The 288,358-nt window shown below is 35.5% G+C and overlaps 10 protein-coding genes, 2 long non-coding RNA genes and 1 other non-coding gene across 19 annotated transcripts; 4 read left to right on the top strand and 9 right to left on the bottom strand.

The window, feature by feature from the left end:
- Nucleotides 1–11,286: 11,286 nt before the first annotated feature.
- On the bottom strand, nt 11,287–11,727 carry LOC149084975 (uncharacterized). Its single transcript, XM_089233832.1, has one exon. The coding sequence runs from the start codon at nt 11,725–11,727 to the stop codon at nt 11,287–11,289; it is 441 nt and encodes a 146-aa protein (XP_089089958.1).
- A 755-nt stretch (nt 11,728–12,482) lies between these two features.
- LOC149084974 (uncharacterized) lies at nt 12,483–13,298 on the bottom strand. Its single transcript, XM_089233830.1, has one exon. It carries the CDS (start codon nt 13,296–13,298, stop codon nt 12,483–12,485), a length of 816 nt encoding a protein of 271 aa, XP_089089956.1.
- A 105-nt stretch (nt 13,299–13,403) lies between these two features.
- LOC149084973 (uncharacterized) lies at nt 13,404–14,672 on the bottom strand. The gene has a single exon (XM_089233829.1). The coding sequence runs from the start codon at nt 14,670–14,672 to the stop codon at nt 13,404–13,406; it is 1,269 nt and encodes a 422-aa protein (XP_089089955.1).
- An 8,679-nt stretch (nt 14,673–23,351) lies between these two features.
- LOC149084972 (uncharacterized) lies at nt 23,352–37,222 on the bottom strand. The gene is made up of 2 exons (XR_016192879.1): nt 36,788–37,222; nt 23,352–23,807 (listed from the first exon to the last, which is right to left on the bottom strand). It is a non-coding gene; the product is annotated as an uncharacterized LOC149084972 (long non-coding RNA).
- Nucleotides 37,223–102,883: 65,661 nt separating this feature from the next.
- On the bottom strand, nt 102,884–103,381 carry LOC149084971 (uncharacterized). The gene has a single exon (XM_089233828.1). The coding sequence runs from the start codon at nt 103,379–103,381 to the stop codon at nt 102,884–102,886; it is 498 nt and encodes a 165-aa protein (XP_089089954.1).
- Nucleotides 103,382–113,823: 10,442 nt separating this feature from the next.
- Nucleotides 113,824–114,618, top strand: LOC149084970 (uncharacterized). Its single transcript, XM_089233827.1, has one exon. It carries the CDS (start codon nt 113,824–113,826, stop codon nt 114,616–114,618), a length of 795 nt encoding a protein of 264 aa, XP_089089953.1.
- Nucleotides 114,619–117,412: 2,794 nt separating this feature from the next.
- LOC149084968 (coiled-coil domain-containing protein 134-like) lies at nt 117,413–142,526 on the bottom strand. Of its 6 annotated transcripts, none has more exons than XM_089232715.1 (7): nt 142,222–142,526; nt 137,070–137,292; nt 135,360–135,478; nt 133,084–133,168; nt 130,324–130,502; nt 120,006–120,080; nt 117,413–117,590 (listed from the first exon to the last, which is right to left on the bottom strand). In XM_089232715.1, exons 2-7 carry the CDS (start codon nt 137,191–137,193, stop codon nt 117,501–117,503), a joined length of 672 nt encoding a protein of 223 aa, XP_089088841.1. In that variant the 5' UTR covers nt 137,194–137,292; nt 142,222–142,526; the 3' UTR covers nt 117,413–117,500. The 6 variants fall into 6 exon arrangements, with proteins under 6 accessions (XP_089088841.1, XP_089088840.1, XP_089088838.1 ...); XM_089232714.1 differs by having other exon boundaries at nt 142,326–142,521; XM_089232712.1 differs by having other exon boundaries at nt 142,127–142,228.
- On the top strand, nt 117,585–134,595 carry LOC149084969 (uncharacterized). Its single transcript, XR_016192773.1, has 3 exons — nt 117,585–119,350; nt 120,491–120,545; nt 133,922–134,595. It is a non-coding gene; the product is annotated as an uncharacterized LOC149084969 (long non-coding RNA).
- Nucleotides 142,527–148,530: 6,004 nt separating the features above from the next.
- LOC149084966 (lipid droplet-regulating VLDL assembly factor AUP1-like) lies at nt 148,531–196,293 on the bottom strand. Its single transcript, XM_089232711.1, has 11 exons — nt 196,055–196,293; nt 185,828–185,965; nt 175,877–176,024; nt 174,783–174,900; nt 169,243–169,352; nt 162,411–162,455; nt 159,753–159,826; nt 156,009–156,181; nt 152,086–152,193; nt 151,525–151,679; nt 148,531–148,900 (listed from the first exon to the last, which is right to left on the bottom strand). Exons 1-11 carry the CDS (start codon nt 196,093–196,095, stop codon nt 148,763–148,765), a joined length of 1,248 nt encoding a protein of 415 aa, XP_089088837.1. The 5' UTR covers nt 196,096–196,293; the 3' UTR covers nt 148,531–148,762.
- On the top strand, nt 176,459–176,532 carry TRNAS-GGA (transfer RNA serine (anticodon GGA)). Its single transcript has one exon. It is a non-coding gene; the product is annotated as a tRNA-Ser (tRNA).
- A 6,171-nt stretch (nt 196,294–202,464) lies between the features above and the next one.
- On the top strand, nt 202,465–220,990 carry LOC149084965 (glutathione S-transferase Mu 1-like). The gene is made up of 7 exons (XM_089232709.1): nt 202,465–202,676; nt 209,628–209,768; nt 210,503–210,584; nt 210,712–210,812; nt 214,909–215,004; nt 219,687–219,797; nt 220,512–220,990. The coding sequence occupies exons 1-7, from the start codon at nt 202,641–202,643 to the stop codon at nt 220,611–220,613; spliced, it is 669 nt and encodes a 222-aa protein (XP_089088835.1). The 5' UTR covers nt 202,465–202,640; the 3' UTR covers nt 220,614–220,990.
- Nucleotides 220,991–223,282: 2,292 nt separating this feature from the next.
- On the bottom strand, nt 223,283–251,324 carry LOC149084964 (periostin-like). Its single transcript, XM_089232708.1, has 11 exons — nt 250,555–251,324; nt 243,970–244,059; nt 243,808–243,872; nt 243,392–243,711; nt 239,909–240,200; nt 230,017–230,226; nt 228,949–229,086; nt 228,566–228,738; nt 228,139–228,272; nt 225,629–225,791; nt 223,283–224,263 (listed from the first exon to the last, which is right to left on the bottom strand). The coding sequence occupies exons 1-11, from the start codon at nt 250,668–250,670 to the stop codon at nt 224,048–224,050; spliced, it is 1,917 nt and encodes a 638-aa protein (XP_089088834.1). The 5' UTR covers nt 250,671–251,324; the 3' UTR covers nt 223,283–224,047.
- Nucleotides 251,325–258,089: 6,765 nt separating this feature from the next.
- Nucleotides 258,090–265,824, bottom strand: LOC149084963 (uncharacterized). Of its 2 annotated transcripts, none has more exons than XM_089232706.1 (6): nt 265,718–265,824; nt 264,166–264,304; nt 263,881–264,033; nt 263,344–263,561; nt 261,773–262,114; nt 258,090–258,347 (listed from the first exon to the last, which is right to left on the bottom strand). In XM_089232706.1, the coding sequence occupies exons 2-6, from the start codon at nt 264,290–264,292 to the stop codon at nt 258,345–258,347; spliced, it is 843 nt and encodes a 280-aa protein (XP_089088832.1). In that variant the 5' UTR covers nt 264,293–264,304; nt 265,718–265,824; the 3' UTR covers nt 258,090–258,344. The 2 variants fall into 2 exon arrangements, with proteins under 2 accessions (XP_089088832.1, XP_089088833.1); XM_089232707.1 differs by lacking the exon at nt 265,718–265,824 and adding an exon at nt 265,112–265,186 and having other exon boundaries at nt 258,218–258,347.
- Between the last annotated feature and the right edge of the window lie 22,534 nt (nt 265,825–288,358).

Here is a 288,358-nt window from a genome sequence, read left to right as displayed (position 1 = left end):
AAATATTTTAGTCGCGAACAAACAGAAAGTGTCTTTATCGTACAATGTTCAACATGCTTTACTCGGCGTTAGTATCAAGAAACATCAATTACCACTCTCAGTTAGACGCTAACTATTTGAGTACTTAATGTCGAGTTGTTTTAGAGAAGGCCCCCCTACTAACGCCAGTAATGGAAAATGCTGCGTTTAATGGATTTACATGTGTACGGGAATTTTTTTTTTTTTTTTTTTGCTCAACTTGTAGATTACATGGAAAAAACAAAAAAAACCTGCTACATTTCAAATAAAGAAAGAAATGGGATATTCTTCTCGCATAACGCGTATTTATTTTTATCTAAGATTAAAAGAATTGACGTATTGAAAAGTTGTAAATTAAATTATTATCCAGATAGTCATCAACTTTTATTTCTCTTTATTAGATTCAAGTTCCAAAACGTTCCACCATGTTATTGAACAGGTTGATGAAAGCTTTCAACAAAGCGTTCCATCGCGAAGGCAACTTGAGTCCACAAATGGAATTACAAAGGAGAGGTGAAGGCAAAATATATTGGAAATGCTATTTCAATGCGGTTTCATGTTTTCGAAAAAAGTAACGTGATATATGGTGAGCAATTTTTTTACTTTAAATATTCAATCTGTTCTCTTTTATCTAACAAAGATGGTCCTATGATACATGAGACGAGTTCGAAGTATAATATTCAAAAAAATTGGAAGTAAAAGAAACCATTTACATACGTATAAGACCCGCAACTTATCTCACGTTTTTTTTTCTATCCGTACTGTGTATTCGTACAAATTCCGACACAACCTACAAAAAATTCGTCTTACCTACAAAAATTATTTCCAAAAAATTCAATTATTATAGATTATTCTTCAGTCATCAAACTTTTGTTCCGTTTATAATCATGAAATAGATAGATATAAAAAAAATAATTTTATCTACTTTATTTACTTGGTATATATATTTTTTAATATTAGGAAAGATGCACGAGAGAGACCATAAGGTTCAATGAAAAAAACATCTTTACAAGAAAGAAAGCAATGAACGAGAATGGAGAAATAATTTCCTGTCATTCAACCAGATAAATCAATCATAAAAATTTCAATCTCAATTCAACTCTGCGTGACTGATTCTAATGCAAAAATTGATTAAAAGTTTGAAGTATTCATGTACAGTATCATATAAATCAAAATAAGTTTTTCATTTGGAAAAGTTTTTTTTTCCCCCACGAAAATTCTTTTGTTATGTTTGGACTTAGTTTTAGTCTGAACAAAAAATGAAAGTTTTTAAAGATTTGACTATAAAAATATTGGCAAATAATGTTTTTTTTCATATTTATTTTAGGAATTTGGAAAATGTCAGAAAGGAAAGAATACACCAGGAATGTAACTATGCGAGAAAATCATAGACTGATCATCACCACCAAAAATTTTTTTTTTTTTTGTTGGGAAGTTGGAATTGAAGAGAATTAATATAAAATTGATTAGATTGTGTTTTTAACTTCAATGATTTTAACATATCTTTGTGAATTCCTTGATATTTCTTTTTGTATCATTTTCATAATGTTTAGATCATAGACATTTGTATAGAACATAAAAAAAATTATTGTAATTTTGAAATTAAGATTTTTCAAGATATGATCCACTATGCTGCTGCTTACATAAAATGAATGTATGTTCTACTGGATATATGCCGGATGGATTTCTCTTTCATCTTTAACGTGTTTATTGATGTATATCTTTCTCATATTAAAAATTGATTTTTGTGTTTTACCATTCCTAAAATATAGTTTTTTATTTCATAGTTACGTCACTTGCATAGTGAGAATATGGAGGCATTCCGTGCAACACAAAAAATCAACTTCATATAATTTATTACTAATGTATTGACCTCTCGCATTTCCGAGATAGGGTCACTTTGACCACAATAGATTTCTATAATTTGTATGCTAAAAAGTACTAATAATGAAATAAAATAATATCATAACATAATCTACATTTATAAAATATAAAAATTAAATTTATCGAATATTTATGGTTAGTTAAAATTGCAATTAAACGTTTATCAAATTTTACTAGAAACACAAAAAAGCATGAAAACGGAAGTATGTGCTCGTGTTTCAAAGATTTTAAACCATTATCTTCTCTTATATTCATTATAAACTGATGAATCCATTATAAGCCACTACATCTACCAAAATATTTCAGATAAAAGATGAAAATGTCATAACAATAATGTAACAATAATACAGTCAGATCTCGGCATAACGCCACCCATTGGAACAAAATAAAAATGACTTCAATGAGCAGGGTGACTTATTAACGAATAAGTCTAATTCGCTAATTATACTAACAGAAATCTTTTGAAAACTGACGTTATAGGCGAGATGACATTGAAGTTATCGACGTTGTATCGAGGTCTTACTGTACTATAATAATGGCCTTCACATGGATACCTGATGCGCCATTTTTGGAAGTTGAAAGAAAACAACTAAAATGAAATTTTCAAAATTATGAAAAAAAGAGAGCTAAAACCTCGCTGCGAGATTAAATTGACCCTATGTTGGGAATGAGGGTTAACTGATTTCTTATTTGCTCCAGATGCGATTCTAGCGCATCTTGCGTGCTGTCTTAGGCAATCAAAGAAAACAAATGCACATATTACAGCTGTTATTCATTTCAGACGTGGGCATCCATTTATATGGAATTTTAAAGATGTTTTTGCTTAATTGATATTCAAAAAATCAAATAAAATCGTTAATTTGATCAAATTTTTTTTTTCAAATTTTATAGAAAATACAGGATCCACACAAATATGTAGTCTGGGTTTCAGCTTGTGTGAAATACACATGATAATACAGAGGTACACTGTCACATGGTGTGATATTGATAAAAGCAATTTGATTCTTTGCACAGACATAAATATATGTCGCCTTTTCGACATCTCGTCCTCGCCCTTCTCTTACAGCCTCTCTGTCTGTCTACTACACCTAGCAAATTTGTAATCACCTACAATAGGCCGATAGCCAAAATTGACCCTTTTCTGCCAGTCCATTTTTAATCTGGGATATCACATACCGTCCAATACTGTATGGATTCCAAACAGATTTTTTTTTAATTCTATCTCTATTGCATCAAGTGTTTGTTGTTCAAGCACACGTTTTTCGAATCAAATTGTATCCATCTCTAAACCCCAAGGAATGTAAACCATTCTCAATTTCAAGATACAAAAAAAAAATTTCATCAATTAAAAAAATATCTGTGGTGTTTGGTCAGAACATGGTAACTCTCCAAAATCACAGTTTTGAGATATAAGCATTTTCATTGTCATTTAAAAATCAAAAATAAAGCATATACACAAATACAAATGAAAATATCATACATCAACATGATGTTTAGCCGTACGCACGTATTTGTGTATTTACCTCACTTCTAATTAGTAAGACTTCTTAGCAAGACGTATTTTTAGATCAAAAGTCATTGTTTGGAGATATCATGTTCTGACCAAACACCACAAGGAATGTAAATCATTCTCAATTTCAAGATATAAAAAAAATGTTCATCAATTGAAAAAAAATATATCAGCATCATCAGAACCTGCTTTGAAATGATCAGGAAGCTAAAAAATAAAGTGTTGAGCTTCATAAATAAAAAAATAATTCATCTCGTTCAAATTTCTGCAGCTAATACGACGCAGTGTATATTTTCATTCATATACAATCTTTTTTCAGAATTTCATTGTTACATTTTGTGTAATACATCACATTTTTCCCGGAGGCACCTTTCAGGGCCGCAATTAGATGCTTGGTGCGCAGGGGCAAGCACGCATTTTGGCATCCCCCCTGAAAATATGGAATTTGCGCCTCTTCTGGTTTGGTGCCCGGGGATCTAGAACTGAGTGCTCTCCCCCCCCCTCCCCAGTTGCAGCCCTAGCACTCTTGGAAGCCATCTTGAACACACAGCAAGTTCGACTTCAAGTACTCTGATGGATTCTCCCTAAGTTCATATACACCTGTTTCCAACTGCAAACACCCACAATCCTTTAAGTTAGGGCTTAACTCCCTGAGGTTAAAAAAAATATCTGATCCTCTCCCCAGTTTGTGCATACAGGGTTTAAAAATATTATACGCTACAACTTGGTTAAATTGAATTTTTCATAATTTTGAACTTGTTCGAACTCCCCCTTGAGTTTTCTATCTAATTTAATTTTAAAATTTCTTGTTCAATTCGAATTTTTTTCAAATGTTTTGGATAATTCGAAATTGGAGGAAAAAAAATCATGATTTTTGCATGTGAGCAAATTTATTTTCGAAAAATCCGACAAGAAGCCATGCTTTGATTTTCTTGACCAAGTTTTTAAAAACAAATGTTTAAAGACAAATAAAAATTTGAAAATTCTGTTTTTCCCTACGTTATCTTTGATAATTTAATAAACTTTATTCAGCTGGAATGCATCGAGACTGTGTACTACTTAATATCGATTGTTGTTCAACCTATGGACCATGCATGGTGTACCATTCAAAATCTGAATCTTTTTACTTTCATTAAGAGTATGGATGTATCGGAAAATAAAACTTGTGTAATACGTTAATGAATAAATATATATCCTAGATAGCATTAGAATGATAAGCAAAAATTGGAAGACAGTTTCGAACGGATGATCATGAATCGCTTCCATAATAAGTCATGCTTTGAGCATGATCTAGAAATTCTGCAATGATGCTGATTTTAGAACAGTGGAATGATGCGGCAGCTAACAAGGAAAGGGTGCAAAGGTGTCATCCTCATAAAGTTTGGAAAAAAATTACCACTAATTATACTCATTAAAACATGCACAAAAATATATAAATTTTCGTCGGAATCGTCACTCAAAAAAGTTGCAAATATTAATATTTTGAACACACCATTAGAAACGAAGAATGAATTTTAAAATACCGCAACCCTACAGTCTGAGTGACGTCATTCAAACAACACATGATTAGGTATAGCACAGGCAGTGAAAGAAAGAAAAGAAAAAGAGAAATAACTAGAGAGGAGTGTGTGTGTGTGTGTTTCTAAAAAAAAAAGATGGAGGAACAGGTGTCAAGAGAATAGTCTAGCTCAGTGTTTCCCAAAGTGAGCAATATCACCCCCCTGGTGGGCGATGGAATGGTCCAGGGAGACGATAGAAGCTACGGACTTGAAATAGGATCCTATGGGTTAACTTGAGTTTGGGGGCGATAAGAGGAAAGAAATTGCTGATAAAGGGGGCGATGGAACAAAATGTTTGGGAAACTATGGTCTAGTTCAGGCATCTTTAACCTGTTGCTCGCGAGCACCCATAGTGCTCTATGCCCGTGTCTAATTTCGTGCTCGCGAGCACTTAATCAACCTCTCGATTAAACACCTTTTACGAATTATATTCAAGGATTAAAATTATCCCGATTTCATGCATCTGTACGTCAAACTTGTTGTAAGGGTGCTCTTCGTTTGATGATGGGTATAGGCAGTGCTCGCGACTAGAAAAAGGTTGAAGACCTCTGGTCTAGCTAGCTAGTATAGCTACTTTTTTTAAAGTTTGTCGCACGCGCGCACTACATGGATTATTACGACGTAAATTATACAGACCTGTATCGGAGGGTTTTCCGATATGATGCTATTTCGCTTTTATTTTGTCATTTATCACTATTGTCCTATCCGGTAGGGGTCGTGACGATGCGATAATCATTTTTTTTCAAAAATTAAGAGAGAAAAATTATATATATAGTTTTTCTCTGCGGTTTTTGAAAAAAAACAACAACAACAACATTTCTCGCCATATAGTGATCGCGATATGATTTTTGTTTCCTCCATAGACATAAGATTACAGTTAAGATTAAGTATAGTGTATCTATGATTTAGATAATCACTATAGAGTAAGAACTGTCACGTGCTACGGGGGCTTGGCCCCCGTTTCACCACATTCGTGATTGGGGGGGGGGGTGTGACCTGATTACTGGGTAATAGCTAAGAAAAATAATTCGGATTGCCACTCAGATGCTCTACTGACTGAACCAGAAGCGGTTGGCAGCTGCGTTCTTATTAGATATATCGATAGCGCGAATGGCTAATGTGTAGGGAAATTTGTAGTGCGCATGCGCAACAAACTACAAAAAAGTACCTTATTAAAGGCTATCCGCTTCTCTGAGGAAAGAAAGAAAAAGAAGTTTTTCATGGATATCGCTAAAAAGCGCGAGAAGTGATGAGTAGCCAACTGTTGTCGTTTTGCATAATTTTTTGTGGCTTTAATACTTTAATTGCATTCCGCCTGTAATTTTTTGTTTTTATGTGTTTCTGGGTGAGATGAAATGTGCTTCAATTTTTTTTATAATCTTGTGAGGATTACACCTTTGGACTCATTCCTTGTAAGATCACTTATTATAATTTAAAATTATTAAAATTTGGGGAACAGTTTCACGTAACTACTTCCTACGTCTTCCTAATGATTAATTCATCAATGAGCAATCGTGATCATCATGGCTCTCACAATCTGCAGCTGGGACATCCGGAGCCCCCGCTCTCAATGGTGAATTTTTAGAGTGAGAAAACTTAGAATGATGATATAAAATTTTAATAATTTATTATTATTATCCTATATGAATGGTGATAATTAATCCTTTAGGACCTCAGCTTTCTGTGCAAATGAACAAAATAGGTCACCAGTAAGGCAAATTTAGCATTTGGAATATTTTTTCGGGACATGTATATCCCGTTAGAAGTCGAAGGGTTAAGTTGCAATTTGTAGTTATTTTGCAGATCCACGATAGATTAATTGGATAGTTCGCACTTTTTCCATTGACTTTGTACTTCGAATTGATCTAGTTCAACTGTACTTGTAACAAAAAAAAGCAAAATGTCACTATAAACTGCCTCATGGCTCATAATTAAATGGTAAAAAAAATTAGCAGCATTGATTGCGTTACCTACAGGAATAAACGTTTTTCGAATTCTTTTCAATCACAAAATATCGGAATTTTACCCTCAACTGGCGTGGTGGGGTCATTTTGACCCCACGCATTGCTCAACATGCCACTCCCTTGAGAAAGAAATGCATCCGGTGCGTCCTGTTATCTCAGTACCTTTCAAGCTAGTTGTTCACACGTGTTTGATAAATTTATGTGAGGTTGTTCTATTTTTTCTTTCCGTTATTTCATTCTTCAAAGTTTCCGTGGGGGCCATAATGACCTCACCTCACCATTCGCGTAAGGGCCCTAAGACATTCTTTGTCTAACGGCCGTAGTGTTGAGATAGAAATCGCGTTTCGGAAGAGAGAGCGCTAGTTTTCTCGATAATGGATTCAAATTAATGGGGAAACATCGCATATTCGAGGTGAGCATGAGGATAGTGTTATTAGTTAATTGTACGTAAGTTCTATCTGATCATTATTTCATGGTGTTTTTTACAAGTATTGTGTTTCCGACTTGGAATAAGACCAATTTTTGGTGCTTGTGAAAATATAGTAAATATTATTTAAATTTGTAAATTTTATTTTATGAGTATATTTTAATCATATCTCTTCAGTTTTTAATCATGAAAATTGCGTTCAGAACTTTAATATGTAATTTTAAAAAAACTAAAAAGTCACGTATCCCTCCATTTTTTTTCGAAGGTGTGTCCTAAAATTTTTGGGAAAATAATTAAAGAAATTTGAAAAATTATTTAGTGAACTAATTGACGGATGAATGAAGACATGAAAAAAACCATTGCTTTTATAAGGACTCTTTTTGTTGATTTTTAAAATGCATTAATATTTGCTGGGGTCAAAAAATGACCCCGCGACGCCATTGAATTTTGACAACACCAGTTAAGGGTTAAAACGATTTATTCGCAGTTTTTGTAAAAATTGATAGGAAATTCAACGAGTAATTAATAGAGTTTAACTGCAATATGCTACGAGATCGGATATTCTCATTTCCAAGATTACCACGAATGTAAAAAAAAATGGAAATCTCTGATTTTATTTTTCCGACTTTTTTCAAATATGTTTGGTAATTTTGAATTTTTCTGCAAGTCGATTTATTGCTGCCTTGACTGCATCTGCTAAAAATACTTTGACAGTAACCTTATAAACCAGAAGTCTTCACCGCATTGCCCGCTGGCCACATTTGCTCCTCGGAGATTTTTGTCGTGGCCCGCCGACCATTTTTAGAAAATGGTTGAAAACATTGCAAGACGATTAATTCTAGAATTAATGAAAAAAATAATTTCGAAACTGATGAAAGAAATAATTTCGAAATTTATGAAAGAAATAACTTCGAAATTTATGAAAGAAATAACTTCGAAATTTATGAAAGAAATAATTTGGGAACTGATGAAAGAAAAAAATTTGAAATTGATGAAAGAAACTATTTTGAAATTGATGAAAGAAACTATTTTGGAATTGAAGGGGGGGGGGGTTGCATGTGTGGTGTAGCAGTAGTAGGTAGGGCCTCCAGAAAATGGCTCGGGGATCCATGATGTTCTTAAGTCAGCCACCTCGTTGGGCAATTTGCCTGTTGTGGCGTTGTATTTGTATTGTATTGTATAACTAGAGCCCGGATTATATGCACTTAAAATGCAAATAGTGCACTTAAAATACCAAAATGTGCACGTAAGCACTAAAATGTGCTTAATATGCATTAAAAATCTTGAAAAGTAAAAAATTCCGAAATATGTACAAAAAATGAAAAATATGCATAAAAAAAATTACCATGCAAAAAAGAGATGTGTTTTCAAAATGCATCTTTCTTATTTCTTCGTGCATATGCATTTCATTTACAAAAAACATATTCCTTCTTATATGTGTGCATATATATAGGGGAAAGTGACCTACAATGAGATACTTTTTGTAAAATAGCTTTGCTGATTCCCTGATGAACAATATATACCTGATTCGAAATATTGATTGAATTTTCAGAAAAAAATATTGCAAGCACACATACTCAAAAAATGATTTTATTAAAATGTTCGAAAATCAGGTGTTTTTTTGGAACAAGTTGCCCAATATGAGACACCAAGGGTTCCTTATATGAGACACTATCCCATATTGTGTAGTCACACTGTGAGAGAAACATTTGCATGAAAAAGTTATTTATTTTTTGAATTTATCTAATCGTAAAAATTGAAAATATAGTGTATAACAAATTGAATTTTTTTACGAATAACAAACATTTCACAAAAATACTATCTCCTTAATTTCTTCACAATCCTCGTGAGACCATCGAGAGCATAGCATACATCTAGCTCACTTCTCTCCATGGTTGTCCTCTGAAAATCTGGTTGAACAGAACATGCATTCTGGATTTAGCCAACTCTTTCTTGGCTTTCTTTTGCTTTTTTTCCTCTTGTCAGCCCCAATTTTTTTTGTATATTTCTTTTGGTCAATATGAATATATATTTTTATGAACAATATTTATTTGAAAAATTATAAAAGAAATCGGGTGAGATTAAATAAGCCTTCGAAAATATGCACTTATACTGAAAATTCTTTGATTTTATGCATTTATATGCATTAATGCCAAAAAATGCCAATATAATCCAGGCTCTAGTCATAACAGTGTATCATAAAATAAAAATAAAATCTAAATTTTTATACCGTTCTCCTGTCTTCGAACTTTCAATTGGAAAGTTGTTGCCCTGTTTATCTTGAGCCCAACAAAAGAAAATTCCATGTTTTCAACTGTAATTCGCTGAAATATTCGAATTCAAAAATTGGAGAAAAGTTGGAAAAGAGAGAACAGCACATAAATGAGGGAAAGGAGCATTGTCCGTTAGTATATGGTGTTCTTTCACAAATTTTCTCTGCTTTTCAATTTAAATATCTCAGTGAATGTTGCACTTGAAAACAGAATTTTTTGTTGGCCTCAGGAGAGACAGGACAACAGGTTTTTTTAATTTGAAGTTACCAGACAGGGAGAGGGCCGTTTAAAATTTAGTTTTTTTATTTTATGGCACAGTATTTTCAATCTCGAAAGTGGTACAGAGTGATTTATTAATCCCATTTTGAGCATTTATAAACTAGAACTATACCTCTACAACGATCGGTTGACGAGATAAAGGCCGGATTAGGACTTATAGAACACTCTGTATGGTCTCTTGGTGGTCCTATATGGTCCCTATGTGGTCTCTTGGTGGTCCTATATGGTCCCTATGTGGTCTCTTGGTGGTCCTATATAGTCCCTATGTGGTCTCTTGGCTTAAATTACTGGAACACCGATGATCCTAGAAGCGTGCTGCCAATTAGAAAAAATATTCAAATAGCCTCTAAACTTCAGATGTATATATGTACGTCATTCATATTGTAAGCGGTGGTTAAACCCCTTACAATATGAATTAAAGTAAAAAAATTAACTTTTTATACGCACACTGGTCAATACCATGAACTCAAACACACACCTGTGCTTTTAAACTCAACAAATTTTAGTTCTTTAAGAAGGGTGATTCAATAATGCGCGCAATAACACGCAGGGGACGAACATCAGACAACCTGCGACTGGAGAGTTGTGACATACACTTTTACACATTTTTCTCCTTAGAGAGGGAGAGAGACATAATAATAATAAGAAATACACAAGAAAAGAAAAGCGAATGCTGACATCAACTCCATCTTGTGTTGGGAGCAAAAGATAAAAAGTTAGGCGTTTCCATCCCGCCCGGCGTTGTAATGCTAATTACAACCAATATATGTTTAACACAGTACAAAAGAAATTAAAAAATGCTTGAAATCAAAACTTGTACACAATACATATTGAAAAAGTAATTATAAAGAATCATGAGCATAATGGTAATAATACATTTGCAAGATAAATGCATCTTACTTGTGTAGGCATATCCTATCTTAGGCATCAAAATGAACTGAAACAAATCTAAACACATAACTGCTGTAATCAAACACGCGTTGCAATTGATTCAAAATGCAACAAATATACGTACAGTCAATTCAAATTAATATCCATTCTGAAAAGCTTATAAAAAAACATCATTTTCATATACAATGAAATTATGCAGCTAAAATGCACAAATGAAAATACTAAAATATATCCGATTAAATATGATAAACACAAACACTAGATGATAAATTACATGAAGACCAAGTCACTTCATTTCTCTTGAAGCGGGAGCAAACAAATTTTTGCTATGGATCGTTTGATTAGTCCATTTTTAGTTCGTAAAGTCACAACGCGAACCTTGTGATCTGGACCTGGAATGATTTCTTCGATTCTTCCAAGTAACCAGTTACACGGCGGCACGTTATCCTCCTTGACAATCATCATGGCACCTGGTTGCACATTAGATTTTAAAGAAGTGCCACTTATTTCGATGCTGGAGCGAACTTAGGTAGTCCATCTGCCAGCGCTTCCAGATGGCCTGAACAAATCGTGTTGTAAGCTGCCATCGAGATAGTCGGTTATCACCAAGGTGGCACAGGTCAGGCTCAACAACGGTGTTAAGCGATCGTCCAATCAAAAAGTGAGCTGGTGTTAGGACCTCAAAGTCATTGATGTCTGGCGATAGAGGTGTAAGTGGTCTGGAGTTCAAAATTCCTTCAATTTGGGTCATAACAGTCTGGAACTCTTCCAACGTGAGTTTGGAAGACCCAACAGTTCTTTTGAAATGGTGCTTGAAGGACTTGACACCAGTTTCCCACAAGCCTCCAAAATTTGGAGCTCTTGGAGGTAGGAAATTCCATGTGATTTCCTCGAAGGCAAAAAAAATTAGCCACAGATTCATCAGGTTTCACAATCATCTGATGAAGACGTTTCAACTCTGTGTTAGCACCGACGAAATTAGTGCCATTGTCACTGAATATTGATGAGCATTTCCCACGTCTAGCGAAAAACCTCTTTAGACATGCAATAAATGCGTCTGCTGTCAAATCTGATACGAATTCTAGGTAGATTGCTTTAGTCACAAAACACACGAATAAAGCAACATAGATTTTATGCAATTGACCCCTTCTCTGACCCTTGAATTTTACGTAGAATGGGAAACAAAAATCTACTCCACAAACGTTGAATGGAAAGGTTCTGTTTACTCTTTCCTTAGGCAAGTTGCCCATTATTTGCTCAAGAGTGGTCGGTTGTGCACGGAAGCATGTTACACACTCACGAACTATTTTTCTTGCAAGGTTTCTTGCACCAACAACCCAAAAAGTTTGGCGAACGAGATGCAGTAAGGTTTGAGAACCTACATGCAGGTGTTTACGGTGATAGTATTCGAAAATCAGTCTCGTTAGTCGGTGTTTGGCTGGTAGAATTATCTGGTGTTTTTGATTGTACGAAATGTCTGCTTCATTTATGCGACCACCAACGTGAAGCAATCCTTTCTGATCGATGAAGGGATTGAGATTTTTCAATTTGCTTTTAGTGGAGACTTGAGCCCCTTGCTTCAAGTTCCTCAATTCCTCACTGAATTCCCTTTGAACTATCGGGACTATTTTTATTCTTGCCACGTCAAGTTTTTGGGCAGTGAGTGGACCTGATTTTTTATGTCTTAGATCTGGCATTAGAACAAAATCTAAGAACGTAAGCAACTATTTTAATGATGGTTGTGTATCTGCTGGCTTTCGTTATTATGGGTGTTATAACATCATCAACACTTGCTACCAATGAATGTTCAACGGATTTCTTGAATTCACTAGCAAATGTCTCATCCTCTGCTGCCAACGTAGGCGGATCCAAATCAAAACAAAGTTCTGATCTCAAATAATCAGGACCGCTCCACCACAATTCGTTGTGAATTAGTTTGTCAGGAGGCAAGCCACGTGACACCAGATCTGCTGGATTGTCTTCGGATCTAACGTGGTACCACTTATACCCACTAGTTATTTCCTGAATAACTGCCACTCTATTGGCTACAAACGTTTTCAACAAATGAGGTGAGGTGTTGATCCATGCCAGAACAATTTTTGAATCTGACCACAAAATAATTTTCTTAAGGTCTAATCTTAGAGATTCTACGACTTTACTGATCAACTTGGACAGCAGCAGTGCTGCACACAATTCCAAACGAGGTATAATAGTCACCTTGAGTGGAGCCACTCTTGACTTACTACACAAAAGCTTAACATTGTACACATTTTCAGAAAGACACCGCACGTAAACTGCTGCGCCATAAGCCTCAGAAGAAGCATCGGCGAATCCATGTATTTCAATTGATCGACCTTCACCAGATAAGCAATAACGATCAATGCATACATCATTAACAACATGCAGGGCAGTAATAAACTTGCACCATTCGGTTGCTTCCTTTTTTGGAAGCGTATTATTCCAGTCCAATTTCAACAGCCACAAACGCTGCATGAATATTTTTGCCTTAACTATGATAGGCCCTAGCAATCCCAATGGGTCAAACAGTCTCGCTATATCCGAGAGAACGGTGCGTTTGGTGTAATCGGAAGATAGGTTTCAGCTTACCTTGAACGTGAAATAGTCCTTTTGGGGATTCGAAGCCAAGCCCAACGTTTTCACAGTGACATTGTCCTTGGCATCAAAACTATATCCATTCTTGCCACGGTTGACTGCGTTTAGCAGTGTCGAATTGGAATACCACTTGTGAAGTGTCATTCCACAAGTTTGGAGCATCTGTATCAATTGACGCTGAAGCTCTAGAGCGTCATGTAGCTCATGTGCACCAGACAAGATGCCATCCACATAAAAGTCCGAGAGTGCAATCTTGGACGCATAAGGAAATCGAGATTGTTCGTCTAGCGCAAGTTGTTTCAGCACACGTGTAGCTAAATACGGAGCACAAGCTGTACCGTAGGTGACAGTCAATAATCTAAACACCTTAACAGGATCGTTCAGATTTTCTTTCCACACGATTCTCTGCAAATCGCAATGGCCGGATTCAACCAGAATTTGCCGATACATTTTTACAATGTCGGCGGTGAAAGCATATCTATGTTGACGAAATCTCATCATAATTGAGAATAAATCCTGTTGAATAGTTCCACCATTCATGAGCAAATGGTTAAGAGACACCCCTGAAGAAGAGACGGCGGATGCATCAAAGACAACGCGAAGTTTTGTACTCGCACTATCAGGTCGGTGAACGCCATGATGTGGCATATAGTAGGTGTTGTGATGAACTGCAACAGAGGTGAGTTCTTCCATGTGTCCCAAATCCTCATACTCCTTCATGAAGGACACGTAAAGCTTTTTCATATCTTCATCCTTGTCTAATCGTTTGCACGTTGCGTTCAATCTTCTACTAGCCATGGCCAAAGAATCTCCCAATTGTGTTTGATCTGATTTAAGAGGTAGTTGCACTACATATTTACCTGCCTCATTTCTGGAATGAGTCTCACAAAAATGCTTTTCACAAAGAAATGCCTCAGTACTTTCAATAAGCTTGTTTTCGTTTACGGATTCTAAGTCCCAGAATCTTTTCAAGGTGTTATCTAAATGTTCTAATTCATTCGATAAGTGACAATATCGCACATTACTTTCGGTTTGGTTTTGCACCGCACCGCAAACTATCCAACCAAAAACAGTTTCTTGCAACGATATTTTAGATGTGGTAATCCGATGTTCGCATAAAATCTCAAAGAATATTTCGGCACCCAATAAAATGTCGATTCTATTCGGAACATTAAAGTCGGGATCTGCTAGCCGTATATTCTCTGGAGGGGAAACTTCAGATTTGTTGATATATCTGGAAGGACTGAAACCCATCACTTTCGGAACTATTAGCAACTCCAATGAGAGCCTAAACTTGTCATCTGAAGATGAAATTACCACATACAGTTTCTGGTTTATGTTCACTGGTAAGCCGCTCAACCCAGACACAGTGACGAAAGTTTTATTTCTTTTCAGCCCAAGTCTCTTTGCGCGCATTCGGTAGTGACAAAGCTTGACTGCGATGCACTATCCAACAGCGCTCTACATGGCTGTAAACAACCTCGTGAATCCCTCACGTATACCACTGCAGTAGCCAGAAGAACGTAGTTATTTGTTACTTGTCGAGGAGTGCTGTTTATGAGGGTCGATGTGTGACCGACTTCCTCCATCTCATCGGATTGTTTATCAGCAAGCGGGAGTACGTTTGATGCTTGCGGAGGCGACTTTCCTTCTTTTTTTGTTTTGTCTTCTAACGAGTCATTTCTTTTAACTCTGTGAAGGAGGGTGTGATGTTTGTAACCACATATGTTACAGCCCTTGGACATACATTCATTTACTGTATGGGAGTCATTTAAACAATTGAAACACAGGTGTTTCTTTTTCACTATATTTTGCCTCTCATTTATGCTTAGCTTATGAAATTCCAAACAATTATAGATGGAGTGTTCTATTTTGCATACAGGACATGATTTCCCGAAGTTAGAGGATTTTACAGCAAAGGTCCTCGATTTATTTATAGGTGAATTGCGAGGCTCACGGACGGGAATAGTTCGCGTGACACCTTCCAAAAACTGACATCTGCTTTCCAAAAATGAAATCAAACTGTCCCAACTAGGAATTTCTGTAGATTCTAGGGTCATTTCAAATTGTTTTCTTGTTTCTCTGTCCAATTTTCTGAGAATTAAATTGGATAATATTACTTCACTCAGGGCATCTGCCTTAAGATTTGCAATGTTTAATGCTCTCAGTTGCTTTAGAACGTTGTCTAGCAAGGCTCTCAAATCTTTAGCCGACTCTTGGGTGATTTTAGGGATTGAAATTAATGCATTGATATGCGTATCAACAATCAAACGTTTGTTTTCAAACCGTTTCTCTAGTGCAGAGAATAACGAATCGAAGGTGTCTTCAATGCTTTGGACTTGTCTAGCTTCACCTTTTAAGGCAGCTTGTAAATAATACAGTTTTTGCACATCGGAAAGGCTATTATTTTCGGTTATCAGAGAATTAAACTGATTTTTGAACAGAGTCCACTCTTCATATTTACCACTAAATTGTGGCAGGGGAATTTCTGGCAGTTTTACGTTTTGCTTAGAGGCATTAGTTTCGATTTTACTGGGAACGAAACTCAACAAATTCAAACGGATTTCAATGTCCTCTAATTTTTCTTCAATTTCACAGAGCTTTACATTTAGAACTCGAACTCATCATCTTTTAACACTTCATAATATTTCAATTTCAACTCTTCAAAATTGTTTTTTGTCGTGTTTAATGTTTCTTTTCTGCATTTAATTACTGCCTCACTAGCACTTTCATTATCTGACAAGAATTTATCAAGTCTGGTGATTTGGGCCTTGACGTTGCCCTTACGTCGACTCAACACAGTTAAATTCGCCATCGTGCGAATCGAAATATGAATTTGGTGAAATTCTACTTACAGTTTCTTGTGTAGAAAAGTTGAGTATCCAAAGTTGAGCTGATTCACTAATCAACTATCAATCTATAGGTTCACTGATGCTCGATTCACTAATCAAATATCAATCTATAGGTTCACTGGTGCTCCTGCGATGACGGACCAAAACCCATGGTCAATACCATGAACTCAAACACACACCTGTGTTTTTAAACTCAACAAATTTTAATTCTTTAAGAAGGGTGATTCAATAATGCGCGCAATAACACGCAGGGGACTAACATCAGACAACCTGCCACTGGAGAGTTGTGACATACACTCTTACACATTTCTCCCCTTAGAGAGGGAGAGAGACGTAATAATAATAAGAAATACACAAGAAAAGAAAAGCGGAAGTTGACATCAACTCCATCTTGTGTTGGGAGCAAAAGAAAAAAAGTTAGGCGTTTTCACACACACTGCCCTAAAAACCGAATTCGAAAGTTGTTGCCCTGTCTCTCTTGAGGCCAACAAAAACATTTCATGTTTCTAAGTGCAATATTCGCTAAGGTATTTTTTTTTTAATTCAAAAATCGGTGAAAAGTTGGTAAAAAATGATAATGAGCTTGTCCTTTAGTTCATGCTGTTGTTTCACATCTTTTTTATGTGATTTTGGAATTAAAAATTATCGCGGTGAATATTGCACTTAGAAACATGGAATTTTTTTTGTGTCCGTATAAAAAGTTATATATATTTTTAATTTTATTAACTGTACAACCCCCTTTCAATATGAATGACGTATATGCAGTCTAAACGTTATTTGGACACTTTTTCTAATTGGAAGTATGTATTTAAGAATCAACGCTTCGCCAGTAATTTGCGATCAAGGGACTTGATCCGGTCACCCTGTAGTTTCCTTAAAGTAATTAATATTGCAGCTTCTCTAAAAATGCATTTCCTCCAATGATACAAATTGACATGACATATAAAAAATTATTTGACATGACATACATAAATCACTGATCATTATCTATCTCATTATAGTTTTATTATAAATTTTTCAAGTAAGGATTTGAATGTTATAATGGTGAATGGCATTAATGTTATAATGGTGAATGGCATTAATGTTATAATGGTGAATGGCATTAATGTTATAATGGTGAATGGCATTAATGTTATAATGGTGAATGGCATTAATGTTATAATGGTGAATGGCATTAATGTTATAATGGTGAATGGCATTAATGTTATAATGGTGAATGGCATTAATGTTATAATGGTGAATGGCATTAATGTTATAATGGTGAATGGCATTAATGTTATAATGGTGAATGGCATTAATGTTATAATGGTGAATGGCATTAATGTTATTAATGTCTTACCAATGGGGTTTATTACCGTATTTGCAACCTACCTCTCATATTCGACCACATATTCCATGACGAAAAATCATAGGTGGAGTAGACTTGGAAGTCTAGGGTGGCCACGATCATTATTGCTGGGGGCACGATGATGATGATACCAATTCATATATACATATATACATTAGATCAGTCGACTCCACCTTTGACTATGGGGGGGGGGTGGTATCTCTCCCCCATGTGAAAAATGTTTTTGCATAGATCGAATTTTCCATCTCCCCGAATTGGAATGGTACCAAGATAAAAATTTATCGGCTTCGCATGTGGAACTGTACCCAACAAAATATATTTATTGCATCATCAGTTAGGATACAACACATTTGGTTTAACAACAAAGTTTAGTCACAGTAAGCAAAACACCAACTATCCATTCAGCTACAAATACAGAGGCCGCAACAGCCAACGTGTCCAAAAAGGTGGTGGAAAAAAATGCCCATAGTAAACTTCATAAATGTACATCGCGCGATAAGGTAGTATGGTGAAAGCATTGTTAAATTATTTTTGTCACTAAGAAATAATGAATGTAAGTATAGTTTGTTAAAGAAAACCTGCTGTTGGAACCAATAGCTCAAATAATGATCAGAAATTTAATTAAAATACGAAGTATTTTTATTTTGTCAGAAACCGCACAAAACCACCTCAAATGCGGCCACCCCTGTTCTATCTCATGACACTTTTACTTTCTTTAAAATGTGATATACGCGAATGTGTCGCCCTCTGTGAGACAACAATTCATTCATTTTTATTAGCTAATCTATGTCTTATCCGGGATAAAAAAAGTGCATAAAAAATTATCTATAGATAAAAGAATGATTCATGTTTAACTAATAATTCAATAATTTGATTTGCTTCAAATCTACGATGGAGTATATTCCAATTAGGAAGAACGATACGTATAAATGACATCTTCAGTCGGGATTAACTTCACTGCAGAATAAGACTTACTGCAGTGAAACCAACTTATGAAACAATCGTGTTAAAAAATATTCGAAAAATAAAATTGTCAAATAATTCAAATTTCTAATTAAAATGAAAATATTTTCTATAAACAAACACGCTCCTACTTTTAAAGATAATTAAGAACTCGAATAGAAAACATTTTCAATTTTAAATCCCACGTAAATACCGAAATGCGTTATTCAAATTTGGTTATTTGTTGTATTCGCTTATTCTGAATTCATTAAAAACCGAAATGAAAAGAAATTTGAGGGAAAAAATTAATTTAAAAATTTACTATACGCATCTGAAATTATACAATTGAACATGGAATTCGTATAAAAGAAAGAGTATTTTATAAAAAAAAAATACAATAAGTGAATGAAATTGATTGAAATTTCTAAAAAACAAGGTTTTACGTCATAAACGTCGTCTCATTCTATCAAATCAGTTTTACTTCCGGTCTCTACTATTATTTTTCCAAGAAATTTCAAAAATGAAATCAAAGATCAATGCACCGTGAATGGGATAGAAATTTAATTTCTCTTAGTTATATATATATATTTGCATAGAGAAAAAGAGATAAAATCTCATATATATGTATTTATTATCTATTAATCTTAACTCCATCATTATGTATCATCACTTTTTCCGGAAAATTCAGCTCCCAATTAAATCCAAACTCCTTTCAATTCAATTTCCGCAAAAGGTATTCAGAATATTACTTTTGAAATTTTTTCTTTCATCTTTTTAATTATATCAAACTGCATTTTCACCGGTGATTTCGTGTTTTGAGGCTCTTTCATCGATGCTCTATTGAATTCAGATCTCAAAAACGTAAATTTCAAACATGCTGAGTTTTGAATAGCGATTAATAATAATACTTTTTTCATACATAAACATCTTTTTGCTTGATCTTTTCAAGCATAATGTCGTGAAATGTTTTTCGTAAAGCTGAAATGAGAAATCTTACAAAATCCAAAGCTTTTTCAGTTATTTTAAATAAAAGTGAACTTCTAACATTTGTTTGAGAATTTACAAGTCCTTTGAAAAAATATTTAATAATAATTTATTGATTAATCGTTAATTCCATTTGATTCGAATCATTTGCTGGTTCATAATCAACGCTTCTTTTAACGATTTTGATTTCCCCGGTAGATTACTAAATACTATTTTCCAGGAGTTTTATGTACTGAAATTAATGTTGTAAATTTAACAACAGTACTTCATAAGAGGTGAAATTCTCTTTGGCATTTAGTAATGGAAGTCAGTGAAGAAATGATTTGAATGAAAATTGATTCTTCTTAGGTAGTAATTTTCTTATAATTACTAGAATTTAAGAATAATATAAATACTAATTTCCTGTTTAAACTTTCTAATGCAGTATTTGAGCAGTTATGTTATACTATGGCATACTGTTTTTATACCATAGTTACTGTGTCTTTCATTTTTTACTTTACGTAAACTCCGGCCGTATTCAGGATGAATTTAGTATAGAGTAACTGAATATTTGGAAGCATGGCAGCTGAGTGGTTCGCAAAGATACAGAAATTGTCACCCGGTATATTCTACTTATACAAGGTTTGAAGTCTTTTCCTTATGCAGCCTATATTTTTTGAACCGTTGCAACGGTTTTATTTTCGTTATTTGAACCTATGCAGCGGTTCTATTTTCAAATGGTTCAAAACGGTCCGTACAAACGCATTGGTATGAAACATACTTTCAATTAGAATAAATATTCAAATAACGTTCCCATTTTATATATCTTATTCGTTTTAGTAAGGTAGTATATGTGCCGCGATACGAAATTATATTTTTTATACATTCCTTCTGTTCTCTAATTGTCACTCACTAAAGTTATAGCCGTCTTTTCTGAGCCGAACGAGTTCCATAATGTTAAGTGTACATCAGGTATATCTGAATTCACTCAGATATACCTGATTGAAAAATAAGAGGGCATCTTAGAATTTAAAAAAGTTTGAATAAACTAAAACTGAAAAAAAAAAAGAGTTATTGGAATTTTTTTCTCAGTTTGTCCCTTAATATATGCTATACTTTCTCTCATTTTCAGTTATTTTTGAACTCAAATATCTTGGGTAATATTGCACTTAGAATTGTGGAATTGTTTTTTGTTAAGCTCAGAAAAGACGGGCTTTTTTATTAGAAGTTGAAGAGCAGGGAAGCCATATAAAAAATTAAATTTGTGTTTCAGTACATATACCTGGTATATGTACTGATAATTATATTATTGGATAATTTTCAAAATTAAAAGTATGTTTCTAATATACCAATGGTTCAGATGATAAAGGGTGTTCCCTATATATGCCGGATGCCGGTTTTCGTAAAAAATGTCTGTTGCTTTTGTTACCGTTTGTCTGGTTCAGGGAGTGCACAACCTCCGATCTGCCAAGGGGTTACATCCGACCCGCGAGAGGTTTTCCGGAAGAAAATGATCAGCGGTAAAAAGCCTACTATATTTCTTTCATAAAAATACGGGGATACAAACGGGACATCGCCAATTATCACCAAAAATCCGCTATTTCTATTTTTTTAAATCAATACTTATATGTCGCGGTAAATCGAGAAGCTATCCATACTTAGAATACGATAACCATAAATATTTTTATGGGCATTGTATAATGTTTTATCATGTATACACACAGGGTGAATCCGACCGAAAAAAATAAAATTTATGTTTTCGGCACATGCATACTTAAAACTGATTTTCTCAAAATTCTCAATTCTCGTCGAATATTGAACTGTTTTGTTTTTAATTTCATTACAATATGCCCCCACGGTGCCAAATTTTCTGTAAGTTTCGTAAAATTTGGTTGAAAACCCTGCATGTTACAAACAAAAAACATGCCACAAAATTGGAATTTTTAGAAGAAACATCTATATCTTTATGAATATAAAGTGCTATTTCCACAAAAATGCATACGAGTGTTGCACAAAGGAAGTAAAATATTTTGTGAAAGTTAAAAATCATTTGAAGCTTTTTGTGATATTTTTGTTGATGAAAAACGTATTGTTCTTATTTCCTTTTTTGTTGGTCCTCTAAAATAATTCGAATAATTCGATAACTGAAACTTCACTGGAAAGTGTGGTTTGAAGTTTTATGTTTACCTGTCAGAAATTGCAGAACGATTCGTCCAGTATTTTTTAGAGATTCAAAAAAAAGTCTCAAGTCCAAAGTGAACACTGAATTATGGCTATACAGGGTGTTTCAGAAAAACATTGCCAGACAATTCACAGGTGTACGATAATACGATAACAATTCAAAATCACATGCACAGCGTCCCACAATCGACTGACGGTTTTCAAAATGGGATAGCAAGAAAACGGTGACATATTAAAGTCATTCTTGCGAAACATAAATGTGCGAAGAGAGGAGAGTCATTCATATTGCAAGAGGTTATATAGTTATTAAAATAAGGAAAATAACTTTTTATATATATATGGACACCCTGTGCACAAAGACTGTCTCTCTTGATGCCAACAAAAACATTCCATGTCTTCAAGTGCAATATTCGCAGAGATATCTGAACTCAAAAATCGAAACAAAGTTGGGAAAGAAGCATTTTCCGTTGGTTTTTGTTGTTCTTGCATTGTATAGTGTATTTCCTCCAAAATCACTTTATGAAACACTAACATAAAAGTCACAAAAATAAGAATGTTAATCGTTATCTTGACGAATATCTATTCGTACGGCAAGTTTTCTGTTTTCTTTTGTTTTTTGTAATATAAAAGAGGCACAAATTTTACTAATTGACAATTTGTGATTAGAGGCTCTTCGCAGACACCTTATTTGCACAAGACACGAAGTGTACAAGTGACCAGCCCACAGTTCACAAATCTTTGCACAGTCAATGAAGATGCCATTTAGTAGCTTAGTATATTGAAGCCAGAGCAACATGAAGCAAGCTCGTGGAGTCTGGTTTCATCATAGTATTAAAATAGACCAGTGATTCTGAAACTTTTGCCACCCGCGGCTGCCTTGCCCAGTTATGGTCCATCTGCTGCACCCCAGAATAGTTTTGTACATATTTTCCAATATAAAATAACCACTTCAAAGCATAAATAAGCACACAAATCAATATCTACCGCTCGCCGCGACGCCCTTGACAAAGGTTGGCGACGCACACTTTTTGAGAAACACTAAAATAGGAATTTGATTCAAGTGTTTTCTAGAGTTTTCAGTCGACAAAGTTTTACTTTGGAACTAGTAATGAAGTAACTTTTTTTTAACAGACGATATCTAAAAAAATTATATTTTGAAGTGAAATCTGATTAAACTAATGCTCCCGTCGTAAGATACTTAAAGATTTTAAAAGAATCAAACAATATAAAATGAAATAAAAATTGTATTTCCTGATGTTATTTTCTCGAGGATTCAATAAAAAAAACCAAATAAATAAAGCTGATCTTTCTTAGAAGAATTAAACTATTTTTTCTTCATTTTTCTCGAGAATTTTTACCGAAATATATATTTTTTTCAAGTTTAATTCCATGAATTCCCGTAACCCGAGAAATGATACTCGATGCTATCTGATAAGATAAATAACAAAATGGATTTTGTATTTATACGAAATGCGATACTTTTATTCCTCCTTTCAATATTTTTCTATCAAATTTGCCCGATGTATCCTGAGGACATAAAAAGAAAAGTCAATTTCGTACTTAAATACCTTTCATATAAAGTATTTTATAAATTTAATTCAATCAATTCATAAGATTTAAAAATAACAACAAATTCGTAAAAACAAAGACGATTTAAACTGTTACATTTATTAGGCATTAAACATAAGGTTACATCAAATTTACAACATTTTTGATAGGTACACAAAATTACACATTTTGAGGAGTGTCTGTTGAATCCAAGAATTTTGGGGAATGAATAAAAATTCAATTTTAATTTACTACAAAAAAAGTTGAATAAAAAAACTGTTACAATAATCAGTGAAATTTTCCACAAGAAACACAGACAGACATACTATAATGATAATAATAAGAAGAAGATGAATTTAAAGTTTAAAAACTTCATTTTTTTCTAAAACATGATACAGGATTGAAGTAGCAAGGATGGTATCTGATTTGGCGTTTGCGTAGAGCTTCTAGCAAATCAGCGTCGGTGTTGCCCCAACGTGAAAACATGCCGCGGTTCCTTCCAGAGTTAAGAGATGGCGCCACGTACTGCAAATATCGTCTATTCTCTGATTCATCCTATATAAATAATAAATCAAAATCAACGATTGCTTAAAAATACGATATTTTAAGAATCCGTTGTGTTCAGTGGTAATTGCATTGTAGTTTGCATTGTACAATAACTACTCTGCCATTTTTTAAAGATTACAATTTACTAGCTGTTACCTGCGGCTTCGCTCGCGTTGAATTGGTAATTTAAAAATTATTCGACGATAATTTCCCCATATACAATAGCATATGAGGAAATCAATCCCTCATGACCCTTTGGGGGATGAATTTTTAGAAATCCCGTTTTAGTGGGTATCTACATTATAAAATTTAATACTGACTAAATTTCGTATTTATTGCCTTTGCGATTTCGGCTCAGTGATGATTGCCTCCGTGTAAACTTTGAACCCGCCCCCTCCCCCGGGAGGTTGAATTTTTAAAAATCCCTTCTCAGTGAGTTTCTACATTAGAATACAAAAATATTGACCAAATTTCATATTTATAGCTTCAGCGGTTACGGCTCGGCGTGATTTCTCTATATGATCCCCCCATGCAACCCCCTTATGACTCCCTTAGGGATCGAATTTCGAATAAACCTTCCTTAGCGGGGCTTTACGTCATGAACTAAAACATCTGACCGAATTTTATGAATGCGGTTTCGGCTCGGCGTGATCTCTCTATTTTATCTTTGGAACCCCCCTCCCCTTATGATCCCCTTAGGCGTCGAGAATTTCGAAAAACCCTTCTTACTTACGTCATAAAGCAAAAATTCTGACCAAATTTCTTCAGCGATTTCTCAGGTCGGCGTGATTTCTCTATGTAACCTTTGTTCCTCAGGGGTCGAATTTCTAAAAACGCCTTCTTAAGGAAACACATATTTTCTGGATATTATGATGAGGTGTACTCGGAAAGAAAAGTCATATTCTCTCCGCCGGGACTCGAACCCAGTCCCCCTTGCATACCGGGCAAGCGTACTACCACCTACACTAGAGACACGACCCTGCCTTCCTTATTTTAAGCACTGTGGCATGAGGCACTGAAGTAGAGGCATCAGTCGCCTCTCTTAATTTCAGGAAATGACCCCCAGGGTGGACAGTAGAAAGAGATAGACGGCTATTCCTCAGTCCAAGATATCAAGGAAACAGATGTTTTTGGATATTATGCTGACGTTAACTCGGAAAGAAAAATCATCTCGTCTCTGCCGGGAGCCGAACCTAGGCCCTCTTGCATACCGGACAAGTATTCTACTATCTACAACACCGGAGAGACGACCTTGCCTTCCTTATTCCCCTTCTTAGTTTTGTCTTTACGATAGAATGAAATTTTAGCATAAGGTATTTTGAGGTATGCGCTCAAGAATGATATGGAAAACAACAGTGTCGCTCTAACAGTTACGGTTAGAGTGAGAAAATTTCGAAAATATCAAATGGCAACACCAAGTTTTTTGTATTGGAATGCGATTTTCATACTGAAAAACACTAAATAGCATTGGAATGACACCTGTAGCACGAAAATCCCCGGAGCTAGGCAAGGATTTACCGTGCACCATAGCATTAATGTTCGTTTCATTCGTCACACCGTTTCTTCGGCTGAGATCCCAGCCTGATTAGTCCTCCACAAGGTCATGTGTGAAACACAATAAAATGCTTTATTTTATGCTGCTTCTCTGTCCTTATTGGTTGTCCTCACTGTTAGCCTATCTACCGCCGGTGATTTTCATGCTACAGTTGCCGTTCGAACGCTATTTAGGGTTTTTCACAATGGAGATCACATTCCAATACAAAAAACTTGGGTGTTGCCATTTGATATTTTCGAAATTTTCTCACTGTAACCGTAACTGTTAGAGTGACACTGTTGTTTTCCATATCATTCTTGAGCGCATACCTCAAAATACCTTATGCCAAAATTTCATTCAGTTTCTGTGAATGGTATGATAGTTAGGGGCCCATATGTCGGGATAGTTTTTTAATAATCACCCTGTATATAGATTGTCACTACGTACAAAACTAGAAAATTAATTTTAAAAACTATTGTAATTAATACTTTCAACACATGAACAAATCGAAGTTTGTTTATAAAAAAATTACACTTTTTTTTGCCAAAATGCGGTGAATTTAAAGAGAGTACAGGCAGGGCCGTCTTAAGAGCATCGTGGGCCCCCGGGCCAACTGATTTCTTCCGAGGCCCTTCCTCTCTCTCTCGCTGATTCTCAAAAAATTCAACTACTTCTCATTTTTCTGAGGCCCCTTCTCTTGGGGCCCCCGGGCCGTGCCTGGGTAGGCCCATGCGTTAAGATGGCACTGGGTACAGGGTTATTTAAAATGAATGGTATAAAAAGAAACACGCCTCTACTGCTGTAATTAATTTATTTCACACATATCTAAATAATGTGAAAGTTTAGTTTTCCAATTTTTATTTGGCATGACTAAAAAGCTGCTATCTATCTAAATGCTACAAGCTCTGTTATTCATAATAAAAGCATAAGTGACATAAAAAGCTTGAGTGTGCTAGAATATACGTGACCTTAAACGCATACCTTGTAACATTTTCACTTATTTGGGAGTATGTGAAAGAGGTCACTCTGACATGATTAATATCCTCGCTAATCAAGTAAAGAAATCATAAAGGGGTTGCAGTTTTTGCATATTCCAGCACTCCGTAAGCTTTTTATTGCAATTATGCTTTTTATCGATGATGGACATTTTTAGAGGAACAGCGTTCATGTGTTCACAGTCTCAACAACAGTGAACATCTCACTGTTGCCAAAGGAAACTTGGAGAGTTATAATTTCATATTATGTTGATATGTGTAACATTAATTACATCAGTCACAGACAGGTTTTGTTTTTGTACCATTCATTTTGAATTACCCTGTATAAGAAAAGTAAGGGGAAAAAGCTTTTAAAATTTAAGTTTCAAACAGATTTTTGTTAATACCATCTTTTCGTAAGTACAGAAGTTTTATGAGCATGACATTAAAGTTTTTTATTTTTTTTTCTTGTATTCTATAAAAAATATTTATTATAAAATGCTTATGTGTCAAATATTCAGAATTAATTCTGAATAGTTGGCAGGCAATTTAATTAGTTGATTTTCAAATGCCGTAAAATAATGTTAATGGTTAATTTGAACATAAATAAACGTAATCGCCTTATCAGCGTGAGTGCCACAAGCCTCCATAAGTATATTAATAATATTAATTAAATACGTGCCTCGACAGAGCGGAGAAGAAATAAAGTAATAAATGTCTTTTAATATATATTTTTTAATTACTATTTATTTTATTTAATTTCTCAGTTATATTAGCATTTATAATCAGTCAATAAGGTTCAAATTATTAGCTAAAATGAAAGAAGGCTTAAAATTCAAATAGTATATGATCACGTTTATTAAGAAAAATTGCTGAGTTGTTCATTCATTATTAGAGAGAAGTTCATAGGAAACTTTAATGAGAACCAGCTGTATTTTCAACACTGAATTAGTTAATATTTCTCTTGACTAGTAGTATATTATATAAGTAAGATAAAGTACGTAAAAAAGTGGAAAACTAATCTCGAATATTTCGAAACACACTGTCAGACATAATATCGTGTCAGAATGATTATTAACCAGAAATTCAGAAGAAAGTGAACTATATGTACTAATATAATTAGTCTACACAAAATTAGGATTAATACCCAAGTATCGATGAATACAAATACAAATACAACGCCACAACATGCAGAATGCCCAACGAGGTGGCTGAGAAAAAGATGCCCATAAAAATATGGATGTCATATATTTCAAAAATACAGCAACCCGCAATGAATAATGCAATTAATAAAAATTATAAAACACAAGTGTGTATGTTACTGTTCACGAGAGATTAAGTTAACAATAATCAACTCAATTACACATTAAATTACTAAGACAACCATAAATACGTTTTATGGGCATTGTATAATATTTTATCATGTATATATATTGTTTATAGTTTTGTAATTGTATTTTTATTTGGGTGCTGTATGTTAGAAATATATGACATCCATACTTGTTATGAGCACCTTTTTCTCAGCCACCTCGTTGGGCATTTTGCCTGTTGTGGCCTTGTATTTGTATGAAATGTACTTCTCACCGATAATGGGGAAGAATATGACAGCTGCCTAGGGAGAATACCGTGTTTCCTCGAACAGTCTTTTATCGAAATTATACCTTTTTCGAACGGAATTTAGATGTGTTGAATAATTTGAAATATGGCGTGTTTCATTCATATTTGATAGAAATTGTGGAAAATAAATGCACTAATTAGATTTTATTATTTTAGTGCGTTCAATATTATTAACATCTTACTATTTCAAAATAAATTCAATTTATCTACCGCAGTACTTAATTACCAATAGGGATATATCAATGTTAACATATTGTTGACTGATCATGAATTAATTTGTTTTTTATGCACTGAGAGGAAATGCAATGAAAGGAAAAAAGTCGAAAGGAAAAAAACGCTCAGCCGTACATCTGTCACGCGTGATTTATAAAATTTATTAATTTATTTATGTTGAAAACGAGTAAAAATAAACTAATGAAATAATAAAATATTCAATTAATTTTTCATTCTCACATATAAACTGCTCATTCATACTAAAAACAGTAATTTTTAACATTAAATATGGTTTCACGCTCTTATTGAAAGTATTAAGAAGTTTAGGCTTCTCCTCGCATATTATATAATGACAGTGAAGACTGTTTTACATGCGAATTCCTTTTTTGGGTATTTTTTATGTATTCAAATTTATTATTTCATTGAAAGCAGAGGACGATCATCTTATAATAACAAAAAAACTAATGACAAAACAATAAAGTAAATTAAAAAACAATAAAGTAAATTAAAAAACAATAAAGTAAATTAAAAAACAATACGTCATTTTCTTTCACCCATTCAGCATAGCAAATTTTACCTCAGTTTCTTTTTTTCTCAACTTTGTTACGTGATTAATACCATATCTCTTGGAATTACGCCACATCAGCCATTTCTCGTAATAAAACTCAAGATATTAAAATATAACATTATATATTAAACAAACAATCTTTGCAAGATAGTCGGTTGTCTTATTGACTTGTCATTCATTCATGTCTTATTGACTTCTAGGAACACGGTGCCTTTCCGGTGATTTCAAATACTTGCTGAACTAGTTCTTCTTATATTCGAATATATTTGCTGAAATAATACTATAGAAAGCATATTTTGTGTATTGAGGATCTTTCTATCAGCTAAACAAAAAAATTATACAGGAAGATATCATATTTCCACTTTCCGCATTTTATTGGCGAACCGTTGATCCTACAGGCATACTTCCAATTAGAAAAGTATTCAAATAACGTGTAAAACATATATTTTATCACGTATATATAGTTTCTAGTTTTCATAATTGCATTTTTAATGGAGTTGCTGTATTTAGAAATATATGACATCCATGTATGCTATGGGCGTCTTTTTCTCAGCTGCCTCGTTGGGCATTCTGCCTGTTGTGGCCTTGTATTTGTATAAAATTCGTATACGTCATTCACAGTGCAAAGGGTTGTATTAAAATAAAAAAAAATGAACTTTTTATATGAACACCCTGTACCCAAAAATCCAATCAGAAAGTTGTTGCCCTGTCTTTCCTGATACCAAGAAAAAAAATTTTCACGTTTATAAGTGCAATATGGGTTGAGATATTTCAATTCGAAAACTGAGAAAAAACAGAAACTAACGAATGCCGCTTCTTTTCTTTTTTATGTGTTGTTCTTTCCCAGATTTTTCCCAATTTTTAACTTCAAATATCTCAATCGATATTGAACTGAGAAAATGTGGAATTTTTTTTGTTCGCTTCAGAAGAGTCAGGGCAATAACTTTCTAATTTAGTTTTTGATAACAGGGTGTCCGTATAAAAAGGTTAATTTTTTTTTATTTTAATAACTTCATAACCCTTTACAACATGAATGATGTATGTGACTTCCACATGTTATTTGGATACTTTTTGTAATTGGAAATATTAATCTGAGATCAACGGTTCACCAATAAAATGCTGCAAAGGCAATTATGGAATCAGCCTGGGTAATTGTTTCCTTGATGAGGAAATCTACCTTTTTCATAATTTTTGTCCAGCCACCTTGTTACGCAGGCTGACCTCTCATTTTGTATTAGTATCTGTCTGTCACGAGCAACTGTGAATATACGGAATGGCGCTGTTAGTTCAAGTCACACCATTCCAAACCAATTCGTATTTATGATACTCTGAGTGAGCAGAATGTTTGAATTTTTTTAAGAAAAAAAAATTAACGTACATGTCTCCAACACTAAAAATACATTTCTGTGAATACATTCTGTGTGCCGTTGCGAATATTCTATGAAATACACACTTTAGATTATTTGAATAATATTTCTCAAGTCGATAGTCAAGGACTTTTGCTTAAAGGACACTTTGTTTAAAGAAATGAAAGTGCCTGGTTAGAAACTGTTTGTCGTCATACAAAAAATCCAAAATTTACCTTTATATGGGTCTAAATTTTAAAAAGAAAATTAATTATATCAATGAATAAAGAACTTCACACAACCACAATGTTCTCGAGTTGTTATTTCGTCAACTAACATAAGTGTTTTATATGATATAATGTGTTGTGCTTTTTGTAAATTATTTATAAAAAAAACGTGTTTTGTGTGTGTGTGTGTGTGTGTGTTGTTACTTTTTGAGCAATGATTAATTGGATGTTTGAATTTTTGTGTAACTGCAAAATTTTTTTCACTTTCGATTTACTTAAGTAATTGGCATTTCCTTGATAAGGCAGTCACGATCAAATTTCGATAATTAATGACTACTCTAGCGTTAAAACCGTTTGAAAAAAATGTTTAGAACAGTAATTCTTTCATGCAAGTTTTTTCACTGTACTTTTTTCCCACAAAAATCAAATTAGTATCAAAAATATATCTTATTATTTCACGAACTAATTACATAATGGTCTAATGCCATTGCTGTTATACCATACAGAAAGCATCAGAATATTGGATTAAAAAAAAATTCGATATAAAAAGTTAAGTTGATTGCAGCCGTTTTCAAAGAAATGGTTAAGTAAGTTAACAGATCAAACACAATCAACTAATGGCTATTGATTGATTAAAAAGTGGATAATCCAATGACGTACGTCCTTTCTTAGCACTGACTTTAAAATAAGACATTTAAACTATCATTATGAATTCACAGATAGAAAAAACTACAAATTTTCTCATAAAAGTAACGAGCGTGAACTAATTACGATTTTCGTGTTATTGTGCCTTTAAAATTTAACAGACACAGAAATTTGTTTTTCTTTTGTTATGCATTAATATACAATAAACCCTCACATTTTCAGATTTCAACTCGATATCTTGAGGTGATTTTTCGAAGATATTAAAATTTTTATACACGGGAATCTCTCTAGCACGAAATAAATTTTGAATTCACAGATTTGGTTTTTTGTCGCTGAAATCATGTCATGCAGTGGCGTCGGAGCCGGAGGGAGCTGTGCGTGCTCGAGCGTCCACAGAATTTTGTAGAACAGCTTGAGTACCCACAGAATAAAATCACAAATGACAATTTCCTGCTTAAAGCTCACTCTGAGCACTCATGGGTCTGAAAAACTTCCAACGCCAATGATATCATGAACTCGTTAAGGTGGTGGAAAAACGTGTAAGGAAACTCTGAAAACTGCCATACCTTGAACAATTGTTTTTGTATATGTGTGAAAATTTTAGAACGATAAAGATATCCTAGATCTAAAACTAGGAACTAAACTTTCTCTGGTATAAATAATTTAGATGGGTACTGCACTGCTTCAGAAAAAAGTTTTAAAACTATAGTAAAGGTCAAAATCTGGAAAAAAGTATAAGAACAGTTAAAAATTATGCGCAAAAATTTTATTTTAATCAAAAGCGACACTTTTTTCTTTATAATCTTTGTTTCGGGATGTCATTAATGGACATAAGACATTAATAACTAATTGTATAATCGTCTTCCAAGCTTGTTTGATCACTGCAATAATACAAATAAAAATACAACGCCACAACAGTCAAATGCCCAACGGTGTGGCTGAGAAAAAGATGCCCATAATAAATATGGATGTCATATATTTCAAAAATACAGCAACCCAATTAAAAATGCAATTACAAACAATATATAATTTTCGTGCTGTTTACTACATGTTTGTTTCGTACTGTTTACTGTTTATTATAGGCTTTGTGAGTTAAAATGCCCCACACAAGTGCTATACAGGATTGAGAAAAGAACTTTTCCATGACCATTCAAGTGGTTTCACTGATTTGGCTTCAAATCAACATCTTTGAGACTTTGAAACATGTACAGGTGAATCCTGTGGAAATAAAAACTGTCGAAAAGTAATGAAAGGTGCCTCAGAAAATAGAAATTCTGTCGAAATGGTTTTAATATGCTTATATTTCCAAAATGTGGCTCTGTCACTGCATAGGTCAGTAATATTTAATACTTTCGAGTCAATCGAAAATATTCTCATTACACACACACACACACTTAGCATCTAAAGATACATGCTTTTTGCCAATTCACGTTGCTTTTGTCTGTGCTGTTTTATAAGAGGGATTTTTTTTATAAGATTTGTATTTTGGTTTTGCATACTACACATTTGGATTTTTCATCACATTAGGCACAGTTCGACGTGTGCAACGCAAGTTTTACTTCTTCTGAATTACATCAGAGAGATTTTTTGTCACGTGAAGTCTGTGAGTAATCGTTTTTTCTTGACGAATGGTAAGAGAAAGAATACTGCTTGTCCATAATTCCCGGGCCCATTTATGAAACTGCAACCAACAGTCTTCAATCTTTTTTAATTCTTCTCGCCTTTTCATGGCCAGGCATAGCGTTTTTTCTGAGAGCAAGCTTTTCACTTCTTCTGCGCTCAATAAATATGTTATCTTTAGCATCTTCAACACTTTCAGAAAAAAATTTAATTTCACAGCGTATGACCGATCAAAACAGTCTCGACTGTTACGCCAACGTGAGAAAAATGGAAATTTCTTTGTTTGATTTCAGAAAACACAGGCGTGTTTTATACTTTTTTTCCGGGTTTTGACTTTCACTATAATTTAAAAAACAAATTTCTGAAAAAATTTAGCACTCATCAAAATTATTTTCAGTGGGAAATGTTTAATTCTACTTGTATTTATCATTCTAAAATTTCTGTACGTCTACAAGTACAAGTTATAACGATATAGTGGTTTTCGGTTGTCTTTAAACTATTTTCCACTTACATTAGAAAGAAAAAAATATATGAAATTTTACCGTCCCTTTCCCCCCCCCCCAATAAGAAATTCAATATTTCATGATTTATAACTAAAGTTTGCTAAAAAAATGTTTAGATTTTATTGCATTATATCTGATTATAAATTTATAAAAAATATTTTATCTGTGTTTAGAAAAATTTCACTATTATAGTATATTTTTTTAAAAGATACAAATACACACTTGTCTTTAGTTTTAATGTCATTATTATCTCTCTTCCTTTCTAAGTTTTCTTCAAAGCTTGGCTCTGTAAAAGAATAAAAACTCACATTTTGAGAAAATTTTAGAAATCTTGTGAAATGCATTTTTCAAAAAGAATGCGGAATTCTTGTTTCTTTGGCTTCTCTAGATAGGCAGACATCACAAAATATTTTTTACATTTATTTCTTACGTCATTAACATCCTCGGGTGTGATTTATGACTGTGCACGATTGACGTAATGCTAATTTTTAATTCATCACTTCTGCTGAAAAACTTCAAATGTTTTAAATATTTAAGAGGACGTATTTTAGATTAATTAAGAGAAGTTAAAATAACGAAATTGTCACTATCGTTCACAGGAAGACTGGTATGTAGGTATAGTAAAAACAAAGAAGCAGTAAATCCCAGATTCAATGTCCATTCATTCAAATAAGAATTAGCATAATTTCACATTAGCATAATTTCAAAAATTCATGACTTTCAAAAAAACAAAAATTTAGCACTGAAAAATAAATATTTCGGGAGAATAGATCTTTCTTCCGACAATCAAAATGATTATAATATATTTTGTATATACACCAAATGTATATAATATCCTTGTAACTGGGATAACTTTAAGACAGGGGAAGGGGTAATTTACATTAGGGGTACAGGTATTATTTTCATATTTCAAATTGCATGGTGGGCTGAGTTTTCGTGCTATCGTCACGTTTCTGATCTAGAATTGTTCACAACAATTAGTAGAATGAGCTGAAGTGTTTAAATATATTTTGAGTTATGCTTCTAATTGTTAATGCCTTGTTTCTTCTATTTAGATTATCTTAACTTGTGAAACTTATTAAAACTTTGAATAGTCAAAATCGTACATCAAGTAAAAACAAACAAGTAATTATTCGATTCATAATTTTATAATTATCAGTTTACTGTTTGAATTATTTCTGTTTGTTAATTAGGTAGTTTTTTATGTGATAAAATGTAAACATAACGCATTTGACGGAGTAACATAGGATAAATGTTGACGTGGCTGCCCAAACTTTGGTAAGTTTAGAAATGTAAAATACGGCGGAAGATTCTACCCTGGCAAAATAAATAAAATTTCTGACTTGAAATTCGAAGTTAATTGCATGCAGAAAGTAGGAAAATATTGAAGTAACCAAACGAAGAGAACAAATTTTGGTCCCGGGGGGGGGGGGGTGATAGGCATTTGATTAAAAAAAACCTCCTGTACCAAAGAATTAAAGGCGATTTGTTTCTAGCCGATATGAAGAAATAGGTTTAATTCAATCTTAATTGATTATTATTTGTACAATTTTCACCTATTTTCGTATTTCAATAAAAACGTTATGAATTAAATGAAGAATTTTCAATCTTTTACAGCTTCCCATCACCCGTTTTTCAAGAACAAGTAGCTTAATATTGACTTGTTATTATTATTTACTTTTTTATTTCAGGTTCATTTCATTTTTTTACTTAATTTTTGGAAGCTGTATAAAAATAAAATTTCTAGTTCTCTTCTTAAACTTTAAAAGATCAAAAAGAACTTTACAGGGAGAAAATATAAAAAAAATGTTTTTACGAAACAAACTAAAGAAATGATCATTTTTTTTATTGTAAAACTCCTCCTGTAGAATTTCTATAGGCTAGTATTGGAGTAACAATCAGACAAGAGTACTAATATGGCTTTAATAATAGAAAAAAAGGCTTGTCTTGAAGTTAACCCACAGTACGGGGTAATTTTAAGGCAACAGAATCATGTCTCTCCCTATTTGTTTTATAAAAAATAATTTTAACTAATCGGGCAAGCTGAGGGTTATATATTTTCCCAGAAATAATGTTGACAATTACAATACGGATATCATATTCAAAATGAAACACGTCAATTCAAGTGTGAAACACTTGTCCTGAAGTTACTCCAGTTTACGGTACCAAAGCTATGCGGAAGCTATTCTTGGTGCAACTAAATCCTCGTGTCCGAAAAGTAAGGAAACGACGAACAAGTCTTTTAAACGAGAGATATATATATATATATTACATAAGATTAAACTCTTATCATATTCTGAACGATAAAACATGGAACGACTATCGGTAAAACACCAAATTCACCTTCTTCCAAAGAATATAGATAAGATTATGGTTCTTTGAAACGCATCTGTGCGCTCGAAAATGGCGCTGACACAAGGCAAACAATTCCGCACGTCTTGTTATATTCACGTATATGATATTGATAAATGTAATCCAGTGAATAAAACAAAAAAGAAACTATATACCTAAAAAGAAAACGTTTACTAGTGTGCATGGTATACAGAAAAAACACGTTATACATAAGAAAAGCTGTTTTCGTAATTGAATGGATAATGCCCTAATCTCTAGGAGTAAAATCCAATTACACGAAGCTCTTGTACATTTTTTTTTCTGTAGAAATCCACAGAAATATTTTTTCTTAACTCTGTTTGGGTGGTTTAAACGGCCAGAAAAGGATTTGTCCTTGATGTCGATATTCATTCACAGCCGTATCTTATAACTTCGTTATTTTATGGAAAAAAATGGAGAAAATCCTGTTATATAAGCAAATCCTATCGTAACAAATAATTAACTAGTTCCCTTTCCATGAATATCTATAACAAATACGTTTCCCATTTGATTCATTTTCAAGTGTCATATCCTCGTGGGGGGGTCATCAATTTTTCATTTATTGTACCATTCCATAAAACTAATTTTTTTCTAATTTCCTGAATTCCAAGTATTTCATGAACATGACACTGCTATTTTTCAAAATTTTTTAGACATCAAATGTTTCAGCTAAGTATAAATAAATACATAAAAATTTCTTAAAATCTAAATACATTTTCTGCATACTATAGGTATGTGCGTATTCTGATTTGTTGATCACTTTCAAGGAATTTTAAAATCTCGTCAACACAGTATTTTAAAGAAACATTTTTTTTTTTTAAGTTTCCATTTAAAATTTATTTAAATTTTTTATCTGTTATATTTCAATGAAAATACTTACATCTCATAAAACCCAGTTTTTATAAGTAATAAAAAAATAAATATATTATGATAAATATAAGAACCGTAGTCTATATATATGCAGCGTTGATAATTGATCAATACAAAATCCATATTTCATAATAATATCAAAGCTATTCTGCCTCCGTTTTGAAAATTGTTGGAGAAATTTCATAAGATTAAATGTGTAAAAATATTAATTTCTGGGAAATTTGCTTTTCCCTAATTACATAATATTTTACAAAACGTTAATTAAAGAAATAAGTAACATAAGTATATAAAATTAAAGAAAATTAAAGACGTTCATAAATTAACAAAAATATCTAAATTTTCACATTGAGTCCAAGTAATAATTTTAAAATAGACAAAAACTTACATTTATAAACTAATTAATTTTTTTTATAACTCAATTATAAAATATTTCGGAATAATATAATTTTAGTTTAACGTAATTAATCTTTTTTTATTTAAAATTCAAATAATTTCAACTCACCGGAACACTCAATGGACGTCGACTCGACTGTCTGGTGGTACCTTCAGCGGCAATACTGCTGACGAAGGACACAGCAAAAAAACACGCAACAATCAGGAGACAACCGGGTAGATTCCTCATTGCTGCACAGCAGAACATCAAAGTTGTATACAATTACTATTAAATTTTTTTTCTCAAATAAAAATTTTTTTTTGACAAAAAATTTGGATACGCCTTCTTTATTTTATATTTCTTTATTCCTAATTAAACACTACTTTTTTTTAAAACTTAGTTTTATGATCGATATGTGTTTCTTTGAAGGGATATTTTCACCTTTTGGAGAGAAGAGGCCGCGTCGAGGGTGGCTCTTGTGAATTTCAAACAATACAGATAACGTAGCTGTTGTTGAATATGTGGAGGTTTTTTGCAGAAAAGCGAGCCAGAGAGAAGAAATAAATGCCGAGTTTGTACCGGGCTTTATACTCCCGCCAATGGCCAGTGCGCAATCAGGAGAGACAACGTCACTAAAAGAGGGCGTCAAAGAAATGTCTGTCGTCATGTTGGGAACCAACCCTCCTACCTTTTATATTTGTTATTATTTTATTTATTTTTTACTGATGATACAACGCATACAAATTATAAGACGGACGTCAAATTAAAGTCAGAACACATTCGCTTCCGGCTGTTGAGATCTTATTTCTGTTTTCGTAATTAGTTGTAAGAATCTCAGAAAAGGAGTATTTTATAGAAATTTGTTGTTTATTCTTTTTAATCGTCTTTAATCCGACTTCATTAACATCCCGAATTTCCTACTTATTTCACAAATGAACTTATTTTCCTCCATTTCTTTCCAACCTTGATAATTATGCCTAAATCCTCGATTCGGAGTTTCCTAATCACTGAAAAATATATATTATCTTTGTCGAAAGAAAAAATATATTGTGTTTTCTCTACCTTTTTATTAAGGCAACTACTGACTACGTCCAAATAACGATATTGTCGAAAATTATTTCATAACTTCATTTCGAAGAATGCTTTACACAAAATCCAAAACTATTTTATTCTTGTACATGCAGTGAGTAACAACAAAGTTATGACTGATTTAAATCATCTGCAACAATGGTTTCGAAAGCAACAAGCAATTTTCAAACGCGTGTTTTTTGAATATTCATTTTTTCTTTACTTTATTTCACGCGAAACCAAATTTTTCAAAAACCATGAAAGATATTCTCATGAAATTTTGTGACAGCGTTTCAGATAACATTGCCTGTGCAATGAACTAGGATCTTGGCTATATATGTTCAGAATTTAATATTTTCTGAACATATAGCGTTACATTTAGCGAACATTTGAATTAAAAAAATTGAATTTTTTGTGAAAATTCACGTATTGTTTCACGAAAACTGTCATATCTCAGAGAATATTTCATGTATCTTGAAACTTTTAGTTCATTGCACAGATAAGTCATAGAAACATACAGTATGAAAAATATTCAAATAAATGCGACTGCCGCCTGGCAGTCGAGTGGTTAGGGAACTAGCTTCTCACTGTGCAGGTCTGGGTTCGAATCCCGGTTCGGGCATGGATGTTTACTAACACTAACAAATTCCCTGGACGGATCATGCTGATCCCTTGGGAATACGTGAGGATCACGTTATTAAATTGTGCGGTTTTCAGTGTATAATGTCTGGCGTAAGTACTGTAAATGAGCCAATATTGAGGAAATAATATACAATATCTCAGAACGTTTTAGAGATATTTCAGAAATTTCAAGTATTTTGTATACTATTCAATGGTATTTTGATACCTATTTCATACAGTATTTTGATTCAAACCCCACTTGTTTTGTGAAAATCAGTGTTTTAAAAAAAAGTGCCCGTACGTAGTCAGTTGCCTTAAGGGAAAATATTTCTTTCTAAAGTGTGTTTTTAGACAATGGCTTTTTCTCAGTTCAATTTTCTCAATCTTAATTGTGCTTAATCTTGTGTTAAAAATTAATAAATTATTAATAAATATGAAATAAAATTTTATAAGTTTGAAAAATGTTTTAAAAATTTTAGCAAGTGAAAATAATTAGTAAAACATATCGTTTCCTTACTATTAAAAATGTAAAAAAATTACTTTTATCGTAATTTATCATACCAATGAATGAATGAACGCCAGGGTCTCTGCCACCGGACTTATCCCGTTGCCGAGATCTCTTCCAGCAAAGCTTCGTGGCAGAGTCTGGAACAAAGTGAGTGTGCACACCTAACAGTCTGAGTGTGTAGCTAGTGTTGTGTATGATATTTCATTGCTGCCATCTATACTTCAAATTGTGAGTGAAGTGTAATGATTGAATATTGATAACGTTGTAGGCCTGTTGCTCTTTGTGGCGAGACTTTTTAACGGGGAGATCGGCTCGCATTCGCGCCTTGAAGTTGGGAACCACAGAAAACCAACTTCAGCCGACCACAATTTATCATACCAGGAATTCATCAAGTTCTATCGAATAAATTCGGTATCGAGTTTTAATTTAATACAATAAATTTCGATATTTTCTATTGATCATAAGTAAAGCCCGGATTATATGCAAATGCATATGTGCATATGCATTTGCATATTTCGGCTTTTTCCAGCATTAATGCATATAAATGCATAAAATCAAAGAATTTTCAAAATAAGTGCATATTTTTGTGAAGGTTTATTGAAGCTCACTTTTTCGTAATTTTCCAAATGAATATTGCTCATATTATTTTCATAACATCGGGTTTTTTCCCGCAGGTAAGATTTTTTCTTTTTTTCCAATATCAACTGTTTCAGCGTTAGCGTCAAAAATGTTCAATTCTTTTAGAAATAGTCTCGAAATTATTTTTTACCGTTAATTTCGTTACTAATTGAAAATGCTTGAATAAAAAATATTTAGAAGTTGGCAGAAAAAAGATACCCATAAAAGATATGGATGTGTGTAAAGATAGTAGTATATATTTTGGCATTTTTAAATGCATATTTTAGCCTTTTTAAGTGTATATTTGCATATTTTGCCACTTTTTAAGTACATATAATCCGGGCTCTAATCATAAGTTATTTGATGTTAATCAAATGAGTTTGAGACAAGAATAATTCTTATTGGTTTTCATAATAATAATACATACAAATGTTTTTGCTTTTACATTGGTTTGTGAAAGTTTAGATCATTTTAACATTTTATATCGAGAGAAAATCCTCTCTGCTTTTAGTAGTATTTTTCTGGTAAGATGAGTATTCTGATAAAACAATTCACTATCCAAAAGTTAAATATTGATATGAATTCGAAAATCAATTTTTACAAGGTGAGAAAATACAGAAATTTATATTTTATATACAAATTACGTATAAGAAATAGTTTATATAAATCATTCAATTACAGAATAGGTAACTAAAAATTGTTAAATTTTAAAATTTTTTAAATTAATTTTATATCTGATTCTAATTAATTTTAACTTGTGTATTTAATTTTAATTTGTCTTATATTTAATTTTAATTTGTCTTATATTTAATTTTAATTTGTCTTATATTTAATTTTAAATTGTTTTATAATTAATTTTAAAACTTTTCAAGATTTCAGTGATTTTTAGGTTTGCATTGGCTTTACGGCAATGTGAGTTATCTTGCAAGAAAACCAACAGTTAATTTCGGTGGGATTCAAACTCATATATGACCTAACAATACCCATGAATGCTGATGCATTAATATACCTATGAGAAAAAATAAATTCTATTTTATCAGTATTTTTTTTGCTTCAATTCATCATAATCTGTCAATTTATTTACACGAATTAACTTTTATACATATTCATCAAATTTAATAACTCTTAATAAGCTTCACTTTTTTTAGTTCTTTTTTTTTTTGGAAAGAACTAAACCCACACATACATCAATTTTTTTATAATAATTTTGAGGAAGTTTTCACGTAATTGGGAAGAAACTTTGAAGAATCTAAGACTGGAAAATTATCCGAATACTGAACCAAGTATCTGAAAAATAGCGTTGACTGCTTAGACGTGGCTTCTAATTAGGAATAATTACTTATTTACGTAATTGTTTCTCCTGAATCCTAATAGAGAGGGGTATCCAGTCAAGCAGACCTTCGAGAGCAATTTTTCTTTTCTCTAAGGAGGGCTAATAAGTACCAAGTCGAAAGAAAATGCCGTCTAGCAACACAGTACGAGGAGAAAGGTACAGACAATTACGAACAGAAAAACAAAGTTATTCATCGCTTGCTGTCACCAGAGATACGATTAGGAGTCAGGCCGGGATCACACGTATTATTCAATGAACAAAATAAACCTTAACATGTGTCGAAAGTTCCTACTTTCAGGAAATGTTACAAAAACAAAACAATAGAGGCCGTTAATAAGTGATTGTGTTAAAATGGTGAGTGATGTTTTATTCGGTTTGAGTGTTGAAGTGTGAATGGCATTCAACACTGTCATTAGTGAAAAGAAAGGAAAATTAACTTTCAACACGAGGTCTTAAAGTCAGCATCATTACAAAACTAGTAAAACAGGAAGAAATTATCGGTTATATGTGCGGATAATTCTCTCATTAAATCACTTGAATCAACGTAATTAAAAAAAAAAGCAGTACATTTTCTGCTTGTGAATAACTCTTAAATGCTTATTTTTTTCTTCGAGCTTAGTTAATGACAAGTATTGAAAGCCGAAAAAATCATTTACGCAAATCCATTTTGAATTGTACTGCTTATACAGGGCCTTGTCGAAGGCGTGCAAATGTATTGAAGTAATATTACCTTTATACAAAGTGATTCCACAAATCTCCATGCCACATTTTACTGGCGAATAGTTGATCCTAGAAGCATACTTCCACCTTCCAACTACAAAAGTATTCAAATAACGTGTAGTACTCAAATATTTCATCTATGCTGTAAGGTTTTTTTATATAGTCATTAAAATAAAAATGTTAACTTTTCATACGGACACCCAGTGCTCAAGAACCCAATTACAAAGTTGTTGCCCTGGCTTTCGTGATCACAACAAAAAAAATTTCATGTTTCTGAATGCAATATTTGCTGAGACATTCGAATTCAAAAAACAGAGGAAAGTCGGGAGAAAACAACGTTAAATACGGGAGTCCACAGGCGGCCACCTCTATTAATCAGCCAATTTCTCTTCTCGGCCAGTTTTTCTCGGAACGGATAATATTCTTCATAGACATAATACAAAAATCACCCCTATTCTGCGGCCACCTCTGTATGTGCTCAGCGGCCAACCTGTCCACAGCCATTTCCTTACAGATAAGAGTTTAAAAAAAACAAGTTTTTGTGCGTTTTTCTCTTCCCAATGCATCCAGAGCTGGTAATTCTTTTTGTAACCTTATAATCTTTATACATCCGCATAAATACCTTTTCGGATCAATGGGATTTTCTGTTCATATGTGACACAGGTTGGAAACATTTGTAAATAGGATGACAAAGAGACTAATGCTATATAATTTCTGCTAGCTGATAAGACAATTTAAAAATTTGCTCCCGGGGTGACAGAGTAAACTAGACAAATAATTTATAACTTTTACTGAATAGGTCAAGGATGTGGAAATTCTGTTCTTGTGGATACTTTCTTCACTTTTTAGCACGCAGAAATTCAGTAGAACGACAATGAGGGAGTAAAAGAAATGTGAGAAAAGAACATGTCCAGGTACTTTCTATACGGAAAAAATAGATAAATCCATGATAATACAGATTAAGGAATTGATCGGATGATTTGATGTTTCAAGTGTTGCATAAAGTACAGTGAAACCTCAATATACATAATGATACCAGACCAAGAACAAATATTGTTGTGGAGGGACTGTCGTTACATCGAGAGGCTACATTATCAACACGTGCCATCAAATTTATGCTGCTGTTGGCAACTTTTCTAAATCGACGTTCTTAGTGTCACTAAAAAATGTGCTTTTAAGTATTTATTCGCTGCAAAATATTTTAATTGATCAGCTGATGAAAGAAATTCAGTAAGACTTATTACCCCCTGTAAAGGGGTTTATCACAATATACTCTAGTATATCACACAAAAAGGAGCGATACCAAACACTTTCGATGATTAGGTGATGTTCAGTACCGATATTATTAGACGTCCTCAGAAGAACTGAAACATGTGAGATGAGCTTAAAAATATACCGAAGGATATTTCGAGCGAAAAATAAATAAAAACAATAAACGTTGTAGCGGCTTCAAAATCCTCCTAAACTCTATGTTATAGAGGGATTTATCATAGTAAAATATATCGTAGTATCGAAAGAAGTTTAACATTACAGACTATAGGTTTCACTGTATTGTGTATCTGTTTTTTAGGCATTGTAAATAAATTGAGCATAGGATTTTTTGGTGACATCGAGAAGCGTTATTTGGCACGCGCCCAGAAATGTGTTTCTCCCTGTCATACAACCTCTATTAGGCGTGTTACCTCGGCAGACGGCCATTTCTTCGTAGAAAGCCGAGTGGCCGTGTTAGAGGAGTTGCACTGTATTTACCTTATTTTTATGAGGGTACCTTATTTCATTGGGTTGCATTAAAAACTCTAATTTATAAATTTCCCTCCAGTTATCTTTTTATGGAAGAGAAACGAATCACAGCTGAATTTCCTCTTTTTGTTCATATTTTTTATATTTCCTTTAATTTTAGAATCGATCATAGAATTTTTATTCCTTTCAGACATTCTTCGTGAAATATCCCGTTATGTTATTATTTATGTTATTCACCAAAAATGACCTAAGTCCGGTAAATTCTCGTACAGTTCCACGTGATCTCTTGATGAATTTTTTCTTCTCATTATTATGTAGCATTTTATCATGACACTTATTCCAAAAAAATGAGAAAAAATGTTTCAAATGATGTCGCCCGTCATCTTAAATACCATTCAAAAAAAAAATTAATTATAAAAAAGTTACAAATTTTAAATTTTTATACGGTGACCCTGTCCTCTAACTTTCAACCAAAAAGTTGTTGCACTGTCTCTCCTGAGGACATCAAAAAAGTTCCACGTTTCTAAGGGCAATATTCGCTGAGATATTTTTGAATTAAAAAATTGGAGAAAAAGACGAAACAGCATAAACTAACGGACAACGCTCCTTTAACTCATTTATGTTGACCTTTCCCCTTTTTTGCTCTGTTTTTGAATATCTCAGCTTAGAAACATGGAAAATGTTTCTTGGACTCAGGAGAGATAGGGCAAGAACTTTCTAATTGGAAATTAGAGAACGGAGAGCCGTATAAAAATTTGAATTTTGTAATTTTTTTACTAATATTGTTTTTTATTTGAACGGCATTCAAGATGATGGGCGACATCATTTGAAAAATTTTTTCTAATTGAAAGTTGTCGGTGAAACCAACAGGTCAGGAAACAGCCATTGGACAACGATAAGAGTAGACACCCTGTATATCTTTCACCCAGCAGCAGAAGGAAGTCGTTCTTCCGCATTTCCGAGGCTTAGTTCGTCCTGGACTGGAGTATGCTGTGAGGTTTACGAGACCATACCTACAGAGGGACATAGACACGGTTGAAGGGGTGCAGAAAAGAGCTACGCGTGTCCTTGTTGCCACACGGGTCTTGAGTTATGCAGAGAGACTTCATTTTTTCAATATGTTTACATTGGAAGATAACGCACGTGTCGGAGGGATATGATTAAAGTGTTCAACATTTTCAACGGAATGGATAGGATGGACGGACCATGAATTATTAATACGCCGTCAATCGACTGCTTTGACAAGGGGATACCAGTATCAATTGGTAGTGCCCGAGTGGCATGGTGGTAAGACGCTCGTCTATCATCGTGAAGGTTGCTGTCAGGGTCCTGGGTTCGAACCCAAGGGAGGATATCGATAAGATATTTTCCCTTACGAACTCGAGGCGACCAGCGATAGACAGCGCCTTCGCTTCCATCTCACTAATGGCAGTAAATTGCAATATAGCGATATGGCCAGAGTTGGTGTTTGGTGAAGTAGTATCAATTGGTATGGGACAATTCTAGGTGGTGGTGTCGCAGGTAATTTTTCCTTCATAGGGTTGTTAATAAATGTAATTGCTTACCCCGGAGATAGTAAATTCTAACACACACAATTGACACGTTTAAAAAGAAATACAATAAACATGTTGGGGTAAATCGAGAAGCTATCCATCCTTAGAATAAGACAACCATAATATTCTTTATGGGCATTGTATAATATTTTATCATGTGTATATAGTTTTTAGTTGCATTTTTAATTGGGGTGCTGTAATTTAGAAACATATGGCATTCATATTTGTTATGGGAATCTTTTTCTCAGCCACCTCGTTGGGAATTTTCCCTGTTGTGGCCTTGTATTTTTGTATTGTTATACATAACTGACATTGTGTCTCGAACATTACATTTCAAGAACACAGACATCTCAGGTAAAGTATAAACAAATACGTCATGCATACTTCCTATATTTTCGATGATACTGCTATTTCATACACGTGCTCTTATTTCAGCTATAACTCTTCGACAAAGACGAGTACATTTAGGAACAGCATTTTATAGGTTGTGCAATTTTTGACATCATTTAAATGTAGCTATTAAAATTCGTCGTTTTACAACCATTAACCATGATACTTTTATCCACCCACACGAGGTTTGAAAGGATATTACGGAACCATATCATGGAAATATCTCACAAACAAGCGAGCACACGAATGAACGAAATTTTTCAAAACAAATCAGTGCTCTTTTTCTCTAATTTTTATTATTTGTAATTATTTTTTTCATTAAAATTCAGAGAAGTTTGAGTCTCCCGATCAGAAAGGTTTTTTAAAGCGTGTTGCTAAGAATATTGTTAATAAAATGAAAGAAATGAATTAAAAAAAAAGAGGGTAGGTACAGAAAGGGATTTCCTATAAAGTTGGCATTGACTAAGCTGTAACAGTCATTAGTCACATAAGTATCTGAATATGTTCTTCTCAATAGCCGTTGCTAACGACCGGATTTTTACATTTATTTTCCCGTTCGATTCTTTTTCTGTTTGTACCGATTTACCGTCAGTTCAACAATTAATTGAAAAGAGAGGAGCGAAAAGGGTCTTCTCTTTCAGTTCATGTAATTGATTGCCAGCATTTTTCTTTGAAACTCACAAAGAACAGTCTGGTGAAAGGAATAGTTTCTAATTTGTATTTTATCGTGGTCGTAAAAAACACTTGCTTCACTCAAAGAAAGAGCAAACAAACAAATGTGCAATTTTACTTAGTTAACTGTTTAATTGGCAAGCATTGAAATATCCAGAGGAGAAAATTTTTGGGGGGTTATAATAAGCAAATGAAGAGTACCCTGAACGCTATTACATGACAAAAAATATTTATTCTCAATATTTAAAATATATGGGATGCTGCAGTTGAGGGAAACACACTGCATTTATATGATTTACATAAATTTGAATAGTACAAAAGTGTCATTTATTGTTTGCCAACTTTTCTGTCATTGTTGAAGAATGCACAGCAATATGTCTCCTCCACACATGGTATTTCCCTTCAAAATCCAAGGGTCAAAAATTGTTTTTGCTTATCTTAACAAGAAATGGGAGACGTGTGCCTTTGAACCCTTCTACTGGTAATTAAAGAAACTTCATGAACCTCACAAGTGAAAATCGAATGTTTAGGAGTTGCTTAAAAGCATTAATGCCGAAACTATTTCAAACTATACAATGCCGTTATTTGGAAAATATAAGAAACTCATGTGTTGTTTGAGAGCAACATGGCCAAATAAAGGGTTAAAGGATATCTCGTATCTTCTAACATGATCAAGAAGCCTCAAAAACTATACTCTAGTAGAAATATAATTAAAAATACTATTTAATCATTGATTTATGTCAAATTTGATACACGGGGGAAATTGGAGGCTAACGGGACAAATTTTTTATTTTTTTTCAAAGTGAAATAAGCAATTTTTTTTTCATCTTATTGACGAACATACACATATATAGTGCACAATTATAATATTCAAAATAAATAAATTTAGTTGCTTTTTCAAAAAGTGGTGATCAATTTTATACATCAACTCATTTGTCTCATTATACGCTCGAGGTTGGAGTGTAATGAGACAAGAAAAATAAACCTTCAAAAAACTGAATTTGAAATATTGTTGTCTTTTAATGTAAATTTTTGATTGAAAACAAAATTTCTTTCGAGTAGGTTTACAATTGTGCTTATCCGGGCAGTATTTCAAATTTCGATCTGATTTTTCACATCTACATTATTTTCTATGTAATCATTATTTCAATTAGGTATACAATTAAACACATCCCGGTAGTGGGCATACTTTTTTCCATTTTGAAAACCTGAAAAATTATACATGTGTGTGTGTGAAAAATAAACCAGAAAATCTCTCTTAAAATTCTCTTAATCACTACTATATGTCTCATTAGTCCCCAAAAGCTGAAATTTTTGAAATCTAGGGAGCATATGTTTATCACAAGAAAATTTAACTGAGATTTTTACAGAAGTGCAATGTTAAAAGTATACAAATTAACAGCATTTTCACCAATGTAAAGAAATTTTTAATAATTCAAAATCATTCAAACAAAAAAAACATGAAACTTACTTTACAGGGTGGAAAACTGATCGTTGTTCTTTTTTCTCTAATAATCATTAATGGTTCACTTTTTGCTATTAATCACAGCAGCTTGATTGTTGCCATTCTAATGTGAAAGAAACACTTAAAAGAATACAAAATGAAAAACTAAAATTTGTCCTTGTTCGATATTAGACCCTCGTCATATAAGCCCCCCTTTTCTTATACAAATACAAATACAACGCCACAACAGACAAAATGCCCAACGAGGTAAGATATTTTCGATTGTTATACGCTATACTAGCTCTTTCCTGCGGCTTCGCTCACAAGGATTTGGAGATCTGAAAATTTCCCCTTAAGGGGTTGAATTTTGAAAAATCCCTTCTCTCTTATACAGTGAGTCTCTACCAGTGTTATACAAAAAATATATTTTTGAACAGTAATTTCATTCCTCTCCAAAACTTTAAGGGGTATTTTAGTAAAAAGAAGGTTTTTTTTTTTATCAGTGAGAAATATATCTCCATTTCAGAAAAATTATCTAAAATTTGTATGAGTATTTTCACACCTTAACGAAATTGGGAGGAGTAAAATTGAATTTTGATGCGTGAATCAAGCATTTAGATGTGTATTGGCTAACACTAGTTATCTACATTATAAAATAAAACTGCTGGCTGCCAAATTAGTGTAGGTGATAGTGTATCGGACTGTGAATCTGAAGACGAAGGTTCGAATCCAGCTCGCGAAAGTTATCCATTTTTCCGTAATTAAAGACCTTGGTGTTTTCTTTGACTCCAAGCTTGCATTTACCGATCATATATATGATCTTGCCAATAAATGCTTAAAACTGCTAGGGCTTTTTGTGAGAAGCAGCAATAATTTCAAATCAATCGCGACACTTTTTTCAGGACTCCCGAAACTAGAATACTGCACTATTATATGGAGTCCTCACAACAATCTAGACTCACTGATTCTAGAAAGAGTCCAGAACAGATTTCTACGTTACATGTTTTACAGGCAATTTCACGTCTACATCAATGACGTAAGTACAACTGAACTGCGACGTTTTTCCCATTTCCAATCATTGGAATGCCGAAGAAGAAGAAGTTACCTTCGCTTTTTGTATAAAATTGTCAATAATACAGTTGATGACTGCTACCTTCTTCAACTTGTTGATTTTTCTGTGCCAATTGGAAATAGGCCTGTTCGGCGAACTATTCGCCTCCCTAAACCCCGAACAAATATTTTACGACGGTCCCCTATTTTTGAGATGTGCAATATCAATCATTGCGATCAGTGCTATGTGAAACCCGATATGTTCAATTCAACTATAAGAGAATTTCTTAAAAGTTATATGTGAGTATTGAATATTCATGTTATTATGCTTTTCCGTATGTATTTCTATATTGTTCCACTTTTTTTTTTTTTTTAGTTTGTTGTATTTGTGTTTTTGCATTTCTCTTCTCTTGTCCATCTCTGTAATTGGGCAATCCTTGCCTGTTGAGACGTGAATAAATAAATAAATAAATTTCATATTTATAGCTTCAGAGTTCCTCTGTATAAACTTTGGAACCCCCCCCCCCAATTTATAACCCCTTTAGGGGTTGAATTTCTAAAAATCCTTCTTAGTGAGTTCTCCACATCATAAAATAAAACTACTGAACAAATTTTAATATTTATAGCGTCAGCGATTTTGGTTCAGTGATGACGATTCAGTCAGTCAGGACATGTTATTTTATACGTATAGATTATGCTATTATTATTTTTTTTTGAAAATTTTTAAACATCAAGAGAGAAACTTTTTTTCACATCTTGCTCTCATAATAAAATTGCATGGCTATAATTTTCAATTCAATATAATTTAATAAAAATCAATTCAAAATAAAGAAAACAGTGTTATTTAACAAATGAAGCAGAAGATTGAAATTTTATTGAAATTAGTCTTACTTAAATTTAAAAATTTTAAAGCATATATGCAGGGTGTATACGCAATAGAGGGCATGCCATTTTACTGACGAAACGTAGATCCCAGAGGCATAATTCCAGTTAGAAAAAGTATCCAAATAATGTGTAGAACTCAGATGTATCATTCCTATATTTCAAGGGATTTCGTATAGTTATTGAAAGAAAAATGTTACTTTTTATACGGACACACTGTGCTATTCTTAATAAATGCGGGTAAATCGTTTAAACCATTTTACCCGCATTTAATGCTGTTTCCCCCTTTTTCCTTCCGTTTTTGAATTCAAATATCTCAGCGAATATTGCACTTGGAATCGTGGAATTTTTTTTATATTGGCATCAGGAGAGACAGGGCAACAACTTTCCAATTCAGTTCTTAAACACAGGGTGTCCGTATAAGAAGTTAAAAAAATTTGTCAATCAATACAACTCCTTACAACATGAATAACATATCTGAGTACTACCAAAGCTTCCTAGATACTACAAGCCTAAAGCATATCTTAGTGAAGTCACAGCCCGGGTCCTACCACCTACACTCTTCGCTTTACTCAAGCAGTTAAAACTCGTATATAACCACTATGTATTCTTTTTTTTCTACAATTAGAAGGAAAAATTCAAAATTATTTAGATTATTTATTTTTTTAGAATTTTGCTACTTTTTTTTTCTATCACAATTGTATGATGATAATTTTAAGTTATGCGAAAACCAAATATTAAATTAATGAAATAAATATGAAAAAGTTATAACCCCTATTAACTATACAACCCCTTGTAACATGGATGCCATATATGAGTACTACACGTTATTTGGATGCTTTTTCTAATTGGAAGTATGCCTCTAACATCAACGGCTCGGCAGTGAAATGCCAAACGCCTTGTTACCTATACACCCTGTATGTATATATATATATATATATATATATATATATATATTTTGATAAATCAAATATTTATGAATGGATCTGAAACATTTTGCCTCATTTGAGATGAACCAACTTCTTTATTTTGAATCAAATTTTGTTCAATTACGTTGATGTCATTCTATTTTATCACACGCGCAAAGTGTTTCTAATGCATTTTTTCCCCTTATTGTTTGAAAATTTACAAAACAATAAGTATTAAAGATATGGGGAAAATTTCACTGACAGAGTTTAGCACATACAGTCGAAAATTTGTGTATCAAATTTTAAATAAATCAATGGTTAAATAATATATTTTTAATATTATATTTCTACTAAGACATAGTTTTTTTATGCTTTTTAGACATGTTAAAAGGATGAGATCCTTCAAAAAAAACAACGAAACCAGCAATCCAAAAAAATTATGGTATAAATATATAATTTTTATATTTATTTAGCTTTTATTAGTTTTTGTTAATATTATTAATAACTGAATTTGATTATTCAAAATGTTTATTATCCAAGTATGGCAGTGGTGCGTTACAGCTAAACTCATTTCCGAACTAACTTCATTTCAGAAAAATTCTAAATATTCCAACTTCTTTAAATAGTTGAGAAAAATATTAAATTGGATAGTACATTAAACAGAGCATGTAAAGTGTGTGTGTGTGTGTGTGTGTGTATATTGTGCGTATGTGTGTTCCTATATCGGATAACATTTTTGAAGGCAAGTAAAATATCCGGAGTAATTCTCGTGGGATTTTTGTATCTATTACCGTTAAATCTCGAGCTGGACTTGCGTCATTTACTTTTGATATGTAATTACCTTTGGAATGTGTGCGGAAAAGCATTTTTTTTTACGCGTGAAGGGTTTTCCTTTTAAAGATGGGCTAATGGCCCGATAAATGAGTTGCTTTACTTAAGCAAAATGATCACTATGCACTGAATGTTTCCCGATTGCCAAATGAAAACTTGAATTGGATTTCTTTTTAGTTTAATGGTGCAAAGATGTGTAAAAGTTGCTACACCAACGTAGATTTTAGTTGGCTTATCATTAAAAGCAATTGATTGAAGTCAGCATGCTCATCTGCGGATCTGTTTCAGAGTATAATTTTGGAACAGAAATTTCGAAAACCCTTTTCCAATTCTTTGGGTAACTTCAAACACATTATAATTGCAAGCTCTGAAAAAAATACATATTTGGTATCCTCTCCCAAAAAAACGACACTATGTAGAAGTGAGAAATTCGCAACATATGATTTCGAACCCATGCAGCAGTCGAAAAACCGTCTTGTAATTCTCAATAGATTTAAATTTTTCAATCAATTTCACTAGATTTAAATCAGAAAAAATTTCAATCATGTTTTGTTTTAGTTCGTGGAAACTAATGGTACATTTTAAATAAAAAACATGGAAGAAAAATATGGTAAATTACTATGAGATGAAAATACGGTAAATATTGTCACGATAAAAATACGGTGAATTGCCATGATGAAAACATTGTTAAACATTTGAAATTCATAAAATTAAAATGCACATTTTTTGAAAAGTTAAATGGTCCCAATGTTGACGTTACATGTTCAGACTTGAAAATATCAGATCCTTAGTTTATTGGTTTTCCCTCACAATATAATTTCTCGCATTGAAAAACGTTTTACAGGTTAAATGCTTTGTTCTCATTTTTTTTTTTTTTTACTGTTATAAAAATGAATATATCAATTTAACCCTTTGTCTATTGACTGTACGTCAAAGTACAAGAATAGATAATTTGTTATGTAACAAACTAATGGTTTGAAAACAATTTTTTTTCATTTTTTGTCTTTAATCAAAACTAAAATAACCTAACAAATAATTTACATAATTGTTATATATATATAATATATTGTTGTATATATGTTATTATCATTATATTTCTATTTATTATTATTTTCTTCATATCTTATTTTTCATAATAGTATAGATAAAATTTTAACCATAAATAAGAACCGTAAATTATATCAGACTTTTCGTTTCAACCATCGAATGCAGTGTACTCTCATTTATTTTTTTCTTGGAAGAAATTATTCGAAGTAACCTAAAGTAATTCGGTAGCATTTGTTGGTTTTCGCATAAAATTGCCGGTAGTTGAAGAGTTGATTAGTATAATGAAACGAATTGAATACCGGCATAAAATTGATCGTTGACAGAGAAGTAAAACAATCGAAAATTGTAAAAAAGTTTCAAAAAACGTAAAATTCTTTTTTTTTTTGTTGACGGTACATAAAATGAGCCTATTATTGAAAAGTAATAAAAGCAAAAAATAATCCTGAATTATGACTGGAATATTTATTTTAATATTTTAACAATGTATGAATCATTCAATAATCCCATAAAACTGTGTGTGTGGCGTATATTATAAAACTTCATTTCACGCATATATAAGAAAGTTCAAGAAATTTATGCACATATTTTATAATATTCCAAAAAATTTCACGATATTCTTTATTCTTTCGTCGTTTACCAAATTTTAATGCATAATAATTCTATGTATGTAGTTTTTTATTTCTTTAAGAAAATTGCATATTCATGCAAATTTAAACGTTCCACTTTATTGTATTATCTGCTTAAAATGGTAGAAATGTGATGATATTAAGCTTTCAACTTGATTGGTTTTTATCGAACTGATATTTCAAGAATTCTTCCGCATTGATTCAAGTCTAACCTTTTGCGGTCCTATGTCGAAGTGAACTCGACATGAGACCGCATCAGGAAACCACGGTACGTCATTGTTACTACGGCCCCTTACAATAATAGGAATTCCCTATCCCCCCCCCCCATGAATTCGGCTTTTTAGTAGAACAAATAAGCTATACATAAACTGAAAAGGAACAAACATTCAGGGGCGTTCTTCATTTCAGGGGAGTCGCTATAAAGTACGAACTGTACCAACGAAGTGCCGAAAACCTCTGGACCGCTAAGGATTAACATACGAAATTTCATTTGCATCCGGTCAACTGAAAAATTTTCATCATTAAATTTTTTCCGAATATCCAACCGTTTTCAACGGTTTTTTTACCATTTTTTAAATTTTTATGGTCAATAATTATCTGTAATTGAAATCAAAATTGAATTAAAAATTATCAGATTTCTTAATAACTATTTTCTTCACGAGAGAGCGGTATTGACTATTTAAAAATGAATGAATCTATAGATACTTATGAAAGAAATTCAAGATTCGGACATTTGAGTTTTTGCCAATTTTTCACGTTATTTTTATTTCTCCAATTGTTATCTTCCAGAGTTTTATAGTACGTATGTTTTTTTTAATGGAATTTCTTCAGTGTGAACACAACAGGATTTGACAGCATAATCAGGAATTGATAGATGATGCACTTGACTCGAAAAAGAATAAGTTTCCTAAAATATATGTTTCTTCTCCGAAACGGATTGATCCGAAGGCAATTGAACAACAAAACTCTATCGTTTCTTTGACTCGGAATATCCTTTTATTTCAAGTTCCATCGGTGAACAAAAAACTCCTATTCATTGCAAGAAAAATATACTTTTTTTTTTAAACTTGTTTTGTGTCAAAAAAATCCAAAGTAAAGAAAATTCCAAAAAAAACTCAAAATACATTCAGCTTTGAGTGTTTGTATAACTCAAGTGTACGTACTGATTTTTTTTAAAGAAAAAATATTTGCATTCTTCCGTTTCGCAAAGTGTGAAAACATGCTCAGGTTAATTTTTCCAATTTTTTACGTTTTATAAATATATTATTCAGCGAGAGAGAATGTTGACTTTTATTACACATCTAAAAGTATATTATGAGCAAATATTTTGTCGGTAAAAGATGTTTTTTTTTCAAATTTCAAAATCAACTTGGAAGATCGATAATCAATGAGCACGGTCTATTAATTTAAGCCGAATCAGTTGGTGAGATTAATTGGACCTCTCGCCATTCACCTCAAGTACATGATTAATTATCTAGGTCAGTTGAAACTATGCACAGTACCACTACTAGTAATCAGTAGAGCCCGATAGTTCAAGCCAAAATTTTTTTTTTTTTTTGCTTATTTTAAACTTTTTGTAAAAACGTCCTTTTTGTAATGTTCCCCGCCCATTTCGGTACGGTTTTATGTTTAACTAAGTATTTTAGAGGCCACATTCTGTAGAGCTTGGATATTCGGAATTTCAAAAGATTTTTTTAAAATCTTCAATTTTTACTATTTATTCTTATCAAGAAGTCCCTACTCTCCCAGCTTCATTTAAACGAAAATAGGCGCAAGTGTTTTTGGCAATAATCTTACACACACCCTTAGGGCGGGCCTGTACCTATCAGCTTACTATTGGGTTTTCAAGAGAGTTCTAGTATCTAACTCTGAGAATCGGAGTTTTTTTGGTTTCATTATGAGTCAGGTAACCACTGTTTTAAGAGGTCTCATACCTTTCAACATGATGAAAAACTATGCCCTAGTTTTTCACCATGTTAAAAAGTATGAGGCCTCCATTTAACCATTGATTTATTTCAAATTTCTTACACATATTATTTTGATTACATGTGCTATGCCAGTATAAATTTTTACATATTTTCAATACCTGATTTTTTGAAAATTTTCAAAAACATGCATTAAAAACATCCTGAGCTTAAAATAAAATAGCAGGAAATTTTAAAATTAAAAAAAATTAAATTTTAAACTTAATTTTAAATAAAGTTGAATCAATGAAATCACAATATTTTGCTTCAATTCATGAACTCTGAACAGTTCCCTTTATTTTGAATCAATTTTTATTCAATTCCATGCTAATTTATCTTACGCACAAGCAGTTTTAATGCATTTTTGAAAATTTACAAAAAATTAAGTATAGAAGATATGTGAAACTTTTTTCTGCCATAGGATAGCACATATACTCAAATAATGTGTAAAATATTTGAAGTAAATCACTCAATACTAAATGGTATTTTCAATGACATTTCTACTAAATCATAGTTTTCCACCATGCTAAAAGGTATGAAACCCCTTAAAAATGGGGAGATACTTTAGAACGAATATGAACGAAATGAAGTTTTATTCCCGAGTTCCGTTTACTATAAATGTGAATTATATCCCCCTTTGAAAGATGTTTGTCTGAACAAATCATTCGACATCCCCCACAGCTCAACTTCTATTTCAATTTATAAATTTGATGGCAGCACCCATCAAACATATCTACATATTCTAGTAATTTCTCCATTCATTTTTTACCCACCCAGAAAAGGGTGGAAACGGGTGAAATGCTCTTCTTCAACACTTGGAAATTAGATATCATAATTTTAACCCGATATCTACCACATTATGAAAAGATGAAACAATTATCCAATTATTTATTAATTATTATTAAAGCCCGACAGCGAAAAAAAAATTTCTTTTCAAAAAATTATTTAGTGAACAAGGAATTAATTAGCCTGGCACTTTAAAATGCCATCAGCACAATACGCTTTCAATAAAAATAAAAAAATAGCAATTCTAATGTGTTGCATGTGTATATATATATTATGAAAAGGCGAAAGATGAGAAGTTATTGAAAAATTGTAAAAAGGAAAAATATGGATCAATGAGGAGGTCGTTCTGAAGGACCTCCATCCCTTTCAAAATATGAAAAAACAAATTGTTTTTTCATATTTTGATTCTAATTGTGTATTCTCATTTTTGCTGTTTGACTTCCAAAGCTTGCTTATCGCAAAAATATCGGGGGAACTGATGGTAATTTTATGCCTATTAGGCTTACCATCATTAGAAACATTTTTGCAGTTTGAAGCAATGTGGGGGATTCCCCCTTGAGAACGACCTCCTCATTGATGCATATTTTTCCTTTTTACAATTTTTCAATAACTTCTCATCTTTCGCCTTTTCATAATATTTAATTTCGAGTTATGTGTATAAAGCAGCCTTTTGTGGCGCGATACTCTAACTTTTGAAATTTTTCATTGGAATCTGGTTTTGTTAATTTTCTCTTTGATGCATACTATATATATATATATATATATAATAATAATAATAATAATAAAAACTATAATTAAAAACTATTATTATAACAATAAAAATTGATATTTTAACAATATATATATTTATTTATTTATTTCACCACCAAAGAAAAGCATAATTTGTTTAAAACATTTGTTGGGGAACACTTTGTGGGTGTGTAGTATACAGAAGTGTGATGCAATAAACTCTTTTACAAGGGCAAAACATCTAACTGAATTTTATTAATTAACTTATTAAATATATTTTTTTGATGGCGAATAAAAATACCAACGGTGGTACTAACAACGTGGATTTGGAAAATATTTCAAGAACAGCATAAATTTTGTGTACATTTCGATGATGTTCAGCCTCCCAATACAACGATAGTCCCTATACAGATTTATTTTCAGGATTTTTTCTTATCCCGCACACAGTAGTCAAACCTCGTTAGTGCGTCACCCGAGTAACGCATCACTTCGCTTACCGGCACACTTTTTGGAAATCCCAATTCGCTTCTATGGTGTTCTAATGTGATCAAACTCTCCTGATAATATTAACTTTTGTAAAATAATAATAATTACTTTTGTGAAAAAGCGCTCTTTCGAAAATTGCCATTCAAATCGGAAACTCTTCGTACAATATACACGATAAGTTCAATGTCCACTCTTTCCAAGTCAAAGATCTAAAATTATACATCTAATAATACATAGTAATCTAATAAATGCCTAGCAATTCAAGCAGAAGCCACTAACGCATTCATTTCTCCCCCCTCCATCTTTTACTGCAGGCTTCTGACAGATTATTTCAACATTAGGCTACTTCTTATTTGGGAATGGTTCAGCGGGATTACTTTTTCACTTTTTTTTTTTTTTTGGAGAGTTATCGTTCTTGGCCAGCTTTTGCTATGTCTATGGAAGAAATTTTCCCTCTTTTTTCTGTTTTTTATAGAAAAAAAATAACATTTAGTTTAAGCCACTCAATATTTTTGTGGGCTTTTTGACGTTTTAAACAAATCTTGACTGAACGATTGTCAAGTACCTGTAATTCTATGTTCACCTTACTGTCAGAAATATTCCCCAAATTCAAAAAAAAAGTCCGTTTACCTTTAGAGACAAAGTAGCTCAATAGTGGAGGAATATGAAAAATCGATCTATTTAGAAAATTTTCATCGAGACTGGAAAGCACAACAGACAGAGACTTCCAATTTCCATTTTCTTTGGAGAAAAGGGCCGCTTCTTCAACTACCACTTGCACACAAACAAAAGTATCGAAAGTGGTTTTTTTCGGACTCATGAAGAATATTTTATTTTCATTTATTTTTGTGTTCCAAAAGAATTTAACTACCATACGAGACAACAATACTTTGGTATCTATAAACAAACTGAAAAATTTGCAAATTTTTAAAAATCCAAAAAGGTAATATTTTGTGTTATTCAAATGCGTAATTATGTAGTAATTAGACATCAACTGTGATTATGAGAAACTCGAGTAATCAATTTTCATGACTGAAGTCGTTCGAATAACGAAAATTCGGTTTTTTCCGCATCAATAGGGAGACAGGACTCGGCGTGGTCATGGCTTACTCCGTTTAACGAATCCCTCTGCTTACGAGGTGATATTTTTGGTCATTTGATCCTTTTTGCTGCACCACGGTCATTTTCGGCACACGATGGCTAATCAGACCGGGATCTACAATTTATTACCGATTCCGAACAGCAGCCTTTTTTTTTATACTTACTGAGAGGCTCGTGCACTAACCCTTCGGTGTGGGACTCAATGCGGTAGCAATTTTTTTCTGTGGCCATATATGTCATCGTTTCTGTTATACCCTGTTTCTGACAAGGACGAACCAGCTATCGACACCTCCAAACATCCTTCGGTACTTTTGGCAGTTATCTCATCAACCGCGCCTTCATCTTTTTGGTCTCCCAAGAGTGACTGACTCATCAACGAGGTTTGACTGTATCGTTGTATCGAGATTTCATTCACTATTTTTACAAATTAAAAAAGCTCACATTTAAATTATAATAGAATCACAGTGCACCATTTTATTTACACACAATCTCAACATGAACTAATAGTATTCATAAGTACCAGCCACACAAATTTGCTTGGTATTGGAAACATGGATATTATTTTACTAAAATTCTGATATAAAACTGAAATATGGATCAATAATAAGTAAGGAAAAAAAATATTATGCACCTTAATAATATTCACCTTAAATATATTTCACAGAAAAAAAAAGAGAACTTGGCAAGCATGCAAGATGAATATTTTCATAGTCACATTGATTATGACACAATTTATAAATTATGCAAATTGCCTTCATTCCCGATTCCAGTAAAGATTAGGAATTAAAGCAAGCTTCGGTGAAAAAAATCGGGACATTTTTATTTAAAAAAATAGTTGGGAGGGGCAAAATTATACACATAAATGTTTTATATAGTGGTCATGACAATGAGCAAGTCGAAACGTCAAACATGCAATCAATCTTTTCTTTCAAAGTAGGGTACAGGGTGGTCATAAAATAACTTTGCCGATATATACAAATACAAATACAACGCCACAAGAGGCAAATTGCCCAACGAGGTGGCTGACTTAAGAATATCATGGATCCCCGAGCCATTTTTTTGAAGGCCCTACCTACTACTGCTACACCACACATGCACCCCCCCCCCCGCGGAACCCCCAACGAATCGGTACATGCGGGAATGTGCGTGTACGTGTAGTGAAACCTGACGTGAAGTTTTTTTTTCTCTGTAATGCTTGTTATGTGTAGTGCTGCCATCTGCCACCAGTTTTTCTAACTATGAGTGAAGTGTTATGATTGAATGATTTATCGTTGTAGGACTGTTGCTCTCTGTGGCGAGACTTTTTAACGGGGAGATCGGCTCGCATTTGCGCCTTGAAGTTGGGAAAAACAGAAAACCAACTTCAGCCGACCACATATACGAGCCCTTAGGGGCGCAAAAATAAACGAAGGCGAATGAAATTCGAGATATGGGTGTTTCATAGTATGCGCTTGAGAATGAATAGAGAAACAAAGACTAGTGGTTACGGTTTCAGCAAAAAATTTCGAAAAAAATCAATTGGCAATACTCATTAAAATGCATTGCAAAGTGATTGGCTCAGTAAAATACCATAAATGGCTTTAGATCATTGCATATTATATTTCTGCCACCGGAAGTTCCCCTCCGAGGGGTTACCGCACAAACCCCTTGATGAAATCTTTCTTTTTCTGCATCCTGCGCCGGTGTTGCCATTTGAATTTTTTGACATTTTTATTGCTGTGACCGTAACCGCGAGACCTACTGGTTTTTTTTTTTTTTTTTCTTCCTCATTCTCGAGCGCATACTTTATTCAAGGCCGAATTAACCATTAAGCAAAATAAGAACGTTCTTAGGGCATCAAGAGAAGAGGGCACCAAAAAAAAACAAAACAAATAGTACTTTTTTTAATTAAAATTTTTTTCCCCAGCATCAACGATCCGTTAGAAAATCCTAAAATTTTAAGAGCACTTGATTCTACAGTTGAACATCTTTATCGAAAGGTTGACCAGGGCTGCAACTAACGGAGGGCGGCGAGGGGGCACCGAAATGGATACAGATCCTAGAAGTGACAGGGTAAATTTTAGTTTTTAGTTGCGGCCCTGAGGGTGGTCCTTAAAAGCAGAGAGACTAAGTTAATTGCAAAGAACTCGTGTCAATACTGAGTTTTTGAGTTTTTTTATTGAAATTTTGCTCTATTTCCATAAAGTAAGCCCAGAGCCATCTCAACAGCATCATAGGCCCCCGGGTAAAACAATTTTTCTGAGCCCTCAGCTATAAAGACCTGCGCCAACCAATTTGCATACTTACTCTCTCCAAAACTTTAACCAAAGATCAAATTGTCATGAGGCTCCCCCGGCATTCGAAGCTCCCGACCCGTGGGATCATAGGCCTTGAGTGAAATGATTTTTCTGAATCCCCCTAAAAATATCTGCTATATAATAAAAACGAATTTTACAAATAAATGACAACTATGCAACGAATTCCCAAGATGAAGGTGAAGTCCCAATTGAAGATTTTTTAGCATTGCACCAAACATGAAAGGTAGGTTATAGATTCATCTTTTATTATCAGTTTCATTATTGAAAAAAATATTCGGATATATTTTGCTCTTCATTTTCAAGGAAAATGTCAATTAAAAGTAATGGGGAAAAATTTTAGATGAAAATCCCATGATTCCCTGCATATCTAGAAAACAAAAGTAGAGTTTTCTATTTTTAGCAGCGCCATCTGTTGTGCTCCGTAATGGTATGAAACCATACACATTTAAATTATTGGTTGCGTGCAAACTTACGTAGTATGTAATCTTTCATTGTTTTAGGTGTGTTACTTGTTCAATACTAATATCATATTTATCAAATTTTGCTAAAAACTTCAGAAATATAATAAAATTTTAACTATTGAATTTTTATAAAGGCAATGTTTTATCTATAATTCTGGCCTAACCAATTTGGTAAGATAGTGTAGAAATTATCTCGTTTCATAAAAACCCAGTTGGTAGTCCCAATAGGGTTCATGCGTGAATTAAGCGAGACCACCTAGAGATAGAAGGCCGCTGGTCGCAAGTAGTTCATTTTTCCCTCAGAATATTCCAAAGCTGCATTAAGAGAAAGATCTTTCAAGCGGCTTTGGAATATTCAGGGAAAAAAATTCCCGCTTGTGCCAGTATTATCGTTGTGCGGAAAAGAAATGATCAGGCTCAAAATTGGCGATTTCTATGCGGTATTTGTGAGCCAACCAGGAAGATTCTACGCCAAAATAAGAAACGAAATAACATCCTGTGGTTCGCAATGTGGCAAACTTGCTAGATAGTCTTAATCAAATCGCTTGCAGAGAACTCTCAAGCCTCTTCAAGCGCTTTGGTCTTAATATGACGTTATATTATGGAATATGATATGTTGGTTTTTTTTTATTATATGAACTCGGCAACCCGTGAGGAAGCCTTCTATCTCTAGGAGGTGCTGGATTTATATATTCGCACTAAGAATGCTAATTAACAACCAGTTCTAGTGCAGTCAATAGAGCACAGGACTCACAATCGAGAGATTGTGGATTCGATTTAAGCTCGGCACATCTGTTATATTTTAAAAGCAAACTTCTATAAAGCGACATAAGAGTGAATTTCTGTAAGGGAAAGGAAATTCATCCCAAAAACTGAAACGTTTTTTTTTTCTTCGAAACCTAACTTTCTTTTTCCCTCTAACTGATTGTGTGATGAAGGTCCGAAAAACAGATGGGTTGTGGTGGTGCTGGGGGATGTCAATAGAGGTTCGGCGTAGTAAGAAAGTAAAGTTGGGTAGACGGGTTAGTTTGGACGGTTTGTGTCGGACAAAAACAGTTTATTACCTCTCCCTACTCCCCGTGACACCCTCCTGGCCACACGAGATTATATTTCGCGCACAAACTTAAGTTTTGTGACGTCACGATGCCAGCTCCTAATTGGCTGCGCTGTCATAAGCGCAATTTCTTTTATTTTGAATAAAAGTAATTTAATGTAATTCAATTACATTAATGTCGGTTTATTTTATCATGCGTGTAAGCTATTTTTTAAGCATTTTTAAAATTTATTTGGCATAATTTATGTTATATTGGCATATTCTGTAACAATTACAAATTTTCAAAAATTCGTGAATTTAGTATTTTTCTTTCATCTTAAATTTTTTTTTTCTATGATCTCTGATTTATTTTCCTTGGCCGTAATCGGGTCGTCCCGCAACCACGAACGAGACGACACAGGGATACGGGGGTTTGACACGGCCACAGCTCTCACAGTAGTGATTATCTTTAATATTGGTTCACACAAAGGAAAACAGAGAAACTAAGTTAGTTGCGAACAAGAACTCATGTTCAGTTTTTGGATTGAAATTTTGCTCTATTTCCATAAATTAAGCCCAGAGCCATCTCAGCAGCATCATAGGTCACGGGTAAAACAATTTTCCTGCGATTCCCCCCCCCCACACCTAGCTATAAATACCTGACTACTATTTGCATACTTACTCTCTCTAAAATTTTAACAAGATCAAATTGTCATGAGGCTTTCCCGGTATTCGAGGATCCCGAGCCGTGGGATCATAGACCTCGAGTGGAACGATTTTTCTGAATGCCCCCCCCCCCCCACTTAAAAATACCTGTTTAATAATATTTACTTACTCTTAAAAATTGTGTAAACAGGTCTAATTGCCATGAGGTCCCAGGTCATGTGTTAAGGTTAAAAGTAATAAAGTAAAAGTGACGGGGGGGGGGGCACCAAAATCACTTATATGTTTAGGGCCTTCATATAGGTTAATCCCGCCCGGACTTTGAAACATCTATATCTCGAATTTCACTTGTATTTAAACACATATTAAAAGTTGTCTGGTTAACCTAGGCGTTCATGCAAACCGGGCGAACATGCTGCCATCTACACTACTGGAGACACGTCCCTGCCTTACTTATTAGCATACTTGCCCGGTTTGCAAGAGGGCCTGGGTGAATCCCGGTGGAGACCAGATGACTTTTCTTTCCGAGTTCATCTCAGCAAAATATCCAGAAAATATCTGTTTCTTTGATATATTGGGCAGAGAAAAAATCCGTCTATCTCTCTTCATTTGCATTCGTTGATTTTTGTGACCACTAGGAGCTCGTGTAGTAACAAAGCTATTGTATGACCATCCTGTATAAATAGAACAACAGATGAACATTCCCTGGATTTGATCAGCTGTAATCTCAGGAATTTCTTGGGAAAACGTCATTGAAACGGAAAGTGACCAAGATTTCATCGTTATATACGGGTTGGTTGCTTTTATCGACGTTATAAACAAGGTTCGTTAGCATTATTCTCTATTGAGAATTTGTCCAGACCCCTAATTATTGACGTTACAACCGAGATCGTTATAACCGAGTTTGACTATTTTATTGTTATTGCGCCTCTGTAAAGTTGTAACAATAACTGCTTACAATGGTGACCATGAAAATGGTGACTATTTAAAAAACCAGTTGTCTCACACGTGCTATCATCTGTACAAAATACACTGCTGGCCACCGTAAATGCAACACCCTGAAGGAAGCATGCAAATAATATGAAATTTACAACATGCATTAGCGGAGGTGAGATATGCAAATGATTAGAATTTCAGCTCAGACGCACATCACGCGCGCCTGTGGCGCCACTTCAAAGCGCTATTTAAGGCTTGGAGATTTCGATGATTTGAAGTACGGCAATTGTGTTTTTCTTGTGGTTTTTTCAAAAAAACGATCAATTATGCCTCGTAGAAAACAGCGATCATCTTTTGATCAAGTATCCGAGTTCGACAGAGGAAGGATAGTGGCCTACCGAGATTGTGGATTATCTTTCAGGGAAATCGGTAGTCGTGTTGGACGAAACCAAACAACTGTAATGCGGATATGTGATCGTTGGATGCAGGAGGGTACGACGGACCGACGTGTTCGATCGCATCCACCTCAGTGCACCACTTCACGTGATGACAGGCGTATTGTGCGTATGGCAGTGACGGATCGCTCAGCCACATCACGAACCATAGCACAGCACATTCAGTCTGTACCGCATCATCCAGTGTCTGCGCGTACCATTCGACGACGTTTACAGCAGAGTGGTCTGTCCGCAAGACGTCCATTGCTTCGTCTACCCTTGACGCAGAACCACAGACCGCCAATGGTGCGATGAAAGAAGGATGTGGACGGCACAATGGAATGAAATTGTCTTTACTGACGAGTCACGCTTCTGTCTGCAACACCACGATGGTCGGATTCGAGTCTGGAGACACCGTGGAGAGAGGATGCTGAACAGCTGCGTTATGCACCGCCACACTGGTCCTGCACCGGGTATTATGGTATGGGGCGGTATTGGATATCACTCTCGCACTCCTCCAGTAAGCATTGCCGGTACTTTAAAAAGCCAGCGCTACATCTCCGAGGTGTTGGAGCCAGTTGTCCTTCCTTACCTTCAGGGCTTGCCCACAGCCATATTTCAACAGGATAATGCGCGACCACACGTGGCACGCATTGTCCAAAGGTTCTTCGTCAATCGCCAGATTGAATTGCTTCCCTGGCCAGCTCGCTCTCCGGATCTTTCGCCGATAGAAAACATGTGGTCCATGGTTGCTCAACGATTGACCCAGATTACATCCCCAGCTGCCACACCAGATCAACTTTGGCAACGTGTGGAAGCTGCTTGGTCTGCTGTACCCCAAGAACACATCCAAAGTCTCTGTGAATCAATGCCGAGGCGTGTGGCAGCGATGATCTCCAACAATGGCGGCTACTCTGGCTACTGATTTTGGCAGGAACCACACTTCACAGAAGTCTATAAATTTAATCATTTGATGCTTGGACAACATGTTATCTACAAAATAAATATTGTTGCGATATCTCTTGTCTTTCTTGGTGTTGCAATTTGGGTGGCCAGCAGTGTAGTTATTCATCCTTTATACGTCAAAATACCAACGTCCAACGTATGTAAGAGATGTTAAGGGGTTAAAGAGAAAGTGGTGCCTTAGTACCGTCAGCAGATAAAGCGTTAAACTTGCTGATGATGCCGATTTAGATTGACCATGTGCATGCATTAGAATTATCGATATCAGTTTCTGGTATTTTCAGACAAGACCTATAGGCACGCGAACTTTATTTGATAAAAATATAGATACAGTCTGTGTTTCATAAGTTTAAGAGTAGTAAGGAAAACTAGATGACGCAGCAAAAAAAAAACTCCTTGAGATCTATTTACAAACAAAAAAGGCTGCAAAAGGCTGAAATTTTAAATAAATATATACAGGGTATTGGTAAGGAAAAATGTAGATGTTGTTTACCTTGATTTCTAGAAGACATTCGATCGGGTCCAACATGGTAAACTCTTGAGGCGTTTACACGAGATTGGGATTGGGGGTAACTTGCTGAATTGGATAAAATCGTAGTTAAGAGATAGATCACAACGAGTTATGGTGAACGGGGAATTCTCTGGTTGGAGAGGCGTCACAAGTGGAGTTCCTCAAGGAAATATCCTTAGCCCTATACTTTTTCACTTTTTATCGATAAACTCGATCAGGGTATCGATGGGATTGCTAGCAAATTCGCAGACGTGAAGCTAATGGGGGTAATTGAGAATCAAAGCAATAGGGAGTTGCTCCAAACAAACTTAAACAGGATTGCATCATGGGCAAATGAATGGAGCATGACGTTTAGCGTTGACAAGTGCATGGTCGCTCTCTTTGTTTCGAACAACCCACGGTTCTCTTACGAGTTGAATGGTGTCGCTTTCCCGGATGCAACTAGGGTGACCGATTTGGGAATTCTGATTGACGAGCGACTTAGGTTTTCTGAACATTGTTCAGCGGTGGTCAAAAAAGCGAATAGAATGCTTGGTCTCATTTTCAAAAAGGTCTCTTCGCGTTCTCCTAAAGTCATTCTTCCGCTTTTTCGAGGCTTAGTTCGTCCTGGACTGGAGTATGCTGTAAGGTTTTGGAGACCATACCTACAGAGGGACATAGACTTGGTTGAAGGGGTGCAGAGAAGTGCTACGCGTGTCCTTATTGGCACACGGGGGTTGAGTTATGAAGAGAGACTTCATTTTTTGAAGACAGTATTTTTGAAATATATGACATCCATATTTGTTATGGGCATCTTTTTCTCAGCCACCTCGTTGAGCATTTTGCCTGTTGTGACGTTGTATTTGTATTCGTATTCGTATTTCAAAATATGAAAAACGGATGTCAAAAGTTTAGTCACAAATCGAAAAAAAAAATTTCCCAAGTTGCAAAATGAAGCACAAAACTATTTTACATTTTTTTTTCTAGAGTTGATGCAGCTGCACATTACTCTGACGTGACGTGGACCACGTAACGTCAGAGTAGTGTGTAGCGGCCTTTACTTTACCATCAGATCACTTCAAATGCATTCCATGAACAAAACAGGATTTTGTATACTTTTTGGACGAAAAGAATGCTATGATGCCCTTATGGCTGCTTTTAGCTCCACACAGTTCGGTAATCCTTCCCATTCTTATGTTGACGTAGGAATTCCCACATCACAGAATTTCTATGAATTAGAATCTACAACATCACCATCACTGACGTGATGTGGTCCCCCACGACATCAATGTAGTGCGTAATAACCTTTAGTCACTGATTGGGATAAGAGAGCCTCACACATTCTCAATAAGACTGAGGTCCGGGCTTGGGGCTGGCTAGTTCAAACAACACGAATTGAGCTATAAAAGCTACCACTTTGAGAAGTGGAAAGATGTATTGGCGCACTATCTTGCTGAAATACGCATTTATTCCCCTCTAATTATTTCCCTAAATGCGAGCAGATTATGTTCACCAGCTTCCTGATAATTGTCGGACTCAGATAAGGCAAAAATATCTGTCTGCTGAAGTAAAATGCTCTATAAACCATTCCAGAATTTCGTGACCGTTATTCCTTCATTATTCCTTATGCGACCGAACGTACGGTATTCGTATGAACGTACGAGCCAAGTTTAATCTTCCGTTTTCAAAGGTTAATTTTTGGCAGTGCGGAAGAACCGTTTTCTTTAAAACAATATGGTTGACACCTTTGGTTTGAGGACGCATTGTTGACACATAATTTTGTGATCAAGTCCATTTTTTTATCTGATGCAGAGAAATCTTCTGGCCAAAAATGTCATTCTTACAATTCATTTCACTGCGGTCGTAATCGTTGTACGTGGCCTTCCGCATCGTGATTTTGGCTCAGAATCTATACGTATAACTGGCTAGCACTGTACTTCATTTGAACCGCTGTAAAGCATTCGAAATTTCGTTAACATTTCATTTTCGCTTCCACAATTTACAAACCTCTGTCTTGGGTTTTCGATGACTTCGACATTTTGATTTAGTGATGAAATGAGTAATTCGATTTTTATATCACACGTCTGACACGAAATCTTAATCGTCCAGTCCCACACAACCATTAATTTCCACAAAATGACGTTTGTGACTAAAATTTTAAAACACATTTTTGCATACTTTGTAACACTCTATATACATTTATTTAAATTTTCTAAATTTGATACTATGTATATGCAACCTTATGTGTATAAATGAAATCTCAAGAGATTGTTTTTGCTGCGTCATCTAGTTTTCAGTTTATTGCGATTTTCTTACTGTGCTTGAACTTATGAAACAAACTATTGATAGATGAATAGACAGTTCATAAAGTTCAAATTATTTAATATATTAACACGTTAAAAAATCTTAGACTCAACTCCAATTTTATGACAAGTCGAACTGGAATTTCATTTGGAGTAAATAAAAGTTTCTTTATGGCATAATAAAAATAAATTTAAAAAATTTTTTAAGATGGAATTTCCATTATGAGATACTAAATAAATTTACCAAGCTTTCAGCATTGAATGAATAAAGCTTTTTCAACGACCTCGCAATACATTAAGAAGATCTTTCAATAACAGTCCCGCGGATTCATTGAAATATTCAGATATAGTAAAATACTTTTAATACACAGACACAAACATGAATATTTCAATTTATTTTGAAATAATATTCCCCGACTTTATATTAAATAAATTTTTTCACTCGCAAATTCTTAAAACATGATCAACTCACGATTGTAACTGTTTTTTTGTTTCACGATTTCTTCAATAACACATCAAATTGAATACAAAAATGCAATATATTTCAATGAAAATAATATTTATATGCCTACACTAATGATGATAAATATTTTAAAGAAATTTTATCCCCATTTATAGTACTCCTGTAACTTTATCTGTTAAACAAGGTAATGTATACAAGGTGCGTAGCAAACAGAGGGTATGACATTTTACAGGCGAACCGTTGATCCTACAGGTTTACTTCCAATTAGAAAAAGCTTCCAAATCACGTGTGATAGTAATATATATATCATTCATGTTTCAAGGGGTTTTATAGTTATTAAAATAAAAAGATTAACTTTTTATACAGGCCCCGTGTGCCCCGAAACCCAATCAGAAAGGTGTTGCCCTATTTCTTTCTCCTGATGCCAACAAAAAAAATCCATGTTTATAAGTATTTCACTGAGATATTTGAATTCGAAAAACGACAAAAAGTTGGGGGGGGGGGAAATAGCTCTAAATGCGGAAAACCCGTTTTATAGCATTTAATGCTGGTTTTTCCCAAATTTCCTCCGTTTATATTCGAATATATATCTGCACTTGGAAACACGGATTTTTTTTGTTGGCATCAGAACAGATAAATCAATAACTTTCTAATTAGGTTTTGGAGCACACGGAGAATGTATAAAAATTAGTATTTTAATATCTATGCAACCCCTTGAAACATGAATGACATATTACTACACGTTGTTTGAAAACTTTCTCTAATTTAAAGTATACCTCTAGAATCAACCGTTCGCCAGTAAAATGTTCTATACCCCCTGTATAGCAATATAAAGTCAAGTTATTTTTAAAATTAATTTTTCCATAGTGCCATATGAACGTATGCTATTAGCCGAATATTTGCCCAACTAAAATGTTGTTTTGTGTTGTTTCAATTCGAAAGTCACTTTATTTCAGCAATAGTCAATCGAGAAGTTGACAAAAGAGTTTTAGAAAGTAGAAGCGAGTAGCGCAATATTTTCACCTTTAAGTTTTCTATCCCGGGCATGACTTTAATTTACATACTTAGTTGTACCTAAGCTATTTTCAAATAAAAAAAATAACGTGAAACAATTGTTTTAGGTCCAAAAAGGTAGAGAGAGAGAGAGAAAACTTAAGACTGTCTGATGCAATCAGACAAAAAAAACACTTATCGAATAATTTTCAAAGAATATTCAAATGAAAACTGTAACAATGAGAAAAAAAATGGCTGTCAATGCTTTCTTCCAACTAAACTTTGCAAAAAGTCAATAATAGCCAGCTTTTCAAATGAGTATGAATACCAAAAAAATCTATACAATTGTTAAATAAGAACACGGAGAACTTCCCAAATTAAATTGAAACAAAATGAAAGAATTCTAAAGCGTAATTTGCACTTTCAAATTAGATTCGTAATTTATTGACTTCAAATAAACCTTCTTATAACAGTGAGTAGATGAAACTTTTGTCAATTTCTTCGAATTCTTATCCAATTAAAGTTTTCTTTCTATTTACGTTTTGGATTTTATTAAACTGATTTAGCCCTGAAAGTTTGAACTGTAACTATAAATGACATTTTTTGGAAGTTTTGATAGTATAAAATTTTTTTGTGTATAACCATTGCGTCGGCAGTGAACAAAAAATAAAATAACCTAAAGAAATTTACTACGAGAAAAACTTTTAGATCCGTGATAAGAACATCATTGAATGTAGTAGCATCAAGAGGATTTGAATACAAAACACTTCGTTACCTGATCAAACAAGGAATTGAGAAAATAAATTCCGTACTCAATGCTTGGAATTAACATTGAAAGTGTTATTATTGAAAATATCGTGATATACAAGTAGAAAATCGATCGAACACTCTCTAGAGCCAATTCCTTTCGGATTTTTGTGATCTCTTTCTAGCCACCTGATCTCATTGCTATGTAAATTTTCGAGCTTTCCTTTCTTTTTTTTTTTGCTCCTTCTTGTAGCTTCTTTTCCTATGAGAAAAGACTTTCTCAAAAAGTTGCTGTTTACCAGCGGAAATTACACGGAACTTCCAATCGTATCAAATAACAGAAGTTTTAAATCATCTTTTCTTCGTATTCAGCCGAAACGACGCTTCACAGGAACAATTTTTTTTTTTTGCTTTTGCCTCAAACACTTCCTCTGATTTGAAGGTATTTTCCGTTTTCTTTGTAAAACATTGTAACTCAAAACCTATAATATAAGAACACCTTTTAAAAATAAAAATAAAATAGGGTAGGCTGTGTCATAGGCACGGCCGCAAGTTTTGACGTGAATACGTTTTTTGTTGCATGAATCGCGTGATAGAATGATAATGACATAATTAAATTATGTCATTATCATCGGCTTTGTCTTTGGAATAGCTAGCAAACGATATCAATGTCGTCTGTTTTCGTTGTGAACTGCTCGAGGTATAGCGTAAAACAATATGTTACGAATCAGGGCAGCAGGCCTGGTGCTCAGATTTGAAGAGATATTGAAACTGGAGTGATATCATTGAATGCAGATTTGCAATGGGCATCTGACGATACTATTGCTTTTGATTTGCGCTGGGAACTTCTTGAGATACGAGCGTTTAAAGAATTTCGTTACGAAACTTTTTGCGAATGCTCCCAGTATCGTCAGAGGATTTAAAAGACGTATTTTCACGACAAAAAATGTATGAACATTTTAAGTTGAGAGAACCAAAATTAATCTGAGTTGAATCAATATCGTTTATCGAATATCTGAATAGCTGGTTTTGCTGAAACGACTTGCATGAAAATTAAATTTTTTATTACCTATTAAAAATAAAATATACAAGTTTCCATAAAGAAAAAATCTCAATCGTGGAATAAGAGATAGGTCGCAACGAGTTATGGTGAACGGGGAATTCTCTGGTTGGACAGACGTCACAAGTGGAGTTCCTCAGGGAAGTGTCCTTGGCCCCATATTTTTTTCACTTTTTATAGATAAACTCGATCAGGGTATCGATGGGATTACTAGCAAATTCGCAGATGATGTGAAGGTAATGGGGGTAATCGGGAATCAAAGCGATAGGGACCAACTTAAACAGGATTGCAGCATGGGCAAATGAATGGAGCATGACGTTTAGCGTTGATAAGTGCATGGTCGCTCATTTTGGTTCGAACAACCCACGGTTCTCTTACGAGTTGAATGGTCTCACTATCCCGGATGCAACTAGGATCACTGATTTGGCAATGAACATTCATTGCTCGGCGATGGTTTTATTTTGAAAAAGGTATCTTCACGTTCTCCTAAAGTCATTCTTTCGCTTTATACCTACAGAGGGACATAGACTGGGTTGAAGGGTTGCAGAGAAGAGCTACACGTGTCCTTATTGGCACAAGGGGCTTGAATTATGAAGAGAGACTTCATTTTTTGAATACATTGGATGGACGTAGATGTCTGGGAGATATTGTATTTGTATTAAGTGCAAAATTTGATAAATTTTGCCACGACGTCAGAAATATGTTCTCCTTTTGTGATTTTGTGAATAGATTTCTAAAAATTATTCAGTGATGTTCATATCGCCATCGCAAGCTTGAAGAAACAGTTTGAGCCACGTCTTGAATACCCGAAATTTAGTTGAGCGCTTTTGACAAACGCTCTGTACATTTGAGGATATTACTTTCAACTGGTCCCCAAATTATCACATATGGCTGTCATTCTTTGGAGCACAATACGTCTTGGTATAAAAATTATCATGAAATGCTTTCATATATTTTAAGACAGACATTTTCTGCAGCATATATGCGCATATTATCCATTCCTTAACAAGGAATCATCACTAAAAAGCTTGGAATTTTTTGCAAATATGTATGTAGCTAATTTCATTGTATGTAGCGGCTCCCGCTGTCGGTTCATTCAGTTTTATAATTTTTTGACATAAGTTCTTCTCTCTCTCTCTCTCATACTTTTTATTTAAAAAAATTATTTGAAACTTTTTTTAATTAAAAAAAAATTTTTTGGGACGTCGTGGACCGCCAACAGTTCCTTCCGAGGCCGCGAGTTTGACAACCCTGCATTAATACTATACGTCTATACAATGTCTATACAGTGTGTATTTTGTGTATCTACCTCTGGCTTGTATGCATTACGTGGAATTGAATTGAACAAAGTTTTTCAATGACATTTTGGAATTGCCATCCAAGTTGCATTAATCCTCGGATTACCTTACTTATCAAATGACCTACATATATATCCTTGACATATCTCTTTCTCCCTGCATCAAATATTTCAATGATATAATTATTTTGTGATAATAAATTGAAAGCCAATGAGACAGCTATGCAGAAAGAAATATGAATTTATTGTAGTGTTAGTTTACAGTTTATCTAACAATTGTTTCACATATATTTTTCAAGATTTTCGGTATTTTTAGTGACTAATTTTCACCGGTACTTTTAACGATTTAAACGGGTTTTTTTCTCTAATGGTTTTTAACGGCTGTTTCTAAAGGTTTTAACTGGTTTCAGCAGTTTTTTTATAAAAGTTTCTTGAATATGGCTTTTTCTTAAGCATTTGGAAATGGGTGTTGGGATGATTTCAAGCCTTTTTTTTCAAACAGTTTGGGAAAATTTTCTTTTAAAAAATTTTAATGATAATTTTGAAAAACGTTCACGTTTATTCAATTTCATTTTTCCATAACTTTTCTTGAACATGACATTTTTTTAATAGTTTACTAATGATAATTATGATAGTGATTATTATCATGATCAAATGAAATTTCCTGCAATGGCCAGTTTTATATAATGAATTTATTCTCAAATTGTACAAAGATATTCGGCTTTGGACAACATTTTTTCTCTCTCTGACAAATCTAAATCGAAATATATATATATATATATATATATATATATCTAGTTAACATTCTGAGATTGCTCATTTATTCTTACACTTTGAATGCAGAAGCTGGTCGCACGAGTTATATATGCTCCTATTCTTAGTTTTTTTTCTTCCAACACCTAAATCGCTATGCAAGCTGTAAACAACTGAACAGTGCAATAACCCATCTTATTTTCTTCCAGCTATTCCGAAACCTTCTGCTTCCTTACATTTATAACCGTAATACGGCCTCGTCCGTCAAGGAATGGCTAACAATTGAATCCGATAGATTGTCAGTCGAAACAGCACCAATTTCGGTCAGCGGCCTTTTATTTCCGTTCATCTGAATATCTTTTCGTGGTATAATACACTATCTCACATTGCGAAAAAATATATATTCCGGAAATAGGTGCGAGGAATTTCCTTCAATCTCACCTTCTAATTTCTTTCCGCCTTTTTAAGACAATGAATACATGGAATGGTAGTTTTGTTATGACCTGTTTCTATGATTCTATATATTTGTACTTTTTTTCATCAATTTTTTTTTTGCTGACATTCCCAAAATTCAAGGTCATAGTATCTGATACAAGAACATGTAATTCGAATGAATGTAACGAAAACAATAGTGGAGAAAAAAGATATTTATTTAGCACAATTTTTGCACCAAATCGTTTATATTTGGTATACAGATTGCAAACTTTAGTCTGTTTCAGCTCAAATAATCGTGAACCATTGGTTATGGAAACATGCATTTAATTACAAAAAGTATCCAAATAACGTGAAATTTTTAAATATGCCATTTAACTGAGGACCGTATATGAACCGAGATACCTATTTATTTTTTTATACGTTCTCCCTGTTCTCCAAGTTCAAATTAGAAAGTTGTTAAAAACCTTTGTGTATTGATAGCGGAGAGTGACATCATCCTCGGATAGAAAGTTGTTGCCCTGTCTTTTTTGAGTCGAACAAAAAAAAAATCATGTTTCTAAGTTCAATATTAGCTGAGATATTGTAAATCCAAAATCACTGAAAATTAGAGAAAGAATAGCATATGTTCAGGGCAGGGTTGGGTTTTTGACATGACAAGCGTCAAAAACTGGTTTAAACCGTCAAAACTGTCGAAAACCGTCAAAAACCTAAATGAATGCCTTTTGATAATGTTTTGAACATAATAGGTATACAACATGATGAAAAACTTACTTTTTGGCATATTACAATGTTTTATTTTTAAACATTAATTTATTACAATAATTAAAACAAAATGTTAATTATAATTTGCAATTTTGAATTCTTCAACATAAGAGCCTAGAACATATAAAATATAATTTTATGGTTTATTTATCTAAGCTACTCATTACCTGTGTTCAATTTGTTAAGTGGATTAGAGCTGCTTATTCAAAATATGCATGATAAGGCATCAGGGTTAGGTTTTTGACCCCAGAAACTAACTCGGTATTAAAACTATCAAAATCTTACTGTCAATGATGTCAAATAGTTTTTGTTAACTTGATAGATATGTTAAATAACAAAATACTTACTTTTATTTAGATTAAAGGGTTTTATATTCAGAATTATAATTACTGAGGAAAAATATATATTTTGATATTTTAAATTTTCTGATCTGCCCAAAATTTTATTCCATATAAAATTTCTAACGCAGCATCTGTTAATGCACTAACTAAACTCATTTAATTTTTCCTAAAAATTTCTTAGATCAGGGTGATTAGATTCTTAGATTCACACAGCTTTAAAGAGTATTTTCAACCCAAGCAGAGCTGACAAGATTTGATACCCAAAGCATTTGTTTTGCATGTTTGAATACAGCTTCAATTGGAAAACCATTGCATTATAAATACTAGTAAATGTAGCATATCATAGTGCAAAAGTAAGAATAAACCAAGTTTGACATATACAAGCTAGCATTGCCAAATTAAATGACATTTTAGTCCTACAATTTAGTATTTTGATCGCTAGATATATTTCAATGTTATGTGCAATAGGAGTATTGTTTTAAGTATCAGTGGTTATCTAGGTAATTTAATAATAACAGAAATCAACATTACATACATGATGTAATAAACTTTTTTAAACACTTATCTGTTGTAAAAAGAGTACAGCAGATAGTTTATATTAATGCATATATATATAAGCAGTTGAAGAAATTTTGGAAGGTCAAGAATCATCTTGAATCAAAGAATGTCAAATCGTTCCACAGTTTTCCCTTCAATGTTCATGTTATGCTTTATTCAAATTTTATAAGAAAAAAAAAACATATATTGTCCAAAATAATTCTGTCGGGAGTAGAAAATTATTTTAGAATCTTATTAAATATTTATTCTTTGTATAACATAGTCACTTTAAACATTACATGCAATTAACGCGCTCCGCTCACCGACACGCCAGTGCGCCATTTTGTGTCTTTCTTTGTGTTTTTCTTCGTTCTCGTGAGTTTTACTTAGCGTGTTGTTTATTTTTGGGTCATATTCTGCGGTGATTTTCTTTTTTTTTAGCGCACGTTGGATTGTGAGATAAGTGGTTTTTTTTTTTTATATTGCTCTCATTTTTTTTTAAATTTTCGTTGTGTATTTTCGATCGACTTATATTTATTTTTCTCGTTCGCATTTCATTTTCGTTGTTTTTTCGCCAGGTTCGCTCGCTTCTTTGATATAAGTTCGTAGGTTTTGGACGTTAGTGTTAGCAAACAGTGTATACTTTTTCCCGGGTACTCTCAATAACGTTGTTTTCCTTCCATTTGGGCCTATTGTTGTAGTGTTAGTGTTTTGAGATAGTTAGCTAAGTTGTTAGTTAGTTAGAGTCGATAATTAGTTAGAGTTGTAATTCTAATAAGTATAAATTGTACTTCGTAGCTTAATACTTTTTTTAGAGGGTGTTGTATTCTTTATATACATATTTATTTTATTCTTCGTGATTTAGTGCTGAGCATTCTACTTTACGTAATTTTTTCGTATAATCTCTTACGTATATTTTGCATAGTAATGTATTTTACATTATTTTAATTTCCAGTTAACGTTTCTCATTTTCGTATTGTTAAGTATTATTATTATTATCTAGCTTTAGCAATAGTGTTAGTATGCCTCGACCTCGACTAGTGTTGTGTAGAGCTTGCGACGGGAGGTTTCCCTGGTCTAGGGGTATAGTAGCTGATAGTTTCAATTGTAAGGGGTGCTTGGATAGAAAAAGGCTGGAACACGAGGTCGAAGCTTTACGGGAAAAAGTTAGGGTGCTAGAGGGTCCGGTTATAACGGACCCTCTGGTCGTCGAGCCACCTGTTGATGAAGAAGCAATCTCCACGAACAACGACATTTTAGAGGGCGAATGGGTGGTCGTGGATGAGGTAGAGGGGGATAGTGATAGGGGTTTAATCATCGGCGATTCTATGGTTAGGGAACTTGGGAACCGAGTGTGTAGGGATTTTCGGGGTTTCGAGCGCTGTTGTCTTCCTGGGGGGAAGATTGGCAACGTTCGAGACGTTTTTCATCGCCGAAAGTTGCCCTTGCGGGTGATTCTGTGGGTGGGAACAAATCAGGTAGGAGCGAATATTAGTGAGTCTCTGTCAGAGTACCGGGATTTACTATTATCCGCTAGGGAGGGGGGTTCAGATGTGGCAGTGATTCCAGTGCTGCCAAGGGGTAGTAGGGGATATAGGAGTAGGATCCACCAATTCAATATAGGCCTGAAGGACATTTGCTCCTCACTTGGGGTCACGTTCTTGGAGCTTCCCGCATTTACCGATAGGTGGCTTCGTTCGGATGGGATCCATCTAAATAAGAGAGGGGTCTGGGAGGTTTACGATAGTCTTAGGTCAGGTTTTTTACTCCCAGACCACGTAGTCGGGAATGCGGGTTAGTTAATGATAATCACAACAGTACTGACGGGGAATTACCCACCTCTGACTTGGATGGCTTCTCGATTGACAACAAACCACCGGGCAAATTAAAATGTGTGTTAATAAATGCCAGGAGCTTGGGTAACAAGAAAGATTTTTTAGAAACTATGATAGTTGTGGAGGACTTGGATCTTATAGCCATTACAGAATCTTGGGCAAACGATGGGGATGAATCTTTCTTACACATCTCCGGATACGATACTTTTTTGAGAAATAGATCTGATAGGAAAGGGGGTGGAGTGTTGATATACGTGAAATCATGTTTGAAGGCTAGAGAGTGTAACGTACAGAGAAGTGATATTGAAACCATATGGGTTGAACTTGAGAACAAAAGACGTCATAAGCTTATTGTTGGGGTTTGTTACAATCCACCGAATAGGGATCAAAACTACATCGCCAAAATGCACGATGAAATTTCCTACATGTGTAAGCGAAAGAGGGTTCTCATACTAGGGGATTTCAATTACCCGGGTATTGATTGGGAGAACCTTTCATCTGGAAATCAGTATGAAAGAGACTTTCTTAAGTTGGTGCTCGAAAATTTTTTGTATCAGCATGTATCAGAAGCCACTAGGGGTACTGCTATTTTGGATTTAGTTCTTACTAGTTCTGAGGATCTAGTTGAACATGTTTCGGTGGGGGAAGAGTTTTCTTCCAGTGATCATCGTATCGTCAGATTTCACTGTAACTTTTCCTCGGGTAAGGTTGATAACAAAAGATTGGTTCCTTGTTTTCGGAGAACTAACTTTGATGTTTTGCGAAGAAGGTTAGCGGAAGTTTTCAAAGACCGGTTGGAATCAGTAGGGGTGGTAAGTCAATGGGAAGAATTTAGTACGAAGCTGTCCTCTGTTTTGCACGACGTCATACCCTTTGTTCGAAAAAAGCGTGTTTGTACATCACACCCTCTATGGTTCACGGATAGCGTGCGGAACCTTTATCTTGAAAAGAAAAGAGCATTCAGAGAGTATAAAAGTGGACGAGGTGACCTATCATTGTTTACTGATAAAAGAAGACTGTTGAAGAAAGCGATAAGGGATAGTAAAAAGCAAGTTGAATCTAGGTTGGCAGATAACATTGGCTCTGACCCAAAATCATTTTTTCGATACGTCAATAATGGATGTAAGGGGACAGTTGGCCCCCTCTCGATAGGAGGCTCAAAAGTAGAGAGCAATGTAGGCATGTGTAGTGCTTTCAATGACTTTTTCGCGTCGGTTTTTAATGGAGATAATGATATTCGATATACGGGTGTTGCATGGGGTAATAAAACGCTCAACGATATTCAAGTGGAAGACGTGGAGGTCCTAAATCTTCTAAGAAATGTATGTGCAAGCAAAGCACCAGGACCAGATGATATCTATCCCAGGGTTCTCAGGGAAGGTGCTAATGAATTGTTGGGGCCAGTCGCACAGATATACAGGAGTAGTGTTGCTGAGGGTATCGTCCCGAGAGATTGGAAACTGGCTAACGTTGTTCCGATATTTAAGAAGGGTAGTAGAGAAGTGGTGTCTAATTATCGTCCAGTGAGTTTGACGAGCTCCCTCTCGAAAATTTTGGAAATTATCATCAAAAGGCAGTTTGTGAAGTGGATAGACGAGAATAATGTATTGTCGGATAATCAGCATGGGTTCAGGAAGGGGAAGTCATGTGTAACTAACCTCCTTTGCTTCTATGATTACGTGACTAAGGCTTTGGGTAAGAGCAAAAATGTCGACGTTGTTTACCTTGATTTCCAGAAGGCATTCGATCGGGTCCAACATGGCAAACTCTTGAAGCGTTTACACGAGATTGGAATAGGGGGCAACTTGCTGAATTGGATAGAATCGTGGTTAAGAGATAGATCACAACGAGTTATGGTGAACGGGGAATTCTCTGGTTGGACAGACGTCACAAGTGGAGTTCCTCAGGGAAGTGTCCTTGGCCCCATACTTTTTTCACTTTTTATCGATAAACTCGATCAGGGTATCGATGGAATTACTAGCAAATTCGCAGATGATGTGAAGCTAATGGGGGTAATCGGGAATGAAAGCGATAGGGAGTTGCTCCAGACCAACTTAAACAAGATTGCAGCATGGGCAAATGAATGGAGCATGACGTTTAGCGTAGATAAGTGCATGGTCGCTCATTTTGGTTCGAACAACCCACGGTTCTCTTACGAGTTGAATGGTGTCACTATCCCGGATGCAACTAGAGTCACCGATTTGGGAATTCTCATTGACGAGCGACTTAAGTTTTCTGAACATTGTTCAGCGGTTGTCAAAAAATCGAATAGAATGCTTGGTCTCATTTTCAAAAAGGTCTCTTCGCGTTCTCCTAAAGTCATTCTTCCTCTTTTTCGAGGCTTAGTTCGTCCTGGACTGGAGTATGCTGTAAGGTTTTGGAGACCATACCTACAGAGGGACATAGACTTGGTTGAAGGGGTGCAGAGAAGAGCTACGCGTGTCCTTATTGGCACACAGGGCTTGAGTTATGAAGAAAGACTTCATTTTTTGAATATGTTTACATTGGATGAACGCAGGTGTCGAGGAGATATGATCGAAGTGTTCAAAATTTTCAATGGGATGGATAGGATGGACCATGAACTTTTAGTACACCGCCAATCGACTGCTTTTACAAGGGGACACCAGTATCGATTGGTGAGGGACAATGCAAGGTTATGGTGTCGCAGGGAATTTTTCTCCAATAGGGTTGTTAATAAATGGAATAGCTTACCCCCGGACGTAGTAAATTGTAACACAATTGACACGTTTAAAAAGAAATACGATAAACATGTTGGGGTAAATCGAGAAGCTATCCATTCTTAGAATAAGACAACCATAAGTAATCTTTATGGGCATCGTATAATATTTTATCATGTGTATATATTGTTTGTAATTTGTGTTAATTGCATTTTTAATTGGGTTGCTGTATTTTTGAAACATATGACAACCATATTTTTATGGGCATCTTTTTATCAGCCACCTCGTTGGGCATTTTGCCTGTTGTGGCGTTGTATTTGTATTTGTATTAACGTGTGCATTTTCATTGGGAATTTTTATATCGAAAAGCAATATTTGAGGTTTTTGACAGTTTTTGACAAAGGTTTTTGACGGAGGGTTTTTGACGTGACAGTTTAAACTGCGGTTTAAACCGTCAAAAACTGCCATGTGTCAAAAACCTGCCAACCCTGGTTCAGGGGCCGTGCTAAAATACAAATACAACGCCACAACAGGCAAAATGCCCAACGAGGTGGCTGATAAAAGATGCCCATAAAAATATGGATGTCATATATTTCAAAAATACAGCAACCCAATTAAAAATGCAATTAACACAAATTATAAACAATATATACACATGATAAAATATTATACAACGCCCATAAAGAATACTTATGGTTGTCTTATTCTAAGAATGGATAGCTTCTCGATTTACCCCAACATGTTTATCGTATTTCTTTTTAAACGTCTCAATTGTGTTACAATTTACTACCTCCGGGGGTAAGCTATTGCATTTATTAACAACCCTATTAGAGAAAAATTCCCTGCGACACCATAACCTTGCATTGTCCCTCACCAATCGATACTGGTGTCCCCTTGTAAAAGCAGTCGATTGGCGGTGTACTAAAAGTTCATGGTCCATCCTAATTATCCCGTTGAAAATGTTGAACACTTCGATCATATCTCCTCGACACCTGCGTTCATCGCTTGTTGTTCTATGCTTTTCAAAAGCTTCATATGCTGTCGTTTTCATAATTTTTAGCGATTTTTTGAATTCATATATCGCATACCGAGAAGAATACAGTAACAACCCACCTGAAATTTCAGAATAACGAAAATAAACTTCACTTTTTCAATACAAAAGGCCGCCTACTAGAATGAAGCTTCTGCTGCTTTGAGGCCAGTTTTGTAGTCACAGAAATGTTAATACTATTACCGACTTGTAGAGAAAAAAAGTTGTTTTGAATGTGCGGAATTAACTCAATTTCGTGAATTTTTGAGTTGTGACAGTATTTTTCTAGGTGTGCGGTATCTTGGCTAATGTTGAACTTAGAGAGAGAGAACCATAGGTTTTTTTAGCCTCAGTAAACGCAGGGCAATAACTTTTTAAATGAAACTTAAAGAACAAAGAGACTGTATAAAGAAAAATAAATTATGTATCTCGGTTCATATATATACAGCCTTTGGTAAAATGAATTATATATATAAAATTGGCACATTATTTGAATAGTTTTTCTAATTGTAAGTACAGGGTGTCCCATAAATTCGTAAATAGTTCAAAAATTTATAAAAATTAAAAGTAATTGGAATATATGAATGTGGTTTGCGAAAAAGTTGTTCTCACGAAGGATTTTTTTCGTTTGAGAAAAAAATTGCGTTTTTTTCCTTCAAATTTTTGTCGATAAAGGGTGCTGTAAACCAGTCCGGCAGGAATGATTGAACCTGAATCTTTCTCCAATCTCTCCTCTGTCCCAAACGTTCGTAAAGCTTCAGCCGGTGATTCATGGCTGTGGTAAAACTTCTTCACCAATGGGGGTTTATCCACTGATGTCAACATCACAATGAAAACCTTATGAAAGCGACAGTAACAGGAAAATTCAAAAATTAGTTGCTAATCGTACACCTTACATTTTATTGAACTCTGATTTGCATATTTCCAGTAATTTGCTTTCGTTCAGCACCTTCTATTGACAAAAATTTGAAATAATTTTTTTTCCTGTACCAAAAAATAACCCCGTTTCGTGAGAATAATTTTTTTTTGCAAACAGCATTCAAATATAGCGATTTCTTCAATTTTTATGAGTTTTTAAACTATTTAGGAATTTATGGGACACCCTGTATGTTTGTATAACCAGCAGAGTTATTTCAGCAGGAAACTGACATAAGTTTTATAACACTCGTATTATAAATGGGGGAAAAGAATAAAAGAATGCGGCTCTTAATTTACAAAGGAAATATTACTCGAAGTGATGACTTGAAAAGCTACTACACACACGGCTACTCAAAAGTTGAGCAACAAACTGAAAATCTGTCGCTATACAAGGAAATACAAATACAACGCCACAACAGGCAAAATGCCCAACGAGATGGCTGAGAAAAAGATGCCCATAACAAATATGGATGTCATATATTTCCAAAAATACAGCAACCCAATTAAAAACACAATCCAAAGGTAGCAACGAAAAGATACGAAATTTGTATACATTGCAGACAAATATGAACGAAAACTATTAGGCAGCCAAAAATTTTCGTAGCAGGATTTTCAGATGCCAATAAATTCAGTACATTAATAGCATCATTTGAACAGGTTCTGTATTTTCTCGTTACGTTGTTTTTAAGAAAAAGCCGAATAGCCAAATCTTAAAAGACGAATACACGACATCGTGTAAGTGATGATATGCGATGGACAGCGACAGGACGTCTCGGAGCGAGCACAAACAGCTTGAGGTAGCGTGAGTCCTATAGTCAAACGTTACATCATTAGTCATCAATGAAACACTATCGAAATGAAAGGACAGTGTCCGCGAAGACTCGTGAGAGGGCGTACAAGAGTCAGAGCTCTTCGTAATGATCATTATTTGTGTTTTTAAGCTTGATGTCGCAGATCATATACAGCGTGTCAAATTGGTTGTGGACTTGTAGCGTCGACAGAAAGAGCGATAGCACACTAAATAATTTCCCAACGGCTGCGTGATGGTCACATATATGTAAAGCAACCAATGGTCGGCATCTCACTCTGGCATCCTTACACCATATATATGTAGGGCAGTGTTTCTTAAATTTTTCGTCGCGACTCCTAGGGGCATCGCGACGAGCTGTAGATAATGGTTTGTGTGCCTGTTTACGGTTCAAAGTGGTTCTTTTATACGTGAAAATATCTACGAAACTATTCTGGGGAGCCGCAGATGATGAATTAGGCAAGGGAGCCGCGGGTGGAAAAAGTTTGAGAACCACTGCCACATAGGGCAAGGTTGAACTGGTGTCTAGATCACTTTCCTTCGGCCCCACAATAATGGGGGATGTGCTTTGCACGAATCACCCTTGGTTTGCTACACATGGAAACGCGACGAATACGAATGTGGAAAACGCCTGGAAATCGATATCAGACCCGTGACATCCCCGAAACAGTGGATGTCACGCCTACAGTGATGGTGGTTTGATGGTGGAAACAGAAATACTTGTAGCTACGGCACCCTACCGAACTCCATGTTTTCATTAGAGGCTCAGAGACGGTAATGCGCTATCGAGATGACTGTCTTGCACCATATATTTGCACCATTTCTTTCTGTCATGGGGACCTGATGTCATGTTTATGGACGATAATGCAACAGTTAATACAGTTCGTATTGTCGTGCATTACGTTTAGTCTGAAACACTGTATGGAATGGTCATCCATTTCGTCTGACTTGAACCCAATAGAGCATGTATTGGACAATCTTAGAAGACGTTTAACTGCTTTCCATGAACCTCGCAAAAATCTCAGTGAGCCGCGAACATGTCTTTCATGTGAATGGACCCTGATATAACCCGAACCCCCATTAATAATCTTATTATTGGTACGTATCGACGTTGTCGAGCCTTCGTATCCAATAGAGGTGGCCATTACCATATTCGCCGACCTCCTTCACTGAACTTTTTATGGCTCGATATATGATTGTTTTTTTCTGTGGCGGTTGTTCGAGTTTCGATTTCCTATTTTCTTTGCAATTTTACCTGAGAGTGTCTTTTGCTTCATCCTATGACATATGTAAATGCCAACAAAAAAATGAAAATATTCGCTTTCATGAGCATTTTTGCTTTTACTGCTTAACTTTTGAGCAGTAGTGCACTTAAGTTAAGCAGCAAATATTTACCGAAACTTATTTACTTAAGGAATGTCAATTATCAGTTATTTTCACTTGTATATTTATATCAAAAGTGTCCTTAAGTGTCTCGAGTGTGTAATTCAGCTTGTACAATTTCAACTTTGATCGAAAAATAATTTTCTTATTACCAAGTATTGTTATCAATAACAAGCTTATTTTTTTAGATACAAGAACTATCACTTACCTCAATTTTTTCTCCAAAATTTATTGGCGAAATGTTTTCTTGATACCGAGAGATCCCAAAAAAAAACACATTTTCCATGAACCGTATAATCCCGATTGAAGCTAAAGATTTGTTCTTCTCCTCCTGCCAGGGAAAATATTATAAATTCTAGAGCAAATTTTAACAAAAGAACAAGAAAGAAAGCTTGTAGCGAAAATTAACTTGACTTATGTGAGTTGAAAACAGACAAGATAATTTAGAAAAGAAAAGACTAGCATACATCTCTTCAAACTTCTCTTATTTCACGCCCTATAACTTTCCAATCCAAGAAGAGCGAGATAATGGTGCAAAGAATGTCTTCTCTAGAAAAAGCGGAGGCGTAACGAATCAATTCCTGCATCACTGACATAGAAAATAATTCACATAAGGAGATCTCAGCATTTTCTTTCAATAAAACAATAATATTTATATTATTTCTTTCTTTCATACTGTTTTACGCATTACTAATTTGAATCCGACTACCGAAACTTACTTATGGATTTTCACATTACTGAATTATAAAACAATGACCTTAGCTGTTCATCAGGTCGAACGTAAAACCATTATGATCGAAAGAGTTGCCTGCAATTGAATTAATTAGTATCTGCACGCTCATTATTGGAGGATTATCTGGTTTCCTCTTAGGCTTGCTGCTTTCAACAACCCTTAAATGTGTAGTTTTGTATATATGTGCAAAGCATTCTTTAAATGCTCATTACTACAGCAGTTTGAAGATAAAAATTAAAAATCACCTTTGCACAATAAGGTAAAGCCATATTCTTTCCATTTTATGTTTCGAATTTGCTACCAGATGTCATAATTAACAACTCTTTGTTTGCTTGCAGAGCATATTCGGCTGGGATTTCGCTATTTTGTTAAAATGTTTTGTTCGCATTTTTTTTTTTTTGTTTCAACTTAAAGTTTGCAAACGGAATTTTACTAAACAATCGGAATTGGAACTACATTATAAATCGGGTGTGGTAGCCCAGGTCGACAAGATACTCGCCTAAAGTACCGAAGGATGTTTAGTGTTGTCACGAGTTCGGTACTTGTCAGAAACTTTCCCTCCACGAGGGTACAACAGAAACGGCGACATGACCACCAAAAAAAAAAAATAGCTACCGTAGGAAGCCCCACACAAAAGGGGTTAGTGCACCAACCTCTCTGTGAGTATAACAAGAAGCTTCCGTTCGGAATCGGCAATAAATTGTAGGTCCCTGTCTAATTAGCTCTCGTGTGCAGAAAATGACCGTGGTTCAAAAATGATCAAATGACAGTATAAATCACACACACACAAAGAAGGAAAATATATAGTTATATATTTAGAAGTATTATTACTTCAATACATGTATGTTATGTGTGATTTTTGAGGCTTTGCATGTCGTCTGTAAAGCTTTGTATAAGTAGTATAATTCGAAATAGATTTTTATATGATTTTTCTAGCTTTCTATGCGTTTCATTAACTATGAAAACAATTATCAGCTCGAAAAAAGAAATCCAGCATTTAAAAAGGTTACAGTTTCCAAAAGTTCAAATTTGATTTCTGATGGAGGTTGTGTTAGAATGAAGCAATATAAGAATTCCAGACCCATTCTCTATCAATGGTATCATTGACTTGATACTTATAATTCTGAACACCGTTCAAAATTATATGAACCAATAACTCAGATCAGAAATTAACGCTGCAAAATGCATCGAGTTTTGACAATATTGCTCGATCCAAATAATCAGAAAAATAAATAAAAATTAAAAAATAATAAAAAAAAATCTGAAATTAACGTGTATATAACATCTATATAAACTTTGCTTGATGTTAAATTTATTGCCTTCAAATATCATCTTCAGACTACTTTTTTTTCATATTTTTTGGTCTTCAAAGCGCTCGATACTGAAATGATATATATATAATTCCCGTGATTCCATGAAATAAAAGTCCAATCTTGAGTGAAAGGAATAATCAGCTGAAGGTATTCCACAGACTTCTTACTATAAATGGCAAAATCCACTTCGATAAGTGCAATCGTCGGAAGCTCAACTCACGTCTGGTAAAAGTATAGTGGGCAATTATGTAATCCAGCATTGTTGTGCCATAAAGGTTCGTTAGTAGCACACTGCTTGAATGACTACCAAACTACTGGGAGTCTCCGATTCAACTTTTGAGTGTGCTAACGAATTCTCTTCAAGTTTCTCTCTGAACTGAATGAATTATAGCGAGCCATAATTCCAAGTAAAGCATAATAAAATGACTTACTCAATGTGAGTCCACAATATAACCATTAAGTTCAAGGGCGTAGCGAGGGGGGGGGGGACTTGGGGGTCTAGTCCCCCCCCCCCCCCGAAATGTGAGAAAATGACCGAAAAAAGGGAAAAAGATGGCCAAATCCATTGTTCTGTCACTTTGGTTCCCCCCCAGAAATGAAAGTGGTCCCCCCCCCGAAAGAAATTTCTGGCTACGCCCCTGATTAAGTTTTTTTTTTATCAGAGAAACTGCAAAAGAGATCCATAAAATATTATGAACTGCAACAAGGGCTCAGAAACACGCTTCTTCTATTTCATTACAAGTTTTAATCGGTTTCTATGAGTAATCAGTTGACATAAGTTCTTAAAAGATAGCTTAAAACTATATTTTTGATGACATAGTTAGGTGATAGATCACCCTAAGTGGGAGAACAGTTTTGCCCATACATTCTCAGATTCAGCCATCGTACATTCTGGTTATTTAATGTAAAGGTATTTTGTCAAAAAACCAAAGCTTTCCAAATACAAACAAATTGAAATTTTTTATTCAGTAAGGGCATTCTTTTTGTAAAATAAATTAATTACAAATACAAATACAACACCACAACAGGCAAAATGCCCAACGAGGTGGCTGATAAAAGATGCCCATAAAAATATGGATGTCATATATTTCAAAAATACAGCAACCCAATTAAAAATGCAATTAACACAAATTATAAACAATATATACACATGATAAAATATTATACAACGCCCATAAAGAATACTTATGGTTGTCTTATTCTAAGAATGGATAGCTTCTCGATTTACCCCAACATGTTTATCGTATTTCTTTTTAAACGTCTCAATTGTGTTACAATTTACTACCTCCGGGGGTAAGCTATTGCATTTATTAACAACCCTATTAGAGAAAAATTCCCTGCGACACCATAACCTTGCATTGTCCCTCACCAATCGATACTGGTGTCCCCTTGTAAAAGCAGTCGATTGGCGGTGTACTAAAAGTTCATGGTACATCCTATCCATCCCATTGACAATTTTGAACACTTCGATCATATCTCCTCGTCACTTGCGTTCATCCAATGTAAACATATTCAAAAAATGAAGTCTCTCTTCATAACTCTGCGTGACAATAAGGACACGCGTAGCTCTTCTCTGCACCCCTTCAACCAAGTCTATGTCCCTCTGTAGGTATGGTCTCCAAAACCTTACAGCATACTCCAGTCCAGGACGAACTAAGCCTCGAAAAAGCGGAAGAATGACTTCAGGAGAACGCGAAGAGACCGTTTTGAAAATGAAACCAAACCAAGCATTCTATTCGATTTTTTGACCACCGCTGAACAATTTTCAGAAAACCTAAGCCGCTCGTGATTGAGAATTCCCAAATCGGTCACCCTAGTTGCATCCGGGAAAGCGACACCATTCAACTCGTAAGAGAACCGTGGGTTGTTCGAAACAAAGAGAGCGACCATGCACTTGTCAACGCTAAACGTCATGCTCCATTCATTTGCCCATGATGCAATCCTGTTTAAGTTTGTTTGGAGCAACTCCCTATTGCTTTGATTCTCAATTACCCCCATTAGCTTCACGTCTGCGAATTTGCTAGCAATCCCATCGATACCCTGATCGAGTTTATCGATAAAAAGTGAAAAAGTATAGGGCTAAGGATATTTCCTTGAGGAACTCCACTTGTGACGTTTGTCCAACCAGAGAATTCCCCGTTCACCATAACTCGTTGCGACCTATCTCTTAACCACGATTCTATCCAATTCAGCAAGTTGCCCCCAATCCCAATCTCGTGTAAACGCTTCAAGAGTTTGCCATGTTGGACCCGATTGAATGCCTTCTGGAAATCAAGGTAAACAACGTCGACATTTTTGCTCTTACCCAAAGCCTTAGTCACGTGATCATAGAAGCAAAGGAGGTTAGTTACACATGACTTTCCCTTCCTGAACCCATGCTGATTATCCGACAATACATTATTCTCGTCTATCCACTTCACAAACTGCCTTTTGATGATAATTTCCAAAATTTTCAAGAGGGAGCTCGTCAAACTCACTGGACGATAATTTGTGACACCGCTTCTCTACTACCCTTCTTAAATATCGGAACAACGTTAGCAAGTTTCCAATCTCTTGGGACGATACCCTCAGCAACACTACTCCTGTATATCTGTGCGACTGGCCCCAACAATTCGTTAGCACATTCCCTGAGGACCCTGGGATAGATATCATCTGGTCCTGGTGCTTTGCTTGCACATACATTTCTTAGAAGATTTAGGACCTCCACGTTATAACGATAATTACGATATTACCACGATAATTATCCTTGTAAGTGATACATTTCTTCCAGTATAACGATCGTGTTTGAATTATTGCTCGTATAATGCGAGCAACATATATTTTCAACTTATTTTGCGTTTACCTGCCAAATTCCATATAGCAATAAAACATAGTAAGACATATTAGATGCTACCCAAACATAGGCGTACGCAGAATTTTCTCAAGGGGGGTTTTCAATTTTTTTTTTCTTCTCAAGGGGGGGGAATTACGTTTTTTCCTGAAAAATAACACTATAATCTCGGCTTGAGAGGGGGGTTAAAACCCCCAAACCCCCCTTTGCGTACGACAATGCACCTAAGTGTTACTGCACGCACGTGAGTTTTTGCGTACATTTTGGGGGAGGGCGAAAATCGCGCGACGCTTCACGGACGTGCGGTTTTTTACTTCGGTTACTTTTCGTGAATCAATTTCTGTGCGCGTTGGAGAATATTGCCCATACCCGCAGCGCTAGACCGCTGAAAACTACAGAAAGACTTACTCATGGCTATGTTTTATTGTAGTGATTCCCACGCTACAATACCTAATGTCCAAGAAAATATATTATTATACTTTTGTATATTTTTGTATATAGGGTGCATAGGCAACAGGGCGTATGGCATTTTATTGGCATACCGTTGATTCTAGAAGCATACTTCTAATTAGAAAAGTATTCAAATAACGTGTAGTACTCAGATATGTCATTCATGTTGCAAGGGGTTTTGTATAGTTATTAAAATAAAAATGTTAGCTCTTTATACAAACATTCTGTGCTCAAAAATCTAATCAGAAAGTTGTTGCCCTCTGTCTTTCCTGATGCCATCAAAAAAAACCACGTTTCTAAGTATAATATTCACTGAGGTATTCGTATTTGAAAAATGCAAGGTAAATGGGGAAAAACAGCATTAAACCGTTTTACCCGTATTTATTATATATCGCACAGGGTGTTCATATAAAAATTTGACATTTTTATTTCAATAACTATGCAAACCGTTTTTGCAACGTGTATGAGTACTATACGTTATTTGGATATTTTTCCTAATTGGAAATATGCCTCTAGGATCAACGGTTCGTCAGTAAAATACCATGCGCCCTGTTAATGCACCCTGTATATGGATTTGTCTTTTTGGCTTAATAATAAAGTGTTCCAGACTCTGCTAAGAAACTGGGCTGGAAGAGAGCTCGGTAATGGCACAAGTCCGGTGGCAGAGTTCTAGCGTTCCTTCATTCATTCATGCAGTGATTCCAAAATGGTGTGCGGCCAGCTATCTCTGTAAAGTAGACTTTGTTCGCAAACATATTTTCCGTCTTCTCCAAACTATCAGATCAACTGCCAGTGGGTGGAGTCGGCTTTTGTTAAAAGTTTGATAACGGCAGGAGTGAGACGGTGTTTTTTTCCCTTCCCTTTGGGGTAGTATAAGAATATGAGAACTGTAAAAATAATAGAACAAGATAGAGTATTTCTCTTCCTCGGTTTATTGTTCTTGTTGTGGGGGGAAAGCACTATCTCTCTCTCACAGCACAAAATCGGAAAAAAATATTTTTCTTGGAAAAAGGTGTGGCATTTTACAAAGGGTTGAGTGATTTCCACTATGGTAGTTATAATGCGGATCAGTGAAATTTTAAAATTGGCTTAAAGGGTTAATAGTTTATAGTTTTCCTTAAAGCTTTCAATTTTAGCTGTCGTAATGCAATTTTTTTAAACATTGCTTTCAGAGAACTGCTATATCTCAAGGTGCGTATACATTAGCGAGCGGATCTTGCAATGAAAGCATTTGCGATTGGTTGTTCAGTAATTTGTACGGTGTTGTGAACGGTTCTTGAGCTGATTGAAAACTGGACCCACCTGGAATCAGTTTTTCAAGGAACACAAAGGAAAGAAAGGAATACAAAGGAAGTTTATGTATCCTTGAGCGGATTAGAACCGCTGCAAGAAGGGGGGGGGTCGTCGTACGTTGCAAGATCGGAGAGCTAATTTATACGCGTCTTCAAGATCCGTGACGTAATATTACCAGGTGGGTAATTGGTCCCAAAATGGATATTCCAATATAGCCAGAACTGTTTTCACAGCATTATGGACTTGGTTAATGTGCTATTCTGGGCTCCTCTCTACCTGTATTAGCGGATTGGGGGGGGGGGTATATTTAAAAAAATGTATTCAAATTTAGTTTAAGCAGGGGTTAAAATTAGTTTTTTTTGTATTTTTCTTTACAGGTGTATCATTCATGTATGGATTGAAATTGAAACGCAACACATACGGGGTGATTATAAAAAAACTATCCCGACATATGGGCCCCTAACTATCATACCATTCACAGAAACTGAATGAAATTTTGGCATAAGGTATTTTGAGGTATGCGCTAAAGAATGATATGGAAAACAACAGTGTCACTCTAACAGTTACGGTTACAGTGAGAAAATTTCGGAAATATCAAATGACAACACCAAGTTTTTTGTATTGGAATGCGATCTCCATACTGAAAAACACTAAATAGCGTTGGAATGGCACCTGTAGCACGAAAATTCCCGGAGCTAGGCAAGGAAAAAGTAAAAAGGACTTTGCCGTGCACCAGAGCATTAATGTTCGTTTCATTCGTCACACCGTTTCTTCGATCCCAGCCTGATTAGTCCTCCACAAGGTCATGTGTGAAACACAATAAAATGCTTTATTTTATGCTGCTTCTCTGTCCGTATTGGTTGTCCTCACTTTTATCCTATCTACCGCCGGTGATTTTCATGCTACAGTTGCCGTTCGAACGCTATTTAGGGTTTTTCACAATGGAGATCACATTCCAATACAAAAAACTTGGGTGTTGCCATTTGATATTTTCGAAATTTTCTCACTGTAACCGTAACTGTTAGAGTGACACTGTTGTTTTCCATATCATTCTTGAGCGCATACATCAAAATACCTTATGCCAAAATTTCATTCAGTTTCTGTGAATGGTATGATAGTTAGGGGCCCATATGTCGGGATAGTTTTTTTATAATCACCCTGTATATAAAAAACGGTGCAAAATTAAAAAGACGAAACAATTTGATTGATTAAACCAGTTTCCCAAAATTGAGCGATATCGCCTCTTCGTTCGAAAATACAGTGGAACTCTCTTATAACGAACAGTGCAATTACGAATTTTTACATATTACGAAGTTTTTCCGAGTCCCGTGAACTTCGTATTGCTTATCAATGCTATTTTGATTGCTTATAACGAACACCGATTTCAGCAAGGTATGCTATAGCGAATTTTCAACCAACTTTTGAACATGGTATTGTCACAAATTTTTTTGTAATCTTATCTAAGTCTTCTTATCTGTAAATTTACCTTTCTGCAGCTGATAATGACTCCTTTCTTTCCTTGGAAGGCATTCTAGTAGAGCTGTTTTGGGTACTGAAAAAACAAGTAAAATTCCCTATTTTACTTTTTTTTTCCTACCCTACTTTTCACTGCTAAAACCAATTTTGTTTGCAGAAATCCTCATTAGGAAGAAAGGATTGAGGTTATTTTTCCCCAAGTATCTAATCTCTAAACCACTTTTAGTGCACATTTGCCATTCTCAAGCTAGATTCGGACGTTGGTTACGATGTCAATTTCGTCATCGTTTGCAAATTAATATTGAGAATTTCCAAGTGAGGAACGCTATCCATTACTTCAAAAAAGAGAGAGAGATAGATTTAAACGCAAAATTTTCAAAGTCCCTGAAAGTATCAGAATGCTCAGATTACTGAAAATGTATATCGTGCAAGTAAAATGTCTTATTTTGCTTGAACGCATCATTTTTCAAGCCGGTACGGATATAACGAAGTTCGCTTATAACGAATAGTTTCGTCGTTTTTTTTCGACTTCGTTATAAGCAGATTCGACTACTACTACTAAAGCAGACATACATACACCTCGTCCATATTTCGTGAGAAAAAAATTTAACTAAATACAAAGAAAAGAAAAGTTTTATGTGGTACTATGGTGATTTTTTAACAGTGCTTTTGACTATGTATATCATGGAACTTTTTAAAATGAGTCAATGCGTGGTTAATTATACAAGGTGGATACCTTGTGATATTCCAGATTCAGAAATATAAATTATACTTTAAATATACAGTTTTCGTGAATGTTCAGATTACATGGAGAAGATACGGATGTGTATCCTAATATGATTAAGCTCTTCTCCTCTGGCGTTAAAATGCTGTTTTACAGATAATCTATGTAACAGGCCAATGACTCTCGATCATTCTGATCCTTTTTTAAAATCATGCGATAGAAGCCAAAAGTCCTATGCGTTTATTCGGCAAAATACAGTGTTTTGGTTCTTTTGAAAAGCACTGATATGGAGAGAAATCGCAGAGGGAAGCCAATATCTTGTGGCATAAGAGCTAACTACTAACAGCCTACTGTTTTGAATGGCATGGTTATAATATCCATTAAAAATATCCAAAATCAAGCATTTCTATTTCTTCGAAACGGCCGTGTACGTTCGCATCAGTCGTTTACAGTTTGATGCACCAACGTCCATCAGACGTCAACAGCATTATCACTAAAGTCATAAAATCTATCTTGTCATTTGGGCCATATATAATCATGTGTACTAACCCATGATGTGAAACCATGAAAAGTACTTCCCGTGGCGTAATATTCTTCATCGCGGCCATAAAACTGGTGATTTGAGCTTCGCGATGTATTTCCTCCTCTCTCCCGGCTTTCTTACAGTTATTTATCATATTAAAGCCAAATGTGATGTTTTTTCCCCCTTCTCTATATTCCTCATAACTCGTTTCGTACTTAGCATTGATAATTAACTCTTCTTCCAATCCATCGATCAAACAGGACAGCATTTCGTATATATATATATATATATAAGCAGAGCCTATAAATTAATATCAGTGCATATAAAGAGGTTGATCTCGGTTATAAGTCATCTTACTCGTAAATAATGCTAGCGTTGACGTATGCGGTGGATAATGGAAACATATAGCTAAAATAATATCTAGTAAAACAATACCTTAACATCAGTGGCAACCAGTGCCTGATTAACCATTAAGCAAAATAAGCACGTGCTTAGGGCATCAATAGAAAAGGGGCACCACAAAAAATGATCAAATAGAACATTGTTTTTAAATGTACAATTTTTTCCCCAGCATCAACCATTGGGTAGAAAATCCTAAAATTTTAAGAGCACTTGATTGTACAGTTGAAGATCTTTGTCGAAAGTTTGACCAAGGCTGAAACTCAGTAAGGGCGGGAGGAGTCTGATGCCAGGGCTTTGAACCAGGAAGGGTGCTGAGTTTGCACGTTTTTCTTAAAAAATTGTGTGTGTGTGTGGGGGGGGGGGCACCAAAGGGGATACAGATCCCCCAAGTAACAGGGTAAATTTTAGTTTGTAGTTGCGACCGTGAAGGTGACACGAAAGTAGAGAAACTAAATTGCGAACAAGAACTCGTGTCAATGCTTGGTTTTTGGATTGAAATTTTGCTCTATTACCATAAAATATGCCTAGAGCCGCCTCAACAGCATTAACCCCACCCCCGGGTAAAACAAAATTTTCTGAGCCCCCCACCCCCAGCTATAAAAACTTGCCTATCAATTTGCATACTTACTCTCTCCAAAACTTTAACCTGATCAAATTGTCATGAGGCCTACCCAGCATTCGAGGCTCCAGAGGGGTGAGATCATAGGCCTTGACAGAAATGATTTTTCTGAACCCCCGCTCCCCACTGAAAACTACCGGCTTACCAATTTACATACTTATTCTTGAAAATCGTGAACAGATCTAATTTCATGAGGTTCCGGGTCATGTGGGGCGCGGTAGCCCGGTCGATAAGATGCTCGCCTAAAGTACCAAGGGATGTTTAGAGGTGTCGCGAGTTCGATACCCGGTTCATCCTTGTCAGAAAACTTTCCTGACACAGGGGTACAACAAAAAACGGCGACTTGACCGCAGCAAAAAATTGCTACCGCAGGGAGTCCCCCCATCGAGGGGTTAGCGCGCCAACCTCTCGATGAGTATAAAAAAACAAGCATGCCGTTCGGAATCGGCAATAAATTGTAGGTCCCGGTCTAATTAGCCCTCGTGTGCAGAAAATGACCTGGGTGCAACAAAAATGATCAAATGATCCGGGTCACGTGTTAATTTTAAAAGTATTTTAAAAGTAAAATGGGGGGGGGGGAAGAGCACCAAAATGTCTTGCGTGCTTAGGGCCTTCAAATGGGTTATTCGCTTGACTTAATGTGTCCCGGTCAGGAATGTGCTGAAGAGTTTCCAAGACCGGGAAAATTTATGTGTAGGAAAGAGAGATCAGATATATAGAGATCTCTAGAGAGTTTTCTAAGGCAATTTTTCAAGTTTTCAAGATCTCTAACCCTTTAAGCCAGTCTTGCTCAAAGTACACATTGCGGCTGCTAGAAAGTAAACTTTGTTAGGGGCGTCACGACGAGCTAGAGATATTAATTTGGGTGTCTATTTATACTTTGAGAGAGAAATAGTTTTTTTTTTTATGTAGGAAAATATCTACCGATCTATTCTGGGAAGCGTCAGATGAACCATGAATTTGGCAAGCGAGCCGCAGGTGACAAAAATTTGAGAAACACTGCTTTAAGTGGTTTTCAGAATTTTCCTGATCAGCATTATATAACTGCCACAAGGAAAATCACTAAACCTTCGGCAAACTGACACACCTGTTTTCAAGAAGCATATGTTTTTCTGACCTTGTGCACCTTATGGGTGTGAGTGTCCCCCACCCCCCAACACCAAGAATAATAATAAAAAGAGAAATATGTTCTATTTTTTTTCCTATTGTTTATACCAGTGTTTCCCAACCTTTTGAAGTTCGCGGTACCCTTGGGAACAACATTGAAAACGGGAGGCACGTTTCCTTGAATACAGAATATAGTTAACTACAACAGTAATCACTGAGTGAAAATACATCACTAGAGTTTTGCTCGATTAAATCATTAATGTGAAACTTGTGATTCATACTTAGAGCACAGATACTTTAAATCAGGCCTTACTGCTGGCTACGAAACACATAAATTGTCCTCAAGGTCTTGCAATCTATTTCCTGGCCGCTGTGCGGTCGTGTGGGCATCGTGCTGGACTCTCGTCCTGAGGATCCAGGTTCAAACCCTGTTGATGGCACAGTGGTGGTCGGCTGAAGTTGGTTTTCTGCGGTTTTCCATCTTGGAGGTGCAAATGCACACACACACACAAGCCGGTCTCCCATTTGAAAAAGTCTCCCTGCAGATAACAGGCAGACCAACAACACGATACTGACATAACATGAAAATTCAAGCATTTCCATCTTTACTTCAGCAAATGGAAGGCAGATGGCAACACAAACCAAGCGCAACTCAACAACATAAATACGTTAGGACCACACATACACTCAGAACACTCATTCCGGCATGTGCCGATTCGTTAGAAATTCCGTAGAGGAATGTGCATGTACGATTAAGCAGTAGTAGTCTATTTCCTGGAAGATGGCAGCACTATACAGAAACAAACTTCACAACACATACACGCGCATTCCGGCATGTACCGATTCGTTCGAGGAATTTGTACGAGATGCACGTACGGTTTTATAGTAGCAGTCTATTTCTTGCTTTGTATTTTATTGTCATTATAGCAGAGGCGGCGTGCTCGAATAGATATGATGTTGAAAAGGGCAAAAATGCGTTAATTGCTTCCTTCATTAGATTAGGATACTCCTCTTTCAGTCCAAGGCAAAACGCAGCCACCGACGCCTCACTCTTGGTGAACTTACCTTTGAGTGTGGAATCAGTGCAAAAATCATTAAATACATATCGTTCGCAAGCAGTGAAATCTATTTCCTCCACACTGTCTGCGAAATGAAATGGTGAGACAACCAAGTCGAAATTCGCAGTGGAAAGGGATGGGAAAGTGCATATTTATTGCATCTTGCAATTTTGATAAGTGTTTGACAAATGAGGTCTTTCAGCTTATCCGAAGGTGTGTGATGTTACTCTCCGCTATTACTACGAAGGTTGCGACAGCAGGCTGATGCGAAGATAAATCCAAGAAATAAAACTGGCCTTGCAGGGAATCGAACCCATGTCCTCCCACTTGCCGGGTGAGTGCCCTATACCATTAAACTAGATAGCAACGAATCCTCTTTCCTTAGAGCTTGTGTGCACTGAGTGGGACGTACATGGATAGCCAGACCTAACACAGGTCAAGTCTCACATTGCTGAAACTGCCACCAGATGGCGACTTATCCGATTAGTCTTCCATGCATGAGCGTAATTAATTCGACTTAGTTTATTTTAAGACCATCATTATGGTTTTCTTTAGTTTAAGTAAGTTTAAGTATGGCGTATTGAATTCCGTATCGTCTTGTTTGTCTCTGTTGGTGTTTAATTTCGAACCAATCGGGATTTTTCTGAATAAAAAAACAATATTTTGTAAAGATAGAGTTTATTGATGTTAAATCTATAAATCATTGTGAGTCTTGGATTGTATCTATTTTTTCAGATATATTATTCACAACTTTTCTCAGAGTGTTTATTATATTTATATTTGAGTCATAATCACCGCGCGCCATACAGATATGTCATATTGTATGACTAGTAAAATCCATGTGAAATAAACCGTACGAAGAAATTTAGGGATAATATATTTTTTTTCAAGCAGTTATCCATTCATTTTCCTTTTTTTTCCATTTTTTATTATTATTTTTAATACTTTTCATCCAGAAAGAACGGTGTTTGTAGATGATATCAATAAATATTTCTTACAATATATTTACATTTTTCTCTGAAAAAAAATTTTCATTCACTTGATAATTTTTTATGCAGGTCTTCAAACTTTATACAATCAACTCTATTAATTGTTCTGTTCAACAGTTTCAGATTTTGTAATTTCTGTTTTTTCAGCATTATAACCATTTGAAAGCAATGGCCAGTGATCAGTTATATGAATTTTGGCTATTGCGGTTTCATACTGCCAGTTTAATTTTCCATTTCTTATATATAAACTGAAGAGCCAAAAAAACTGGTACAGGCACGCGTATGCAAATAAAGAGATATGGAACCAATCAGAGTGCGGCGCTGCGGTCGGCAACGCCTATATAACACAACAAGTGTCTGGCATAGTTGTTAGATCGGTTACTGCTGCTACAATGGCAGGTTATCGAGATTTAAGTGAGTTTGAACGTAGTGTTATAGTCGGCGCACGAGAGATGGGACATAGCATCTCCGAGGTAGCGATGAAATTTGGATTTTCACATACGACCATTTCACGAGTGTACCGTGAATATCGGGAATCCGGTAAAAAATTAAATCTACGACGTCGCTGCGGCCGGAAAAAGATCATGCAAGAACGGGACCAACGACGGCTGACGAGAATCATTAAACGTGACAGACGTGCAACCCTTCTGCAAATTGCTGAAGATTTAAATGCTGGGCCATCAACAAGTGTCAGCATGCGAACCATTCAACGAAACATCATCGATATGGGCTTTCAGAGCCGAAGGCCCACTCATGTACCCTTGATGACTGCACGACACAAAGCTTTACGCCTCGCCTGGGCCCGACAACACCGACATTGGACTGTTGAGGACTGGAAACACGTTGCCTAGTCTGACGAATCTCGGTTCCAATTGCTTCGAGCTGATGGATGTGTACGGGTATGGAGACAACCTCATGAATCCATGGACCCTACATGTCAACAGGGGACTGTTCAAGCTGGTGGAAGCTCTGTGATGGTATGGGGCGTGTGCAGTTGGCGTTATATGGGACCCCTGATACGTCTAGATACGACTCTGACAGGTGACAGGTACGTAAGCATCCTGTCTGATCACCTGCACCCATTCATATCCATTGTGCATTCCGACAGACTTGGACAATTCAGCAGGACAATGCGACACCCCACACGTCCAGAACTGCTACAAAGTGGCTCCAGGAACATTCTTCTGACTTTAGACACTTCCGCTGGCCACCTAAATCCCCAGACATGAACATTATTGAACATATCTGGGATGCCTTGCAACGTGCTGTTCAGAAGAGATCTCCACCCCCCTCTTACTCCTACGGATTTATGGACAGCCCTGCAGAATTCATGGTGTCAATTATCTCCAGCACTACTTCAGACATTAGTCGAGTCCATGCCACGTCGTGTTGCGGCACTTCTGCGGGCTCGCGGTGGCCTTGCACGATATTAGGCAAGTGAACCAGTTTTTTTGGCTCTTCAGTGTATATAATCGATGCACGATGTTGATCGGGTAGGTGCATCAATATAAGACAAAAATCCATTTTTCGCCATCATGCCTGTTAATTCCTCCGTTTCGTAGTTTATCTTTAAAATATCAATATTGAAATCTCCCATACAAATGAAATTTTCATATTCTATTCTGTTAATAATTGATTCAAATTTGGTTACGAATTGCATTGGTTGAAAATCACGTGCTCTATAAATCAGTATTATACACAAATCGAGATTAGAATCGTATGAAAAAGTTATTTCTGCTGAATCGAATTTTTGTACAGTATGTGAATTTTTCATGTATGCTATTACTCCTTCGGAGTTATTCCTAGTTCTTGTCTCACAAATTATATAATACTTGGGTATTTGATATAAATCTATTTCATCATTTTTTTAATCCAAATTTCACTTAGTAAAATATAATCAAATGAATAATTTATTTTTTAAATATATCATCAACTGATTGAAATTTTCACGCATACTTCTGTGATATTTACATGTACAATATTTATTTTACTTTCATTTGAAAATTCATTTATATTATCAATTGAGTCAATTGAGTGACGTCGCGGACCTACCTCGTATTCATTCACTTGATGATTCACTGCTTTTAATGTTTATTCTGTCCCGATCTTTGAGATTTCTAATGTGATATACTCTATCCGTCACCTTTTCGCAATAGTATTTTCCCATTCCTAATCCAGGCGTAGCTGTATGAGTTGGCTTTTTTAAATTGCCTCACTTCATAAAACAGATTCTTTAAGTTTTTTGTAAGATGTTCGTTCACGAAAAGCGTTGTCGAAGGGTACTTATCGTCTAGTTCACTATCCGACAAACCCTTATGAATTTTCACAGCTTGAATATCTCTCCATTTGTCTCTGATCGAGGAGTCTCGAAATTACACAATGATAGGACGAGCGATTTGTTCTTGTTGACTGAATTTACACGATGCATCTTAACGATTTCTTCAGGGTGATATACCTCTGTAAGGACCCAATTTTCAAAACTAAATTTTGGATGTTCTTCCCCTTGTCCTCTGGCATTCCCTGTATTTCGATGTTCGATCGTATTTCCATGTCATCCAGCATTGTGCAGACATTCTCAACTTTTTGTGTCAACGTCTGATTTTCCTTTTGCAGTCAGTAGTTTTAGCATTTTATATTTCCTTCAGCACATCTTCCATCAATTCGGTTTTCAAATCCTTTATTGCATTGTCGCTAAAAAATTCCAATGATTTTTATATATATATATATCGGATGTTAGTTTCATTGTGATCTCGGATGACATTTTTTTCATCTTGGATCTGATCATATCCACGATCTTTTGTTCTTGATTTCCCAATGACTTTGCATAATTCGCAATTCCAGCTTTGTTTGTCCTTCATTTTTTTGAAGTTCGCTTCAGAGATGCCAACACACATCGGATGGTATAGATTTTTATACTCACAGCACTTGAAAACCTCCACGAGGTCGAAAATTTGTCCTTTACAAATCTTGCAATATATATCCATATCGTCAATTCAGTGCAGTTCCATCGATTTCAATTACTGTACGTCACCATGCACAAAAAAATATTGATCATTTAACTTTCCCTTTTCTCATCATTACATTTCCCTTTTTTTGTATATAAGGTCACCGGTTGCATTTTCTAGAATTTAACCAATAACCTTATTGGTTTATTTTTTCAAGTTTTATAAAAGAGATTTTATCAAACTTTTACAGTGTAATACCGGCCTTCGAGGTGGTATAGAAATATACGTACAGTATAAACCATTGTTTCCCAACCGGTGTGCTCGGCACCCTTGGTATGGGCTAAGGGGTGCCGCGAGATATTATGGAGATAGATCAAAAACTATTACGGTCCAATAATACAAAAACTATTACGGTCCAATAATACAAAAACTATTACGGTCCAATAATACAAAAACTATTACGGTCCAATAATACAAAAACAATTAATATACATAGCACCTAAAGAATATAATAGATTGAATGCCGAAATAGAATCAGAAATCATTGCACAAATTTAAACTACTAATAAAGAAAATCAACGCAATTGAATAATAATTTATACATGAATTTTTTTTTCTCTTTACAAATGTAATGAGGACATTGAATATTATATCTTGAATTACATATATACATCAATTGGTCTGTTTCCAACCCCAAAATATACTATAGTATCAATATGCCCTGGACTGGGCTAATACATAAATGGTAATATATGTTTTTGTATATTGCGTCTGTATATAAGCAGAAGATATCTTTTGTGTTGCACGACGCTATTCCCTCTGTTCTAGAAAAGCGTGTTTGTACATTGCACCCCCTATGGTTCACGGATAGCATGCGCAACCTTTATCTTGAAAAGGAAAGAACAATCAGAGAGTATAAAAGTGGACGAGGTGATCTGTCATTGTTTACTGATAAAGAAAGGCGTTGAAGAAAGCGATAAGGGATAGTAAAAATGAAGTTGAATCTAGGTTGGCAGATAACATTGGCTCTGACCCTAAATCATTTTTTAGATACCTCAATAATGGATGTAAGGGGACAGTTGGCTCCCCTCTCAGTTGGAGGATCTAGGGTAGAGAGCAATGTAGGTATGTGTAATACTTTCAATGAATTTTTCGCGTCGGTTTTTAATAGAGATAATGATAAGCACCAGGACCAGATGATATCTATCCCAGGGTTCTCAGGAAAATTGCTAATGAATTGTTGGGGCCAGTCGCACAGATATACAGGAGTAGTGTTGCTGAGGGTAGGATTAGAAACTTGCTAATGTTCCGATTAAGAAGGGTAGTAGAGAAGCTGTGTCCAATTATCATCCTATGAGTTTCACAAGCTCCCTCTCGAAAATTTTGGAAATTATTATCAAAAAGTAATTGGTGAAGTGGCTATACAAAAATAATGTATTGTCAGATAATCAGCTTGGGTTTAGGAAGGGGAAGTCATGTGTGACTAACCTCCTTTGCTTCTATGATCGCCTGACTAAGGCTTTGGGTAAGGGCAAAAATGTAAATGTTGTTTATCTTGATTTCCAGAAGGCATTGGATCGGGCCTAACATGTTAAACACTTGAAGCGTTTACACGAGATTGGGATTGAGGGCAGCTTGCTGAATTGGATAGAATTGTGATTGAGAGATAGGTCACAACGAGTTATGGTCAACGGGGAATTCTCTGGTTGGACAGGCGTCACTAGTGGAGTTCCTCAAGTAAGTGTTCTTGGCCCCATACTTTTTTCACTTTTTATCGATAAACTCGATCAGGGTATCGATGGGATTGCTAGCAAATTCGCAGATGACGTGAAGCTAATGGGGGTAATCGGGAATCGAAGCGATAGGGAGTTGCTCAGTCCAACTTAAACAGGATTGCAGCATGGGCAAATGAATGGAGCATGACGTTTAACGTTGACAAGTGCATGATCACTCATTTTGGTTTAAACAACCCACGGTTCTCTTATGAGTTGAATGGTGTCACTATCCCGGATGCAACTAGGATCATTGATTTGGGAATTCTTATTGACGTGTGGCTTAGGTTTTCTGAATATCGTTCAGCAATGGTAAAAAAAAGCTAACAGAATGCTCGGTCTTATTTTCAAAAAGGTGTCTTCGCGTTCTCCTAAAGTCATTCTTCCGCTTTTCCGAGGATTAGTTCGTCCTGGACTGGAGTATGCTGTAAGGTTTTGGGTTTTGGAGACCATACCTACAGTGGGACATACTCTTTGTTGAAGGGGTGCAGGGAAGAGCTACACATGTCGTTATTGGCACACGGGTGCTTGAGTTATGAAGAGAGACTTCATCTTGTGAATGTTTTCATTGGATGAACACAGGTGTCGGGGAGATATAATCGAAGTGTTCAAAATTTTCAATGGGATGGATAGGATGGGCCATGAATTATTAGTACACCATGAATCGACTGCTTTTACAAGGAGACACCAGTACCGATTGGTAAGAGACAATGCGAAGTTATGATGTCGCAGGGAATTTTTCAGTTTTCTAATAGGGTTGTTAATAAATAGAACAGTTTACCCCCGGAGGTAGTAAATTCTAAAACAATTAACCCGTTTAAAAAGAAATACGATAACATGTTGGGGTAAATCGAGAAGCTATCCATACTTAGAATGAGACAACCATAAATACATTATGGGTATTGTATAATATTTAGTCATGTGTATATATATATATATTGTTTATAATTTTTTTGATTGCATTTTTAATTGGATTGCTGTATTTTAGTAATATATGACATCCATAATTGTTATGGCCATCTTATCATCTCAGCCACCTCGTTGAGCATTTTGCTTGTTGTGGCCTTGTATTTATATAACGATTACATATTTTCAATTAGAGAGACGGAAGAGCGTCCTTTCAGAACCGTGTGGTCTAGCCAAGTGTTTTAACTCGTAGTGTTACTAGATTCATATCTCTTTTTCTGCTTCTTCCTGGCACCACTGGATCTGTCTGCATTGGGTGTTTCTGGGACGCTCTAGATACACCACACTACTCCCCCCCCCCCCGAAGCACCAACGGTACGATTTCTGATTATACATACGAGTAGCTGTACTTATGGTTGAAACGCACGCACCTACCGGAGCGTGTTGTTGTGGTGGTTTGAATATGACTTGGTATCGTCGATGTGTCTAGAATAGGATCTGTCGTCATATCCTTTGTTTCGGTTTTCGATGAACAGTTCTCGTCCAATAATGTGAAGACGGGTTTCAGCCTGTCTACACCGATTATGGCTTCTGTAGTTCCTAGGTCGATGGTGAAATGTTTCTCAGAACATTTAAGCACTTTGAACGGTCCATCGTATGCTTGCTGTAAAGGTTTTTTCACTCCATCGCGACGCACGAAGATATGGGTGCACTTATCGAGCTGAGGATGGACGGAGGTTGTCGGTTTTGAGTGAGATGATGTCGGCACTGGCGTCAGCTTTAGCATATTTTCTCGCAATCGAAGGATGAAGTCTGATGTGTCCTCTGATTTGGGTGTTTGATTGAGGAATTCGGTTGGTAGTCGGATTGGAGAACCGTACACCATCTCTGCAGTGGGGTACTCTATATCTTCTTTGAAGACTGCTTGCAAACCCAGTAGAACGAGCGGCAGTGTCTCTGTCCATCGATGATCGCTGTGGCATCGAAGCGACTGCTTCAATGATCGGTGGAACCACTCCACTAGTTCATTGCTGGCAGGATGGTATGGTGTCTTGCGAATTTGTTTAACGCCCAATAATTTCGATAAGCAAGAGAAGAGGGAGGACTGGAAGTGTCATCCTTGGTCGGTAGTGATAGTGGATGGGGTCCCAAATCGAGCAATCCATTGCCCAAAAAACCTCGAGCAACAGTTTCAGCCGAGATGTCTTCTATCGGAATTGCCTCAGGCCATCTGGTGAAACGGTCCACACAGGTGAGTAGATAGATGAACCCGTTAGATGGAGGCAACGGACCCACCAAGTCCAGATGAATGTGGTCGAACCTGCTCGAAAGCATCGGGAACTGCTGGAGAGGGCTCCTAGTGTGTCTAGATTTTTGACCGTTGACAGTCCATGAAGCATCTTTACATATGAACGGCCATATGTATTTCTCACATAGGAACTTTTTCGTGGCCCGAATCTCAGAGTAGGACAAGCTGTGCAATGCCTTATATAGAACAGTTCGGTAGTTCTCGGGAACGAATGGTCGTATTTTTTATCCGGTGCAATCACGCACCAGTTCCACACCAGGAAAGAGTTCTAGTTTTTTAAGTTGAAGGGAACACGTTGGATCACTCAGCAACTTTTGAAGTTCTTTATCACTCTGTTGTGCAGCAGCGATGGCGGTAAAGTGAATGGTCTGGGCATTGATGATCTGTATGCGTGATAATGTATCCGCGACCACATTGTTAGAGCTGGATACATATCAAAGTACCGAAATGTCGGCGCCCGTCTCGATGAGAAAGTTTACTCGATTCTTACGGTCGGCCAAGATGATTCGGCTGATACGGCAATCGTGGTCATGGCCATCTAGCGATCGCCCACTTAAGCCCCGTTCACATGTGCGAGATTGGGGGTCGTTTCGGTGATAATTACCGGCATGACAACTTTTTTCCCCTCGTACGGGAAAAAAAAGTGGGGGGCGCGGTAGTCCAGGTCAATAAGATGCTCGCCTAAAGTACCAAAGGATGTTTAGAGGTGTCGCGAGTTCGATACCCGGTTCGTCCTTGTCAGAAAACTTTTCTGACACAGGGGTACAACAAAAACGGCGACAAGACCGCAGGGGAAAAAAATTGCTACCGCAAGGAGTCCCCCATCGAATGGTTAGAGCACCAACCCCTCGACGAGTATAAAAAACAAGCCTGCCGTTCGGAATCGGTAATAAATTGTAGGTCCCGGTCTAATTAGCCCTCATGTGTAGAAAATGACTGTGGTGCGACAAAAATGATCAAATGATCAAAAAAGGTGGGAGAGAAGCTCATCAAAAAAGCGAATCTTTCTTGGGGTGGATTGGTGATCGACACTGACCTTCACTCCCATAATCCTTTGCGCCACGAAAACTACTGTAAACTATTTCGTCAGCCATCTTGAATCAACCATTTCCGTTCAACCACGTAACCAGTGACGACTTCCGGAAAGAAGACGGGAATTACCGGCATAAACTAAACGTCATGTGAATGATTTGTAGCGAAAATTCCCGTTACCGGGAACTTCCCGGGATGCTTTATTGCACATGTAAACGGGGCTTTGGTTTCCCGAGTATATATACACAAGGGGATGCATATACACTTCTCTTAGCTTTTTCGCCGAAATTAGTGTGATAGAAACAAAAGTTATTTGCAGCAGGTTTGTTTTGGCGATTGCAGGAACGACTGCGCGGTCACCAATACGAGAAACGTTTATGTGAGCGGGACGCATGGACAGTAGCTGAAAGTTCGCTCACTTGCCTGGTCAGCTGCTCAATTTGTCTTTCCAAGTGCGTTTTGGAGGATTCCATTCTAGCGGCATCTACATGGGGTGAAAAGGTAAGATCATTGATCTTGTCGGCAACGGCGGTGAATCGGGTTAGATCTTCGTAGCCAGGATACTTTTGAGATTTTTTTTTTGGGGAGTCGAGACAACCACAGCAACTTCAGGATTGGTTCACCAACGGAATCCCCGGCAAGCGATCGCATCTGAGTGAGAAGTTGTGATAGAAGCTGGCATGGGCGGAGATACAAGGCCGTCAGACACTACGGACGCCAAAAAAAAAATCATCAGCGTGCAAAACATAATAGAAATCACCAAGCATAAAAATAGAAAAAAATATCAGTTAAGAAAAATTACACCTGGACCATTTTTTTAAAAATAAACAGATCGGGGCATAAGGAATTGCGAGCATGTTGAATAAATAAATATTCTATGCATTAAAACTAAAACCCGAACCCTTTTTTTAATAATAAACGGATTCGGGCATGAAAAATTCTGTAGGTTCATTTTAAATCAATAAACCGATAGGACAGAAGGCATGGCAATGGATCAATAAGTAATAAATACAACGAAATAATAAAACGGTATGATACAACCTGAGCAATATATAATAATCCAAATGACGCGAGCTACAGAAGGAAGGAATAATAATCCAAATGACGCGAGCTACAGAAGGGAGGAATAATAATCCAAGAGACGCGCTGGAAATGGAACAACAGCTGTTTTGAATTTTTGAAAAAACGCGGTGAACAAAAGAAAAATCCTGTTTGGCGAAGCCAGCGCCACCTGGTATCACCCAGCGAAAACTGGAAAGATGTTAAAAAATATGACGACCCAGAGCCCCATTATGACGGTCTTGGCGACTTATCGCGAGGAAAAAGTCGCCAAAGTCGTGGCGGACCATACTGCATCTGTTCCAAAAATAATTTCATGGATACATTAAATATACAGAATATGCCACATTACCTGTTGTATATCGCTCGCATCTCGTGTAGATGTTCGGATGTTGATGGATCACTCCATCTTTTTTTACTGAGTTGGCATCAGAAGGTTTTTACGCGTTTAGGTCATCATTTTATTGTGTTTCGTCGGCGTCGGAATAACTAAAAGCCAGCCTTTTTCTAAATACAGTAGACTCTCGGTAACTCGACACCCCAAAAGTATCGACAAACATGTCGACTTAAGCGGGTGTCGAGTTAGCGGGGTTGCACTCTAAATTTCTGTCCGATCGTTTTTGTTTACGCAATTATATACTTTCTAACAATTGTATTAAATTATGCTAATTCTCATTCATTTTAATTCGGGGTTGTTCCAAATAGAAGCAAGACGTATAAAAAATTTACCTCATGAAAAATAATCAAGTACATTTGTTTGTTTTTCTTTCCGAAGAGAAAGCAAACATTTTTCTATACACTATTCAGTTTATACCGCGATTGTTCGGCTTTTTCCTGACTGTGTAGGAAGTGATGTATCACATTTGGGGTTTTAATGCATCATGGCGAGATGATGCAGATACTTCTTCATCTGAACACTTTCTGATTCTATTTCTTCGAAACATGAAGCACTTGCTTTGGGTTATTGATTTGTGGCGCTGCTTGTCTTGTACAATTTTTATATTTTTATTATATTTTTTATGCCATTCACTAGCTAGGCATTATCTAGTGTGTTCTTGTATTGGAGTTCAGTCTGGCTCCAACTGTCGACCGAACATGTCGTAAAAATCTCTCTCTCTCTCTCTCTTCTATTAAATAACTAAAAAAAGGAAGGAGTCATGACTGTATGTTTCCGAAATAACAACCAGACACATCCACCAGCACTAGCATCACCACAGATTCTAGAATATCGTCGTCTGCTAAAAGTCCTGAAGTTACAAGATCAGAGTCAACACTCATAAATTCATCATCGATACAATCACCTATAGTACTATTTATGCTTTCTCCACATCGAGCTTATATTTGAGGTGACTCAACGGTACATGTAGTCTATCCATAATGTACGTGTGGCGAACTCTTGCACCTGCTTCTTGCTTGCACCTGCTTCTCGCTGGCACCTGCCTAGTCCAGCAAGCGACAAAAGATAAGGACACTCACACACACTCTCTTAACTGTCTCGAGACCAGTCGGTCACATTAACCAGCTCATTATTATATTTAAAAATGTTTAATATTCCTGTGAAATAAATTGTATTAAATTTCAACTTCAAAGTACGCTATTCAAATAATGCGTCAGTGGTGACCCTAAGGGTTTAAACTCATGCAACCTAAAAGCAAGCTGAACTAACAAGCCATGTGTGCTTTAAAATTTTAACCTTGGATTATTTAAGAAAGTTCAAAATCTACCAAGCAAAATGCCGATCGCTAGCGGAACCGAGAAAATGTCTCATCATAAATTTGTGCATTTATTTCCTCTCTGGATTGAAAGCTAAAGAAGGCGACGAACTCTGCTCTGACGAATACAAAGATACAAGAACGTATACGAGGTTAGTGTGTTATATTTCTTCTTTTCGCGAGCATCCGCACTCATATTTTTCATAAACATGTCGGTAGATAACGCTGATCCTCCGCAAGTCAGTTGTGTCGCGTTACGAATCCCCCCTTTTTGGAAACAAAACATAAGATTATGGTTTTTTCAGGTAGAATCAGCTTTCGTTTTGTCAGGCATCACACAAGACGAAACAAAATTCGCTAGTTTAGTTGCGTCGGTTGATTGAGACACTCTTAGTTACGTGAGTGATTTACTCTATCGGCTCCCTGACACAAACAAATACGAAGCTCTGAAAGAACGGCTCATAGCCGAGTTCGTTGACTCCGAAAGTCGGGAAATAAAAAAATTGCTCAGTGACCTACAATTAGGGGATAAAAAACCATCATTTTTACTGCGACAAATGCGGGAACTAGCAAAAGATAAATTAAACGATGATTTTTTGAAAAATCTTTAGCTACAAAGACTACCGTCTGAAATTCAAACCATCCTTTCGGCCAATTAGCCATTATAGCTGACAAAATCCATGAGGTATCCGCAGAACATACGGTTTATTCAATAAATCCGTCAGAGTCAGAACTGACCGCTGTGTCGTCACCTAATTTGGGTTCCTTGCAAAAACAAATCGAAAACTTAAGCTTGCAAGTAGAGCAACTGTCTAGGGACAGAAACCGACCTCGCTTCAAAAATAAACGTCATTGGTCTCGCAACCGAAACCGCAGTGGTTCAGGCCACCGATTTCCTCATGCTAATAACCCAAACAATGGCCTCTGTTATTACCATAACCGTTTTGGTGCTTCTTCTTTCAAATGCAAACAACCGTGTTCTTTCGCTCAGGGAAACGAGTAGCGGCCACTGCCTGTACGGATACAGGTGGTGGCGAAAATAAGGGTTTGAGTATCAGCCATCGGTTAACGGTATACGACAGACAAACAAATTGTAGTTGCTTGATTGATACAGGAAGTGATGTTTCGTGTATACCACCACGAAAAGGTGCTCATGGAGCCACCGATCTGGTACTTTTTGTAGCCAACCATTCCAAAATAAAAACATATGGCACAACCCTTTTACACCTTTCCTTGGGCTTGCGTAGATCATTCAAATGGAACTTTGTGATTGCTGAGGTATCTGTACCCATAATAGGCGCTGATTTCCTACAACACTTCGGTCTATTAGTGGACCTAAAAAGGAAACGGCTCATAGATTCTACTACTAATCTCAGCATTGCAGGTGATTCCAAGCCTTGCTCTCAAGCCGCGGTGAAAACAATAGACGGATTTTCTCCATATCATGACCTCCTGAGAAAATACCCAGATATCACAAATCCGGCATTGAATTTTAAGGAAGTTAAACATTCTACGGAGCATCATATCCAGACGACAGGACCACCTGTTCATTGCAAAGTCCGACGACTGCATCCTAAAACATTTGATCTTGTCAAAAAAGAATTTGAATACATGTTAGAAACAGGCATTTGTAGGCCATCAAAGAGCCCCTGGGCATCGCCCTTACACGTCGTAGATAAGCCAGCTGGTAGTATACGTCCGGTGGGAGATTACAGGAAGCTAAATGCTCAGTCAGTCCCTGACAGATACCCTATACCCCACTTACAAGATTTTTTCTCACGCGCTTTACGACAAGAAAATATTTTCTAAACTAGATATTTTTCGAGCTTACCACGCAATTCCAGTACGTGAAGAAGATATTCCTAAAACTGCAGTTATCACACCATTTGGGCTGTACGAGTTCCCATTCCTAAATTTTGGACTCTGCAATGCAGCTCAGACGTTTCAAAGGTTCATGGATGAGGTTTTAAGAGACCTAGATTTTTGCTTTGTTTATATTGATGACATTCTAGTTTTTTCTAAGGACGCTAACGAACACCTTCGTCACTTGGAGTTGCTATTCAATCGCTTAAACAAATATGGTATCAAACTTAATGCCTCTAAATGCGAGTTAGGCCTTATTGGGTCATGTAAGAAATGAAAAGGGTATCAAGCCCTTGCCTGAAAATGTCCAGTCCATTTTAGAATACCATAAACCTAACAACTTGAAAGAATTGAGGTGGTTCTTAGGACTAGTAAATTTTTACAGAAGGTTCCTGCCACGAGCAGCAGAAAAACAAAATGTCTTGACAGAATTTTTAAAGGGCTCAACTAAAAATTCTAATCACAAAATTGATTAGTCCGACGAGCTTCTACAGCTTTCGAGGACTGTAAACATCAATTAGCCGAAGCTGTACTTTTAGTACACCCATCTCCAACAGCTCAATTGGTCTTGAGCGTTGATGCTTCAGATGTAGCCATTGGGAGCCTTGAATCAAGTGGGCAGACATTAGAACCCCTTGGTTTTTTCTCTCGGAAACTTTCCTCGACCGAAAAGAACTATAGCGCTTATGATAGAGAATTGCTTGCTATATTTGCCAGCATAAAATATTTTAGATATATGTTGGAAGGTCGACAATTTAGCATCCTGACTGATCACAAATCGTTAATATATGCATTTCGCCAAAAATCGGAAAAATTATCACCGAGGCAAAACAGACAGTTAGAATACATTTCCCAATTTACGACTGACATACATCATATTAAGGGATCAGAAAATTCGGTTGCGGATGCTCTATCGCGAATTGAGGAAATTACAACACCATGTTCCATCAATTACACTGAAATAGCGGAAGCCCAAGAAACAGACGCGGAGCTAATGAACTTGTTATCGACACAAACTTCATTGGACTTCAAAAAAATTGACACTGCTCGACTCTGACCGCGAACTGTATTGTGATGTTTCTTCCAGAAAAGTGAGACCTTACGTTCCAAAGGACTTCCGTTACCAGGTTTTTCAGGCGGTGCACAAATTATCACACCCGGGAACCCGAGCCACTATCAAACTGATCACAGACCGATTCGTCTGGCCCTCGGTTAATAAAGATGTCGCCAGATGGGTCAAGTCTTGTATTCCGTGCCAGAAAGTGAGAGTTCACAGACATACAACCAGCAGTTTGGGCTCATTTGAACTTCCAACCGAACGCTTTCAACACGTCCACCTTGATATTATTGGTCCGCTTCCAGAATCACAAGGGTTTTCTTATGCACTCACTATGGTGGATCGCTTTACGCGCTGGCCAGAAGGAACTCAACAATCAAGAACAAAAGACGCCGCCAGACACCCATGGTGACGGTCACGCAAATTTTTTGCTCCCCATGCTAGCACAACCCTAGCTCTACGGGCCGTACTCAGTCGGACCCATGTAAATTTTTCTACCCCCAACTTTAGCAGTTCTTAACTTTTTCGCGTTATGGCCCACTCAGACGATATGGATATTATCCCAGTTTGTTTCTTTCACGATATAGTGGCAAAACCAGACAACTTTGGTTGGCACAAACTGGTGGAGGAATTCAAATCGCAGAAGACCATAGCAGAACATGTCCAGTCAATGAAAAATTTCTTCGAAAGCATCGGAGACGACTATAGCTATCTACTAAAAGCTAACAACACGTCATCCAAAGCGTGTAACAAGGGTCTAACCTTCCAGAACGCCTTCATTGACTTCGGGAAAATCAAGGAAACAGCGGAGCCAAAAGAGATCAAACGACTGCAGTATCTCACGGAAGGAGGTATAAAATATCTCATCAACTTCCCAAGCTCGTGTTTCTACGATGAGTACCCTGGACTGGCTAAGATGAAAAGAAACGAAATCAGGAAAAACCTGGAAAACCTTGGGACAAAAAAGCTGTCATTCACCACGAACAGCGAAAGCCAAAACACCACTGGCCCAAATAACCCAGCCGGATTCGTAACACTTGACGAAACCCATTCATCCAGATCTGAAACGGGAAACTCAACCCCCAAGATTTCTCCAGGAAAAGTAGATTCCGGAATTGCTCAAGAATCTATCCCAACGGTCGTATTCACAAATTCAACTTCAGGAAAAGACCCAGAATCCACCGCGACAGGCAGCGTTCCTTCAAATGAAACGGCGAAAAAGGACCAATCAAAAAGCGTCCCAGTGCAAGCCACCACGCCTCCCATGGTGAGTGACAGCCAGCCGGTGCCGACGGAGGAAACGCTCTGCCTAGCCGTATGCGCTTCGGGCAACGACCGATGGTTTCAGATCGCGGATCCCCTTTCGCGAAATTTGTGAAGAAAACTTTTCAGTGAAACTAGAAGGCGAATCCTACAAGATTAAGTTTCACAGCAAAACGGATTACGACCTAGCCGTAAATTTTCTTCGCAAACAACAAGTCGAAATTGTGCATTTCTCCAACCGTAATAACGAGAACTTTAGTGTCGTGCTAAAAGGCCTTAGCACTCATACGCCGACAAAAGACATACAAACCGAACTCGAAAAACTCGGATACAACGTCGTTGGCATCTCCCAACTCAAATCAAGGAGAAAATCGGCGCGAGGAAAGAAAATTCCGCTCTGGAAAATTACTCTCCCCCGTGACCATTTGTCCCGCCAAATCACCGACCTCAAAGTGCTGAAATACATCTCAGTAAGTTTCGCACCCTTTAGACGAAACCCAAATCGGCCAAACCCCAAAAGGTGTACCCGATGCCAGCGCTGGACTCACCGAGCGGATGCCTGCACGTTCGAGGAAAGGTGCATCAAATGTACGGGACAACATAACGGTCAGCCGTGCCCGAAAGTTCGCGGAAAAGATCAGCCATTCTGAGTAAATTGCAATTCAGAAGGACACCCAGCGAGTTTTAAAAAATGCAGTGCATTTTTAGCCGAACTCCGGAAACTAAAATCGGGAGACACAAGCCCGGAAAAATTGGACACCACCCGTTCAATAAACCGTTCGTCACCACAGAACGCAAAGCCGACGGCAAAAAGCACCGACTTCATTCCCAGGAGTGTCCTGAATAAAGACAGCAGTACTGGTGCAAAATCAACCCCGCGGAAAAGAATATCAGCTCCATCGATAAATCAACCGAACTCTGAAAAATCGAGCCAAACAACACCGGCGAAAATCGACAAGTCCAACGTGAAAAGTGGGCCCAGTAGAAACATAAGTCCAATCTCTACGGACTTCCGCTCACCTACTCGATCTACGGACTTACGAAAAAACTATTTCCCGAAGCCTATAGCCGAAAGCAGCCCAGTCACCGAGCAGCAGTCAGGAGATGCCGCACCCTCGCCGGCACCATCAGCGATCAGCCGCGCTGAACTTTCTGGACCGTCAACGGATGACTCGGCAGAATGCTCAAATTCGACATATTACGTCTTCGAATTCGCGAAAATATGCTTCGAGGACATTTTAAAACTGAAAACAAAAAAAGAGAGGCAAGCCGTCTTTGAGAGATTTCTCGCGGAAGCAGGAAATATTCTAGAAAAAAAAAGATTAGGCCTCCCTCTGAATTTCTCGTAAATTCACTATTTAATCGGATATTTCTTGATCTTTTTTCTTTTTCCTTTCCCCATCTGTCTGTCCAAAAAACCAAAAAATCGTTCTTCAAAAAAACAAAAATTTTTTCGTGACTTCAAAAAAAAAAAAAAAATCGTGTTCGTCATTTTCTTCTCTTAATCGTTGTTTCTATATTTTTTCCCAGCTTTCATGCATAACCGTACTAATACTTTCTCTTTTTTTTCATCATTGCCTTCTAACATTTATTTTTGTGCATGAAATATGTATTTTTACAGGTTCCAGGCAATAGGGAACTGAGTTAGCGTCTCAACCAATGAGAGATGCCAAGGACGACATCAAAGCGTCGCCCGACCGGGCTTCTCCACAAGCGAAGCTAATAATAATAATACTAATAACGTAAGGCAGTGGTGGCATTTTACCGGCGAAAAATTTTTTAATTTCAAAATTAATAATCGACAGACCATTTAGTGACCATTGATTTTTCAAAAGAGGATTTATTCCCAAACCTTCCCTTCTCATACATGCACTTTCACAACTACACATACATTACTCACTTGTCCTTCTCTTCACCGGGGGGTCCCCAAGGGGCCCCAGTCTTTTTGTTGGCTAATGGCCCGCTTTAAGGGCCAGTCACCATCGTAAAATTTTGAGTCTGGTCTGGTCTGGCGCTGGCCAGAAGTGGCACCGATGGTGGACATTACTGCTGAGACTGTGGCGAAGGCATTCCTGTCGGTATGGATATCGCGATTCGGATGTCCCAAGCGCATCACAACGGATAGAGGACGCCAGTTTGAATCTTTGTTATTCCAAGAATTATCAAACCTCTTGGGTGTTCAAAAATTACGAACAATCAATCCCAAAGCAAACGGCATGATCGAATGCGTACATCGTCCGCTGAAGGCCGCAATCAAGTGCCAGAATACGAACAGATGGGTCGATGTACTACCAACAGTTTTGTTGGGTTTCAGATCAACTTTTCGACATGACCTTAGTGCAACGTGCGCAGAATTAGTATATAGTACAACTTTGCGACTTCCTGGTGATTTCCTCGCACCACAAAGAACTGAAGCAGCTCAGCAGTCAACATTGGTCTCAAGACTACGTGATGGCATGCAGCGTTTGACTCCGGTACCAACAAGTTCCCACGGGGTGAAAAAAGTTTTTGTGCATCCTGAACTTTCGCGCTGTACACACGTCTTCGTGCGCCGCGACGTGGTACGCAAACCTCTACAACCAACATACGACGGCCCATTTGAGATACTGAAAAAAAATGACAAATACATGTTCCTCAAAATTAAGGGAAAAGAAGAAGCGGTATCGCTAGATCGCATTAAGCCTGAATTTTTTGTCGCCGAAGAGGACAGTCAACATAATGTTGAAGCCCCTGAGTCACCCGTGACCACAACAACTCGCTCCAGGAGACGCGTGCGTTTCCCAAGACATCTCGTGTCCTACGACACTGGAGGGGGAGTACTGAGGTGACTCAACGGTACATGTAGTCTATCCATAATGTACATGTGGCGAACTCTTGCACCTGCTTCTCGCTGGCACCTGCCTAGTCCAGCAAGCGACAAAAGATAAGGACACTCACACACACTCTCTTAACTGTCTCGAGACCAGTCGGTCACATTAACCAGCTCATTATTATATTTAAAAATGTTTAATATTCCTGTGAAATAAATTGTATTAAATTTCAACTTCAAACTACGCTATTCAAATAATGCGTCATATTAATATAAGCTCGATGTTTCTCCACAGTTAATCTGGGAGGAATTTTCGGAGAAATAATCGTTTTCCAAAAACTCAGAACAAAAACCAACATGACGGAAGCAGTTCCGAATCGTGGCACTCGTGCCTGAATTCCATGCAGAATCAATCATTTCAACTGCATCTAAAATAGAAATTTTTGCGTCCATTCTCACATCCACAAATTTTTCGTCTGTAATTTTCTGTAAAAAATTTTCCTACTTAGGATAATTCCTAATTTCCTTGATTGAGACTTTTTGTAAAATCTTTTGGATTATTGATCCTGATAATGGGTTTGATGATTTGAACCACAAAAGAGTTGCTTCCTCTACATCGCTGAATTCTGATTTCTTTATTATGCGTTTTTGTATGCGTTTTCTGCTTGGTTCATAAGAAGATTAAAATGCTGAAAAAAAATTTTCCTCATTTTTAGCAAATGTTGAAATGGGTTCCGTGCAACTCCATATTCTTCGGCGAGTTCACTCTGAGTTTTTCCCAATTTTAGTTTTTTTTTAATTTCAACTTTGATTTTAAAGTTAAAGTATGAAGTTCGCATGGAGCCATTGAATTCACGGCTGTCGATACTCACAATGATAACCAAATGACATATTCAGCGTCTAACCAGGATTTAGCTCTTTTTCTTTTATTCCTTTTCCAAGAAATCGCAAAACCAACCGAGTTCCGCCAAAAATATTCTCTGCAACAGACAATATCAAAACTCACAATAGATACGATTTTTATCCCAATTTCAACATCGAATAGTGATCACACCACACTTTGAGGATCATCCACACTTCTTTTGGCCATAAAAAGAATGAAAAACCTGTCCTAGAAACGCCACTAAAATGATAGACCGGCCCAAGAGGCTTCAAACATTCATTCTTCACATGCACGCCCCCCCCCCCATAGCTCAAAAAAGGGACCCCTCATATGGAACAAAGTATTATCGAAGTATCCACGGACAACGTCAAAAAATTCTTAGAATGGTAAATCACAATTGTAAGAACCAGTCGTAGTAAAGGCAGTGCCGTCTTAACGCATGGGCCCACCCGGGCACGACCCGGGGGCCTCAAGAGAAGAGGGGCCCTCACAAAAATGAGATCCGGTTGAAATTTTCTAGGATTTACCAGGTAGGGCCTCCGAAAAACCACCTGGCCCGGGGCCCATGATACTCTTAAGACGGCCCTGAGTAAAGGGACAAAAATCGTAGTCGAGTTAAGCCAAACATGTGTCGAATTAGAGAGTTTTCCCTTCATTGAAATTAGTATTGGGACAACCAAGGGAATAATAGATGTCGAGTTACCGAGAGTCTACTGTAACTACTATAACATTTTTTAATTAAATATAATTATAAGAACGATTACGTAGTTTTACAGGCCCGTCATTTGAGAGGCCGGCTTTTGAAAGTACCCTAAAAATGGTATATATACATATATACACATACATTGTGTACATGTTCTTTGCCCCCCCCCCCCAGAAAAAGTTGAAATGACGGCCCTGTATTTTTAAGTAGAGACAGAAGAGCGTCCTTTCAGAACCGTGTGGTCTGGAAAAGTGTATTTTTTAACTCGTAGTGTTGCTAGATTCATATCTCTTTTTCTGCTTCTTCCTGGCACCACTAGATCTGTCTGCATTGGGTGTTTCCGGGACGCACTGGATACACCACACTCTGAAGAACCTTTTAGAAGACGGAAATGGAAATTAAAGATTAACTGTGTGAAATTCCGCTGTCTAACTTGAGCATTTTATGAGCTGCCCTTCAGTTTTATTGGTTGTTCCAATTTGCTCTTAACCAGTTGCGTCGGAACCGCCGGTGGTCGGGCACCCACATTTTTTTTTACCCGCCCGGGAACCTGATTTACTGCAGAGAAATCAAAATTTCTTTCATAAATCTCAAGCAAAGCACCCACAGATCTAACACACACTTCCAATCGCCCAGCTCTTAACAAACACAAAAGTGACTATCTCTTTCTAAATATTAAATATTCACTAAAAAATTATCTCAAGAAATAAATTATTTCTCAAACAAATTTTCATCGTTAAAAATGAGAAATAATTCATAATCCTTGTGGGCTGAAGTGTTTCCATCTTTGTTTTACAAATGCATAAGTGGCTCACAATGCTAGTGTTTACAATGCATACAGGCTCCTAAAACGAGGGGGATGGGATGTTAATCAATGAAGGTATGTATCATGAACAGGAGGCAAATGTATATCTCCGCCAGTAATACAATTTCTTTACTGAAAGGGGGAGCAATCACCCCTTTCGCTCTCCCTCGTATCCGCCTATGCACAAATATGTTAATAAAGCGCGCAAAAATGTATCATTCAGAAAGTAAGTGTATGAATTAATGTACTGTAGTTCTTAAAATTACAAAAACATGTTGAACGCTACTCACAGCAAATCAGATGTAATGATGAAAATAACTCTTCTCTCATAGGAAAGGTTCAGAAGATGCAATTGATCCAAACGAATGCTGTGATAATTTCGGAATTTAAGTGAATTTATGATTATAAATAAAACATGAAAAGACATTGTACAAATTTTATTAATTAACAGATATATTCATAAAAAAAACTATTGTACAAGTTATGAAAAGTTCATAGAAGACAGGGTTATCACAACTCAATATGCTTCTGCTTCGTAAATCTTGGTCCTTTAGGAAATTTCTTCTTAACATTCATTTCACTACTCTTAGCATGCCCTTTCTACATGAAAGAATGATATTTTTTTCAGTGTTACTATATAGAAAAAAAAATATGTACATTAGATATATATAACTTAATCAGAAATTAAATACTATACTTCAGTTTATTATTAAGTGTATCAAGGCCTGTTACAATGAGTTCGAAGGCCTGAATATTTTTAGGGAGCCTGCTAGTATCTAATTTTTTAAAAAATGGGAGAGGGATTCTCACCATAGAAATCCCCAAATTCTATTTAAAATGGCACGTCAATTTTTTCACAATAGTAGGCTTGCTTTCAATTTCACCAGGTGCAAGGTAAAAGAGATAAAAAAGATTTCCCAGAGAGAAATCAACTTTGCAAAATATCTGGGCTCATCACTGACAAAATAAGAGGCTTTTGTGGGAGCAAGATATCTCGTCAATAACAAAATGCAATACATCCAGTTTGGTGATGTATATCTCACCAATATCTAAACCAATAGAACTCCATGCTGTACACATAGCCAATACCAGGATTCTGCAGGGAAAAAAATGTTGTCCACTCTGAGATACACTGATTAAAAGGGGGGGGGGAGAGAAGGTGAAAAACTCCCACAAATTTTCTTTCTCTAAAATATTGATTAACTCATTAATGTACATGGGGATTCCATCTCTCATTCCTTTGTCATATTTTACTGGTGAACTGTTGATCCTACAGAAGCATACTTCCAATTACAAAAAGTATCCGAATAACATTTAGAACTCAGATATGTCATTCATATATTGCAATGGGTAGACCTACAAACGGTACAAATGTAATTCAATCATTACACTTTACTTCTGAAATATAGATGGGGCAGCACTGAAAAATCAAATGCAACACTAGATACAAACACAGACTGTTAGGTACACACTCAGGGCCGTCTTAAGCGTATCATGGGCCCACGGGCCAATTGATTTTTCTGAGGCCCTAGCAAACAACTTCTCGAAAATTTCAACCAGATCTCATTTTTGTGAGGCCCGGGTGGGCCCACGCCTTAAGACGGCACTGTACACACTTACGGCAGAGATCACTAGGTAGTAAATTGCCCATAGATGGCGATAGACCTAAGTTGTGCTCTGTCTCTTCTAAGGCCCACAAAAAAAATTCATGTTTCTAAGTGCAATATTCACTGAGATATAATTCAAAAATTGGAGAAAAGTTAGAAAAGAACAGCATAAACTAATAGATAACAGTTTTCCCCTTTCCCCTCATTTATGCTGTTCTTTCCCAACTTTCCTCCAATTCTGGAATTCAAATATCTCAACAAATATTGCACTTAGAAAAGTGGAATTTTTTTTTGCCTCAGAAAAGACAGGGCAACAACTTTCTAATTGGATGTTAGAGGATGGGGGATAAAAAGTTAATTTTTTATTTTAATAACTATAAAATCGCTTGCAAGATGGATCAACAGTTCACCAGTAAAATGCTGCAAGAGGAATTATGGAATTACCCTGTATATATATATTACTAAGTTATATTAGAAAAATATTATTAATCATATAAATTTATTTATTTACGTATATATTTGATGTTAATATTCAACTACTGAAATACACTTGCATACACTAAGGATTTTATTTATCTTGTGTTTATGCTCCTTTGGTAACTGATACTTTTCATCTTGAAAACCATTTTACAGGTTTTTCAAATATGATGTTACGCTCATGTCCAAAAATTAAGCATAATGCACAAACCATCACTGGTCCAGAGATGTACGAAGGATCGACTTTTCTGTAGGGGCATACCGGATTTGTGAAGGGTGAGCACAAGCATCTCTTCCAGAGAAATTTTGAGTTACCAACCTTCAAAAAGCATTTCACATTAACAAAAATTGATTAAGATTGCAAAAGTGTTTTCTTTTGATATAAATACATATTTTTTTACAAAACTATTCAAAAATGTTTTCAATTTTGGATTGTCTTGGGGAAAAGAGCACATGCCTCTCTCCCCTATATCCTTCCTCCTCCCTGCGTACCCCTATAAAAATGTCTCCACCGATTCTGACAGGAAATCACCAAATACAGTATATCTACACCAGTTTCCTGAAGTGACCAATATTACCCTCTATGGGAGGATAATAGTTACGGATACAATATGGGCTATCTCTAAGGAGGAGGGGGGATGAGGGGAAAAAACTCTGGGGGCAAACAAAAACGGTTTGAGAAACTGATCTACACCATAGTTTCCAAAACTTTTTGTTCCATTTCCCCCTTCAACATTTTTTAATCTCCTCACCGCCCCCCCCCAACTCAAGCCAACCCATAGGATCCTATACTAAACCCATAGCTTCTATAGCCCCTTGAATCATTCCATCGCCTTCCAGGGGCACACTAATCTGCACAAACTTTACTTATGCTGAACTTTTGGACATCAGTGTACATTATCCCCCATAACAGTTGATCATACAAACTTACCATTGCTTCATTAGATGATCTGTAAGGATTAGTGTAAGACGGTGATCTACTTATCAAATTCATTTCTTGGGCAGTCTGTAATTATTTTACTTGATGTCAGCATGCATTATCATATATATAAAAATGAAATATCATGAATAAGTGATTTTTATAATCCCAAATTATAAAAGTTAAACAATAGATCATCAACAAAGAACTACAAAAATTTATTTCTAACTATTGTTTCACGCATATGGACTATACCCCCATTATGAAACTTTTTTTCTTATATTATTTAAAATTTTAAATTATCAATATTATGGAAAATTTTGTAGTTTTTTTTATCATTTATCCCATTTCTTATATTTATATATTTATAGCTTAATATTTATAGCTTAAATATTGACAATATCACTCAATATGCATTATATAATTGATAAGTTATATTGTGCAAGTAGAATCTTTAGATATATACTATTTACCTTTTTATAATCATATGTATACAGGGTATCCTCCAAGTGCTAATGTGGCCTTTATCTTCATCAACCATCCATCATAGAGGTATGATACCAATTTAAAAAATGTTCAAAAGGTGTGTGTTCAAAAATGACCCTGTACAAGTTTGGAGAATGAAAATACAGTATGTCACAAAATAAAAAATATCTAAATTTTTATACAATTTTCCTCGTCCTCCAACTTCAAATTAGAAAGTTGTTGCCCAGTATCTCCTGAGGCCAACAGAAAAAATCCTGTGTTTCCAAATGCTATATTTGCTAAGATATTTGAATTCAAAAATTGGAGAAGAGTTATGAAAGAACAGCAAAATCTAACAGACAACACTCCTTTCCCTCATTTCATCATCAACCATTTTCAACTGCTGGATGAAGGTCTGCTCTAAATTTTTCCATTTTACTCTGTGTGATGCTTTTGCCATCCAGTTGACTCCAGCCTCTTTTCAGTTCTCGTCGATCCATCTTGTTTGAGGACGCTTTTTCAGACGTTTAGCACCACAGGGTACCAATCCAGAATACTTGTGGTCCATTTGTTGTTCTGTCTTCTCGCAATATGTCCAGCCCATTTCCATTTTAAATGTTTAAGTAGCACACACTGGTTAAACACTTTTCTTTTCAGGCATAATGGCATGTAGCTCTTAGTATTCTCATTTCTTTCAGTGATCCCTTTTCAAGATTAATTTATTTTTTAGTGGGGCACGCCCAAGGCTGATAGTGCTTTAAAATCATTCATAAATGATGTTTAAACAAAGGGAAAAATTAATCAACCATGAAAAAGCCCAAACATTTTATACTGGTATAAAACGCTAATTAACCATAGTATGCCGAAAATTCACAATGGCAACAACTGGTATGTAGAAATACAGTGCGAGACATAATTATAAGACGCTATAAATATTCATGGAAAAAAATAGAAAATATTTATTGGTCATGTTTACAATTGTGAATGAAATTACGGACGACCGAGAAAGTTTTTAATATTTTTGTGAATTTCAGTAAGAAATTGGGACAAAAATGACATTTTCATTTCCACCATTCTTATCTAAGTGATTTGTTTTCTGTCTCCTTGTGACACCCACCCCATACACCTTTCCATGCTCCTTTGTGTTGTCTGCAGCCTTTGTATCGTCTTGCTTGTGAATGTCCATGTTTCACCAACATAAGTCAGTGCTGGTAGCACATACTGGTTAAACACTTTTCAGGCATAAAATGGCATGTGGCTCTTCAGAATTTGTTTTTGCCAAAAGTGCTCCATCCGATCCTCCTGTATATTACATTAATGATTCTGTTGTCCATAGTAATTTCTTGTCCCCCGGAATACATAGCTTTCTACTTCTATCTCTGAGTTGTTGAGCAAGATCTTCAAAGCAAAAGGAGTTGAACGTAAGTCTTTTACAGATTCATTTTTCAAACCCAACTGTATACTTGCCCCTTCACTAGTTCTTGTATCATTTCTTCTAGTTCATCTTAATCAACTGTTCGTCTTCAACATGCTGATAATAACATTGTCATCTGCAAAACACAAGTGGTTCAGAAATTCTTCATTTATTTTAATTCTTGTCTCGTTCCGATCCACAGGTTTCTGAATACTTCTTCTAAAACAATGGTAAAGAGCTTTAGTAAGATAGTATCACCCAGTCGGACTCCTTTCCCCGGTTTAAGTTTTGCTTTTCCTTTACCCAAATGAATGGTTGCAGTTGCTTTGTCATATTTTCTTAATGATATTGATGTAAGTCTTCTCTACTCCAATTACATCTAGAGCTTTAACGCAGATGTGAAAACAGAACGCTTTCTCAAAATCAATGAAGGCCATACACAATGGTAATTTGTATTCCTTATGTTTCTCTATGAGTTCCCTGACTGTTTGGGTGTGATCCATTGTACTTTGTAAACCTGCTTGTTCTTTTGGTTGGGCTGTGTCTAATGTGGATTCAAGCCTACATGTCAGCACTTCGGTGAATATTTTATAAATTACTAATAGGAGACTGATTGGTCAGTAATTCTTGATATCCTTTTTTCACCCTTTTTGTAAAGAAGAACCATCATTGCATTATTCCATTCTTCTGGCACATCTGATTTTGTGAGACAATTTGTGAACAAAGTAGCTAGCGTACTGCATAATTCTTCTCCTGCTTCTTCAGCAATGTCTATTGAAATCCTATCTTCACCTGAGCATTTCCCTTTTTTCATACATCTTATAGCCTTGTAGACTTCCTCTTTCAGCATAGGTGCTACTTGTACGAATTCTGCTTTATTTTCTATTCTTACTGCTCCTTTTCCCTCTGTTCCTCTTGGATCACATGCTTCTTATTAGATAGGATGTAGTCAATCTTGCGTGTTGTTCCAGTTAGGATTCTCCACGTCCACTTTCTTTGTCCGTCTTCCACATCTGTCTTCTTAAAAAACGAATTCATGATGCATAACTCTTCGCTCTCTGTAAATTTGATGAGTCTGTTTCCTCCGTTGTTTCGTACACTGTAACCATGACCTCTGAGTGAGCTTTTGTCATTTCTTCTCTCTCTAATTCTAGCATTGAAATCACCCATTACTCTTTTGATATAATGGTTTCCTTTACTATTCATCTTGGCTAATTCTTCAAAAAAGTCTCCTACTTCTTCCTCAGAATAACTTGTTGTGGTTGCATAGACTTAAATAATCTGTATCCCTCATTTATGCTGTCCTTTCCTTACTTTTCTCTGTTTTTTGAATTTGACTATCTCAGCAAATATTGCACTTGGAAACTTGGATTTTTTTTTCTGCCTCACGAGAAAGACAGGGAACCAACTTTTTAATTGTAAGTTAGAGGACAAGGAACAGTATAAAAATTTAATTTTTTTTATTTTTAGATTTTTTTTTATTTTGTTACACACTGTATTTGCGCTCTCAAAACTGGTACAGAGTAATTTTGAATGTCTTTTGGGAGAATTTTTTAAATATTCATATATTTTTTATTTTTCTATAATATTTTCAAGATGGTGAAACACCTCTGGATTTACTTGCACACAAAAATTATCTTTTGCTGATCTTTGATTACAGTACTCAATGTACTTTTTGGAATCCAGAACATTTTGGCAATTTCTCTCTCAGTAGGAGTTTGCACATTAATTTATTTTGAAACTTTTTTTTTTCATCTACTGCCAAGCACATTCTTTTCCGTTTTGTTGAAATTTAGAAGAGGATAGTGGACAAACAGCAGCTAGTCGAAGTAGAGTTTGATTTACCCCAACATGTTTATCGTATTTCTTTTTAAATGTGTCAATTGTTTTAGAATTTACTACCTCCGGGGGTAAACTATTCTATTTATTAACAACCCTATTAGAAAACTGAAGAATTCCCTGCGACACCATAACCTCGCATTGTCTCTTACCAATCGATACTGGTGTCTCCTTGTAAAAGCAGTCGATTCATGGTGTACTAATAATTCATGGCCCATCCTATCCATCCCATTGAAAATTTTGAACACTTCGATTATATCTCCCCGACACCTGTGTTCATCCAATGAAAACATTCACAAGATGAAGTCTCTCTTCATAACTCAAGCACCCATGTGCCAATAGCGACATGTATAGCTCTTCTCTGCACCCCTTCAACCAAGTCTATGTCACTCTGTAGGTATGGCCTCCAACGCCCAAAACCTTACAGCATACTCCAGTCCAAGACGAACTAAGCCTCGGAAAAGCGGAAGAATGACTTTAGGAGAACGCGAAGAGGAGATAGCTTCACGTCATCTGCGAATTTGCTAGCAATCCCATCGATACCCTGATCGAGTTTATCGATAAAAAGTGAAAAAAAGTATGGGGCCAAGAACACTTACTTGAGGAACTCCACTTGTGATGCCTGTTCAACCAGAGAATTCACCGTTCACCATAACTCGTTGTGACCTATCTCTCAACCACAATTCTATCCAATTCAGCAAGTTGCCCCCAATCCCAATCTCTTGTAAACGCTTCAAGTGTTTAACATGTTAGACCCGATCCAATGCCTTCTGGAAATCAAGATAAACAACATCTACATTTTTGCCCTTACCCAAAGCCTTAGTCAGGTGATCATAGAAGCAAAGGAGGTTAGTCACACATGACTTCCCCTTCCTAAACCCAAGCTGATTATCTGACAATACATTATTTTTGTATAGCCACTTCACCAATTCCTTTTTGATAATAATTTCCAAAATTTTTGAGAGGGAGCTTGTGAAACTCACAGAATGATAATTGGACACAGCTTCTCTACTACCATTTTCAAATATCGGAACAACACTAGCAAGCTTCCAACCCCTTGGGACGGTACCCTGAGCAACACTACTCCTGTAGATCTGTGCGACTGGCCCCAACAATTCATTAGCACATTTCCTGAGAACTCTGGGATAGATATCATCTGGTTCTGGTGCTTTGCTTGCACATACATTTTGTAGAAGATTTAGGACCTCCACATCTTCCACTTCAATACCTTTGAGTATTTTGTTTCGAGCGTTGTTGTCTTCCTGGGGGGAAGATTTGCAACCTTCGAAAGGTTTTTCATTGCCGAAAGCTGCCTTTGCTGATGATTCTGTGGGTGGGAACGAATCAGGTAGGAGCAAATATTAGTGAGTCTCTGTCAGAGTACCAGGATTTACTATTATCTGCTAGGGAGGGGGGTTCAGATGTGGCAGTGATTCCAGTGCTGCCAAGGGGTAGTAGGGGTATAGGAGTAGGATCCACCAATTCAATACAGGGCTGAAGGACATTTGCTCCTCACTTGGGGTCACGTTCTTGGAGCTTCCTGCATTTACCGATAGGTGGCTTCATTCGGATGGGATCCATCTAAATAAGAGGGGGGTCTGGGAGGTTTACAATAGTCTTAGGTCAGGTTTTTTACTCCCAGACCACGTAGTTGGGAATGCCGGTTAGTTAATGATAATCACAACAGTACTGACGGGGAATTACCCACCTCTGACTTGGATGGCTTCTCGATTCACACTAAATCACCAGGCAAATTAAAATGTGTGATAATAAATGCCAGGAGCTTGGGTAATAAGAAAGATTTTTTTAGAAACTATGATAGTTGTGGAGGGCCTGGATCTTATAGCCATTACAGAATCTTGGGCAAACGATGGTGATGAATCTTTCCTACACATCTCAGGATACGATACTTTTTTGAGAAATAGATCTGATAGGAAAGAGGGTGGAGTGTTGATATACGTGAAATAATGTTTGAAGGCTAGAGAGTGTAACGTGCAGAGAAGTGATATTGAAACTATATGGGTTGAGCTTGAGAACAAAAGACGTCATAAACTTATTGTTGGGGTTTGTTACAATCCACCGAATAGGGATCCAAACTACATCGAAAAATTGCATGATGAAATTTTCAACATGTGTAAGCGTAAGAGGGTTATACTAGGGGATTTGAATTACCTAGGTATTGATTGGAAGAACCTTTCATCTAGAGATCAGTATCAATCAGACTTTCTTAAGCTGGTGCTCGAAAATGTTTTGTATCAGAAGCCACTAGGGGTACTGCTATTTTGGATTTAGTTCTTACCAGTTCCAAAGTTCTTGTTGAAAATGTTTTGGTGCGGGATGAGTTTTCTTCCAGGGATCATCATATCGTCAGATTTCACTGTAACTTTTCCCTGGGTAAGGTTGATAACAAAAGACTGGTTCCTTGTTTTCGGAGAACTAAGTTTGATGTTTTGAGAGGAAGGTTAACGGAAGTTTTCAAAGACCGGTTGGAATCAATAGGGGTGGAAAGTCAATGGGAAGAATTTAGTACGAAGCTGTCCTCTGTTTTGCACGGCGTCATACCCTTTTTTCAAAAAAAGCGTATTTGAACATTGCACCCTCTATGGTTCACGGATAGCGTGCGTAACCTTTATCTTGAAAAGAAAAGAGCATTCAGAGAGTATAAAAGTGGACGAGGCGACCTATCATTGTTTACTGATAAAAGAAAAGCATTGAAAAAAGCGATAAGGGATACTAAAAAGGAAGTTGTATCTAGGTTGGCAGATAACATTGGCTCTGACCCTAAATCATTTTTTAGATACGTCAATAATGGATGCAAGGGGACAGTTGGCCCCCCTCTCGATAATGAGATAATGATATTCAATGTACGTGTTTTGCACAGAGTAACAAAATACTCAACAGTATTGAAGTGGAAGATGTAGAGGTCCTAAATCTTCTAAAAAATGTATGTGCAAGCAAAGCACCAGGACCAGATGATATCTATCCCAGGGTTCTCAGGGAATGTGCTAATGAATTGTTTGGGCCAGTCGCACAGATATACAGGAGTAGTGTTGCTGAGGGTATCATCCCAAGGGATTGGAAACTTGCTAATGTTCTGATTAAGAAGGGTAGTAGAGAACCTGTGTCCAATTTATCATCGAGTGAGTTTGACAAGTTCCCTTACGAACATTTTGGAGATTATCATCAAAAGGCAGTTTGTGAAGTGGATAGACAAGAATAATATATTGGCGAATAATCAGTATGGGTTCAGGAAGGGGAAGTCATGTGTAACAAACCTCCTTTGCTTCTATCATCACGTGACAAAGGCTTTAGGTAACGGCAAGAATGTAGATGTTGTTAACCTTGATTTCCAGAAGGCATTCGATCGTGTCCAACATGGTAAACTCTTGAAGCGTTTACACGAGATTGGGATTGGGGGCAACTTGCTGAATTGGATAGAATCATGGTTAAGAGATAGGTTGCAATGAGTTATGGTACACGGGGAATTCTCTGGTTGGACAGATGTCACAAGTGGAGTTCCTGAAGGAAGTGTCCTTGGCCCCATATGTTTTTCACTTTTTATCGATAAACTCGATGAGGGTATTGATGGGATTGCTAGCAAATTCGCAGATGACGTGTAGCTAATGGGGGTAATCGGGAATCAAAACGATAGGGAGTTGCTCCAGAGCAACTTGAACAGGATTGCAGCATGGGTAAATGAATGGAGCATGACGTTTAGCGTTGACAAGTGCATGGTTGCTCTCTTTGTTTCGAACAACCCACGGTTCTCTAACGAGTTGAATGGTGTTGCTATCCCGGATGGAACTAGAGTCACCGATTTGGGAATTCTCATTGACGAGCGGCTTAGGTTTTCTGAACATTGTTCAGTGGTGGTCAAAAAAGCGAATAGAATGCTTGGTTTGATTTTCAAAAAGGTCTCTCCGCACTCTCCTAAAGTCATTCTTCCGCTTTTCCGAGGCTTAGTTCGTCTTGGACTGGAGTATGCTGTAAGGTTTTGGAGACCATACCTACAGAGGGACATAGACTTGGTTGAAGGGGTGCAGAGAAGAGCTATGCGTGTCCTTGTTGGCACACTGGGCTTGAGTTATGAAGAGAGACTTCATTTTTTGAATACGTTTACATTGGATGAGCGCAGGTGTCTGGGAGATATGATCAAAGTGTTCAAAATTTTCAACAGGATGGATAGGAAGGACCGTGAACTTTTAGTACACCAGCAATCGACTGCTTTTACAAAGGGACACCAGTATCGATTGGTAAGGGACAATGCGAGGTTATGGTGTCGCAGGGAATTTTTCTCTAATAGGGTTGTTAATAAATGGAATAGCTTACCCCCAGAGGTACTAAATTGCAACACAATTGACACGTTTAAAAAGAAATACGATAAACATGTTGGGATAAATCGAGACGCTATCCATACTTAGAATATGACAACCATTATATTCTTTAAGGGCATTGTATAATATTTTATCATGTGTATATATTGTTTATAATTTTTGTGATTGTGTTTTTAATTGGGTTGCTGTATTTTTGAAATATAGGACATCCATATTTGTTATGGGCATCTTTTTCTCAACCACCTCGTTGGGCATTTTGCCTGTTATGGCATTGTATTTGTAGGAAATTTCATCATGAAGTTTGGCGATGTAGTTTGGATCCCTATTCGGTGGATTGTAACAAACCCCAACAATAAGTTTATGATGTCTTTTGTTTTCGAGCTCAACCCATATAGTTTCAATATCATGTTACACTCTCTAGCCTTCGAACATGATTTCACATATAACAACACTCCACCCCCTTTTCTATCAGATCCTGAGATGTGTAAGAAAGATTCATCCCCATCGTTTGCCCAAGATTCTGTAATGGCTATAAGATCCAGGCCCTCCACAACTATCATAGTTTCTAAAAAATCTTTCTTATTACCCATGCTCCTGGTATTAATTAGCACGCATTTTAATTTGCCAGGTGATTTAGTGTCAATCGAGAAGCCATCCAAGTCAGAGGTGGGTAATTCCCCTTCAATATTGTTGCTATTATCATTAACGAACCCACATTTTTACCTACAGATCTGGGAATAAAAAACAGGGTTTAAGCTATGGTTGCATGTTTTGCAAAATGCAAAAAAGAAAATCTTAGAATTCATGAAATCTTAGACTCCTTTTGTACAAGTTGTACAAAGGGGGTACTGTACAAAGTACGCAATGCGTACAGGAGTTACGAAAGGAGAAGACATCCAACAATAAATCATTAGTATTGTAGCATTTTGCTAAAACTTTTCCCCCCATTTTCGCTCTCTCTCTTTTTTGCTAAAAGAATTTTTATCTAGCTTAAACCCTGGTAAAAAAATCAGACCTGAGCCTATCCTAAACCTCCCAGACTCCCTCTTATTCAGGTGAATCTCATCCCAACAAAGCTACCTGTTGGTAAATGCGGGAAGCTCCAAGAATGTGACCCCAAGTGAAGAGCAAATGTCCTTCAGGCCTAAATTGAAATGGTGGATCCTACTCTCACACCCCCTACTACCCCTTGGCAGTATGGAATCACTGCTACATCCGAATCCCCCTCCCTAGTGGATAATAGTAAATCCCGGTACTCGGACAGGGACTCACTACTATCCGCTCCTACCTGATTTGTTCCCACCCACAGGATTACCTGCAAGGGCAACTTTTGATAAAAAAACGTCTCAAACATTGCTAATCTTCCCCAAAGGAAGACAGCAGCACTCGAAACCCCAAAAAATCCCTACACACTTTGCTCTCTAAATATAGAATCGCCAATGATTAAGCCCCTATTACTATCCCCCTCTACCACAACCACCCATTCACCCTCTAAACTGTTGTTGTTCGTGGATATTGCTTCTTCATCGACAGTTGGCTCCGTAATGATCGTGCCTTCTAAAACCCTAACTCTCTCTCGTAACGCTTCGACCTCGAGTTCCAACCTTGCCCTATCCAAACACCCCTTACAGTTGAAAGTATCAGCTACTATTACCCCTATTCACCTCTGACTGCTATGCAGGATTTACATCGTCTGCCCATGCTGAGTACAAGGTAGTCAACAAGCTGTTGAAGCATTGCTGCCCATTCCTGTTGTAGCGCCAATTGCTGCTCCGGAATCATTGCTGGCAGCTGGTGACATGCTGCCAAGTGTCTCCCTAGTGTGTTCCATTGGATTTAAATCTGTGGACCGGCAGTCACTGTACCATGAGGTGTAGCGTTCTCGTCCATGAAGAGGAACTGAGGACCCTCTAAAGACACACATGTGAGGAAATAGAACGTCAGTGCATAGTGCGAGCACCAGTGACTGAACCACCTTGGAAGATGTACAAATGCCAAGCATGATATCTCCCTAAACGAGAACTCTGCCACCTCCAAACCAGTCCCTTTATATGATGTTGGGGGAGTTTATTGCATATATGTTCTCTAGATGTGTATGCATTCAGAATCGCTAGTAATATTAAATCTGCTTTTGTCCGTAAAGGGTACTCGACCTCAATTTTTCAGCTTCATCCTTAATTTTTGCACACCAGTGTATGATGTATTACCCAAGTCCCCTAAAATAAGGAGTTATCTCCTTTTTGCAGCAAATCCTTCGATTACTAATGAAAAATTTTACCAAATCAATCAGCTCCATAGTCTTTTTATCATAAAGATTAGTAGTATTGCTGAAGCCTATAGCCCATTTTATTAGTACAAGCCATTCTTGATTATTTTTCATGATTCTGTCACAAATATCTGGCATTCTTAGCTGAAATTCACCATATAGAGCAGTGTTGTCCAAAATTTGAAAAAGGCCTATGAAAATATAAAATGTAGCTGAAATATTTACATAAAATCAAGTGAATATTTTTTACACAAAAAAGAAACTAATTTTATATAACTTTTGACATTTTATTCTTAATACAGGGTGATTATAATTGAAGTTGCGATTTCAAAACATAGTGAAATAAGAACCACTGGTCAGAATGACTTGAAAAATTACATGAATACTCCTGAAGCAATAGAATTTTTTTTCGCAAAGAAAAAAATACTTAAAAATTTACTGACAGATGGTGCTGCACTCATGAAACACAGGAGATTTGCTCGAAAATGGGAACAATACTCAACCGAAGCAAAATGACAATTTAATTAGCATCGCAAAATTTTATAATTCATGGAACATATATTGCAATGTTTAAATGACTGTTGTTTCCATTTTGCAAGTGAATTCCCCATGTTCCATGAGCATAGCACCACCTATCTGTAAATTTTCAAGTACAGATAGGAATTCCCTTTGTCACACAAAATTGCATTTCTTCAGGAGTATTCATCAGATTTTCAAGTATTTTTCACCAGTGGTTCATATTTCACAGCATTTTGAAATTGCAACTTTGGGGTCATTCAAGTATTATGTCAGCATCGGGGGGGGAGGTTTCGGATTCGCTAACTTTTGATGACAAGGGGGGTGGCGCGTTTGAAGGTTGCTTATGTCATCAACCACCCCTTTCTGAAGATATAAAATATTCTAAGCTGCTGACAGGGGAGAGGGGGGTCAGTGTTTTGCTGACTTTTGCTGACGGGGGGGGGGGGGGTCAAAAATGGCTGAAAATCTGCTTACGTAATACTTCAATGGCCCCTTTAATTACACTGGACAACAATGAAATTGTATCCAACATGAAAATATATAATACCAGATGATTTTGACCTGCTGAACCATACCATGACCTATATGACCATAAAGAAGTTATATTGACTCTGGATTTGAAGATATTGCTATGTTAACAATTAAAAAAGTGTTTTACGAGATGTATTTTTGATGAAAAATGAAACTCACACAGGACTCAACATTTTTCACCACGTTAAAAATTCTCCCAAAACGTATGCTTACCACATCCTACAGCAGGGCTCCTAGCCCTGGATCTTTGGTGGGCTCTAAATCACTTGCCACAGGCCCCCCCCCCATAGTGTGAAAAAAAATAATGAAAATGATTCCAGGCCTCCAAGATGGAGCCATGTCAGCAACCCCCCCCCCATGAGGGCCATGCCAAAACTACATTGTATCACAAAATAATTTCATCATTCCTATAATAAATACAAATACAACACCACAACAGGCAAAATGCCCAGCGAGGTGGCTGAGATGAGAAAAAGATGCCCATAACAAATGTGGATGTCAGATATTCCAAAAATAAAGCAACCCAATTAAAAATGTAATTAGAAACATTATAAACAAGCATGAATGGCATCTCGTCATAAGTGAAGAGTGGAGGACTAAACAAGTATTTACAAGGGAAGACATAGCTCTGTGAGAGATGTGTGTTTATTTTGGTGTTTAGATTAAAGCCTGGGGAATTTCAAACCAAATAATTACCAGGAATCAGTGGAGGGCATGTTGGCCATGTTCTATTACTTTGGCTGCAATATGTCAAAAAAGATTCATTTTCTTGATTCCTGCCTGGAATTCTTCCCAGAAAATAGTAGGAATGTCTGTGATGAACGAGGAAAGCATTTCCATCAGGACATAGCCAGCATATAGAACAACAGTACCAGGGAAAATGGTCAACCTTGATGCTAGTTGACTACTGTTGGACATGTAAGAAATACTCCTTATGTCCAGTACAAGCACAATGTCAAACATAGTAACAAGTCAGAGAACAAAGATTATATGCTATCAAACTCCTGATTTTTTTATTAACGATTATGATCTGGTTTACATTCGTCCATTAACGTTGATTAGCACGACTTTTTTTTGCCTGTTAGGACAACGAAAAATGTTGGCTGTGTTTTCAGGCATGTTCAACCTTCAGGAATGGTCTGATGAAGAAAGACATGATTCTTTGAGAATGTAACTGATATACCATCAATCAAATGTTTAGACTAGAGGACACTAGTATCGGTTGATTAGGGAAAATTCCAAATCATTGTCGTGCAGGGTGTTTTTTTCCTAATGGAGGCTTTGAATGCATGGAGTGGCTTACCTACTGTTGTTGTAAATTTCTCCACAAAAGACACCCTTAAGAAAATATGATATGCACGGTGGGAAAAACCAAAAAGCTATCTATACTTGAGGGAAAATTATGGCAAACATATATTTATGAGCAGTTTATTTTCCCTTTAAGGTTTTATTTTTCAGATTATGTCTTTGTATTATTCTTAATTTTGGGGTGCTGTATTTAGGTACTATGGATGTCGATTTTTTTTTTTTCAATGTAATCTCTTTATATATATATTTTTTAACCCCTTTTTTATATAATTTTTTTCCAGCCACCTTGTTGAGCAATTTGCCTATTGTAGCTAAGATTTTATATTTCTATAGTCTATGTATAAAAAACACTACCACCTAAATGCACGAGACAAATAAAGGAAGTTTCACTCTTGGTGATATAAAAATACATACCATCTTTAACAGTTTCATTTAAGGGTAAGGCTTCACCAGGAATATATCCAGAAGCTTCCAAAATAATTTTGCTTGATAAGATTCCCTAAAAATGTTTCCAATAAGTACCAATCAATCAAGAAGTTTGACAGTATAACATGTTTAACTATTATTTTTAATGTGTTTGTTCAGACACTCTTAATTTTTCCTAAAAATCTAGAGATTGACAATATAAAAAAAATTGTTAGAACAAAAGCTATATGTAGATTTAAAACAGTAAAAATATAATTGAAGTACTAAATAGCTAAAAAAATGTTGCATTGTTAAATTATTTTTGTATACATAAAAATGCCATATTTTTAGTTTGAACTTCCATCATCTCTATCTATTGAGGCTCTTTTACAAAGTTTTTGATGGTTTATTACTCATAGAAGTAGACCCTTATTGAGCACTGCAATGAAGCACTTGCACAAACCTATCCCCCTATATCCTGATGCTTTATCACTGAATAATAAAAATTTGAATCAAAGAAATTTATATTTCAGAGAATAACTTTTTTTAGCATTTACACAAAAGTTCTCAGAATATCTATTTCTTTAGTCAGCTTTCAATAAATATATTTTGACTCAATAGATAAAAATACAGTGAAACCTAATTACTTTGGGCAAGTGATAGGCCTGTATTTCTCTCTAAATAAGTATAATAATTTATTAATATTACATATTCAGTTATAATACAAATACAAATGCAAGGCCACAAAAGGCAAAATGCCCAATATATGATGTTATATTAATTTTGTCATCAACATTTTAAAGCATCTATCATTGAATACTTTTACTGATTTCAATGTCCTGGTTAGGGCGGAGGGCTCACCCGAGCCAACAAGGGAAGACGCGTGGTCCAGGACCTGGGCTGGCTACAGCAGAGGGCTCACCCAAGCCAACAAGGGAAGACGTGTGAACCTGGCTAGGCCACAGCGGAGGGCCAACGAGGGAAGACGCATGGTCCAGGACCTGGCCTGGTCACAGCGGAGGGCCAACGAGGGAAGACGCATGGTCCAGGACCTGGCCTGGTCACAGCAGAGGGCTCATTCGAACCAACAAGGGAAGACGCATGGTCCAGGACCTGGCCTGGTCACGGCGGAGGGCTCACCCGAGCCAACAAGGGAAAACGTGTTTCAGGACCTACCACTTGGCCACGGAAAACAAAGCTCAATAAAGCTACAAAGACATCATACGAGCTCATCGAAATAAATTGTATAATAGAAATATTTAAATCTGTATATACTTTTTTTTAATAATGTGTTTTTATATTCATGTATTTTATATGTATAATAAAGCACCCGACACCACCCAGCCCCCTCATCCGGGGCAATGGCTAAAATTGACAATGGTCCATATAGCCTGGGCGGTGCACGGTATCAAATGATTTCAATGTGTATTTTTCTCAGAATGTTAAATTTTATTCAAAAAATTATGTACCATTCATTTCTTTTGTACAGTCCTGTATTTAGGGTCTCCCACACTTCTGTGCATTCAAATATTTTAAGCCAGCAAATGGTTTGCAAGGGGTGAGAACAGTGACCCACTTAGACTGGGAGAATGATTAGAATATTCTCTATCAATTTTGTCATTCTTGGTTGAACTTCGGTAATAACTTCGTCCAATAACATCTATAGTTTGCACTAAAGGATCCCCAAAAATTAAAGGAAGTTATTGGTATTGCTACTTTCTGTGTGAGACAAAAAAGTGCAATGCAGCAAACTTCTTTACAGGGGCAATGCATCTAAGTGAATTTTATTAACAAACTAATAAATTATGATTTTTTGCAATGAATAAATACATAAAAGTACATTTTCTGATGGTATTTACAATGCTGATGTAGAAAAGATGATAACAACAGCATCAATTTGACCATAATTAAGGATAATGTTGCCTCTTGATATAACAATAATCCCTTCATAACGATATTTTTCCACGGTCTGCATAATATTGTTATATCAAGGTGTCACTGTATGTAAAACCAAAAATATGAAACTTAAGCCTTATGTTATTAGCAAAAACAAACATGTAGTTATTGTAGAGGGCTGCAAAATTATTTTGATACCGCACTGTTAGAATCAAGTTTAACTTAAAACATGGGATGTTCTTTCAAATATTTTTCACTTTGCTCCACTACATTTGGATAAAAAATAACTCTAAAATTCCCTTACTACAAACTGTTTATATTTTAATGTTACAACTTTAATCTGATGAAAAATTAAAACAAATAAAAAACAACATGTTGCATATACTTACTTCAAACATTTTATTTATCATAATGGAAAGCATTTTATATTGTTGTTCATATTTAAATGACAACAAATGCTTAACAGCTGCTATCTGCTCACCTCTGCGTTGTTTAAGAAGAGTTTGAACTGTCATACGTTAGAAAAAATAATTGCATCATTCAAAGTACAAATATCTTAGCACAGGAGTCAACATTTTTAAAAAGTCCAGCTTTGAGAGCAGCCACAGTAATTTATATAGATGGTCCAGTTCAAAAAAGCAACAACTCACAATTTTATGTTTTGAAATACCTGCATTTTAAAGATTCACTTTGTATGAAACTCAATGGGAAGTAACTCAGATTTAATTACAGTAGTGAGCGTATAATTTGTATAAACAAAGTTGTGAGTTGCTACTGTGTTTTGCAATATGTCCAGGCATTTTTCACCTGTGTCATGGCGAGCATAACTCAGAAATGTAATTTTCTGAGTTATCTTTTTGAACTGGGCCATCAATATCATGTTTATAAAATAAAATCATCAAATAAACAAAAATACTCATACATACATACATACATACATATATATATATATATATACATATATACATTACATATATATGTATATATATATATATGAAACTTTGGGATCCATTGTTAAAAAAAAAAAGAAAACGACAAAAATAGAAAAGTGAAGTATGGTGTTATGAAACTGAAACTCTCACCAATCAAAACCAGTTCCATACCATGAGCTGCAGGTTCTCCAGAGCATATTAGCAACAGGATTTATCTTTGAGCCAAAAATTAATGTCTCCATCTAATTAGCTTACTTGGGGGCTGAAGATTGGGATCCCAGTTGTCTCAATGTAATTACGGCCGAGATCAAGCTTATCATACACCATACAAATGGACTCACACACACACAGCTACATATAATTATATTGATAATATGTGAAGTGAATTCATAGTTCCTGGTTAGTTTATCATTAAATAACATGGAAACATTCTTAGAGAATTCTTAGAAATTCAGGAACATTAGGAAACATTCTAAGGAATATATCATTAGTAATTTTCTGCCAAATATTAATTAAAAATGTTTAGTGTCTACATCTTTTTTGAATTCATTATAATTACTTAGTATGAGAACTCTTTTTATAGAAAACTTTTAGTATGTTCATTTTTTCTTCGAACAAAAATAAATCATTTTTAAATAATTCCAAGAAATAAAAAATATACTATGTTTAATAAATGCAAAAATTCTACTTCTGAAACTTTTTAAAAATGATCCCCTGTGCATACTCTCTCTCTTTCTCTCTCTGTAGGTTTCTCAATATCATACAGTACCCTCCAAAATACATTTGATGTATTTTCCTACCCTCCAGGAGTAACGCTGTAGACAATGGAAAAAATTCTAAAGGAACATATGGTTGCATTTCAAACAATTGAAATCAATTTCTTGTGGTGGGAAAATAGTGTCTACTGAGTTTTCAGAAAAAAGGAATATGCATTATGGAGGGCAGGAAAACGCATCAAATGCATTTTCCGGTATGGAGGGTACTGTGTCCTATTGAGAAACCTACAGTTATGTACAGGGGATTGTTTTTAAAAATTTTCAGAAGTAGAATTTTCACATTTATACGATGTTTCAAGATGGTCATTTCAGCATCCTATAAACAAGGCTCCACTGCACATCGAATGATTTTTTGTTTCCATGATCTATTGTTTCCATACTTCAAGGATACAAATCAAGACTGATTTCTTAATTTCTATGTCCCCTAAGCTTTTGTTTTGTGGTTGTGCTGCTGAGAAACTCAAACAATTAGAAAAAAACCAGAGAAATAAAACTAATATTTTTCCACTCATCATTCATCACTCTGGAGGCTGAAGTTCAGGATGATAGCAACTTTTCTTTCAAATTCCAAAAGCTCAATTGAATTTTTTTAGTAAAATCAATTTCAGACTTTCCTATTAAAAGAAAAAAATATATTCCATTATAATTTTCAAAGTGTGACAAGCTCCCAAACTTATATTTAAAAAAATACAGAAATTATATGCAAGAAACATTTGAAAATAGCAGTCCACACAATTAAATTAAATTCAGTTGTATTAACAAAAGATATAGTAAAAATCTCTGAAGAGCCACTTTCCTTTATGACACCATTTTCCTATAATTCAGAATTTTCCCTCCATTATCAGGCCACTTCTATCAATCTTCTCTGTGTAGGACCACGTTTTGATGAGAAGAGGTGGTATTATTTTCTCTGAATTACAGTGAAACTTGTATGAAACTGAACATTAAGGGACAAAATAATCTTCCATTTTTAACAGGTTTCCGTTTTATAAAGGAGCCCATCTTATACTCCATATGTAATTTATAACAATTTTTTTAGAATTCCTGGTTAAAATTGATTTCAGGGGGAGTTCCTCTCCCCCCCCCCCCGAACACTTAGATTATGGTGGGGGGTGGGGGTTTCCCGCAAAAAAGATTGAATACAAATACAATACAGATACAACGCCACAACAGGCAAATGCCTAACGAGGTGGCTGAGAAAAAGATGCCCATAACAAATATGGATGTCATATTTCAAAAATACAGCAACCCAATTAAAAACACAATCACAAAAATTATAAGTTTATGATCTTGATAAATGTCTCTTAATTGTTTTGAGAAAATCATATGCTACCAGCGCACTGATCATGTATTTTTTAATGTCACATTTTATTGATGCATAATTCATGTTTTGATATCAAATTCATGATTTAGAAATACAGTAGAACCTTTATTATACATGGGCGGATTTACTGAGGTACAAAAATTTCAAAACATCACGGAAAGAAAAATTAGAGTTGTGAGAAAGAAATTATTACTCAGATAACACGAGGTTAAGGGTAATATTTGGTAATTAGAAGGTTTTTTTTTAAAGTTTTGATTATTTGGTTTAAAAAAAAAGAGCACAAAGCAAAAATAAAAAAACAGAAAACAATGATTGCCTGCAGCGACAATGTCTCTGTCTGTAGCTAAATTTTGTTGCTTCACTTGCAGTCAAGACTTTTGACTTGACAGGCCTCTGGAAAAAACAGGCATTTAGGACCCCCCACGAAATAGGTAAAAAAATTTATTAGTGAATATATATTTATTTCATTTATGAAATAATTTTTTACTTGCTTTTGATACTTGAAAAATTTCTCATCATCTACTATACACATTTACAGTATATATAGATTATATACTGTTTAAATTTAGATGATAAAATTGTGATGGTTCAAGCAAATGTCCCACTCGTTGGTACAGAAATTATGCCCGGATTATCAACTTATACAGTGGATCCTGCTTATAACATTTTTCAAAAAACCGTCACCAAAAACGTTGTAAGAGAAAAAAACACTTTAAACACAGGAAATCTCTGAGTATTAATAAGAGTTGGGATGATGAGAAAATTAGTTGTTACTAAGCAGGAAAATGTTCCAAGTGGGAATGTTATAAGGGGGATCCACTGAAAATAAGGTTTTTGTATTTTCGGCTAAGATTCTGTAAGCAAGGTTGCTGCCGAATCAGTGATTTCCGACTGTGGCAAGGTTCTCGGCCCTTGACCAGCCAGAATTTTTTTAATCACCAAAAAACTTAAACATCAAGGTACAAATTAAATATTGCCAAGGGAAAGGCAAAAGCAACAGCTAGGACATTGTGAGGATGTATCCTGGAGCCATCAAAGAAAGTGTTGGACATGGAATGAACAAAACCATTAAATTTCAATGATCTTCTACTTGTTCTTGCAAATTAACACCAAAAATGTTTTTGTGTCACTCCCTGTTAGACACCATTTCAGCAGCAGATTTTTGGTAATGAAATTTCAGTTTCTTTCGCTGGAAAAAGGCAGACTTTTGTTGAAAACTGAAGAGTTTTTCTCATCAGATTGGAGAATATTCATCCACGAAAAATAAAAAAATTAATGAGCCAAAGATACATATTTAAGTAACAAACACAAGAAAGCTGAGACCCTGATGAGACAATAATTAAAAGCAGCGCTAAAAAGATAAGGATAGCATGTTGGCATGAAAAACATTCTGGTCACCAATAAAAAATTTTGTAAGAGCCAAAACACCAAGGTAGACTATTGGCAATGGAAAAAACTGCCAATTTTACAGCAACCTTACTTATACAATCATAGCCGTATTTTCACTATCCTTAACTTAACCCTCACCATGGTTTCATAAACATTTTACCAATCCTCATTATAACTGGCACAGTGGAAAAAACCAAACCCTCTGTAAAATGCCATATTTTTTCAAAAGAAAATTTTTTCTCCAATTTAGTTTGGTGAAGGTGATTTTTCTTCCCCTCCCCCCAACACACACAACTTTTAGAGCATTTCTCTTCTTCAGTTTATTGTTCTTTTTTCTATTATTTACATCGTATGCATATCACACTATTACTATCACAAATGGTAGAAAAAAGGGTATATTTCAAACACTGTCTCTCTTCTGTTATCAAAATGTGAACAAAAGCCGACTCTGCACATTGGCAGTTGATTTGACAGCTTTTGGGGGGTCGGAAACAAGTTCTTAGGAGAAGCAATCTATCTGAGCATAGGCGTACGCAAAGTTTTCTCAAGGGGGTTTCAATTTTTTTTCTTCTCAAGGGGGGAATTTAACGTTTTTTCTGGCAAAATAACACTATGGCACACTCTCAGCTTGGGGGTTAGAACCTCAAAAACCCCTTTGCGTACGCCAATGTATCTGAGACTAATCATTATCAAAATAAGAGGGTTTTAAGCAGGCCCATAGCCAGTAATTTCATTCGGAGGGGGATCACTTGCACTTCGGGGGGGAGGATCAAAGTGATTGACTTTGCCATCTTTTCCCCTTTTTCAGTCATTTTCTCACATTTTGAGGGACCAGACCCCCAAGGGACCCAGACCAACTTCCCCCCTCGCTACAGCCTTGATTTCAAGGAGGCGAGATATCTTGCAATTGCCATTGAGAATGTTCAATTGTTATTGTTTGACATGGATAACGATAACATGGGAATATACATTAAATTCATTTTAAGCAGACAAAATGGGAGAATATAAATTTTAATCAAGTTATTTTATGATTACTTTCATGTTGCAACTTTTTTATTCCAGGAGGATTAACCGGGGGTTTGGGTTATACGTGATCCTCTTAACCATCATTGACTAAGATAATCAAGGTTCTACTGTAATATACTAATGGACACCACGCCTATGAATTCTTAGGCCCTTCTCACATGGAGATACTGAAATCACACAAATACTAGAAGACTCTGTAACCAGGCGAAACAATAGGTATATTTCTATGATGCCCCTCACATGAGGATATTGGCGACAAGATCACTCTGCATGCTAGTCACTCACTGCATCAGTAGCAACTGTGAAATATTTCTTCATATTTTCATTGGTTGAGGTTGAAGGATGGCAGTGACCAGGCCTTCAATTTAACTTGCATATTCTATAGATACGTTCCCTCCTGTTGCAACCCCCCCCCCCCCAATGACTAGAATGCATATAATGTAAATATAGGTCACACATACAGTAATTACCCATTATTTGGAGGAATTGGGCAGATCAGAGCTGTCATTATCACAGTCCGAGACATGAAAATAAAGTTTATTTTCATGTCTCTGTGTTTATTTTCATTAAAACTTGGATCATTTTAGTCACACCACTGTCATTTTCAAAACCCAAAAAATAAAATATTACAAAATAAAAGTGAAAAATATTCATGAAATATCAAACTTCAAGTCACTGGCTATAATTTGAGATCAATTTTATTTCAAAAATTCAACTTTGAATTTTTCATCTCAAAAATGTGGAATGTACACTTTTTTTGGGAATGACCCATATTCTGCTCACAATCACGTTTCAGCACTAATTTTTTTCTTCCTATTGCTGATGGTGTTAAACTGCTTCAGTTGTGCTGAGGCCAAGCAACTTCAAACCCTGTGGAATTTGTTTTTCCGGCGAATTTTAATTTTGAATTTTCTCGATTTTTTCCCTATTCAGTAGTGCCAGCGTTCGTTTAGTTTATGCATGTGTATATTATTTTGATTTATTAATTGGATTAATACACGTGTATGCTCTAAGGATTATTCCGATTTCTAACGTGGATCATTACAGTGTTGTGGAGGAAGGAGGATGAAAAAAAAGAAAAACAGGTGAGCAGTAAAAAATATTTTTCTATTTCCCTGTGTTATGTGCCGGGTTGCAATCCTAGTGCAGTCCGACGTCTTGGCACCCATAAGGATAATTAAACTGTTTTTTCACCAGCACCATAGAAATACATGTGTTAGATCATCTGGATACCAAATCTTCTATCAGTCCTCAGACTGCAGTATCCCCAGCATAGGCGGAGATAGACTTGGAAGTCTGGGGGGGGGGGGCAAGGTCATTATTGCTGGGGGGCACGATGATGATGATGTCAGTTCCCATATACATATATACATTTGATCAGTCGACTCCACCTTTGATGCTGGGGGGGGGGGGCCGTATCTCCGCCCATGATCCCCATGTGAGGATGGTCTTATTAAACCTATAGATTATTGTGAGCCTACTCTTATCTTACTTATAAACAAAAAAAATCAAAGATTGCTTTTCCAATAATTCTACAAATTTGTTCTTATATTTGTCCCTTATGTAAAAAAATCAAAATCGGTATGTTCAGTGCCTAAATTTACTAAAAAGAAACTAATCTATAAACTGAAGAAAATACTTTTTCTGGGTATTATGCTATGATTAGTTTTTCTGGCATAAATATCCAGAAAAATGTCTTTCCTACATACATTGCGATGAGAAATTAAAATCAAAAATCATCTCAATCTCGCTAATGCATTAACTAGAAGTAAGTAAAACTCCTTGAAATAAGCGGCAAACTTACATACGCCAGAAAGCAATTTGAACGGTCAGAATTTAGGTGAAAGAAAATTCACAATAACCGCGTAAGTAACCATATTGACCGCATTTTACGGGACATCTACTCACGTACGAAGGTTCTTCAGCTGGCTGATGTGAAGATATATTTAAGAAAAAGAGAAAACTCTACTGCCCTTGTGGGGAATCGAACCCACGTCCTCTCTCTTGCCGGAGAAGCACCCTAGATTACAAAGGCAACAAATGTCTCAATCTTTCCTTGGAGCTCGTGTGCACTGAACGGGACGCTAATTTCGTAAATGCACCGCTATTCCGCGATTACACGATTTCAACCAATCACGTGTCTTCTTGGTTTACGATAATTTCCACTACTTTAATATTGTGGCTTCGTTATGTAATCACTGGAATGTATTCTGAAATATTAACATGCTGTATGCCAAACAAAATTATCCATTTTAATTCGTGTAAGCATAGGCGGAGATAGACTTGGAAGTCTGGGGGGGGGGGGCAAGGTCATTATTGCTGGGGGGGGCACGATGATGATGATGTCAATTCATATACATGACATATATATATATATATATATATATATACATAGTCATTAGATCTGCCCACTCCACTTTTGATGCTGGGGGGGCAATGCTCCCACGCCCCTCCGTATCTCCGCCCATGCGTGTAAGGGAAGGATTAAAATTCCGTGGTTAATGATAGCGAGTGATGAAGGTGGTAATAATTTCGAAAGAAAATTTCACTAAAAGTATATATGCTTTTGGTGATAAACAGTTTTAGGACCTCTTCTGTCAACTGAAGTGGTATAGGTGACAGTGTATCGGACTGTGAACCTGAAGGCCAAGGTCCGGATACAGTTCGTGATAGGCTTTATATTTTTTTTCCACTCCTCGCCAGAAATGATTTAAACTTTTTAATTCTCTTTACTGATGCAATACATTTTACAATATATTTTGCGGACTCTTAAAATACAAGATTATTATAAATCAGTTAAATATTATAACAGAAGCATACAGAAGAAATTAAGAACAATAATGTTATAAAAAACGTAGTTGTCTTTTGGTGTCTTTTCTCTTCCCAAGTTACGATTTTTAATTATTTTATGGCTGTTTACGACTAATTAACGCGCATAATATATATTTTTTACGCTATAATTTTTTCTGTTCATTTTTAGTCGATTTGCTATCGAAAACTGCATTGATAAATTGGAGAAATTTTTTACTAAAATTTGCAAGGATTTTCTATCACATTTTCAGAAATTTTAAGTCGCTATCCTCCTTTAACTGTTTGAATATTTAAGTTTGCTTTCAATGTATAAATTTGTTAGTTTGAAAAATAAAATCGTTTTTAAAAAAAATAGCGCGATTGCACATTCGAAATGCTTCGCGGAACATCGGTGGAAATGTCTACCTTGTTTGCACCACTGTTCGGCGATCAGATACGAAAATGAAGATATCGTAGAGTTACGCAAATTATCGTAGAGGCTGAAGCAACGTGATTGGCTGTGTGGAAAAAACTACGAAAAAAATCGCGGAATAGCGGCGCATTTGTGAAATATGGGCTCCTCCATAATGAATTTGATGAGATTTGTCTCGAAGCCCTGTCAGCACTATCCAAAGCTGCATTAAGAGCGGCTTTGGCACTATCCTAGTATCAGAGAACGAGAATACCCTCAATGTTCAGTTTACTCTTACAACTTTTCCGGATCAGTGGTTTCCAATCAGAACTTACCGGAGGACCCTTTGGTCAAACAATAAGGGGGAAAAAGGGCCTTGTGCTTGTCTATTCATCGCTCCGTTTCATACTTTCTGATTTGTTCTGAAATCATTGAAATAACCAACGAATGAGGTAAATAAAAGGGGGTAAATCAAGAAGTTCCTAACGCGTTTTGACACAATGGGTGCCGTCTTGAGAGGATAAATATGAACACCATCACGCTGACCAGGAATCCCACTTGAGTTGGTTACCAAATCTTCACTTCGATTGCTCAGCGAAAAAGTTGCTCTAGTTGCGAAAAATTGCTCTGTGCGAATCAATTGTCAAGATCAGAATTTCTGACCCGAATAGACCGCTTGATATTTTTTCAAGTTGAGATTTGGTAACCCATCTAAGTGGGATCCCCAGTTAGCGTGGTAGTGGTCATGTTTATCGTATGAAGACGGCACCCATTGTGTGTCGAAACACATGTGAAAATGCAAGTGTGTGGGAGGAACACCATAGGGGTGCTAAAAAAAAGTGACTTGAGCAGGTGAAAATTCAGCTACGAGTTTTCGTGGTTGCTTTACTGGTGTGATTTATACACCAAAGCAGTGCTAAAAAAAGTGACGAGCAGGTGAAAATTCAGTCTCGAGTTGCCATTGTCACCTCTTTTATGGATTTATTTAACTAAAAATAAACATACTGCTCAATGCTTGCTTAGGTTTTCCAACTGCGAGAAGGCCTTTAATTAAAAAAAGTCTCCCACAAAAAAACAGATCCGATGAACACTAAAATTATTTCACTCGATATTCGATCGATTCATACAACTGCCACTTTCACTTCCAATTTGTAACATGGATAGTTGTACTTAAAACAATTTACAGTCCTCCGATACTCCAAAATCAGTACAATCTGGACCACACCAATTCGTTAGAAATTCCTTAATGATTAGTTTCAAAACTTTTCGGCTCACAGCAGCCTTTGTGTGAGCATCTGCAATCTAGGCACTATGTGATAACTGTTTACAATAACAGTGTAACATGATGAAAGCAAATCGATGGAATTATGAAAATTTTTCTTAATTTTCATTTCTTAGAAGACTGTTATTTTTGTTTTCTATTTTAATTAATTTTTTCAGTCATTTTATTGGGCAATTTATCACAGTTGTGGCCTTGTATTTTTTATAACTGTGTGTTATAACCAGTGTATACTAAAATGTTATTAAAAATTTTAAACTTGATTAAAAAATAAATTAAACAGAATTGTGTGTGTTGTGTGATTAATTTGAATAAAAAGCAAAGTTGTGAAAATAGGAAATAAATTTAATTTTTATATATATATATATAAAATGAAATTTAAAATATTTTCAATGAATGCACAATTTTAAATTTGCACCTAAAAAGGAATAGAAAAAAGGCACCTTTTGCAATTTCACTTCCCATTGACAAAAAACTGGCTACGCCACTGCTAAGAAGCCTGTATATCCTATTACTGGATAGTGATCAGTGATTTAAAAATTGGGAATTTCTGCATCATTTCTGTGAAATACGTGGTCAATACATGATTGAGTTTCATTCATTTCTCATTACTTTTTTGTGCAAGGGGATAAATCCATTTATTGCCATTGTATCAAGATATTTGGATGTGTCGTTATCACAGTGTTATATAGATTAATATTAATGTTTTTGCCTATTGTCACACACATCATCTTTCAAGTTTCGTAAGTATCGAGAGAGAGAGTTCCTATTTGTCATTGAATTGTGTGATAGGATACAAGTGTGAGCGATATAAATGAAGTATATCTAGTGTCTAGAAATTTATACATAAATGCTCAGCAGAAACTATGTCATTATATATTTTTTGAGTTGATTTTATCACTTCATTAACACATATAATCACTCCCCGCCCCCCCCTCCAGATTTATTATAAGTTCTGTAGTTAGTATAAACATTTATAATTATTTATATTTTCAAGATTAATTTTATATAATATTTAATACTTTATCGCTTTTGATCCAGATTTCACTTAGACATATTATAATTGTCCAAGTGAAATATATTATAATTAAATATGGAGCACTTAAAAATCTCAAAAATGTCAGAAAACAATAAAAATTTGCTCGCAGGTTTTGGACATTATTAGAAATTTCAAAGATTTACTTGTTTCGTGTGTGTGTGCGCTGGGGATTTTTTATTAATTCTTTCAGTTCCTCCAGAGGTTCTTTATCTAATGAATCAGTTTCTTCAATTTCCATTGCTGTTTGAAATTGGGTCTAGTTCATATTCTGAATATATTCTTAATATTTTAGAGTTCTCATCTTTCCAGAACAAAATCTTCCTTCTTTTGCCCATGCAAATCTATAACCAGGTCTACTATTGGTTTGCCTTGCTTCATAGAATAATTTATTTTATTGTGAGGTGTTCATTGATATATATTCTATAGTTTTGAAAATTTTTATTTTATAAGCTGTAAGACTGTTATGTTGCTTGGTTGGCTTCTCCCATCCAGACGTTGATTTTTCATTATGGGACCTCACAATGATTTGTTTAGGCTTGCTATTGCTTCTTGTTGGCACTCTGTGAGCATTTTTTCTCTGTTGTTTCTTGTATTCCCAGGATTGTGTTTCACACATTGTGTTTATTATTTCCTTTTTATATATATTGTAGAGCCTCAATATTATTTCATTTTATATATTGGCTCTCATATCAAGCATGCTCTGGTCATGTAAAAGAATCTAGATACATTCAGTACTGAAGCATGAGATGATCACGAGATGACATGCCCCTTCGGAGTGCCCAAGGGATCACGTGTGTGAGAATAGCAGACCAGCTCCAGTTTTCACAGGAGATGCATCCACGTCATGTTTCTCTCTTTCAATCTCATGTAAATATCTTAAATCACTCCATAAATGTCATGTTTCTTGAAAATAAGTGTCTTGTATACAGAGTCAGATGCGTCACCTAACATGATCAATATTTTCCATGCATTGCTTCTGGGATTCCGTTTATCTCTGCAGTATTCTTTTCCATATCAGTTTGTCTCAAATCTCTCTCTTATTTCCATTTTCAACTTTTCATTTTCTATTTTTGTTTTCATCAATATTAATCTGTTCCATTTTGACCTCTTCATATTTTCAATTTTTTTGCCTAACATCCTCCCCATTGATTTAGATTGGAATTATATTGCTTTCATAACCTCTTGGACCACTTTAGTAAGTTTTACTTGCTTTTGGATGATTTCATTTATTGTTTGTTCCAGGTCGTTTGCATTTGATGTTTAACTGTCTTGAGGATTTTTTTCCAATGGTTCATCCATATTATCTTAATCTCCAGAAGTACTTTTCTGCTCATTTTTAGTCCTGGCACTTATATTCCACCCTTTTTTTCTTTGTCATCTTCCCTCCTTATATATATATATTAGATTCTGTTGTTACAACACATTTCAGATGAAAAAACTGCACACAACAGAACTCACCCTTACAATGTACCAGATCCTTGCAGGTATTATATACCACTTATCCATACCGAATTTAGACACAACTGCTCCAGATTCTTAAAATAAAGAGCGTTTCACAGCCACCAGTTCTGCATATAATCACTTTCTTTGGAAACACTAATATTTGATGTATTAGTACATATTTTGTTTCAGAGATGGCAGCTCTATCGTCATCACACTTTTTCCCCCCTTTTACCTCGATATCAATTTCATTTAATATACTTTTTAATCTTAAATTCCATTTAAAATTCTCCAGTATTTATAATGAACTCGTACTACCATTATTTCATCAAAATCTCTCACCATTGCATTTATTTATTCAAAATTTGACAATTATTTAGAATTTATCTCCAGAGCTAGTTATACATGTGTTTACAGACAATACAGCGTATTGCCATCTTACATAATCAACAAAGATCCCTAATTTTAAAAACATTTCTCGATTTTGCGTTTCTATAAAGCAAGAAGATAAAATAAGAATTACTTGATTTATATATAGTAAATTCTACAGTGAAATCTGTCTAAGATGGAGACTTGTCTTTAAGGAATCAAAAGACAGTCCCATCAATAATTAGTGTTTTGATGTTGCACCTTTATAAAACAAAAAAATATATATGTGTCTCTCTTATTTCATACAGGTTTCATTGTATCATGAAGAATGATGAAGTCACAGCTAAGTTTAGAATTCTCTACAGCTCTTTCAATAATCAGAAACAGAGAAAGCACTAAAATATATATATAAATACATTAAGAGTAACGAGTCAGGAAGCCTACTCATCTCCAGATATTAATGGACAAGTTCATTAATGGTTTATGCAATGCAAAGAAGAAAAATATATATATAGAGGAACCATCACTTATAGAAAGGGGAAAAAAAAATCAAAGATTCTGTTAAGGCCATGCTTCCCACCCAGATTTAGCACCAAAAGTTTGCAGTGAATAAATTTTATGAGGACATGTATGGAACAAAACCACACAAGGATTGTGTAATGTAAAGAAAAACTGTTTGGTGCAGAACTTATAATGAAAATGAGTGTTTGGATAGCAAGCAAGTTTACAGAACAGATGCTGGCAAACCAAAATACCATTTTAAAATAAAATTAGCAACCAATATAATATAAAAATATACTTTAATGAACACTTCAAATATGAATATTTCTTCCAGCACAATTTGAAAGAGAAAAAGATCACTTGACATGATTTTTATTTTTTTATTACATATACGTGAAAAAATAAAGGTAAAATAAAATGGAAGTATTCATCCAAATTATTGGAATATAAAATTTACAAATATTTACATCATAATTTAATATAATAACATCAAATATAGATTTGTTTTATATGTTTTAACTGTTCAGGCCATGCTTTCTAAAATATTGAAGTTTTGCTGACTTTATGAGAGCTGATTTTCTTTCTTGATAGGACATCATTCTATCTTTTGGAGTTTTACCAAAAGCTTTAGCAGCAGTGTTTAATGGCTGAACCTGGAAAATGCATTGCAAAGTAAAAATCCAAATATAAAAAATGAATATTCCAAAATCAATAAAATATAAATGGTTTATGAAAACATTTGTATTACCTAAAAAGAAAAATATATTCAAAATGGTGTTTTGGGGGGGGGGGGACTCTCCAAAAATCTTCATGTTCTAAAAGCTTTTAAAATAATTACAATAAAACTTGGTTATAATATTGTAAATGGGTATGATGCCAATAAGTAGGTTGGCTTTTTGTAACATTTTTGCGTCATAGGTCACCCTCACATCATGTAACACTTCACATACCATACTGGTGCGATACTGCAAGTGTTGCAGCCTGCAGCTCAACATGGATTTCTTAAAAACATGAAAATTTCAGGCTTTTACAACAATCCCTATTGAGTTACATACTGCACCACTAGCAGTATCACACCAGTGTGTACATTACCTTATAATTTGTTAAAAATCAGAATCTTGGAAAAACCAAACAACTATGGAGACCATTGTTCACGTCATGCTGGCAGGAATTTAGTAAAGAAAAATTTTAAGTTGTTCATTGATAGGTGTCATGGACGTGCACATTCTTTTCAAATGAATTTATAAATCTGCATGGGTCAATTTTGAGACCGTCTGTGTGCAGATCTCCTTAAATGCAATATTTATTGAGATATTAGAAATAAAAAATTACTATGTTTTGGCAACATTACTGTGTTGGTGAGTTTGCTTTGGATCAAAAACTCATTTTTAAGGACTATACACAAACAATGAAATATACTTATTGGTTTTCATTTTATTTAAAAATATTTTAATGAATTTTTTCTCCTCTGTTCTATATTTTAAGTTTTTCCATCACTCACTGTGCCAGATACTTTTCATCCCTCTTGGATGAAATTATTTAAAATTATAAAAAAAAATTATTCAACCTTTTAAGGACCAAAAAGTGAAATAAAATAAACAAAAACCCCACAATCTCTGTTGTAAATGGCTCTTCAGAACCCCAAAGCAGAATATTCCAAAATCTGTGACATACGTCGCACAAGAAATTGGAAGAAATTTAAGAAAAATAGAAAACACTATTATGGGAATTTTTACTGTACAACATTTCCCAGTCAGCAGAGGGTTTGTTGTAAAATGTTATGTTTTGGGGCTTCAGAAAATGTGGAAAACTATGGTGGTTCAATCTTCAACCCACTGGTCACACAAGAAATGCAAATATAGTTTTGTTGTAAAACAACTTGACTGTCTGGGCTATTACCAAAGAGTGGAACTATTTCATTTTTTAGTCAATAATGATAATTAAAATCTCGAACTTGGAATTTATTTTACATTTTTGCAATTTGTGAACCACACCTCAATCATTGGCATCAATGGTTAAAAACATCAAAGTCAAATATCTCGGCAGATATCACACTTAAAAATATAGAAGTGAATATGAATATAAATGAACTTCTCAGAACAGGTTTCATATTTCACTAATTGGGAGTTTTAGCACACAGGGTCTACATAAAAAGTAAATTTTTCTATTTTTTTACGCATACACGTCCTCAGAAAATGTATGAAATTACACCTCAGTTATAACGACACAATTTCCCAAACCCTTGAATGCCATTAAAAAAGTTTATGTCAAAAAATATATTAATTTTTTTTTGCTTTGCACTACATGTTAATTTTTAAAATACAATTTTTTTTTTTATTGTGAGAAATAAAAAAATTCAGTTGCATTTATTTTTCCAACAACTATGCCGGGCGCCAATGCATTTCAAATTTTGAATATAAATAAAAAGTGATACATGTGTGTTACTCAATCCGTTCCTATTCATAATGAATTTCTGCAGTCACAGAATCCAAGATCAGTATGGTAACATTGTTGGCATATAGCACCTTTGGTTTTAAAATTTCCAATGATTTATTGTTAAGATGAAAAGTACATGAAATGATACAACTTTTCAAGAACCATAATTTTTTTTATGTATAATTTTTTTCATATTACAAAGACAATCTGTTGGCGTAATTTCAAAATCAATGCCAATGCAATTTTCCAGATTAAAAATTTTGATACCAGAAAATCACTTCTACAAGACATTTCTGCTTTTCACTCAAAACAATATAATCATTCTTGTTGCAGTAAATAACTTTAATAACCAATTTTTTGCGTTTGCTTACATTCTGTGCTCTAACCCCTTGATGATTATATATATATATATATATATAAAGATAGATACACCTAGCAAATTAAAAAGTAAATAACCTTCTATATTTGTTACTCCAAATAGTCATATATGACAATCATTTATACATCAATTTACCAGTGAAGATATAATGCTCATTCTATATTGACAGTAGCCTGTTGAATGGGTCAAAAAGTAATAAAAATGAAAAGCCATTTTTGTAACCATTTTCAATAACTATATTTTTAAAATTCCAGGATAAATTTGAAATCAACTGATTTTATTCTCATAGTAGCTAAAAATAACAAAATACCTTGACTTTTTTTTATTTCAGTTTCTCTCAAATAAAATACAGTAATGTGAAGCCAAATATTAGCAAAAGAGTAGATTTAGAGCTATCAACAGTTTATTCACAGGTTTAAACTGCCTAGTAAATGATATTTTCCAATATTAAAAAACACTTACTTGTTTCCTGATGCTGCAGCTGGACCTAGCATCACATTCACTACTAGATGACTGTTTTTCAGATAATCCATGAGAACAGGAAACTTTCTCAGGAATAAAAATTACCTTTCCTTCTAAAATTCTCAGAATGGTATCATCAACAGACTTGGTGATTCCTGAAACCGAAAAGAATTTAAACTAATAAAAACTGAAATAATCATTTCAGTTTCTCATGAAAAAACATATATAGACAGAATATTAATAATTACAGTCAAATCCCATTTTAAAGAATACCGTTATAATGAAAATCTTGTTTTAACGAACACTTTTCTAATCCCCCAAATAAGTTTACATAGGAACAATGCTAGTTAACCTAGAATTCCTTTATAACAAAATTTTGTTTTAACAAAGTGATTCTTCTGGTCTCTTGGCGTTCGTTATAACAGGATTTGAATGTATTTCAGTTTTGAACTGTCTAAAAGTTATACATATTATAATTTCTAAACTGAAAAATACTAAACCGAAGAATTTAAGCCATTAAACTTTTACATCATAAATTCATGAAGCTGAATACAAACTTACCCAAATCATGTAGGATAACAGCATTTGGTACATCAGGCAAGATTTCTTTGACTTGAATTGCCATTTTACTGATATCTGTTCCCTGAAGTTGTTCCGAAGAAGAATGTGCTATGGAAAGAGAAATTCTGATTATCTTCAGCTAAACTGAATAAAATAATTTTTTTTTAAATCTATAAATATTTGTTAGAAAAAAAGTTTTGCCAAGAGTTATGCATAAGCAAGCAAAAATAATTAATTCAAAGAATATTTTTAATATGTTTTAAAGAGAAATATAAAACTTTTCTTTTATTGCTTCAGATGCCTCGACTCTATAGGGAAAGAACAGGACATCGTAATCTAAAACAACAAAGTAGTAAAGCCGTTGAAGGGAGGGGATTTACTATCCATTGTATGGATAACAATTTGCTTTTGAATTTGATAAGCTTGATTGATTTTTGATAGTGAATTGTAAGTGCCATATGTTGAAGAATATGAAAAGATTTGTCTCTGTTGTGATCCATGAAGTTTACCCAAGCTGATGATATTAATGTGGCATTATTTCTTTGTTGTTGCAGACCAAAATGTTCTAAAACTTGACAGCTCTCTATCACAGAACTGAAACAATAAACCAGAGAAAGAACATTTGTATATATTTGTGTTCAAAAAATTTCTTCAAATTAAAACCAAGCAAATCTATTTTTGTGTCAGAATAATTAATTGCTACTTTAACTGAACAAAATTTTGAAGAAATTTCCTATGAAAAAAATTTTTTTGTTGAAAAAAGAAATTAGATTTTTTAAATTTAAATTGAGTGCTTATTAATTAAAACAAATCTTTTAAATCATTAAGAATGCATATTTTTCCACCTAATCTCTCAAATTTAATTCAGCATAAATGAATAGACTAACAAACAATAAACAAACGAACTACAAGCAAGAAATATCAACACCAAAAATCTGTGTTTGTTACGTAATATAAAAGGTTGTTCAATACAAATTAGCTTCATGGATTAACATTTTTCTTGTAGAGTGCTTTTATTCACGAAGGTCCCCCACCCTTTAAAGTAAATGTCTAGTAGCAACTCAGTATCACAAATGGTGCAGGTTTTTAGATTCACTCAATGTACAACCAAAGGGTCATTCAGCATCAACTAAATGAAAAACATATACAATCGACAAGATTGTTTCTTGTGCAATTGATATATATTTATTATGATGTGTTTCTGATTTCCATGATGTTGCTTGATAATTTACACATTTTTATTCTTTCACCGATTCAATGAGTTTTGGTAAAAAAATGAGCTCTAGACTTTTCACATTTCATACTAAAATTTCAAGACCAATAGTTTTTATGTAAGTACAACATGTATTATTTTAAATTGTCAATTAGGGCATGGAATTCAAAACTAATTTTGGTTTATATCACTGGTAAACCCTATTGCAATGGATTACAAATACTTAGTACAGTTATATCTATAGGTTGAGCTCCCTATATTTTTTTGAAATTTTTTCCATGCACAAAATCTAGAAATAGAACAGCTATCTTTCTGCACTGCATCTGGGGATTAGATTCACGTCTATATTTACCAGATATCTCTCTCTCCTCTATATTTTATTTAATCAAGAACTTTATTACATTTCAATAACATGCATACATACTAGGTTACTTTTACTTCAATATAAGGGAAAAGTGAAATTTAAATTTCATGGTTTAAATCAAGCTGATTTCACAATCGTTATTCTGCTGCTGATTCAATCCCTGCCTAATTGGTTAGCATACCAATCCCCGATTAGACAGGCATGCATTGAAATCTATGTTTAAGCATAACAGCCTTTGATGATCCATTCAAAATCACTTCAACACTATTATGGCCAACAATGACCAACTATAAACTGTATGTTCACGCTATGCTCATCACTGATATATCCAGCAATATAAAAGACATAACAAGGCATAAACAGAAGTCATGTCTGTGGATCAAGGGATCCATTGAGTCTGATAAATAAATGTGAGTTATATATGTTACGGCCAAAATAGAAAGTCTGGTCAGTTCACAAATTGGCCAAAGTCAGAATTTCAGAAATGACTAGTGTTTTTTCAGGCTTTGGCCGGCTAATTTGTGAAGTGACCGGATATCCCTGGCCAAAGTCTGATTTACTGATGTAAGACGCTCCGGTAGGTGGCACATCTATTTTTTTCAGTGCCAATGTGTGATACATGGCTGTATACAGGGTGCTTTTAAAGCTCAGTATATTGTCAAGAGTGTCGTTTGCGTTTTTGCTATGAAATTACAATCGCTGCGTCGAACCCACCTTGACGCGTGCCTGTCTAGGTGGGTCAGCAGAACATATTGACATATATACAGGGTACATAGCAAACAGGAGAGGATGGTATGGCATTTTACTGCAAACCGTTGATCCTACAGGTATACTTACGTTTGGTAAAAGTTTCCAAATAACATGTGGTACTCAGATATGTCATTCATGATTCAAGGGGTTGCATAGTTAAAATAAAAAAAAATTAACTTTTTATACAGTTTCTGTGCACTCCAAAACCTAATTAGAAAGTTCTTGCCATCTCTCCTGATGCCAACAAATTTTTTTTTATGTTTCTAAGTGAAATATTCACTGAGATATTCAAATTCCAAAAAGAGAAAATTTAGGAAAAAAACAGTGTTAGATGCAGGTAAAACAGTTTTTCCACAAACCAAAGATATAATGATAACTAATTTAATGATCATACCCCGATTATAATGATACAATACATGTTTGATTTATCATTGTATATGTAACATATAGTATGATTTATCATGTTTACCAACGACATGAAGCTTGGGAAATTTATCAAACTTACCAAGACGCTCAGCGATTATGCACAATAAACTTATATGAATAATGTGATGAATTAATTTAGCACATTTACCATAGCACATAGCTAACTCCCCTTGCCACATATTACTGGCAAACCATTGATCCTAGAGGCATACTTCCAACAAGAAAAAGTATCCAAACAATGTGTATACTTCAGATCAGTCATTCATATTGCAAGGGGTTGTTTTGAAAAAATTAACTTTTTATACGGACACCCTATTCTCAAAAATTATAAGTTGTTGCCTGTTTCTTCCTGAGGCCAACAAAAAAGTTCCATGTTTGTAAATTCACTGAGATATTTGAATTCAAAATCGGAGAAAAGTTGGGACAGCAAAAGGAGGGAAAAGAACATTGTCCATTAGTTTATGCCGTTCGTTCCTAACCTTTCTCTGCTTTTAAAATTCAAATATCTCAGTGAATATTGCACTCACAAAAGTGTAATTTTTTTTTGTTGGCCTAAGGAAAGACAGTGCAACAACTTTTTATCTGGAAGTTAGATTTAATTTTTTCCATTTTAATAACTATACAAGCCCTTGCAACATGAATGACATATCTGAAGTCTACACGGTATTTGAATACTTTTTCTAATTGTAAGAATGCTTCTGGGACCAACAGTTTGACAGTAATTTGCGGCAAATGAAATTAGTGGTATACCCTGTATATATAGATATCATATTTTGCTATTTTATGGGGGAAAAAAGTCATTCTTTAATCAGTAGCCATGCATAACCTGCACATGCTGATTTCTGGTAGCTCTCTTTATTACCACAATACTGAGGGGATGTGAGAGGGGTTGGTAGTGACATTTTTTAAGAATAGAATGTTGATGAATCTACTCACATCCAAGCACATGGGCCATAAATATGCAGGAGCAACCTAGACTTCAAGCTTTAGTAGGGGTTGAAATAAACTAAGTGTTGAAAGATTATCATCAGAGCATTAGGTGTTAATTCGCCCCAAAACTTCTGACCTGATCAACATTTTACCTATGTTTGAAATTTTATTTTTTTTTGGATTACCTTCAAGAATATTTATTTTTATTCCAGCATCTCAGAAAATAAAAGCAACACATACTAATTAAGCTCAAACGAATTGTCCCTGCAGCAACTTGTTTCTGGTAATCAACTTTGTCCCTTTCGGTGAATTCAGTGGCAACAACTCCAAGGGAAGATGCCATAGCTACTTGTACTCTCTTGCTAAAGCATTCAGCAGATTCATCACTTTCTTTAAACATAGATGGAAGAGCTCTAAAATTCATTTTATAAAAAATCAGTGAAGATAAAATTGATACAAAAGGGAAACTTTCATAATTTACAAACAAGCAGATACTATAACAGTTTACAGAAAATGAAAGTTGACTTAATAATTGCAACATGAAGGACTTAAAAATTAACAGCATAAACAGGGTGTTTACTCTTATTCTTGTCCAATGGCTGTTTCCTGAACCGTTGGTTTTAGAGACAACTTTCAATTAGAAAAAATGTTTCAAATGGTGTAGCCCATCATCTTAAATTGCAATCGAAAAAAAATTAATAAAAAAATTACACGATTTAAATATTTATGCAGTTCCCCTATCCTCTAACTTCCAATTAGAAAGTTGTTGCCCTGTCTCTCCTGAAACCAACAAAAAAATGTTTGTAAGTGCAATTTTCGCTGAGATATTTGAATTAAAAAATAACAGAAAAGGGGTGAAGAAACAGCATAAACTGACAGACAATGCTCCTTTCCTTCATTTACCCGTGTCTGATACGACAGTGTGAGTGTCGTGTCAGACACACTACAATCATTATTTAACATAAAAATGTTTGTCTATGTCTGTGCAGCTACAATAAGAATGTGTGTGTGTGAGAGATATGAATACGTCCATTGATTTTATATTAAAGAATGTTTCCAGTGTCCGCATAGATCTGAATCCACCCTAAGGCTGCGAACAAAGTGCACGCAGGTTTCCGATCCAGGTAGTGGGCGTGGTTTACTCGCCCCAGAAGGGTGCACATGGTGCAAGCCGGGTTTTGGCTGCTGTACTTTATACTGTTTTTTTAACTGGTCGAACCAGTGGGAGGGAAAGAAAACAAAAACTCTGACATGAAGAAATAAAAGCAGTTTCGATTCTCTGGGTTGCCAATAAAGTACCTGGAAAAGGGGTTACCATAAAGCAAGAGAGGCCAAATTCTTCCTTTACAAGGGCCACCATAATGGTCAGGTGCAACATCATGTATTAGCTATACCAGTAAAATAATACTCAAAAACTTGCACATTTGTACATGCCATAAGTACTTATAATATAGGAAAACATGGGCAATTTAGTCACTGAAATTTTACGCTGTGGGCATTGTATTCTCTTATCTATCATAGACAACATATTCATGCATCAAAAGTTAGTGTTTCTGCTGCAAATTAATTCCATCAAATCTATTCAGTTTGAATTTCACAAATGACATGTGTTCCAATTTTTAATTTGCCAGAGTAGCACCCTTCAGAAGGTTTAATTTAAAAAAAATAGCAAAAAAAATTGCCCACGTGCAAAGCTTTATGAGCAATTTGTGGGTTTGAAAAGGCAGCATGGTGATAACATAGCAAATTATTTTCATCACTAAGAATAATGAATGCAGAAGCATACGCAGGTGGGTGGGGGAGGCACCTCCCAAGCCAATCAAAAATTAGAAAAAAAATGAATATTTCAGTGAGAAATTAAAATATCAAAAGAAAATAATTTGCCAATTTAAATCCTTTTTGGAGGGTGGTAACTCCAAATTTCTCAGGAAGAATACCCCTGGCATGGAGGGGGGGAAGAGCTGAAAATTATTATTTCCTTTCATTTCCACTCTGGGCACAGTAAACTTGCCTTGGGAAGAGGTTCAGTTAAATAAATAAATAGCAATTAAGTTAATATAATTAGTTTTTTTTATTCATAGATTTAATATTTATAGTTAATACTCAACCTGTTGGATGGATCTGAAACAGGGTTGGCAGGTTTTTGACACATGGCAGTTTTTGATGGTTTAAACCATGATTTAAACTGTCACATCGAAAACCATAAATATTGCTTTTCAATATAAAAATTCTTGTTGAAAATACACACATTCATTGCATGTTATGTTAAAAGTCACTATGTTATGCAAAAAATAAATACTTAATATGATTGTAAAATAATTTTCTGCTCTTTTTACAGAATTATTTTGGACAATATGTGTATTTTTTCCTGTAAAATATGCAATTTGAATAGAGCATAATATAAAAGCTAAAGGAAAAACTGTGGAATGATTTTATATTCATCAATTCAAGATGATTCTAGACCTTCCAAAATTTCTTCAACTGCTTATATACACGCATTGATATAAACCATCAGCTGTACGCTTTTCATAACAGATAGGTGTTTGAAAAAACCTCTTTTACACCATATATGTAATGTTGATTTCTGTTATTATTAAATTACCTAGATAATCACTAATACTTAAAATAATACCCTCATTATACATAACATTAGAATATAGCTAGTAATAAAAATACTAAATTGTAGGACTAAAATGTTCTTTAATTCAACAGATATTTTGAATAAACAGATCTATTTTGCTTAGTAAATTGAACACAGGTAATCAATAAATAAAATGGACCATAAAATTATATATTATCTGTTTCAGACTCTGTCGAGACAATCAAAACTGCAAATTATAATTAATATTTTGTTTTGATTATTGTAATAAATTAGTGTTTAAAAAATAAATTGTAATATACAAAAAAAGTTTCTCATCATGTTATCAACCTATTGTGTTTGAAACATTATTCAAAACCATTCATTTAGGTTTTTAATGGTTTTTGGCAGTTTTTGATGCTTGTCATGTCAAAAAACCAGTTTTATATGACAAAAACACAACCCTGATCTGAAATACTGAAAATCCCTTCATGTTACAAAATGAATGCATGTTAGCTGTAGAGTTGGTATGGTATTTACCCTTGATAGGTTTTACCGCTTTTGGAAACAGCAAATATAATATAACGATTTATATATTACTATCTATAATTATATTACAATATTTTCAAGTTCTCTTTAACCAATAAAAAAAAATTTGTGGTGAATATCATCATCTTTTCTCCTAACTGCTAACTGATGTGTTGAATTATTCTTTCAATATTTTCACATTTACCAAATTACTAATTTAAAATTTAACAAAGCACCAAATTTAAAATTCAAAAGAAAATTATTAAACATTATTTTATGTTAATGAATAAATCACTATCATTTATCGCTCACAATCTAGTTCAAATACTAGTTTGACACACGCGGAATCTGTTAACCAGAAAGAAATTTCAGTGAATTTTATGCATCTCATAGCCGATTCGTGCAAAGCGGCGACACGCTATGCAAATGAACAGAGCGTTTTCCCATTCAGATTGGTTCGATCGCCGGAGTTGGAAAGCCCAAGAAATTTTTTGTTAATCGCCCAAAACTTGAAAACTAAATAAGTTGAAATTCAGGTTTTTAACCAATCAGAAACAATGCAGGCTTCCAGAATTGGAAACATATGTGCACTATGTTCATACCTCACAAGTGGACACCCAGTATATTACCTTAAAATCAGAACAAAAAAAATTAAGAACTACCATTAAATTAAACACAATTTTTAATGATCATTGGGAATCATACACACTTCAATTGATGGTTTACTTATAGTTATATATTTACATGAATTTTGAACCTTGACTGAAATTCTCAACTTTTTATTAAAAAAATGAAATAAAATTCATGAAGTTCAGAGGAACAAACAAAAATTGGGTTCTAATTTTTTTTAATATTTCCTTATAATGACACAAATATACCTTAAAGTGAATGTAGAACATGGAATAAACAACAACCACATCAAATCGCACCAGGAACTGCTTCCTATCACACTCTACATTGGGTAAAATGTTTAAATTAATACAAAAACCTTTTTAATAACTTGTATTTTCATTCATCATACACTTTTTATGTATACTTAATAAATATAATATATTTAGTATTTGTTAATTTTGCTGAACCACTATCATGTTATGAATTCTTTTGAGATTATTTGAACTGGACCTATACTACCCTTGGCAGAAACTGTTTGTTCATCCACAAAAACACTAGCAATGTTACGTTTAAACTGCAAAAAAATCTCAGTGGCAGTTTTAGTGGAAACAATCATTCTAATTATGGAATGAATAAAAAAATAAATTTATTACAATTTGACCACGAAAATCAATTAATAAACTGGCAACACCCAAGAGTAGTTCATCTCAGTTTTGAGGGAAAAAGTATCGGATCACTATTTCAAACAAATGTGTTAACGCAAATTATGGAAATGAAACCGTTCACACAGGCTCAGAGTAACCAGACAATGTATAAAAAGTAAACCCAATGGGTTTTTTTCCATCACAACTTTTTCTGAAATATAAGAAATGGAGTTCCCAAGAGATATCTTTCTAATGATTTTAAAAAGCAGATAGTTGCCATGTTGGAAGATGGTGTTTCTCAAAGGAAGGTTACAGGATTCTTCAACTGTGCTCAAAGTATGGCGAGCTGTCTTTGCATGAAATATAAGAGGACTGGTGGGGTAGAGAATTCGCCTCAGCTGGTTGCCCCACGAAATGGTTTGGGGATTAAACTGACTTTATATTTCAAAAGATGGCAATGCCTCGTCATCACAGTAAAAAAGTTAAGAGATATGTAAAAAGGGCTAACATTACAACAGTGGTTCGGCCTACCAACAGTCAAGGTATAAACCAGATCAACAAAGTTTGGCACCAGTTGAAGAATAGAATAGACTTTAAAAGGCCGAATAATATTATGGAGCTGAAGCAAACCATTAGAGATAGCTGGAAAGAAATTTCACTGATAGACTCAACAACCTATTGCTTCTATACCTCAAAGGATGAAAGCCATCATTTGAGTTAAAGATGGATTTACTAAATTTTAAATCTCCCATATAATCTATCACCTTTTCCCCCAAAACTGAGGGAATAATTTTTTCTCAGGTGTTGCCAGTTTATAAATTGATTTTCATGGTCAAACTAACAAATTTACAATTTTTTTCATTTATTTCATATTTAGAATGATTTTACCAAAAATTTTCGCTCGAATAAAAAAAATTACTTTTGCATTTTAAACATATCATTGCTAGTGTTTTCATGGAGAACAAACACATTCTGTTAGAGGTAGTATTTTGAAAGATATTTTCAAATGACTAGATAAATAAACTCATTTTTCATCATTCCATGAATTAGTCCAGTCACAAATTTAACCATTGGTACAGTGCGTGTGAGCTATACTTACTTTCTTTCAAACAAAGCACAAATCTGGTCCATATTGCCATGGGTAATTTACTAACGAATGAGTTGTGCCAGAAGTGTGCATGTATACCTAACAGTAAAAGTGTGCATCTAGTATTTTGCGTGAATTTTTAGTGCTGCCATCTATTTTAAAACTGATTGAAGTGTAATGTTTGAATATTTGTACCATTGTAGGCCTGTTGTTCTCTGTGGCAAGTCTTTTTAATGGGGGAGATTGGCTTGCAAAAGTGTCTTGAAGTTGGGAACCACAGAACTCCAATTTCAGTTAACCACCAACTGTGCCACCGAAGGGACTAAGCTATACTACACGCGATGCCAAAGAGCTTGATGCTATACCCGATTTAGTGGATTAAATCCTGGAAATAATAACTTATTTGAGCATCAAAAATCAAGGATTCTAATTTGTAGGTCATGAATAAAGGAGAAGGGGAAAGAATGCAAAGAAATCTTATGATTATATATATTCTTTTCCAGTTACTGTAAGCACTACAATCACGAACTTTTCTCATTGCCTGGTACGTGCGCACAGTATTTGGTGCATCAGTCCCTAGTTCCATAAGTCTGGGTATAAATTCTGGTGAGTAGTATGAAAGTGTAGGCATTCAAAATAAGCTTTAACGTATATGTCCTATTAGCATAATTAACACAATGTATGCAGGTATATTGTGCCGTGGATGCATGTGTGTAATGGGCGTAAACAACACCTGCTCTCCACCATAAGTCTACTAAATACATACTTTTACGTGACCCCTGCTCAAGGGACAAATAGCAAAAAACGTAAAAATATGTAACCCAACACAACGTGTTAAATTTTTTAAACATAAAATGACTGCGGCATGAAAAAATGGGTAGATCTGAAATTATTAAGAGAACTCAAAACACACATCTGACCCTTCAGTTAGTTCATGATTGTGAACTAGGTGGTAGGTCATATGCTGAATATTCTGAGCAGTACTGGATGTTCATTGGAGGGCAAAATGATCACGGCTTCACTTAAAGCATGTTACAGCTTTAAGCTTAAGCTTATACCCTTTCTTTCCAAATACAAAATCATTCGATCAAGTTAGTAAATTAAACTTAACACTATAGCAACAAAAACACCACTATAATTTCAAGAAATTTATGAAAAATATGCCAATGATAATGTAACAGAAATACACTTACTGGTGAAATATTAATGAATGATGTATGAGAAATGTGAATGGCAATCTGAAAAATAGATGTCATTTAGATATAAAAAGAGTAAAAAAAAATTATTGAAGAATAGCTTTTGTCATGGCCAATGTGTGTAAAGCTTGGTCAATTCTACAATTGGCTGGCCAAAGCTTGAAGTAAAGCTTCTCATATGCTTCAAACTTTGGCCAAATGACATGGAAATTTTTCGAACTGGCTAGAAATCAGACATTGGCCATAACATCTTCATTGCATTAATGGAGAGAATATCAATATACTACTTTTTGTTTTGCTTGACATAAGCCGATGATATACCTCGCCCATGAGCAAAATTTATATCAAAATATAAGCAAAACATAAAAATGAGACTTCTAATTAACTAAAAAATTCCTATGGAACAAACCTGATACTAATCTAACCTAATCTAAATTTAATGATCCCCAATTTAACAAATTCTTTCATTTAACAATAAAACTATAGTCTGGAGAGAACACAGTTGAAAGCTACAGTTTCCAATTAGCAATTAGTAAGTGGAAATCCTCAAGAAATGATAATTATGCATGACCAATATACTATTTATTAAATAAAAATAAATATTTTTATACATAATTTTAAGATTTAGTTGGCAAGTGAAAGATTTCTTTCTGCTGTAATGTGGTGAGCGGAAGTGAAAACACTGGGTTTCTTGCCAAGAGAGCTCAAAGTCTCGCCAAGCATTCATTTGTTGGCTGGTGTAAATTACAAACTTGTTCATGGGAACGTTTCAGAATATTTATAGCCTAACACTTGTTTTACTCAGATTTTATGCAGAAAAAATAATGTAGGCAATGTTTAATTACTACAGCCCTTTTAAGATGTATCTGTATCAAAAACAAACTCTTTGTCAATTTCATTCATAACAAGTCCTCTGAAAATTGAATGCAAATGCAAGAATAGGCAAATTACCCAAAGCGGTGGCTGGAAAAGTTTGCCCATAAAAATATGGATGACAAATATAATCGAAATACAGCAACCCAATACAAAAGCACATATCACCAAACTAATAATAATTAATAATATATAATATACTGCCCATAAAAAAGATTGTGGTTGTCGTATTTAAGTATCGATAGCTTCTCGATTTATCCAACTATGTCTATCGTACTTCTTTTTAAATGTGTCAATTGTTAGAATTCACAACCCCCGGAGGTAAGCTATTCCATTTATTAACTATTAGAGAAAAACTCCATGTGGCACTACAACCTGGAATTGTCCCTTACTAAATAATAGTGGTTGTCTCCTGGTTGAAGCAGTTGATTGACAGTGTATTAATAACTCATGGTATATCCTATCCATCCCGTCGGAAATTTTAAACACTTCGATTATATCCCCAGACATCTGCGTTCGCCCAATGTAAACATATTCAAGTCTTTCTTTTATAGCCCAGTCCTTGTGTGACAGCAAGAGTATGCGTGGCTTTTCTCTGCACCCCCCTCAACCAAGTCTATGTCCCCCTGTAGGTATGATGTTATGTAGGTTATTATTAGTGTCTCCAAAACCTTATGGCATACTCCAGTGCAGGACGAACTAAGCCTGGGAAAAGCAGAAGAATGATTTTAGAACATGAAGCAACATTTTTAAGAATGAAACCAAGCATTCTATTTGCTTCTTTGACCACCTCCAAACAATGTTCAGAAAACCTAAGCTGCTCATCACAGAGCATTTCCAAATCGGTGACTCTAGTTGCATTCGGGATAATAATACCATTAAACTTATAAGTGAAGTGTGGGTTATTCAAACCAAAATGAGTGAACCATGCACTTATCAACACCAAAGGTCATGCTCAATTGATTAGCCCATGCCGCAATCACATTTGATGGTTCGTCTGGAGTATCTCTCTGCCGCTTGGATTTCAGACTATCTCCATTAGCTTCACATCATCTGCAAATTTGCTAACTATTCCATAGATACCCTGATTGAGTTTATCGAAAAAAGTGAAAAAAAAGTTAGAGGACCAACACTTCCTTCTCACACTTGAGACACTCCACTTTTGACACCTATCCAATCAGAAAATTTTCTGTTAACCATAACGCGTTGTGGTTATGTGTTGTCTGTTAACCATAACGCCCATCTTTCAACCAAAATTCTATTCAATTCAACAAGTTGTCCCCAATCCTAATCTCATGTAAACACTTCAACAATTTACCATGTTGGAACCAATTCAATGCCCTGTGGAAATCTAAATAAACTATGTTGACGTTTTTGCTATTTCCCAAAGCCTAGTCACGTGATCATAGAAGCAAAAGAGGTTGGTTACACGACTTCCCTTCCTGAACCCATGCTGTTTTTCTGACAATTTTTTTAAACCCCCATTGTAATTTATTAAATAAAAACATCCAAAGGCATAGAAAGTACTATATATTTGGAATATTCACTAATTCAAATTCCAAAAATACTTGGAAACAAATAAACTCCTAAATACTACCCCTGGTAAAGACATTCCTGGTCGCATTGACAGAAATAATATAAGCTACACAACTCCCAAAGAAAATTGTTTTAATGAATATTTTGTCGAATTCACTGCTTACCGCTGAATGTCTGTTTCTGACACAAACACACTATTTTTTAATCCAATTACTATATTTGAGGTTGAATCCATAATTTCTGCTTTATCTTTGAGTCGGTATGTAGATAGTGATGGTATTGCTCCCTTCATTACCAAACATGTCAATGAAATTATTTCCACTCCTCTGATCCACATTTTCAATTTACCCCTAAGTACCAGAATTTACCCTTATGAAAATATTCAAAAAGTGACATCAATCCATAAATCCAAAAATTGTTGCAACAATGTTGAGAACTATCACCCGATCTCAATTTTGCATTGATTTAATATGATTTTTAAGAAACTTTTACATAAACAGATCGGTTCCTATTTTGACCATTTTAATCTGCAGAGAGGCCAATGACGCACTATAACACATCAAATACCTGGAATTTTGGAAAAGAACGCATAAAAATTTGGTTCAGGCGTCTTTTGGGACGTGTTCTTTTCTAGTTCCAAGAAGAAAAAACAAGGGGAAAAACCTCCAACTTTTTTTCTGTCTATCATGATCGCGTGCCCATGAAAAAGTGGTTTTACCACTTTTTATGCTGTACTGTATTGTACTGATATATACGCGGGTTGTTGAAGAATAAGATGACGGATATCTAGTTGCTTCCCTGAATGAGGGGCCGTGTACAGGATTTTTAAATTTCAGAGCTTTTATTCCCCTACGGATTTTCTTCTCTCCGGTAACATACCGGACAGTACTTTCGCAGCTATCTGCCGGCATTCAAAGATAGTGTTTATGCAGCATAAATTTACCTTGTTCTTACAACATTGTGAATGTGCATTTTTTGAAAAATCATAAAGGATTTGGAACGCCGGTTCAAATTGTAAAACATTTTGAGATCGATCAGAAAAAAAACAAATCTGTAAAAAACTCTTACCTTGAATTTTTTCAAGGTAGAGTTTTAGACAAAAAATTGTGGATATTCAATGAATATCCACAGTTTTGTCATCTAGCTGGTATGTGGTAGTCACCGTTTTGCGTCGTGAACAACTGTTTGCATACGGGGCTGTAAGCCATAGGCAGAGATAGATTTGGAAGTCTGGGAGGTGGTCAGTATTGCTGGAGGGGGCACGATGATGTCAGTTCATATATACATTAGATCAGTCGACTCCACCTTTGATGCTTGGTGGAGGGGGGGGGCGTATCTCTGCCCATGCGTATGCAGAATCGGCATTTGGAGGGGCACAAGGATTACTTCCACAGAAATTGTGGGCACTAACACTCAAAAAAAATTTTTAATTAACATATAGTGTAAGACTTTTTTTTTCCAATATTTTAATTTTCTACAAAAATATTTTTAATTTTTGATTTTCTTGGGGAGAGGCAAGGGCCTCATACTCCCCCCACATATTGCCTTTGGTGGGCAATCTTTGCCGGGTTCCACACCCGGATTTAGAAATCCGGGTGTGGAACCTGCGACTGCATAGTGGTAATTGGCTAAAGATACGATTTTCTAAGGTTTTTCAAATTTGAGTTGGCTATTCCTTTAAAAAAAAAGCTCTAGTTGCCACGACAATTACACAAAACCTACAACACATACATGTACACAATTTCAAATCCATGCATTACGAATATGTGGAGGATAGATGCAGGACTGCACCTGGGGACGACCAGGCAGGTTTGATGCCCCGGGCTATGGACTAAAGGGCCCCCAAATTCACCCTTTATACCTGCTTCATTACACAGGGACGCCAAAACCCATGTTTGCCCCATTTGAGAAAGTATCTAGTTGCAGCCCTAGATAGATGGCCCCACCTATTGAACAAAAAACACACAAACACATTTCAGTTTCACCAACACAAATCTGACATAGCTCCCACATTCAGGTGTGAAAATATGTGGCAGTTAAATGGCAACAGATCAGAGTGGTGAACTATCAGGGAGGCAAAATAAGATCATTCTACCAGGAAATCGCTTTGCAAGGATTTATATGAATCGGGAATCAGAAGATAGGTGTCTGAGAGAGAGAGAATCTCATTTGCTTTAAATTTAATCAGAAGATATTATTGAAAGAGCTAAGATTTTTTTTAACGAAATGGAAAGTCAATCAGAAGTGAATTTATAGATTGATTTATTAGTAAATATATGAATATGTTGCTCTAACTTTTAATTACACTGGATCCTTGCTTATAACGTTTTTTCAAGGTAGAGTTTTAGACAAAAATCATTTTTCCAAAAATCGTCTTAAGGCTGGTATTACACTATAAAAGTTTAATAAAATTTCATTTATAAAACTTGAAAAATTCAATCAATAAGGCTATCAGTTGCATTTTCTCGAATGTAACTGATAACCTAATTAGTTAAATTATTCAAGTTTTATAAATAAACTTTTATAGTGTAATCTCGGCCGAAAAAAACATTGTAAACAGGAAAACACTTTAAATAGGAAATCTTCATGAGAATTACTAGGAGTTGGGACTACGAAAGTAAGTCGTACTAAATAGAAAAATGTTCTAAATGGGAACATTATAAGCGAGATCGACTGTATATTTGCTTTAGATTTATTACAAGTGTTAAATCTAAATTTTCTTTATGTTAAATTCTCAGTGTTAATAGGCTTCTGTGCAAGCTTTTCCTACTAGTAGACAATGAAAGTAAATGAACCTTTGGACAAAACATGCTTTTAGAAATGAATTATTTATTTGATTCACAGAGATAATTTCCTTCTCTTACCCAGAACATGGCCTGCCTTTGTCTAAATGAAGAGACATAAGCAGGTGATCAAACACCTGTGGCATGCTGGAAAAACTTCACAGAGATACCAGTGAATTATTGGGGAGGAGGGACTATACCTTTTTCAAGATAATTTTTTTTTGAGAGGGATCCACTTTCACTCAAAAAGGACTCAGATTTTTCAAATAACCTGGGTCCCGGGACCCAGGTAAATTAGAGTACAGCGGCATCTCTGAATTTGCTTTGACAATCTTAGTATGATTTTCGAAAACAAAAATTTCTACAGAAACTACACTCCTTCATGAACAAAATATCATTTCTATTGACCAATAATTTTTCCTATATAATATACAGTCTATGCTTGTTATAATGACCATTCCATCACAACAACAAGTAGGACAAGTCCCAAATCTTTTCATATAGAATGACTATCATATATGTTTTACTTTCGTATAACCACCCTCCCAGTATAATTTTTTTTTTCAATGGAACGAAAGGGGTTGCTATATCGAGCGTCGACTGAATATCAGTCTTGCATTTATGATTATTTTATTTCCATTCTCACATTCAAAACAACTAAATTCCATGACCACACGAATAATCCTATTATAACTCCACGACTCATGTCACATCATTATAGCACAAGATTACCTGCTCATCTGATACCAGTACATGCTAGAACTAATATTTTCTACAATAATGTTTAATTCTCTTTGACCCAGAATTTGAAATGATCTACCACAATCCTTGACACTTATAGTCTGCCTATGTTCAAGAAATTGAAATAGCACTTACTACTGGCATACTAACCCCTATCAGATCATATTATGATCTTCTCTCTCATCCCATCTATATATCCATGTATATATCTATATAAATATCATATCAATTCTGCACTCATGTTATGTGTGTGGATGAAATGAATTTGAATTTAATGTCTTGTTCTTGCAGATTTTAGATTTCAAAACTGTGAAATAAAAAAATCTATTCCCTGTGACTAAAGAAGTAAAAATCATGTCTTATGTTTATCAAATCTGAATCCTTTCCTAAAAGAAGTGTGTAAAGCTAAAAATATTCACTTTTGTCAAACCTTGTTATTTTTTTTAACATCCTTTATTTAATGATGTGTTTGCAATTCAACAATTTTTTGCTGGACCTCTACCAATTATTAAATCAGTTTCATAGTGATAAAAAATTTACAATATGGTGTTTGTAGAGCACTGTAAAAAAGTTTTTATTGGTATAACAGGTAAAAAATCATTTTAAGATAGCTACAGCTACCCCAATGATTGCAACACCAATGCACAAATCATTGTGATATGTTGACCAGAATAAATTTTTTCCTAGAAATTTATAATTTGAAAAGTTAAAACATTGAACAATGATAAAAAGAAATATTTAATAAGCCTGATAGCTATTAAAAATAAGAATAAATCTCAAGAACAAAAACATTTTTTTGAGCAACAGGAGTTGGAATGGTTAAAGAGAAAAAAAGAAAGAAAAAAAGAGAAATCTGTTAAGAAAAATATAAAACTATTAAAAAATAAGGTACATACGGGTTGAATAGGAAAAGCTGTACTAAATGGCACAGGATCAAACTTGAGAAGACCGTGCCTTCCATTTGTTGTAGTTTTTTCAGGAAAAATACATACATGAGTGTTTGTATCTGAAATTTGAATGAAAAACAAAACAAAAAATAAATATATTCTTTCAAATACAATTTATAAATAGTACATCTATTTGATAAACAACTAATCTTAAAATATTAAGATTCCATCAATTTACAATGTAGCTTTGGCCTAAAATGGTATTTAATAATTAAATTTTGTACCTTAGAGCCAGAGGAACGCAAGTCCAAAAACCTGATTTTACATGTGAGCCAATGAAAAAAAAAATTTTTTGTATTTTCTCCAGCAACACATCCCTTAAAAAGTGGACTCGTCCTCTCAACACATGAATGCAAACCTCTTCATTCTTTTACTAGCTGAGTTCAAAGTCATTATCCTCCTAGTGCCGCAAGTATATTAAAATCCATGCATGTTTCGCATAATTTTTAAAATGCCTCAAAAGTTTGTCTTGCAATTAGTTACTGGTTCTTATGGCTACAAATATGATTGTTACAAGCAAGCCATTTTGACGGCTATAAAATGATTAAGACGAACAAATTCTTGATGATGCAGTAAGTGATTGAGAAATTTTCAGTGATCAAAAGAGACAGAGTTTCAATGTCACAAGAGCCATTGGAGGCACATTGATAAAAGCAATTCAAACAAAGAAAATTCTGGATTAGTTGAATCAAGTGCATGTTGAATAAATAAAACCCTAATACAGTAAAACCCGTCGATAAAGATACTGTATAAGGACTTAGAAAAATATTATTATAGACAGTTTGAGCATTTGCGCTATTTCCTATTAAATAGAAATTCCCTTGGGACCAAAGAAAATATCGCTATAGGCAGATTTATTGTTATACACAGATTTCACTATAGTTTTGGGCTTTGATGTCTCTAAAATGATCATTGGGATCCTATAGACTTTGTGCAAGTACTTAAGTAAGACTTTTAACTGTACAGTTGAAAGTTTTAGCTGTATCCAAGCAGCATATGCTGCGAAACAGCTAAACTGTCTGCGGACCCAATAAAAAGTTCACTATAACCCAAGGTTCACTATATCCAAATTTGTTGAAACATTGATAGCATTTCCTAGTGGTTTTGTTGGAAAAATTCACTGCAATAACACACAATTTACTAATAAATTATTAATCACTTAAATAGACAATCAAATATTAGAAAGGAGGAATTTTAAATTACTTTTATTTTTATATCCTAGAGAAAAAATTTGTTATTTTTGATTGAATACATTTCGATATTATCATCATTTTCTTATCGACGATTAGGAGAGACTCCAAAGTTTTTTTGCCCACATTTTCCAAAGAAAAAAAAGTATTCAGAATATTTGCAGCCGCTTTCATTTCAGAGATTGAAGGTGCTGACATTTTACTTTCTTTTTCTGAGGGTAAGGAATCTTCTTCGTCAGCATCGTTCTTTTGCTTTACTTCGGATACTATGTCATCATTGGTAGGAATATATATCTGAAGTACACATCTCATTACCACAAGATTCGAAGTGTTCAATTTCATCTCTAGGAAAAAGATTTACACTATGCTTTTCCAGCCATATAGCGATCAGTAGATTTTTATCTTCATCCTCCACAATACTGTCTTTTCCTTGCTCCAATACATTCTTGGAAAGACCCGCGTGTCGAAAGCAGTTGAGAATTTTTGCATCTGTGAGCAGCGATGATCATGCTGCAATTTTTCGAAATGTTGAAACTGTAGATTGATAAGGAAAATTCCTTGCATATTGCCGATTGATTGGCTTCATCTTCAATGTGTTTGATTATTTTTATTTTATCATCAATTGAAAATGTGATCCTCTTTACGGAATTCGCCATTTTTTACAGATTTTTTTTTAAAGATGCTCTTGAGATGGCAAAATGTCTGTTTAGTCTGAAGAGATCATATGGTTATGAAGACAGCGGCGGGAGATAGAAAGGAGGGGGTGAATCAAATGTCTCTAGGTCTGTTCCACTATTGTTCCGATTTTTCAAGGAGTGGTTTGAAAAGAGTGGGGTCTTGTAGTGCAATGGTTCTCAACCTTTGGAAGCTCATAGCCCGGTTGATTTGGTGGCCCAGTAATTTTTGTGAGTGAAAATCCTGGTCATACACTCAACTAATATGAACTAATAGTAGATAATAAATAACGACTAATAAATGGTGAAAAATGAAATGGCGAACCACTCACTACCCAGCGGTTGAGAAGCACTGTTATAGTGGACCAGTGGATTTCTAGAAACGACAGGGAGGGTGAAAGAGTGGGATTTGACAAGAAAGTCAAGGAATGCTGTTTTCGGGATCCTAATATGTGTAAGCTTATCTTCAAAAAACTAGAAATCTGTGGAAGGGACATTTCAGTTCACTATAAGTGGAGTTTTGTTTCTCAGCCGTTCACTATAAGCATTTAAAATAACATTAGCTAAATAGGTGTTCAATTGGGACCACTGAAAAAGTTCACTATAACCAAGAGTACACTATATGCCAGGTTCACTATAGTGAGGTTTGACTGTAGTTTAATCCTTCCTGTAGCAGGAAATACTAATATTTGGACATGGTCCACATTGCTAAAACACAATGAACAAATGTAAAATACTATAAAACTCAAAACTGGAGTTTCATTCCGTCAACTCTGAAGTATAGAACTTATTAAATAAAAAAAAAGAAATAATATATGTGGAACATGTGAGCAAAACATGTATACACACCAAGAAATCACTTATTTTATTCTCCATACACAGTTACAAATTCATTTTAACAAGTGGTAAGCAGGTGTTTTGCTGCATGGACATAATATGGGAGCCGACAATTTAAACAAAAGAAAACAAAAACTGTGCAAAACTAATGAGTTAATAAAAGTAACGTGAAAGTTCTGGGTTTTTCTTCACCCAATCACCCAATTTGTATCATCATATCAAAAAACACATCCTTTATTATTTATTGTTTTAAAAATTATCCACTTGTATTTATGCAAAATTATGATAAACAGTAATAATCACAATCAAAATGTAAAAAAAAAATTAGCAAAACAAAAATCTGTGCACACAATTTATTTCTCAACCCTACCACCTATAAACTAATTAGAACCTTGAAACAAATATTAGTAATGTTTTAATGTATGATACCATCTAAAAAAGTGATATAAACAAATATTTCAATGCAAAGTTAGCTAAGGTAATCTATATTTTTACATTTTCCCCCCATCTTTCATCAGTGATATAAAACATTATTTTATGTAATCAACTAACAGTGTGTTAAATAAAAAAATAATTGTTTTGATAACATTTGATACAAAGTTTAGTGAATGAAATAGATGCATCTATATTATATTTTGGCTCTTTTTATATTTACAAAAAAAAAAAAAGATGTATAATAATTAGGGATACGTAAATTTCGTATTTACAAAATAACAGCGATAAATATGAAATTCACGAAATAAATGTGAAATTTGCCATTTTTGACGAATAAATGGAAAAATTTGAATTTTCGCTACTTTTATGAGAAATCATGATAATTTAAATTTTATCGTTAATTTTCCATGTATTTTCAAGCTATAATATATTGACACCTTAAAAGAATACAAACTAAATACGAAAATAAGAGATCTAGTATCAGACTCAGCGCATTACATGATTGCATGCTTCAAATTATTAAAAACACTTCTTGGTGAAAGCATTTTGCACTACCAATGCTGCTGAACCAGACATGCACTGCCAATGCTGGGCGCATAAAGTGAATCATGTGGGTGACGCATTCATTAAAGAATTTAATTCCGTTGTAGCCAAGACAAAGATAACTTTTTTAGCACTGAAGAAAAATGAGCAGTGCGTATTTAAGCTACCAAAAAGAAAAAGTATCACTGTATTAGTAGACTATTACTGGCAGCAAAACTCTTCCCGATGCCTGTAGTAAACAGGCAGAATTCGTGGTTCAAAGGTATCATTCATCTGAGCGAATATCATATATTGCTGCTTTTCTGAATAAATATGAAGGTGATTGCTTCAGCATAAGTTTCTTAAAAATAAGTTTTGACAATGAAATTTTTCCCGATGGGACGTCAGATAATACACAAGGTCAGATAAATGGGACTCTACTGTATGTTGGAATTGATGAACGGCATAGTATTCTGCTGAAGACACAGCAACAGAAAAGAGTTAAAATAAATTGACTTTACAAATGACATCCAACCAGTGTCGTCTTAATGCATGGGTATGACCAAGCACGGCCCAGAAACCTCAAGTGCAGAGGGGCCTCATCAAAATGAGATCTGGTTCAAATTATTGAGAGTAAGCATTTCTTTCTGAGGAGGGGGCCTCAGAAAAATAATTTTAGTCGAGGGCCTATGATATGCTATTTTTTTAAAATATATATTTTTATTTTTTTTTACATTTTTATCTTTTGTGAAAAAATTAATTTTTGTGAACAAATACACAAAATTTCTGACCTGATTTTTTTTTGCGAATAAATGTGAAATTTATGATTTTTTTTTTGTGAAATTTACGTATCTCTAATAATAATATTTAATAAGCCCATTATTATATATCCTTGTCATGTGTAGTGCACATATCACACTCACTAGCTACTTGATCCTTAAATTGCCCCTATTGCTTACAGACAATGCGCATAGCAAGCTGTTCAATCATTTATTGAGGATTTGAATTAAAATAAAGTTAAATTCTCAAGCTTTTTAAAACATGTAGATGATGTATGAATAAGATTCCCTGGTCCTTTGTATTTTTTATCACTACTAAATGCCACATGCACCTCGTAAATATTCCTCTAAAGAACTTCTAACGAATTGGTACATGTCGGAATAGATATTTTTCACTGACATTAGCTGGGCTCTGGATTTGAGTAAACTGATTTATTAGTAGGTCGAGACCTCAGCAATAGTATATTTTGGTATAGTTGATATCTATCCTCTACAAAAAAAAAAAAAATTCTCCTTTGTATGTATGAAAGGGTAAATCTCCAATGGTATTTGGGCAGTTTAAAAGTCCTACAATAGGAACATGTGGTGTTAAAACTTTCTGATGAGAAAAACAAGTATTTATATCATTATAATGTTATAATAATGAAAGTAATTTTAACTGTGCTGTGACAACTTTAATGTTAACAACAGAAGCTACATTAGATAATGTATGTGATCCAGTCACCATTTAAATAGGTAATCTTATCAATGCACCCTCAAAGGTATACAGGAAAAATAGTAAACAGAATGTTGGAAATCTTGCCAGTACTATTTGGCTAGGTAAAATAGGCAGAAAGGCCTTGAATCAATAACTAGCAAGATCCAGTTCGAGAAAGGTGCCACTCTTTGATTTCCCTCAGTTTGACTGTGTGTATAATACAGATTATACTCCATGAGCAGATTCCATTTAAATAGGTTAAAAAAGGGTGCACTAAAATTCACACATTCTGATATAACAGATAATCATGTAGTTATTGTTAAGCATTAAATTGATTAATTTATATATATCTTACCAAAGCACTGTTGTAGAAAGTTCATTTGTGCATTGAAAACCTCGTTTGGGTTGTACCTTCCATTGTATGAAAATAGGGCAGGGAAAGTCCAGTCGTTAAAATGTGAGCATATGTTCACCTAAAAAAGCATTAACATAAATTTCTAATTCATAAAGAATATTTTAAAAAATGTTTTTATCAAATGAAGCAATGGATGCTGCATGTGCAAAAAGGTTTTTTTAATAATGTGCTAAGAAACATTAATCAATGCATTGGTCCTCTCATCACATTCTAAACTTAACATTGACTTAAATATTTGAATTAATTCTGCATGTGTGTTGAGTAATAGAATAATCTGTGTGTATTTCCTCCCCCCCCCCCCACATTTCTTTAGTCATATCTTGGTAAGTATTCAACAATTTCAGATCTCGTCAAATTCATTATTTGTTGCATTTTAATAAAAATACAGTAAAACCTTGATAAGTCATCTCACTTGCAATATCAAAAAATTATGACGACTTAGCGAAGTGACATCAGTTTTGATGTGAAAATTGTGTAAATTTAAAGTAATATAACATTTATTAGAATATGAAATAAAAATCACAGTATTAACAAAATTTATAGATTACAAAAGAAAAAAAAAATTTTATAACTTTTTTAAGGTTTTAATATTTATTTTAAAACAAAAATGACATGATTTCAAGTGATAAAGAAGCTTTCGTTAAAATAAAAAATACCCCAAACCCCAGGTATCCATTCTGAGTTTGAGTAATTTTAAAAGTTATTTCGTGTTCCGAGGCATAGATGTTCCAGCATTAGATGAAGTGGAAAAATGTTTGACATCCACAATCATATCAAGAAAACAACAAACAATGATACACATACTTTCGTTGATGCAATAGAAAAATGTGTGTCATGCACACATGAAATTATATTTAATCTTGCTTATATATAAGCAAAATTAAGCTAGTATGGATACAACAAAGTTTGTGTATGAAAAATGTTTTGCTGGCTTTTTTTTATTTCTTTATAAAAGGGCTGAACTGTACTAATATTATTGAAGATTTGAAAGCAATCAGAAAAATTGGACATTCTTAAAATTTGGTAATGATTACCTGCTTGCATGGAAATACTGACTCAACAACAATATGGTCTAAAATGCTGGTATGGTTGCAAATAAGAAGTTTAGCATTCTCATCTCTGTCTTGTAAATACAACTTCACTTTAACTCCAAACATCAAGCAAATTCCTTTCAATATGAATCTAAAATTGGAGGAAAAAAAAATTTAAAAATCAGATTTTTTTCACTATTAGCAATTCATGAAGATGAAAACTACTTTTTGAACTACAATGTTTAATTTCATGCTCGTAGACAATTTCAAAATCAATCAAGTGGACAAAATTCTGAAAAAAATTCATGCAATAAAACTGTAGACAATCATTGTACATACAAGGATGACGTCACTCTCCGCTACCATACAAAGGTTTTTTAACAACTGGCTGTTGGGAAGATATATTTTTTTGGAAAGAGAAAATTCAAGACTCAGGCCAAGCTCACAACTGCTGACATTGCCACCAGAAGTCACCATCTGGTGGCAGAGTCAGCAGTTGTGAGCTTGGCCTGAGTCTGGTCCGGCCGTCCATGTACGGTCCCTTTCAGTGTACACGAGCTCCAAGGAAAGATTGAGAGATTTGGTGCCTCTGTAGTCTAGTGGTCTAGGACGTTCACCCGGAAAGTGAAAGGATGTGGGTTCGATTCCCCGCAGGGGCAGTTGAATTTTCTCTCTTTCCAAAATATATCTTCGCAACAGCCAGTTGTTAAAAAACCTTTGTAAACATCGTACAACCTTAAGTAAAGCTTCTGTAAATGTACAATTTAAAGAATTTTGGTAAGTATGAAATTCCTTGGCAACTATTTATTCAAAAAGCTTGCAGCACAAGGATATAATTACGACTGGCTTGAAATTAAGGGGATGGGATAATGGACCTGATTTATGTGATTGGATATTTTATTAATTTTTCATTCATAGGGCAATTTGGATGTGTTCAATGAAAGGTTGGAAATAATTAATACATAGTTCAAAAGATTTTGGCTGGACAAAACTTGAGGATATAATTTGGGATCTTATCAAGACCAATGGGGAGTAGGGATTTTAATTCTTTTTATAAGATTCAAAATACCTCCTTTAGTGAAAAAAAAAAAAAACTGGATTGGAGTTATGTAGTGAATCAACTAAAGAGTATTGGAAGTGTTGGGGTGAGAAGAAAAAGCTTGATTGAACTCAGAGGCAATATCTAGGAAAAGAAATTTCATTAGAAATTTTAAAAGATGAAAGAGACCAGTTGATTTAGGTTGAAAAAAATTCCAAAATTCGGCAGGGTTTGTTTTCAGATAGTTTGGTAAGGAATTAGTGAGGTAGTTGGTTTTTTGATGAAGATCGAGATCTTTAAGGTTATGGATGGAAACCACGATCTTGTTTCTGAGAAAATTGGAATTATTGTACAGTCAAATCCCGATTTAATGGCACCATTAAAATTTCACAGAATTCTAGCACAATAACAAGTTTGGCGTTATATCGAATCACCATTTAGCATGTGTAAAGCCAATAAACAGAAGATTTGTTCACTGAAAATTTCTGGCACTAAGCAGGTTCGGCAAAACATTGCAGGGTGCTATAACTGGGTTTGACTGTATTTTAGTTTAGAGGTATCTCAATAAATTTTTATTTTCAGATAGATAATATCTCTGGTGATCCATGGTCTGTAGAGGCACTTCAAGGAGGTATTTTTCATAGGAACCACTGCTTTACATTTTCTTCATTACAGCATTGAATTTATTCCAAAGATTGTATATTAGAGGAAGATGTGATTTTGATTTAATATGCACATTCCAATTTTCAAGTACTTTCACATGAGTGTGTTTATGTGTAAGCCTATATGCATGTGTGTATACAGGGTGATTATTTAATTCCTCTTGCCACATTATACTGGCAAACTATTGATCGTAGAGAGCCATACTTCCAATTAAGAAAAAATATCCAAATAACATGTAGAACTCAGATACACTATTCATAGTGCAAGGGGTTATATACAATGGAACTTCAGTTTGAGTGATTTGCATAATGAGCAAAAATGTTGACTCGGTTAGCGAGGAATGATTTGCATTATGAAAAAAAAAAAGCTTTGTTAATTTAGTTTCATCTTTTATCACAAGTGACTCAATGGTTTTTCTTTTCTGTCCACACATGTATTATGGAATTGCAATATTCTTCCCTAGTCTCTGGTAAGTGTGCCTCACTTGAAAAGGGAACACGTGTATGAGTGTGACTCATTACACTACGGAACTAGATGTAGCATTGTAACCGTGCGAATGTGCACTTGAAGTTGTTTTAAATTCTACTTAGAGAAAACTGAGGGTTGCATTATTGAACATGACTTTGAGGGTCTAGCACATCAGCTGGAGCCACCATTTGCGAAGAGATTGTGTCCTTAGGAAAGACCATGGCACAGGAGGTGAATTTACTTTTTTCACTTTTTATCGACAAACTCGATCAGGGTATCGATGGAATTACTAGCAAATTCGCAGATGATGTGAAGCTAATGGGGGTAATCGGAAATGAAAGCGATAGGGAGTTGCTCCAAACCAAATTAAACAAGATTGCAGCATGGGCAAATGAATGGAACATGACGTTTAGCGTAGATAAGTGCATGGTCGCTCATTTTGGTTCGAACAACCCACGGTTCTCTTACGAGTTGAATGGTGTCACTATCACGGATGCAACTAGAGTCACCGATTTGGGAATTCTCATTGACGAGCGACTTAAGTTTTCTGAACATTGTTCAGCGGTTGTCAAAAAAGCGAATAGAATGCTTGGTCTCATTTTCAAAAAGGTCTCTTCGCGTTCTCCTAAAGTCATTCTTCCGCTTTTTCGAGGCTTAGTTCGTCCTGGAATGGAGTATGCTGTAACGTTTTGGAGACCATACCTACAGAGGGACATAGACTTGGTTGAAGGGGTGCAGAGAAGAGCTACGCGTGTCCTTATTGGCACACAGGGCTTGAGTTATGAAGAAAGACTTCATTTTTTGAATATGTTTACATTGGATGAACGCAGGTGTCGAGGTGTGATCGAAGTGTTCAAAATTTTCAATGGGATGGATAGGATGGACCATGAACTTTTAGTACACCGCCAATCGACTGCTTTTACAAGGGGACACCAGTATCGATTGGTGAGGGACAATGCAAGGTTATGGTGTCGCAGGGAATTTTTCTCCAATAGGGTTGTTAATAAATGGAATAGCTTACCCCCGGAGGTAGTAAATTGTAACACAATTGACACGTTTAAAAAGAGATACGATAAACATGTTGGGGTAAATCGAGAAGCTATCCATTCTTAGAATAAGACAACCATAAGTATTCTTTATGGGCATTGTATAATATTTTATCATGTGTATATATTGTTTGTAATTTGTGTTAATTGCATTTTTAATTGGGTTGCTGTATTTTTGAAACATATGACAACCATATTTTTATGGGCATCTTTTTATCAGCCACCTCATTGGGCATTTTGCCTGTTGTGGCGTTGTATTTGTATTTGTATAAGATGACATTCAAGAACTAGTGGAGGAGCATGGCCAAAAGTTGACCATAGACAAACTGATGGATCTCCACTGCACACAACAGCAAGAGATTATACAGGGTTTCGCATCTGAGTAAGAGTGTGTGAGGAGATGTCCCTCACTTTAAATGAGATTGGAGAGATGTGAGAATGTGTGTGCGAAATTTTGTACAAAAAAATACCTAAATAAAGCTGTAGCAGTGTGTGAAAAACAAATATATCCAACAACAATGCAATTTTACATTTCTGAGAAATACTAAAAAGGAGGGAAAAGCAAATGTCATTGGATAGGTTCTTTTTCAGTCACACAAATGAAGAAGACAGCAAATGAACAGACAACCAGAGATGCCATTCGTGCTATGACAAGTCAAATACCCGGAATTTCAGAAAAGGACACATAAAAATTTTGTTCACACGTCCTCTGGGAGGTGTGCTTTCCTAGTTCTAAGAAAACAAAAGTAGAGAGAAAAACCTTCCCAACTTCCCCCCCCCCTTTTTCTTCTTCTTTTTACCATCTATCATGATCGTGCAACCTTGAAAAAGTAGTTTTACTACTTTTTACGCTGTACTGTATTGATATACACGCAGGTTGTTGAAGAATAAGATGAGGGATATCTAGTTGCTTTCCTGAATGAGGGGCTGTGTAATTATCAAATTTTGGAGTTTTATTCCCCCCTTTTTTTTCTCCCTTCCGGTCACATACCAGAAATGTTCCTAGAATATTGCGAATTGTGCATTTTTCTTTAATCGTAAAGGATTGGAATGCCTGTTCAAATTGTAAAACTTTCTAGAGATCGTGGGGAAAAAAGACGAACCTGTAAAAACTTGACCGTGAATATCCGCAGTACTGTCATCCAGCTGCTATGTGGTAGTCACAATTTTTGCATCGCGAAAATCATGGGTGTGTACCAGGGTTTAAGCTAGATAAAAAATTCCTTTAGCAAAAAAGCGAAAAGGGGGGGGGGGAAAGCTTTTGCAAAATGCTACAATGCTAATGATTGATGGTTGGATGTGTCTACTCGTTTCCTACCTCCTGTACGCATTATTGCGAAAGTAGCTTTTACTTTTTTCGCATTCTAAGATTTTCTTTTGCATTTTGTGAAAAATGCGACCGTAGCTTAAATCCTGGTCTGTACACAGAATTGGCTTTTGGAGGGGCACAAGGATCTAATTCTTCACAGAAAGTTTGGGTCACTAACACTCGAAAACAATTTTAAATTAATAGATAGTATAAAAAATTATTTTATTCCAATATTTTAATTCTCTACAAAAATATTTTAAATTTTTGATCTTGGGGGGGGGGGGGGGGAGGGAAGAGACCCCCCCCCCCACAAAAATTTTGCTTTTGGTGAAAATCCGGGTTTGGAACCCGCGATTGTACAATGGTAATTGGCTACAAATGCGATTTTCCAAGGTTTTAAAATTTTGTGAGTTGGCTATTCCTTCGGAGAAAAAAACTTCTGGTTGCCACGGCGATCACACAGACCTACAACACATGTACACATTGAACTTCAAATGCATACATTACCAGTCTGGAGGATAGATGTAGGGCTGCAACTGGGGTGGGGGGAAAGGCAGGCGGGTCTAGTGTCCCAAGCTCTGGACTAGAGGGGGCATAAAATTTCCTCTTTATAACTGCTTCCTCTACATTACATGGGTGTGCCAAAATGTGTGCTTGCCCCGTTTCAGAAAGTATCTAGTTGCGGTGCTTGATAGATGGCACCACCTACTGAACACAAAACATGCCAAATGCTGGGCACACACACATAAACACACTGTCAAGTTTCTCCAACACAAATCTGACATAGCTCCCATATTCAGGTGTGAAAATATGTGGCAGTTAAATGGAGACAGATCAGAGTGGTAGACCATCAGGGAGGGAAAATAAAATCATTTTACCAGGAAAACCAAAGTATGAATAGGGAATCAGAAGATAAATGTCAGAAAGCAGAGAGAGAATCTAATTTGTTTTAAATTTGATCAGAAGATATTGAAAGAGCTAAGATTTTTTTAACAAAATGGAAAGTCAATCAGAAGGGAATTTATAGATTTATTTATTAGTAAATATATGCCTCCAACTGTTAATTAAAGTGGATTCTGCTAGTAACGTTTTTCAAAAAACTGTCATAAAATATGTTGTAAATATGAAAACACTTTAAACGGGAAATCTTAATAAGAATTACTTATTGTTAGGACCACGAAAATAAGTTGTACTAAGTGGAAAAAAGTTCTAAATGGGATAAACGTTATAAGCGGGATCAACTAATATATTTGTTTTAGATTTATTACATGTGCGGAATTCCTTACGTTAAATTCTCAGTGATAATGAGCTTCTTTGCAAGCTTTTCCTACTAGTAGACAATGAAAGTAAATGAACCTTGGATAGAACAAGTTTTTAGAAATGAATTATGTTTGATTCACAGATACCTTCTTCTTCTCCTATCCAGAACATGACCCACCACTCAGTCTCAACGAAGAAATATAAGCAGGTGATCAAAGAACTGGGGCATGCTGGAAGAAAATTCATAGAGATACCAGTGCATTACACTGGGGACCCACTTTCATTCAAAAAGGACCTGGATCCCGGGACCCAGGTAAATTAGAGTACAGCAGCATCTCTGGACAACAGTGAGTCTGTGGATCATCCTAAAGGATAGTCGTCCTCTCTTGTAGTTTAGAGTAAGTTAGGTCAATTTGTAAAAATTATAGTATTGTATGTTTACTTTATGGCATTATCATATTAATTATATTATTGTGTTCTATTATTGATTGAATGCTGTTTTTATTAGTCATGTTTATGTGGATGAATAATTGTGAAACAGAACAAACTATATATAAAAGTTTCCATTATTTCCTTTGCGAAAGTTTGATTCACTATACAAGTGATTCAGGTAATGAGCGCGTTCACAGAACAAATTAAGCTCATTAACCAAAGTTCCACTGAAGTTTCATTAGAATAAAAAATGTACTTTTTACATTGATACTTTGTCCTCAAAAACTCAATTAAAAAGTTTTTGCACAATGTCTCCCAAGGCCAACAAAAAAAAAAATTCTACATTTTTAAGTGCAATATTTGCACAGATATTTGAACTGAAAAATTGGAGGAAAGTTGGAAAAGAACAGCATAAATTAGGAAAAGCAGCATTGCTAATTAGTTTAAGCTGTTCTTTCCTAAATTCTTATACTTGAATTAAAAAATCAATCTGAAAATACTTCACTTCGAAACACGTTTTTTTTTGGCCTCAGAAGAGACAGGGCAACAATTTTCTAACTCGGTTTTTCAGGACAGGGTGACCGTATAAAAAGTTAATTTTTAAATTTTAATAATTATACAACCCTTTGCAACATGAATAATGTATCTGAGTTCTACACGTTATTTGGATAATTTTTCTAATTGGAAGTAAGCATCTAGGATCAACGTGACACCAGTAAAATGCGTCACAGGGCATTAAGTAATCACCCTGTATATATGGTGGTGAATATCTCATATATATTGTAAATATCTACCAATTTATATATTTTTTGATGCATCAAATCTTTTCTCACTCTAAAAAACTAACATTCTAATACACTACAACTAGGGATGTCAAATTCTGGAAAATAATCTTCAGGAGAATATTCTCATCAAGCAGGGTTGGCGAGTTTTTGCCGTAGGAAGTAAAAACCGGCAAAAATTGATCCCCCCTCTCTATTTATGCATATGAAGCATTGTTGTGCATTGATTATTTTCTATTATTCTAAATGCAAATAAGATCGTTTTGAACACAAACTTTAGTATTAAGAATTAATAAATATTTGAGTTGGTGAGTTTTCGCCATTGCTGAAAAAAACTGCAGCACAAATGTTCTGACAATAATGGGTTTTTGCCAAGCATCAAAAATTGATACTTCCATTTATTTATATCTAGCATAACAATAATCTAGCATAAAAAACAATACAAAAAAAATTGTTTGAAACTTAAAACTCTGGTTTAATAATTATATTAACATGATATATATGCTTATCAATTTTATCAATCAAAGAATGAGTATATATTATTATTTTTTACACCTAATAGCCTATTGAACCGTTCACACAATTGTGTTTGCAATGAAAGTAGCAAATTTTGTCCAAAGTAAACCAATTCTTTCTAAAATAGACAATCAAGTTCAGTGAAACCTCACTACAATGATACTCAATATAACAATAAATCACTCTATAACAATATTTTTTTCTTGATCCACAGAGTGTCATTACATCCAGATTTCACTGTATCAGGGTTGGCAAGTTTTCGCTACAGGTGGAAAAACCATGGTGTAAAGCTGTCCCAGAGCAAAAATAGATTCTTTCAACATCTATGCATGCAAGGCATTGTCATGCATTTATTTTTCTGTATATTATGCAAAGTTTTGGACTCAAATTTTGGTTTAGTAATCAATAATTTTTAGGGTTGGTAAGTTTTTGCTATAGCTGGAAAAAAAACTAGAGTAAAAAACGTCTTGACAAAAATAGGTTTTTGCAAACATAAAATAAATCAATAATTCCCTCATTTATGTTTAGTACCATTTAAAAAACATTGATGCAAAAGGATGGTATATTTTTATAACCATCCCAATCGTCCCATACTACAGGTGGTCATTGTAGCCCTAGCGAAAGGAAAAACATAGGTCGTTATATGAAAACATCAAGGGACTTTTACAACAGGCCATTGTAATAGAATGATCGTTGTAATGTGGGGTCATTATAATAAGCATTGACTGTATCTATATTCATTTTTAAAGGTGTTTTCCACAAGATTCGTTCAAATTACATTATAAATTGATTGTTGTAATGATTTTAAGTCTCAGCTACATATAACACAGTCAATTCTTTTTTTTATAAAACCGTTTTTGCCCTGGTTTTTAGCAGTTTTCACTACTGTCCCGGCAAAAACACTAGCTCTATCGTTGAGAATATTCTAGACCAGTGTTTCCCAAAGTGGACAATGGAGTGGTCCGAGGAGGGGGCGATAGAAGCCATGGATTTAACATAGGATGGGTTCACCTATGGGTTCACTTGAGTTGGAGAGCAATGAGAGGAAAAAAATTTCAGAAGAAGGAGAAGGGGGCGATGGAATGAAAAGTTTGGGAAACCATGTTCTGGTTTCTGAAAAATTTTATTTTTTATTTATTCATCAAAGTTACTGATTTATTTTTATTATTTAAAAATATTCATAATTATTTTTTTGGAATTTACTGGTTTTTTTATTTCCCTAGAGCGGCCGCGGAACCCCAAGAGCTCCGCTGTTCTAGACTATTCTCTGGAAGGACTACTGTTTAATTCATAATAGTAATCCTTCTCAAGAATACTCATAATATAAACAAAATTAGTAAAAAAATTTTATTATTCATAAAAAAAATGAATATTCTCAATTATTCTCTAATTTTAACATCAAGGAGAATATTCGCACCTCCCATCTTCAACCAAAACTTAGTGGTTTTTTTATTGTGCTATTTTTCTTGTCCTAAAGTCTTAGGTTGATACAATGGACGTAAGTCAAGTCAATTAAAAGCAACAGAATCAACAGTGGTGGTTTAACCTCTTTATGATCACGGGCACATTCCGTAATGCACAAACACCAGTGGAATAAATTTAAACAAGTCCTGTGTTTTCTTTGCTCTCTTTTCACTATCACAAAACTTTATAGTAACCCTATCTATGGAAGTTGCTTTTTCTTTCCCTCCTTTGTTAGATTTTTTTCACACATATAATGTATCTTTCTACTATACTACACATAGGGTGAAGATGAAAATATGACTCAAAGAAAACCTCTTATCTACCTTATCTATTATTCTTTTTCCTTTCTCCCTTCTTCTAACATGCAGTTAGGTTAGGACAAAGTTGCCAGATTTATCGCTGATTCATTAAATAGAGATAATCCGAATTTCTTGCCAAAAGCTTGTACATGAAATGGTTAATCAGGTTTTACTGCAGTTCTAATTGTTTTGATGGCCTTTTGCACCTTCTAATATGGTATATTTTCTATAAATGGTATATCATTCTCCTAAATGGTGATATATTTAGAAAAATTATTAAGTATGCATTCCATTTAGCAGACTAGTCATGATGTCTGTGGGTCAGTAGGTTCTCGTATTCACTGGTACGTGGGACCAGTGATTTATTTTTCAATTCTAATGCTGTGAATTAAGCTTTCCAGGTTCTGGTGCTTTTTCCATATTAACAACTGCAAGGCAACCAACTTCTTAGGGATAGAGTAGTAGTGAATTATTATGTACCAGTATTACATATGTTTGCGCTGTCAAGAAAGAAAGCTAAACAACACATCTGCTAAGTAGCTAAACACACAGAAAAAACATTTTTGAATTTTCACCTATGTCTATAAGATTATAACTTAATGTTCACATTTTCTCACAAATCACAAAAAGACTTCACTAAATTAATTTCAAGTACATAATAAAGTATATACATTACCTCCTTTGTTCTGATGTCATTGGAAGAAAGATCAAAAAAGGTAGTACAAGAGAAGCAACCACAAGCCTGAGTAGTAGAAATAAAAATCCAAACGGAAAGTATAAAAGTAATTTATGGGAGTCTTGCTGATTGCGAAACCTGTAAGACATGAATCATAACGTCAGTACCAAAAAATCTGTTCTTTTGAAAAATCAAGATCAGGGCTTGACAATTGCCAGGTGGCGACCAGAAAATCTGTACAAGCATCTAGAATGTTCTAAATGCGGGTATAGAGTCTAAAGATGACATGAAATGTTGATTTGATGACAGTGCACTTTTTAACATGGAAAAAGAAAATATCAAGTTCTAGAAAGTCCAAAAATAAAATACAAATAATTTAGAACAGTTTTTCTTTAGCAAAGAGCTAATTCTCAAGAATTTTGGCTGTGTGGCACCTTATTTTTATTTATTTGTCAAGCCTTGATCTAGATAACAAAACACAGATTGACCATTATTTAAAAAAAAAAGATAAACGAGTCATTTTTCTGTAAAATTTAGAAAGATAGTTATTTCAGAAAAACTGAAATTAGTTACCAGCGTTTGAAATCATTAGTGGTCCATTGATACAAGACAACTGATCAAACAATCAGACCACCAAGGAAAAACAATATAGAGTTCCTCAGGACCAGTGTGTGTGTGCGAATGTACCCAACTGAACTTTTTTCTTCTCGCGGCAGGGTTGGTCTAATGTTGGTCCAGAAACCTGAAAAATCCCTTGAAAAAAATCCACCAAAAATTATACCTTAAAACTGCACGAACTCTCAAACAGTAGGCCTATGCTTTCTAATTGGGTTATTGCATTGTCAGTGTCTCGTGTTAAGAGAAATACAAAATTAAATCTATGTATTCAATGCTATTTAGATTATATTTTCCCCCATTATATTTTAACACATCACACGAGAGAGGGACTGAGATCTAAGTTCAATCTCATCTAACTGGAATTTAAAACTCTGCAGAAAGTTATCATTTGTCACATTTTTAAAATGGGCCAAAAAAATTGGTGTTCAAAAATAAATATCTTTTTTCCCTCTGATTCTCTTTGTCTGCTGACGAAAGAGGGAAAGAAACGGTGATAAGATTGCAACATACAGACAACGCTCGATATTGTGAACCTCTAATATATGAACATGTCTTTTTTTATGAACTGGTTCTCTGTCCCAAATAGCTAATGTTAAAATCTGTTCCATTTTACAAACTCTCATTTCTATCAACTCTATATTTTACAAACTTCGTTTTTCTTCCACTTTTTTTTTTTTTGGGGGGGGGGGGTCATTTCATTCTTCCAGTTGCCTCAGAGTTTGTTGTAATTAGAAGTAAACTTCAATTTGGATGTTCTACGCATCTTAAGAGTCAATCACTAACATACCAGTGTGTTGTTACACGTGGAAGAAGGGTTCAATTGTTGGCAGGGATGATTGTGAACTGAAGATGCATTGAAAACGTAATATACCTACTCTTTGTGCATTATGATGGGATAAACTGGTGGTTTCAGAAATGGTATGAAACATTAGGTTATTGGTAGGCCATTTTTAAGTTGAGAGTTAATCAAACTCTATTCCAGCCAATTGCTGTTCGTTTACTTTTCTTTTCGCAATGTGAACAGAACGGAAATGATTGTGCTTGACAGTGGATGAAAAAAAATTATTTTGAGAAATAAATAAATGTGTGAACTCTTACAAAGACAGAAATTGCCAAAACGTATGGGATTCAACAAATTACATTGAGCCCTCTAACCAAAGATCAGCAAAAAATTGTTTCTACAGCAAATAGTTCCAGCAGCATTCCACCATCTTGAAAATAGGCCCACTTCAGAAAAGTGAGATTCAAGTGAAATGTTATCCTACATCATAGTTTCTCAAACTTTTTGTTCCATCACCCCCAAATGAAATTTATCCATAGGATCCTTATACTAAATCTAGAGCTGCTACCGCCCCCCCCCCGGACCATTCCATCGCACCCTAGGGTGTGATATTGCCCAATTTGAGAAACACTGTCCCACATCAATTCCATCGTATCTTATATTTACCAAAATGTTGCATTGAAGCAAACAAAAATAAGTGATTTTTTTTATTTTTCAATAAAGGTGAATGACTAACTCATTTTTTATTTCCTGTATTTTTTTTTCAGTCTCTCCCATTTATGGACTTCCATTTTACAAGCTAATCATAAACCTGTACGGGTTCGTGAAAACGAGCGTAGACTGTATCATGCCAGTGATGCACCTAAGGCCAGGTTCAAACCAAACCGATACTATAATGATATATAATACAATATCCACATAGATATTGTATATACTTATATACAAGTATATACTTATATAATTAGAATATACTAATAATAAGAAAAGTGTGAATTTTCATAATTGGTAGTGCAACTGCTAAAGTTAAATTATGATTTTCAATGTTGAAAAATATCAGGCTAACTGCACAAATGATTCACATAAATGCTACATTGATAGAACACTATTTTCCTACGGCATAGATATACAGGTAATTAAATAATTTTATTAACAAAATAGTGGATTACCTATATTCAGGACAATAGGCATAAACTTGAGCCCATGGCCCGAGTACCCACCACTCTAATACGTATATATCCCATCAAAAACATTTCATGTAAAAAATGAAGACAAATATAGAGATTCTTTACCTGTAAAAATGTCCAAGTCAAATGCTGTTGTTAACTGTGACACTTTGATTCACAAATCACCAGGGTTGTAATTTTAGCCAGCTACAATTGGTTTAACCAGGTTGCTGACTAGCGGCTGGTTTTAACTGGCTAAAAGTGGTCAAAACTGGAGGGGGGGGGGATTGAAACTATTATAATCATCTTAAACTGATGTAGTAATAGTTTCAACTGTTTTCTTTCATGTTAAATTTCAAATTAAGATTGGTTTTTACTTTTAACAAGCATCAGAATGTTTTTTTTTTAAAACAGGGTTGCATTCACTTTCACCAGGTGCGGTTTGAACCATGCAGAAAAGCTGTTTTGACTATCCTGGTTGATACAAGTATGACTATTTTGAGTGGTTTACTACTAAAAAGGACTTAAAATGGTTGGAAGAAACAAAGAAACAGCAATAAATGTTTTCATTATCAATTTTTCAACGAGTAGTTTCTCTTAGACTTGCCACAGTGTCGTACTACCCTCTTCCCTCAGCAAGCAGGGCCACAACTGGTAGAGAGAAAAGGGGCACTGAGTTTTGTTTCCTATTCAAAATTACAAGAGGGAGACACCTTAATAGACTAGACCCCAGGTGACAGTAAATTTTTGTTTCTAGTTGTGGCTCTGACAGCAGGTTCTACAACTAGCCTATTTAAATCACTTAATTTTTCAAGAATTAAGTAAAAATACTTTGATATCATCACACATACTTTTATGAATTTTAATAAAATTGAATTTAACCCTGCCGCACAGCAGAAATCCTTACCCCGCCCCCAAGAAAAATTCTATATCTTATTTAATGGAGTAAGTAGGCTTTCTTCCAATTTTCAGCAGATGCAAAGATATTAGTTTTAGGATGAGTGTTTCTTAGAGAAATCAATTTTACAAAATATCTGGGTTTGTCAATGCATGCTAAAATAAAAGACACTCAAACAGGCGAGATATTTAGTAGTCAATGCTGCTTAAAAGGTTAAATTGTAAGAAAACAAATCCGGAATCAAAGTCTAAACACAAATGATATGTTTTTGACAGCTTAGGATACGAGGGTTTGGACAATATAGTAAAAACAAGTGTATATATTTTGATTTTTACTAAAATTGCCTTACCAACCCTGATTTGTATCAATAATTCTTTAAGATTTTGTTTATATAAGGAAGGCTTCAGTCCAATTTTATTCAGTCGACAGTAAATATATATACTCAAATATAATTAATATACATTTAAATATGCATACTTCATTTCTTCAGTCATTAATTTAATTGAGTTATTAAGGCAGTATCAGGTAACTACTTTTAAGAATTAATGGAAAAAAATTTGATGAGGTTTGAGTTTTGACCACTTGAAGTGGCCAAAACTGGCTGAAACTAGTATCAACTAGGCTGGTTTAAACTGGTTTTAACCATGGTTGACGAATTTTTGCCATAGGTGGTAAAAACTGTCCTGGCAAAAAATTGGTTTTTGCCATGTGGCAAAAATTTATTCCTCCATTTATGCACATGAGACATTATTATGCATTTGATTATTTTTATAAATGCAAATAAGATTGTGTTAAAAACTAACTTTAGTATAAGAATTAATAAATTTTTAAGTTGATGAGATTTTGCCATTGCTGGAAAAAACTGCAATAAAAAATGTCTGGACAATAATGGGTTTTTTCCAAGCATCAAAAATTGATACTTCATACATTTTTTTTTTCTAGCATCATTTCAGAAAATAATTGTTTGAAACACAAACTTTGGTTCAAGACCTATATTAGCATGATGTATATATATATGCTTATTAATTCTTATCAATCAAAAAATGAGCATAAATTATGTTTTACAAAAGTGTTCAATACGTCTCATACCCCTACCATTCACACAATTGTGTTTGCAATGAAAGTAACAAGTTTTGTCTAAAGTAAACCAATTCTTTTTAAAACAGACAAAGTACAGTCATTGGTGTACGCAAAGGGAAGGGGTACAGCCAAGATAATAGTGTTATTTTACAGGAAAAATGTTAAAAACTCCCTCAGAAGGGAAAAAATTTGAACCCCCACCCCGAGAAAATCCTGCGTACGCCTATGAGTACAGTAATACCCTGAAGTTCAGATAGGTGGGACACTTCCATGAGATGGGTGAGACCAGTGACAACCAAGTAAATCAGGGTACAGTTTTCCATAGAAATACAGATATTAGTTAATTGTGAATTTTAAAAAGAACATCAGTCTTTTTCTTTCTTACTATAACTATAATGCTATGGTACTCTTCCACCGGAGCTTCATAAATTTAACTTGTGTTGTGACTGCAATCCTGTCCAGTAAAAAAGACTATTGAAATCTGAATTTTCACTATGAAATCTTGTGCAAATGAAAATTATGTGTTAAGCGCTTTGAATGTTTTGATAACATCGCGACCAATCGGAAGAAATGAGCTGCTCATGTTTGGAGGCACGGAAACAAATTTCAGTCATGAATTGAAGTTGATTGAAAGTTTCAGACCAGGTGCATTGTCATCAGAGAGCAATACATTAAACAAATTATTTCTTAAACTTAGCATTGGACTTCAGGTATAAAATTGTGACCTTCTCTTTAAAAAATAATAGATACCAAACAAGCCTTGAGATTCCATTCCAAAATCTCAGCAAAGTTTTCATCTTTAGCCTACATACCATAACATCTCAAAAATTGGTGTAATTTCATTAAATATAATGTTCTTGATGGAATAAATTTTTTTTCTTGATTATCACTTAATGATTTTTACTATCTCAGCAATAATCCAGTGATTATGCTCGAATTTCAGAAATGTGTATTTTTCACAGAAAAATCGCATAACTCCAAAATCGTGCAAATCAGGGTAGTGTAAGTCAGGTTATTACTATAAAGTGAAACCTCACTGCAAGGAGAGAGATGCTTGATATAACAATAAATCATATAATAATAACGTAGGGTCCTTATAATGAGCATCGACTGTATCTCTATTTATTAGTAAATGCATTTTCCACCAGATTATAAAGTTGATTGTTGGAATGATTTGCAGTCTCAAGTTATGTATAATACATTTTATTAACACAATGAGTCAAATGTTTTTTTGTCATAAAATTATTTTTTCTGTTTCTACCCTTGTTTTTAACAGTTTTTGCTACTGTCCTGGCAAAAAGGCAAAATGCCCAACCCTGGTTTAAACCACCCCTGGTTAAAACCAATACAACCCTGCAAATCACTCCAGGGCTCTACACCTTTAGCTGAAGAACATTTTGGGACTTAGCAATAATGCAGCACATATAACAACTTACCATGTTATGAAAATTAAGTCAATGCTGTAAATACAGATATCCTTACATATAAACAGTATTTAATGGAATTTGATTAATGGCATGAATAACAGAACTTGACCACGGTCGACACATTCTCATGCTGCGTAACTGTCAAGTCCCAAAATGTTCTTCAACCCTAGGTGTAGAGCCTTGGAACGATTTGTGAATCAAAGTGTCACAGTAATTGTTATTAACAGCATTTGACTTGGCTCTACATCAGATACAACTTTTTACAGATAAAGAATTTCAAGACTTGGCTTCATTTTTTACATGAAATGTTTTTGATAGGATTTCACTTTTGTAAATCCCACCGAAATTTTTTTTTTTTTGTAAGTACCACAGTAATCTTTTTTGACGTTTCATACTTTTTAGACACCATTTTAATATTTTTAAAATTATATTTTGTTTCACCATACAATGCCAAGTGCACGAGTTGAAAGGCCTTCTTACTATGATGACGGCATGATCTGCATTTTAAAAGGATATTTCAGTAATTTTTCTGTCGTGACCCTACTTTTAAAAATATGTCCAGATTTTTCCCAGAGGCACATTTATGGTTTTGCCGCCTGGGGCTGCACAAATTTTGCCACCCTTTTCCCCTTCTAGTCTGATTTCCTTGACCTTCCCTTGAATTCGCCACCCTGTTCGATAATCCACTCCTGCAAATATAACTGTGTCTCTAAGTCACTCTTTTAGTCATTTACATACTTGCACACTGTTTTGGTCAGTCACATACTTACACAAGTTCTAGATCATTCTTTTGGTTGATCACTGACATGGTTCCTTACATTATGAGTCACACTTTTGATTATTTACACATGCTCTGTTATTTTTTTTTTACATGCTTTCACACTCTCTAGGTTACTCTTTTGATCATTTGTACATTTACACATGCTCAAGATCACTCTTTTGATCATTTGTACATTTACACATGCTCAAGATCACTCTTTTGATCATTTGTACATTTACACATGCTCAAGATCACTCTTTTGATCATTTGTACATTTACACATGCTCAAGATCACTCTTTTGATCATTTGTACATTTACACATGCTCAAGATCACTCTTTTGATCATTTGTACATTTATACATGCTCAAGATCACTCTTTTGATCATTCGTACATTTACACATGCTCAAGATCACTCTTTTGATCATTCGTACATTTACACATGCTCAAGATCCCTCTTTCGGTCATTCACACTCTATAGGTAACTCTTTTGGTCATCCACATGCTTTCAGACTCTTTAGATCAGCGTTACTCAACCGCCAAGCTCTAACACCTCTAACACTAATCACAACGATGTTTGTCAGTGAATATAGCTTTGATAGATATTATTTGAATTTTAGAGCCCCCAAAATCAGGAGGCCATAGACAAATGTCATACTTGCTCATGAGTAAATCGGGCCCTGCCCTTGTCATGATGAAATGCAAAATGATCTTGGCATCCAACAAAGAATTTTCTGTTATGAGTTAGCACTGATATAATAATTACAGAATAATTACCATAAATCGCATGCCATCTGTTACATTGATGTAGGCTATGGCATATGTAACTTTCTTTTTTCACGCTTCAATATGAAAACCCCAAAAAAACAAATGCAAAAAAACGTTGAAGAAACCCTGACAAAACCCACATATTAGCTGACCCTGCCACACAGTGATACGTTGATCATTAAAAAATCCTTCTATGGAAGAATCGCTGATGTTGACTCAGCCATTTAAATGTTAAGTGATAAAGTTTTATTGCCATAAAAAATAATTGAGGGAACCATGCCTACAAACATTCAAACATTTTTGATATGCTGGTGCCTCAATTTTTTAGCATCCATTTGATAAATCAATATTTTTCTGAAATTTGTATGCCATCCTAATTTTATTTTCTCATATAAATTTAATAACTTATTTTTTTAAATTAAGGCCAAATTTTTAAAATGAATCTACAGCCAAAAACTGAGTTCTCAATTTACGCATTTCAGATCATCTTTCAATAATGGGCCATTTCTCTTGTGATTTTTGCATGCACTGGGGATTACACTGACCCAAGATTATTGTTTTTTGCAATATAAAAAAATATATATATTTCCCCCCCCCCCTGAAAAAAATATACTGTGTTTCCTCTCACATTAAACTTTTGCCATGTCTGAAACATAAAATCCCTTTTTTATTGTTGATTTATTGGATGGCATGGAGTTTAGATACCCTTCAGAAAGTCGTCAAATATGGCAAATTGGTAACAATTATTTTCTCTGTGCTTGCTTGCTCAAACAGGTTTTCGTAATTCAATGCCAATAGTAAATGTCTCGGAGTGATGGTAAGCCACAGCGAATAACAAGGGATCACCCCATTAAAAAAAATGCTTTTATATTTATAAATTTGATTATTTTTTGTTGATTAATAAATTAACCTGTTATTCCACATCACATCATCTGAGGCTGATCGAAGGTTCTCAAACGAAAGCTGTATTGTCGACAAGAGACGCCGCCTCTACATTGTTGCTTACGTTAAACAAAATGGTGTTTAGGTGACAGAAGAGCTATGGAAGATATGCTGATGAGATGTGATCAGTGATTCTTTGCTGTCAGCAGTCGGTCACATATAAGGCGACGATGAGATCGTCTGGGTACATTTGCAGTTTGATCAGCCCAAATCACATACTTCTACATTTATTGGTAGACTCTACCTGGGAAGTTTGGAGCCTGCAACCATGGGCTAACTCTACCATCATCTGTCTATCCTGATGTCCAGTCCGACCTTTACCTGATTGTAAGACACAAGGGATTGGTTGACCGTCTAATGGATAATCATCTGCTGGCTCGAGGGTATACTGATCTCCAGAACTGGACATTACTACATAATTCAATAACTTGCTGTGATGTTAAATTTCTATTAGTTTGTCAAAATTTAAATGTTAAAATGCTGTCAATTAAAATTAATTTCCTAGAGTTCAATCTCGACTCTTATTGTGTTGGATTGCTCTGTGATACTCATTTAGATCTTAGTTGTGACAAGCGGTTCATCACACCAGGACTATGATGCTGCGTGTGAGGGTGAGGATCCACAATTAAAACATGCCAGTGTGAACAGTCACGACAAAACATAAGGATAGATTGATTTTTTATTACTTATATTCAGGGGTGAAGAGATCATGACGAAATAAAAATTGCATCAAATATTATAGCTGTAGCAATTTTACGACATATATGCATCCTTCTATATTTCATTTACATATCTACCAGGGTTTAAGTTATGGTCAAATTTTTCGCAAAATGCGAAAGAAGTGGTAGCCACTTTCGCAAAAATGCATACAGGAGATACGGAACGAGTAGACATCCAACCATCAATCATTACATTAGCATTGTAGCATTTTGCTAAAGCTTTTCCTGCCACTTTCGTTTTTTTGCGAAAGGAATTTTTTATCTAGCTTAAACCCTGATATCTACATGCAGATATGTTAGCGATCGGACGAAAAGTTTTCAGCATTATTGTATTGTTGAACCTCGTGTTACTAGTTTCCATTGTACAATTAGTACCGCTGTGTATTCTGCTTGAAGTCTCATTACAGCACAATTTTTTTCATTGTTTTTAAGGTGTGAATTTACTTCCGTTGAGCCAGAGCTGTGAAACCCTAAGGAATTTATACCTCTGTTGGATTTTATTTCTCATATTCATGGTTTTTTAATGGGTAGCACCAGTGTACCTTCCATTCAATTCCGTGGATATGAAGCAGATGTGGAATTGAATACGCTTTGCATTATTGCAAAACCAATACCCATTGGATTATTTCATGACATATCCAGAACTGCTCTCTGCAATGGAGGATAAACAAAACAGCATGGCAAAAAAAAAAAATATGTTACAGGTCAGGTTTCAAGCCTTGTGACAAGCAAAGTGTTGGCACCCATAAGGGTGCTTAGTCCATATTTCCCTTATTAAACTAATTATCTTAAAGATGAAAAGTCTTGCAGTCGTTTTTTTTTATATAAGTGAATTTTATTGATTTCAGCAATTTTTTTAAAAGGTGAATGAATGAAAAACATATCTTAAAAAAATATTAGGGTATCACATACAAAATGGGGAAAATAAATTCATGATTAAGAGAAAGTTAGAGAATTTCTAGATTCATTTATACTAGAAATAAAAAATTTAACTGAATTTACATAAATTTATGATCAAAAATTATTCTTTTTTTTGACATCTTTGAAAATTCAATTTGAAATCATGACAGACCTGTACAAATCGAACATATTTCCAACACCTGATGAGCTCATTCTTCAACTTCTTTCAAGCAGCCCAAAGAAAAATAAAAGAACTGATATTTTAATTTCCTCAAAATATGCATTCAATTAATAATTTCATTCGAATATCATCTTAACTGACATCAGTTTTAATTCATGGTTAACGTTAGAGAAGATTAGTCTAAGTAACTGTGAATTACAACAACATATTATATTTTTCACAACTTGCAATGAAATGGATTTCTTCAAAGCTGTTATCAAACTTTCGGCTTTATTCCTGCAGATATGCGTGATCTGAAGATGGATGACCATATTTTATTGAGACAAAATGCTCACACATGATTCAATTGACCATATTTGCTCGAGAGAAATTGGGATTCTAAATGCGGTAAAATACAGGACATTGCCAATTATTTCCAAAAATGATGCCAAAAGTAAAGAAAGTTGCCAACTCATGCTAAAATCATAGAAAAGTCGCCAATCGGGTGAAATGAAGAACCACTTCAAAACTTCGAATTGCAGTAAATTAATTAAAATATATGACAAATATGTGAAATAAATATTCTTATTTGTAGTCGTAATTATTGTAATGTAATTTCTGAGTTGGGAAGATAATTTTAATCGTTGACTTGAAGAATGAAAGTCAAGTTGGCTTCGTTGAAAATACGTGAACAACCGACACATTTTTACAAAAAAGCCGAGACAGCCAGAAAAACAGAAACAACCGGGACTGTCCCAGATGACTAGGCTGACCATATTTCCTCAAGAGAAATAATACTGGGATTTAATATTGGGATTCCAAATACGGGACATCACCAAAAATGTCGCTAAAACTGAACAAAGTTGCCAAATATTGCTGAAATTGCAGGAAATGAAGGATTACTGCAAATTTCAGTGGATTAAAATGAATTCCACGAGATAAAACGTTCACCAAGACATGTGGGAAATTAATATTCTTATTTATAGTTGTAATTATCATAATATAATTTATGAGTTGAAAAATAATTTAATCTTTGACTTCATAAATAATAAAAATTCAAGTAGGCTTCGCTTAAAAACGGGGAAAACCGGGACACTTTTGCCAAAAAGTCGGGTCGGCCAGAAAAATAGAAAATACCGGGACTGTCCCGGGAAATACGCGACGTATGGTCACCCTACAGATGACCCATATTTCCAGGTACATTTCCTATTTTCAGGTGATTTCAACTACTTTTTTTTTTAAGATCTCGTTATTTCCTGTACCATTTCCAAATTCTAGAATTACGTTATGATAGTTACGGGTAATTTATAAATTGGAAAAATAATTTCAATCCTTGATTTCAGCTCAAGCTGTCTCCTGACGTCATTTTTTGCCAGATCAGTGGTTCTCAACGGATGCTCCCTGTTCACTTCCCAGGGTATCCGTGGCTACTTGAAAAAAATGAAATGGAACAGTAAATTTGATGAAGTTAAAAATTAAGCCATCGAGGCTCCGCCATAGAAATTATATAATAAAAAGGGCTCAACGAGTGAAAAAAGGTTGGGACTTGAGAACCACTGTTGTAAGTCATAGTATGTTGCAAAATTGTCGTGATAAAAATAGTCATTATGTCCATTTTTAAAACGTCAAAAATGACCATATGCAAATACTTTCACTTTTGTAAGATAGATGGTGCCATTCGAGGAGAAAAAAAGATGAAGAGCTCACTCACTCTGACTACACACTCGGTCAACCCTAAGTTTACGAACTTGTTCGTTCCTGAAGTCCGTACGTAAGTCGAATTGTCCGTAAACCGAAACAATTTTTTCCATAAGCATCAATATAAAATGAAATAATCCGTTTCTGTCACCCGAAGTTTTCTAGCGTGAATTTTTGCAGCACCTCCTATGTATAATATAAGACTGATGAAAATTATAAAAAATAATAGGTTACACCTCCTAACCAGATCATGGTCCACCGCTCTATCTCAATGAAGAGATTTTAGCCAGGTGGTTAAAGAAGACCTGGGCCATGCTGGAAGCTGTACATGTATGTGTTGTGAACCTAACGTGAATTTTGTTTCTGTGTAATGCTTGATATGCGTAGTGCTGCCATATGCCTTTAAATTTGCTAACTATAAGTGAAGTGCAGTGATTGAATAATTGTATCGTTTTAGGCCTGTTGCAATCTGTGGTGAGACTTTTCAATGGGAAGATCAGCTTGTATTCGCTCCTCGAAGTTGGGAACTATAAAAAACCTATTTCATCCAACCACCACTGTGGGGTTTGAACCCTGGTCCCGAGTCTGTCACTATGACCACGTGACCACCACGGTTGCAACATCAATAATATTATATACTGTATATTATATAGACATTATATACTATATATCGTATAAATACGTTATAATATATAAAGAAAACTCTCTTTCATTTATATTATACTAGCCATAATACCCGGCAATGCCCGGGTTTTCTTCGATGATTGAAAAAGTGACAAACTATTATAAAGAAAAAACTATTATACTAAATACTGGCAGCATTAAAAATAAGAGGCAAACCATTGTAAAGACATATACATGTCCGAAACGCATTGTCTGAGAATCACGGTAACGAAAGTAAACATTTCGAAAGTGATTGTTGAGGCCCAGGAACCATTGTTACCCGACATTTTTTTTGCCCATTTCGGGCATTTGCCCAGATCTGACGAACTATTAAAGTAGCCTATCGTTCAATCCCCCGGTCTTGTTTGGTATATACAGGGCGTTCATATTTAAAAGACGCTATTTAAAGTAGACTACAGGCGAAACCAGTCATCAGAAAAATGTGAAATTTTGTGGAGGACTTCATGAAGTGATGGGAATCTGTTTCAGGGTGGAGGGGGGGGGGGGGTTAGTGGCACATGTCGCCACCACAGGACGTTTCACTTTGAATACCTGTATTAAACATGTAAATTTATGTGATGTCACGCACCAGCTGTTATAAAACCTAGAAACATTCGTGGAGATCTTGTTTCTCAATGTGTTTACTGCTCATAATGACGAGATTACGAGATCACGCTTTCTTGGTCAAATTGTTTTGCCAAAACAGCAATTCCGCCGTAACTGCTCTACGGAAATATCGGACTTGGAAGAGGATTCGAAAAGGTTCAATGAATGTTAAAAACCTTCTGAGTATGATGACGAGATTTGAAACCACAGGATCGTTGACTGTTTGTCCTGGAAGAGGATGAAAACCCATTTCTATAGATGCAGTTCAGGAGGTTTCGCTTCAGGTGGAAGAGGACAGAGCTTCGAATTCTCGTGGTAGCACTAATGTTAGGCGTGTAGCACAAGCATTGGATAGGCCACGTTCAACTGTCCATAAGATCATGCGGAATATCCTCCGATATTATCAGTACAAACTTTCACTAGTGCAGCGGTTGCTTCCACATGATTATGACGCTCGACTCCGGTTCTCACGGCAGTTTCTAGCTTGCGTTGAGGTCGATTCAAAATGGCCTTGGAATACCTTCTGAACAGGCAAAGCGCATTTTCACTTGGATGGTGCAGTCGATACTCACAACTGCTGAATTTGGGAACCAGAAAATCCGCACGCTATCTTAGAAGTTCCGTTGCATTCACCAAGAGTGTGGTATGGTGTGGATTTACCGCATCATTTATTCTCGGTCCCTACTTCTACGGTGCTCTCGTGAACGGCAGTTCGGTAAGCCAAAAGGAAAAGCGGTAACTTTGAGTCTCAATCTTGTTGGTTCTGTGACATGAAGAGCGAGAGGTGATTTATTCAAAACTACGCCAATAAATATTAATAATATTATGCAACTTACAGAGCTCCAAAAAAAACGTTAAGCATTACGGTGTTGCTAACCTTAAAAGTGAGATGGTTCTGCTAAATCTCTCAACCATCCCGTCATATTCCGGATGAAGCGGCGTAGTTTGCATCTTTTAATTTCCTAGAAGCCTTTCCTAGCAGTTTTCGCCAGCATGGCGAAAACTGCTGAAGTAAAATTTCTTCCCTGGTCAGGGATGAAACAGCATGAGCACTCGAATCAAAACACCTAATTTTTCACTAAAACTTCAGCTAGCGTCACTGCTCTTGATCAGGAACGGGATACGTTTCCGACTACTTGGTAAAATAGTTCATTACCACAAGTATGTATTTGTGACCATCGTGGGTTCTGGGTAACGGTCCGAGGATGTCCAGGGCGATTCTCTTGAACGGCGCACCAACGTTGTAGCGTTGAAGATGGGCGTTTCGGAGGACATTTCGAACAGCGCAGGCGTCGCAATCTTGCACCACTTTTCCACATCGTTTCTCTGGACTTGTTTCAATAGAATCGTTCACGGACCTTCTGAAGATTCAACTTCAGTCTTTCTTTAGAGCTCGTGTGCGCTTAACGGGACAGTACATGGACGGTCGGACCTCTATCTTTGCATCAGCCAGCTGTTGAAACCTTCGTATGGACAAGCGGAGAGTGACATAATCTTTCGATAAGGATTTACTTGCGAGTAAAAGGTAATCATTATTAAAGTACATATTGAAGGATTCGCTTTTATCAATTCCTTTTACTTCAATGGTGATGCTTCTACTTCGACCATTTTCTTCTTTTTATTTATACGGCCCAGGCCCGTCATTTGGGGGGTCAGGGGGGCCGTTGCTCCCCGGCTTTTGAAAATACACTAAAAATGGTATATATATATATATATATATATATATAGACATACTTGAGTACATGTTCTTTGTCCCCCCCCCGGAAAAAGTTGAAATGACGGCCCCGATACGGCCCATGAACACCATCGACATAGTTGTAATTATAATAAATTTTATGAGTTGAAAAATAATTTAAATCCTTGATTCCAATCTACACTGGTGTAAGAAATTAAGAGAATTTTCAGACTTGGTCGAGTATGTCTAGAACTACTGTACCGATTTTAAATGAAATTTGATATGTACATATATTGATACAATACAAAAGAAATAACCATTCAATAATTGTAATACATACGCATGATCGTGCGTAACACTCGTTGGAGTCGGATGGTATGAAACAGCGGTTGCAGAATAAACAAAAAAAATGGGTTAATAGGGGATATGGTCCCCTATTACAGATATACAGGTCTCGCAGCGTGATTTCATACTTGAAATAAGGCAGTTTATCATTTTCTGTGGCAATTGGTCCCACTCGTTCAGCAACGCTTTTTTCATTCCCTGGATGGTTCTCAGAGGGGGGTTGCGAGTTGCAATTGCCCTCCCCAGAGCGTCCCAGACATGCTCTATAGGGTTAAGGTCTGGAGATCTGTCTGGCCAATCCATCCGGCGAATATCCTCACTCTTTAGAAAATCGTCGAGCAGAAGAGCTCTATGTGGCCTCGCGTTATCGTCCATTAAAATGAACTCAGGGCCAACTGCATCCCTGAAAAGGCGAACATAGGTCTCCAAGACCTCATCCCTATACCTCACACCAGTCACAATGCCTCTTTCAGAGACATGGAGAGGTGTGCGGCCATCCAACATGATGTCTGCCCAGCCTATTAAACCTCCTCCGCCATAATGGTCGATTTCGCGGACATTGGAGGGTAGGTAGCGGGTCCCTGGTTCTCTCCAAGAACGTACGGCGAGAATCGGTGCTTAGGCTGAACCGGGACTCATCAGTGAAGAGAACGGTCGCTCATTGATCCATACTCCAATCTCTATGCTCTCTGCACCATGATAAACGGATTCTCCTGTCCGTAGAAGTGAGCGGGACTCAAACAGCAGGTCTTCTTGCAAACAACCCTCTCTCATGAAGTCTTTTGGAAACAGTCACCCTTGATACACGGGTTCCTCTGGCTGCATACAAGTCACGAGAGAGCTGAGAAGCTGTAGCACTCCTGTTACGCCTCACTATAATCGACAAATGGCGATCTTCTCTGGCCGTCGTGGCTCTTGGACGACCTTGCCCAGGCTTTCCCTCGATGGATCCGGTATCCTGGAACTGTTTCTAACTGTTACACATGACGCTGGGCGTTAAATTGAACTCTCTACAGATCTGGACTTGAGATTGGCCTGCTTCTATCCTCCCCACAATTCGCCACCTCATTCCATCATCTAAACGTTGGTGGTTACTCATTTTTACTGTTACAATTTGAAATTAACCGATTGCTGCAAAATAACACCAAGAAATTCACCAAGGTGTGCTAGCTAACGAAATGCGTCTTAACTTACGCGCGTTTATAAATCCTGTTTCTCTACTGGCTCCGGCTACACACACGTGTACGCTTACGTATTTGACGTACAAGATTTGCATTTTTGTCTAGAAGCATTCAGTTCAGTTCTTTTCATGAAATTCCATAAAATATGCAAATTCTCTAAATTTATTTCACCAGTGTAGTTGAATAAAAATTCAAGTTGGCTTCGTTGAAAATACGTGAAAAAAAACTGGAAATTTTTGCCAAAAAAAAGTCGACGCAGTGACTGACACCCTGGTCACCACAGTAAGGACGAAAAATAAACCGTGATCGAAGGAAACAACTTCGATGATATTTCGTTATCTCATAACGCGCGTCCCCGTAGCACGTTACCCGGCGTCTTCTCAGTTTCACACTAGAATTTCATTGTTTTCGCACGCATTTGAGTTGCAATATGGCACCTGTGTTAGGTTATTGGAACATCCGTGGGGTAATGTATGCTATAATATACCTGGTTTTCTTTTTATAGGGACACTCACGTAATTCTTTTCGATCATGGTTTACCACTATTAGACCAAAGTGGTGCAATCTGGTTTTAGTGACGAGACAATAAAACGTGTATCGATCCGATTAAAGCTTCCTTTTTTTTTTTTTTTAAATTGCTTCACATTTCGCTGAATAGTACAGAATTCAATTTGGCCCTTTGTATTTATTCAAGTTACGAAAAGGTAATGTACTTAGTAATTAAAAAGTACGTTTGGGCGTGTCAAGGGGGAAAGATAAATAGCGATTTCTAACGGTTTATCCTATCCTATCGAAATATAAGAACATGTTTTAACACTTCGTTGTTACTGTGACTCCACAATGGGTTAGCTCCCAATATAAGGTATAACTTATGTATTTTTAGTGTCAAGTTTTCGACTGTTAAAACAGCGATATGTCGCCAACACCATCCAATCTGGTACATTTTTAAAGGCTAGTAGGTTTTCCTCTTATTCCGTCAATAACCCTAGCAAATAGTGCCAAATCGGGGGTCTGTCGCCAGACCCGCCTATACGAACAAAATATTCCAGAGAAAACTATATAGGTACTGTAAATACAAAGTGCATTTCTAATATATGGCAGGGCTGATTAAATCGCAAAAAAATTTAAAGAAAAGGGTCCAACGTAATTTTTTTACTTTTTCAGGACATGCTAACCCTTTTTCATGTTGGCAGATATGCTGTTAAAAATTCCAAAAATTTTGTGCTGCTCTCAGCCTGTAATTTAGTAATTATACAAAAAATTTTAGGTGCCAATATTGATTCTTCAGTTATGGCAACCTGACACTAGTCCGGCCCTGATTAGGGCTGTCTTAAAAACAAGAGTCCCAGGCCAATTGATTTTTGATTTTGAGGTCCTACTTTGTAAATTCTCAAATTTAAATCACTTCTCATCTTTATGAGGCTCGTCTCCTGAGGTCCCCTGGCACTTACAATGCCACAACAGGCAAAATGCCCAACGAGGTGGCTGCGTATATACAGTATTCAGCAGCTTGACGAATTTTTTAATGAGGGATCCGATCAGGTACTATTTGCTAAGGTTACTGGCAAGAAGATTGGAACACTTAATGCTTGAAATACAACAGTCGTTTCTGATGTACAGGCTGGTTATAAAATTACTTTGCCGATGTACAAGTCCTTAGCAGCCTCAAAAATTGATTAATGCTGATGCGACTCAAGATATAGCGTTTCAGAGTATGCTCAAGAATGAGATGAGAAACAAAAACCTAGTGTTTGCAGTTATGGTTACAGCAATAAAATTTTCAATAAAAATTTAAATGGCAACAATTATAGGCATTACGAAATGATCTGTGCATTGAGAAACCATGAATTGCCTTGAATCTATAACTATAGCACCATTGATGCAGATAAAGATCTTACTGAGGGGTTGATGTGTTAACTGTTCAGTCAGGGGGACTTCTTGCATATTTGACAGTGGTTGGTACACCAATCCCTTGGTGAGACTTGTTTGTATTTTATGCCAGCATGTATGGTGATATGGGTACCGTTTGAATGCTGTTCATGGTTTACTACTGTCCCGATCATTTTGCAGTGCATAAAAGTAAATGTTGGTATTTGAAAATTAAGGATTTTCAAAAAATCAAATGATTTAGATTTGAAATTTTGTTGTGTTAACTGTAACTGCAGTTTTCGTTTCTCATCTCATTCTTGAGTGTGTATTCTGAAATGCCTATATCTTAAATTTCATTTGCTTGTTTTTGTAGCTGCTTGGCTCTTGCATATCGGCAAGGTTATTTTATAACCTATTTGTAGACATTTATATTCTCTGAATTATAAATAAAAACCGGGACTCTTAAATAAAATGACTGTCAGAAAACAAACTCTGGGTTGAATAAAAGCAGTATTGCTGGATTAAAATTTCGGGTATAACAGCTAGTATTTTAAAAATAGATAAAAATGGAAATAAGAAATGTGTAACCTGAGAGAAAAACACACAAGATCTAAAAGGAAGTATCCCAACATAGAAAACAGATTTCAAAAATTGTATATATGTGATTCAACGAGATGGAAAAAAAGCTAAACTTTTCTAACTGATTCAATTGATTGAATCCACAGTACTTTCCAATGCAAAAGATTATTACTAGTGTCCTCTAGAAGTGACTTCATCTTCAGACGATGACAATAGTAAAAATGGAAATGACAACCTATAAGCTAAATGACATTATAGCTGATTGAAGAAAAAAATGACAATAAAAGAAATTGGTAGACCACGGGAAGAAAAGCACCAAGGACATCTCTAAAAAAACACTCGAGAGAAAAAAGATTTTGCTATGGTTTTTTCGTAATGGTTAATCATTGACAAATTTGTAAAAATGTGATTTTTCGATCACTGATAACAGAATTTTGGCGCTTTTGCAGATTGATTTTAGAAATTGCCTTGTGTGATATAAGCAGTGCCTGTTTCTTGCATGGGCAAACGGTATGTGCTTAGGGGCAAGAGAGCTGCGATTGTGGAAAAGTTTGATATCCACTGCTTTATACTAATTGTCAATTTTATAATTGATACCAAGGTATTTCCCAAAGCAGAATATATTGAAATATGTGACGTACCTCGTTGAACAATCGGTACTATTGCAGAACAATCTGGAAGAAATTTAAGAAAACGCTATTATGGGAATTTTTACCTCTAACATTTCCAGTCAGCCGCATGGGTGGAGATACTGAGGGGACATTGTTCTTTCCCCACCCCCAGCGGTAAAGATGGAGTCAGCTGATCTAGTGTATATGTGAATTGACATAGTGTCCCCCCAGACTTTCAAGTCTATCTCTGCCTATGGTCAGCCGAGGGCTTGTTGCATAACAATGCAAAACATACTGTTTTGGGGATGCCATTTACAAAATATATTTATTTTAAAATCTCGTAATAAAATATCAATTTTTTAAATTAAAATGTTATAATAAATTTCATGAACAGCTAATATTTGACTGAATTATCATCCAGAGATGCCATTGGCGTACTAGCGTGTTAAATACCCGAAATTTCGGAAAAGGCTGCCTAAAAATTTGGTTCACACATCCTTTTCTAGTTCCAAGAAGGAAAAAAATTCACAACTTCCTTTTTCTTTTCAGTCCATGACAATTGCACGACCTTGGAAACAGGGTTTAAGCTAGATAAAAAGTTCCTTTCGCAAAAAAGTGAAAATGGGGGGGGGGCTTTAGCAAAATGCTACGATGCTAAGGGGTCATTCAAGCATTACGTCAGCTTATTTTTAGCCATTTTTGACTTTTTCCCCCTTGTCAACAAAATTTAGTTAGCAGCTTAGAATATTTCATATTTTCAAAAAGGGTGGTTGATGATGTAAGCAACCTTCAACCCCCTTTCCCCGTCATCAAATCCGAAACCCCTCCCCCCAATGCTGACGTAATATTTGAACGACCCATAATGTAATGATTGATAGTTGGATGTCTACTCGTTGCCTACCTCCTCTACGAAAATGGCTTACTTTTTTTGCATTCCAAGATTTTCTTTCGCATTTTGCGAAAAATGTGACTTGCATTCCTGCTTGGAAAAATGATTTTACTATGTATGCTGTATTAATGTACACACGGGTTGTTGAAGATTTAGTTTCCCTTAGGAGGGAAAGTTTCCTTAATGCGGAGACCGTGTACAGAATTTTTAAATTTTTTAGTTTTTATTCCCTTGTGGACCCCTCTGGTTAATACACGGAATTGGTACGTTCGCAGCTATTTGCCGGCATACAAAGACAGCATCTATATGGTGTAAATTTGCCTTGTTCCTACAAGATTGTGAATGCGTAATTTTTGAAAAATCTTAAAGGATTTGGAACTCCTGTTCGAAGTGATTGTTCAGAAAAAAAACAAAACTCTACCATGAATATCAAGTTTTGTCATCTAGCTGCTATGTGGAAGTCACCGTTTCGCATCGCGAAAATCACTGGCGTGTATGCAGAATCTGCTTTTGGAGTGGCAGGATTTCTTCCACAGAAATTGTGGGTCATTAACGCTCAAAAAGGATTTTAACGTAGTATAAGACTATTTTCTACAAAAATATATTTAATTTTCTTGGGCGGGCAGATTTTGCCTTTGGTGAAAATACAGGTTTGGAACCTGCGATTGTGCAGTGGTAATCGGTTAAAATACATTTTTTCAAGGTTTTTTAATTTTGAGTTGGCTACTCCTTTGAAAAAAGCTCTGGTCGTCACGAAAATCAGACCTACAACACGTATGAATTAAATTTCAAATCCATGCATTACCAATTCGGAGGATAGATGCAGGGCCGTAACTAGGGTGTGGGGGGGGGAGCAGGCGGGTCTAGTGCCAGACTGGACTAGAGGGGGGTGTCAAATTCACCCTTTATAACTACTGCTATATTATACGGGGTGCCAAAATGTGTGCTTGTCCCATTTGAGAAAGTATCTAGTTGCAGCTCTAGATAGATGGCATCACATACTCAACACGAATGCTGGGTACATACATTTGAGTTTCACCAACACAAATCTGACATTGCCATGTTCAGGTGTGAAAATATGTGGCAGTTAAATGGCGACATATCGGAGTGGTGGACCATCAGGGAGGAAAAATGTCATTCTTCCAGGAAATTGCTTTACAAATATTTATATGAATAGGGAATCGGAAGATAAGTGTCTGAGAGAGTGTGTGTGTACTGAGAGAATCTCATTTGCTTTAAATTTAATCAGAAAATATTATTGAAAGAGCTTAGATTTTTTTTTAGACATTTAAAATCAATTGGAAGGAATTAATAAATCAATCTATTAGTAAATATATAAATGTGCCTCTAACTTTTAATTACAGTGGATCCTTCTTATAACGTTTTTTAAGAAACTATCATAAAAACATAACAGGAAATCTTAATGAGAATTATGTAGAGTTGGAACGACGAAAATAAGTCTAAGTGGAAAAACGTTCTAAATGGGAACATTATAAATGGGATTGGCTATATATTTATTTTAGATGTATTACATATGTTAAATTCCACATGTTCAATTCTCAGAGGCTTTTCCTACTAGTAGACAGTGACAGTAAATGAACCTTTGGATAGAACATGTTTTAGAAATGAATTTATTTGATTCACAGATACCTACAGGGTTTAAGCTACGGTCGTATTTTTTGCAAAATGCAAAAAAAGTAGTAGTCACTTTCACAAAAATGCGTACAGGAGGTGCGAAACGAGAAGACATCCAACCATAAATCATTAGCATTTTGCTAAAGGAATTTTTATCTAGCATAAATGCTGGATACCTCCTTTTTCTATCTGAACATGGCCTGTCACTTTGTATCGACAAAGATATGAGCAAGTGATCAAAGACCTGGAAAAAATTCAGATACCTGTGAATTATGTGGGAAAGGGGGTCATACTTTTTTCGAGAGGGACCCACATTTATTAAATACCTTGGCCTAAAACCCTAGGTTGGTACAAAAGGACGTAAAACAAGTCGTATACCTTGGGACCCAGGCAAATTGGAGTACAGCGGTGTCTGATCATTTGTCCCATTTCTGAATCATTGGCATTCAACGTCTAAAGTTTGACTGTTTTGTTGGGCATTCCACGAATGAACGCCAGAACTTTGCCACTGGACTTATCCCGTTGCCGAGATCTCTTCCAGCCCAGCTTCGTGGCAGAGTCTGGAACAAATGTTGGGCATTCCAGCAAAGTCTTTATACAGGGTTTGTATGGGTCAGGGAAAATGGTCTATTTTTGTTTAAAACCTGGAAATTTCAGACGACGTGGAAAATTGTCATGCGATTGTCGTCTGATCGGGGGAAAAGATCGATTAAAAAAAATAAATAAATAGAAAAAGAAATTCCATCGGGATAAAAAAGGGAATTCTGATAACATCGTAAATATTGATAATCCGTAAAATATCGCAATAAACTACAGATACTGCCTAGGAACGAGGATTTCGTAAGTCCGCTTGGAAAAGCTTATTGCTACGACTTTATCGTAACTCTTTCTAGTGTTTCCAGAACCTACACATCATAGAAAGCCATGGGTAGCTCAGTTGCGATAATTTCGTAAGTTGACTAGTTAGGAACGGCGGATGTATATAACGTATATATTTTGATTTTCTGTGTGGATATTTTTATTTGAAAACAATGTGATGTAAGAAAACTTGCATGAGCGGATCGTCAGTAGGCTGATTGGATCGAAGCAGTCAAAAATGACCCGTGTAAAGCATGGTGGCAGCTTTGCGGCAAAACTCGCAACATGGGCAGATAAGTTATCCAGAACCATGCCAAGCATGTGAAATCAGGAGTTCAGTGAACAACCCCTGATTGCTGAACTTCTTGATTCTAGTGCTTACTCGAGTTCAAGCCAACTGTAAAGACTTAAAATCTTGTGGGCATTGAAATTGCAGAAAAGGGAAATCTCATTTCTTAATTTTTTCATTTTTCTTCTCCGTGATGCATATTTGAAAAGCATAAATTCGTGTAAAAGAAATCTATGATTGTCATTCTATTGTAATTAAAATTATTCATTTTATAATTATAAATTTTATAGTTAATATAAATAATTTAAAAAAAATGGAATTTTTTGAAAATTTGACTGGGAAAAGTCGGGAAAATGTTTTTATGGAAATGAGTATGAACCTTGTTTATAGGTGATTACAGAATTTATGTAATCTTGTATTTTTTAAACAATAACAATATTCGCATCAAAGGATACATAATCTTAGAACTGTAACCTAGAAGGTAAACTTTACAGATAGTGATGTGCTGAAAGTAACCCAGTTTTCCTCAGAAATTTAGTTATTTAGTAATTAGTTATTTTTTAAAGATGACCATCATATGGATTAATGACTATAATTTTAAAATTTTTACACCTTAAAAAAGACTTTTCTCTACGATTGAGTTATCGAAAGCTGTGTATAAAATATTGAAAATTCTAAATTTTCTAGCTTGCTCAGCCAATTAGGCTTTTGTTGGCTTACACTGAAACTAAGTATGAAGATAAGAAGTACAACTACGGACCTCCTCCAGATTTCAGCAGAGATGAGTGGTTCAATGAAAAATACAGCCATGGCTTGGATTTTCCTAATGTAATTTATTTTCACTGGTATTTTATATTTCAGTAAAATTATCAATATTTCTAATGAAGTGGTGCCCCACACACACAGTTTGACCTTTGCTTTGCTATTCTCTACATTGCGCTTGTATGAAACCTCAGGATAGATTCACATGGAAAATATTGTCCTGAATTTGTTCAGTTTTTTGACTCGAAGTGTTTTATAGTTTGATATTAGTTTGACGATTATTGTGGGGCATCACTGTAGGCCTGTGTATTTGATATAGTATGAAATAAAATATTGATTTTTAAATATATTGTAAAAAAGTTTATATAACATATAATATGCAGTCGCTTTTCACCCGTAGACATCTCTCGATTATAACTTTCGATTGATAACTTTTTTTTTCAAAATTTTTCATAGCCATTTTTCTAACTCCAGCTTCATACTTCTCAAAAAGAATTAATCATTCACAAAAATAGAAACAAATTTTTGCATCCACAGATTGTTTCAAATTTAGTTTTTCCTCGAACAATAACGGATTGGAACAACCTCCTGTCAAATATTATTAATGTACAACAGTTTCTGATTTCCTTTGTAACATCAATCATCTCTGTCAAACTTCACATTTCCTTGTATAGGCCTCGGCCAAGCAATATTGTATAAATAAATATTTATGTAATGGATAAGTCTTATTTTAAGAGAAATTTTCTATAAATAATTTTTTTATATTTAATTTCAATATTTTGGTAATATCAACTTTTCAGCTTCCATATTTCATTGATGGTGATGTAAAATTGACTCAAAGTTTGGTAATAATGCGTTACTTGGCTCGCAAGAACAATTTGGGTTAGTATGAGTTATAGTTTCATTTGCAGTCACAAAACTGCTATTTATAAAATTAAGAGGTGCAACCCTGATTATGGAAGTAATTGTAATTCAATTCTGTAATAATTTTCATGAAAAATTATTTCAGATGCTGATACAGAAGAAGAAAGGATCAGAGCTGATTTAATCGAGCAGCAAATTGGTGATTATAAGATGAACTTCACTCGTATCTGTTATAGTCCTGATTTCGTAAGTTTTTCCCAATCATGTTATTGTTAAACCTAACACTATAGTGAAAACAAGTATCAGTTTGAGAAATTAGGGTTTTTTTTTTGTATGTGTATAATTGAAAATACGTAGCATGTGTGCAAATGCCAGATAGAGTAATCCTGGTTTAATAAAACTATTCATTTGAATTACTAAAAATGAAATTCTACACATATATTATTCCCATAACTTTTCTGAGCTTCAGCTTCTATTGTATGGTATATCTTCCAGATATACAACCCTTGGAGGGAATAATTGAACAAGAACACCAAGATTATGGAAAGAAATGTTTATTGTAAATCAGTGAATGAATGAAATGAAATTCGTAGAATAGGATTGCTCATTAGAATGTCTTAAAATAAGACCGATATAACTTTAATATTTTTTAAAATGACAAAATTATCAACTTGGGGAAAGTATGTAATATTTATAAAGTATGTCGTATAGCAGGGGGGTTTGCCCAGCCAAAAAATTTTTTGGATCCCGAATTTTATGAAGGGTATAGAAAACACCCTTCACAAAATAAAAATGAATGAAACCATAAATTTGGCATTTTATTTCTTTTGTGATAAATTAACATTATTTCACTTCCTATAAAATTGTTTATTTTGACAAAATGACTTTGAAGAGTTGATCAATTTTGCCCATACACCAACGAATAAAACAAATACACGAAAATACAGAAAATCCTAATAAGTTTTGACACCAATGGGTGTCGTTTTCAGAGAAAAAATATTTAACCACTAGTCACGCTGACAGTTTCCAACTTGGGTTGAATACCAAATCTTAACGCTTGGTTGCTCAGCGGAAAAAGTATGTCTGTTCATTTCAAACGTCATGGTCCAAGTGGGGAAACTTGGTCAGCGTGACTAATGGTTAAATATTTTTTCTCTGAAGACAACACTATTGGTGTCGAACTGCATTAGGATTTTTTTATAGTTTTGTGTATTTTCGTTATTCGTTGGTGTCTTCTTAAAATGACCTTTTTCACAAAAACTGGATCCTACACATAAAGTTGGACAGATCCCTTGCATAGGATATCTCATCGCTGATGCGTCAGTATCCTCATGTGGAGAACCATAGAAATATACATATTGGATCACCTGGATACTGAGTCTTCTATTGGACTTCAGTATCCCCATGTGAGGATGGCCTTAGCCTATAGTTTGTTTCAGGTTAACTTTGCAGTGAAGAGAAAGGTAGAGAGTATTCCTTCGCCGCAAAATATAGTTCCCATACATCGGAGGTTTCTGATGATCATTTATATAGAATATTTCAATTTTTTTTATGATTTCGGAAAAGACACTGAAAAAATACCGTTTTAAACCAATGTATATTCGTTTAAAATTATTAAATTAGAAAAAATATTGGTTACCGTTATTAAAAATCCATGGTGAGCTCAAGAACATTTTGGCGCGATTTCCAAGAAATTTTCCCCGCCAATATCACTGTCGTGCTTTTTTTTTGGTTGCACAATTATATATATATTATATCGTCATTTTGTTGAATTTTCCATTCAGTTTTGAATGTAGTTATAGGCCTACGACGAATATTCAATGAGTTATTTTTTTCTCCCGAAAATAGCTTCCAACGAATTCAGATATTCACTCATAGATTACAGAAAGTGTCCCTCTTTCACGACAGCGCCGATACCGTTGTGAGAGGCTCTCTTTATGGGTGTAGGTTAAGGCCGAACGGTTCCACTCTTTTTTACGGCGCCCCCCCCTTTTTTTTAATCTATTTCTTGACGTGTTCGTAGGATAGGGGTGGTTTCTGAATTCCAATAGCCGATAGCGGAGGGTGTTGACATAAGTAATGTCTCTTTTGCGTCCACACCAACTTCTCCCCCACAGCACACGCAGAGGCTGTCTCTCCAGATAGATATAAATAAGCAAGAGAGACCCACAATGGTTTACGCTTGCAGTGTATTTTTTCCTTCTGTGACAGTTGTATCTTTTCACCAGAGATAGACACGCTAAAACGTTCTCCGTTCTTTTTGGCAATAATGCATAAAGCACGTTATTGAAAGGAAGGGGAATTTTGGATTGCAGATGGCCTGATGGAACACATGTTGAAGCAACAACAATTAGTAAGTAATAGAGAATCCGATAGTTCTACAACTTCAAGTGAGGATTCCATAGAATGGGAATCCGTAAAAAATGACTAAAACTGTAATGATAACAAGTGGCATCGACGTATATGCGTTCGGGTGGGTGAGCGACGGAAATTGCGGCAAGAAAAGTGAGTAAAATAATTCTAAATTTTTCTGTATCATTTTTATTATTATTATTTGGGGCTATTCCCATATTCAAACATGAAAACCGGGTTAATAGGAGTTACTAAGATACTTTTCAATAAAAACAAAAAAAGATTTAAAAAACCGCACTTTAATTTCTGAAAGTATCGACGATGGTTTCTTTTTCATTAGCTAATTGTTACTAATTTTTTCTACAAGCATTACGTTATATGAAAAAAAAAATTTTCTGCGAGATTGGCGAGAATCAGCCATACCTTACCGAGGCCGCGCATCGATACATAGGTTAAGAGGCTTTCGTTGTCATAGCAACGAGTGATGCGGTTCCCTCGTAGCTTCCTCTTCACTGCAAAGTTAACCTGAAACGGACTATAGTCTGAAGCATGAGTTTACAACCTTTGAGACATTGCGGGCCAAAAAAATTTCCAAGAAGCTTAATGACCAGCAAGTCACATAGTGGCATTTTAACGGTTTGTTGACTGAGCCCCCAAGTCAAATTAGGAGCCTTACATTATTGGAGAATTGTACTTATTTTGGGATCATTTTTTCCATTGAATATGAATTTTCATTAATTCTGATGTTATTTTTTAATCAATTATGGCTTTTAATTTATACTTGAATTGTTTTTCCTCATTAAATATGAATTTTTGTTAATTTGTGAATTATTTTTTCATTGGATAAGAATTTCAGTAATTTATTGTATTTATCGAATGTGAATTTTCATAAATCTTGATTGCTCCCATTGAAAATCAGTCTAAATTGTGTAGCCTGGAAACACCCAAATCAGAAATGGGATAAAATGAATATGGGATCGGAAATGGTTTTAGATATTGCTTATCCATCTATTTCCTGTTAGGCGTACGCATGCCAAGGCCTTTTACTCACGTAAAAGAAATTAAACAGGCCGCTGGCTTCCGAAGGTTGAGAACCACTGTACTATACCAGATGATAAAGATTCAGAATATTGCTTTAAAACGAAGTTTTTAGAAGATAGAAGTCTGGAAATAATGAGTGCCCAGTTTTCTTGGGGCAGACAAGGAGTATTTCATGTGACATGGACTGTGCCACAACCACTATAAAATATTAAGCTTTTTTTTCTTATATACTCATTAAATCTTGTTTTCAATCAATTTTAGTTTTCATTTTGAAGCAGATTTTCTGTATTACCCTTTTAATAAAAAAATTTTTAAATACCTTTTTTCTCAGACACACACACAATATTCAGTTTTGAATGCATTGTCCATGCAATGAAAGAAATCCAAATTTTATAAAATGAATACAGGTTTCAAGTTCCTGTCATCTTTTAAATTGGAATAAAAATAAAATTGGTATTCCATTGTCCTTGCATTTCCTCTATTCATTAAATATTAAAGTAGCAAATTATTTCAAATTTGGAAAAACTGGATTATTACAAATACGTCACAACAGGCAAATTTGCCCAACGAGGTGGCTGACTTAAGAACATCATGGATCCCGAGCTATTTTTTGGAGGACCTACTACTGCTACACCACACATGCACCCCCCCCCCCAACGAATCTGTACATGCAGGAGTGTACGTGTAGTGAGACCTGCCGTGAAGTTTATGTTTACAAAGTTCAGTTGAAATCTGGACGAATCATGCTGATCCCTTGGGAATAAGTGTGAATCACGTTATTAAAAAGAAAAAAAATCATCAGGAAAAGGATTAGGAACCTTGTAATCATCAGCAATTGAAATTCAAGTATAAACTTACAGCTCATCATGATCAGAACATACTCGTTCAACTTGATTTTACCATAACTTGTATGAGCCATTTAGATATTTTTTTAAATATATTTATATAGAACAAGTTGAAAGATGAGTACCTGAAGAATCTTCCTGCTAATCTGAAGTTGGTGTCAGATTTTCTGGGTAAAAATCAGTGGTTTGTTGGCAGTAAGGTAAGGAATGCTTTCCTTTGTTAATTTTAATGAAAATAAAACTTCAATGTTTACAAAGATTAAATGGTTCTCTAGTAATTGGAAAGTTTCTGCTGTGTGAAGTACATGGGCATTATATTTTCCCTGATCCTTTTCATATTCAGATAGTTTATTAATATTCTCCAAACGATCTCCCAAACTCCATCAATTGTCATATTAGACTCTTTGCAGATGATTGCGTCATCTACCACACGATGCATAACGAATCTGATCAAGCATTTCTCCAAAATAACCTTAACATTGTCTCTCAATAGTGCTCGTCCTGGCAATTACCCCTTAATTCTTCAAAAACAGTTTTTATGAGAATTACTCGCAAAAGACTTCCCTCGTTTCTTCTTACACTATTGATAACTCCTGGATCACCGAAATTTCTAGTTATAAATATCTGGGTGTAATTACTTCTGCCGGCCTCTGTTGGAATCTCCATGTTGATTACCTTTTTCATAAGTGTCTCCAAAAACTTTTTTCTTCGTCGGAACCTCAAAAACTTGTTACCTCAGACATCTGCTTCCAAACCTACATCCTTCCTCTACTCTCATATGCCTCTGAAATCTGAGACCAATATACTCTCTCCAATATAGACAAACTAGAATCTATTCAAAATAAATCTGCCCACTTCATTCTTAACTATTGGTCATCCTCTGCCTCCGTCACTGAGCTCAAGCGCCAACTCAATATGCAACCATTTTTTACCCGTATATATATCTCTCGGTTATCCTTCCTTTTTAAAATTCTCCACGGTCATTTTCATATCGACACCTCAAACCTTCTAACTCCGGCTTCATACTTTTCAAAAAGAATTAACCATTCACAAAAATTGAAACCCATCTTTGCATCCACAGATTGTTTCAAAATTAGTTTCTTTTCTCGAACAATAATTGACTGGAACAACCTCCCCCCAAACATTATTGATTGTGAAACAATTTCCGATTTTCTTTGTGACATCAATCATCTGTCTAACTTCATCACCGCATTCCCTTGTATAGGCCTCGGCCAACCAATATTGAATAAGTAAACAAAAATTCCTGCCAAGGTGCAATTGAAATATTTCTTATGTGCACACGAGCAGATGTCAAACATAAATTACTGTTTTTAGAATTGGTGTCCCTAAAGCAGAATGGTTTTCATTGTTCTGTGACCCCTCAGCTAACTGGGAATATTCTCCAGTAAACATTCCCATAATAGTGTTGTATTTTTTATATTTTTTGTTGAAATTCTTCTGTATTCTACAGTAGCACTGATTGTTCAGCAACACGTTATAGATTTTGGCATATTCTGCTTTGGGGCAGGGTGGTAATATTTTCAGATCCAAAAGAATCAACTATTAAAGAAGCATGTTGGAACAAATTATGCCAGTGGAAATATTGGCTTAAACATTATTTTAAATTCTGCCTTGAAATGATAATATATTTCATGTGATGGGTCAGGGGTGGCCAACTTGTATCAAACCATGATGCTAAAAGGGTCACGTAGTTTTGCCACCAAATATTTTATACATTTTTATTTAAAAAAAATTTTAAAATTTAATTTTGGATTTTTCTTTATAATATTGGGATGTCTGGAAAGTTATCACCAAGGGTACCAAATAAACTAAGATGTTCAATTTTAACAAGTTTTACATATTGTCTGTCAATTTTTTAGTTCTGTAAAAACTGGCAAGGAGTGGTTTCAGTATTAGATTTAATAAGATGTTTTTCAAGAAGCAATTTACTGTTTTTTTTGTGTGTACTTTAAGTGTTCTGTAAATTTTAGTATTTAGTGCTCAGATAAGATCTAATCTCATTGAATGATCAAGTTCTTTTGTGTGAGGTTTATAAAAAAATTACCTGTTACCGATTTCAAACTTATGATTGTGTCTATTACTGGAATAATCCACAAACAAAGACAAGACTTAGAAAACTATGTAAATACTGTATAGAATCATATTTTGTACAAGTTCCTTAATAAATGAATAATTAGCTTATATAGTATGTAAAAATCCATTTCCTTGTCAGTACACGGTGATACAGAACCAATAGTCAAATCAGATAATAAAAAAAAATGTAGGTGAGTTAAGAAACAGGTTTCAACAATTTTTTGAGCATGGAAAGAACCTGCTTAAATGGAAGAAAATTAACTTATCAAAATCAACTATAAAATATAAACTTAGTTTTCTTCATTTTGGTTTATGTGTCAGAGATGTTGCTTTACTCTAATTTACCTGGGTCATTGGTAAAATCTGGATCCTTTTTGAGTGAAAGTGGGTCCCTCTCGAAAAAAATTAGTCTCTCTCCCCCCCCCCATCATTCACTGTATCTGAATTTTTTTCCAGCATAGTCCAGGTCTTGCATCACATGCTTCTATCTCTTTATTGAGACATTAGTAGGCCATATCCTGGGGGGGGGGGAGGTATCTCTGAATCAAATTCATTTAAAAAACATGCTTTATCCAAAGGTTCATTGGGAAAAAATTAATTTAAATAACTAGGTTCTTTTACTTTCATTTTCTACTAGTAGAAAAAGCTTGCAAAGAAGCCCATTAACACTGAGAATTTAACAAATGCAATAAATCTAAAATATACAGTCGATTCCACTTACAACATTCCCATTTAGAACAACTTATTTCCGTGGTCCCAACTCCTTAAGTAATTCTCATTAAGATTTCCTGTTTAAAGCTTTTTTTCGCTTACAATGTTTTATGGGGTATTTCGAAAACTATTATACGCTGTAATTAAAAGTTAAGCACACATTTATGTATTTACTAATAAATCAATATAAATTCCCTTCTGATTGATTTTCCATTTAGTTATAAAAATCTTATCAATTTCAACAAAATCTTGTGATTAAATTTAAAGCAAATGAGATTCTGACACTTATCTTCTGCTTACGAAGCGATTTCCTGGTGGAATGATTTTCTTTTCTCTTCGTGGTCCACCACTCTGATCTGTCACCATTTAACTGAAACATATTTTCACACCTGAAGATGCAAGCTTTGTCAGATTTGTATTTCTTTTCCTTTAAACTGAACATGGTCCATGCTCTATCGCTGTTTGCAATTTTAGTATGTCCCCAATGGGGCTAGACCGTTCACCACAGCCATTGTCAGATTTTTATTGGTGAAACTTAACCGTGTGTGCGCACGCCCAGCATGTCTTACGTTCACCACAGCCATTGTCAGATTTTTATTGGTGAAACTTAACCGTGTGTGCGCACGCCCAGCATGTCTTATGTTCAGTAGGTGGTGCCATCTATCCAGGGCCGCAACCAGATACTTTCTTGAACAGGACAAGCAAGCATTTTGGCACCCCTTGTAATGTAGTTATAAAAGATGAATTTGGTGCTCTTCTAGTGATGAGCTTGTGGCACCAGACCCAGTTGCGGCCCTGCGTCTATCTTCCAAATTGGTAATGCACGATTTGTATACAATGTATTTAATGCATACATTTTTTTGTTGTAGGTCTGTGTAATCATCGTGGCAACTACAACTTTTTTCAAAGGAATAGCAAGTTGGAAACCCTTGCAAAATCATATTTTTAGCCAATTAGTGCTGTATAATTGGTTTTAAGCTGTGATTTTCACCAGAGACAAAATCTGGGGGGTATGGGCCCTTGCTGCTCCCCACAAGATCAGAAATTGATATTTTCGTAAAAAAAATAAAATTATTCTTATATTATGTTTAAACTGCTGGTTCTGTTTCCATCACACACCTCAAATGGCAACTTAATATCTTCCCACTTACTTCCCGTAGTAGATATATCGCTTGCCTATAATTACTTTTCAAAATTATCCACGGCTATTTTAACATTGACACTAACCACATTTTAATGTTCATTTTTCCATTAGACTCAATCGCTCCCGAAAACTGAACTTTTTTTGCATCCACAGATTGTTTCAAATTTAGTCTCTTCCCCCCCCCCCCCTACAATTATTGATTAGAACAACCTTCCATCAAATTCTGTACCTAATATCTTCTGTCTTCAATCTCTGATTTTGTATCTAGCATCAATCATCTATGTCAAATCCCAGCACTGCACACTCTTGTATAGGCCTTGGCCAAATGTATAAATAAATGTGTTAATTTAAAATTGTTTTTGAGTGTATGACCTATAACTTTCTGTGAATTAGATCCTTGTGCCCCCTTCCAAAACCCGATTCTATATGCAGACCCGCTATTTTCACGATGCGAAATGGTGGCTACTGCATAGCAGCTAGATGACTAAAGTGGATATTCAAGGTAGAGTTACAATTTGAACCTTTGTTCCTATCCTTTACGATTTTTCGAAAAATGCGCATTTGTAATCTTGTAGAACAATGCAAATTTACGGCATATAGACACTGTCGTTAAATGCTGGTAGATAGCTGCAAAAGTACTGTAATTTCCAGTATGTAACGGTGTGCAGAAAACCTGCAGGGGAATATAAACTCAGAAATTTCAAAATTTTTTATACAGACCCTCATTCAGGGATGCATCCAGATATGTCATCTTATTCTTCAACAACCGGCGTGTAAATACAGTAAAATGTTTCATTTGTATTTCAAAGTAGTAAAGCTACTTTTTCAAGGTCGCGTGATCATGAAAGATGGTAGAAACGAAAGGGGAAAAGTTTTAAATAGTGGATGTGTGTAAGGTGTTGCAATTTCTAATATTTAAATTCTCAATTACAGCTAACATATGTTGACTTCCTTGTGTATGAGGCTTTAGATATCTTCAAGTCACTTTCACCTGATTGCTTGGCAAAGTTCCAGAATTTGAGTGACTTCATGGATAATCTGAAGGTATGTCTTATTCTTGAAATACATTGTGTGGGAAAAGAAATTATTTTACAAGAAACAAAAAAAATTAGATTTGTTTTCATTTATTACCTGATCAAATATTACCGTTAAAAGGGATTTGTTAGGTTCCAAACTTGTACAGATTACTGAATCCAAAGCCGAAGTCTGAAATACTTTTCAGTTTCAAGAAATTTCTTTTCAGTGTTCATTATCATTGTTAAAAAATTCAAAAACCACCCTTCCACTTCAGTAATTTTTTCCTTAGATCAGAGCTTGACAAATCCCATTTGCTATGTTGCCAGGGTGACTATAACATTGGCATTGACACGTAAGATCTGTGTGATAATTGGAGCCCAAGGACAATCCAAAATTTTTGTAATTTAAGTCAGTGTGTCTACTAATGTATGTGTCAATAAGTTCCATAAAAATTAAATTTTTTTTTTTACCTTTTATTGGCCAATGTTTCTAATTTGGATTATTGGTTTTATTAATTGAAAATTTAGTTTGTGGAAACTTTTTTTTCCCCTGAAAAGGTGAGATACCAAACTTGATTTAGGCCAAAATTACACTATAAAAGTTTGATAAAAGATCTTTGACAAAACTTTTTTTTAGAAAAATGTTTTGCTGCATATTATGTGTAAAATTAGTCCGGGAAGTCTGCATGTTAGATTTTTTTTATAAAATCATAATTCTTATTTTTAATTATTTTTTAATTAGAAACTGCCTACCATTCAGAAATACATGGAATCAGAAGATTATATGGATTGGCCATTGAATGGTGATATGGCTGTTTTTGGATCGCGAAGTTCAAAACCATGATCCAGCAAATGTTTTCCCCTAATGTGGACTTTCCTTACACAGTGTATTTGTTTTTTTCCCTCCTTGCAATGTAACTTGGTGAATTGAACCTGTGGTATTTTGTAATTCCTCCTGAAATTTAGCTGCGAGTTTGGCTCCTCCTGTTTTAAAAATTCCTAACTGTATTGATGTTGAATGGATTTTAATTGTGGTTCTTGTTAAACTTTGTGCTTTTTGCTTCTTGTATTAGTTTATCTATTTTTGATTGATCGCATTAGCTTATGTACTCAAGAAAATTGTACCAGTTTTTTTTTTTGTAAGTGCTTTTTTTTTATTGCATTTATGTTAATAAAATATTTTTGCAACTTTGTAAAAAAAAAAGTTGCACTGTGATTTCATATATCTGCTATAGGTACAGTAAAACTTTGAATTACAAGTGTTTCACAAGATGAACAAAAAATCTTTAAACATATTTTAACTTTATTCATGCAATTTCTTGCAATACTTATACCAAACTCCTAGATGGGCACTTCAACTTTTTCCGTCAAATGTCATGATATGATCACAATTAAAAGGTGGTTATTTCCTCCCACTGTGGGCTCGGACATTTTTGCAGTTCCTTTATTGTAACGAAAGACCAAATTGAAAAAAAATGAAAGGTAGACTGAGGTAAGTGGAACTGCTTTTTTCATTAGTACAAGTTCAACCTAGCACCTAATGTTGAAGTCAACCAAACTGCTTGAAAATATAAGGTTCTTTTTTTTTTTGGGGCTACTGCTTTATTCTCATTTTCTTCAGTGCCCCTTTTCAAGATTAATTTATTTTTTAGTGGGGTGTGCCTAAGGCCGATTGTGCTTTAAAATCATTCATAAATTGTGTTTAAACAAAGGGAAAAATTAATCTGAACCATGGAAAAGCCCAAACATTTTATACTGGTATACAATGTTAATTAAACCTTAGTATGTACAAATACAGTGCAAGACAAAATTATAAAACGTAAATATTCTCGTAAGAAAAATGGAAAATATTGGTCATGTGAGTGAAATTACGGACGACCGAGAAAGCTTTTAATATTTTTGTGAATTTCTGTGAGAAATTGGTGGAAATGAAAATGTCATTTGTCCCAATCTTATCTAAGTGATTTGTTTTCTGTCTCCCCTTGTGACACCTACCATACACCTTTCCATGCTCCATGTCTGTAGCCATTTGTATCGTCTTGCTTGTGAATGTCCATGTTTCCGCTCAAGTCTGTACTGGTTACACTTCAGGCATAAATGTTACTTTCAGTGATTAATTTGAAATCCTAACAAATTATAGACTCCCATTAATGTGATCTGCTAATATCTAGAATAACCATGTGCAGCCCGACAATGGTTAGATGAGCCAGGAAGGACTCAAGACAAGTGGCCAGCAATTGGGCCGTGCCTGTGAGGTCATTTTGTGGTCCTCGACTAGGTAAAAATACTGTACGATGGTCATTATTTGAGCTATTGGTTACAACCCGGACTTCCTGATTAACAGGTTGTTTACATTCATTATTTCCAGGGGTGAAAATGATTTACTATTCCTCACCATACTTTTTTCTATTATCACAGGTATTTGAAGACTATTGTTATTGCATTTCAACAAACGCTTCAATTCTATTGGCGTCAGGTCCATTTCTCTGCAAAAAAACAGCCAGTTCTTCCCTCTTTGCGAGGAATTTGATATATGTAAAAACACTGGGGGGTGCAAGTGTTTTGCAAAGATCAATGCATATTTGATTCTATCCATAGTGCCGTCCACATTGATGGGCTGACTCGGAGAATGCCACGAATGCCAGGGTCGGCGCTAGGGTGGAAGTTTTTATAACAAATTTGTTATGACTGTTCTCACGCAGATTTTTACACATCGAAATAATTTTAACTCCTTTGCTTACAAGCGAATTGGCAAGAAACTCGGGTGATCTCTATTTGACGAATCGGCAATATAGTAACCTTGTCCTAACCGCACATTGGAAAAAGCTTAATTAAGGCAGTGTAAAAGAATGCAGGCACCCCCACCTGTTCTTTCACTCTTATAAGAAGACATGTTTGGAAAAATATCACTATCGGGGTATTCAAAAAGAAAAATTAAGTTTGCAATCAAAGCTTAGGAATTAGGAGGAGAGGAGCAACCTTGAAAGCTCCCTTGTCAGCAAATCCGAAATCCCCTCCCCTCGATGCTGACAATACTTGAATGACCCCTTATATTTCGCATTTATTGTACATATTTGTCGAAACTAAAATCTTTACGTTAGAGCACGGTCGTTTTTTCGTTTGCGTACCTGATTCACTAAAAAGCGCCCTATAATCTGCTAGATTCCTGTTGACCTGTGGGATATTTTGAACATACAATATATGTAACATTTTGTGTAGAATGTTTTTAGGGATCTAGCTGGATCTGTATTTTGTGTATTTGCACTAGATTTTATTTAGATTGGAAATTAGTTGAAATCATGGAATTAATCTGGCGAGTTCGCCAGGCCGAATTGGGAAAAAAAGTGCAGAATCGATCTCAAATCCAATTAAATTGAACACGGACGTACTATTGTTCGGGGACCCCCGCTTGAATTCCAATTCGTAAAATATTTTTATGGGGGGGGGGGGGAAAGTCGGTGTTAAAATATATGTACCTCATTACATACAGAAATACTGAAACAATACACAAGCCTAATGAACAAAAAATTTATGAAGACTCAGAATAATAAAACAAATTAGAATTTTTTAAAAAAGCTTCATAATGAACGAAATCATTTCTCAGAAGAATTAAAAATATGAAATTATTGAAAAAATAAAGCTAATGATTTTCAGAATTAGTTTAAGAAATAATTCGGAAATATTTAAAAAAAATCCAGAATTAATGTAAGAATTGATTTCAGAATTAATGAGTCTTCAATAATTTGGGGACTTCGTTTTGACTTGGAAGTGTCCCGTTGGTCCAGTCGTTGAAACGCCACTGACCTTGAATGCATCTTCTACTTGCATTAATAAACTTGTTTCTCGAATTCCTTTTGCCGGTGGACATAACTTTGAAGGTTATCCTCCTTGAACGACGGAATTTTTTTAAAATTCAGTATTATACACAGTGCGACTCTCATCAAACTCCAAAAAATGAAAGACACGTAAAAAAAAAAAGACATTTGAGGGGGTCAAACAACCATAGTAGACCAAGTCCATTTATGTTTATTATGGATAATAACACTCAAGTCTTTGATAACTAATTCAGTTCAAGTGATGTAAAGGAATTAAGCATGTCAAAGTTCGGTTAAAACTATCATTTTCTAGTGCCCTGCTCTTACAAAAACTTTAAGATGTTATTATCCATAATAAAGATAAATGGACTTGGTCTTCTACTATAGTTGTGAACCCCTCATTTCTATGATTCCCCCCCCCCCCCTCTCCAGAAATAGTTCACTAGTTCGTTCTCATCGGTGATCAAAGTTCGATGAATCGCGATACTTTATGGACGATCCCATTAGTCGCTTTAGAGTCTGGTACTGTAACTGTGGACATCTGCGCCACTGTTACTGTATCGTGAACTTCCCTCCTAAGTGTTAAACTGATATCATTAACTGTCTGGTACTCGTAGGTCAGTCCAGGCTCTAAACCTTGTAGAGGAATATACTCCGGAACAATATGAATAGCCATCATCTGCAAAAGAAAAAAATATTCATGACCATTTAAAATTATTTTACAAAACTTATGAATGGAAGTGGTAAAACTTTTCACACCTAAAACCGGAAATAACAATTGTATATAAAATTTTTCGTTAGTAATTGTATTGAACTCGTATCATCACTCCTTAATTTATCATCCTTACGATCGTGGGCAGAGATACGAGAGGGGTGATATTAATTTTTACCCCAAATCCCAGTAAAATTCAGTTCTCCAGATTCTGGATCGAATTCTTGCGACTTCATTTCCTGTAGAACCATCGACCCCAGTATCCAGCAATAGCGATCTGAAATGAGCATTTCTAGTCTATGTAGGCTAATTGCATATATTTTCCCCCACACAATATTTCTATTTTGTATTTTTTCATCAAATCCACCGGAGCGAGTGAACTCAACCCAATAAAACTGATTTCTAATCTGCAAGTTATGAAACCCATTTGCTCATCAATAAGGTGTTAACCGAGATGACTCGCTCCAAATGCATATATTTTATATTTCACAATAAGATTCTCATTTCGTTTTCTTTTTTGTATCCTGTGTACATTGGCGTACGCAAAGGGAAATTTTAAAGTGCTAACCACCCCTCCCAAAGCCAAGATTATAGTGTTATTTTGCAGAAAAAAAGTCTGACACCCCCCCCCCCCCGAGGAAATTCTACGTATATAATATGACAAATGTAAGATAACAGATGAGATGGCATGGGGCCCCCTCCAATTGCTTTTAAAATATACCTCCATCCTAATATGTGTACATTCATTCGTCTCTCTCTCAACAAAAAACCCAGAAACTTTTCTCCAACCCCATCTCGTCTGCAATCACAAAATTTGTTAATCGCGACAGTACCCATTTGTCCGGGGAAAATATGCTGTAAACATTTTTGTTTGTTCTTTATAAAGTGTTCTAGACTCTGCCACGAAGCTGGGCTGGAAGAGATCTCGGCAACGGGATAAGTCCAGTGCCAAAGTTCTGGCGTTCATTCATGTCTATGTAGGCTGCCCGTGGTGCATTAGCAATATAATATACAGGTGCCAAGAATTTTATCTCGAATTTCTCACACGACCTCGGCTTGGGCTTGTAAAATATAACTTTAATCTCGCCAAAGACCCAAAAATAGTATCTTTTTTAAGCATGAATTAATGCCCGTGTAGGGATGAAAATATCTTTCCTCATAAATTTATGTTGAATCTTTCTGCATTCTAAATTAATACATTCATAATTACAAATTAATTAGGATTATTTTTTCTGGAAATTTTTGCCCCAAAATTTATGGACACCAGTGTAGGACGAAAAATTCAAATAATATACAAAATTGTACTAACTTAGTGTACTTAAAAGTACTTACCTTGTATAAAAGTGTTTCGTCGACTAATAATCTGGCTGCCATTCCTGGCGGAGTGTTTTGCATAGCTTGGTCATCTGGAGCAAATACTGTATATGTTGCCGAAACGTTATTCAAGGAAAGTAGAAGATTCGGTCTTGTTTGATTTAAAAGGGTTGTAAATACACTGAAAATACATTTCCAAAATTAGAATTAAAAAATTATTTGGTTCTGTAAAAAGAAATTAAATTCATAGATGTTATAAAAATCACAAATATTCTTGATGTAGATAGACATATCTACTCTCCGTCCAGCACTCACATTTCTAAGGTAAGGGGCCATTCAAGTATTACGTAAGTAGATTTCCAGCCATTTTTAACCCCCTCCCCCCTTGTCAGCAAAACACTGACCCCCTCCCCCCCGTCAGCAGCTATAGAATATTTCATATCTTCAAAAAGGGGTGGTTGATGACGTAAGAAACCTTCAAACCCCCCTCCCACCCTTGTCAACAAATCCGAAACCCCTCCCCCCCGATGCTGACGTAATACTTGAATGACCCCTAAGATTCGTTGAGTGGCATTGTTCTTATAGTCATATTTTACACTCTGTATGCATAAATGTTGTACATTTTCTTTTATTAATTTCTTGAAACTCTAGAAAACAATCATTTTTATGGATCACTCTTCATATCAAATAGCAATAATACTGGAATCAATTCCGTGCAGTATCTTAATTTAGTACTGTACTATCCTGTGGCTAAGGCTACCATTAACACTACAGTATTTACCCTGTCTGGGCTTGATCTACCTTGTTTTACGCCACAACAACGCACATACAATGATGTGTGTACCTTCTTTATATTATATTGCTCTAGCTTCCCAATTGTATGTCTTTTGGTTTTTTTATTTAACAAACAGCACAATAGATAACAGACAATAAATTATAAACGAACTCCTTTCGACCCAAAGGGATATAAATAACCTTCCATGTATTGTATTAATGAATTATATACAAACATTTTTGGCAACATGCAAAGATATATTCTACAATAGCTGCAGAGGCAAGTCACACCAAATATATTGCTTTCATATGTTATACTAGACTCTGATGTGTTACATATACATATTACAGGTATATTTTCCTACACCAAACATATTTAAATATTTTTCTTAAAATTTACAAATTCATTAACCATCGAATGAAACAACCCGCTCAATATCTGTTATTTCCAGTATGCGATCTTTTATAGCCTTCTTAAACATGTAAAATGATTGCTGCTGTCTGATAATATCATATTCTCGGAGCAAGAAAACATGATTTTTTGAAAATTTGTTTTTTAGGTAATGATATGTGATCTCATAGTGCTTATTTGTGTATTCACTCTGGGGTACCAATCAGGATTCTGATACATGAATAGTAAAACTTTATACAAATAAAGTTGACGTATATGAAATTGGATTCGTGCTATTGTGTGAAGAACTGTTTGTTTGTAGAACATCACGTCGAAAACAGTCATAAAGATGATTTATAGTATACAGAGTGTTTTTTAAAAAGAATCATCTGATTTAAAGAAATCATAACCATTCAGCTTTTAATCCGTTTTGATCGAATAATGTATAGGTAGAAAGAGGGGAAATCTCGAGTTTTCCACGCAGGTAGCGCTAACGCTGTTCCTTCGGCCATCACTTCAGTGTTTGTCAAGATGGTGACTGCACAACAGAAATCGTTTTGTGTTCTAAGCTCCGCGAAGTGTGAGTCCGTAACAACTGTTCATCGTGCTTTTCGTCGACAATACCATGGTGTTGAACTTCCTACCGCTCAGAGCATTAGGCGATGGTATAAACAATTTTGAGACACGGGTTATTTGTGTAAAGGCCGTCTGTCCCCTGGCCGTCCCCGCATGCCAGACGAAAATGTGGAGCTCATCCGACAGTTTCGCATGTGTAGTCCACAGTAATCTACTCGCAGTGGATGCAAACATGCTCGTAAAAGTTTGGGACGGATTTGACTACCGTATAGACGTATGCCGTGCATCCCATGGTGGACATATTGAGCACCTTTAATTTGGTTTGTAAAAAAACTTCATGATTAGCCATGTAATATAAAATTCATCTTAAGTGTCTATACTCAATATTTTTCGTAATATACGCATTTCAAATCGGGTGATTCTTTTTGAAACACTCTGTAAATTGAGTTTTTATATGCATCGCCCTAAACTTTTAATCCATATAAAATACGTAGGAACGCGCGCCCATGCAAAAAACACTTTTTCAAACTTTGGTGTGAGATGATAGTCTTAAATTTAAACATCGTTGCTCTTAATTTATTGATAATTTGATCAGTATAATCTTCCATTTTAGGTTAGCGAAGTTGAAAAGAAGCCATTTAGCCTAAGTCGAAAGTAAATTAGCCCAAGTCGTATTTGTAATGTTGAAAAATATTGATCATATTTTGAACCTGGGCAGGTCATATTATATCTCTTGAGTCACTATTTTTAGATCCATTATTAAAAAAAACCCAATTATATAACTAACCTGTAATTACCTTCCTCCAGAATTTGTAAAATGCTGTATTCTGGGGGAATCATAACTTTGTTCATCTCATGCAATATACCATTACGTGCTTCAATATTCGCAACGGCCAAGTACGATGTTTCCAACGTTGTTCTCTGAAAACGAAGAGCACATGAGCTTAAATCTTAATTTTTCTAATGATAATAATAAATAATTCAAACAGTTACTGTGTGTATGTGTGTACATCTCAATAGAATAACTTACTATGAAGATTGTATATATATAAAACCCTTACTTGTAAAATATATACAGTATATATATAGCTTCGTTTTCAATTTCTTCAGTAATTTTTACGTTGCATTCTTTCAGTGGTCTTATGACTGGCATCACATCGAAATTTTTAAGCTAATACCGACTATAGTAAAAAATTCGATATAACCTTACTTGCCTTTCTGTGCATTTTGATCCGCAAAGTGGAAGCTCTACCTTTTAGAGTTGGTAAGTTTTGTCCGTCGATAAAACTAGATGTCACTTGTCTCCCGGATGTTATATGGTAACTGGCAATAGAGCGAGCAAGAGTTGAATCAGTGAATATTGAAGACAGCGTGTCGTTAGACAAGTCTGAAATAACAATATATTTAGTTATTTACTTTTTTTTTTTATGCTATATATGCAATAATTCTAAATGCTAAAACTTTTCAATTTGATTACAATAATGCTATGGAGTATTGCGGGTATAAACATCTTCGATTTAAAATCTTATTTAATAGGTCGAATAATTAATTAATAAATGACACAACTCTTGATACATTTATTATTTGGTTATTTTACCTTCGAACGCACTATTTGTTGGAGCGAACACAGAATAGGCTCCTCTCCTTTCGATTACATTAAGTAACCCACCGGCTTCTGTCAGTTTTAAGAACATCGTCAGTTCTCTTCTTCGTAATAGTTCTGCCAGAGAAAACACTGAAAAAAAACATACTTTTATTATTTTTATAAAAGAGTATTTCAATTATGATTCATTAACTTTACAGAGAGACGTACAGTAAATTTGGTATTATGGTACAAAGTACAGCCTGTCTCAAAAGTTTAAGGTTGGCACAGTACAAAAATTTTATATTTTCTGGAAATAAAATTTCAATCTACTGAGATAGAAGAAAAAAAAATCTTTTAAATTTCAATAGATGTGAAACTACACGGCCCTCTACCTCAAGTATAATACATATCAGATTGAAAAATTACGACCGAATACACTGAGCTCATAAAAATGTGAAAATAAGATGTTTTAAAAGTTTAGACATAAACGATATTTTTTGCAAATAATTAGCTGTGTGTGATATGGGCGATAAAGATTACGTGTCAGGTACACGATTATAAAAGCGGAATAACTTATTTCATTATTGAATCAAATACGTTCTTTGCGTCCAAAAAAGTTCACAAAATCCTGTTCTGTCCATACGAAAAGAATGCATTTGAAGTGATTTGAAATGCTAAGGTAACTCTATCATTATGCGCAATATTTTTGTGCGTAATCTAGGAATACGGGAAACATGTTATTTCGATTTGTGCCTAAACCTTTGACACACTTGTTTTTCATACTTTTTAATACACCCTCTATATATTTATTTACATTTTCAAAATTTGATACTATGCACATGCAGCCTTGTATGTATTTGGATAAATCTCAAGCAATGTTTTTGCTGTTATCTGGTTTTCTGTTTACTGCAATTTTCATACTGTGCCTACATTTGAAACACAGACTGCAACATTTAAAAACCTTTGTTTTCTCAAAATATGCCACATGATCAGATTCGAGTATTCTTTTTTATAAATAAAATTAGAAGTATACATTTTTTTTTGCACTATGAAATAATCATTGCTTAAAAGGACATGAACCTTTTTCAGGGATAAGAATTTTATCAATCTGATGAACGATTCCATTCGAAGCGATGATATCACTTTGAATTACTCGAGCGTCATCAACGAGTATGCTCGATTCGTTGCACCAAAGACGCAAACTGCTCCCTTCTAAACTCTTGATTTTATTCTCTTTACCAAGAGATGAGCTACACCACAGCGAATTTAAAATGTGGTAATTCAACAGATCTGAAAAGAAATTTATATATGTATTTGATAAGTATGTCGCTGAAGGTACCAAAATTAGATGAAAATTAATTGAAAAGTTTTTGCTATTGAATTACATACAAAATAGTGATCAAAAAGTAAGAAGATTTGCTGCCTTATTTCAACGTCACGTTTTTGCTTTACCGATAAGGCCGATCGTTCACAGGAAGCGACAACATGCGGCAAGCTATACGTGAGCTGCAACAGCCGGCATTGATTCCGATGACAAAGGGCGTTTGACGTCCCCCCCCCCTCCCCAAAAATGACCTTTACACGCTACTCAGTTCGTGACAGCACTCCATGCAGACGAGTGTATTCGTTAAATAATTTTGAGGAAATATTAAAAGCTTTTGAGAAAATTTATTAAGTCCATACTTAATGAGACATCTGACACAAACTTGAAGAAGGCGTTCTTGTTGTAAACAAATGAAAAGTTATATTCAATCGATTGCTGCTTATCGTCACGACCTATGAACTGCAATTATCAAATTTCAGCTTCCATGTTCACGCGGGAAAGGAGAAAGAGAGAGAATAGACCGAGAGGAGGAGGAAAACAACTGAACGCGTGGCGCAGAAAAAAGTAAACAACAGTACTGCGCCTGTGCAGATACGGCAAGAAGCATGAGCTCTTATTCGAATCGGAAATTTTTGTCGTCTGCTGTTGGCCAGAAATCACTAGCTGAAGATCGTTGCTAATCGACGAAGTTCTCGTAATTTCTGTGCAATGGGATCAGTCTTAGGACCACAGACATCTACATGCGACTTGTTTATCACTTCAAGTCACTTCCAGTTAATGGCCGGTCTAATACATTACAGTGAAACCTCGATATAACGATACTCTGCGAACCAAGGAAAAATAAAGTTGCCGAGGTTGAGGGATCATCGTTATATCGAGAGGCAAATTAATGTTAAAGGACAGACATTTCCAAACAAGACTTAAAAATAATATTGTTGTAGAGAGATTTTTATCATTATATTGAATATCTTTGTAGTGAGTTTTCACTGTATTTGCTTTACTTCCGTATGCTGTGTTATTATACCGGGTGATTCATAAATAAGTATACAGTCTCCAGGTACTGCAAAACAGTAACAGTTGAAGACATGGACTACAACTGCGATCCGTTAGGTATATGTACTCATGAAGTACGTGTCCCACTACTTACGCAATTGAGATAGGCAATAGTGTGTCTGTTCTAATGTTGTGTCCATGGAAAAGGTGTACAGCCCTCCTTTTTCACAAGAGAACTGTCACGGGCTCTCTTTTCTGGATACGTCTAGTCTTTGATTGATGCCACACTTTTACGACGACAGTAGCAACTTTATACTCCAAAATGGATTGAAAATGTCGTTGCACAATAGTTACGGATTCCGTTATACTCAATTAAGAAGGCAAAACACCTCTTCACTGCAGACGTAGCCATTTTGATTGGTAAGTCACATGACGCATGCACTAGCGTGCGCGTTTACGCCACTTCCCTCAGCGGTTGGCACACAAAACTATATGAGTAAATCTACTCAACGGATAGCAGTTGTGTTCCACGTCTTCAACTGTTACCGTTTTAAAGCATCCGGGAATTGTATCCTTACTTCTTTATGAATCACACTAGGAAATCTTAACGTCTCCAACTTCCGTTAAAGAACCTTAACTCACCCACGGCTCCGATGCCAATGAGCTGGCTGAAGAAATGTCACAATCACAAAAACAGAGTCTTATGCTTTACCCGGTTTACAAAAGAATAAATCTAGGACACAATAAAAGGAGGAAACACCAACATAAAGGTACGAACGCACGCTGATTTCCGATTCTGCAAGTCGGTACCGTTACGGATTGGTTTGCCCTTTGAGCAGTTTTTAAAATTTTTCTGATCTGCGTTATAACTGCCACATTTGAAACTGCGAAACCTTCGCAAATTGTCACTATTTTCAAGAAGAATTATCCTTTTCTTCTGATTGCTAGCTGATAATTTCTTTCCCCCAACAATAAAATTTATATGCGCCCATCGTTTTTATTTCCCTCACTATGATACAAAAACACCTGCCATGACGTGTGTGGCTTTCTATAGGAAGAGAAATACTCTTTTTTTGGGGAAATTTGTTTTGTATTTTATTTATACTCATGTATATTTCTTTACTAAAAGAAAGGAAAAAAAACACACACAATCTCTTTTTCTTGCCTTTTCTCTTATTTAACATTGAACAAGTGCTGACTCCACCTACTGGCAGTTGATTGGTTGGAGGGAGGATGGAAAACGTATTTTACTGTAAAAATACCTTCAACGCGTTTTTAGAAGACGAAATATTTCGAGGTGGCAGGGAGAATAAAGCAGATCAAGTTTGGCGAGATATCTCGGGATTGCCGGTGAAAGGGTTAAAAACTTGAACTTCAGGTTTCTAACCAATCAGCAACGGCGTCGATTTGCAGAGTCGGAAACCAGCGTGCACTATGTTCGTACCCTAACGCATCGACAAATTTCGCTGAGGAGGATTTTCAGGGTCATCCGAATATCAAATTAAATGGAACAATGTATGAAAAAAAATGTATTTGTATTGTATTGTAAATGTACTGTTCTGTATTGTAAATGTATCGTTTTGTATTGTAAATGTATTGCTTTGTACATTACATGTTTCTCTTTATTTCATGTTGTTTTGTTATCTCCTTTGTTGTTTGTCAGATTTTAAGGCCGTTCAAAAATTCGCGAATACGTAGGAACCGTTTATATTTACATCAAATGAAATATTAAATCTATAACACTTAGAATCAAGGAGGGCACTTTCCTCAGCAACATCCGAAAATCTAAACTTCCATTCCTGAATCTATTGGCCATTGCGTAAGTAAATTTTTTACTTACGTCAAGGTGTTCGGAACGGAACGTGTTCGTAAAGTAGCTGTGGTCGTTCAATTATAATCTATAGAGAGAAGGGAGGAGGAGAAGTCCTTTCAGCACTCTGATAATAAATAACCCAATACAGGACAGCATAGTTTCCCAACTTTTTCTGTCCCATCACCCCCTTGTTCAGAAATTTTTTTCTCCCATCGTCCCCCAACGCAATCTAACCCATAGGATCCTATGTTATACCCGTAGCTTCTACCACCCCCCCCCCCCCGGAACGTTCCATCGGGGCGTTAACGCCCGCGTTGGGAATCACTGCAGTAGAGTCTCGGAACTTCGAGAATCTGGATAATACGAGGTGCTGGAATTTTTCAAAATTCCTTTTCGAAACCTCTCTGTTTTTCGCCTGGTACGAGTTTTCTTTAAATTTTATCCCATTTTTCTCACGAATGCGAATAATTTCAGTTGGATGGAGGTCCTGATCCCTAGACTAGGGTCTCTGGTAGATCCCCAGACCCCCACTGCAGTAAAAAATTTATAGTGCAAGAAAATTAATATCGGGATTCCCTGTCAGCCTTCCTCAACCAGAGTCTATGAGTATTGGCAGTTGTGAAATGAACAGAAGGTGTTTTTGGGGGGGGGGGGACATTCAAAGCCGGTATAAGATCTCCCCCCCCCCCATCCACAAATCCGTTTTCTATTATTTTTCGGATAATTTGAGTTTTCAGTAATTCATCCCGTTCACCTCAAATTATCGAGACTACTGTAGATGCGTGATTAGCAGCACGAACTGTGCGGCTGTAGTTGCTTATACACTGAAGAGCCAAAAAAACTGGTTCACCTGCCTAATATCGTGTAAGGCCCCCGCGAGCCCGCAGAAGTGCCGCAACACGACGTGGCATGGACTCGACTAATGTCTGAAGTAGTGCTGGAGGTAATTGACACCATGAATCCTGCAAGGGCTGTCCATAAATCCGTAGGAGTAAGAGGGGGTGGAGATCTCTTCTGAACAGCACGTTGCAAGACATCCCAGATATGTTCAATAATGTTCATGTCTGGGGATTTAGGTGGCCAGCGGAAGTGTCTAAAGTCAGAAGAGTGTTCCTGGAGCCATTTTGTAGCAATTCTGGACGTGTGGGGGTGTCGCATTGTCCTGCTGAAATTGTCCAAGTCCGTCGGAATGCACAATGGACATGAATGGGTGCAGGTGATCAGACAGGATGCTTACGTATCCGTCACCTGTCAGAGTCGTATCTAGACGTATCAGGGGTCCCATATCACGCCAACTGCACACGCCCCATACCATCACAGAGCCTCCACCAGCTTGAACAGTCCCCTGTTGACATATAGGGTCCATGGATTCATGAGGTTGTCTCCATACACGTACACGTCCATCAGCTCGAAGCAATTGGAAACGAGACTCGTCAGACCAGGCAACGTGTTTCCAGTCCTCAACAGTCCAATGTCGATGTTGTCGGGCCCAGGCGAGGCGTAAAGCTTTGTGTCGTGCAGTCATCAAGGGTACACGAGTGGGCCTTCGGCTCCGAAAGCACATATCGATGATGTTTCGTTGAATGGTTCGCACGCTGACACTTGTTGATGGCCCAGCATTGAAATCTGCAGCAATTTGCGGAAGGGTTGCACGTCTGTCACGTTTAATGATTCTCGTCAGTCGTCGTTGGTCCCGTTCTTCCATGATCTTTTTCCGGCCGCAGCGACGTCGTAGATTTAATTCTTTACCGGATTCCCGATATTCACGGTACACTCGTGAAATGGTCGTACGTGAAAATCCAAATTTCATCGCTACCTCGGAGATGCTATGTCCCATCTCTCGTGCGCCGACTATAACACCACGTTCAAACTCACTTAAATCTCGATAACCTGCCATTGTAGCAGCAGTAACCGATCTAACAACTATGCCAGACACTTGTTGTGTTATATAGGCGTTGCCGACCGCAGCGCCGTACTCTGATTGGTTTCATATCTCTTTATTTGCATACGCATGCCTGGACCAGTTTTTTTGGCTCTTCAGTTTACAACTACTCAATCATCACGTTATATAGTATTATTGCCCTAGTGTGCCCAAAGTGTGTGTCGCGATGACGTGGAGGTATTGATGCGTGTACCTATTTATGCTTTGAAGTGGTTCTTTTTTGTGAATTCACCATATCAACTAAACTATTTTTGAGAGTCGCAAATGAACCATGAATAGGGAAAGAAAGCTCCTGGTGACAAAAGTTTGAGCCTATGCCTTAGACCAGTGGTTCTCAACCGGGGGCCTTAAGATATTCCGTTGTGGCCACGGATGAAAATCTTGCAAAAGGGGAGCTACGGCTGCTGATAAGGGGGGGGGGGCTCACGAAGAAATTTGTGAAAAGAGTGGCCAAAAATGATTAATTTCAAACAAAATACATAGAATATCTTATTCGCAATATATTTTATATCTTATATCTTATATTCGCAATTTTTCCTCCCACTTAAATAACATTAATATGAGGAAGGAAATAAAAACGAAAGTGTTGCATGTAAATGCATAGGTTACAGGTCGTATGACATTTTATTGGCGAACCGTTGGTGCTAGAAGCATACCTCCATTTATAAAAGGTTTCCAATAACTTGAAGTACTCAGATATGCCATTCATGTTGCAAGTTTTTTTATAGTAATTAAAATAAATATGTTAACTTTTTATATGGACAAAAACCCAATTTCCAAGTTGTTGCCCTGTCTTTCCCGATGCCAACTAAAATATTCCCACGCTTTTTCATAAGTCCAATTACATATTCGAATTCAAAAAATGAAGGAAAGTTGGGGAAAAACCTGCTTTAAATATGGATAAACCGTTTTGTCTGCATTTAACGCTGATTAAAAGCTCGGAAATTTTTTTGTTGTCATCAGGAGAGACAGGGCAACAACGTTCTAATTGAGTTTTTGATCACAGGGTGTCTGTATAAAATGTTAAAATCTTTGTTTTAATAACTATACAAAACAACTTGAAACGTGAATGACATATCTGTTCACGTTATTTGGATACCTTTTATAATTGGAATCTAGAATCAACGATTTGTCAATAAAATACCGTACGCCCTGTTGTCTATACAGTGTCACTTTATTAAATCTGACATTATTTTTTGCAATCTAAAAGGAAGTAAGACTTTTTTGTATTGCTTTTTTCTTAATTTTAATTTAAAATATCAAATAAGGACTTTAACAGAAATAAGTCGAAAACGCGTATTTAGTTACTATAGAAAAAATTTTAATAAAGTTGCAAGCTTTGTTTTTTTGAATTGTAAAATTGATAAATTAGTACTATGTGTTTGTTCAGAGCCCGAACAAGTTAGTGTAGAATGTAGAGCTCGACAATAATTCGGAGATACTATTCATCTCCATACTTATACACGAAATGCTCATCTATGCAAAATACGTAGGAGAGGCCACGGATGGTCGTCATACTTTTTACAGTTCAGTTAATTTCGGGTATGTAATTCAAACCAATCCAAATGTTTGATGCATCTACACCAAGTTTGAACATTCGGCGTGTACTACAGCTTTTTGCGGATACAAAAAAAATCACTCTTTCTATGAAAGATAAATTTTTAAAAACTTCTTGTCGAGTGTGACAACCAACCCCATTCACGGGGCAAGTCGTCACAGACTTGGGTACGTTGTCACACAACATTACTTAGGTATTTACTCATTATAAAACATTTTATATTGGTAGAACTAAATAAGCTTTATAAAATTTATCGTGAATTCTCTTGTTTAACTCTATTTTATCGTCAATCTGTCCATCAAAATGAGAAAAAAGCTGAAATAATTGATTACTTAGTTTTAATATAGAAATTTTTTTATGTATCCCTCTTCTTTTGCTTGTTACACTAAGAATTATGAATGTTCATAATGTAATTAAACTGCAATTTGTTTGAATTTTACTTATAGCCGCTTTTGAACAGTAATTTCCTCTATTGTGACAAGCGTTGCCACTTGTGGGCAGTGGCATTTTAACAAAAAGTAGGGGGAGGGGTACAACGGGTCTCGTACCGTGTGAAGTGGAATAAGAGCCTCCAAATTATTGAGAATTTTTATTAATACACATATGCAACATTTTAAATAAATAAATTCAAGGGTATTATGTTTATTTATTTGTTTATGTCATATTTTGTTTATTTACATTTTTATGTTTATTTTGCTTTTCACGTATTTTCATAAATTAAAAATTAATTTAATTAAATTCAAAAATATTTATACTTTAAACAATATTTGAATAACTATCTTCTAAGGGGAAAACGGAAGGGGGAGGAGGAGGAAATTAATCATGGTCGCAAAGGGGAGCACAGAAATGAGAAATCGTTGAAAGAGGGCCATGGGCAAAAAATGTTGAGAACCACTGCCCTAGACCATTGGTAACTTTTCGAGCATCCTATCATTATTGAAGCATTTTTTAAAACTGTCAGATCACTGTTTTGTTTCTCACCAAATGACGAGCACTGCGACTATCTGACAATCCTATTTTTACTCTGATAAACCTCACATTCAAGAATTTGTCGTCAAGGGATGATGAAAATCAACTAAAAGTTTTTAATGCGGAAGCGATTGCTATCTAATCCAAGTTTTCGATGTCAAATAGAGCTATTTGCCATCGCGCTATTCATTAATTACTCATCACGACGGGGGGAGGGGGTGGCAAATTTCTCACTGTTCAAGGGCCAACATAATGGTCAGTTGCAGCTTCGCGGGCCACACCAGGGACAACACTCCGGTGTATAAGCCGCACCAATAAAATCCCCCTCAGGAAACTCGCAGAATTGTGTCCACCACTAGTAACATAGTGAAAAACGGGCAATTTATCATTGAAATTTCACCCTGGAAAATTCCACTCCTTTATAAACTGATGCATATCTATTGTTTTTCTGGTTCTCAGCTAGTAGATGCAATGCTTAAAAAATTACTATTACTTTTACAAATTAGCCCACTGAATTACATCCATAGTTTGAATTTTACAGACAAAATAATTTTGGCAACCGATGGACCCGCACGAGTCGAATTGATTCACGCACCGATAGACTTCGAGAGGAGTTATATTATTGGGATGGAAAGTGCGACATTCGCGTGAATAGTGTTGACAATCATGGGTAGATCCATGATAATACTAAGATGGAAAGTGCGACATTCGCGTGAATAGTATTGACAATCATGGGTAGATCCATGATAATACTAAGATAAAATGGACTAACTTCGCATGAATCAGGCAGGATACCTATAGATGTAAAAGGATGCGCACACGGTGGCATTACCGGGTGCTCCTATATGCCCATGAGATTATGTATACAATATTGTATTGTATTGTACCGCGGAGACTTACGTCCAAATAACCTCAGATGATGCTTGCCACAGATGTGGGCGAAACGTCAGGAAGAAAATCTCCTAGACCATGGCCTAATAACTCGGAAACCGTTTGCAAGTCAATATTGTATTCTTGTTACTTGAGTTACCTTCGCGGAACAGAATATCGGTATTTTTTTGGTTTGAGAAACTGTTAGTCTCTGCTTCAACGTGGAATGCCGCCAACTTGCTATGTCGAAATTTAGGGATGACTGCTTCTCTGCTTTCGACACAAAAATAATCGTTTCCGGGTGTGGAACTCTTGTTCAACGGCACAATATAAACCCGATCATCCCATACCTAGGCGTACGCAGAATTTTCTCGGGGGGGGGGGGGCGGTTCAATTTTTTTTTGTTCTCAAGAGGGGGGTTTACGTTTTTTTCCTACAAAATAACACTATAATCTCGGCTTGGGGGGGGGGGGTTAGAACCCCAAACCCCCCCCCCCCTTTGCGTACGCCAATGATCCCATATGATACATTTTTGCTCTTTGGAATTATTAGAGTGTGTTGTGTGCGTAGCCTATATATATACAGTATATATAGTCGGTTGCGATGCCGAGGTGTCATTGTGAGTTGGCATCCACTTCGAAAAAGTTTCGTCAATGTGAGCAGAACACCAAATAAGTATTCAGCTACAAATACAGAGGCCACAAAAACGCAAGTTGTCCAACGAAGTGGCAGAAAGAAATGAGGGTAAAAATGCCCCTAACAAACTTTTAGAGCAATACACGTGAGTGTACGAAAAGGCAGTGTTATGAGAACATAGCTAATTACTATCGTCATTCGAAATAATGAACGTAAATAGTCTGTCAATCAGGTCTGCTGTTGAAAATGGTCATTTGATCATTTTTGTCGCACCACGGTGAACATGAGGGTTAATTAGACCGGGACCTACAATTTATTGCCGATTCCGAACGGCAGGCTTGTTTTTATACTCATCGAGAGGTTGCTGTGCTAACCCCTCGATGGGGACTCAATGCGGTAGAAATTTTTTCTGCGGTCATGTCGCCGTTTCTGTTGCACCTCTGTGTCAGGAGAGTTTTCTGACAAGGACGAACCGGTTATCGAACTCGCGATACCTCTAAACATCCTTTGGTACTTTAGGCGAGTATCTTATCGACTTGGGCTACCGCGCCCCTGTCGAAAATGGTAATATTAACGTGGGGGCGTGTGTTTGGTTTTTTTTCCTGTATAAAATGTTGGCTTAAATAATGATAAGGAAATCAATTAAATACACAGTATTTCTACCTAGTCGCGGGCCGCACAAAATCACCTCACTGGCCAACTGTTGGCCACCCCTAAGCTACAAGAACTTAATCGTCCACTTACCTGATTTAGTTGTGATCAAGTTATTTTATCGGAAGTGTCTTGTTGAAAACTGAAAAATACTCGTATAGTAAAGTAAAACGGAAAAAGGGGTGAGATTCTAAAAAACAACAGCAAGTAATTTACCTTTTAAAGACGCAGTGTCTTCCATGAGAGCCTCCATGAAAGGTTGTGACAATGCTTCCCAGGCTTCATCAATTGGTGCAAACATAGTAATTGATTTCATATCTTGCAATTCATTAGCCATCTGTGCCCTTACAACCGCAGCTGCTGTAGTGCTTAATGCTGGAGATCCAGCTAAAACATCTATTATAGTTCCACTTCGACTCGGCAGCAAGAGCGAGTCAGTGATGTGAATGATCCCATTCGATGCATCAACATCCGTCGTCACAAAAGGGATGCAATTCACCGTTGTTAACTGTCAATGAAAATACCAATATATGTTTATCTACTCGAGAATTATGGTATCTAATGATTCTGATCACTTCATTTGTGAGGTAACGGTGAGAATGAGAGTGAAGAAAAGGTGACTTATCTAGTCTGGGGTCATGAATTGACACTACGACCGCTACTATTCATTTCGACCGCACAGAATTATATTTATTCACATCTTCATAGCATGCTCGTCTCCTTGCTTCAAGACAGGGGCGTAGCCAGAAATTTCGTTCGGGGGGGGGACCACTTTCATTTTGGGGGGGGGACCAAAGTGACAGAACAATGGATTTGGCCATCTTTTTCCCTTTTTTCGGTCATTTTCTCACATTTCGGGGGGGGGGGGACTAGACCCCCAAGTCCCCCCCCCCCTCGCTACGCCCTTGCTTCAAGACTTACGTTTATTTTCAATGATATAGGGGAAAATGGGGGCTAATGGAACAAGGCTAAATTTCAGTATTTGTTGTTTTTTTTCCTTCAAGTATTTCTTTCACACCTGAATGACAACAATCAAGCTGTTGTCAATAATTACAAGAAACCATTCCTGATTATTAGGGGAAAAGAAAGACGAAAATCAGATTTTTTCACTCTAGAAAGTAAGTTTGATTTTTTTTTTGGTTTCATGATTTTGAAATATTAAATTTCTTTACATTGATGAATACTGCTAATTTACATACTCTAAAATATGGCATTTTCATAAATCTCAGTTAAATTTTCTTATGATTAACACGCGCTGTTTAGATTACAAAAATATAAACTTTCAGCCCTTGAGGTCTAACAGGACAAACATATAGTGTCTAACAAAGTGTTTTCTCTCAAGTAAGAAGAAGAATTGGAATATTCGGTGGTGGCATCAAAGCTACACCATGGCTTGACAAAAATTGAAGCTAGGAAGCTTCCATTTCAATATACGTTTAGTTTTAAGAATAAAAAATTCCTGAAAAATTATGTTAAAATAATATTTCATAGTGTTTATCCAGTTTTTTGTGGGTTGTTCCATTCGGGGTTTAGTGGGACAAAACAGTTCATGCATAAAATTGATCATCACTGCAAAAGCAGAAAGCAGTTGAAATTGTGTTTTGTATATTTAATTATATAACATAAATATGTATATAGCTGATAAGGTTTTTCGCTGCCATCATTTGATTTGGCGGGTAAACCTGTGGATGGGAACGAATCAGGCAGAAGTGAATATTAATGAGTCTTTGTCAGAGTACCGGGAGTTACTATTATCCGATTGGGTAGGGGATTCAGATGTGACAGTGATTCCAGTACTGCAAGGGGTAGCAAGGGTATAGGAGTAGGATCCACCAATTCAATTTGGGTCTAAAGAACATTTGCTACTCACTTGGGGTCACGTTCTTGGAGCTTCCCGCATTCACCGATAGGTGGTTTCGTTGGGATGGGATTCACCTGAATAGGGGGCATGGGAGATCTACGATAGACTTAGGTCAGGTTTTGTACTCCCAGACGCCAAATTTTCTATATGTGTGAGCATAAAGGGATTGTCATATTAGGGGATTTCAATTACCTCGGTATCAATTGGGAGAACCTTTCAGCTAGATATCAATATGAAAGGGAATTTCTTGAGTTGGTGCTCGATAATTTTTTGTTTCTGCATGTATCAGAAACCACTAAGGGTACTGCTATATATTTTGGATTTAGTTCTCAGAGAATAGCAGGAATTTTAGCTCAGAGGAGAGAGGATAGCAGGAATTTGGAATCAAATTGGTGAATGGTGTCGCTATCCTGGATGCAACTAGGGTCACCGATTTGGGAATTCTCATTGAGAGTTTTTTAATTTTGTTGCACAATTTCGTCTAGGCCTCGGCCAAGCAATATTGAATAAATAAATAAATAATAATTTTTTATATTTTTTTTCAGTAATTTCACTCTCAAAACTGGTCAAAGGTGATTTTTGAATACATTTTGCATACTTTTTAAACTGAACACTTTTTTAATTGGAGACTACGACAAACGCGGTTGGCAGAGGCGTATTTACGATTTTGCCGTCTGTGGGCTACCGAATTTTGACGCCCTTCTCTCATTTTAGTTAAATTTTCTTGACCTCATTCCTCGAATTCACCTCTCTGTGCAATAACCCGCTTAGCTCACCTCCTGTAAATATGCCCATGTCTCTAAGTTCTTCTTTTGGTCACTTACATGCTTGCATACTCTTATGGTCACTTATATATATGCTTGCACACTGTTTTGTCACTTATATATATGCTTGCACACTGTTTTTGTCACTTATATATATATGCTTGCACACTGTTTTTGTCACTTATATATATGCTTGCACACTGTTTTTGTCACTCACATGATTGCACACTGTTTTGGCAATAACATGATGTGCGTATCCTTTTGGTCACTCACATGCTTGGGTACTCTCTTGGTCATGCACACGTTTACACCACGCTCTAGATCACTCTTTCAGCCATTCACATGCTTGCACACACTTTTCGCGTCGCTCTTTTCATCATTTACGTGCTCGCACACGCTCTAGGTTATTTCACTCTTTTTGTCATTCACATGCTTGCGCACACTGCAGGTCACGTTTTTGCACACTCTTGTTTATTCACACGCTTGCAAACTCTCTAGGTCAATCATTGACCTAGTCTCTCGCTCTCTGGGCAGAGGCGGATTCATGGTTATAAAATTTCGTAACCCTTTCTCCCATTATGTATTAATTTTCGTAATACACTCATTCTTAAAATCTGCCGCCCCTCCGAACTTGCCGCCCTGGGCTTAGCTCACTTCCCCCTGTAAATTCGCCACTGATGGTTGATGAGATAAAGAACGAATTAGAACTTACAGGACATCCTGTAAATAAAGTATTGTACATAATTCTGTGGTGTTTGGTCAGAACATGATAACTCCAAAATCACATTTTTGAGATATAAGCATTTTCATCGTCATTTAAAAATCAAAAAATAAAACAAACACACAAATACAAATGAAAATATCATACATCAGCATGTTGTTTAGCCGTACGCACGTATTTGTGAATTTTCTCATTTCTAATTAGCTATAATTAGCAAGACTTACTTTTAAATCAAAAAGCCAATTTTTGGAGATATCATGTAATGACCAAACACCACAGAATTATTCGCATGTTAATTTCGGAAAAATCACATAAATGCGCGAATTAAGTTTTAACAATTTTTTATAACTTACTCCACTTTCGAATTTTGTGATGATCAGAGGATCTTCTCGATACAGTGGAACCATCGTTTCTGGAAGTTCATCCAAGTACATCTTTCCTTCTACTACAGTGAAAAGTAGCACGGAAGGTCTACTTCTTGTTTGCCTACTAGCGTTCAAAATTTGAAATTCATCTAGCGTCAATCTGTGGAAAGCGACGTCCCTTGTAGCAAAAACTGTGTAAGGACCTCGATTTGTCAGAAGCGGTGTCAACCCGGCTTCATCAGCTTCTCTGAGGAATTCATTCATATCATGATCTTGCAAAGTGTCCACAATATTCTTAAGTGGCTTCACTGAAAAGAGGAAAAATAATAATTGCTTTCTCTCTCGGGCAAGAAGTATGTCAAGTTATGTAAACAGAGAGTTCTCTCCGCGATGTATATACATACCGAGAGGGCATCCGATCTCACCGGGAACCCTACCATAACCACTGCAGCATGAAAACTGAACGATTCTAAAATACGAAATAAAGTAGCTGATATCGCTGGTTTATTTGTATGAAAGCATTTGAGATTGTCATAAATTTCATGTGAAAAAGAAACATCACTTACGTTTCTGCCCCGCAATGTTTTCCTCCAGTCCAGGGCTTAGCAAAATACGTTTCCCGACTTGGTATATACTCTTCAGCGCAAACCATAGGCCTAGGTAAGGGTGAATGTGGAAATGAATAAATTTACATTTTCACGTAAAATTAATGTAAATTATCAAAAAAAATAAAAATAAAAAAAAATAATAAATATATATATATATATATATATATAGCCTTTAATTCCAAACCATAAGAAAATACCATGGCCCCCACATCCTCGAGCAGGGACTCTAGGCTTGGGCCTTAGACGGCCGCCCCCCCCCCTCGCCCAGAGTTCTCACGGGCCTTTCTATGGTATAAATTTATATCTTTATAAAACTTTTATAGTGTAATACCAGCCGTAAAGAGATGGCTTCATTTTGAAAATTGAAAACTAAGGGGAGGGAGGGCATAATTTTTCGGGAAAAAACTAAGAAACGAATTATAAGAGTATCTCATCGGGGTGGCAAAATTAGAAATGCTCAGAACGGCGAGAACCTGAAGTCCGTCTCTATTAAAAGAGGGAAGAGGAACCGCCCCTTATAAATACGCAGCCGAATGAAACTTCATCTGAAAAAATGACCAAGTTCTGCGCAAATCATGCAAGCTAGAATAAATTTCGAAGTGGTATCAAAATCTTTCTTGTAAAAAAAATAAAGTAAATTTATTAATCGCGATATATTAAATTAAAAATCTTCATTGCAACATGTATAAATTGGTATGAAAATGTGACTCGATGAATAATCAATGTAAAAAATCTGAAACCACTAATTATATTGAATATGCCAATTAATAAAATAATTAGTTTGATTGAAAATTTCTGACTGAATCGTTGTTATTATTTTACTGTTTCCATCAGTCACCTTCGTCAAGCTACCATTTTGATATCCTTCTTTGAAGCTTTTTACGCGTAAAAGTTTCGATGAAAGTTCAAAATTGCTCAAAAAATACTGCCCTGTTTTATTGTCCAACATGTGATCTAATTCGAAAGACAGGGTAAAAAAACAGATCGCGCAGTAAACACTATGCACTGTATGCGTCTCCCATCAAACATTTCACTAAATAGTGAGAGAGAGAGCAAATTACCACATTTTGGCAAAAAAGTGTCGATTTGGCTGAAAAATTTTCAAATAGATCTCATTTGGCTAGCACTTCACAAATATGGTGATAAATTTGCCAATATAGTGGACGAAGCTAACACGTGATTGCACGTAAGCTACACCTAATAACAAGGTTATAATATCACACTACATGGAGAGAAAAAGCACCAATCGCGAAAGAAGAAGGCTGAACTTCTATAAGGATTGAATATTTAAGTTAATTTTTAAGAAGTGGCAACCCGCTGCTGGCGGAGAAATTTACTTCCGTTGGGTGTTTGGCTCATGCGCGACCGTTGGAATAATGACACGTTTACAAAAATTCAAAACGTTATAACTCCCTTAATATTTGTCCGATCCTAAACACGGAAAACACTTATCCATATTAATTTTTCACAAGGAATCACGTGTGTAATTATTGGGCGGTCTATAGTTCATCATCATCATCATCAACAACAATTTTTGATCCATTGCTGGATAATATGAAGGTCTCCTCTAAATTTTTCCCTTCTACAGTTACCACCCTGTATATAGTAGCTGTATTGGATTTTGCACCATGTGCGAGAGGAAAAAAAAGAGAAATTTCAGGTAAAAACTATATAAAAATAATAATATACACATAGTTTTTTTTTTTTGTCAAATTTTGAAAAAAAAAACTGATTACCGCGTCGTGGCTGCGGTTTGATGGGCTGCCATCGTTAACGTGGACATAATTATCACGAAAAAATACGCCAATTTGGCGATGACCCCGAATCATGTCTTTTGTTATCGGACTTTGGCCAGGCATCCCCACCCTCTTCGTGAACTGGCTGGCCAAATCCTGAAATTCGGACATTGGCAGGTCAGTTTACAACGAAATTCGCCAATTCGCGAGCTATCCAATTTCGGGCTTTGGCAGTAATATAAATGTTATGAAATCTTCAATTTTCAATCCATCTTCACGAAATTTTGCATATGTACTAAACAGGACACGACTCAAACGATGAGCTAATTTAATATTTTTAGATACTAACAAATTTTAACCAATTCCTTGCAATTTACGTTATGAGTCACTCTGATCATGATAATGAACTAGTAGGCGTAGCTGTTTGTTATGTATCTGATGAGATTGATCAGGAATTTAATGGTTTCTGTGACGAATAAAAAAAATACCTTTTTCATTACAATCATAAAATATAAAATATCTTTGATGTGAAAACTTTTTTCAAATTTTAAGCCCAAATATACACTCATGTTCATAAATTAAGGATAATGCCAGCTAAGGCAAATAAAGGTTCAAAAACAAAACAAACGTTACTTATTCATAAAGCCCATTTATTAAACAAAAGATAAAGAACAAAAACGATGGTGTATGTATGATACCATTCATAAAAACTACGATTTTTGCTCCCTGGAGCAATTGCAAAAAATATCTCCTTTACAAAAACTTACTATTACATGGTTGGTATGATGGTTAATACATTGTATGTCTCCCATGCGATGAAATACAGTCCGTACAACGCCTAGGCATGCTGAGTATCAAATTATCGATCTGATCTTGGGGAAGATCCCTCCACTCAGCAAGCAATGCTCTCCGAAGTGCCGGTACACATGTAGGAGATGGTTGACGGGCTGCAACTCGTCGGCCAAGCATGTCCCACACATGCTGTATCAGATTCAAGTCAGGTGAGAATGCTGGCCATTCCCATACGGGTTATATCCTCATATTCAAGGCATTCGTTTACGATGTTTGCTCGGTGAAGACGGGCGTTGTCATCCATAAACACAAATTCTGCGCCCATGGCACCCCTAAACAAACGTAAATGTTGTTCCAGAATGATGTCCCGATAAATTTGGGCTTTCATGGTTCCGGTTTGAACATGCAGATCTGTTCTGGAACCCAGTATAATTCTACCCCAAACGAGCAATGCTGCACCACCGTAACGGTGTCGTTCAATGATGTTGTCTTGGTGGTAACTGGCGTTCTCCATATGAAAGTCTGACGTGAATCAGACTGCAAGCTAAACCTGGAATCGTCGGAAAACATCACACAAGCCCACTGTGACGATGTTCGCATTGCATGTTCTCTACTCCAGGCTAATCGCTGCCGACCGTGAGTTGCCGTGAGCGGAACACATCTGAAAGGCCTGCGAGCATATAGACCAATATCTTCCAAACGTCTGTACACGGTTTGCCTTGAAACTGTGGTACCCGTGGCTGCAGATAGCTGACGAGACAGGTCGGATGCTGTGCTCCGTCTGCTTCTTTCGGCAGTTACTGTCAAATACCGGTCTTCATTCGGCGTTGTAACTCGGGGGCGACCTGTACTGTAACGTCTACTGACATTTCCGTTATCTTGGAATCGTTGCCAAAGCCTAGAGATGACACTTTGGGCAATTCCAAGTTCCTCGGATACTCCCATCTGAGTACGCCCACATTCCAGGCGGCCGATAATTCTACCACGTAAAAAATCATCCACATGCGTCCTGTGTCATAACTATTCGCTTATCTCACTGAGCGCCTTACAAAACTCTTGTGAACAATTTTACTTCTTTGACACCATTCCTTATATACCCCCCTCCTACACTCTCGTCATTGTGACGTACTATCGGCATCATCTGGTGGCTTCCTGAAATTTGCATATCATTCTTGCAGATGTGTGTGATAATTCTACAGGTGGAATTTTTACTTTAGATTTCGATTTCCGTGTGATTCTGAATTATCCTTAATTTATGGACATGAGTGTATATATAAACAGGGGGTTCCTTACACACGTTAAAATATGGTATTTCCTTCATTTGGTGCTAACTCCAGTAGTTGATTCTTGTATGAAAGAAAAAAAATCCAACTGCCTTTGCGAGGAATCGAACCTACGTCCACTCACTTTCCGGGTGAGCGCTCTAGATCAATGGACTACAAAGGAAACGAATATCTCAATCTTTCCTTAGAGCTCGCAAACGGGACCGTACATAGACGGTCGGACCTAACCAGCACCTCCTAGAGATAGGCCTCCGCAAGCTGTTCGTAACATCACGCAAGTAGTCCATCCTCACTCAGAATATTCAGATAAAAAAATTACGCTGCACTACTAATATCATCGTTATGCAGAAAAAAAAACGATCGGGCACAGAATTGGCGATTTCCATGCTCCACATCCAATCATCATGCGGTATTTGTGAGCCAGCACAGAAGATTCTTTGCCAAAATAAGAAGAAACAAAATAGGATGCTGTGGTTCACAATGCGGCAAACTTGCTATGTAGTCTTACCAGACTACTCTCATGACATTCAGATGAACTGGGCTACCCGTGCGGAGGCCTTCTATCTCTAGAAGGTGCTGACCTAACTCAGGCCAAAGCTCACAATTGCTGACACTATCACCAGTTCCAGACTCTGCCACGAAGCTGGGCTGGAAGAGATCTCGGCAACGGGATAGGTCCAGTGGCAAAGTTCTGGCGTTCATTCATTCATTGTCACCAGTTGACGCTCATTTGGAAAGTGCGAGGACTTGGGATCGATTCCCCGCAAGGGCAGTTGAATTTTCTCTTTCCTAAATTCATTTTTGCTTCAGAAAATTGTTATAAACCTTCATATGAATAGCGGAGAGTGACATCAACACACATAGATAACTTGATTCTTGTGTTGTTCAATAGATAGAGCTAAAACCACCATAGCATGGGAGTAAGAAAAGGGGGGGGGCTGACTCCTTATTGGCTTAATGAAAGAAAAATGGAGCAAACCCTTTCTTGCTATAAAGGGTCCTTTCTCTTCATAAGGCCTGTCTCATGATACGCCGGAGTCATTACCAGCTGACGTCATCGCCCTGACAAAACCGGTCAATTACCATGGGCTACCCTGGTATTTCAAGGTCGCGCTTTAATCAAAAAGTATTATAGCAGTGGCGTCATACACCTGATCCGAGACCACGTCCACTGAGACAAGGCAACAAGAGCAACTTCAAAGGGCTTGAGATAGCCCTCAGTACAGTGAACTTGATTTATTCGGACGTGATTAACTCGAATTTTGAATAATTCGAACTTTTACGAACTCTCTTTGAGTTTTCTATCCTATTTGATGTTAAAGTTTGTTTTTAACCACTTCACGTACAAGCTTTTGGCAACGAAATTGGATTATCTCTATTTGATGAATCGGCGATAAATCTGATAAACTCGTCCTAACCTAATCACTCGCTAGAAAAAGGAAGGGAAAGGAAAAAAAATGTATAATAGATAAGGTGGATTAGAGGTAATTTTAGGGTCCTCTTTTCACCCTCACCCTAAGTGTGTTCTTTCACTCTTACGTGTATATAGTAGGAAAATATATTATACGTATGGAGAGAAAACACAGAGAACTTGTTTGAATTATTCCACTGGTGTTTGAACGCAATATCACGTCCGTGATAGTAAAGGGGTTAATTCGGATCTTTTTCCAAGTTTTTGGATAATTCGAAGATAGAGGGGAAAAAAATCATGTTTTTTTGTACGAGTGAATTTAGCTTAGAAGAATTTTACAAGAAGTTAGACTGCTTTTCTCGACCAAGTTGTTAAACAACAAATCTTCAAATGTAAAAAAAAGTTTGAATATTCTGTTTTTTCTCCACTCTTTTCTTTTTTTGAAAATTTAATGTTCATTTTAACATTGTTCAGCAGGAGTGCATCGAGAATGTGCAGGGGCGTAAGTAAAATTGACCTTTGCAGGGGGGGGGGGATCACAAAAATTGTCTTCCTGAGAAATTTTGAGTTACGACCCTTCAAAAAGCATTTAAATTAACAGAAATTGGTTAATATACATGTAAAGGGTATTTTCTTTTGATATTTCAATTTTTTCACCGAAATATTAATTTCCCCTCCCCCAATTTTTGGTTGTCTTGGTGTGGGGGGGGGTGCACGGGCCCCCTTCCCTTTCCTCTGCGTATTTCACTGAGAATGTGTACCACTTGGTACCGATTAGCTTTTTCAACCTAATCAAGGTGTACCATTCAAAATCCGAATCTTTTTGTCGTCTCTAAGAGCACGGAAAGTATCAGAAATTTCGGATTTTGAGAAAATATATTTCCTTGATAGCATAAGAATGAGCAAAATTTGGAATCAGTTTAGTTGTAACGGATGATCAAGAACTGTTTTCGTAAATCAGGCTTTGAACACAGTCAAGAAATCCTGTGCTGATGCTGATTCCAGAACAGTGGAATAATGTAGCAGCTAAGACCAATTATTATAATTATAAATTATTAAAATTTGGGAAAATTTTAATAACTAATGATAAAATTTTAATAATAGATAATTATAATCCTATGTGAATGTTGATGATTAAGTTGCAATTTGTAGTCATTTCACGGATCCATGATAGATTAATTGAATAATTCGAACGTTTTTCCAAGTAACATAGAGCAAACGTTTCTTGCTTTTATTTTAGGCATAAGGTGAACAGAAAATGGTTTCAAAAATAAATGATAGAACTCATCGGTAAATACGAAAAAAAATAATGAAAACTTACCCCTGGGTTTGAGCGAGTTTCAGCCACCAGTTTCCATTTGCTGATGCAAATACCATGGCAAGATATAAAGCCAATGGTATGAGAACTCTTCTCAGAAAAAAATGTTCACTTATCATGATGGATAATTATTTTTAATTGCAGCTATCAAACTGAAGTTTTTTAGTCGTTTTTAAGACAATAGTCAAGTTCGGAAATTGAGTATTGTGACGAGACGCGTTTTTTTCATAATCTTGATGTGTTGTAGTAATATTCCGTAGGTTGCTTAGTGGAATGTTTTGTACACACAAAAATGAATGAACATTTCATACAAATAATCATAATTTTCACGAAATGCTAACGAAAAGTTCCAAACATGTTATCTATAAACTTTATTTTGGAAATGATCTCGTGTGCTGTCTTACTCCTACGCAATGTGAAAATTACGTAGGATGTACGGGTGATGTGTGAAGGCTAGACACCAAAGCCATCTTTATTGTCTCCTTTTCACCAGTGTCATGCTTGGTAAAGGCAGTGCTATGATATGAGTGATATTTTTTTAGTGGTGACGATGGATTGGATTCGCTCTAATTTATTTTTATGTGCCAGAAAGGCCATTCGCACTTCTCTTTTCGCCAAACCTTTCCCATCCTTCCTCTCCTAAATGCGATTGATAGAGCCCATGCTTGTTGAAACATTTTGTTCACGCTATTATCAAGCACAGTCTGTGAGCAGCAGAAGTATTTTCTCTAACGAAGATTAATTTGACAGCACTTGATACTCGTTGTCACGCGATGCGCAGCAAGAGGGCTTCTCTTATTCATTCTAATTTAGTTGCCACGCTCGTATTAGACTGAACTGAGCCTTTATTTTGGTAAAAACAGATTGATTTTGTTTTGATTCATGTATATTAAAATCCATGACATAATATAGTCTCTTGATTTCAATTGAAAAATTTCGAGTAAGAAATATCTCAGAGCAAAGATTTTCCCAATAGTTTTATACTTTATTGCTAATTTTACGGTTGTGAGACTTCATGATCACACACACACACACACACGCACGCACACACATCGATATTGTAGGTCCTTTGCCACCATCGGATGGCCACATCCATATTTTGACTATCATCGACCGCTTTTCCTGATAGCCGGAAGCCATACTCATTCCGGATATGGGAACAAAAACCATTTTTAAATCCATATTGCACACTTGGATCTCACGTTTCGGTTGTCTTTCGGTGATAACTACGGACCAAAGGTCGCAAACGCGATTATCTATGTACAGAGTTCACGAAAATGCTGGGAACTGATCGAATTAAAACGACTGCATACCATCCCATCTCAAATGGCCTTGTCAAGCGTTTTCATCGCCATTCGAAGTCGTCTATCAAAGCCCATGAGAACGATAGATGGTCTGACGTACTCCCAGTGGTTCTCGGCATCCTTACTGCTGCCAAAAAAGACTTACAAACGTCCTGTGCTAAACTTGTTTCTGGCACCGGGGCCGCAATTAGATGCTTGGTCAGCTGGAGCAAGCACACATTTTGGCGCCCCCTTGTAACGTTGATGGAGAGGTTAAAGAGCGAAATTTGCACCCCCCACTGGTCCGACGCCCGGGGCAGCAGACCCACCTGCTTCCCCTTAGTTACGGCCCTGTATGGTACAACCTTGACCACAAGTCTGCTAATGAAGATTCAGCAACAAAATATATCGACTATAGCAACTTTTATAATGGATTGGTATTTATAATTTTTGAAATTTTGCTTCATGTATTGTTATATATTTTTTTATGTTATCTTTCATGTTATTTTCTTACCGTATTAGAAAAAGCGGGTTTAAAACCCCCGCTTCCAGAATTATCACCAATGACTGCTCTTCATTTCTTTCCTTACGAAGGAAAAAGTCGTTGAGGTTGAGTGGGTGCTAGAACTCCCAATGCCACAGCAATATTTGCACATGTGAACGGGGCTTAAAGATGACGTTTACGAATTCGTAGTTGTTTTCAATTAATTATTTTAACCCTGATTTAATTATAATGAATAAAGGTGATTGGTTACCATTGAAACGATGTGTATTCGATAGAGAGCAGGCAATAACATCAAGGGACTATATATCACCTCACGAAGCCAGGTGGCCATTGCATTATCGTGAAGCAACAGAACTTCGGCAAACAGCATATGCCACGACATTTATTTTGAATCGTGCTGCGAATACCTTAAAATGTTACTCTTCCGCAAGCATTTCCAAACTGAGAAGGAAATAAAAACAACGGTTGAGAGAAATTATCATACTATCAAGCGGCACACTGCTATGACGTGGGTGTAGAAAAAAATTGTCTCACGCTACGACAAATTTTCCGGCAACAACGGAAACTATGTGGGAAAAGTTGCTAAAAATTTGTAGCCCGAGGGAAGAAAAAGTACCCCGAAATGCCACGCTTTATAAACGAAGAAATAAGTTGGACACCAGTAACAAAAAAAAAAAGAATTCCAAGTCACAGTATAAACATTATGCTTAATTTTATTGGTACACAGTATATTCGTTACATGTCATATTGAGTTAATAATAGTTTAGAGAGATATATATAGCATAAAAGAATTCTTCATAAAGTACAACATCAAATATAATGTGAACTACTTCCACTAATAACAAGAAAGTTCATATATAGTAATAATCAACAAACGAACAAGATTTCCACAAGATCAAGTACAACGCAGCAGCAATGGAATATTCATCCAGTCTGTCACATTCTCTCATATATGAAACTCGTATATATCTTCCCCATTCATTCATTTCATGACATCGTTCATGAAATTTCAATCATCTACGTTCCAAGCAATCCCAACATATGAGGTTTACGAAAATACACAGTTTACAATAAATCGGACGATAACATTTACATTTACTTGTATATACATATTTACATTTTTGGACGCGGACAAGTGCAAAATATAAGCGTGAGAGGGCAACCGTGTGCTCTAATGTGTGCACCGTTTTTTAAAGATATTAACCCTAGGGTGATATATTTAAGAAACCTACAAAAAGGCCCTCCAAAAAACAAAAAGTCGTAAAAGTTTATAGAGTATATGCGTATATATATATATACATACATTATATATTTCTTCAACTTGGAAGAGATTGTTCGATCGCTTTTTCGAAATTTTTATATAGAACTCGCAGGTTTGATCGATTAAAAACTAATTCACCAATAACGCTTGAAAATATGCTTACTAACTATACTTAATGTAATGTTTTCCAACCTAGTATTTCATTCCTTATTTTCGAGTGCAAAATTGAAGAATCGCCATCTTAAAAACAAAAAACCCCTTGAAAAGAAATTGTTTAACATATATAATATGATCCAGATGAATATCTGTGTTTCTAAATTAATCGCTTTTCGTTCAAATAATCATTATCACCCACCACGTAAAAGTTAACGAAAAATTAACCATTCACAAAATGTATATAGAATAAACTTCAATTTCTCTTCGTCTAAGGCCGGGATTACACTACAAAGGTTTTATAAAAGTTCTTTTGCAAAACCTGAAAAATTCAACCAATAAGAGGATCCGTTATATTCGAGCGAATGTAACTAATAGGTTATTGGCTGTTTTTATGTTTTGTAAAAGATCTTTTATCAAACTTTTATAGTGTAATCTCGACCCAAGTCCAAATCAAGGTATTACATATTGACAGATAAAATATTTGATACCTTAAGGTGGCGTTCATCCGGTCTTGCGCTCTTTTTTAATTTTGAATATTTCTGTTTTGCAAAATGGTATAAGCTTTACGTCATGTAATTTACCGACCTATTGAACATTCTTCTCGTAGCACTTTTAAATAATTCTCTGAAATTTGATTAGTCAAACATGTATTTTCATATAATGATAATGCTTCTTCCCTCGATTTAAATAATCAGAATTCACCAACATAATTTCCCAGATCTTATTTTTTGAATAACTTAAGCTTTAAAATGGCGTCAGTTTTTTTTAGAGTCCTCCCCTCCACATTTTCTAACAGATTTTAAAAAAATCGCATGACGACAGTGTCAATGTAACTAATCGAACAACAGTAACTAAAAATGTGACAATGAAATAATTGTTGTAGGCTGGAATATGATTCCTCGGCCATTTCTTGGCAATATTCCAGCAACTGATTTTTGTCTTGTTTCTGATTTTTTACTAGAGATAAATAAATAAGAAATATACCGTTTTTTGCGGCTATCACGTGACCCACTGCTTTATTTATTTATTTGTTTTTTTTCGTTTTAAACCATATTCTATTTCAACTACGAATGGCCGTGGCCAATTGAAACAACCTTCATGACTCCTACTTGGGAGTGAAAATGGAAAAAGAAAATGATAATAAAATGGCAATCAAATGCGAAATTAACTTATTTAAGGTCGGTTAAAGATCATGCAGTGTGGTCGGAAATAATGAAAATAGCTACTGTGGTAGCTTAAGCGGAGAGAGCGCGCGTCGGAACCAATTTGCGCATGGCGCTTAATTTTGCGAGGAAAATGATAATTTTTCTGGGAAAGGAGGATGTCATCAGCATGGTGGCATCGTTTGCAACACTAATCTCTAGGGTTAATACCTTTTTTTTAAAGTAGCGACGGAACTTCCAGATAACAACCCACGGGCTATTCGTTTCTGTTGCAGAAACCCATCTGATTTTACCAATCTAACATATACAGCAGAAACGCGTATTTTACAAGCGAGAAAAGAAATTTCTAGCATCTACAAGCTAAAAATAAATCGGGAAAGGTAGCAAATGAAAAAAACCTCTGGACGAACACTACATAGTATCAAAATGTCTATTCACAGCTTGCATATGTTCTCAGTGATTTGTGAGCCTCGGGGGCTTCACAGGTTTCTACTCATTACTCAAGTCACGTGACAACAACACAGAAACGAACACGAAAACATTTAACATTTGTTAATATTGCACAATTACCACACTATATTTAGACGCAATTAGTTATACAAGAAACGATACACATTTATGTAGGTTATATATTATGAAACGACATTGAATACAATGGTTAGTGTAATTAATAAATATATTAAAGTGTGTTTTTTTTTTATCCTTCTTTCAACAGCCATTAATCAATTATCCACAATCACCTTTTCTTTCATGAAATTCTTTCGAATACCCCAGAAATGCACAAATAAAATTTTATCAAAACTAAAATTCCATTCATAAAATTTTGGTTTTTTTGAAGGAATTTCTTTCAATCGATACAATATTGTATACATATGTAATAATTTCAAACTTTTAATTTATATTTAATGTTAGTTATTCTTAGTTAGATTTTATCGAAGAGAGACTGAACATTTCTTACAATATAGTCTATACCTCAATTATCCAGCATCATATATTGAACAAAGGTGAACAGTAATGCACGTGTGCTGTATAGTAAGAAAAATTCCTTAGAAAAATCAAAAGTTTACACTGATGGCTAGTAATAGTTTTGTTATATCGACTAATTACTTGATTAATAGCAGCATCTATGACAATAGAATAAACTAGATGTTGCACTCATGATTTTTCTTCAGTTTACTGAATTTATGAGACTGTGTAGGCACACATAAATACACTTCCAACATAATGACAAATCTCAATGTTTGATATATTAATACTCATTTTTCCGTCAATCTATCGGTTAATCAAATAAAGTATTATCAGATATTTTAGTATTGTTGTCATAATTTACACCGTCTGTACAAAAAAGTACTGGGCTAGAGCTGTGAAAAAAAATTATTTAGAAAAATCCAACTCTCGATCAGCCTTCGACATAGGACCCTCGTGCGCTGACACAAATTTTGCGCATTTCGACGCATTCATAGAGTTTATCGAATGCTTTAAAGAACTCATTTTCCTGGACAATGTTTAGATATCTAGTTGAAAATATTTTTAAGTCGAAAATAAAGTCAAATCTTGGCTCCTTTAATTTCTAGTTTCATATTTTGAAACGAAAAAAGTCCGAACGAGTCGAATAGAATGATTAGAGTAGCGTGGGATGTCACCTGATGTTTGCCAAGAAACCACAAAAGTATCGATGAGTTTTCGAGCACCAGCCACGTCCGGGACCGAAATGGCACCAATTTTTTTTTGCCATGAACATCAGTAATTGTCTGAGCCACTACCGATACCCAGCTTTTCAGTAATCAATCTAGTGGTCAACAGCCGATTTTTGGTGAACCTTCTACTTGGACGTTCACCTCTTGGATTGTATTCAAACGAATGATATATCCCTTTGAAATGTTGATAATACTCAAAATAAATCTGTATGAGATGTATAGAGGGTTTCCTCTTCCTCAACTAAAATAATTTTTCGATACGAATTTTCTGGTTTTAAAACGAAATCTGAGGTGGGAGATCTCTCTTTGTTCATATAAAAATAAGAAAGGGGCAAAAGAAATCTCAAGAGAAATGAACGGCAATAACTATTATATTGCATTTCATTTAGCGCCATCAATATTCTATACATGGCGCCACAAATGATATCATCAGAATTTGAGTCCTTGAACTTTTTTGTACAAACTTTGTATCTTAACTAAATAAAATCACCTCTCCATCAGTTATGGTATCAAACACCCGTAGAAACAGCTATTTTCATATGATAGATATTATCATATCTATCATATGAAAGAAACTAGAATATATTTCTAACCGGTGAAATCAGTCCCTAAATTTACTATTTAAAAAATAATAATAATTTTTAACATCTTCAGCATTTTGAGCAAATCTTGCGAAAATGTTGTAAAGAAACATTACAAAGGTGAATTATGTCATAAATAAAATAATTTATGATTTTTTTTATATACAGATAACTCCCATATACCACAAAACAATATCTCATAATACCAGAATCGATGGAAAAGCATCTGCCCTTATAGGTAAATTAGCTTTGAGCCATTGTATCATAATCCAGCATTGAAATAATAAGCGCCTAACACGGCCCCCACAAGAAGGGGCGTACGCAGGATTGACCTTTGCAGAGGGTGCACCGGATTTGGGGGAGGCACAAAGAATTTTTTACTGATAATTTTCCGTAACTAACTTTCAAAAAGCATTTTTAAATTGACAAAAATTTATTAAGATATCATATAAATATATTTTCTTTCAAAATTTTAGTTATTTTACAAAGATGTTTAAAAAATATTTCAAATTTTTGATCGCTTTGTGGTAAGGGCACGGGCTCCCTGTGCCACTCCCTGCGTACGCCTCTACCCACAAGGGCAGGGCTGACAGGGCGATTATTATTATTTTTTGTTTTTTCATACTATATGAATTCACTATAGAGGGGCTTGTCAAAGATCCCAGCCTAGAGGCCCGGGTACAGGATGTGGGGGCCATAGCGCCTAAATTTGCTCAGTATAAAATAACAAACATTATGTTTCAAAGATCGATAAAAAAATAATCTTAAAATTTTTAAATTCGAAATCATACAAAAAAAACATTAGTATTCATATGATATATATCTCAGTTAATTTTTTTAAATTTTATTTTAATTATATAAAATAATTTTTTTTTTTTTTTTTTTTTTTTTTGCAGTTTTCAAAGAACCAATTTGATAAACAAATAATTTTTCGTCAGCATGATTTTTAAATAGAGTATTTTCCTTGTATCATTGCTCTATTTTTTTTACGTTCGTCATATATCTCAGTTCAAAATGTTTTTTTACAACGGAAACTCCAATCAATATCTATCGATTAGAGCAAGATGCTAGGAAAATGTACTCTTGGCTTTTATAATTTTGTGTCGTCTCCTTCTTTTCTTAAACGCATTTTTTTTTTCAGGGGTATTCACTGAAATAAAAGAAAAGCAAGATATTAGAGTCCAAATAAACCACCTTACATATGTCAGTAGTAATCTTGTGTTAGAACTATAGAGCAGCAATTCTGAACTGTTCAGATTCTGCGCGAAATTTTTTTGCAAATAAAATTGGGGCGTGGGATTCGAGACACTGATGGGTCGAAAGGGCCAAAATGGCATCAACGTAGAAAATTTGAGAATTTATATCAGCCGGTACTTTATCGTCTGATAAAATTTCAGCAACTTCTGAAGGTGGGCAAGTCTTGGATTAGGCATTTCGAAGCCTTTTAAAATATCTGTACGCAGGGTTTCCGTTGTCCACCGGCATTGTACCATATCACGACTAAATTACTCAAAAGATCGTATTCGCGTCAAATACCTAGTGTTCACCCTAAAACAGCGCGTCTTCCATATTCTCCCGTATTTTTTTTAACGATTTTGAAAAGAAGTCTAAATGTCTTCTTTTTTATAAAATGCCTAGAACATCATGAAGTTTGTAATAATGGTATATCTACGATAATTAATTAAATTTTTAACTAAAAAGGGTTTTTCAAACAGTTATAGTCAAGATTAAATACGTAGTCAATATACAGGGTGTCCCATAAATTCGTAAATAGTTTAAAAATTCATAAAAATTGGGGGAATTGTTATATTTCCATGCTGTTTGCGAAAATGTTATTCCTACGACAGAGGATTTTTTTTTGTATAGAAAAAAAATGGTTCTATTTTTTGCCGATAGAGGGCCAGGAGAAACGAGTCCAACAGGAGTGATTGGACCTGAACGTTTCTTCAATCTCTTCAGTGTCCGAAACGTGACGATCGTAGGGCTTCATCCGACTATTCATGGTTGAGGTAAAATTACATCTCCAATAGTGCTTTATCCACCATCATGATGAAAACCTTATGCAAGTGCCTATAATAGGAAAATTCAGAAATGAGCTGCTAATCGTACACCTTGCATTTTACAGGACTTTTATTTGCACGTTTCCACTGATTTGCTTTCATGCGGCTCCCTCTATCAACAAAAATTTTAAATATTTTTTTTCCGCACCAAAAAAAAAAATCTCCATAAAACTGCATTCAAATATACAAATTCCTCCAATTTTTATGAATTTTTGAACTATTTACGAATTTATGGGACATCCTGTATTTTACCCCATTTTATATATTTCTCCTTTATTTTAATATTTTAAAGCACGGGGTGGCTATATGTTGCGATAGGTATCGATAATAATTTCACACATATCATTCACCTTACACATGAAAATTTCGTAAACGTGAAGGAGTGTTGATATACTGTACTTGGATCGCGACGGACGTACGCTATAATTTCACAACAGAATTTCAGATGTGATTCACATGACATGATAATTGTCTTATTTGCGTAACATTTCAGATAGGGAGAGAAAGGGCAACAATTTTGTAATTAATTTTTTAGGATAGGATGACCAAATAAAAAGTTAATTATTTTCATTTTAATAACTATACAACCCCTTGCAATATGAATGACGTATCTGAGTTTTACACGTTATTTGAATATTTTTTTTAACTGAAATTATGCTTCTAGGATCATCGGTTCGCTAGTAATTTAATGGACTTAAGTATTTTACCCTATATACAATGTTTTTAAACGATAAATCGTCTCTAAAGTAAATTTTTCAATTTTCTGATCCACAAAAAAGTGGGCGAAATATTTTTCACTGGTTATATGATAAAAAAAAAAACAAAAAAACATTTTCAAAAAGCATCCACAAACGCTCTTGAATACGTTATTTATGTTGTAGAAAAAAAAATTAAATAATCATTCAAAACACATTTACAAACACTGCAAAACAAATTTCATGCAAGAACATTAACCGTAACTCTGTGAAGTTTGTGTTTCGCAGTTTTCAAGATACAAATAATAGTAGCTTCACAACAAAGGATTGTTTCATACTCAGAGACTGAATTCGCAAAACACTTTTTCAGTACTCAAACCATTTAGGACAGTATAATAGCAAGCTAAAAAAGGAATCAGAATCCACAACATTGCTTTCGAGTATTCTACATGCAGGGATCAGACTGACAAAAAGCAACAACACTACACACAAAACACACGGTAATGGCGATCTTGTAACTGGGTGATTATCGAATATTATGGAATGCGAAAAGAGCTAGAATTATTTGCATATTGACAAGAAAATATTTTATTTACGAAATATTTTCTCGTTGTGTGTGTGTGTGTGTGTGAGTGATGATTCTTTTATAAGATTTTTTCGATATTTTTTTTTGCTCACTGGAAATCGAAAAAGTTTGATTTTTATTGCCAAACAAAAAATTGTGCTGGCATTTTTATGGCGTTGCCGATTGTGACGTAAGTCGATTCATTTACAGGGATCTTTTCGTTTATTTCTTTCAATCCGGGCACAACTCGGGTCTATCGCCATGGGCAAACCTAGTGAGTTTTTTGTGCCGGAAGTGTAAATGTAAGTACCTAACAGTCTGAGTGAGTATCTAGTGTTTTGTCTGATTTTTCAGTGTACTGCTATCTATATATCAGAAGTGAAGTGCGTGCAGGGCCGCCCTTATAACACGTGGGGCCTTGTGCGAAAATAATTTCGGGTCTCCTTAGCCCCGATTTTATATATTTTGAGCGGAACTGGAATCGGGCATCCAAACATTCATGCATTATCAAAGAATAAACACAGGAATGCTGAAAAATATCAACTCACCAATGAAAATTCAGAATTAACGAAAGAAAAAAATCTCAGAATTAACGAAAGAAAAAAATCTCAGAATTTCTGAAAATCCAGAATTAATGAGAAAAAATCCCAGAATTGATGAAAGAGAAATAATTCCAAAATTTATGAAAGAGAAATAATTCCAAAATTTATGAAAGAAATAATTCCAGAATTCATGAAAATTCCAGAATTTATGAAAATTCCAGAATCAAATAAGTTGAGGCTCAGACACATTGTTTTTAGTACGAAAAATATATATTTATGTTGGAAAAAATGTATATTTTATTACTTCTATTACCGTAAGTGCGGACGGCCCCCTAAAACCGCGGGGCCCGGTGCGACCGCACCTGTCGCACACCCCTAAGGGCGGCTCTGAGTGAGTGAAGTGTAATAATTGAATATTTGTACCGTTTGTAGGGCTATTGGTCTCTGTGGCGAGAGTTTTTAACGGGAAGATCGGCTCGCATTCGCTCCTCGAAGTTGGGAACCACAGAATACCAACTTCAGCCAACCACCAATGTGGCGGTGGGGTTCAAAAGCAGGACTTCGCGATGCGAGTCCGTCACTACGACCACTCGACCACCACAGCGGCTCATTTACAGGGATCACGACATGGCTTCATGCTGCCACTGACACGACCACAAAGTTAATGCATGCTGTCTTCACAACGACTCGGGATATCAGAAGTGTGGTCTTACTTTCATCAATTCCTCTTTTTTACCAGACGCTGCAAGAATCATGGCCAGCTCATAAAGTCTTGCCAGGTCCTCGTTTTGCTTGTCTTGAGTTTCATCATCCGACCAGTCGTCCACAGCGTCCGATTGCAAGTACGGTTGCTTGTTCAATACTGGTAAAGTCGAACCGTATCTGGTATTGTAAGTATCATCTCTGTTGATACCTATAACCTGCAATGGAGCTCGTTGTTTCTGCAATTCCTGATATAATTCCTCCGCTACTTTCCAAAGTACATCCTCATCTAACTTTCTCTCAGGAAATCGGTTCGGATCCTTAGGCTCGATATTTTGATAAAACTCGGGGATCTTTGGGAAAAAAATTCGAACCGATTAATGCGACAATTTCTCTCTAAAATGATTTTTGTATAGAGAACTGGGCTACGTTAATTATGCACACGTATTTTTAATCATGCGTATGTGCTAGCCGATTTTGGTTCAAACTTATTAAAGGGAGCTAGCTAGCTTCTGACTGTGCAGGTCTTGGTTCGAATCCCGGTTCGAGAATGGAGATGTATACTAACACACTAACAAAAATTCCCTGGACAGATCGTAAAGATCTCTTGGGAATACGTGATGATCACGTAATAAAAAAAGTGTTTCTTATAGGAAAAAAGGATTCGTCGAATGTTATATTTCACCTAGCGGTTTATCTCAGCTTTTCTGAGGTTCAGAAATCTGTGAATAATGATTTAGAGCAGTGATTCCCAACGTGGGCGTTAACGCCTCCTGGTGGGCGCGGTAGAATGTTCCAGGGGAACGGTAGAAGCTACGGGTAGGAGGATCCTAACATAGGATCCTATGGGTTATATTGCGTTGAGGGGCGACGGGAGAAAAAAAATTGCCGAAGAGGGGGGGGGGATGGGACGAAAAAGGTTGGGAAACTATGATTTAGAGCATAATTTTCCAAACTTTTTGTTCTCCATCGCCCCCCTACTTCAAAATTTTTTTTTCTCTCATCGCCCCTCAACTAAGCAAACCCATAGGATCCTATGCTATACCCGTAGTTTCCATCGTCCCCCGGGGGCGTCATAGCCTACTTTGGGAAACACTGATTCAGAGTTACCTTCTCAAAGGTGACGGTGTTTCAACTTGAAATCTTCCTTTTGGGCGTTAAGAAAAGATGACATAGCATCTACTTTGATTAAATAGACACAAAAATTGAATTGAAAAGCCTCGTTTAGAACTCAAATCGTATTGAATTCGTATTTTTTAATATCCTTTTCTGTGTGTATGCCATTTTATTTATTTTTATTTCATTGTAACTTTCACAGCCATCACATACGTAAAATAACATTTACGCACCTTAAAGTGAATATGGGAGACCTTTAAGAGCCATGTTCAGAACCCGAAAAATAAGTTCCGTAATTTTTTTTACCGTTTCCTCAAGATTTTGCTTCTGCTAGACCCAGGTAAAATAAATACTGTATATGTATAATGAATTAAAGTGATTTTTTAAAATTACGCTTGGCTTATGTATACATTACCTATTTTACATGCTTAAGTGTTCGATGTGATGCGACTTCACTTGAACCTACCTGTTCAGCGCTTAAGAAATTATTCCTGTTTGGTCCTTCAGATTCTTCGAAGAAGTTCTTGGAGCTTCTTTTGTCTCTATCTGACTTGAAATGATTAAGTCTACGACGCTGGCGTGTTTTCTTACTGCCGGTTTCGGTTATTCCTTCATTATGAAGGTCCCGTTTTCTTCGATACAATGCGTATGGCTCGTCGTATTGGTAATCTTTTTCGTCATCGCCTTCAAGATAACCCGGAGTTATTATAAATGTACGAAATGACTACGTATATCACTTTATAATTAATTGCCTTAAAATATTGGAGATTTTTAAATTCCATAATTTTTTTTTTAATTTGGTTTAAACATGTATCAGACTAATCTTAAGAAATTTAAATAATTTATTTAAAAAAAACTAACAACTGAAATGTATCCGTGTTATTATTTATCACGGGGGTCGCCATTTTGCGGCCTTCGAAAGCTTTTTATATTTTTTTAAACTAATGACAGTAGTCTTACTTTTTTTTGCTCACATAAATTCATCTCGTATTATACACGTTACCTTGCACAGCTTTCCCTCCAATATCAGGTTTTATATCAGTGTTATCATCTGTTCCTCCATCAGATCCAGTCAAGTCATCATCTGGAGGTGGTTCCACAGCAACTGGCTTATTCTGCTGATTCCCGAACATTATCCCTTCTTTAGACAGTTCAACTGCAAAGTTTCAAAAATTAAATGAAAAGAAAAAAAAATTATTTTGGATTTAAAAAAAAAATAAGTTCGAAAATGACGTAAAATCATTAAATTTTCTTAAAAAGTAGTAACAAAGATGAGAACACGGCATACCTTGCCTAGCAGCAGCATCTCCATTAGGAGAATCGACATTGTTTTGTTTGCTATCATCCGCTATTATTCGACTCGGATAGCTGAGGGATAGCAGTAGTAGGAAGCCAAAAGCTTCCACCCAGTCCATGGGTGCTGTAAACTATTTGAATTGAATTAAGGTATTTTTTATTCTAATTGCCACATAAAACTATCAATTTAATATTTGAAAAGAATATTTCTCGAATATACACCAATATATTTAAGTATTCTATTCAGATCAATTATATGAAATTAAGCATAAAAAATATTGCCAGTACTTATGAACTTGACGATCATAACAGTATAATATAGATAGCTAAGTTTTCTTTACGTTTCATTTAATTCTGAAATACTCTCTCTTGAGATACGGAAAAGATGATACGTAATTTGGAGAAATTATCCAAATACGATTTTAACATCTACAGACGATTTTGACGTATCGCTCACATAACCTTATAGTAGATGGCTACATGTAGCGCGTTTAAGTAACGCAGTTTGTACTACGTTGCTTATCTCTCTCTGACATTCAACTCCACTATTCCCGGAGTAGGCCTATAATTAGTGAAATAAATTATGATATAGTGGACGGCGTCCAAGTGGAGCAGTTGGTTTACACTCTGTATCTCTCTGACATACAATTCCGTCTTGAATTATAATCAGTGAAGTGAATCATAATATAGCTGACGGCTACAGGCGTCAAAGTGCAGCGCAGTTTATACTAAGTTCGCTTATACTTCTTCCTATCTCTCCATTCCTGAAGTATAATTAGTAGAATAAATGAACTCACCAAAAAATATCCAATCAAAATTATACTATGAATTTAAAAAATCTTAAATATCTTTCAAAGAGCTTTTGAGGTTACTAGTAACGAGAACATGAATTTTATTTGGCTCTAGTGTAATACTGTATTCACTTCATTAATACTCACCGAAGTCTTCAGATGGAATGACTATTACATTGCTGCTGAAGCATTATAAATCATCTTTAGTGATAGCCGTTACCATGAGCAACGAGCCCTAGATGGAGTTCCATGCGCCATTGTGCAGGGGCCAAGTGACAGTATATATAGTGATCAGCATAGCTAATAATAACACGTTCAGGCAAAAAAGAAAAAAAAATGCGACGCGTCACAGTTGTCATGGAAACTATGCACCATCTCAGAAGAAGACAGTTACCATGGCATCCGTGATTGCGCAATCCACCGCCTCCTTCTAATCCACGCTATTCTCTACTGAATTGAAGACCTTTGATTCGACAATAAAAACTGAAAATCGAATCATTCTGATCTAGCATCTGTTTTCGTTTTCAGCTCTTTATTTCATTATCAATCGCGGTAATGAATATCACCGTAAGAAATCGGTTACAGATTCCCTTATTCACTAAAGCTATCATAATATGAACATTTACAATGAAAAATATTTATACATATTGAAATATAAAACATCTTTAAAATTATTTCTAATGCTAATGTCATGCGGTTTATTCTTAAAAAATAACAAAAACTAAACCATTATAATGAAAATAATTTACTTACTCGAGTTCAATGTGATAGATTTGTGGTCACGAAGTAGTGACAACAAGCCAGCCAGATGGAGAGGCAACCTGCTCCTCGGTTGCCAAGTAGAAGGATGTCGTTTAAATATCTAGCTCGGATGCGGCGGTTTCCAAGAACAGTGCGTCATTTGGAGCATGCTCTATCCGCAATTATTGATCGATGATCCATTTCTCTCCAACATCCATCCATTCCCTCTGGATTCGCTTCTATGGTGATTCCTTCAAAGCTGCTTGACGTTAGTTTCCTTCATTCCTATCCTCTTCGACTGTCTGTTACTTCTTTTTTTTCCTTTAAAACATATATTTTATAGTGAACACCTCTAGTTCTTCACTGGACTTCAATCATTTTTTATTTCATGAAAGATTAAACGACAATTTCACAATGTGAATGGAAGTAACATACAATTTTTTTCTCTATGTAATAACATTTTGTCGGTATACGACCTTTACCTCTCCCAGATATTTCCTCTAATGACTAGATCATGGTCATCTTTCACCAGACAAGATAACTTATCAAACCAGGATACCACTGCGCTCTCTCTCTTGAAATCATACATTGTGTGTGTGTTATGTGTGATTAAATTTCAAACTTCATATATATAGGGAAGACTGTTATACCTTGGCACATTGTTTTTCAAACTTTTTTTCTCCTCAGTCAATTTTTGCCGTAAAAAAATTCACTAAATCCATTTTTAGTATTTGTATAGTGTATCATATAAATTTTGAACTACCTTTCTTTCTTACAGTAATCATGAAATGTGGATTTTCGAAAAGGCAAAAATGTTCCAAGGTACAACAAGGGGTCTTGTACCTCACTGTTGTACCTTAAAACGGAGTAAAATTACAAAGACAAAAAATTACAAATATACTACTTGAAAAATCATATGAGTATTTTTTAATATAAATCATACACATTATAGAATTAAAAAAAATCAAAATAATGGCATAAATATGATTATTAATATATATACATATAAAATCACAACAATAATGGAAGTAGGAACGTATGTATATAGATGAAATGCATAATTATTCGACATTATACTTGTAGAGAGTTGAGAATATCATACTTTTGGGTGATATGAATGCTCGCACTGGAGGATCGGCCAATGAACACCTCACATTTATCGATGATGATCTTATTTAACTCTAAAGATCTTGTCATAAATCACTGAGGAATCAGTTTTGTATGTTAGATAACTTATTTATCTTAAACGGTGCTTTCAACCATGATGATCGAGGTAATTATACAATTTTTAGCCAAAGTGGAGCTAGCGTAGTTGATTTCATAATTGTGTCTCAAAATATGTTTAGGGATCACCAGAAAATCGACCGTGTTCATACGGTCGATTTTCAGAGGATCCATAAATTAGTCTCCGATCATTATCCCATTAAAGCGACCTTAAATATGATTGACATAAATTGCTCTGAAAGCCATAGGGCAAGCGTTTAATTTAATAAATCTGTTTAGGATGATGAGAGAGGTAAACGAGATATTTTTGAATTTCATTTTGACACTCATTTAACCACTAGCCCTGACATGAATCCACAAGATTTGATTCCATATCTTACGCAAGTTGCTACAAAATATGGGTTAATATTTAAAGCAAGCCTTCTTAGGGGATCTCACGCGTCGAAATATTAGGATTGGAAGAAAGTTGTTGCCCTGTCTCTCTTGATACCAACTAAAAAAATTCCACGTTTCTTAGTGCAATGTTCACTGAGATATTCGAATTCAAAAAACGGAGGAAAGTTGGGGGGAAAAAATAGCATTAAATGCTGGTAAAACAGTTTATCCGCATTTAACGCTGTTTTTTTACCAACTTTCCTCCGTTTTTTGAATCCGAATATCTCAGTGAACATTGCACTTGGAAACGTGGAATTTTTTTAGTTGGATTTAGGAAAGACAGGGAAACAACTTTCTAATTGGGTTTCTGAGCACACGGGGACTGTATAAAAAATTATTATTTTGTAAATTTTAATAACTATACAACCTCTTGCAACATGAATGACATATCTGAGCACTACATGTTATTGGGATGCTTTTTCTAATTGGAAGTATGCCTCTAGAATCAATGGTTCGTCAGTTAAATGCCATATGCCCTGTTACCTATGCACCTTGCATATGCTATCCTATATGCTGTACAGAGTTTCACATATCTCCAAAAAAAACATTTTTAACACCTTTCACGCGTGATAAAATAGCATGAAATCAATGAAATTGAATAAAAATTAATTTAATTGAAAACTATTCAGTTATAAATTAAGGTGAAAAAGATTGAGAATTCATTGACCCAAAATCTTATTTTTAATTAAATTTAAAAACTAAAAAAAATTGTATTTTTAGTAACCCAAGTATTTATGAATGAATCTGAAATCTTTTTCGTCATTTTATGAACTGAACAGTTTCCTTTATTTTGAATCAACTTTTATTCCATTTTATCGATGCCATGCTATTTTATCATGTGCGTAAGGTGTTAAAAATGCATTTTTTTTTTTAAATTTGCAAAAAATCAAGTATTAGAGGTATGCCAAACTTTGTCCTGGTATAGGGCAACATCATGTGCCAAATTTGAAATAAATCAATGGTTAAATAATATTTTTAATGATATTTCTAACTAGGACATAGTTTTTTCACCATGTAAAAGTAGGGGAGCCCTTAATTAAATTATGGGTCATAAGTCGGATGCGGACCTTTCCCGTGATTTTTTCCCATCCACGGGCCTGGCTGAACTAAATATTTATCGATTTATTGATAAGGCTTCAAATACAAATACAAGGCCACAACAGGCAAAATGCTCAATGAGATGGCTGGAAAAAAAGTTGCCCATAACAAATATGGATGGCACGTATTTCTAAAATACAGCAACCCAATTAAAAGTGCAATTATACAAACCATATATACATGATAAAATATAATACACTGCCCATCAAAAATAATTATGGTTGTCTTATCTACCTTACAAACTTTACAACATACATTTAACCAGGATTGCAGTAGAAAAATTTTATAAAAAATTATTTTACATTCCATATAAAGTTACATTGCAGCGAACGTAACCAACAGGCTTATTGGTTGTTTTTTTTTTTTTTCAAGTTTGTAAAAGGTATTTTATCAAACTTTTATAATGTTAACGAACACATCACACAAAGGTATTTTATATAAAGTGTGATAAAATTATTTTTTCGCATGGGGCCACAAAATGTCCAAGCCCATGCCTGGTTATACAGCTAATTATGGATACACGAGAGGATTAAAAAAAAAATTCTAAACAGATGAATAACAGATTGTGGAAGCCGTTGTAGCTCTTGAGCATTTTTATCTTGGTTTAAATTCTTCATCATGTGTTAAGGCGTACGTAATTTGAAACAGATTTTCGTCATCTTGAAAAAGAAAGATTCTTTTTTTTCTTTCTTTTTTTCATTCATCATAAAAGATTATAAATGAATGGTATATAACAGCAGAAAAAACAATTGTTGCGCGATATACATTTAAATAATATGTGTTTAACAAAAATCGAATTTTCATTTTATGAGGAGAAGTAATGAATTTTATTGATAAATTATATATGATATTTGCAAAGATCATTATTATATTAAATTTCCTGTTGCCGAGAGAGAAAAATCTTTCGAAAATGGAGAGAGGGTACCAATTATCATAATTATTTTCCGAGGGAAAACTCGCAAAAACAGCCATTATATTACCAAACTACGCACTTGTTTACCGTTTCTGAAGGATTCTGGGAATGACGATATTGCGCCGGGTTGCTATGGTAACGATCCGTATAAATACCATATTGCTGTTGCTAAGGCATTGCTGCCTAGAAATACACACTTGGAAATGTCAATAGAATACGTACATAATGAATTTGCACTAATTTCATCGTCTGGTAGAATGTCTAGAAATCTTTTGCCAACACGTGTCTTGGTTATACAGTACACGTTTAGAAATTGTTTTCCATTCATTTCTTTAACTAATAGACATATTAATCGCGCATTTAAATATTCCGAGGAGCCCATAAAAGTGTTATGAAAAATCAAAGTTAAAAATTTATATTAAAAAATTGTTTTAAGTGGGGTCTCATATCTTTTAACATGGTCAAAAAGCTAAAAAAAAATATGCTCTAGTAGAAAATATCATTAAAAATGTTATTCAACTATTGATTTCTTTCAAATTTTGTACACAGATTTCCGATTGTATATATGCTATGCTGTAGTACTAAAATATTTACATATCTCTAATATCTATGCATGTAATTTTTTTGCATGTTTTCAAAAATCAAGCGGAAAATGTATTATTAATACCTTGCGCCCATGATAAAATAGCATGACCTCAATGTAATTAAAAAAAAAGTGATTCAAAATACTGAAAACTGTTCAGTTCACAGAAATTAAGTAAAAGGTTAAGATTTCATTCACTCGGTCTCATTTAAAATTTTTTGAAATTAAAAAAAAAGTTTAATATATTTTTTTATAAATGAAGTATTTATCTGAATGGATCTCAAATTTTTCATCTCATTTTATGGATTGAACAGTTTCCTTTGTTTGTAATCAATTTTTGTTCAGATTCACTGATGCCAAGTTATTTTATCATGAGCGCAATAATGCATTTTCCCTTAATGTTTGAAAATTTGCGAAAAAAATGCAGTCGAATCACATTGTAACGTCACCATCCGTCCCAAAGAATTTTGGAGCTATAACGAGTTTGGCGTTATATCGGATGATGGAATAAGCGTTCCAGAGAAGCGCTCCATTAAATAAATTCACATATTTATTATGAACTACTGTATCTCAGTGTCTTAGGCCCCTTTCACACGGGTCCGCATCCACGTCCGCATCTTTAGTTTGAAATTCGTGCATAAAAACTATTTTTTCGCAATTTTTGCAATTATTTTCTCCTTCATCCCTGATTTAGAGTGCCCATAGGCAGCCTAGAGCCATTCTTTGGTGGTTTAATCTAGAGCCCCATAGAAAATATGGGTAGAAAGATACCTTCAGTTCGATCATCACAAGCAGTCGATGGGAGAAAATATCTTAAAATATTTTCAAAAGATATTTTGAAAAAAAAAAATCTAAGATCTTTTTGGAAAATATGAAAGAAAAATTCAAAAAACATCCAATGATGTCCCAAAAAAAAAATTCAAGAGATATCAAAGACTTTGCAAAGTAGAAAAAAGTGGGAGGGTTGGAGACTTTCAAAATGCCCGTGCTTAGAAATATTCACATCACAATTCTGTCTTACGCCCGGATTACACTATAAAAATTTTATAACAATTCTTTTTACAAATGCAACCAATAAGCTGATCGGTTGCATTTACTCGAATGCAACCGATAAATTTATTGGTTGCTTTTTTCAAGTTTTATAAAATTACTTTCATAAACCTTTTAGAGTGAAATCCCATCCTTACTTAGATTAGTCACTTCTGAAATATAAAATTTTAATTTTTTTTTTTTAGTTTATAGACTCAATATCGAGTAAAATATACTTGTATGTATCGGGGGCACCAAAACTATTCAAGTGCTTAGGGCCTTCAAACGTCTTAATCCGGCCTGAGTGAACGCCGTTCGTGGATAACGTTGTTTAATAAAAGTATTTTTTTTTAAAGTTTAAAAAAATTAAGATTAAAAATTTAAAAAAATGAAAAATAAATATTTAAAAAATGAAAAAATAAATATTTAAAAAATGAAAAAATAAATATTTAAAAAATGAAAAAATAAATATTTAAAAAATAAAAAAATAAATATTTATATTGTTTTAATAATTTTAAATATTTAAAAAGAAAAAAATTAAAATTTTTTAATTAAATTTAAAAGTTATTGAAGTATGTAGTCAATTAAATATTCGTAATGAATTACAGAACGGCTTATAATTTTGGTCTCGTCAGTGGCCGTTATTGATAGGTTTTATTGTATAAAATTATAAAGTATCGACAAAAGGCAGTTAAAGTTGCTATATCTCCTTCATTTCAGAAGGAAACGGATGGATAGACGTATTTGGGTACATTCTTTTGATGAACAGGGACCTTCATATGGTGTTTTTAAGGGTATTTATGGCAAATATATATAATTAAAAAAATTCCGTGAAAAATCATCTTTAAAAAGTAGCGAAAGATGCGGACGAATTCGCTCCGCATCGTGTGAATAGCACCGAATAACCTAAATGTCAAAACTTGTATGTGAGGATGCGGAGCCCGCATTTAGATTTTGACACATGCGGACGACGTCCGGACCCGCATGAACACTTCGAAGTTACGGGCGAATTTCGCCTCGTCCGAAAGGCTCCGTATATACCAAATGTTAAAACTTCTTCCGGACCCGCGTCCGCGTATATACCAAGGACCGTGTGAAAGGGCCTTTCACACGGAGCCAGTTATATAGTTTATATTCGCCAGTTAGCTGCAGTGTGGACTGGTATGCAGCTGATCTAATTTATTTTAGTAAAATGATGTATAAAGCCGGAATCCCACAATGACTGGGTCCTGACGCAGGGTAAGATAATTAGGATAAAAGATAACAAAGTCTTTTTGTTGGACATGAACCGCAAAATGCTATCGGCAACTGCAGCCTGCGTCAAGAAAAGCCCGTACTTTTTCGGAAATTTCAAAGGAAGACTCTTGGAGGGGGAAAAAAAATTAAGGTTGTGTACAATAGGTTCAGTATGTTAGCTGCAGGACAATCTCTTTTATCTTCGCCTCTAGCAAATGCTCAGTCTTCCTTTGCTGTCCATTTCGAAATGTGTGAACGTTCCCTGTTGTTGGCGAGATGTACCTCCCGTTCCGTCATTATTCTTTTGTATTGGAGGACATAAAAATTATATATTGCATCCCCGAGGACGATGCCTAGACCCAGTCATTGTGGGATCTCAGCTAACCGCTCACCCTGCACAGGCAATGTACACCTACAAACCGACAGCCTTGTCAACCGGTGTCTACTCGACTACTCATGAATGCGAAAACTAAAGGTTGACGCTAGTAAGAGTGAGGAATACAGTAATTAGAATACCGAATAGACGCCGATTAACTCAGCTTGGCTGGTGGTCTCCTGGAGAGGTATCATTACATTGCCACCGTGACTCACCGGTGAGTCACGGTGGCAATGATCAATAATTGTAATAGTTGTAATATGATAAAAAAAAAAAAAAGCCGTGGATTTTTGTATAAGTCGAGATTGTATTGTGTCGGAGTCCGACTATACAGGGTGATTCAAGAAAGATGGGAAAAACTTTAAGAGGGGCGTAACGGGGGGGGGGGACTTGGGGGGCTCTATCACTTTTGTCCCCCCCAAATGAAATTTCTGGCTACGCCCCTGGTGATAGTACGCACCAATGCAAACAATTGTCATCAAAGAATGAATGGTCTAACACAGTGATTCCCAACGTAGGCGTTAACGTCCCCTGGGGGAGATGGAATGTTCCAGGGGGCGGTAGAAGCTACGGGTATAGCATAGGATTCTATGGGCTAGATTGCGTTGGGGGCGCCGGGAGAAAAAATTTCTGAAGAAGGGGGCGATGGGACAAAAAAGGTTGGGAAACTATGGTCTAACATGAAACGCAAACGCGCTAACGCGCTAACGCGTTTCGAAATGGCCGCTCCGCAAACGTTAAAGATGTGTACTGATATGTGTGAATATAGACATTCACACATATCAGTGCAGTCGACGTACCGTCTTTGTTCAGACGCCGATGCATCCGACCCGTTAGTCAGAACTATTCAGACATATCAGTTCAGTTCCAGTCAGGTTTCAGGCTAATCGAAAAGGAATTACGGAGGGGGGGGGGAGGGAAATGATTCTAGTTTTAATCTCCACATTTAAATATAAATTTAATAATAATAGTTAGATTGGTTAACAGACTTCGGAAATTTATGAACACGATGTGGCGGCGTAGAATGAAAATTAAATTACAATTAAATAATTAAATAAATTTTTATAAATTACAAATTTAATTTTCCAAGAGATAAATCGGAATTTCAGGCGCTTGAAAAAACAACTTACCTCGTCCGAGCAAACCATATGCCAATGGGGGCGAAATTGAACGTGAAATAAGAAATTGCGATAAAAAACAAATATTTGCATTTTTCGGCAGATAATCCGCAATTTTAGGCTCTTTGCCGAAATTCTCTTTTCTTGCACTAGCAAATCGACGGCCGATGGGGGCGAAGGGTCAAATGATGGATTGCGATCGAATAAATTTTTGCAAATTTGTTTGGCAGATAAGTTTCAATTGAAAGCTGTTGCCGAAATCCTCTTTTCTCGCACTAGCAAGCCGATGGGGGCGAAGGGTCAAATGATAAATGGTGATCAAATAAATTGTTGACAATTTTTTTCCCGTGTGTTGTGCCCCATGTTAGCTTGTGTCCCGTGTTACGGGACATTCCTGTAGTTTTCGTTGTTCGACTTTTTAAGTTTGTCCCGTTTTTTCAACGATGTTTATTTGAATTTATAGTATTTACTGAAATTTGGTAAAAAATGTAAATGTAAAAAATGACAGTATTTTCATATTATAAATCATATTTTGATAATTATGACAAAAATTATAAATATTCATCTTACATATTTGTCAAGTTTAACGTTTTGCCAACTTTTTTTGCATTTTAATTACGATCGGTGATTGTGCCTACTTCTGACAATGTATTTGATGATAGTTGGCGATGTCCCGTATTTTACGTACTATTATTTAAGATCCCATTTGAATATATTTTTCGTTGAATAAATTTTTATTTACTGAGATTTGTAGCCACCCTTTAAATCCACACCCTTCAGCAATTTCAGCAGTAATAAGCAAATTAAATTTAAAGCAATAAATTGTAATTTTTGGCAAAATTTAGGGATATCTCGTATTTAAGACCGCAATTTTTTGCATTCTCCTCGATGATGTACGGTGAACCTCAAAGTATGAAAGTATAATTTTATTTCAACTCATATGGGTATTACTAATATCAATTGCAACGAATCAATAATTTTATTTGATTGGACCACATATGACATCGTCTAATGCAGGCATCTTCAACCCGTTGCTCGCGAGCACCACGGTGCTCCCTGAAGCAACTGTAGTGCTAGATGCTCGTGTCCGATTTCGCGCTCGCGCTCACCGGATCAACGTACCAAGTAAACACCTTGTACAAATTACATTGAACGATTGAAATCATCCTGATTTCATGCATTGGTTTGTCAAACTTGCCGTAAGGGTGCTCTTTTTCGCTGATTGATACAGGCAGTGCTCGTGACTAGAAAAAGGTTGAAGACCTCTCGTATATTGGCAAGCCTAAATTGCGGCCTCTCGAGCCTAAAGTTGTGGCTTATCTGCCGAAAAAAGAAATGAACGAAAATGCATTTGATCGCAATTCATCATTTCAACCTTCTTCCTTATCGGCCGTCGGTTCGCCAGTGCGGGAAAAGAGGATTTTGACAAGAACCTAAAATTGCGGCTTAGTTGTTGAAGAAAAGTTTGCAAAAATTTATTTGATCACCATTTATCATTTGACCTTTCGCCCCCATCGGCTGTCGGTTTGCTAGCGCGAGAAAACAGGATTTCGGCAAGAGCCTTAAATTGCGGCTTATCTGCCGGGAAAAATTTGCAAAAATTTATTTGACTGAAATTTATTATTTGACCCTTCGCCCCCATCGGCCGTCGGTTAGCAAGTGCGAGAAAAGGATTATGTTAATACATATAATCAGTTTTTTTATTCGTTAATTAATAATATTTGTAGTTGATAATCAATCTGTTGGATAGATCTGAAACATGTGAAAAATCTCTTCAGATCACAAAATAGGCGCATGTCAACTGTAGGGTTGGTATGATATTTACCTTTGATGGGTTTTTACCACCTTTGAAAAAACCAAATATAGTAAATTAATTTTTATAACTATAATATTTTGATTAAATTCTCATTAACCAATAAAAAATACCTATAGTATATACCGTCATCTTTTCCCCTAACTACCAACTGATGTTGAAGGATTCTTCCAATATTTTCAAATTTACCAAATTACCATTTTAAAATTTACCAAATTACCATTTTCAAATTTACCAAATTACCATTTTCAAATTTACCAAATTACCATTTTCAAATTTACCAAATTACCATTTTCAAATTTACCAAATTACCATTTTCAAATTTACCAAAGTACCAAATTTACCTTGAGTTTTGAAAAGAAAATTGTGACAAATATCAATTTATGTTAATCAATAAATCAGTATCTTCTATTATATTGCCCACCATCTTAGTTCAAATACTAGTTCGACACGCGCTGAATCTGTTCTGCTTCTCACATCCGGCTCGCGCAAAGCGGCGACACGCTATGCAAATGAACGGAGCGTTTCCTCACTCTGATTGGTCCGAACGCCATCGATTGCCGGAATCGGGAACCAAAAGAATTTTTTTTCCGTTAATCATCTGAAACCTGAAAACTAAAAAAAACTTTAAAAAATTCTGGTTTTTAAACTATCAGAAACGACACGGATTTCTAGAACTGGAAACAGGCGCGCACTATGTTCACCCTTATGCATTATCTCCGGTAAAAGTGATAATTTTTGCAGTATTTATCAAATTTACCAACGACGCTTGGGTATTATGCATATTCGCCGGTAAAAGTGATTCATTTACCAAGACGATTGTTAATTATGAATAATAACAGATTTATCACATTTACTGTAACATCTACAGGGTGGTAACTATCGACCGCTCAATAATTCCTTGCGAAAAACTAATCCAGAAAAGTGTTTTCTGTTTTAGGATCGGACGAATATTTAATGAGTTATAACGTTATGCGTTTTTGTAACGTGTTATTTTTGCAATGTTTAGTTACGAGCCAGCGGAGGGTTCCCCAGCAAAGTGTTGCAGGCTTTTTGAAAATGAACTGAAACATTTAATCCCGTTAGAAGCCAAGTTCGATCGTCTTGTTCGTTCTTGATCGTTCACTATTAAGTCAAATTTTTAAGACAAGGTGCATGCACTGCGTACGTGTTTACTGCGCGATCGTTTTTTTTAACGCTGTCGTTTTAATGAGATAAAATATTGATCAATAAAACGGCAATACTTTTTGAGCAATTGTTAAAAATTTCAGCGAAACTGTTGCGCGTAAAAACCTTCAATGAAGAATGTAAAAATTTTAGCTTGACAAAGGTGACTGGTGGAAAAACAGTAAAATAATAACAACGATTCATACACACACACACACAGCCAGACACTTTTAATCAAACTAATTATTTTATGAATTGACATATTCAGTATAATTAGCGGTTTCGGATTTTTTCTATTGATTATTCATCGAGTCACATTTTCATACGGATTTATACATGTTGAGACGAATATTTTTATTTCTTTGTGACTGCAATTGATTTTTATCGCGCTGAAATGTTGATAAATTTACTTGACCTATTGTAAGAAAGATTTTGACACTTCTAAATTTATTCCAGCCTGCGTGATAAGCGCAGAATTTGATCATTTTTTTCAGGTGAATTTTCCTTTTTGGGACGTATTTACAAGGGGGCTGTTGCCCCGGGCCCCTCTTAGCAGAGACGGACTTCATTCTCTCGCCGTCCTAGGCACTACTAATTTGTCAGCTCCTTTGAGATTTCGTTTAATTTTTTATCCCCCGAAAAATTATATGCCCTTTCCTCTTAGCCCTCAATTTTCAAAAAATGAAAGCCATCTACTGTTTGTTTTTCTAAATATAGTTTTTAATGTTGTTTCATAGGGAAGACTACACTATAAAAGTTTTACTAAAGTTCATTTATAAAACTTGAAAAATGCAACGAATAAGGGCATCGGTTGCATTTGCTCGAATGTAACCAATAACCTTATCGGTTAAGTTTTTCAAATTTTATAAATTTACTTTTATGAAACTTTTATAGTGTAATCCCGACCTAACATAAATGAGATGCCGTGAAAATTTTAAACTATAATTGTTAGACTTCATTATGACAATTTGTAACTGTGATCGATTTCATTCAAAAACCTTATTATTAGATAATCAAGTTAATTGTTGCAGAATTAAAATCAAAAGCTGTGATACAACACATAAATCTTCTAAAACATGGATTGGAACAGGGAGAAAAAGTTCATCTCAAAATTGTTAGCGATACTTTGTTCATTTAAGGGATGTCTCGACCCTGAAGCCGATTTTTCAAATATGACAAAAAATACAACTGAAAATCAAATACAAAAAATTTCGAGTCAATCGGGTTAATTTATTTTTCAAAATATAATAAAAAATTAATAAATTACAGTCAGAGGTGTGTTGACATGAAGAAAACATTGGGGGAGCGGGCTGAAAGTTGTTGGTCGTTCCGTATATACAGGACTCAAGCACGTACGCAGGAGACGGAGGGTGCATTGCATAGTTTTTTCCAGAAATTATTGGGGGGGGGGGGGAGTCAAATGGCCTCAGCCCCTAGGTTCCGGTACCTGTGATTATAGTGTAAACGTGAACAAGAAAAAACACTTCGAACGCGATTTTCTCGAATTGCTGTTATTGGTCTCGTTCGTAAAGATAAAAAAAAAGAACTACGGCGCCAAAATTTTGTAGGAATATTTATTCGACATGTGTCAGTAAAAGACACATGAAGCAATATCTTTTTTCAATCAGTGACATCGAGAGTTTCTTTTGATTTGCCCTATGCTCCTCAATCAATTAAATTATGAATCTATTTGATCTTGCGCATTGCAGCATTATATTGATTTTTGTTATTTGTACTTATCATGCAATGTGTATTTCATATAACTGCACTCCTTGCTGTTGCCAAAAATACTGCAATTATGAGAAAGTTTTGTTTTGACATTTGGTTTTTTTTTAAACCCCCTTTTCGTAAAACTGTATGTGTATGTGTGTTTTTCTAATATTTCGTTTTTCCGTTTTAATTTGTTGATAATGTTCACCAATAAACACCACTGTGTTCCTTATTATTCATTATAAACTTGCGATATATAATCCAGTATGGGTCTCTAGACCCCTTGGCTGATTTTTTTTGTCTCATCTTGTATTTATGTAAAAAATTAAAACAATAAAACAAGACAACAAAATGAACATCGAACTTCGATATCTGATCATGCGTTAGAATTTCATAAATTTTGAAAAAAATGTATAAATTAAAAAAAAAATCTGAATTCAAAATTTTTCAAAAAATGTATAAATTAAAAAAAAAAATCTGAATTCAAAATTTTTCAAAAAATAATTCCCATGGGTTAATTTTTAAATCTTAGGTCTATTTTACTAACACACACATGGCGAGTAAACAGTTCTTCAAAATTTTAGAATTTCTCTGGGGCAGTAGTTTTTTTTAATCCTCACTCGGATGAACTAAAAAACCGCAAACTGAAAAAAATCGTAATAACAATCGCTTAAAAATTTGGAAGTGCAACACATATACACAAAAGAGAGGGGAAAAAAACTGGTTTGCTATCCTCAATTTCCCTTAAGTTTGCACCATTGTTATACAGTTTCAAAAACGCCAAGTTATGCGTTTTGTCTACGTTCGGTGAATTAAGCCGGGTTTTTCTAGGAGGCAGCGTGAAAACGCTGATTGGTTAAAAACTTGAAATTCAGGTTTTTCTGACCAATCAGAGTTTTCGCTGCACGCACTGTAAAAACCTGCTTCTAGGAAAACCTGGCTTCAGGCAGGATTTTGAAGTGACGTTATCAATTTTCAAAGCGTTATTAATTAAGAGTCAAATCAAAAAACTGAAAGCACTTCTTCATATTAGTTTTTCACAAGGAATTACGTGTGTAATTATTTTACGGTCGATAGTAACCACCCTGTAAATATCTTGTTCAAGCTTAATAAATGGTTGTTTCCCGGAGGCACCCGAGATCCCTCTGACAATGTGCTTAGATCACCTAGTGTGACAGAACCTGGGTGTCTCTCGGTTCCTATCACTCAGCAGTCTGGCCTTTTCACATATGATGGCCTCCGAAATAATCGTCATTTAACTGTTTTTGATTGATCCAAATTTATAATAACTGTACGACATCTTCAATTGCTTGCGAACTTTGTTTCGTTAGCACACTCACACCTTTCGCTACATTAGCCTTCTTTTTGCTTCCTTTTTCGACGAAATGGAACTTATTGTGGACCGACATCCCATACATGAGGCCGATTACAGCAATCTTAATGCCATTCGTATTTTCCAATGATTTCCTTCTCCAACTCGATCGTGTTCTCTTGGCCTTCTTCTTCGAATGGCTGCTGGCTCTGGAAACTTTCTTTGGTTCCACGGAGTTGTTTGACTAGACGCGCAAGTTGATGCTCACACAACGAGAAACAACGCCACGCTGAGCAGGAAAACGAAAATTAGCAGCGACGTCAAGTGGCTAAATCGACGAAATCCGAGGCAATCGACGGAAACCGAAACCGACGATAGCCGAAGTCAACGAAAACCGAGGTATTACTGTACATTGTAATTTATACAAGGTGCATAGCAAACGGGGGTATGACATTTTACAGGCCAAACGTTGATCCTAGAGGCATACTTCCGATTAGAAAAAGTTTCCAAATAACGTGTAGTGTGAAGGTTTTTAACAGCTGGCTGATGCGAAGATATATTTTTGGAGAGTGAAAATTTAACTGCCCCGGCGGGGAATCGAACCCACGTCCTTTCACTTTCCGGGTGAACGCCCTAGACTACAGAGACAACGAATATCTCGATCTTTCCTTGGAGCTCGTGTGCACTGAACGGCACCGTCGCTCTCCGCTATCTACACCAAGGTTTTTAAGAAGTTTTGACATCATCCTCGGATAAGTCGTGATCTGGTGGCATTGTCAGAAATTGTGAGCTCTGGCCTGAGTCAGGTCCGACTGTCCATGTACGGTCCCGTTCATTGCACACGAGCTCCAAGGAAAAATCGAGATATTCGTTGTCTCTGTAGTCTAGGGCGTTCACCCGGAAAGTGAAAAGACGTGGGTTCGATTCGATTCCCCGCTGGGGCACAGTCGAATTTTCTCTCTTTCTAAAAATATATCTCCGCATCAGCCAGCTGTTAAAAACCTTCCTATGGATAGCGGAGAGTGACATCATTTTCGGATAACGTGTAGTACTCAGATATGTCATTTATGTTACAAGGGGTTTTATAGTTATTAAAATAAAAAATTAACATTTTATATAGTCCCCATGTGCCGAAAACCCAATTAGAAAGTTGTTGCTCTGCCACTTCTGAGATGCCAACATCAACAAAAAAAATTTCCATGTTTCCATTCCAATTCGAAAGAAGAAGGAAAGGTGGGGGAAAAACAGCTCTAAAAAAATGCGGAAAAGCTGTTTTACCCACATTTAACGCTGTTTTTTCCCCCACTTTCCGGTTTTTCGAATTCGAATATCTCTGTGAATATTGCACTTACATTGAACATTGAAGGACCGGACACACCCTGCTTCCCATCTCAGAGAGATATCGAAGCTTTCCCGGGGGATGGGTGTATCCGGAAATTTAAATATTAAAAGGGTCCAAAAGTGCTATCCAAAAAATTAAAGTACATTCATCTCACCCAGAAACACATAAAAACAAAAGATTAGCGACGGAATGCAATTATTAAAACCATAAGAAATTATTAAAATGACAATAACTGGCTACTTATCACATCTAGCGCATCTTGGCGATATCTTAACTTTGCATCTGTCGAATATAAAAAAACTTCTTTTTCCCTCTTTTTCCAGATAAGCGGGCTCGTTTTTTCTCCTGGAAACTCTCTCTAGTTATTCCTTTCACTGTCTGTGCTACACCTATAGCCGTTTTCACCGACAGAGTTTAAACTACAATCGCAGGTTAAAGAATTAGAAATCGACACAGATTGGCTAAAATCCTGAATTTAACCAATCTGTTTCGATCTCCAATCCTTTCACCTGCGATTATAGTTTAAACTCTGCCGATGAATACGGCCGCTAATCGTATTGTTTGAATGATGTCACTCTAAGACTGTAGGGTTGCGGGATTTTAAAATTCACTCTTGGCTTCTATTGGTGTTCAAAATATTAATATTTATAATTTTTTTTAGTAACCCAGAATAATTCCGCCGGATATTTTTGTTTTTATGCATATTTTAATGAATAGAATTTGTGGTAATTTTTTTCGAAACTTTTTGTGGATGACACCTTTAGACCCTTTCCTTGTTAGAAACACAGAATTTGTTTTGTTGACATCAGAAGAGACACGGCAAAAACCTTTTAACTGGGTTATGGGAACACGGGGATTGCATAAAAAGTTTTTTTTTATTATTTTAATAACTATACCACTCCTTGAAACATGAGTAACATATCTGAGTACTACACGTTATTTGAAAACTTTTTCTAATTGGAAGTATGCCTCTAGGATCAACGGTTCACCAGTAAAATATCATACCCCCTGTTTGCTATGCATAATAAAGACATGTATCTCGTATAAACATTACTGTGGGGAATTTCTAACTGCAGCACTTTATATTATTTATGATATTGCTGTATTTACCATTTGCTGAAAGGTTCATGTTGCAGAATTTCGTCTCTCCATCTACGATAATGGTTGAACGCAGTGCCGGAACTAGAGAGGGGATGGGGCAATTTTCCCCTAGTGGAAAATTTTAATAAGAAAAAACCTATTAAACTATTGTCACTTACAGGGGAGGGGCAGCAAAATAGTTTTTTTTAAATCCCTGAACAAAAAAACAAAAAAAATCATAGCTACGTTACGCTCCCCATACATTTGTCATGTTTTAAATTAATCATCTGCAAATGACCACAGCGTAACATTTCCAATTATCATTTTTAGAATCTGAATCTTACACCGATAATTTTCCTGTGGTCTGAAATATAGAAGGTGGTAACTATCGACCGCCCAATAATTACACACGTGATTCCTTGTAAAAAACTGATGAGGAAAAGTGTTTTCAGTTTTTTGATCTGACCCATAGCTAATGAGTTATAACGCTTTAGAAATTTATGACGTCATTTCAAATTCCTGCCAAATTCACCAAACGTATAACTTGTCGTTTTTGGAAATGCTTAAAATGTAATAACCCCCACAAAGAAATTCAGAAAACGAAAAAGACATATAAAACCAGTTTTTTTTCCTCGCAGTTTTCAGAAAAGAGAAAAACTTTTTTACAAGTCAATCAGAATATGTTCTTTGCATCTCACAAACGCAAGCTTTACAGCAGAGGCTGACGTGAAGAAAACATTGGGGGGGGGGATTGAGAGTTGCTGGTCGTCCCGTATATACAGGACTAAAGCGCGTACGCAAGAGAGGAAAGGTACATTGCATTATTTTTCCAGAAATTATTGGGGGTGGGGGCTAGTCCCTTTAAAAATTTTATTGGGAGGGGGGGGGGCCCAAATGACCTCAGCCTCTTGGTTCCGGCGCCTATGCTTTACAGAGGTTGTTAGATAAGCGTTATAGTCATTTTGTTTTATTCACCAGAAAAAGTACTGCGTCTATTTTTTTTTAATTTCTGATCCCATGGCATTCATCATACAAGAATATTGTGACATGCACTTTATATAGGTGCACGTAACGTTTGTGAGTAGATTACAATAGCCAAGTTTTAGGTCAGTAAACAAAAGGTATGTTGGGGCTGCTGGTTTCAAAACTGGTGTTCGTTTTGCCGAATTGTTTCTATTTTTTTGAGATAATGCATAATGTTAATATAGTCTGCATCCACTAATTTTTGCTTAGAAATTTTTCTTTCAATTTTTTATTTACACGCACACTTTACTATTTTATTCACCACATTTATATCATTACCAGACATTAGTGTGAATTTTATGAATTAATATTAAGTTTATTCATGATTTATACATTTCGCACAGTTTCAATATGATTTGTATGCTGCTTATGGCATACAGTTACAGTTGAATTAAGCAGGGCTATCGGCTGCAGTGACCATTCCCTGGCTGGGAGAGAGTAATGTGAGGTAGGTAATAAAATAAAGAAAAATTGAAAATTCAAAACAACAGCAGTAGTAGCTTACTACAAAAACAAAAAGAATGGAAATGGGATGATATGGAAATGAAAATCTTCAGATCTAGGGGACGATGCTAGATCACTTTTGTGAGTTATGAGATGTAGTCCCAGGATGAGTGTGTGTATAGATTGGAAGGGACCTCAAAACCAGAAAGAAATGTTAAATAAATGTTTTACTTAACGAAATAAATTTTTCGAAATGACAAATCGATAGACGGAGGTTGGACGCCATGAAGGTAGGCCAAGATTTAATAAGAGGAGAGGTCGCAAAAAAGGATCGAATGCGATGACGCATGAAGCGAGAGCAGTTGAAAAGAAAATGGGTCGCAGTTTCCGGAAGTTGGCAGTGTGAACAGAGAGGGCTGTTAACTTTTTGATGAAAAACAAGTAAGCATTAAGAGGCGCTCTATCACAGATTAACTTGTAAAAGAGGCGTTCAAATTTTGAATTAGAAAAGAGATGAGAAATCTGATTACAACAGTTGAAGAAAATTTGAAAGTCAGGAATAGTGGAATAGAGCGAATCAGATGTATATTGACGAAATGCGAGTTGTAACATAGATCGTAGGTCCTCTGGATAAAGAGCCGGCGTGACGTGAGGACTGAGAGAGGAGGAAAGCGAACGAACATATCTGTCAATAGACTCATTCAAATCTATCCCAGAATGTGCAGGGACCCAAATTAGTGAGATATGGCAGGTAAAAGAACAAACCATTAGAAGTTGGGAATAAAGGAGGTGGATGACTGTGGGAGAGTGACTGGAGAATTCATTAATCGCATGAAGAACTGATTTAGCATCCGAAAAAAGGACCACGGGTTGGCCCCTGGTGGGGATAAATGATCTCAGGCCCATAGTGATAGCTAGAGCTTCTCCTGTAAATATAGAGGAGTGAGAGTGAATCCACCATGCTCTCCTACTATTCGTAGAGGGACAAAAAGCACCACAGACAACATTAGAATTTTTAGACGCATCAGTAGCGATGATGATCGTTGAACGGTCTAAAGATTTCAAGAAATTTTGAAAGAGGATATTGATTATATTCTGCTTATGGCATGAGCCGATCTAGAGAGCGCTGTTGGGAGGGATGATTTTTTTTTTTTACCAAAAAAAGGTAGTTGTAGGTTTTTACAACCCTAAGTTGTTGTAGTTGTAGTAAGTTGTAGGTTTTACCAAAAAAAAATAATTAAAAAAAAATGAGTTAGTCACTGTGAATAGGGTAATCATATGTCCATTTTTTCTCGTATTTTCCAGGATAGTCCCGATTTTGTTTTTTCTCCATCCCGAATTTTTCGAAAAAATGTACTGGTTTTTTCTAATTTTCAGTCGAAATTTTTATTTTATTTCATCCAAAACGTTGATACAGGTAATTTTCAACGGATTGATTAAATGCAATATCAGCATGTAAAAGTTCCGAAAATCTCATGAATCACATCTTGCTTTGGGCCCCCCCCCCCCCATAGATCCGCATCTGGCTTAATCACCATTGAAATTCAACTTTCACTCACCCTCAAAAACTAGAGTCGATATGATAAAACCAATGTCAGATTTTGAATCAGTGCCCTCAAATGAATGAAATATTCTTGAGAACAAAATCATAGCCGAGTAGTATAATCTCAATAGAAAAATCCGAAATCAAAAATTATTTTGAATATGTCAATTCGTAACATGTTCAAGTTTCTGATTGAATCGATGTTATTAATTTACGGAATCCACCAGATCCTTCATTGAAGCCGTTTACGCGTAACAGATTCGATGAAAGTTAAAAAAAAAAACCCAAAAAAATATTACCGTTTTATTGATCAACATGTAATCTGATTAAAACGACAACGTAAAATAACGATCGCGCAGTAAACACGTACGCACTGTTCCCTCAAAAAAATTCACTTGATAGTGAAGATAAACAAATTGCCACAGTTTGGCAAAAAAGGGGTGTTCATTTGGCTAAAAAAAAAAATTCAGATCTCATTTGAGAGAGAGAGATGCCTTTTTCTCAGCCCAAGATATCAAGGAAAGTTATTTTCCGGATATTATGCTGAGGTGAAATCGGAAAGAAAAGTCACATCAAAAGTCTCTAAGGGCCGTATTCACCGACATGGTTTAAACAGTAGTCACAATTTTTGCATAAGAGATCACCATAGATTGGTTAAAAACCTGAATTTAACCAATCCGTGTCGATCTCTCATCAAAAAATTGTGACTATAGTTTAAACCATGTCGGTGAATACCGCCCTTAACAGTCCCACCCGGGGGCCATTGCCTGAAGTTGAGCCTGCTGTCGTCTCTACTTCAGCGCCTCACGCCACAGTGCGTGAAGGAAGGCAGGGTCATGTCTCCAGTGGTGTAGATGGTAGCATGCTTGCCCGGTATGCAAGAGGGCTTGAAGTTTCAAGATTCATGAAGCGCATTTCACTAAACAATAGAATAAAATGAAAAGCTTCGCACAGTTAACAAGTATCCACAACTTTTCCGAAACAAGACTTTATTCAAAATAAAATGAAATTTTATACATTACAGATGAAAAATTCTCTTGCAGATGAACATTACCACAGAGAACAGATGACAATCATTTAGTAACAATTTTGATGTTTTGGCTGACATTTTGGCTCCAAAATGAATATTTTTATCACATAAAGTACAAATACAATAAAACATCACTTTAAACTATGTAATTCATTTACTCCAGTTTGCTTAGCAACAGTAAATAAAACATTGAACATCATCATATATTCTTTGTGCTCTGCCATATTATGTGTAACAAATATTGGACCAGAACAATACATTGACAGACATTTTTATCTTCAAGGATAAGAAATCCATACATTTCTGCCAAAGTATGAATATGAGTATCATATATATATATATTTCAACTTTTTAACACATTACTCTCATGAATTAGTTTTTAACTAATTGGCATCCCATGCTTATACTCATAAATTTAACCATCAGATAAATTCATTTTTGACTAAAAAGCTCTAGAAATGAATCAAGTTTATAAATCATCAAGAATTAATTTCCATAATTGACAGCAAGAAGGAAAATAAAGAATTATAACACACTGTTTATATATTTTATTTATTTTTTTCTCTTCCCCCAGGTTTTTTCATAAAAAACTAAAGTAGAGTCTCGATAATTTGTGTGTTTCCAAACTTCAAGGTTCAGGATAATCCAAGGTCCAAGAATTTTTCAATTTCTTTTTGATACTTGTTTTTAGTCTCATGCATAAGTTTTTGCCTCATTTTTCTCATGAATGCAAGTAATTTCAGTGTGAAGGAGGTCTTGATCCCAGACCCCTCTATAGTAAATTTATAGTGCAAAAAAAAAATATTGTGCTCCCTAGGGCCTGGAGCCCTGCCAGCCTCCCTTACCAGAGTGAGTCCATGGGTCCAGGCAGATAAGATTATCTTAGTCTTGTTGAATTAGGGGAAAAATAGGTAAGAGTAGAAACCCTTCCCCTTTAGAAAGCTATTTTTGATTACTTTTTGGATAATCAGTTTTCAGTAATCCGAGGTGGCATTGGTCCCGTTCACCTCAGATTATCAAGGTGACACTGCAATGAACAAATTCTTATTGTCCCATGAAAATGAATTATCAACTCTTAAGATATACTCTATGCACTCTTATTGGTTAAAACACTTCATCCATGAACATTTATCTTAGTCTTGTTAACCATTAGATTGTTCTTACCTTGAATAGATGAGCTTGAAAGACTGTTACATTAGTTAATGATTTGCAATACATGAGGGGGAGATTTTCTCCTTGCACATACAAGAAAGACATGTTTCTGACTATTTGTAGAGTTCAAAGGCATAAAAAAGTTGCTTGAAATATGTCAGAGAGAATCAAATTAGCACAACTCTTAGGTCAGGATTACTTTAAAAGTTTGATAAAAGTTCTTTTATAAAATATGAAAAATGCAACCAATAATCGTACCAGTTACATTTATGCAAATGCACCCAATAGGCTTTCTGGTTGTATTTTTCATGTTTTGTGAAAGATCTTTTACCAAACTTAATTATTGTTGAATGTGAGAAACTTCATTTTATGACAACAAACATTTCAGTGATCCTTCAGAAACGTGCAGAAAATTGTTTTTAAAAAAAGGAAAAAGTTGAAAAGAAATTCCACCATAAACGGAATGAAACAGGTGCAGCATCTTGCATTGACATCATTATTCATGCTCCCAACCTCTCAAAATTTACTTAAAAGAATAAATGCAATACGGTCAGGGTTCACGTTGCCGATCACCATTGTGCTAAATCGTGACAATATTTCACTTGGTGAATAAATAAAAGATCAAATTTGCCAAATCACACAAGTGTCCATTTGGCCTCTTGATGGTCGAATCACCCATTTGACGCAGTTGTTTTGAAATTTGCATTTCATGATGCATCAATTTGGCTAAGGTTCTCTCTCTCATGTAGCTACAACTTTTTCCATCTGATTAACCAAATTACTACAATTGATAAAAAGTCGGGGAACCCTGAATACAGTAGAACCTTATTTGGAAGAACTTGCTCAATACAAATTAAATATTTTTCATGTTAGAAAAATAAAATACCTATTTTGTAGGTTTAAACAAAATATTTAGCAGTGTTTCTTTGACTGACTGGTTTGACTATATTGCCAAAAATTTGAAAATTTACAATAAGTTGACCCCCCCGCTCTCTCTTGGTTAAACAAAAAAATTAAAAGTATAC

Source organism: Pholcus phalangioides, unplaced genomic scaffold (assembly GCF_987345545.1).
Source record: "Pholcus phalangioides strain wild (caught in Gottingen) unplaced genomic scaffold, Ppha-v1.0 ptg000007l_1, whole genome shotgun sequence".
Classification (NCBI taxonomy): Eukaryota; Metazoa; Arthropoda; class Arachnida; order Araneae; family Pholcidae; genus Pholcus; species Pholcus phalangioides.
The sequence above is the reverse complement of the archived record's forward strand: the minus strand, read 5'-3'. Positions and strand labels throughout refer to the sequence as shown.

Excerpts from the sequence above, each read along its gene's own strand:
- LOC149084975 (XM_089233832.1), bottom strand. The coding sequence starts at position 11,727 with ATGAATCTGTGGCTAATTTTTTTTGCCTTCGAGGAAATCACATGGAAT.
- LOC149084974 (XM_089233830.1), bottom strand. The coding sequence starts at position 13,298 with ATGCAGCGTTTGTGGCTGTTGAAATTGGACTGGAATAATACGCTTCCA.
- LOC149084973 (XM_089233829.1), bottom strand. The coding sequence starts at position 14,672 with ATGGGTTTCAGTCCTTCCAGATATATCAACAAATCTGAAGTTTCCCCT.
- LOC149084971 (XM_089233828.1), bottom strand. The coding sequence starts at position 103,381 with ATGGTGTACGGTTCTCCAATCCGACTACCAACCGAATTCCTCAATCAA.
- LOC149084970 (XM_089233827.1), top strand. The coding sequence starts at position 113,824 with ATGGTGGACATTACTGCTGAGACTGTGGCGAAGGCATTCCTGTCGGTA.
- LOC149084968 (XM_089232715.1), bottom strand. The coding sequence starts at position 137,193 with ATGATGAGTGGAAAAATATTAGTTTTATTTCTCTGGTTTTTTTCTAAT. Across the intron at positions 130,503-133,083 it reads AAATGAAACTGTTAAAGATG|GCCTTTTTCAAATTTTGGAC; the intron begins GTATGTATTTTT and ends ATATTTTCATAG. Across the intron at positions 117,591-120,005 it reads GATCATCTAATGAAGCAATG|AAAGGGCATGCTAAGAGTAG; the intron begins GTAAGTTTGTAT and ends TCTTTCATGTAG.
- LOC149084966 (XM_089232711.1), bottom strand. The coding sequence starts at position 196,095 with ATGAGCTCATCAGGTGTTGGAAATATGTTCGATTTGTACAG. Across the intron at positions 162,456-169,242 it reads CAGCTTTTCCTATTCAACCC|ATTGCCATTCACATTTCTCA; the intron begins GTATGTACCTTA and ends TCTATTTTTCAG. Across the intron at positions 152,194-156,008 it reads AATTCGTTTGAGCTTAATTA|CACATTCTTCTTCGGAACAA; the intron begins GTATGTGTTGCT and ends CTCTTTCCATAG.
- LOC149084965 (XM_089232709.1), top strand. The coding sequence starts at position 202,641 with ATGGCACCTGTGTTAGGTTATTGGAACATCCGTGGG. Across the intron at positions 202,677-209,627 it reads GTTATTGGAACATCCGTGGG|CTTGCTCAGCCAATTAGGCT; the intron begins GTAATGTATGCT and ends TAAATTTTCTAG. Across the intron at positions 210,813-214,908 it reads TCTGTTATAGTCCTGATTTC|AACAAGTTGAAAGATGAGTA; the intron begins GTAAGTTTTTCC and ends ATATTTATATAG.
- LOC149084964 (XM_089232708.1), bottom strand. The coding sequence starts at position 250,670 with ATGATAAGTGAACATTTTTTTCTGAGAAGAGTTCTCATACCATTGGCT. Across the intron at positions 243,873-243,969 it reads AAACATTGCGGGGCAGAAAC|AATCGTTCAGTTTTCATGCT; the intron begins GTAAGTGATGTT and ends TTCGTATTTTAG. Across the intron at positions 224,264-225,628 it reads ACGAAACACTTTTATACAAG|ATGATGGCTATTCATATTGT; the intron begins GTAAGTACTTTT and ends TTTCTTTTGCAG.
- LOC149084963 (XM_089232706.1), bottom strand. The coding sequence starts at position 264,292 with ATGGACTGGGTGGAAGCTTTTGGCTTCCTACTACTGCTATCCCTCAGC. Across the intron at positions 264,034-264,165 it reads AGATGCTGCTGCTAGGCAAG|TTGAACTGTCTAAAGAAGGG; the intron begins GTATGCCGTGTT and ends GAAACTTTGCAG. Across the intron at positions 262,115-263,343 it reads ATTTCTTAAGCGCTGAACAG|ATCCCCGAGTTTTATCAAAA; the intron begins GTAGGTTCAAGT and ends TTTTTCCCAAAG.